Source organism: Eumetopias jubatus, unplaced genomic scaffold, assembly GCF_037043125.1.
Source record: "Eumetopias jubatus isolate StellerSeaLion01/CBP00866 unplaced genomic scaffold, mEumJub1_p1.0 scaffold_9, whole genome shotgun sequence".
NCBI lineage: Eukaryota > Metazoa > Chordata > Mammalia > Carnivora > Otariidae > Eumetopias > Eumetopias jubatus.
Window position 1 is genome coordinate 7,624,846 of NW_028274815.1, and position 286,223 is coordinate 7,911,068.

General features: G+C 46.9%; 4 protein-coding genes, 1 long non-coding RNA gene and 1 pseudogene across 11 annotated transcripts; 3 read left to right on the forward strand and 3 right to left on the reverse strand.

Annotated features, from left to right (window-relative positions):
- Positions 1-22,447: 22,447 nt before the first annotated feature.
- Positions 22,448-22,924, reverse strand: LOC114205883 (large ribosomal subunit protein eL32 pseudogene; annotated as a pseudogene).
- A 42,091-nt stretch (positions 22,925-65,015) lies between these two features.
- Positions 65,016-87,013, reverse strand: LOC114205786 (uncharacterized). 2 transcript variants are annotated; one of them, XR_015768864.1, is made up of 4 exons: positions 86,918-87,013; positions 82,521-82,642; positions 71,817-71,914; positions 65,016-65,282 (listed from the first exon to the last, which is right to left on the reverse strand). It is a non-coding gene; the product is annotated as an uncharacterized LOC114205786 (long non-coding RNA). The 2 variants fall into 2 exon arrangements; XR_003608471.2 differs by lacking the exon at positions 65,016-65,282 and having other exon boundaries at positions 70,581-71,914.
- A 110-nt stretch (positions 87,014-87,123) lies between these two features.
- On the forward strand, positions 87,124-153,353 carry TAF1B (TATA-box binding protein associated factor, RNA polymerase I subunit B). Of its 3 annotated transcripts, XM_028099623.2 has the most exons (15): positions 87,124-87,175; positions 88,510-88,608; positions 92,875-92,962; positions 95,063-95,160; positions 97,446-97,541; positions 104,214-104,367; positions 109,535-109,691; positions 115,775-115,874; positions 137,782-137,929; positions 139,817-139,994; positions 140,566-140,612; positions 142,254-142,344; positions 146,365-146,435; positions 147,066-147,288; positions 153,000-153,350. In XM_028099623.2, exons 1-15 carry the CDS (start codon positions 87,158-87,160, stop codon positions 153,199-153,201), a joined length of 1,770 nt encoding a protein of 589 aa, XP_027955424.1. In that variant the 5' UTR covers positions 87,124-87,157; the 3' UTR covers positions 153,202-153,350. The 3 variants fall into 3 exon arrangements, with proteins under 3 accessions (XP_027955424.1, XP_027955425.1, XP_087882439.1); XM_028099624.2 differs by lacking the exons at positions 92,875-92,962; positions 95,063-95,160 and having other exon boundaries at positions 153,000-153,351; XM_088026313.1 differs by lacking the exons at positions 87,124-87,175; positions 88,510-88,608; positions 92,875-92,962; ... (2 more) ...; positions 104,214-104,367; positions 115,775-115,874 and having other exon boundaries at positions 109,574-109,691; positions 153,000-153,353.
- A 16,219-nt stretch (positions 153,354-169,572) lies between these two features.
- On the forward strand, positions 169,573-218,865 carry GRHL1 (grainyhead like transcription factor 1). The gene is made up of 16 exons (XM_028099513.2): positions 169,573-169,592; positions 172,780-172,966; positions 175,808-175,878; positions 178,188-178,578; positions 179,591-179,667; positions 181,078-181,234; positions 181,427-181,538; positions 182,502-182,596; positions 201,007-201,165; positions 207,735-207,822; positions 209,056-209,195; positions 210,698-210,735; positions 212,856-212,947; positions 213,272-213,357; positions 216,109-216,173; positions 217,298-218,865. The coding sequence occupies exons 1-16, from the start codon at positions 169,573-169,575 to the stop codon at positions 217,410-217,412; spliced, it is 1,893 nt and encodes a 630-aa protein (XP_027955314.1). The 3' UTR covers positions 217,413-218,865.
- Positions 218,866-247,113: 28,248 nt separating this feature from the next.
- Positions 247,114-256,105, forward strand: KLF11 (KLF transcription factor 11). 4 transcript variants are annotated; one of them, XM_028099537.2, is made up of 5 exons: positions 247,114-247,294; positions 248,983-249,252; positions 250,505-251,465; positions 253,395-253,678; positions 254,971-256,105. In XM_028099537.2, exons 1-4 carry the CDS (start codon positions 247,253-247,255, stop codon positions 253,673-253,675), a joined length of 1,554 nt encoding a protein of 517 aa, XP_027955338.2. In that variant the 5' UTR covers positions 247,114-247,252; the 3' UTR covers positions 253,676-253,678; positions 254,971-256,105. The 4 variants fall into 4 exon arrangements, with proteins under 4 accessions (XP_027955338.2, XP_087882441.1, XP_027955336.2 ...); XM_088026315.1 differs by lacking the exon at positions 254,971-256,105 and adding an exon at positions 252,289-252,339 and having other exon boundaries at positions 253,395-253,453; XM_028099535.2 differs by having other exon boundaries at positions 253,395-256,105.
- A 7,493-nt stretch (positions 256,106-263,598) lies between these two features.
- Positions 263,599-283,575, reverse strand: CYS1 (cystin 1). The gene is made up of 3 exons (XM_028099386.1): positions 283,237-283,575; positions 267,863-267,915; positions 263,599-263,713 (listed from the first exon to the last, which is right to left on the reverse strand). Exons 1-3 carry the CDS (start codon positions 283,573-283,575, stop codon positions 263,599-263,601), a joined length of 507 nt encoding a protein of 168 aa, XP_027955187.1.
- Positions 283,576-286,223: the final 2,648 nt, after the last annotated feature.

Here is a 286,223-nt window from a genome sequence, read left to right on the forward strand (position 1 = left end):
AAACCAAAGCACTTCATCGTGCGTGACTAGTGTCTTCATCATCAATGCGGGTTGCAGATACGATCACACCACATGACAGTCGTCACATCTCAAAATCTCATGTAGGTTTGTTGTTCCATAATCACACGAACACCGGTGTCAGAGCCGTGGCTGGTCCTGTTATGTCTGACACAGTCGTCGAGATGCTCCTATACTATTATACGCACACTTTTATATTCCGCCAGGTGTCTCTCAATATCATTGGTTTCCTCTGTAAGCCTATGTGTTGTATTTTATTCCTTCAAAAATATCATTGGCAGTCACCAGACTACCTGGGCGGTTCGTGGCACAGAAAGGCCAAGAGTTCTGGGACCAGATGAGCACCATCTGCTCCGTGTTGCCCGCCCCCCCACCACCAGTGGGGACAGGAATGGGCTTGTGCTCTCAGCCCCATTAATTTGGTAAATGGATTTGTTGTTCGCTTTTCTCTTACGGCGCTGGGCCGTACGGCAGGTGACTCAGCCTCAGGGGCTCGATGGGCTGGAGTTTTGTCCCCCCTACCAACTTGCTGTTCTTGGAGAAATAACTGGAGAGAGTTCCCTGAATGGGTGTCAGGATTGAATTTTACTAGTGGAAAAGCCCTGTGAAATGTTTAATGTAAAAGTGAAAACGCAGAGGGAGAGCTCGTCTCCTCTGGGCACCTCCACCTGCTTTGTCCTTGGCCTGCTGTGGCTCAGCTTTGGACAGGTCAGCCGCTGACGCCTCTGTACTGAGGGAAGGAGGAGACATTTGCTGAGCATGTATGTGCATCTCCCCATCTAATCCTCCTGGCAAGTCTGGGAGGTGGTTTTTATTCCCATTTAACATTTGAGGAAACTGAGGCTCAGGGTCGTGAAGGGACGGACTCCAGGTAATCCTGTTTGCAAGTGACAGAGCTAGGGCTCGACCCAAAGCAATACTTCCTCACTGACTTTGTGCCAGGTGGACCTTGGGTGTTTTCACCACCAGGTGACCTTGGGTGGGACTCAGGCTGTTTGGGCATCAGACAAGGCAGCGTATAGCAAGAGTGACCAATTACTGTCATTGACCAAAGGAGCCTCAGAAATTCAAAGCAAATGGCTGCTTTCCTCTAGGGTGGTCTAAGAAGTCTTGAGACGGGCAGTGACAGATTCATACTCAGGGAGGTAGAAAGGAAGCTGGGGGGCTGAGCATCAGGGCTGGGGGGCAGTGAGGAGGTCAGGCTGGACCGGTCAGGGAAGTGAAGGGGGCCAACGAGAGAAGCCTGGGATGGAAGGATGCAAGCCGCATGCCAGGCTGCAGGGTTTACACTCACCCTAGTGTGTTACTGGGGAGCCACAACAGATTCTAGAGGAGGGGAAGCACTGCAATAAGAGCTTCACTTTAAGAAATGGATTGGGGAGTGGCAGAGGATTTATGTGGAGGCAGGCCTGGGGACAGGAAAGCTGGCTGGGCCGTGACCGCCACGGCTCAGGTGAGAAACGCCGAGGACCTGCAGTCGGGCGATGGGGTGGGAACAGAAGGCCAGCGTGCACGGGTGCAGGTACCGGACGTCTGCACTTGGGGCAGGGGGATGGGAGGACCCGGTGAGTCATGGGATGAGGGAGAAGTCTCGGGAGGCTGGGATGACCAGCCTGTGGCTTCTGGGGTGGCCTGGGGGAGTCTCGGCTCCCTGGACCCTCCAGCCCCACAGGTCCCTCCATGGAGGCCAGGATGGCCTGTGCCTGAGGTCTCTCTGGAGCCCGTGTTACCAGCCTTGCCCCATGCCTCCTGTAGGGTGTTTTTTTTCCTCTGACAGTTGAGCCCCATAGGCGGTGGGAGCAGAGACTGGCCACGAGCCGGAGCCATGAGGCCGATGGTGATGGTACAGGACAGCCTGCCTTAGTCACAGGGAAGCGTTGCATCATTTACAGCAGACAATAAAACTAGCAGTGGGCACGTTTTCTTCGTCCTTTCCAAATGGCCAATCACACTGAATGTTCTAGAAAAGAAAGGGCAACAGAGGGTAAAGGTGCAGCTTCCAGGCTCTGGAGCCCAACTATGTGGGCCCAAATCCCAGCTGTGCTGGTTACTTTCTCACTGGGAGACCCTGGGCAACTCACCTAACCTGTCCTCCAGCTTACTCGTCTGTAGAGAGGGGAGCATACTGAGGCCCCGGCAAGGAACCATTGAGGTTAAGAGAGTGAAACCAGGCTACTGATGCTGCTCATGTCTGTGCTTAATAACTAGGTATTGAATGGTTGAATGTTTTAGAAGGAATCATTCCAAGAAAGAAAATCAGACATGTTTTGCTTTGTATGTGAAATGGAAAAATCTAGATAAGAAAGAGGATGGTTTTGTTCTGGTCACTTCCTGATCTAGTCCATTTAAGTGTTCAGGGAGGGGAGGGGGAAAATTACTGGCAGGAGTACATTAAAAACTCACGAAAAATTCTTTCCTTTCTCTGCTTATTGAAATTCTCCCTTTGCGGCCAGTGTAAATGCCACCTCCTCAGGGGAGCCTCCCTGGTTTCCACCCTTCCCCACCCCCTCAGCTGCGGCTCCCTCCTCCATTCTCGGGCAACAACCAGCTTATGGGGTCACTGTGGCGCTAGTCTCACGGGTAGGAGACCTGGGGCAGATTCTGCTTTATTTTTCCCACAGCAGCATTTGTGGCTACCTCCCCTTCCTGGACAGGGAGCTGCCCTCTGAGGCAGCCCACGAAGAAACTTTGAGTCGGACAGGTCTGGGTCAGGTCCCACCTGCTGCTTACCAGCAGGGCTAGTCTCACAGGTGGGAGACCGAGGCCCATGTGTCAGGGGCTCGCCCAGACCAGCGGTGACCCTCGTGCCGAGGAGCAGGACTGTAGGATGAAATCACAGAGAAGCTTCTCCCTCTGTCTTTCTTGATTTAGCCGGGAGAGCTACCTCCCTGGCCCCGCTGAAGTCTCAGGCAGCCCTGTGACCTTTCTGGTTGTTCTTAGTTCATACAAACTCTCCCCATCTAGGACTCTAAAATGTCCAGTCCCGAATTTATTTAAAATGGGGACTTGTTGCCCCTCGCCTTGAGCTCTTGAGCAGGCAGGAGGCCTCCAGCTGGCGAGGCGGCCCGGGACGCCTTCTCTCTCCTTCACCCAGCTCTCTCTGTCTGCCCCTTGCTCACACCCGCGGGGGCCTTTGAGCCGGCTCCCCGCTCCCCCTGTGACGCCCACCGGCCTAGCTGGTGCCCTTCCCGAGGCCGCGCTGCTGGACGGCGGGAGCTCTCCTCAGCTGACCTCCCATCTGCCTGTGCTCTCTGCCTGCCTGTCTCTCTCTCTGTCCCAGCTGCAGGGGCTCTATCTCTCTGTCCTAGCGCGGGCCAGGTCTTTGCTCTCCGTCGCCCCAGGTCCCTTCTGTTTGGTGTGCTCTCCCACCCCCGGCCCCAGCGGCCTCCCCATCCCTCGGGGTTGTGCCCACATCATGCCCTCCGCCCCCCCCCCCGCCACTTCAAAGGGCTGAGCAGGGCAGCGGGAGCGCTGTGTGGTTGAGGGCGGGTTTCGGTTCCTGGCTTTGTGGCTGGGCATGGCCTCAGTGCCCTGCTCTGGGGTGTGGTGGGGACTGGGGTATTTGGTCAAAGCAGCCACAGAATTCCTAGAGCAGGTCAGCTGTTTCAACATCTGGACACTTGCCTGAACCCTTCTCTGATTTATGATTGTCAAGCTGCGGCCGGCTTCCCCCCACGCCTTCTAACTGGAGTAGAGGCGGGAGGGGACCCAGAACCCTTGGGGCTTCTTCTCTGCCCATTTATTCCAGCTTTGGCAGCCTGAAGCTGGGACTCCTGGCACGGCATTCAAGGCCCCCCCCCACTACCTGGGGTTCACCCTAGGCACGGCTTCCAAGACCACTGCCCTCAGCCCCCCTGTGCGTGCGGGGCACTGGCTCTGCTGGGAATGACTTTTCCATAACCCCATCCCGGGCAGGGGTGGGGCACGAGGAAGGGGGACGAGCGGGAGACAGAATCTGTGGAAAACTTCTTCCTGTAGGCTCAGGATAGACCCTTCACATACCATTGCTCTTTTAATTTATTCATCAAGCCAGATTTTCGGGCAGGCTTTGTGAGGCCTGTTATCCAGACAGACTGAGTCATAGGTTAGGTAACTGGCCAGGATCACACGGGGGAACAGAGTTCAAACCCAGAACTCGGGCCCAGCTGACTCCAAAGCTCCTGGACACATCACTCCCTTCCTCCTCAACCTAGTGAGACAAGAACTAAGACCCAGAGAGCCATGGGAAGAGATCCCTCAGGCAAGGGGACAGGAGAGATTGCTGAGAGCTCCTTGCGGGTCTGGCCCTCGGAACTCGATTCGCCAAGGAGGCAAAACTGACCGTCGTAGCTTGATGGAGCTTTTAACTGAAAAGGAAACTCAGGTAAGCATAATGCAAAAGCTCCAGGACCCCGCCGTGCTCGGCATTTACTGAGCGCCGGCTGTGTTCTAGGCCCCGAGGGTACACACTCCACGGCCCCCCTGCCAGGGAGCGGAGGAGACCCGATCCCAGGTCGCCTCGGCCCTGGGCCAGGGCGGGGTGGCGTGAGTCGAGGCCCGGGAGGGAGCCTGAGAAGGCAGGTTCGTGAAAGGCCATTGTTGGGACAGTCTGGTGGTGGGACAGGAGACTCCTTACATTAGATTTTGACCCCCATGACTTTTGGGGGGGACAGCTTATCCCAGAGAAGACAACTGTGCTCTGAGAAGACTAGTCTGGTTGTGTGTGTGTGTGTGTGTGTGTGTGTGTGTGCGCACACGCCCGCACGCCTGCACCCCTGCACACCTGCACATGCATGCTGGGGAGGGGGGTGTCCAAGGGACCACTGGGGGCTGTCTCTCCTTTCATTGCCCCCCGAGATGACCTCCCCCTGACTCAGAGCAGTTTTGTCCACCAGCTGAATCTGAGGTGTGTCTGAGGTGGACAAAGCCAGACCTGGAACCCCCCCCAGGAGACCTGGACCACCCCTCCCCAGAGACCTGGACCCTGCCCCCAGAGGAGACCACACCCACCCCCCCAGGAGACCAGGATCCCCCCCCCCAGGGGTCAGCAGGCGTGTTTGTCCACAGCCTCAGGAGATTCTCCACAGCTAGAGGCAACCAGCGGCCCGAGCTCCAGGAAACCTGCCTCAGGGCTAGGGAGGGTGATTCTGAGGAAACTGGGGGCACAGAGGGAGCACTTCCTCTTCAGAGACGAGGGAAAACCCCAGGTGGAGGCAGCTGTCACAGGGAGCGGCCAGAGGTGGCTTTGACACCATGGAAGAGGCAACCTGCCGGGTGCTGTGCTAAGGGCTGACGTGGGTGTTGCCTTCGAAAACGGGTGTCTGGCATGGAACTGAGAGGAAGACCCGGGCTGACTTTTCTCCACCTCAGACACATCCCTTTCCAGAAGCTCCTGTGCTCTCGCCCCAAGTGAGGCCCAGCAGCAGCTCAGAGTTAATGGGGTCACAAAGGATTTGCCAGCTCAGGGAACAAGAACTTGAACGAGAGGAACAACTCTGGTTCTACTACTCACCAGCTGGGTGACCTCAGGCAAGTTCCTCGGGGGCTCTGATCCAAGTTCCTCTTTGCGAGATGGGACTGATCCACCGACCTCACAGGGAAGCTGTGGGAACCAAAGCAGACAATAAAAGTGAAGCATCTCCTCAAGACCCCTGAGTCACCAGGGAAATGCAAATTATGTACCATGAGAGAACCTCCTCACACTCGCTGGGCTGGCTGAAATTTGAAAAGACCGACCACATCAAGCACCCCTGGAAACCTCACACGCTGCTGCCATTTTGGAACACAGTTTGGCGACGGGCAAGCTGCATGAGCCCATTTATATAAAATTCTAGAGAATGCAGACTTGTGTATAGTGACAGAAAGATGGAGGGGTCTGCGGGGGCGAGAGGGCTGAGAGTCACAAGGACATTTTGGTGGTGTGACAGGATTTGCGTCCCCTTAGTGCCCACGGTCCTTGGCCACACCACTTCGAAGAATGAAGAGGTGGACCAGACGAGAAGAGTGGTGGGCAGCAAAGCAAAGTTTATTGAGCGAGAGTATAAAGCCCCCGGGAGAGGGAAGGGGGCCCCGAGAGGGTTGCCCTCGGGGTTTCTAAGTCTAGGGGTTTTATGAGCGCTTTTGTGGGATGATCCTAAGCCACCAGGGTGTGCTGAGTCATGCCAATCAGAGCTTTGGTCACATATCTGTCTACCTGTTAGGTTAAGGTCTCTGTGCCGATGGTCTTTTTTTGCTGACATTTGGGGGCTTATGTCTTTTTTAAAATTTTTATTTATTTTTATTTTTTAGAGATTTTACCTATTTATTTGAGAGAGAGAGAGAGAGAGGGAGCATGAGCACGAGTTGGGGGGGTGGAGCAGAGGGAGGAGCAGGCTCCCCACTGAGGGGGGAAGCCCGACGCAGGACTTGATCCCAGGACCCTGAGATCATGACCTGAGCTGAAGGCAGACGCGTAACCGACTGAGCCACCCAGGCACTGGGGGCTTATGTCTTAACTGCCCCTTGCCCGTGATACTGACCAGTGCTTGGTGGTTAATTGTCTTAACTTTAGGATCTTTTGCAGAAGTCATTTCTGCAAAGGCTGCAAAGCAGAATGTTAGTGCGGTCCCGTCTAAGCTGCAGAACAGCATGTTAGTGCTGTTTTATTTTAGCTGTCCTGACTCCATATTTTCTTGTTGGGGACCCTGGCCCTGACTGCCTGACTATCCAGCTAACTCCTAACAGTGGTGATGAACTCATGGGCATATGCCTATGTCCAACTCATCAAACTGCCCACTCTAAATATGTGCAGTTTATTCAATGTCCATTATATCTCAGTAAAGCATGTGAAAAAGCTTTTTGGAAGCAACAAAGAGCAGACATTCCAGTGAAAAAAAACAAAATCAAAAAAAGGTGTAGCATCTGGTACATAGTTATTTAGTCCAATGCTGAGTAGTTGACACAGTTCCTGCACATCTGAACCCAGAACAGGTTTCTCACTATGTCTGTTCATGCATTTACCCTCCCGGGAGTAAATGCAGTAGAGAGAGGAGCTGAGCTCCAGGTGCCTGCCTTCAGGAGCGTCACCAAGAGGACTGGGGGGCCCGACGCACCATCCCAGTACCGCGTCACCTGTGCTAGGGGCCCAGGAGGTGAACGTGAAGCAGACACCGGGAGGGTGCCAAGGAAGGAGGTGGAAAGCGGGGGGCCCATTCTGCCTGGCACAGGGGAACGTGTCAAGTAAGGTCTCACGAAGGAAATGGTTTTGAGGTGACCTTGAAGGATGAGCGTCCGTCCATGTGGATGGGACTGACAGCAGCGCCTCACCGGACCCTCCTCAAATGTGGTGGTTCTTCTAGGCCCAGTTTCAGAGAGTGACAGCGATGAGGAACCCGAGGTTTGGTGGCTCCCCGCTGGGCTGATGCTCGGCGCTGTCTCTGGGGAGGTGGGTGGAGGCCTGAGGGGCCCTAACCTCCACTTGGCGGGGCTTGGAACCCCTGAGAGGATCTCTCAGCTGGGGGAGGGGGGCTGTTGCTGAGGTCCCAGGGAGCAGAGGAGACGCCTGGAAACAAGACAGGCTTAGGGCAAGAATCTGTGTCCTGTGTATTCCGAATTTCCTGTGGCTGTGGTAACAAGATACAGACACGGTTGCTTGAAACAACAGAAATATGTCCTTTGACTGCTTTGGAGGCCAGTGGTCTGAATCTAAGGTGTTAGCAGGATGGTGCTCCCTCCAGAACCTCCAGGGGGAGTCCTTCCTGGTGGCTCCTGGGCTTCCTTGGCTTGTGGCGGCGTCACACCAGTGCCGGCTCCATCTTCACGGGGCCGTTGACCTCTCTGTCTCTGCGTCTGAGACCTCCCTCTCCTTTGTCTCACCAGTCACCCTACATCCAGGATGACCTCACCTCAAGATCCTTAACTTAGTTACATCTACAAAGACCCCGTTGCCAGGTGCTGGGAGTTAGGACTTGGACATACAGGGGCCACCACTTAACTGACCGCTCCTTGGACTGAGTGTGAATCCAGAAGCAGACTGCCCTTTGCTCTGTCCACGCTGCGCCCATGGAAGGAAGTCACTCTGTAGGCCACACTTCGGGAACGAGGGGGACATTGTTTTGTGAAGTCATCCTGGCTTACACTCCAGACCTTGCGAGGCAGGCCTCTCTCCTCACTACCCAGCTTGGCCACCTATCAGACCAGTGACCTCACGCAGGGGACGTGACCTCTCCTGGCCTTAACAAAAGGGAAGGCGCCTATTTCCTGGGTCCGCTGTGGGAATGAACCAAGTAATCCACACCGGCCTGACTGTCTGAAAAGGGCCCCCTCCCTCATCTTCCAGGACCCTCTGGGGAGCCCTGTTGCCCCCCACCTGGGCTGCCCACAGTGATGTTTGCTGCCGGGAAGCCTTCCTCTGTCTCCACGGTGTGTGGGGGCCTGGTCCCTGTCTCTGAGGCTCAGATTTGGACCCTCCCGTGCCAGACTCCATCCCCCTCTGGACGCTGTCTACTGCTGGTGGGAGGTGTGTCCCTACTGTTTTTCCGGCATTCTACTGGGTACTGGTTGTTAGTGAGCATGGCACATCTGGGTCTTCCGGTCTTCCTCGTGGTCACTATCTCCTTGGGATTCAGACCTGAGCCCACAAAGGCTGGGCTGGAGGACCTGCCGAACAGCTGTACTGAACTCTGGCTCAGAGTCACTCGGTCCTTCCCCAAGACTAGGTTCTGTTTCAGGCCAAGCCAGCCTACCTGGCTGGATTTTCCCTCAGGATCCAGGGGGCTCCTCAATCCCTCACGGAAAACAGGTGCGCGCTGGAGCCGCCCCTCTAGTCCCTGAAGTGTGCTCTGAGCATAGCGGGTGTACCTTTTGGCTGAAGCTAGAACCTGCCCCCCACATACACACACGCACAGGGCAAAGGGCCTCGCATGGCCCCTGCTGCACAGTGGGTGCTCGAGAAACCCCAACATTATTTACAGCTTGTGTACACACGCGCACGTGGAGTAGGTGCTCGATAAAACCCCTCGAGTGTGCACACACAGGCACAGAAAGTGGGTTGCCTTGTGGGCCCACGAATCTGAAAGGACTGTGTGGTGAGGCTCACCTGAGCTACAGAAACTCTAGGGCCCAGACCCGTGTGCGGTGTAGTTACCACAAATGCGATTCCTTTTCCTTTGCTAGACGCTAGCTACCCATGGAAGATAAGGGAAGAAGGAAGAAGGGGTGGGCAGAGAGGAAGTTCTGGGGGCGCAGGATGGAAGAACCAGTCGGGGAAGGAGGATGCCTGGCCAGCCCAGGGGGCCGGGAGCGTGGTGGAGGTGTTGGTCATGTCACGCAGTCTGCTCAGAGAAAGACAGCCAGGGGAAAGGAGACCAGGACAGGGTCCCGAAGGGAAAGAAGCAGGCTTCTGAGCCAGAAGAGATGCTTTCGTCAGGAGGAACCGACCAGAGACACCGTCCGGGCCAAGGGGCCGACAACAGGGAACAACAGCTCAGCCTTGCTGCTCTGCTGGGCCTGCCTGCGGATGAGGTTGGCGGGCGGGCGGGGCCCTTTGCGAAGGAGTGCTGCAGGGAGGAAGGAGAGCTGATGATGGATGGTTGCAGTAAGAGCCTGAAAAGGCCCCAGAGAAAGGCCTTTGACACTGTTCGGAACCAACGGAGGCAGGGAAGCAGCCCTGGTTTAGAGCAGCGAGGCTGGGAAATGCACAGGGGTGCTGCTTTGGGAGAAGGAGCCTCGAGCTCCCTCCCGGCTCCCCCCACCCCCAGTCCCACCCCCGCCTGTCCTGCTGGGATCCCAGGACAAAGCCTTCATCCTTGGAATGCCCTTCTTGAATGCATCAGGGTGGAAAAAAGAAGGCGTAGGGGGCATAGCGTGGAGTGCTGCATTAGGGTCCCGTGGATCTGGTTTCCTATTTTGGTTCTGCCACTTCCTAGCGAGGTGGCTTCGGACACAGTATCTGACCTTTCTGGCCACTGGGGGATTGGATGTTGTCTTTACTTGTCCTGAATTATTCATAATGTCTAGCACAGCACACAAGCGTGACTAATGGATTCCCTCCTTCCTCTGTTCATTCAAACACTCATCAATCAACTATCACATCTGACCAACCCACTCCCATGTCCACCGTCCTACCAACTTCCCACATTTCCCCTTCAAACCCCAACAGCTGGACCCCGCCAGGAACACACCTCCCCACACTCACCCCTGCGCTCCAGTCACATCATCACCTGCACCTGCCAGAATGTTACAGGCTCCTTGGTGCTTGTGAGCCTCTGGAGGTCCAGCCCCATCAGAAACGCACCGCACTCCAGCCCTCCTTCCTTCCCAGGCAGACCTAGTTGGACCCCTTCTTGACTCTGGAAGCCCCTTACATGCGGGCCTCTAGTTTGACGGTGATCAGGATGGGTCTGCCTCCCCTGTAGCCTGGGGGCTCCCGGAAGGACAGCGCTTTGGTTCTTGGCTTCTCTTTGTGTCCTTAGCATCTGGTGCAGAGTGAGGGCTGAGAAAGTGTGGCGGCCTGAAGAAAAAAAGAAATTATACTACACGGTATGGGTACGGGTTGAACTGTGTCCCTCCCCACCCTCAAAAGATATGTTGAAGTCTGTGATGAGCTGAATTGTGCCCTAAAATGTACATGTTGAAGCCCTAATCCCCAGTACCTCGTACCTCCAGTGACTGTATTTGGAGATGGGGCCTTTGAAGAGGTGATTAGGTTAAAGTGAAGCCTTGAGGGTGGGTCCCACTCCAACCCCACTGGTACCCTTGTAAGAAGAGGAGATTAGGGCACAAAGAATGTCACACCGGAGTAGACAGCCACCTGCAAGCTCGGGAGAGAGGCCTCCAGAGAAACCAAACCTGCCAACACCTTGATCTGGGATTGCCAGTCCCCGGAACGATGAGAGGAGAAACGTGTTGGCGCGGCCCAGCCTGTGGTATTTGGTTCTGAGCCCAGACAAACTGATACAAAGTCCTAACCCTCAGCACCTCCCAATGTGGCCTTATTTGGAGCTAGGGTCTTGACAGATGTAATTCGTTAAGATGAGGTCATCAGGCTGGGCCTTCTTCCAGTCTGACTGGTGTCCTTAGAAGAACGGGGAATTTGGACGGCGAGGGGCACCACAGGGAGAACACTTCGAGAAGGTGATGAGGGCTTGGACTTCCCACCTCCAGAATCGTGAGACAATGCGCTTCTGTCATGTTAGGCCCCCCCAGTCTGTGGTACTTTGTTACAACAGCCCTGGGAGACTGATACGGGATGGGAGATAAGAAAGGATTACTCTGTGACAAGTTCCTGGAGGCAAGGGGATTTCTGCCGATGGCAGCACAAAGCTCTGGTGTCCGCGCCAAATTTTTGGAGTTGAGCTCCCAGGGCCCTCCTCTGTAGTATCACTGCTTGTCCTTATCAACTTCAGTCTCCACACTTTGAACCCTGTCTGCCCTTTCCCTCCTCTCAGACACGCAACTAGGTGCTACACTCCTCAGCGCAGCCCAGAGCTGGGCTGCCCCGAGAACCAGGCTCTGCCAGTTAGATGGGCTCAGGAAATCTTGTTGTTTGGTGAGCTCTCTGCCCAGGATTGTGCTGGCTCCCTGAAATTCCGCCTCTGGGAAACCTCGACCCAGGCCCACCCAGCCCTCAGAGGGTCCCTCAAAGCCCCAATGCCAAATTTTTGAACCTTCCTGGTAGTTCCCAACGTGACCATCCACAGCTGCCTTCCGATCCTTACCTTCGCCGTTACCTGTCCAACGATACACCTGTCCACACCCAGCTTCCAGTAAAGGAGAGAAGGCGGAGGAGACGACAGAGCCCAGGCCTCTGGGAAGCTGTGGGAGAGGAGCCGGGGCAGGGAGGGCGGGGGGGTGGGGGGTGGGCGGTGAGTCTTGCTGCTCCGCACACCGGTGGTTGGGAAGCACCATTCTCTGCTAGGCCTGCCCCCTGTACGCAGGGCCAGGAGCAGAAGCAGGCCCTGGTGGAAGGCAGGCACCTCAGAGATATCTGAGCCAAGGCTCCTCGACCTTCAGTGAGCGCCCAGCTCACCTGGGGCCTTGCTGATGTGCAGACTGTAATGCAGAAGGCCTGCGTGGGGCCCAGACGGCGCAAGGCTACCGAGCGATGCCGATGCCCATGCTGTGGGCCCTGGGACCCCACTCGGAGTACTTCGGTCCCCACCCAGGGCCGGAGCTGCTCTGCCTCCCTGTCCGGTGGGCACCCAGGTGTGTGTTTGAGCACCTTGGCTGGTGGGGAGCCAGGACCCGCAGGGCAGTCTGCTCTGCCCGCCCTCCCCACCTGCGCCAGAGAAGGCCTCCCTACGACTCTGTGGGCTGCCCTCAATGTCCCGTTAGGGCCCCAGCAGTATGTGGGCACTTCCCACACCAGCCCTTCTCGCCCCAGCCTCCCCGCTCCCACGCCAGGTTATCTGGATATGGGGCTTGTCAGCGTGGGGCTCAGGCAGTCTCCACACTTTGAACCCTGTCTGCCCTCTCCCGGCGGTGCTCACAGCCATGACCCCACTGTCCCCCAGGCTCCCCCAAAGTGTGGGCCCCCTCCAGGAATCCCTGTACCGTGGGGGGCCCAGTCCGTATTCAGCTCTGTGGTTCCTCCATGCTAGTGCCTGCTGGTCCTCCCTGAGCCCTTGGTCACGGTCAAGGTCAAGCCCACCCTACCCCCGGCCTGAGCCACCCTCCCTAATGGCAGCAAGCTTCACAGGCCAAACAGCCAATGCTCCATCTGCACATCATCCACACCTGCACTCACAGATGTCCTTGCTGTGGGGGGACATTTCAGCTGAGGAGACCCCGACTCAAGGGGTGATGTTGCTGCCTCCACAGGGTCCCAGGAACCTCTGAGATGCCATAGGGGCTGTGACCCAGGAAAGGGCTTCTGCGGGAGCACAGACAAGGAGGAAGGAGGGAAGGAAAGGAAAGGAAGGGAACAAGAGGGGCTGGGAGAAGATCAGAAAAAGGGGGGCCCCTGGCGGGATTCATGAATTCATTCCTTCAAGGGCTCCAGGGCCTCCTATGGGTGGGGGACAGCCGCAGGCAGAGGTCACAGCCCTCCCCAAGCCCATGTGCACTAGGTACTGACCTCCTCCCTGAGGGCTCCCGTGGCAACGGGGACGCCAGCTTCTGCTTGGAGCCCCTGAACCCAGCCCGACTGGCCCGAAAGTTCCGAGGAACCAGTCCTTGTCTCGGGCCCCGCTCTGGCTCCGTGGGCGAGTCTGGGCACAGAAGGTTTCCCAGGGCAGGGACAGTGTGGGTGGGGGTCGTGGGCATGAGCACAACCCTCTGTAAGGAAATTCAGGAGCTGCCACTGTTCCTAGACACAAAAAAGTCTCAGGCAGAAGTGGAAGCCAACGCCCTGTGGCTCTCCAGCCCTCCACAGGCTCAGCCACCCCATCCCCAGCCTGCTTCCTACTGTCCTCGAGTCATTCCTGTAACGTGCCTTCTCCTCTGCGTGCCTCTCTCAGCTACACGCGTTTGTCCACTCCTCCTCGTAACCTCACATACCTCTAGGTGCTGACACCCTACACGGGCTTCAAGGACCATCCCACATGCCTCTTCCTCCAAGAAGCTCTCCTTGATAACCTCACCCAGAAGCACGTTTCGCTCCTGTCTTTGCCACATGTGGCATCTGGACATCGTGTGTCAGGAGACATGTTTCGGTTCAGGCTCCGGGGGAAAATGTGGATTAAGGGTGTAAGTCTCAAGTCAGGCTGACAGGGACAAACCCCAGCTCTGCTCTGCACTACTTAGGTGACCTTGAGCAAGTCTCTTCTCTGTCTGGGCTTCAATTTTCCCGTCTGTGAAACAGATTTCAGGAAGGTCTCAGGTTGCATGAGATAACACGAGTCCAGCAGCCGGGAAGCAGGGGAGAAAGGCAGCCCTTCCACGGGGCCACCGCAGGGACCGGCCGTGGTCCTCCTTCCACTTCCCTCAGGCCGTCACCCAGCCGCCACGGCCCGCCCCCGCCACCCACATGTCCCAGCTGACCTGTCCTGTTTACGTGCTCATCACCTCGCTCCCTCCGGCGTCCCGTCTGTGGTCTGTCTGTCACCAATTCAGCGTGGCCTGTCTCCTTGGAGTGGCCAGTCTGAGAGCCGGGGGTTCCGTATGATGTTGGCACAATGGCGTGAAGTGGGACCTGGTGCTGACGGAATGAGAAGGGAGATGGGGGACCCATGAGAGGCGTTCACAGAGGGGAGCTACCCTGGGCGGCGGGTTCCCAGAGTCCTTCCTGTGAGCTTCCCCTCTTCCGAACGCCGCCTCTGCCGCATTCTCTCTCCTCCCCTGGGACGTAATGAAAAGAACCATTCCTAAACCCCGTTCATTCGTTCTCTGTGGAGAGAAAATAAAGAAACCGTAGCGACCAATTCTCAGCATCTCCTGAATCAATCAGGTGAGACCTCGATTAGGGGCCGCCACCCAGGAGGGCAGCTAAATCTCCAAGAATGTGATAACCATGAATCTTGTGCCTTGGGAGGCAGGGGTGTGATTAAACCGCCCACCTCAGCCTCCGGCTGCCTTCCGGTGCCCCCGCCCCCCGCTCTCTGCGGGACACAAAGATGGGGTGGTGTGCATGCTGCCTCACACCCATTCCTTCATTTCACTGGGAAGTGGCCCCAGGAAGCAGGCAGTGTTATTTCTCTCCACATCACCGATGAAGAAAGTGAGGCCCAGCCGTTTGCCCGCAGCCAAGGAGCAGGTCCTTGCGGAGGGATGGAGCCGGGACTCACGCTCACATTGCCTGCTCCCCCCAGCCATGCCTTTTCCACTGTGACCCCATTTAATGTTCTGCAGCCAGACACAGGCCAAGGCCTAATGCCCTTCACTCCATGGCTCTGTTTGGAAATTCTGTGTCCTTCCAACAGCCTCTGTGACCTCAGGCGGGCCATTTGGCTCATACCCCTTTTGACCTGTAGATGCTAGTTTGGTTAAATAATCTTCAATTTACCGCCTATGAACACTGTGTCTTTAGGACCTGCTCAGAATTCTTTGAGGTCAGGGATGGTGTGAGGCCCACTGGATGGCAGAGAAAGGGGCTGTGGAGGCAGGGAGGATAGGATTTATATAGGAGCCCGGACTGGTATAGGAGGGGCAGGGACTTGAAGCCAGGCCCGTGCCTTCTGGCTGGCTTTCTCCTCACTGCTCCTGGCAGGCTAAAGCAGGGTGAGCACCAGAAGCGCACTCACAGCTACAGGCAACATAAAAACAGCCTATATTTGGGGCACCTGGGTGGCTCCATCAGTTAAGCATCTGACTCTTGATTTCAGCTCAGGTCATGATCGCAGGGTCCTGAGATCGAGCCCCGCGGCAGGCTCCATACTCAGTGGTGAGTCTGCTTGATTCTCTCTCTTCCTCTCCCTTTGCCCCTCCCTACTGCACGCTCTCTCTAAAATAAATTTTAAAAAATTAAAAAAAAAAACAGCCTAGGTTTACAGTACAGCAGGTTATCCATTGTCTCGTCAATGTGCAGAAATTGTACTCGGATCCCTGGTCCCCACTGAGGGTGGAGCTGCCTGACGCAGCAGGTCCCCGGTCCTCGGTAGGTCTGGGATTCGGGTGGGAGCCGAGGGGTGAGGTGGCTACTGATTCTCTGGTCAGCATTGTCTCCTCCCTTCACCCTATCTGGTCACTGAGATAGAGTGTTGAGCCACTGTTGAGCCCCCAGCTGCCTTTAGCTCCTTGCAAGACAGACCTCCCCCACCGTTCTTAGGAAAGACTCATTTTGCCGCCAGCACCTCGGATGTTGCCGCGAGCCGCAAAACCAGGGATGGGTGACTTACCCACCAGCTGTTTAAGGCACCTGGTGTTGCTGGTTGTAAGCAACTCCTCTGGTTAAACATGGGTATTTTGCAAAAGAAGTGTGCTCACTTTTTTGTTGTAGGACAGAATTTCATGAATGACATTAAGCATTTGTTTAGCACCCATGGTTTATAAAGTGCTTCTGCACAGACAATCGTGACCTCCGTGTTAGGGCTGTGAGTCACCGTGTTAGGGCTGGGAGTCTCCGTGTTAGGGCTGGGAGTCTTCATGTTAGGGCTGGGAGTCTAGAAGGACGGCCCAACTCTTGTTCTAGGGCTTTCTTTACATCAATAAGGCTCTGAAACCAGGGAGCAAGACTTCTAACATATGTGGCTTGGGTGTGATTTTTAATAACCCTATTTATTTTTCATAAATACAACTTGTAGGACTATGAGACCAGTCACAAATATCAACTTGTAAATCTTACTCCCTTCTGCTGTGTTAACTCCTCATATTCCTGATGAAGAGCTTGTCAGGGTTCAACTCTATGTAGCATTCCTATTAGAGGCAGGAGCCAGGAGACTCATTCTCTCAGTCTCTAGAACTTTAGCAAAGTCTCAAAGATAAATAAATAAGTGTTTTCCTTTTCCTAGAATTCACTCAGTGTTCCCACTAACCAGAATCTGTTAGCTTGATTTTGCATTCATTCATTTACAGTTAAAAGACTCTGTCCTGTTCTGGGGCGCTCCCAGTCAGGCGCCATAGCAAAGCAGACATCTACACTGTGACTGACAATGGAAAGCAGAAGGACGTCTGGGAACACAGAATAAAGACACCTAATCCAGGCTGGGCCTATCAGGGAAGGCTTCCTGGAAGGGGTGACATCTAAGAGAGGTAGGTGAAGGAATGGAAAGAAGTCCAGGAAGCAGAGTGAGGCTGGAGACAGGACAGCACGGTGTACTCGAGGGACCTGTTTGGTGAGATGGCCCTTAAGGAGCACAGTGACAGTGGGGACATTCGAACTTTAACCCTGAGCCCAGAGCCCTGGGACTCCAGGAACCCCTGGGACATTTTCAGCAGGAGAAACATTCTCATACTACTTTTTACTTCCTCCAGGTACGAATCACAGCTGTTATTAAACAATTACTGGCATAGTTTGATAGTTAATATTTCCCTTGAGCAAATACGAATATAATCTCCACAAGAGCAGAGACTAATTCTCTAGACCTTCAGTTCTCCAGACCTAGAACAGTGCTGGGTCATAGCGGATGCTTAGGAAATAGGGAGAGGAAGGGAGGGAGGGAAGAGAATGCAGTGACGCGATCTGCGAGCCATTCGAGAAAAATTGTCCGGGCCACAAACGGGGGAAAGCCAGCAGAGGGTCTGCCTGGGGGGGCCCAGTGAGAGTGGGGTGTCATCACCAAGATGACAGGTGCAGTGGTCTGAAGGCAGTGGCAGGGGTGGAGAGGAGGGGACAGAGAGCTGAGAAAAGCCAAGCAGGTGAGATCTGCCCGACCTGGCTTCTGCGTGGGCGAGTGAGAAGCAGACAGTCCCTCTAAGGGGGGTCCGAGGCCCAGACCTGACTCTTGGTCCTACTGAGTAGGGCTGGGGTCGTGCAGGAGGCAGGGGTAATTCTCACAAGGCTCTGGGGGACCCTCAGGTGCAGCCAGGAAGAGGAACCACTGGAGGGGAGCAAGGAGTTCCTGACTCCAAGGCTTTGGGAGAGACAACACAGGAGGGAGAGAACTTGCCGAAGAGTCAGCACAGATAAGGAGGTCATTAGATAATATGGATCGCATTTGAGGCATGCTAATTAAGAAAGAACGATATTGGGGCACGTGGGTGGCTCAGTCGTTAAGCGTCTGCCTTCGGCTCAGGTCCTGATCCCAGGGTCCTGGGATCGAGCCCCACATCGGGCTCCCTGCTCGGCGGGAAGCCTGCTTCTCCCTCTGCCACGCCCCCTGCTTGTGTTCCTGCTCTTGCTATCTCTGTGAAATAAATAAATAAAATCTTTAAAAAAAAGAAAGAAAGAACGATGTCAGCTGGTTCTTATTTGTTGTTTAAGGAGTCAAGGTGGGGAAAACAGAAACCACCCGGACGTTTATTTTGATCAGGAGTCAGAGAAAAGGCACTGAATCTCTTGCTTCTCAATGGGAATGATTCTGTGCCACGGGGTTCCGAGGGGGCCCTTTGGAAATTCTGTCTGCGAGGTACTTCATTTTCAGGCTGAGCACCAGGTGATGAGAAAAGGCGAGTGGTGTGAGTGTGGGCTTGCAGGCAATCACAGAGCAAGCCACTGAACAGGTGCCGGGGACAGAAAGGCGGCCTTCCCCATACGGCTCTGCTTGCAGCTTCTTCTCTGCACCACGGAACAACGCAGCGACTCTATTTCATAATACGTTTCTCAATGGGCTCTGGCAGCACTGATGCAGCCTTCGGATTCCACTTGTTCCTTGGATAATGAGCTGAGCCTCAGAGCCACTGGAGAAAGACCTAATGCTTATTATGTAGACCGCCACGGGCTGTCTGCTCCCCCAAACCTCCAGTCAGATGTTGTGCTAAAATCGTCCGGCTCAGGAAGGCCATTTGCATCCAGGCAAGTGGCCCTTGGTGACCAAGAGAAATACAACTTTATCTTGGCCACAGAGATCTTTGGTAAGCCGCATTAATTTTGTTTGCACAGTGGAATGGAGCACATCTTTAGTTCCTTTCGGGGAGACTGGCCTGTGCTACCCCCAGAGAGCGCTTCCCGGGGGCTCCCAGCCGTTGGACTCGCCAGCTATGATTAAGCTCGGCGGCTCCCAGGTCCCGCGCCTGCATACAAGGCACAATCTGCCTTATTGTTTCACGGCCTCCCGGCTCAGAGACTATGGTGATGATGGGGCAACCTGAATTCTAATAAAGCTTCAAGTAGTCATTTGGGCTTGATGCATTTGGTCTGGCAGAGACAGACCCCCCACCCCCCCAGCTGGGACGATTCTGTCTGGAAATTAAAGCTGTTATTTTCCATCTGGAGTCCTGGGAATTGGGTTATTATGGCCAAAGACAGAAGAATGGGTTTCTACAATTATCATTCAGGAGAACAAGGCACCAGAGAGAAACCCTAGACGTTTCCAGAAAGGTAGGCAGTGGGTATCTCGGCAGCATGTAATCCAAACACAAAACATCTCTGCCAACTCCTTGGGAACATCTTGGGGTGGGTGGAGCACCCCTGGATGCATCTCTACCAGGCATTCAGTGGATCTGGGAGGGCAGGAAGGACCACTTCCTTTAGGATTTTACTGCACCCTTTGGGGAAAAAAGCTCATAGCCGTCAGGGGTCTCCATGACACAGAATCAGTGAGGATGTCTGGTCACAAACTTCCAGAATAAATTCAGTCCGATTCAAAGAAAAGTGTTGAAGACCTACTGGTGCCAGGTGGGAGTGAGGGTGGGGCTGGGGGCAGGGACAGAGCACCCTTGGTCATGCCATCCCTGACTCCGGCAGTCCTGGACTGCACACTGGCCACGTCCCAGCTAATGCACATGTACAAAGATGGATGATGACGTGGCTCCTGCCCGCCAGGCGCTCTTATTCAGGCAGATAGGGCGACCAGATGGAGCCACAGAGGGAGGGACACTGTCCCAGGAGTTGTGAGAGAGACACCGGAAAAAAATTTAAAGAAACCCCAAAGACACAGGAATTGCTTTTGAGCATAGAAACCAGGGAAGGCTGAAGAGAGTAGAGAATCTGGATTAAAACAAGGCATTTGACCAAGTTTCTCTTCATAGTCTGGTCAACAGCAGCAGGAGCTAATGGGTCCATAGCATTTGCCATGTTCTGGGAGCTGTTTCAAGAGCTTTACACATATTAATTTGTCTAGTCCTTACAAGAATCCTTTGAAGTAGTTACTATTATTATCCAGATGAGGGATCGGAGGCACTAAGAGGTTGAATAACTTCCCCGAAAGATTACTGCTAATAAGTGACAGAACTAGGATTTGGTCCTAGGTAGTCTGGCTCCACACAACATCAGTATTGTTAGGTAGATTTCTTTCTGGTTGAACAACCCTACCCAAAAGAGGTATTTCTTTATTACTTTGTTTGATCTAGTCGATTCTAATTCACGTTATAAGAGCAGTACAGCATTATAGAGAGTGTGGAGAAAAGAATAAAGTGTCCCCCACGGTCCCAGCTCCCCACGGTGGCTGGCGTGATGTTGCCAAGTGGGGGCTAGAATCCAGCCTGCCTCCCGCCCACCACACCATGCGCCGTGGGGCCGTCCAGAGGGGCATCCTTCCCTAATTCACACAAAAGGATCCTATGGGCTCTCTGGGGCCATGACATATGGAAAATGAAACCCTCGGAAAGGATCAGCAAAATGTGGGAGACAAAAACAGGCTGCGGATAGAACAGAAGTTATCTTCTTCACCTCACTGGCCACGGTTGTCTTTAATTGTCTCACAGGGAAAAGCAGGAATTAATAACAAAATTAGCTGTGTTATATACTCTTGATGTGTTGTATATATTCATGGCCAAGTTAGCTGGTGCGTAAACTCTCCCTACATCTGCTCCTGGAGTTTGCATTCAATCATTCCCTATGAATCCCCTGCAAGGGGTTGTTACAGAAAGATCTCTTCACAGGCTGGTCCTTCCTGATGGCTAGAGTCAAGGTCATGGTGTGCAGACCAGCTGAAAGCAATAGGCAGCCCTCTTCCAGAATCCTGCCTGCTGTGCCACCCAAATAGAGGGAATGCTACCCTTTTAACTCTCTCCTGTTTTCTCCATATGCATAAACACAATGATTTCATTTTGCATATCACTTTTCTTGCTTGATGTATGCTAAGCATTTTCCATAATGCCACATAATTTCCACACCTGTCATTTGTAAAGCATAACTGTATAATATCCCACTGAGCAGTGCTCTGTCGTATGATTAATAATTATCAAATAGTTTACTTAGCAGAGAAATGCCAGCGATGAGGGCCATGTTGAGTGGGGGCGTACTGAACAGAGGTCATTGGACGTGTCCTTCTAGCCCATGATTCTGTGGTTGGTGAGAGAATGGGGATCTTCCCCACATTCTCTAGACCCAGAAGTGACCTGCTAACAGATAGTTAACAGATCTCTGGGGGGCGCTTGGGGAGCTCAGTCGGTTAACCAACTACTCTTGATTTCAGCTCAGGTCTTGATCTCGGGGTCTTGAGTTCAAGCCCCGTCTTGGGCTCCACGCTAGGCATGGAGACTAAGAAAGAAAGGGGAGAAAAAAAAAAAAGAAATCCCTGGAATAAAATGTTTGTCTTGGGCTCTTCCTTTGCACACCGTCCCTCATTTAGAAAGTCATTCCAGGGATTGGGGAGGTCCTTAGGAGGTGGAGGCTCTCACCCCAACTGATGCAGCAAAGGAGGCATTTTCTGAAGTGAGGGACTGTTCCCACTTGCACAGTGGCTCTCCTCTCCAACAGGTGGGAGCAGAGTGCACAGGCCTCTGTGACTGTCCCCACCTTGGTGGGGACCTGAGGGAGGCAGACATATGTCTACCAGGTCCTCTCAGGGTGGGTAAGTACGCCCCTCCATTTTCCATATGATGGGCTTGCTTCGTGAACTGGGTTCCCTCGGCTCCAAGTCCACACAGGCAGAGGGGGATAGAATTTTCTAGAAATTAAGTCTCCCCTGAATCCTCAAGAGCAGGGGCATCTTCCAGGAGCCCATTAGAAATGCAGACTCTCAGGCCCTGCCCAGACGTGCTGAACCAGAATCTGCATTTTAACAGGATCCCAGGGGATCCACAGGTACAGGGAGGTCTGAGGATCCATGTTCTATGGCACTTTGTTACGTGTGTGTGTGTGTGTGTGTGTGTACACTCTCCTGCTCATCCTACTGTGAGATCTGGGAGGGCAGGGTCAAAGCTTTGTTTGCCTGTGAATGAAGTACACAGTCGGCACTTGGGAAATTTTTCAAGAATAAGCTCATTCATGAAATCCCCTTTTGGACAGAATTGATGTTCCTAATTCTTTCCTTCCATTCTTCACCTGAACAATGCAACAGCCTTTTCTCCTCTCCCAAACCACAGCACGCAGGCGGGCACACTCATGCAGGCACCACCCCCCCCACGGTTTCCACGCACACACTCGCGGGCGCACCAGCCCTGTCACGGACGCCCCCCCAGAGCGGGCGGAGCTGGAGCCCTGGCAGCTGAGCTGAGTGGGGGCCTGGGAACCTGAAGGCAGGTGAGGCCGAGGAGGGCAAGCGGTGGGCTGGGGGCACATCAGGACCGTTAAGCAGCAGCCCAGCAGGGTGGGAGCCCCCGGCCCGGCCCAGAAGCTTCCCCGCCTGGCCTGACGTACAGCCACAAGAGCAGCCTCCAGCTGACTCCGGGCCTTCAGGGCCAACTCTAGTTAGATCGACTCAGAAATGGCCTTCCTGCCCCTCTCTTGTTGCATCCTGCGGCTCTGCCAGGCTCGCTCGCCGCTTCCCCGCTCCCCATCCCCCCCACGCCCTCCCGTAACAGGCCTGACTCAGCTCCGTCCTGGGCCTGCCCTCCACCTCCCACTCATTTCCCAACACTACCCAGAGAAAGTCTTTTAAACAAGACTTTGGTCAGGTCACTCCCCACTTAAAACTCAACAGCAACCCATTATCCTCAGCAAAAAGCCCACGTTCAGCCCAGCATTTTAGAATAACCCACTCACCAAGCACCATCTACATGCTTTCACGTAAGCTAACATAGATTCACTTTTTTTTTTAAGGTTTTATGGTTTTATTAACACAAATATGATGTGCACAACAAGCTGTCTATTCATTTTCTTCGCTGTGCAGCCTGGCATTGGGATTGGTGACTCTGATTGCCAGCTGGGCTGCTCTTTCCACAATAGCTTTGCGGTTCTTGGAGGAGACATTGTGAGCAATCTCTGCACAGTAAGATTTGTTGCACATCAGCAGCACTTCAAGCTCCTTAACGTTGTGGACTAGGAACTTCCGGAAGCCACTGGGCAACATGTGCTTTGTTTTCTTGTTGCTCCCGTAACCGATGTTGGGCATCAAGATCTGGCCCTTGAATCTTCTGCGCACCCTATTGTCAGTGCCTCTGGGTTTCCGCCAGTTGCGCTTAATTTTGACATAGCGGTCTGACTGGTGCCGGATGAACTTCTTGGTCCTCTTTTTAACGATCTTGGGCTTCACCAGAGGTCTGAGGGCAGCCATGATGCCCAGTAACAGATGGCTGCCACCTCCACAGGCAGCGCCGAGGAAGAGAGAGGAAGCTAGATTCACTTTTTAATCCCCACAACCACCTCCTCTAAGTAGCTACTAGTATTATCCCCATTTCATAGGTAAGGAAACTAAGGCACGGTGGGTTGGGACTCACTTGCCCACTCTCAGCTGATTAGGGGCAGATCTAAGTTCAACCCCAGCCAGTGTTTGAACCACAGATCCACAGAATGTGGGGAGGGCGGGCGAGCATCGGAGGGGCTGGGCGGAGAGGTGGGTTCCGGGGATCGGGTGGGCAGGGGATCGAGGTGCTCCGGGGTAGCAGGACCAGCTGCCTGAGTTGCAGGCTGGGCAGAGCTTGTTAGCTGGTCTCTGGCTGGCCACACAAAGCCAGACTAGGGGGCATCTGTCTTCCCATCAGTGCCACACCACCCCTGGCCCTATTCCCTCACAGCAATTGTGCCGGGTCCGGTGCCAAGGCCAAGCCCACAGCGAGGGCAGAGCAGGGGCTTGGAAGGGCAAGCCCTCACTCATGGAATTCAAAGCGCAGTCCCTGACCAGCAGCATCATGACCTGGGTGCTTGTTAGAAATGCAGAAGCTCAGGCCCCACCCCAGACCTGCTGGACCAGGACGTGCTTTCACACAGGAGTCCCAGGGACCAGTGTGTGCTGGGAAGTCCGAGCAGTGCCGCTCTACCACCCTGCTCAGAGCCCAGGTGCCTCATTCTCCTGCCCTGAGCAGCACCTGTCAGTCCCAGGCCCGCCCCCTCAACCCCTTCCCACCTCCTGATCCAGCGCTGAGGCATCTGCTTCCTGCACTGCCCTGTCTGAGCCTTGCCTGCCCCCCCTCCCCCCCACTGAAGTCCTTTATCTCAGGACTCCCTGCGTTGTTACTCACCAGCCTCGTGGGGAGCATGACTGCTCTGCCTTTTCTCTTTTCCTTCTGACATTTCCCTCTTTGATTTATGGCCCTGTCAGCGGCAGGGGTGAGCAGGGGCCTCCCAGCAGAGCTGGCTGGTGCCCTTTGTCCCTCCCACCTGAGCATCTGCGGAGGGGGAGGCCAGTCTGGGCCTGGAACCTGTGGGCAGAGCGCCGCAGGGAGCAGGTGGGAGAAAGAAGCCAAGGCTCCAGGTCAGGCTGGTGGGGCTGACCCTGCCTCCAAGGCCTCCTGGGTGACTTCACTCCTTTGTGCTCCCATTTCCTCCTTATCAGCTGGAGAGAACAGATAAGCCAGAGGGCTGTCATGAAGAGGAGAGGAACTACTCCGTGTCAAGAGAACAGACAATTTAGACAATTGTCATTCGACAGAATTCTGGGTAGTCAGGACTAGAAAGTCCATAAGAAATCATTAACAGGGAAGCTGAAGCCCAGAGACACAGTGTCCAGTGCAAGGTCCCACAGCCAGTTGTGAACAGAACCAAGGTTGCATGTTCCTTCTCTCCGGACGCACGACTGTGGCCCTTTCCATGGCTTCTATTCTTGGCCCAGGAAAATGGAATCGGGTGGTGGCTCAGGAGAAAATGATGTGGATCCTAAGGGCCCAAGACCAGCATCTTGTGTCTGCGGATTAACTCTTGGCCCTGGGGGAGAGCACAGCGAAGAGTGCCATGGGCGCCCCGGCCAGCCACTGATGGGCCCTAGGCTTCCTAGAGAATGGGCCGGAGCTGGGGCCCTTCTCCCGCTGTTGGAGAAGCGCAGTGAGAGGAGCTGTGGTCCCTGAGCCTCTGGCACAGACAGGCATTTGGACCAGGCCCTCCCCAGGCTCTGCCAGAGATGCAGACCCACAGACAACACCCAAACCCAGAGAGGTGCCGGCACATTGTCAGATACAAACCCGCACAGAGGACCCACACACACAACACACAACGAGGCATCGCCTGCAGGCCCCCGGGCTCCACAGACCGGAGTTGGATGCGGTGTTGGTGCTTTCAACATCTGCCTACGGTGCACACACACACAGCTGTGCACAGCCCCGCCCAGACGTATACACACCCCCCCCAAACACACTAGCACTCTGCCTGTGGTGGGGGGGAGTAGGTGCACAAGTGAGCACTGAGTCTTGGCCCCCGCAGGTGCGTGGGTGTCCGCTTGACCCAAACAGGCAGCCAGAGGGGAGGGCACAGGCCTCAGGTCAGCTGTGCACAGCGGTCCTGCGTGGGGGTGGTGAGTGTTGCCATGGAGATGAGATGCAGCGTTGGGAGGCAGGCTCTGTGCAGGGGCAGAACACCACAGATCCACAGAATGTGGGGAGGGCGGGCGAGCATCGGAGGGGCTGGGCAGGGAGGAGGGTTCCTGGGGTCGGGTGGGGGGGGGTCGAGGTGCTCTGGCATGGCAGGACCAGCTGCCTGAGTTGCAGGCGGGGCAGAGCTTGTTAGCTGGTCTCTGGCTGGCCACACAAAGCCAGACTAGGGTGCATCTGTCTTCCAGTCAGTGCCACGCCACCCCTGGCCCTATTCCCTCACAGCAATTGTGCTGGGTCCAGTGCCGAGGGCAGAGCAGGGGCTTGGAAGGGCAAGGTAGTAACTGGCTTTGGGGAAACAGCAAAGCAGTGAGTGTCTGGCTGGCTCCCCGGTCTCTCTGTCACCTTCCCTCCGGCGGGCCAGTGGAATGGAAATCACACAGGATCAGGAGTCAGTCAGATAATAAATCAGGAGATGGTTGCTGCCCACCAACTCTGAGAATAAGCAACCTGCCCAACGTTGCTGAACCTTAGTCTTCACAGCTGTGAGATGGGATGGAGAACATTGACCTCCCTTACTCCAGAGTTGCAGGGCCCATCAAGGGCTCTGAGCAGAGCCTGTGGTTGGTCCTCAATAAATTCAGCTTGACAGACATTGATTACCTACTATGTGCCGGGACGGCGTGGAGCTCCAGGGGGTCAGCAGAGAAGAGTGGGCTAGTGCTCTGCTCTCGTCAGGCTCACCAGGGAGCAGGTGAGAGAACAGCTCGTACGTAACAGAATATGAGATGGCTTAAATGGACTCCGATCTCAGCCTATTTAAGCAGCTCCCACAAGCACCTACTAAGTGCCACGTGCGAGGGATACAAACAGGCAAGTGCAGCCGCAGAAGCTCGGGTGCTCTGTGGGATGCAAAACACAGAGAAAAACAATGATAGTCTGCTGAGCGTCCGTCGAATGCATCCTGACCGGTTATAATAAGCCAGCAGGTTGTTAGTCTGCATTATCCCCGTTGTACAGACGAGAAAAACTGAGGTTCAGGGAGAACCAGTAAATGACAATCCCAAACTCAAACCCACCCCTGGTGAGGGTGCAGCTGGGATTCAACTCCCTTCTGGCAGGGCCTGGTAGTCCCCAGGCCTCACCGTCCAATGCCCTGCTTACCTCCAGGAAGGAGCCTGCCTAGCCATCCGGGCCCTCCGGCCTACACGAGGGGCTCTCCTGGCTGCTTGTCCCTGGCCTGGCCTGGGCTGGATCCTTGCCCCCACCTCCACCTGCCCCATCCCCTCCTCCTTGACTGCCTCCACCAAGGCAGGGAGCGCCTAGAGTCCAGGGATTCAGACAGATGGCAAGTGTTCACAGAGTCTGACAGACCTGCTACCTATTTCCTGGGCCACCACTTGTGAGCTTGCGCGAAGTCACTTCACTTCTTTACAGGTCTGAGAGTCAAGAGCGTTGACAAGCTCTGCAGTCCACATATAGGGTGTGCAGGGCACCATGGGCTGTACCCTTGCCCGATCAGCGCCCCACGTGCACAACCAGACGCTCTGTCTGTGCTTCCTGACAGGGCCATCTCTCTCTCCTTTCTGTGCAGGGGAAAGTGGAGTCCAGCCTGGCAGAATAGTGGGTAGGGGCTGGGCCTCATCCCCACAGAGATCAGGGTTCGGATCCTGTCTCTGCCACTCCTTCGCTGTGTGTCCTTGGGAAAGCCACCAGACCTCTCTGAGCTTCTACCAGCAGATGCCGTTTCTCCCCCTTGTTCCTCCCAGGCATGAGACCTTGGACTTTTCCAGGTGGCCCTCCCTGGCCTCTGTCACGTGAGGCCTGTGGGTCCCAGGGGATGAGGGAAAAGGGAGTGAAAGCATAGGCACCTGGGTCTGGCAGCAGGTAGAGTGAAACCAGCCTGGGCTGGGGGTGGGAGCCCTGCCGCTTCCCCTTTCTGGGCCAGCGTTTCCTGTCTGAGGATGGTGGGGCCTGACTCCCCAGTGCTGAGAGCCTGGTGCTGGGGTGCCCCTTGCGTACGCAGGGCGGGAGTGAGGTGAAGCGGGCTGGATACAGCTTTGCATAGGGTGGCTTGGAGGAACCCAGCAAAAGGCCACTGAGGGAGAAGGGCTGGCTCTGGGCTCAGAGGCACTGGGGAAGGCGGGCATGCTGTGGGAGGAGGGGGCATCACGCTGGCGGACATCTACTGGGGTTTCTCTGGAAGTGTTTGCTCTAGCAGAAAAAGATTCTGTTGCCATGACAACCCGATGTCTTCTTTACCAAGCTAAGTCCCTTGGAGGGAGAATAATCTCAGGGATGCCAGGAACGGGCAAATATAGGGGGATTCCTGGCAGAGGCCCTGGAGCAACCAATAACCCCCTCCCCCTCATCCCTTCAAACACTCACTCACTTAGTCATTCACTCAACAACCGCTTATTGGCCTATACCAGGCACTGTGCTAGGTCTCGGGGATGCGGAAATTCATCAAGCAGGTCACAGTCTGCTGAAAAGACAGGTGTGTAAATGATGAGGATTTGGAGAGTAAAGACTTTCACAGGGAAGTGGGAGAATGCTGACGGAGAGTAGGAAGGCTTCCTGGAGGAGGTGACCTTTTTGCTGGTCTGGGCCAGGGAGAGCACTCCAGGCAGAGGGCACAGCAAGTGTGCAGGCAGACAGGAGGAGGGGCGCAACAGCTCCAGGAAGTCACCTCAGGGGGCAGATGGGGCTGAGGCCCCTGTGGTGCAGAGGTCAGCTTGGGAGCCCGGCTGCCTGCTTTTGAACTCCAGCTGTGTCACTCCCAACCTGGGTGACCTTGGGCAAGGCACTTGGCTACTTGGCGCCCAATTTCCTCATCTGTAAAATGGAAATCATAACATTGTCCACCATTCGAGATTGTCGGAGGAGAAGTTGGACTGCGCAGGGCCTGGCACATCGTGATATTATTATCAATAATCACTTGCCTCCTTCCTGCCCCCGGAGCTGCTCAGAGAAGGTGTGAGCAGGAAGGAGAGTCTGATCCTGCAAAGCATGCAGGATGAAGAGAGAGAGGGCGGAGAGAACAGAGACTGAGGGGCCCCAGGAGGCTCCCCCAGCGCCTGGAAGCCATGGAGACCATCCAGCCCAGCCCCCTGCCTGGCTCCGACCCACTCTCCAGGTGAGAACACTGAGGCCTAGACGTCCCCCGGCGCACAGCAAATTAGTGGCAGTGTGCTGGTGGGGTTGATGTTCAGGAAATAAAAGGAGGCTTTATATCTGACCTGAATAAATAATTTATTTCTGGATTTTAATAATTTAAAAGCCTCCGTGTCATTGGTACCGCACCAAAAATAGAAACTTTCTGCTTTTTTGATTCCAGTTTTCTTTTTAAAGTAGCATGTGGGAGCGGGGGCTGAGGCCAGGGCCTTTGGAAGGCTTTGTGGCAGCACACCGCCAGAGAGCCCCTGAGCCCCAAGCCTCTGGCTGGAGACGTGGTCAGTGGCCTCCCCACGAGCCTCCTCCCTCCTTGGCTTTGGTCAGTCCCCACCTGTCCCAGGAATGGCTGCGTGAGAGGACCTAAGCCCCAGGAGAGCTGGGCAAGAGGCCGGGGGCCCTGGCGCAGTGGAGAGAGGTGATGGTCAGGCCTCCCTTTCCCCATGGGCCCAAGGGGATCACGACACCGCGCTCTCAGAATTACCGGGAGAGTTCCTCGGGTTCCTGCCCGCAGTGGTCCTGTCTCTGCCCAGACCTGACGCACGGTATGCCCACAGCCTACAGGAATGTTTGTTCCTCAGGGACAGGCCTTTGAGAAAAGGCAGGGAAGCAAATGGCCCAGGGGCACAGGAGGGAAAGAACACTGCTTGAGGGAAAGCCTGCCGTCCTCCGCTGGGGCCATCCTGGGGCATCCGATCTGGATCACTTCCTAAAACTCCGCCAGCCGAGGGCTCTCCCCCCACCACAGCCCCCACCCGTTCCTTTGCCATCTTACAAAGCCACCGATCGGAAAGGACCGGGATCTTTTCCACGGGAAGCCAGCCGAGGAGAGGTCTCAGAACACAGCCCTGGGAGCAACCAGACAGACAACCTCTCCGAGGGGCTCAGCAACCACCACATGCACTTTCCTCTAGTGCTCAACGGACCTTTCCTGTCCTGGTCCCCTCCCTGGAGCTCACCCAGAGGGTACCCACAGCTCAAGGTGTGGCTCCTGAGCCAGATCACACCCACACGCCCACTTCTCTCACCTTCCACCCCAGACCCTGTCTTGAGCACCTGCATCTCCCTCGAAGAAGGTCGTCAGGCCCTAAGCCTTTGCCCCTGAACCTATCAGGCTGTTCAGGGCATTCATTCCTTTACTTGTTCCCACTGCTAGGGTCTGTTGGTAACAATAACCCCTAACACAGCACCCCCAGGCCCCCCAAGAGCTCTGCAGTCTTAAAGCGCTTTCTATCAAATTAACCCCCCACCCCCACTAATCCTGGGAGGTAAACAGTATTATTAAGTAACTTTTATGAGGACACCGGGGTGGTGAGTGGCAGAACCAGGGCAGAAATCAAGAGCTGCGTCCCCACCCGAACTCCACACCCTTCCCACTCTCTCCTGGCCTCCTTTAACCAGCTGGACCTGGACAGCCCTGGGGAGAGGTTGTTTCCCACGTTACAGATAAAGAACCCCATCAAAGTCAAGTATGTGCCCAAGATTCTGGAGCAAACGAGGGATCATTAGCCAGGGGCAAGGTGTGCTCACCCCTATCTCCACCTGGAGAGGCCACTGCTGAGGCTATCAGTCTGGCCCCAAGAACTTGCTTCCCCAACTAAGAATGCCTCCATGCTATGTTTAGCTTCTCTGGATTAAAAAAAAAAAAAATCTCCCCTGAAAATGAGGTCAGGTTGTTAAGTTAGCCTGAGTTTTCATCTCTGGGACAGATGGCAGTGTGGGAACCCACGGCTGGTCCCAATGACAGGGCAGTGCCATATAGAGACGTTGTGTATTGGCCCCAACATAAACGTGGGGTTTAGAGAAGAGGAAGAGGGAAGTATTTTCCAATGTATTTAGGGGGTGCCCCTTTGCCTTTTCCCTGGGGGGCAGAGGGGCATGACAGGAGAGCCGAGATGGACACCCTGGCCAGCGACCCGAGCAAATTCAGTCACCATTCTGCCTGCAGTCCAAGCCCTCAGGCGTGTGGAGGAAAAACTTGGATTTAAAACTTAGTGACTTCGGGCAATGACGTCCCCTCTCCAACCTTGGTTCCCTCATCTGGGAAAATGGAGGTAACTAATCCTGCCCAGTCTCTTCCCTGGGGTGACTGGGGAAATCAACGGTGTCTGATATGAAAAGATGCCTCGATCCCAGGGCAATGCACACAAGTGTCAGCTCTGGGTGAGACCACTGGTGTAGGAGGAGGACAAAGGGCTGCAGAAACCCTTTTGATTAGAAATGGGGACTCTGAGGTCCAGAGAGTGGAAGGTGTTCAGCCAGCAGATAGGGGCAGCACCAGCAGGGGCTCCCAGACCAGCCATCTGCCCAGGCCTGGCTAAGTGACCCTTCCTCTGGGCTGGGGGGCAGGCTGCTTTGGGCCACAGAGATGCCCTTGAGCTCACTCTCTGGGAGAAAGGCACTCTCAACATGTTTGGAGACTTTTGCTGACAGTTGCTTTGACAAGGACAGGCCAGATGCAGTACCAAGTTCCTAATGAGACACACCAGCGGGGATTGAGGATTGCTTCTATCTCCCCCAGAAGTCAAGCAGGGTTTTGGGTGGATCTTGCAGGCGTCCTGCCTCCTTACCCCAGAGGACAGCCACACCATCCTGTCCCCCAGGGCTTGGCCAAAGACGTCTTCTCAGCTGGTTTTCCTTACCTACTCCCCTGCCTGGGGAAGTCCTATCCACCTTCTATCCTGCCCATGGCCCCCTCCTCCAGGAAGCCTGCCTTGACTGCCCCGGTAGAAGTAGGTGTGCCTTCCTCTCCCTGCCATGAATCATGGAGCTGTGGGAAGAGTGGGACCCAGCTGTGGAAACCTGGCTTCACCTCTCATGTCACCACTTATTAACAGTGAAACTGTGGGCAAGTCACTTGGTCTCCCTGGGCCTGTTTTCTTATCTATAAATTAAGGATAATGATACTTATTCTTGTGGTTGCTGGGGGAAGAGGATTAAATTCATATGCTGAAAGGCTTTTGAGCAACCTATTAAGTGCCAGGCTCGATTTTAGACATTAGGATGCAGAAGACAAAGTCTTCATGGAATTAACATTCTAGTGGGGGAAAAAGACAGCGAACAAATGGACAAAGGCATAACAGAGCAGGGTAGGAGCATAGAAAGTTGCTCATGGGGGTAGTGTGCACTCTTTTAGACATAGTGGGGACTTAATAAATGCTGACTGGATGGATGATATATGGATGGATGGATGGATGGATGGATGGATGGCTGGATGGAAGTATGAATAGATGGAAGGATGGATAGAAGCATGGATGGATAGAAGGAAGGATGAAAGTAAGGAAGGATGAATGGATAGATGAATGGATGATGGATGGATGATGGTAGCTGGATAAATGGATGGATGAAAGGATGGAAGTATGGATGAATGGATGAAAGATGCATGGATGGATGAATGGATGATGGGTGGATGGATAAATGGATGGGTGGATGGATAAATGGAAGGATGGAAGAATGGATGAATGAATGGATGGAAGATGGATGGATGGATGATGGGTGGATGGAAGTATGAAGAGATGGAAGCATGGATGGATGGAAGGAAGGATGAATGGATAGATGAATGGATGATGGATGGGTGGAAAAATGGATGGATGAAAGGATGGAAGGATGAATGAATGAATGGATGGAAGATGGATGGATGGGTGGATGAATGGATGGATAAATGGATGATAGATCATGTTTCCCTCACCTTTCATAACCAGTGGTGCCCACAGTTGTATCCCATTTCATCTCCTTCTCAGAGGTACTCTTGAACCCCTGAGACTGGCTCAGGGGAGGCCAGGAGGGACCTCTGGAGAAGAGGCGGGCCTAGCTGTCCTTCCACACTGCCTCCTTGTCTCATTACCATCTCAGAGCAGCCCCACTTGCATGGAGACTCTTGTACGCATGGAGAGCCAGGGCGGCCTGGTGGGGCAGAGAGGGCCACACCCGGCCCTGGAAAAAGCCACTAGCAGCAGATAGCAAGAGTGCCAGGCACTGTGCCAAGGGCTTTTCCTGCTTCCCTGACCGGCCCTCACAACAACCTGTCAAGGGGGCCTCATCCCCAGAATGGGATGCTGAGAAATGAGCTGAGGGGAGAGGAACAAAGACCAACTCGTGGGGTCCTGGGCCGTTAGAGTCCGCAGGGCCTTTAAAATCCTCTGATCCAGACTTCTTGCTCCTACACGGAGAAATGAAGCTTAGCGAGGGAGAGGACTGGCCTAAAGTGGCACCGGGAGTCAGGGATGGCAATGGGGTCGCGGTGGGCAAGGCATCTTTTCCCATCAGACACTGTTGATCATCACCTGTGTTCCAGCCTAGTTTACCAGTGGGGGACCCAGCTCTGTCCAACATTTCTTTAGCTGTACTCGGCCCTTGGCCCTGTCCCCCGGCATCCCCCTCACCCATCTCCCTATGTCCCCTTTTACCTAAATCACAGGTCACCCTGCTCGTGTCTTATGTCCTAAGGCCCTACTATCAACGATGGTGATCACGGCTGTCAATAGGTGACTCCTGCTCGCGACCTAAGATCAGGCCATGACCCCACCCACCCCAAGGGCTGTTCTCCAGGGGGCTCCAATCAGGAAGCCCCGGTCCCAGGAGTGCAGCAGTGGGCGTGGATGGAGTGGATCATGTGCCTGGGGTCAGGCAGCACTTCTCAGCACCCCCCGAAGATGGGGCTCTGCTCTTGCCTCAGCTCGCGGGCACAGGCTCCGCAGCCTTCCATCCTGCTCCTGAACCATCCCAACACGTACTCTCCCCGCTCTCCGCCACCTTGCAGGGAGGTGACACCTGTCTGACTGAAAGAAAATCCATAAAACAAGCCTTCCCTCTGTTCCTGGGAGGAGTCACAGGCCAGGAGTTGGCAGGAAGCCAACGGCTGATCCAGCACAGACGAATGAGAGAATGCTGGAATCACCGACTGCGAGGTGGTCCAGATCCCAGAGCTCTAGAGACATGGGCATTTCACATCACAGGATCCCGGAATCATGACTCCCTGGAAGTGCTGAATCAGAGATTTCAGGGATCCCTTGGACAAAGAAGCTTGGGGGTAAGAGAATGTCTGAGCACATCACAGCTCGGGGAAGAGGTACATCTGTCCCTGCCTCCTCCCCACAGATGTCTCCCCAGCCAGAGTTCTGATGCCTGGAAGTCAGCCTCACACACCTTCTGGTCCATTGCTGCCTGCCTTCCGGTGACCCTTCCACTCACAGCCACAGGGACTGCCCCTCCTGCTCAGAAACTTTGACAGGCTCATTCTTGTCGAGAGGGTAAGTCCAGAGGCCTGAGCTTGGCTGCCGAGGCCCTCCTGACATCCAGCTTGCCCTGTCCCGTGGCCTCCCTACTTCCCCAGGCACACTTTGCAGATCATAAACAGAAACTGAGCACACAGCCTGATGCATACTTACTGTTTGCTGTAGATTACATCTATGGCAGCCCCAGGATGGGTGGCCTTCTCAGGGGGTGGCTCAGGGCTCCCAGAGAGAGTGACCAGGAGGGAGGAAATGGAAGCTGCTGGCCTCTCCAGGCCTGGCCAGACACCAGACCAACTTTCCTTCTGCTGTGTTCCATGGGCAAAGCAGTCCTGGAGCATGCCCAGGCTCCAGGGAAGGAGACACAGACCTCACTCCTCAATGGAAAGAATGTCAAAGAATGTGTAGCCATCGCTAATGCACCCCAGATGCGGGCTGCCCCAGGAGCGGGACTTGACCTCCCGGCAGCTGGGGCCGGAGTACGTCTGCCCTGGGAGGCAGGGCTGGAGGGTCTGGGCAGGTAGGTTATTGTGTTGAAGAGTCCTCCGGGGATTCCGGCGTGTTTCCACTTGCTCCTTCCGACCCGTGGACTTCACTCTAGATCTTAGACCCCGGAGGGTGGATGTGAGAACATCTGTCAAGTTCCTGGTTCTCAGCTCGAGGAGTCACGGCCATTGTTTCTGGTAGAAGCATCACAGTGCCTGGACCACATCAGAGAAGGCCAGAGCACAGACTCTCCAGAGCTCAGGAAAGATTCTCCATCCTTCGGGGCTCTTGGCTGCAAAACCAGAAACCAATTCCAGCTGTCTGCAGCCAACGGGGTGGGGGTGGGGGGTTGTTTTGGTTTTTGGTTTTGTTGTTGTTGCTACTGCCATTTAGGACCGTAGAGGGCTCACAGAAGAGACGGGAAGCTCACAGACAGAGGCAGAAATGGACGGAGCCCCAGGGAGATCAGCCAGAGGTAGCCGCAGCCGGGCCAGGCCCTGCTGCTGTCACATCCTGGTCTCCTCTTCTGGGTCCCCGCATGGTCACGGCCACCACAGATGGCAGTGTCACGGCCTGGGCCACACCGCGGGTCCCCCAGCAGTCAGAGGCAGGAGAAGGGGACTTCTGCCTTACTGAGCCCACAGCGGGAGGCAGGCAGGTGCTGGGGACTGCCACTGCACATGGGGAGGGGTGACGGAAAGCCCAGAGAAGACATCTGTCCAGTGCTGGACCCTGACTTGATTTGGTGGAACATTTTGGAGACATGGCTCCTCAGCGACCGGTTCTGGGAGAATGAATAGAGTTTTTCCAGGAAAAGGAGGGGGAAAGGTGCTCGGACAGTCCTTGTAAAGTGGTAGGAGTGAGCCCCTCTGAGTGGCCCAAAGGAGGGGGCTGGATGGGATCTGAGATGTGGCTCTGGATGCCAATCCCTGCCTCTAGAAGCTCCTCTCCTCACTCACAGCAAGGCCCCCCGCAGGGGACACCATGTCTCAACTGCACGAGTCACCCAGCCGGTCACCGCAGGTTGGGAGTGGGGGTGGGGGTGGGGAAGGCAGTGTTGTATGAAAACAAGGGGCCATGTTGGCAAACCGGGTGACCAGCAGCAGCTCCCACCCTCGGCCCACAGGGGGTGCCCCAGCTCCCCTCTGGAGAGGACAGTGGGAGATGTACTTCACCGCTGATTTCAACATGTCCCCCAGGCGTGGTACCGTCCGTGGACTGCCCCAACCCACAGAGGTGTCCTAGCTGCTTGAGATCAGAGTGGGTTGGTGCGCGGGGGCCCAGCACGGCTCTCTGTTCTAGGAGTAAGAGACGGGGCGTCGAGGCCAAGAGAACCCTGTGCAGCAGACCCCGGGAGGACGGCTGCCTGCCTTTAGTGTCCCCATATACCTTCGCTCCTTTTCCATACTTGCCTCGCTTTACTCAACAGGTAAGTACTTGGGTTTTGCCTCCTCTTTGGGCCTTCATTTTCCTGTGGGGCTCCCATGTACCTACAAAGATCTGTATGCTTTTCTCCCGTTAATCCTTCTAGGTCAATTTAATTTTCAGGCCCCGCTGAAGACCTAAGAGGGGAGAGGTAAAATCTTGCCCCCCCAACAAAGGCACAGCCCAACCACAGGGGCTGCATGGGGCCCCTGCAGATGTCCAGGCCCCTCAGGACCAGGACAGACTTCAGGCCCTGGCTGAGCTGGGAGAAAGCGGACTGTATGTCCTCCGGGCTCTGACCTCACTCAGGCTGAGCAGGGACAGGCAGGGGTGGGGCGTGGCGCTAGCCGACAGAGAAGCCCGCCGGCCAGCCCCACGCAGTCCGGTCCACTCAGTTCCTCTGACCGAACTCTGCGGACTCCAGGTTGCCGGCAGCTGGTGGACGGTTGGCAGACAAGGGAAGGAGAGGTTGGGAACCAGGAGAATGGGGAGGATGTCTCAGGCAGCCCCAGACTGATCTCCACGGCTAACAAAGTCCACGAACAAGCCTGTGCCCATCCATCAGGAGGATGGTTCCCACGAGGTGCCGTCAGCAAGCCAGATCTGCAGTAATGCCAACCCCATAAAAGGCAGCCAGTTCAAGTCCTGCACTGCCAATAAATGATGTGGACTTCAGGCACATCGGCTCTCCTGTGGGGCTTTAATTTCCTCCTCCGTGCAATGAGGGGAAGCAGGTTTTCCTCCCGGATCTGTGAACATCCCATTTTTAGGCTCTCAGTCTCATACTGCTGTTAAAAATAAGTCATTTCCTCAAATGGCGAAATTCTCTCCATTAAGTCCTTACAGAATATAAAAAGAAAATTCGTCAAGCGAGCACGGAAATCCTGTTTCTCGGGCAAATTTCCTTTGGGTTATAAATAAGCAGACCTCAGCGGAAGGGAGCCCACACGCTGGGGCTGGGAGGCCCACACCACTTTGCCCCATACATAGGCGCAACCCTTCTGGTGGGAAGGACCCCAGGGCCCAGGGAAGACAATGTTCCTGTTGCCCAGCTGTTGCCAAGGTAACATCAGGCCAGGCTGCAAACAGGTAGAAAGAGCTGGCCCTTCTTACTCACCTTGGAAATCACCCGGAAGCTGATTACATTTTCTTAGCATCACAGCTGGGAGCCGAGAAGCCCAGAAGCCGTCTCCTCCTCAGGCGGCTCGCAGCTGGCTGGAAGCGAGCACACCTGGTTTCTCATCTCTGCGCTGCCACGGACGTGGCTCAGTCTCCCCACCTGCAACACGAGGAGTCAGATGCATCCGTGGAAAAGTCCTCAGGCTTTCGGGGCGCCCCTCAAAAGGCACTGTAGTCATGAAGCTGACTTTCATCCATTTTCCCCCCAAGGTGGGGGGGAACCTTTTATTTTGACTGCATAAAATGTAGAAGCCCTTAAGCAGCAAAGAAAACCCTAAATAGAATAAAGAAGGCTGAAAGAAAGTCAAACCCAAGAACCCGATGATGGTAAAATGTTAACTCGCCTCAGTCAGTCTGTGAATTTACAGCGAAACCGTTAAAACGATTGACAGGTTTGGGGGGGGTGTCATTGTTTGGGGTTTGGGGGGAGTCCCATTGCTTTTAAAGCTCATCAGAATCTACTGAGGTGCCTACATACTTCTAACAGCTCATAGCGAATTGAAACAGTGTTTATTGTTTTATGTGTCTCCATCCGGGTGTGTCCAAGTTCCATTATGGTTTAAGTAATAGTGGATCTTTTCTTTGTTTCTTTCTTTTTTTTTCTTTAAAGGAGACAGAAGTTATTGAGTACACTGCAAGGGGGCGGTGGGCAGAACAGCAAAGGGGAGGCTGTCTGCTGGACCTTTGGTTTTAATCAAAATACCATCCTTATGCCATCTAATTGTAGAGGGTCCAATGAAGTAGAAATAACACATTCATAATACTTATACTAGAATCATCTATATCTGAAGAACACTATCTTAGGAAATATAATTCTATCAGCCTTCAATAAGAGCAAGTGTGGCATCAATTAAATCGCAGCAATTAAAGTAAAAATACTGATCAAAATTATTTTCTCTAAAGATTTATTTACTTATTTTAGAGAGAGAAAGAGAGAGTGTGGGGGGAGGAGGAACGGGGCTGGGGGAAGGGACAAGGAGATTCTGGGCTGAGCGTGAAGCCCGAATCGCGCCTTGATCATGACCTGAGCCGAAATCAAGAGTCAGATGCTCAACCGACTGAGCCACCCAGGCGCCCCAATCAAAATTGCTTTTAAGAGAGAACCGGGTCAAACATTCTGCTGTGCGGGGCCTGCTGCTGTGAATTGCACCCACACGTGGCCTGGGACCTTGAGGAGCCCCCGGAACCCTTGGTACCTCAGCCTCTGTCCTGGGCTGAGTGGGGGCGAGGGACCACAAGGGAAAAGCTGGACCTTAAATCTGCCTTTGCCAACTCATATCTGTATGACCAGCTCCATTTCTTACCCGTTGAGCTGGGCAGGGCTGCCCACCACCTTTCTGGAGCTTTCTCCTCCTTTGTGAGAACAACGGGCTGTAATAGGAGGTGGTTCTTTCCAGGTCTCCCTCAAGGTCTTCGGCCGTCTTCCTGTGGGAATCCCCTTTCTGAGTGGTGCTGACGTTGCCACGCAGGGTGGGAAGTACCTTCTCCCTTGCTGAGCAGATAATTCCCTCCTCAACTGTGGTTCTGCTGAGTTCCCTGATGCGTTCTTGGCGAAGTTCAGGCAGGATTTGAAATTTTGGCTGTTTGAAATGCTCACTCGGTTTGGAGACTCTGCGGAGCTGTAAGCACTTTGTTCAGAGAACTTCCCTCACGTTCGTCTTCCCAAGCCTTTGGGAGGAAGCAGTCAAGCTGACAGCATCCATGAGTTTCTGCAAACCGACTTCTGATGGAGAGTTCTGGTCTCCTTTTCCCAATTCACTCTTTCGGTCTGGTTCCAGGTTGGCAGCATGGGTGTGATGTTCTCTAAAGTGAGCAGGAAAGCATGTCCTCAGCCTGTGTCCCCTCAGAGACCCTGTCTCCCTGGGTGCCTTCTCTTCTAGAACCTTCTCCTGCCATCCCGTGGCTTTCCCGAAGATGGGTGTTTCCATCCAAACCTCCAATATTTGTCTCAGAAGTTGTTTTACATTCTTCTGAGAGGCTTTCAGGATGCTTTTGGCATCAGGCACTTGGGATGGGAGGGACTTCAACGCATCGTCTGTGTGTAAAGCAGCAAGCATCAGTCCCTGGAACAACGGCTCAGGGGCTCACTTTTCTGCTCTTTTTCCAGAAGGTTGACTGCATCAGGTGAAGACATGGGTCTGTTAGCGTCTTTGCAAAGTGCTGCCCAGCACAATATATGTGGCTTCCGGGGCCCCCTTGACCTACCACAGCTTTCAACTCAGGCAGAGAGCCTCTTGGCTGGCTCTTTTCCCTCCTTAAAGTATGTTGGCTCTTTTACTATAAAATCAGTCATAGCGCTGCATACCAGAAGCTCCCAGGGAAACCCAGAGTCTTGGGCCCTGTCTCAAGTTTTTGAACAAAACCAGCAGAGCACGGCACAGTGTCTCCCGGACCAGTGGGAAGGGGTTTTGGGGGCTGTCATCAGGCCCCCCTCGGCTCCAAAGGGCCCCACAACTCTGCCTGTGTTTGCCGTGTCCTTCCCTGCCACAACTGACCACAAGGAACCCTGAGGAATGTTCCAGAACTCTGACCCAGACAGGCACCCCCCAAACCAGGACAGAGCCCTGGTGGGCTAGGGGAGGGGAGGCCAGTTTCTATAAGAGAGGGCCCTCTGCCTTTGCCCTGACCACGGCCCAAACAGGCCAGCACTGTGTCCAGTGTGGGAGGGCGGTGGACGGGGCTGCTGCAGCTCGGCCACCTCCAGCCCCACCTGGCCCTCCAGGAAACCCAGGGACCAAAGCGGGGCTGCTGGAGAGCACGTCGGGGTGTGTGGTGTGTACGCCTCAGAGAGGACAAACGTACCACATCCCCTCCTGAGGCTCCTTCTCCGGACTTAGAGCTTCCTTTGGCAGCTGGCAGCCCAACCTGCCTACCGAGGTGACGGGGCCTCCTTCTCCTTCCCTGCAGGCCCTTCCCTTGTTCACGTCTGCTACCTGCTCTGGGCAGAGGACCGAAGGACCCGACCCATGGGATTCACTCTCGACCTGCTTCCCGCTCAGAGGAAGTCAGGAGAAATTCATCCAAATGGGCAAAGTCTTAACATTTCACGAATGTTCAATGGAGCCCGTTTGCCCTCTTTGGGCCAAACATTCCTGGATGGGGCTCCAAGGTGGGAGGGGGGTGACCGGTGGCCGGGTTCCTTCCCCCACGGGCCTGCATCTTGAGCTCACCGCCCAGCCCCCCGGAGGCCCAGTTGTCTCAGAAGCGCGCCTCTGTGGGGCCCTGCCAGGCGGCCGTCCTTCTCTCACTGAATGGGCTGCCCCTCGATGCTTCAGAAGCATCTCACGGTCTGGTCTCCTCTCTGGCAGGCTCAGGCCTAGTCCCTTCCTGTCCGTCACCCAAATCCACCATAAGCCACTGTCCAAAGTGCCTTTACCTGTGGCTGGAGATCCCCAAGTGGATACGGGGTTCGAGGGCGGGACCAGGCCTGGAGGGCAGGGGATGAGGGGGTCAAATGTCTGATGGGGGGCAGCCTTCACCCTCCTTTCCCTGCTCTTCTCCTGGTCCCTCCCTGCCCGAGGGGGGGCTGCTGGTCCTTGCAGCCTGGCTCTGGCACCCAGCCCTCCACTGGGCAGGCTTCTGCTTACGATTTCATTTGCATAAATGTTACCTTAGCTATAGAAACCAATCACCACTGAACAGTACACTTAAACACGGCTAAAAGGGTAAATCCCATTTATATTTTACCATAATAAAAGGTCTGATCAACTGCCGGGTCCAGTCATCCCAAGGGCCCTCCTGGCACCTGTCTGCTCTGTTCTTCTCTTTCTCCTGCCCTCCCAGAGGCCCCCCGTCCTGCTGAGCACTTTGGAGCAACGTGGGTATTCTGTGGTTGGACAGGGGAGGAGGGCCTGCCAGAGTCCTGGGTAGCTGGTGAGCATCGCAGCCCAAGCGGAAAATTGGTGGGGAGAGAGGGGAAGGGGGGCGTGTTTGCTAAAAACTAGAGAGCAGCCCTTCTCCTAGTTTTTGTTGTCTCCAAACGCAGTCTCCCAAATAGGAGAGAAGGCAAAGGAGTAAATACATACAAAGGTTAAATTCAGTTATTACATAACGAGGCGAAAAGGCTTTTTTTTACATCATTTTAGCAACTGGTATCATAACGCATCTTGGCGGAGGGGGAAGGACGGTCTTTGTTGAGTGGGGGGAAATACCTCAAGTGACCCCCAGGCCCCAGGGCATCCATGAGGGTGGAAGTTGTTGTGAGTAGCACAAAGGGGGAGGTTTGAGGTTTTAGTTCCAAAAGGGGAGAAGGGAGCCCACTGAGGTAGAGGAGAGGAGAGAGGGCAGCTCCCTGAGGTGGGGAAGGGGTGAACAGAGGAGACACAAAAGCCGGAAAGGTGGAAGGGCCAGGGGGTGAGAGGAAGGGCTCCAGGCAGAAGCTGTTTCAGGAAGCCTTCTCACCAGGCAGAAGCACAGAGAATGGCCGAGACTCGCTTGGAGGGGCAGGAGCCCCAGGGCTCTTGGGAATCAGTCAGATGGGCAGCACCATGAGCTGGGAGAACCCAGAGGATGTGCCCCGGGCTTCTAGGGACTGGGAGGCCCAACTGGCATCTGAATCACAGCTCAACAAAAGGTGGGGTCCTGGTGCCCTTTGCTTGGCACAGCAAACGGACCCTCCGCTGCTTCATGGGCCCCGCTGGACGCTTTAACCTGATTTCAGATGTAAAATCTCTGGGGGGGGGGGAAGTGAGGGCCCTCCCCAAGAGGGGAAATCCTGCCCCACCCTGACACCCGCTGGATGGCTCTGTTGTTTCCAGAGAGGAAAAGAGGGACCAGTGGGAAATAGGGGGTTTTCCCAGGCCCTTCTGGGCTTCCTCCTCAAAAACAAGCCAACAGACCTGCACAGCTGTGGCTGGACCCCAAATAACCTTGCCACAAGGGCTGGCAGAGCCTCCCAGTTAAAAATAACCTGCGGCCACTGCAGCAGGACAGAGCCAAGGGGCCGCCCCCCAGAGAAGTCCTCCCAGCCCCCTGGTGCCCGTAGGAGCCATAGGAAGTCAGCGAGCCTAACAGCTGATGCGTATCGGCCTTACGGGGCTAGGTGCCACTCCCAGTTAAACCCTAAAACAGCCCATTATTATCATCCCTTAACAAAAGAGGAGGCATCTGCACCGAGAGGTTAATGAAGCAGCCCAAGGTTACACAGCCGTGGAGTGGCAGACCCAGGACTCAGACATGGGAAGCCTGGCCAGATGTTGCCTTGTCCTCCTTCAGAGCCAGGAAAGCAGCGAGGTGTTGAACTCCGTTCCCCCTTCTACTTGGGCAAGTTACCTCTCAATCTTATTCTCCTTACCAGAAAAGTCAGGTAAGAGGCTGAGGAGACGGAAGCCTAGGCCCAGAGCGGGCCCAGCATCCCTTCTGCCCTCCCCTCCTGGTCAAAGCAGTCACAGGCCAATCCAAACTCAAGGAGAGGAGAGAGATCACACCTCTCAAGATTGGCGTACTCGCCTCCATCGTACGGATTGGTAGATCAAGGCTCAGAGAGGCGAAGTGCCCAGGGTTATAGAACTTGTGAGACAGAACCCAGGTTCACCCCCAGGATGGCAGCCGGGTCTGTGTGGGTCTAAAGTCTGGACTCCTCTGCCCGGCCACCTGCCTGTCTCACTGGGCGTGTGCCTTAACAGAGCAATGAATGGGTCAGGACTGACAGCTGACTTCAACATCTAACCCCGTGGTTCCCAGCCTGGGCTGCAGGCTCACCTGTGCACTTAAAAATCACAGATTCCGGGCCCCGCTTCCTGGAGTTTGGCTTGAAACGGTCTGACATTGGACATTGGGAATCGTCAGATCACTCAAGTGATTTTCATCGCAGCCAAGGGCGGAGGACACTCTAAACCAAGGAGGTCCCCTCCCTGCCGGTGGCCTGCATGGAGAACTATCCCCTGGATAGTCCTTCCCTGACCCCGAGCAGCTGGCTCCAGCCCTGCCCTGTTCCTCCCTCCAGGTCAGCGGGGAAGAGGAGATTGTCACCTGGCCGGTCAGCTTCCCCCACGGAGGGAGAGAAGAGAGATGTCCTATCCCCGTGCAGGAAGGGGCTGGAATAAGCGGCCACCACCAGAGTAAGTCCAGGCCCAGCTCTGCTGGGGGACTGGCGGACACAGGTTCAAATCTCAGATCTGCCACTAACTAGTCAAGGCTTCTTTCATCTACAAAATGGAGTTAATAATGACCACCGAGCCTACAGAGGGTTTTCAAGGCTCCAAAGTGGAAATGAATATGAAAACACTTTGTAAAGAAGAGCAAGGCTTTTACTTGGAAAACTACAAAACATCTTTTAATGACATTAAAGACCTAAGTAAATGAAAAGACAGCCCATGTTCATGGATTGGAAGGCTTAATATTGTTAAGATTTAAAATTGTTAATATTGTTAATGCTATGCAATTGACCTACAGGTTCAATGCAACATTCGGTTTAAACAAATTCTCATGGGCAGAGAATCGGAAGGCAGCTGGGTGTTGAATAGAAGATGCGTGTTTTTTCCCACATTTTAACATCCCTGAAATCAGTCTATCTTATAAGTGAGGGTGTGTCACAGCCTAATTGTCACAGGGTCTCTCCAGCTGGGGCCCTCCTCAGGGGGTTATGATGAGTCTTCCCAGACCACCCCCCATTTCCAGGGACTCCATGGGCTCCCCACCCCACCCCACGGGTCTGTCATCCTGGGGCCTGCCCAACCCTTTGCATATACCAAGGGGAGCTGTGTGTGGGGGGAGGTGTGTGCAATGGGCAGGCTGGGCCCGCCTCGTGTGTGCCTGTCTGCACGTGTCCTCCAGGTGAGGTGCAGTGGGGGTGGAGGCAGGAAGAGGGCTGGCTCACCCCACACCATCGTGTTTTGGCACATAACTCCAAGGAGGCCAAAAATTCTGAATGTGAACCTGGACTTCTAGGTCCCTGTGAAGCTTATTTGTTAAGGTAGGAGGCTGGAACATAGTCTAATAGTTTGTGAGCTTGATTTATAACTTTTGAATGTGTAGACATTGAGTACATGGACCTCCAATGGCCCTGGGTCCTGTGACCTGTCCTCTAAAAACACCAGCTCGGGAATTGGTACAGGCTGGAAAACTCTCCCCCATGGGTCTACCTGGCCAATTCCAATTGTCTGCTCAAGTGTCAGCTCAGATTCTTGACTCCCCAGGGCAGATTGAGGCTCATAGGGAATCAGGGCCTTCTTCCATCTCAGCACTCACTCGCCAGTGCTGTGGGGACTGTGGGGAGGCCCTGACCTTGGCCGACACCCCTAGAATTTCCAGATCCTGGCACAGTTGCTGCCCAGGGAAGGCGCATGCATCATCACCCTGCAGGTCATCGCCCACCTTAGTCTAGGTGCTCGAGACACCCCCACTCCTCCATCTGTAACGTGCACACCGATCAGCCGGACTCTCGGTAAGGTGCAGATTCTGACTCTGTGGGTCTGCTCTCAGGCTCCAGGGTGGGCACGGCCATGGCTCGCACAGCGTCCTCAGGTGAGACACCTCCTCCTCCCGAGCCTCTGCCCTCATGGGCACCCTCTGCTGTGACAACGACAGAGCAAACACTTGCAAAAGAATGAAGGGCCGGTGTAAACGGCACTCACCACGTGCCAAACACTGTTCCATACACTTCTCCTGTGCCAGTGCCTTTAACCCTTATGGCGACCCTCAGAGTGGGCACTAGTCTTCTTATCAGCATCTTACTGATGGGGACGCTGAAGTCCCAAGAGAACTGCTCGAGGTCACAGGACACCGTAAGGCCCCAAGCAGCCCGGCTCCAAAGCCCAAGCAAGCACTTAACCGACTTGTTACTTGGCCTCTCCAGTGTGGGCCTGGGTTAAGACAGGGAGAAGGAGTGGGACCCAGCCCACTCACCCCACAGCCCCTGAGGCTCCTTTGCAGACGCAGCTGAAAACCTCTCTCAGATGTCCCCTCTGGCTCTGGGGCTCTGGAACCCACTCCTGGGCCCTTCCCGCCCTTGATGGGCAGCCTAGGGCTTCCAGAGTGGGGGCTGGCAAAATGTTCCTGGATCTGGTGGGGCCTTCCGCTGGGGAAAGGCTCCTACTCATAGATTTGGGGCTATGTTGTTTAAAAACAGTCCTATTATGGCTCCCCCCAGCCGAGTCCCTTCCTCGTTGTATTGTCAGGGTCTGTTTCTCCTCTAAATCATGCACTCTCAGACACAAGGCCATTTTCCTCTTTCTCTGATCTCCAGTTCAGTGCCTGGCACAAAGAAGTTGCTGAACTCACCTGCATCCGGTTTCCGTCAGACAAGCCAGCTACTGTGCGGTGGTGACAGTTCCAGATCCTGCCACCAGAGGGCAGGAGCACACAACAGCTGGAGGGCTGGTAGAGCCGTGGGGACGAGGCGGGGGCGGGGTGGGTGCCTCGGACCCCAGGGTCCAGGCCTCAGGCCTCTGGAGGGAGGAAGGCCAGGTGGAGCCGGTCTGGGGCGGGGAGCATCTCTGCACTTCCCGTGCTGATTCCAGCCTGAGCTCCAGAGGCTTCCCATTCCCTTCCTCCCCTCCCCACCCCCCTCCTTCCCTCCTCTCTTGCCTCTCCGCCCTCCAGGTTCCTGGCTCAATCTTGACCTTGGCTGACTTTGGGCCAGAAAACCTTTCTCTCTTAGTTTTCTCATCTGTAAAATGGGAAAGCAATGTGCATTTCTCCCCCTGGGGATCTGGGACCCTCAGCCCTGGCCTCCCACTCCACCCCTGGTGGACGACGTCTCAAGCCTGGCTGAACTGGGAGCTGCGGCAGCCACTCAAGGGCATCAGCTGGGTCTGCCCTGTTCACGAACAGTTGAGCAGGAGGAATAAATGGATGGATAAAGGTATAAATGCGAGAAAAATTCATGAATTGTCCAGAGCGTTGGTAGCAGAGGGATTTTCATACCCACTGCCTGCAGAACCCTAGAGCCTTCTTGAACTTCTTGGGGCTTGGCTTCAGTAGGAGTCAACTGAGGGCCTGTCCCCCTTGTGAAGCTCCTTGTCTCTTTGGGATTCCCCATGGACAGCGGCCCCAGGGGACCTTTGGCCTTGGTCTAGACTGTCCCAGGGAGGCTGGGATAAGGATTTTGAGACCCACGAGTTTACTTGTTCTGCTGTAGGACTAGCTGGCCAGCTTCAGAGGAAGTCACTGGCCAAAGGGCCAGCCAGAGGGGACCCTGAGATGTTCCGATCCAAACCCCAGGGAATGGGGGACTATGAGTCAAACCTCCAAGCCGGGTCCGGAATCCGGGTGACTCCTAAACTGCTGTCCTCTCCTCATGCTGCCTCCACAGAAAGGGTTTCTGGGCGGGCACGGATGAGATGTGTCATACCAGTGGGTTCTCGGTCCCCGGCTGAGCTCACAGCTTTCCTAGAGTCAGGCTTGTCTCTCCTGGCACCAGGGGCCCACCTGTAGGGACTTGCCCGTTGCTGACCCAGATTTCCAGGCCACTCTGTCGACACCTCCGGGGCAGGGCAAAGCCTGGCTTCTCAGAGGCCCAGACAGAATCCATGACCAACATCACAGAGAACCAACCTGCCACGGGAGCACATCCACCTGTTCCGGAGGAGTCCAGCTTCACACGGGGCACAGAGGGCTGCCATGGGCTTCCTGGTATCTGCCTGGCTCAGCCTCTCCCCCCAGAACTGTCCTCGGGGCAGCGAATGAAGAACTCTGTGTTAGGTGCTTCTCAGTGAGTAGGGAGTGGGCAGCACCCAACAGACATTTGGGGGCATGGAAAATTTCAGAACCTGGGACGGAGGGTGCGAAGTTTGTGTCTGGGGCCAGTTCTTCCTTGTGACTTCCAGTCCCAGCACCCCCCACCATCTCTCCCGCTGCCCTGGGATGACTCAGAGCCTCCCCACTTCTGCTGCACCCCCGCCCCCAACCTCGGCACAGCCAGTTCTCTCAGGATGGCTGATCTTATTGCCACACAGCTTAGAAAATTCTGCCTCTGGCTTGGGGCTCCTGTAGCTGAGCGAGGATGAGATGTGACTCATAGGTTGTGTCAGAGAAGCTACATGCTCAGGAGCTGCCAGAGGCTGTCCGGAACCCACAGGCCTCGGAGCCTGCAGAGCCCCAGCGCCCGCCCCCCTCCGTCAGGGCTGTGCCCCGTCCTTGCCCTCCCTGCTGGCCTCCCTCGGGCCATGACATCATCCGGCTTCTCTCAGTTCTTGTCAGTCTGCAGCAGGTCCAACAGCCCCACGTGATTAGTGCCCTCAAAGCAAGGTGGGGGCCCTGACAGTCCATGGCAGTCGCCCCCCAAACCCCCCATTATAAGAGCTTTGTCAGGATGGTCCGGAACATGCAAATGATATTCTTTTTAGATTTTTCTCGGGTTACAAGAGCCTAATTAAATTCTTTGTAAAGAATTCCTGGACTCCTCGGGCGCCTGGGTGGCTCAGTCGTTAAGCATCTGCCTTCGGCTCAGGTCATGATCCCAGGGTCCTGGGATCGAGCCCCGCATCGGGCTCCCTGCTCAGCGGGAAGCCTGCTTCTCCCTCTCCCACTCCCCCTGCTTGTGTTCCCTCTCTCGCTGTGTCTCTCTCTGTCAAATAAATAAATAAAATCTTAAAAAAAAAAAAAAAAGAATTCCTGGACTCCTAAATGGACTCAGGAGGACCCCGTTTGAGAAACATTCAGAGAGCACAAGTCGGTGACTGGGGACAAGCCTGGCTTCTGGTTTGCTGCCCGTTGTCCAAGTGCCTACCCCTCTCTGAGCCTCGAAGTCTCCACCTCAGACACCTTTGCCTCTGTGATTCCTTTGACGTGTCCCAGGCCCTGCGGCCCATCAGACACTGGGCTTCAGGCTTGCAGCTGCGCCCGGAGGGGCTGCATGGCAGGCTGGCCACAGGTAAGTCCTCTCTGAGCAAAACTGGGCTGTGGGGGCAGGGGCAGGGCCGTGCCTGGGGCTGGGGGGCTCTGCCTTACCTCTGCTGTGAAGTCAGGGCAGCACAGAGTGCTGGCCTCCGCTGGAGGCCTGGCCTCGGCCAGCAGGTAGAGGGTCCGTATACCCAGAAGGGATGCCCGCTGGGTCCTCCTGAGTCCTGGCAGAGAAGTCCTGACAGCCTGCTGTATTCACTGTGCCAGACCACCCTGAAATATGGCCTCAGCTGCCTCCCTGACACCAGAATGGGTATGCCTTCATTTTTTAGGAGATTAGGAAAGGGGGAGCTCATCAGCTAGAGCAATGGCCCAGGAGGCCCAGTCCAGAGCTTTCCCCACACACACTGCAAGTATCAATACTCAGACCAGAAGGTGTTGAGAACTCACCTGGCCCAAATGTTCCCTGTAAGAGAGGCCTGGCCCCGGCCCAGGGCTCGACCCGAGGCCGTCCGGTCCACCTGGGCCTGCTGGCTCCCAGCCAGATCTCTGGCTGCTCAAACATCTGAGCCTCAGAGTCCACATCTGTGAAACCTCTCTGAGAACCAGGCCATGAAGTCAACACACACGGACCTCAGTGGAGGGGTGACAGCCTCTTGAGGGAGACAGGGCTGGACATAGTTGCTACCTGCCTCCATTCCCTCTCGCTCACAGCTCCCAGTGTGCAAGACGGGAATGGCCTCTCCCACACGGGACACGTGCTGGTGGCCCCACCACCAAGGTGGCCTCTCCTCACCTCCCCACTGCCTCCTGCCTGGCTAGGGGACAGGCTCATGCTTCAAGCAGGCCAGCTACCTGTTCCCTCCTAGAATGTGAATTTTGAATGAGGGACAGAACTGCTGGACGCAGTGGGCCAGCCCTCCTAGGAAGCTAAGAGGCAGCTGCTGGCCCAGTCAGAGGGGAGGCCTGCTCCAAAGCCTCTAGAACCACCTTGGCTGTTGGCCGTGCCCAAGCCTGGTCCTCTACTCTCCTCTGAATTTATCTCTGTGATGGGTTGAATTGTGTTCCCTCAAATTCATATACTGAAGTCCTAACCCCCAGGACATCAGAATGCGAGCTTATTTGGAAATGGGATAATGGCAGATAGAATAAGTTAAGATGAGGTCCTGCAGGTGGGTGGGACCCTCATCCAGTATGACTGGTGTCTCTACAAAAGGGGAAATGTGGACCCAGGCACACATATCAGGAGAAGACCCTGAGAAAACATGAAGACAGTGTCTATGAGCCCAGGAGAGACACCTGGAGCACACCCTCCCTCACAGCCCTCCGAAGAAACTAACCCTGCTGACACCTTCACCTTGGACTTCTGGCCTCCAGAACTTAAAATGTGAGAAGAACGAGATAGACTGAAGGAGTTCTCCTCAACTGTCACTGAGAGGGGCGCCTGGGTGGCTCAGTCATTAAGCAGCTGCCTTCGGCTCAGGTCATGATCCGGGGTCCTGGGATCGAGCCCCACATTGGGCTCCCTGCTCCGCGGGGAGCCTGCTTCTCCCTCTAACCCTCCCCCCCATGTACTCTCTCTCTCAAATAAATAAATAAAATATTTTTAAAAAAAGACTACCACAGAGAAATCCTGCCTGAGTTTCCAGGCTGCCAGCCTGCCTGCAAAATCTGAACTTGCTAACCCCCACAACCATGTGAGACAATTGCTTAAAATAAATCTCTCTCTCTGTCTCTCTCTCTCTCGGCCTCAGTCTGTTTCTCTGGAGAACCCAAATACAGTCTCTCACATATCCTTCCAATAAATTAACTTTTGCTTACATTAACCAAAGTTTCACCTCTTGCCATCAAAAAACCCTGATAGAACAGAATGAAAGACTTTTTCTCTTTTGATTGAATTTTTTTTAAATGCTATTTCTTCAAAAGTGTTCATTGGTAGGGCTAAGAGCTTGTTCAAGCATGGAAATAGGAAAAAGAGAAACAACATGGGCCAAAGCTGGCCACACCCCTCAAACACCATCCAAGGGGCTTAGTTAAACCAACTCGGGACTATCTGGCTGACCGGCTGGCAAAGCCATCCCCATCCAGGAGCTGACTCCATTAGGCTGGAACAGTCTGATGCCATTAAATATCCAAGTGGTGCAACTCCCACATTCTGATTCCATTTTCATCAAGTGAACTTCTGCTTCCTAAAAATAAAAATGCACTAATCACACCTACGCAAAAAAGTTGGTCTTTAGGACATTCATTTCTCATTAGAAAAGGATGTGTTGACATTTTATACATCAGTCACGTGAACTGGGTCAGTACGACTCCTTCTCTGAGAGAAGGATCCGTCTTGGCAAGTTGACAAATCTGGTTCTGAGCCTGCAAGACTGGCATCCACAGGCTCTGATGGGTAAGTCCTTTAAGGTTGAGAGGGCCAGGCCCTGCAGCAGCCTTTCTAGGAGGGAGCATGCCTGTCTGTTCCGGCAGCGCACTGTCCCTCCCTGACCTGCCCGCATTGGCTGTTCACTCAATGTTCCTTCACACCATAGGATGAGTTTAAGGATGGGCCTTTGTAGAGGGTCCCGGCGTGGGCTCTGTGGCTGCGCCCACAGGCTGCCTCTCCCCACCCTGGTGGTCAAAGATGAATCTTAGGGGCGCCCGGGTGGCTCAGTCGTTAAGCATCTGCCTTCAGCTCAGGTCATGGTCCCAGGGGCCTGGGATCGAGCCCCGCGTCGGGCTCCCTGCTCCGCGGGAAGCCTGCTTCTCCCTCTCCCGCTCCCCCTGCTTGTGTTCCCTCTCTCGCCGTGTCTCTCTCTGTCAAATAAATAAATAAAATCTTTAAAAAAAAAAAAGATGAATCTTAATGGAACTCTGAATAAACGGGCTCTCCTCTGAGAGTCTCCCACAAGGGGCAAAGCCCTCTGGTCTCTAGGCTTCCCCAAGGAAAGTCCGCCATGTTTTTTTAGCCCCCTGCCACTGGGTGGCTTCCTCCACAGGGACACTCCCTTGAGCCCTTGGACTATCTGTCTCATTTTCTTCCTGTCCTCACTGGCCTCTTCTCCCCAGCGCACGGCCTTTGCTTAGCCTCTCTTTGGGCTGCAGTGCCGACGGCCCACCTTGACCAGGAGCCATCATGGAGGGCTGTGGACAACAGCTTCTGCTCCAAAGCAGAGCTCACCCTCAGTCCTGAGCACAGGAGGTACTGCTTCTGCTGCCCCAGCGCTAGGACACCACCTGCCATGCCTACCAAGCCCCTCGCACACCTCCATCTCTCCTGCGGTGCTTGGAGCTCCACAGCTAACTACCTCCCTCCAGCTTCCTCAGGCCTGCTCATCTAGGATGTGTCCTGACCCTATAGCCTGAGGCCTGGCCTCCGAGGGCAGCCCTGCCCGGCCACGCTGCCCCATCTTCCGTGTGCTCGGTGCTGGCCAGGCTGGCCTACCCACTTCTCAGGCTGGCCTGGCAGTCACGTGGAGCCTCGGCCCTCCACCCTGACTTCTCACTCAAGCCCATCTCTGCTTGACTCAGAACCTTGGCTCCAAACCCCAACTCCGCTTCTGCCTCTGACCCTGGGATGGGCATTGGTCCCAGGCAGGCCGATGGGAGAAGAGTTAGGGCACTGGCTCCCCATGCAGCAGTGGATTGGGCCACGTGTGTATCACCCACGGTTCCCCCAGCCCCCGGAGGATGGCGGAGACACAAAGACAAAGAGACAATAGTGAGTGAGCGTTCACAGACTATTTGGAAGCAAATGACGGCAAAGGGACCGACGTGAAACCAAAGTTTGGCATAAGGGCCGGCAGAGCAGGACAGCAGCCCAGACAGAGACTATCCCCTCCCTTCCGTGGGAGTCCGCGGTAGGAGTCCCTGGAGAACACAGTGCAAATGGCCCAGGCTTGGAGATGGGCTGGGAGGGCAACGGGGATAAGGTCAGAGTGGGCACACGCTGGGGTCCGCGGATCAACCTGGCCGGCCCTTGGCCCCTCCCTCAGCTTTGCTCCCTGTAATTGACACCATCCGGGTCCCACCCAGATGCCCCCGGGCCCCCTGGACTCCTCCGGGGCACACCTCCTTGGCACCTGCTGCTTGTGCTTCTCCTGGCTTTGCCCCGGCAGCTCAGCTGGGAACACTAGCCTTGGGCTCCAGAAGCCACTTGGTGGGCACTCAGTTCCCAGGGTAGCCGCTGGCTAGTGGTTGTTCTCTCCCAAGGCAGGACCAAGGAGCTGAAATCGCCAAGAGGCCGCAGGGTATAGCAGGCAGCCCTGCTCCGCCACTTCCTGGCTGGGGGACCTGGAGCAAGTTACTCAACCTCTCTGCAAAATGAAACAGCTAATTCCTGCCTTGCAATTCCTGTTGAGTGGATTAGCAATAGTGTCTGTAGTGGGCGCTCACCGTGCCTCACACAGATACTCAGAAATAGGAGTTGATGTTACCTCACCCAGTGAGATAGTATAACAGAAACAAAAGCCTCCCACACAGGCCACAGACTCACTCTGATCCTCCCAGAATGGGCGCCGCCTTAACTATCTCCTTCCTGTAGCAAATCCTGCCTGGAGACCCCTTGGGCTCTGCGGGTGATAAACCAGGGGCTCACACAACCCCCAGACAAAAGTCGCTGGCTTCTGGGAGCAAAAAGGGACACAGGCTGCTTGGGCCCAGCCTGGCAACGCGGAGGAAGACAGAACTAGGCTGCCCAAACCCCCAAGGCGGGGAGAGGGTGTCCAGGTGTCCCAGCCTGGATTCCCCTGGGGGCTGGCTTGGGAAAGGCGCAGGGCAACCCGGCAGGTGCTCACGTCGGCAGCAGGTGTCCTGGCTTCACCCCCTCTACGGAAGCAGATTATGGGAGGGGCCTGGCATGACTGCGAAACTGAGCAGACAAGCAGTTACGGGGCTAATGGGCGTGGGGGGGCGTGGGGGGGTTGGGGGGGCGGGCGGCGCACACCCACTCAGATGCGCATGCGCGCACTCGCACACTCAGCCGCGCCCACAGGCTGACAGCGCAGTTTACCCAGCGCCTCCCCCCACCACGTGGTTGAGGGTTTGCTCCTCTTTAGGGTACAAGGGCACTTGTTTCCCCGTGTGTGAGCTTCCTACCCGGGCAGGGGTGTATGTCATTCAGTGGCAAATCTCATGGTGCAGCTAGGTGCCCAGGGGAGGCTTGCTGCTTGGATGGGGGGCGGGGGGGTTAAGGTAGTAGTGACGCCGCTCTAACAAGGAACTTCACTTAGAGACGCTCTTGGTAGTGGCTGGAAACCACTCTAAAAAGAGCCCGCTTAATGATCTTTTAAGCAACCTCCAAATAACAAGCAGAACTAATAACAGTGCGCCCCCTCCTTCTCACATAGACACTTTGAAGGGCATTTCTAACATGAATATTTGGGAATATAATATTTGAATGGGGTGTGAGTGGGTTTTCTTTTCTGTCTTAATGAAAATGCTATGGGTTTTGCCATGCAGAAAACTGTGTTTATGTTTCGCAATTCATGGAATTGATTTTCTCCACAAGTATTAAAATCCCTCTCCTCGATGTGGGAATGTTGGGAGGGCACACGGGCTCTGTCTCCTCTCATCTCCCCTTGGTCAGATGTGTATAGTAGAAAAGCTGATCAGGCAGCCAGAGAATTGAGTTCTGATCCTGGCCCCTGATCAATTAGGATGTGACTTTAGCAGCTCAATAACCGCTATGAACCAGTTTCCTCTTCAGTTAAATATACTGGCCTTGTTGGGTTCTTATGGGAACTAAGTGAATTTATGTTGGTTTATACTTCTCCAACTGGGCTATAAATTCACTTGAAAAAGTTCAGAAATGCATTGAAGGCTCATGAAGCCATAGGATAAAACATGTCCCTTCACCAAAGTGCCAAAGATCTGAAGAGATATTATTTCATACTAAAACAAACATGAACTTATAATAGAAAATGATGTTAAAAATATAGGCATGTTTAAGATTAAAAACTGAGACTTCAAAGAAACATCAAATCTGGAACTCACAGCTCCATCCTCTGTGCCTGATCTCTCCACAGCTTAGTCTCTTCCCCATTATGGGTCGGACTGTGCCCCCTGCTCCCGAAAGATATGTTCCTAACCTGTGAATGTGAATTTATTTGGAATCGGGTCTTTGCAGATGTAGTCCAAGTCAAGATAAGGCCGTGAAAGTGGGCCCTTAATCTAGTGTGACTGGTGTCCTTATAAGAGGAAATGCCGTATGAGACTTATGAGACAGAGACACAGGGAGAGTGCCATGTGGCAGAGACCGGAGTGAAAGCAGGAGGCCACGGAGGGCCGAGGATTGACAGCCAGAAGCTGGCCAGAGGCAAGGACGGATTCTGCTCAGAGTCTCAGAGGAAGCATGGCAGGCCGACACCCTGATTTTGGTCTTCCAGCCTCCAGGACTTCGAGGGAATACATTTCTTTTGTTGTAAGCCTCCTGGTCTGTGGAATTTTATTACAGCAGCCCCAAGAAACTAACATACCCCCCGACTTCAAAAAGGGTGGGCAGTCCTGAGCTTGGCCAGAGGGAACAGGCAGACCTATTACCAAACCAGGCATCTGTCCCCATCAGCTGTGTGACCGTGGGCAAGTCACTTCACCACTCTGAGCTCAGTTTCAGTTTCATATGTGTCTGGCCCTGGGGGGGCGAGCACCTCTTTGCTTGGATCCTGTGGTGCAGTGCTCTGGTCTCGTGGTTGGCGTCTCAACTCTCAGGTTCTCCTGAGAGAAACTTGGGGAGTGCCAGCCACCCCACTTCTCTCACTGACCATCTCTTAGGGGACCTGCAGGCAAACTTCTCATCCATTATATGCTGGCCTCACAGCTCCCGTGTCAGGACTTGCCTCTGACCTGAGACCGGTGCCAGGCCCTGTGGAAGATGATCTTGTACTTGTCACTGACCACCTCCCAGGCTGGGGGTGGGGGTGGGGGTGGGGGTGGGGGTGGGCCTACAAGTGGGCTGCAACACAGCTCAGGTGTGTGTATGACGAGGGCACCCGGGGGTCCCGGCAGGGACTGCGCTCCTGAAGATGTACGGCTGCCATTCAAGTTCATGATGTTAACAGTTGCCATTGTTAGCACCTATTAGGTGCCAAGAGTTTACATCCCTGTCTCCAATTCTTAGGAAAGCTCCAGGGCATAAGTAATTACCTTCTTTTAAAGATGGAAACCTGAGGCCCCAAGAGATGGCAGAGCTGATCACCCCAGGCCTCCCTGCCTCCCAAGCTCACCCTCATCTCCCACCCCACACTGCACTCCCACCCACATTGCACCCTACTTGGTGGCCTCAGAGTTGGTGCAACCCTGGGGGTGGAGGGAGGAGGAGGAAGAGAGGCATCATGACCTGTAGGAACAGGACCAACAAATGAGACCTTCCCCTTCCAAGGGCTAAAAGCTTCTTTCCCTGGAAGGAGGTCCTGCGCACCCCCAGTGGCCTGTCCTGGCAGGGGTGGGGTGTCAGGACAGGCGGGCTGGCAGAGCAGATCCTCCCAGCCCCCAAGCTTTAGGATCCGCAGATTGGTGGGTCAAGGGTCTGCGTTTGGTGCGATGATGGCGAGCGGCCACGAGGTGGCACCCGCATCCCTCCCCCAGGGCCAACTGAGCCCACCTGCATTCTGTGAGGAGCCTGGGGGCTGGGTTCCAGGCTGAGACTGGAGGGGCATCCTGGAGCCTTTCAGAATGCTGGGGCTCAGTGAGCCCGGTGATGCGGAAAGGGTCCTCAAAGCCCAGGAAGCCCTGTGAGAACCTGGGGGTGAGACAGTGTGTCTTGCAGACAGTTCCCAGCCCTGATGGGCCTGAGCCCGGATTTGTGAGAAAGGTCTTAGTTTAAAATCACAGTACTCCAGTCATGGTGATACCGTGTCCTTGTCATTTCACGCGCCTCAATGTTGTTAGAGAATATTTCTAGGTCTGTGGGCAAAACGGGTTGGCGGCGGGGGGAGACAAGATCCTCGAGAGACAGGCCTTAAAAGCCAGGGTATGGAGTTTGTTCAAGAAGACCCAGGGAGCCTCGGAAAGGCTACATGTGAGGGAAGGATGGGGAAAAAAGGTAGGCGACTAGGGAAGAAGCTGTGTCCTGAGCTGGGGCACAGGACGAGGAAGGGGGGCAGAGAGGAAGTCAGCAGAGATTGTACCCAACCCCCCCTTTCCCAAAGCTCTTTGGTCCCCTTCTCTGAACCTGCTGCCCCATGTCTTCACTAGCTCCACATCCTTCTCTGGGGGGCCACACAAGGACACATCCTCCCCATCAGTGCCCCGATCAGTGCCTCTCCAGCCCTGAGCCCAGGCTCAGTCTTCCCATCCAAGTGTGTCCTCCGTACATCCCATTCCTTCAAAGCCCTGCTAAGAGCGAGCTGACGGGCCCTCCCGTCAGTCTGTGCCACTGTGTTAATAGGCTGTGCGCGCGCACACGGCACTATCTGGCGATGGTGGCCGTTTTAACGGGAATCTCCCTCATGCAGTGTCGTAGTCCAAAGCTGTGACCAATCGTGAAGTTTCAGGAAGAATGGCAGGCCCATATTTGGGGATGACCAACTGTGGAAGATAGAAGCCTTCTGAAGGGCCTCAAATCCTATTAGAGAAATAGGTTCCTGGAATAACCAGTAAAAATAGCTTCCTTTGACCCCAGGACTCTTCTCTGCTTCCCAAGTCCATCTCCTGCTTAATTCACAGGGACAGCATGTTGACCAGCTGGCCCCATGTTAGCATTCAGGTCTGCCCTGCCCCAGATCCCTGTCCTGAAACTGGAAGGTGGTTACACTTTGAACCCAGAGCGAGGGACCATTTTGTGGCTCAGTGTGATGAAGTCACTTACTCAAGCTTCTGTGATAAATCTTCATCACGGCCAGCTCAGAACTGTGTCTCTGTAGCTCTAAGACCGATGATATTTGCCTCCTACAAAGGCAAATAGGTATAGGATGAAGTCTTGTTGTTCATTATTTGCCATAATAGTTTCAGACAGAGGAGCAGATCAACTCAGGCCAGAATTATTGGCATTTGACAAAATCTAGTGAAGCCAGTGTTGTTTGCGAAGGATTTACCCGGGATGCTCTTAATGCTTAGCCAGCTAACGATTGAAATATAACCCAGATGTAGTCTTAAAAACCAATAAATCCAACTACATAAATGTTAAAAAAGAAAGAAAAGAAACTTTTATGTGGCAGGTATAAGGAAAGTCAAAATGACATACTAGGGGAAACTATGATATATATCAAAGATAAAAGACTAATATGGTTAATATTTAAAGAACTCTTTAAAATTTGAAAGAGGAGCACCTGGGTGGCTCAGTTGGTTAAGCATCTGACTCTTGATCTCAGCTCAGGCCTTGATCTCAAGGTTGTGAGTTCAAGCTCCACATTGGGTTCCACACCCAGCATGGAGTCTACTTTAAAAAAAAAAGTTTAAAATTGGAAAGAAAGACCAAAATTCCAATAGCAACTGGGCAAAAAAAAAAAAAAAAAAAAAAAGAATGAACATATAATTCACAAAAAAATGAAATAAAATGGCCCTTGAAACATATGAAAAAATGTTCAACTTTACTAATCATGAAAGAAATACAAATCGTAACTACACTAAAATGGCATCTTCACCCATCAGATTGGCAAAAATTCAAAAGCTTGACAACGCACTGTATTGGAGAAGACGAGGAGAAGTTGGCATTCTCATACATTGTGGGTGGAAATCAAAATGGTAAAGACTTCTGGGGATAATTTAACAATATAGAACAAAATTATATGTGTATCTAACCGTTGCCCTAGCAATCCCATTTCTAGGGATTTATCCTGAAGATATGTTTCCAACAACATGAAAATACATATGCCCATGGTAATTCATTGCAACATTATATGTAACAGCAAATTCTTGGAAACTGCCTCAATGCCCATAATCTGAGACAGAATGAAGTAAAATGTGGTATGTCCACAAAATGAAGTAGTAGGCAGCTGTAAAAAAAAAATGAGAAAGAGCTCTAAAAACCATCATGGAATGATTTCCAAAATCTATTAAGCAGAAAAAAATAAAATGCATATGCGATATGCTATCTTTTGTGTAAGAAAGAGAAATAAGAAGATATACATATAAATCTGCTTATTTTTGCCAAAAAGAAACAGAGGAAGGGTAAACTAGAAACTAATAAAACAAATAACCTAACGGGGTGGGTCAGAATGGAGTGGAAGGAAAGGGAAGGGAGAGAGAATGATATTTCTCTGACTGCATCTTTTTTGCAGTTTTAACAAACTTTGGAACCTTGTTAATAGGTAACACATTCAGTAAATAAAATTCAATCAGTATGAATGGGGAGGTCAGCCCTAAAATTGAATAAAGCCAAAACAACTAAACTAAACTCTGTAGCAAATGGATAACCTAACCACACAAGAAAAAGAACTAATTCAAATAATTTTGAACACAGTACTTTATACCCTCAATCTAAACACAAAAAGAACTGGAGGGACACCTGGGTGGCTCAGTTGGTTGAGTGTCTTAACTCCTGATTTCAGCTCAGGTCATGAACTCAGGGTCGTGAGATCGAGCCCTGCATCAGGCTCCACACCGAGCAGGGAGTCTGCTGGGGAACCTCTCTGTCCCTCTCCCTTTGCCCCTCCCCACTGTGCACGCTCTCTCTCTCTCTCTCAAATAAATAAATAAGTCTTTAAAAAAAAGAACTGGAAAAAAGAAAATCTTGAATTTTACGTAATAATTTTGTAGTTGGGGGAGATATAACAATTCTGAAACAATTTCTGTGTATCATAAGACTGAAAAAATGGGTAAATACATTGTTATTAGGAGACAGAATTTTCACTGTGGGAGAAAAGAGATAGAAGTAAGGAATGGAGAAAGGTCAGTGGATTGTTTTCCAGGTGGCCAGAATGAAGAACCACAGAGGGCGGGGGTTGGGGGGAGCCAACAACAGGCATCTACTGTCTCACGGTTCTGGAGGCCGAAAGTCCAAGATCAAGGTTGGGTTGATTCCTTCTAAGGGCTGAGAGAGGGAATCTGTTCTGGCCTCTAGCCCAGCTTCTGGTGGTTTGTGGGTAATCGTGGCATTTCCTGCTTGTAGAAGCATTTCCCTCATTTCTGCCTTCATCCTCACGGGGTTTTCTCTCTGGGTCTGTGTCTAAATTTCCTCTTTTTATAAGGATGCCAGCCATATTGGATTGGAGTCCACCCTAACGACTTCGTATGAACTTGATCATCTGCAAAGACCCTCTTTCGCAATCATATCACATTCACTACTGGGGGATTAGGACCTCAACATCGTTTGGGGGGAAATAGTTAAAGCCATAACGGTAATGAAAAACTTTGTGATATTGGATTGGGAGGAGAGGTATCGTAATGAACTCATGCTTTAAAAAAAAAAAAAAATCAATTTCCAAGCTCAGCCTCTAAGTCACCTCAGCAGTGGCAAGCACAACAACACCCAGATCTTGGTTCCTAAGTACCATTCTCCATTAAAAGGGACAAGGATTTCTTGTCCTGATTTCAGGGCTAGAGAAAAGAAAAGTACAAGATGAGACCAGGCTTTTTGCTACACCTGAGAGTAGAGGAAGCGATATATAAATGGTGGGGGCATGTCAACAGCACAGTCCGCTTAGAGAGGATGATCCTGGCCAAAGCTGCGACAATCTGATCATCCAGAAGGATGATGACAGCAACGGGTGATAACACATGGAATCAACAAGAATGCACGAGTTCATGCTGATTCTAAAAATGAAACAAACATACAAGTAAGTTGGGGGAGACAGGAAAGCTTTTCTTTATAGCAGAAAGACAACAAATGTAGAAAGATGAGAGCTTGAAAAACAGTTCACAACCATCATCAAACAACGGATTCAAATAAGAATTCTGAAACCATTGAGCGAAAGAGTGTTACGTAACCAGATTTTTACAGTCTCAAAGTATCTCCCCAGAGACTACTTAGTAATTATAAATAGAAAAAGGGGGTCTTGGCTGGCTCAGCCAGTTAAATGTCTGACTCTCAATTTCCACTCCAGTGGTAATCTCAGGGTTGTGGGATCGAGCCCCACCTCAGGCTCCACGCTCAGTGTGGAGTCTGCTTCTCCCTCTCCCTCTCCCTCTCCTCCTCCCCCTGCTTGTGCTCTTTCTTTCTCAAATAAATAAGAGAAACAACCGATATTTTTGCCGTGGAGAAATCTAGAGGGCACCACCTTTGCCAAGTGCTCAAAGTAAACATAAACCTAACAGTCTGAAGTTGCATAGCTCCTGGTGTAATGTGTGGAGAAGAACAGGAGGTCAGGTAGCATTCCTGCCAAAATAACATAATCTGAATCAAATCTTGAGGAAACAATCCAACAAATGCAAATTGAGAGACATTCTCAAAATAACAGGTTTGTATTCTTCAAATATGTTGGTGTCATGAAACACAAAGAAAGGCTGAGAAAATTCTCCAGATTAAAGAATGAGATTTTTTTTACAGACACTTATAAATTCACCCTAAAACTTACATAGAGGTATAAAAGATCCTTGATTAGGTAAGTCAACTTTTTTTTAAGATATTTATTTATTTATTTGTTTGTTTATTTATTTATTTATTTGACAGAGAGAGAGCTAGAGAGCACAAGCAGGGGGAGAGGCAGAGGGAGAGGGAGAAGCAGACTCCCCACTGAGCAGGGAGCCGGACATGGGACTCGATCTCACAACCCTGAGATCATGACCTGAGCAGAAGCAGACGCTTAACAGACTAAGCCACCCAGGCACCCCGTAAGTCAATTTACAAAACCGAAAGGAAAGAAGATTGACCTTAAGATAGACCTAAATTAAGACAGACTACAAAGCCATTTTAATAAAAATAGCACTAAAACAGATAGACCAAGGCAAAAGAATGGAGCACTCAGACCCATGAATATTTGGCAACCTAGTACAACAATTTGGCATCACTATCAATAGGGAAAAGATTATATATGTAAATATGTATTTAGGTAAATGGTATTGGGAAAACTGGTTCCCTATAGAAAAACCAAACAAACAAACTTGTTCCTTACCTAACACCATATAATCTATTCCAAAGATACACTGGCACTTTACAAGAAAGAAACCTGAAAGGCAAGTGACCATATTCTGTTTAATTCATCAGTAATCAGAGAAAAGTAAACCAGAAAAACAAAATTTTGGTTTCCCACACCAAAGGGCCAAATAAACCAGGCGTTGGGGAGGGGCAGGAAGTGGGTAAAGCCTCCTCATGCTGTGTGGTCAGAGTGTGAATTTTGTGCAGCCTTCCTCTGGAGTGATCTGGAAAATTTTTTTTAAAGATTTTATTTATTTATTTATTTATTTATTTATTTATTTATTTATTTGAGGGAGAGAGAGAGAGCAAACACGAGCAGCAGGGGGCAGGAGCAGAGGGACAGGGAGAAGCAGACTCCCCGCCGAGCAGAGAGCCGATGGGGGACTCGATCCCAGGACCCTGAGATCATGACCTGAGTCGAAGGCAGACACTGAGCCTCCCAAGCACCCCTGATCTGGAAACTTTTAATCGAATCGCTTAACCTAATTCTAAATGAGGTTAATCCAGTATAGGATTATACCAGCGATTCCACCTCTCCACGTGGACAAGGATGTTCTTTGCGGCCTTGTTTGTGGTCCCGTCCTCGGGGAAGGTTGTGACTGATTCCAGGTCTAGGTAGGTCAGATCAGATTCACAAGCAATCGAAGACATCAGTCAGGTTAAAGGACAACGTCCAACCTGAAGAAACCCCTACAGGCCAAAGATAAGACAATCTGCGCATTAATAAAGTTGATCACTGCAACCGATGGAAACAATCAAATGTACTCATATTCATGAATTTATAATCATACCAAAAGAACAAACAAGCAAAAACAGTACTGATTACCCCTTAGACAATACTAGGAAACCGCTTCATTATTTTGAAAATGGATAAATAAGGGTAAAGAATTAAGTATTTTTCCTGCTTTCCTGATATGAATCATACCTGAGGTACAAACAAACATACAACCAAACAGGTAATGAAGAAATGTTTCTCTTTATTTACATATTCCAACTAATAAACAAACCAGGAAGGATAGAAATTAAAATATTACTGATATGGCTTGAATTTTGCTCCCCCCAAATTCACATGTTGGAGCCCTAGCCCTCAGTGTGGAGATAGGGCCTTTATGGAGGTGATTAGGGTTAGATGAAGGCCTTATGGTGAGGCCCTAATCTAATAGGACTAGTGTCCTTATAAGGAGGGGAAGAGACACCAGAGATCTCTTATCACGCTCACAGAGGGAAGGCCTCATGAGGAAACCGTGAGAAAGTCACCATCTGTAAACCAAGGAGAGAGGTCTCACCAGAAACTGACCTTGCCAGGACCTTGATCTTGGACTTCCAGGCTCCAGAGCTGTGAGAAAATACATTTCAGTTGTTTAAGCCACTGAGTTTGTGATATTCTTTTTTTTTTAAGATTTTATTTATTTATTTATTTATTCGTTCGTTCGTTTTTTAAGAGAGCAAGCACGAGCGTGGTGGGGGGTGGGTAGAAGCAGAGGAAGAGGGAGAAGCAGACTCTGTGCTGAGTTGGGAGTCTGACACAGGGCTCGATCCCATGACCCTGAGATCATGACCCTGAGATCATGACCTGAGTCGACATCCAGAGTCGGATGCTTAACCAACTGAGCCCCCCGGGCGCCACTGGTTTGTGGTATCCTGTTATGGCAGCCCGAGAAAGCTCATTAACACACACAGCATTTTGCAACTCTGTATGAATTAATGGATCTGGACAATGATCATCATGACTGATAATACCACAAAAGAAAGAGAACCAGATACAGGTACCTCCGATGGTACCAGTTAGGTAGTGGTCTTCCCCAAACTAACAAAAACAGCGAAACAAAGCAAAACAACCCCGAGTCTGAAAAACTTTTAGATCTAACCAGTAATTTACAGGAAATACGAGGGTCAGAGGGACCTGTTAATGAATACCACAGGATTCAATTAGCAGAATCCAGAGTGTGGGAAGTTTGACGACAAGAAATTACTAGGTTTTTTCCAACAAAATTTTTTCAACAAAAAATTACCAGGAAAATAAAATAGAGATGCCAATGGATTGGAAGAGACTGAAAAAAAATAGCAAATAGTCACAATGGAGGAAGCTTTAAGAAAAGGTTAACAAAGAAAAATTTTTAAGGCAATCAAGGAACTATGTACACTGACTAGGTTTTTAATAATATGATGGAATTGCATTATATTTTATGTGTCATAAATAGCATTGCGTTTATTTTTCCTAAGGCATGGTTATCTTTTAAAGATAGATACTGAGTGAAATATCATGCCTGGGACATGTCTGGGATGAAATAGTAGGTCTGTGATTTGGTTCTAAATAATCCAGAGGGTTAAGAAGTGGGAGGAGGTATAGATAGACAGGATTGGTCATGGACCAGCACTCGCTGAAGCTGGGTAATAGATATGTCTGGGGCTATATTATTCCTTCTACTTCTAAATGCCTGAAAATTTCTAAAATAAAAACAATTTTGTGTGCAGAGTTTTTTGTCTGTCTGTTTGTTTTTTGAGAGAGAGAGAGCGCATAAGCTCACAAGGGGCTCAATCTCAGGACCCTGAGATCATGACCTGAGTCAAAAATCAAGAGTCAGACGATTAACCGACTGAGCCATCCAGGTGCCCCTTGTGGTGGGTATTTTTAAACATAATAAGCAAAATGAGAATTTTTTTTTTAGCAGATCCCACTTAGGTAAATGAAATACGTATACACAAAACAGCCACACACTTTACAAGAGCCCAAAGTGATAGCATCTAACACTTGAGAGTAGGGAATGAGGATAAAGGGAGTTAATTTTTTTTTAAGTTTTTTTTTTAAGTTTTTATTGAAGTTCCAGTTAGTTAACATACAGTGTAATATTAGTTTCAGGTATACAATTAGTGATTCAACACTTCCATACATCACCTGGTGCTCATCACGACAAGTGCCCTCCTTCATCCCCAGCACCTATTTACCCCATCCCCCCACCCCCTCCCTCTGGTAACCATCAGTTTGTTCTTGATGGTTAAGAGTCTGTTTCTTGATTTGTCTCTCTCTCTTTTTCCCCTTTGTTCATTTGTTTTGTTTCTTAAATCCCACATGAGTAAAATCATATGGTATTTGTCTTCCTCTGACTGATTTATTTCACCTAGCATTATACCCTCTAGCTCCATCCTAAATGAAGCTCCAGAAGGGTTTTTTAAAGACCAATGATGACTGTCTACCACGGACCGAGGAGTGGATCAATGTCATCCTCTGCACCTGAAGTCCAAGGAAAGAGAAAAGATGGGAGATGGAAAAGCCCGAGGATGCACAAGAAATTCCTGTGGCCCCACCACTCAGAAAGAAGCATTGTTGACACTTTGGTGTTTCCTTCTAGTGCTTTCTCTACACTTACAGAAATTGACCCTTTCCTTTTCACTCATTCCCAGACTTCAGAGACACATAGAAATGCGTTCAAATTCTGGATTACCCATTTTATTTGTGGTGTTATTTGGGGCAAGATGCTTCCTCTTGTCCAGTGTTAGATTTCTCATTCTGTAAAGCAGGAATGATCATAACCAGCCTCTCAAGACTGCATGATGATGAAGTAAAATGATCACTGTGAAAAGCATCGAACCTCACTGGGAACCCAGCAGGGACTCGGTAATTCCAGCTGCTTTTCTTCCTAGAGGTTCACTGGGGTAGCTCCCCCAGGTACTTGGCAGAGAGTCGTGCAGACAGAGGCCAATGATCAGTATTTGTCAAACTGAAAGGATCTGAGTTGTGACAGAGCCAGACCTCACATTTGGTTTTTCTTCCCAAGCAGCTCCCTTTTCTGCCAGGATGTAGATACAAAAAAAAAAAAAAAAGGATGGCATGCATGCTGCGTTTTTTCCTGTGTTCCGTTTTCTGGGTTCTGTGTGCAGGGAAAAGGAGCTCCCCAATTCTTATGGCAGTGGTGAGACACCCAAAAATGTTTTTGCTTTTGTTTTTGTCATCTGCAGCGTTTTCCATGGAAGAGTTCAAAGATGTGGAAATTGACAGAAATGCTGTGAGAAATCTTGAAAGAGGCTTCCTGGCTGCAAGGAATATGCAGGTGCACTCTTGAGGACCCAAGGCTCCCTGGAGGTGTCCTGCTCTCAGAGTCTCTGTTTCACATGAGCTCTCCTGGAAGCCACCACACATTGGTAACGTGTTGTTTTCCTGACACACTATGGGGTGGCCGGGGACAGAGCTGGGGACAGGTGCCCAAACAGTCATGACCCCAGCATGGCTGGCTGTGGGGCTCCCAGGCCTCTACAGCAAAGCTGTGCTCACCAACGGACCAACAGGTCTTGTGAATGTTTTCAGTTCGTGTTTTGCCTTTGTTGTTAGAAGTTGTAGGCTCTGTTGGCATTTGTGAATCGCAGACTTTTTAGAAATTTCTAGAACATGGGCCTTGTGGGTCTCAAGGGCCTGCTTGACATCTGGCTATGAGGTGACAGCACTAGGTCACATAGGCAGGACCCCCACAGCAGGCTACAGGTTAGAGCACCAGAAAGCTGAGCCGGTGGGGGTCAAGGATTCTTTCCTTCCCTCCCAGAAATATCAGAATGGGCCATGAAAGGAGTTCATGGGCATCTGTTGCCTCAGTCCTATTTACTTTTATTTTATTTTATTATTATTATTATTATTTTTTAGTCCTGTTTACTTTTTTTAAAAGATTTTATTTATTTATTTGAGAGAGAGAGACAGCACGAGAGAGCACAAGCTGGGTGAGGGGCAGAGGGAGAAGCAGACTCCCCCATGAGCAGGGAACCCGATGCGGGGCTCCATCCTAGAACCTGGAGATCACGACCTGAGCCGAAGACAGACGCTTCACCGACTGAGCCCCGCCCCCAGGCGCCCCTGGAGTCTCTTCTTATCTCTGGTGAGCAGGTCTTCCTTCTTTGGTGTGTCTGCTCTGCTTGGTTCTCATCATCATGATGCTCACGGTTGCTTCTACCTGTAATAGAGCCATGACAGCCAATGTTTGTAAATCACTCCAGAGCTTAGAGAGCTTTGGTCCCGGACAGGTGGCTCGGTCTTTCTTAGTCTGGAATGAATTTTTGCTGAGGGCTGTAGTTGGATCTCAAGGAAAGAGGCGTGCTCACTCGCGCACGGCTGTATCCACAAACACTCATGGAGGACCAGCTAGGACCAGGCTCTGCTTGATGCGGAGGGAGACGGGGTCCAGTGGAGATTCCTGCTTCCTTAGAGCAATCCCAGCTGACCCAAATAACAAGCTCTAGTTCCAGTGCTAACTAGCTGTTACTAACTAGCATGTGCCCTTGGCAAGCCGCATCCCCTCTTGGGGCTTCAGGCACCCTCCGAGGAGCAAGAAGCCGGACTGGACAACTCAAGTGGCTCCCCTCGGTCTCTCCCGAAGTCCATCCAGTTAATAAAGTCCATGGCCGGGCCAGCCTGAAGGCTGGCTCTATTCTAGGTCATCTCTTTTCAAGAAGTACACAAGGAATAGACTTTGCCCAGGGCTGCACTTACTAGAGTAAGTGTTGCTCTAGTCTTGTTTCCTATTTTTAATAAACACTGATGAGCAACCCTCCTCCCCCCACCGCCCCCCAGGGGGGCTGTGCAGGAGCCCGCTGATTGCTAACCCAGTGCTAGCTTGCTTATTAAGGCCACAAGGACTAGGAACAGCAAAGGAAAATCAAATCTCGATAAAAATCATGGGCTCTCTGGAGCACAGACCTTTATCAAATCCTAGTCTACTGGTAACATCTCAGGACACAGAGAAGCTTTTGCTCTATTTTTGGAACTGCAGGGAGATTTAAATCAATGGCCATTTGTTGAGTGTCACCTGTGGTAGATAGTCTGGGGTGACTGAGCCTCAGCCTCATATGGGAATCAGACATGGCCTACACTTGAATAGGACTTTCCAGTTTACAGAGCATATTCACAGGGTCTCAGTTAATCCTTACTACAACACTGGGAGGAGCTAGACACTCAGAGAGGTGAGGTGATTTCAGTAGGGAGAGGCCAGTGTTAAACAGGAGGGCCTCTGCCTCTAGATTCAGGGTGTTTTGGACTGTATCATGTGACACTGATACAGTTAAATTGTTTGGAGACACAGCCTGGAGAGTTCAAGAAATGTATTCTTATTGTTCTTTATGAAACGTTCTTGGAGGTGTTAACATTTGATACAGGTCTTAAGATGAGTTATGATTTTTTTTTCCTTTTTTACTATTTGAATAGGTCATTATAGATTTGGAAAGCATAATAAAATGCAAAAACCAAACTAACAAACAAAACAAAAGACTTATAATCCCAATACACAGGTGTTGCCACTGTACATGATGTACATTGTTCCTGCCAGTTTTTTCCTTTACATTTTTTTTCTTTAGTTGAAATCACACTTTTTTTTTAAAGACTTTATTTATTTGAGAGAGAGAGAGAGAGCATGGGAGACAGAGAGCACGAGAGGGAAGAGGGTCAGAGGGAGAAGCAGACCCCCTGCTGAGCAGGGAGCCCGATGCGGGACTCGATCCCGGGACTCCAGGATCATGACCTGAGCCGAAGGCAGTCGCTTAACCAACTGAGCCACCCAGGCGCCCCACACTTTTTTTTTTTTTAAGATTTTATTTATTTATTTGACAAAGAGAGACACAGCAAGAGAGGGAATGCAAGCAAGGGAAGTGGCAGAAGGAGAAGCAGGCTTCCCACTGAGCAGAGAGCCCGATCCCAGGACCCTGGGATCATGACCTGAGCCAAAGGCAGATGCTTAACGACTGAGCCACCCAGGCACCCCTGAAATCACACTCTTGACATAGTTTTGAACTGTTTTTCTCTTTAACTTACATTTTATCACATACAGTTTGAATGGGTTGAACTCCAGTAGGAAGTGATGGTGTGTGATTAGTGAATGCTGTGCTAAGAACTTAGCTGGAGAAAAGGTGTGGGGACAGGGAAAGGCAGGGCATATTCAGGAAATGGTGAATAATTCTTTGAGGCTAACCTTGTGGTTCAGTGAGGAATTGCATCCTAGCAGGGAGTCTGGAAAGACATTCAGTGTCAGATGGTGGAGAGAGTTGAATGGCCCCTCAAGGAATTTGTATTCTCATTAAAGAACACTACACTATACATTGTACACATTTAGAAACATACAAACAAAACGTTTAGAAATAATTCACAATCTACACAAATAGAATTGCTATTAATGTTTGATACATGTATAACCTTCCAATGTCTTTCTGTACACAATTATCTTCTTTTTTTCCCCAAAGACACCACACACTGATTCTTTTCTAACCTGATTATAATTCCACAGATGTCTTTCTTGGTCATTAAAAATTCTTTTGCAATAATGGTTTTTAAACATTTGATGCACTGGGAACTCTGTGTTTAAACAAAATCCTATGGAACCACAAAAGCCAAAAAGGATAAAAATAAGGCTATTGTGATCAGAGCATGAGTGAAGGCCCTGATGCCTGCTTGACCCTGGAAGACACCCTGACCCCATTCTGAAAACCACTGTTGCATCACGTCATTTTTATGGCTGCATGGTAAGAATATAGCACCATCTAGTTAATCAGTCAGCTCGGTTGTTTCCAATTTTCTGCTTTGTAAATTGATACTACATTCTTTGAGCACATCCATAATTATTTCCCAATGAAGGTTTTTTAACATGGGCATGACATAATCAGAGCTATTAGTGTGAATGCCAAATACAGTAAAATCTGACTTAACTGGAATTCAGCTAACCACATCCTTAATTAGCCAATTTTCTTTTACTCAACTTTGGGAAACATAGAGGAAACTCCCTCTCTTCCTCCCTCCCTCTTTTTCTCTCTCTCTCTCTCTCAAACACACACACACACACACACACACACAGAAGGAAAGAGAGAAAGAAAATTATGAAATAGGGATAAATTTAACAAATATGTTCAATAAGTGTACTCTGAAAACTATAAAACATTACTGAGAGAAATTAAAGACAAGTATAAATGGTGACATATACCATATTCATCGACTGGAAGATTCAATATTGTTAAAATACCAATTCTTACCTCCCCCCTCCCCCAAATGCCAGTTCTCCTACAAACTCATCTATAGATTAAACACAATGACATTCAAAATTTAGCAGGGTTATTTTAAAATTCAGTAAGCAAAATTTAAAATGTATGTGGAAATCCAAAATAATACTGAAAAAGAGCAGAGTTAGAGGACTTACACTAGCTAGTTTCCAGATCTACTATAAAGCTAAGAGTAATCAAGATAGTATGGTACTGAACTAAAGGTGACATATAATACAGACCAATGGAATAGACTAGAAAGTCCAGAAAGAGACCCCCACAAAAATATGGTCAATTGATTTTCCAGCAAGATGCCAAGACAGTTAAATGGGGAAAGGATGGAAGCGCCTGGGTGGCTCAGTCGTTAAGCGTCTGCCTTCGGCTCAGGTCATGATACCAGGGTCCTGGGATCGAGCCCCACATTGGGCTCCCTGCTCTGCGGGAAGCCTGCTTCTCCCTCTCCCACTCCCCCTGCTTGTGTTCCCTCTCTCACTGTGTCTGTCTCTGTCAAATAAATAAATCAAATCTTTAAAAAAAAATGGGGAAAGGATGATCTTTCAATAAAAGGTGCTGGAATAATTGGTTGGCTACATGCACAAAAATGAACTAAAACTATAAAACTTATTTAAAAAAAGAAAGCAGAGAATATTTTCTTTTTATATTGTAGCAATTTAAAAAATTTTTTATTAACATATACTGTATTATTTGTTTCAGGGGTACAGTTCTGTGACTCGTCAGTCTTACACAATTCACAGCACTCACCATAGTACTTACCCTCCCCAATGTCCATCACCCAGCCACCCCATCCCTCCCACCCCCCTCCACTCCAGCAGCCCTCAGTTTGTTTCATGAGATTAAGAGTCTCTTCTGGTTTGTCTCCCTCTCTGGTTTCATCTTATTTCATTTTTCTCTCCCTTCCCCTATGATCCTCTGTCTTGTTTCTCCAATTCCTCATATCAGTGAGATCATATGATGCTTGTCTTTCTCTTATTGACTTATTTCGCTTAGCATAATACCCTCTAGTTGCATCCACATCGTTGCAAATGGCAAGATTTCATTTTTTGATGGCTGCATAATATTCCTTTGTGTGTGTGTGTGTGTGTGTGTGTGTGTGTGTGTGTGTGTGTGTGTGTCACATCTTCTTTATCCATTCATTTGTTGATGGACATCTAGGCTTTTTCCATAGTTTGGCTATTGTGGACATAAACAGCAGAAAGTCTTAATGACTTGAATTGGGCAAAAAATTTTTAAGTAGGACACATAAAAAATCAATACTTTGGACCATCAAAATAAAAAATATGTGTTTTTTGAAAGCACAATTAGGAAAATGAAAAAGCAAGCCACAGACTGGGAGACTATGTTAGCAAAACATACATAAAATAAAGGATTTGTGTTCACAAGGTATAAAGAACACTCACAACTCAATAACGAGACAAGATAATTAAAATTAGGCAAAAGATTTGAGTGGACATTTTATTTTAAAAATATAGATGCCAAATAAGCACATGAAAAGATGTTCAACATCATTAGTCATTAGGGAAGTGTAAATTTAAACCAAAAGGAGATACTACTACATACCCATTGAAGTGGATAAAGCTTAAAAGATTGATAATGCCAAGGTTTGGCTACAATGTGAAGCAACAGTTTACATTTACTTACCAAGTTAAACATTCACTTACCATATGACTCAGAAATTCCACTCTCGGGTATTTTTCAAGTGAAATGAAAACATTATGTCCACACAAAGATTTATACATGAAGACTCGCAACAGTTTTGTTTGGAGTAGCCCCAAACTGGAAGCAATCCAAAAGTCTATCAGTTGATAAGTAAAGAAAAATCTATATCTTAATGGAATACTGCTTAGCAATTAATAGGTATGAACTGATATACCCAATACCATGGATGAATCACAAAAGCATTACTAAGTGAAAAAAGCCAGATCCAAAATGAATACACACTGTATGTTTTTTTTTAAAGATTTTATTTATTTATTTGAGAGGGAAAGTGAGCAATTGGGGGTGGAGGAGAAGAGGGAGAGGGACAAGCAGACTCTGCACTAAGCACAGAGCCTGATGCAGGGCTCAGTCCCACGACCCTGAGATCATGACCTGAGCTGAAACCAAGAGTCAGATGCTTAACCAACTGAGCCACCCAGGCGCCCCTACACATTGTATGTATTTATATGAAGTTCTAGAAAAGTTCTAGAAAAGGCAAGTCTAGGGGTGCTGGGTGGCTGAGTTGGTTAAGTGTCTGCCTTCAGTTCAGGTCATGATCCCAGGGGACCTGGGATGGAACCCTGTGTCCTCAGGCTCCTCCTCAGTGGGGAAGTCTGCTTCTCCCTCTCCTTCTGCCTCCTCCTGCCCCCCACTCATGCTCTCTCTCAATCTTTGTCTCTCTCTAAAATAAATAAATAAAATCTTAAAAAAAAAAGAAAAGGCAAGTCTATGGTGATGATAGCAGATCAGTGTTTGCTAGGGGTTTGGGGCTTAGAGATAGGAACTGACTGCAATGTTCTAAATCATATTTTTTTGTAGTAGATATATATATATGCCAAAACTCATCATGTACACTTAAAATTGTGAATTTTATTGTAAATAAATTATACTTCTACTGGCATTTGGGTTCATCTTTATTCACTTTTTTTGTCATTTGTCATTCTTCTAGCCACTTAGCTTCACATGTAATGGTTCAGAATTGCAGTGTCTTCTAACATCAAGGATAGAGTTTGTATTTCTGTTTATTTTCTTCGTTGTTTTGAGGTAATTTTTGAGAGAAAAAGAAGTAGGAATGTCTTCTCCTCACCTTCTTAAACTTGGAAGTCTTATAGATGGTATTTAAAACCATGGGACTGGAGCATGGAGCACTGGGTGTTATGAACAAACAATGAATCATGGAACACTACACCAAAACAAATTATGTAATATATGGTGATTAACATAACAATAAAAAAATTAAAAAAAAACCATGGGACTGGAGCTATCCATATTTAATGCATTATTTTACATTTTGAGATACTATACTGAGTTCCTACAATGATAAATAAGGACTGAGTCTCCTATACCTCCCTACTTCCCATTCCCTACCCCCCAACATTGTTACAAAACAATGTTATATCAATAGTCAGTATATATACTCGCTCATGACTGCACAAATGGCATTTACTAGAGAACCACATTAACACTATGTTCATACCAAATTTCTTATCCACTCCTTCACTTTTACTGGAGTTACCCATTTCCTCCTTTTCTTCCCATGTGCCTGATTTTCTATGCATCATTAATTTTTCCTCATGTTCTAACAAAGTCTACTTCAATTCTATCAATGTTTTCCATAATCTCCAATATGTCATATGCATCTTACTCTTGGAGACCTTCCTTTCAGAGCCTTCCTTCCATGTTCTTCAATTTAGACTGGACATTATACAGATGTCGTCTGGAAATTTCCATTCACCATCATCATGGGGACTCACATTGCCTCTTATGTTGTAGATCCCTTGCTTCCTCCATTCTGTGGGTTCCCACCTTGGTTTACTCCCTTCTTTATTGGATCATCACCTCTAGTAGTCCACTAAACGTACAAGGAAAGGGTACAAGGGAAGGAAATGATATTAGTTCTTGCATGCCTGAAATATTTTACCCTTACCTAATGGATGGTTTGGCTGAATACAGAGGTGTAGGGTGCAGATCAGGACACTGAAGTCATCAGTCTCTTGTCCACTACAGTCCAGTGCAGAGAGGTCAATGGATTCTGATTTTCTTTTCCTCCCTAGAAGTTTACAGCATCTTCTCTGTATCCCTGGTATTTGAAAAGTTCACAGTGATGGACCTGACTCTGGGACTTTTTCATTCCTTATGCTAGCCCTTTTGAGTTGGAAACATAGGTTTTAGTTCTGAGAAATTTCCTTATATTATTTCCTTGATAATTTTTTCCCCTTGGCTCTCTATCTGGCATTTCTAGCAGATGGCCTTCAACCCTGTAGACTTCTTTTCTTGCTTTATCTTTTCTCTGCTATTTTCCATCTTTTTATCTTTTTGCTCTGGAATGTTCTCTGAATTTATTTTTTATATTTAGTTTTTATTTTGAAGCTGTCTGATTTCTCCCAATTCTTTTTTCCACTTGTTTTCTGCCTTTCAAGTTAGAAGCCTTTTCCCATGTCCGGAGGTGCTTGGCCATCAGCTCTCAGGAGCCTAGAAAGCTCTTTGCACATAAGCCAGATGTGGGCCCTAGGGCTTCCGCCTAATAGGACAGAGTTCAAACCCACTATGAAGAATCCCAAATGGTCGTTTCTGGAATTTACACTAGAGAAGACTCTCATTTCCTGCCTGGGGAGATGTAAAACTTGCTACCGACATTCTGGAAAGGAATTTAAGAGCAGTATTCAGATTTTCACTCAATTCTCCAGTTCCCAGACTGTGCTTCCTCCTGCCCCACCTGCCCACTCTCCAATTCCTCTTCAATTGCCATCACCTCCTCCTTCCATTTCCTTGGTCCTTGTGGACTTGACCCTTTTATGTGATTGTTATTTTGGTGGAAATAGGAAATAATGCATTATTCAGCCTGCCCTGTGTTGTTTCAGTAATAAGGAGACTGAGATTCAGAGAGGGGTTGCCTTCTTTGTGGGACCCCATGATTCCCCAAGTCACTGCTTCTGTCTGGATCTCAACTTCCTCAGCCATAAAATGGAAGAATTGTTCTAGATGAATTTCAGAAACTTTATATCCTGGAATTGTATGTTTCAAGAGATCAGAACCTGATCTCCATGGCCATTTTTTAAAAAGATTTATTTATTCATTTTTAGAGACAGAGTGTGTGCATAAGTGGGGGGAGGGGCTGAGGGAGAAAGAGAGAGGGGAAGCAGACTCCCTGCTGAGCAGGGAGCCCAACTCGGGGCTCGATCTCAGGACCCTGAGGTCATGACCTGAACTGAAACCAAGAGTCAGAAGCTTAACGGACTGAGCCACCCAGATGTCCCTCCGTAACTATTTAATTTGTCCTATTTTTGGTGCTTTCATGATGTCCCACCAATCCCCTTCTTTTTGGGGGGTTGGGGAGGGGTAGAGGGAGAGAGAGGATCTTAAGCAGGCTCCACAGCCAGTGTGGAGCCCAGACATGGTGCTTGATCTCACAACCCTGAGATCATGACCTGAGCCAAAATCAGGAGTCTGACACTGAACCCACTGAGCTACCCAGGAGCCCCCTCCAACCAACCCCCTTCTAAGATTTCTTCTCCCCTTCTCCCAAATCAAGGGCTACAGGTAAAGGCTGGCTTCGTGGGTGTGGAGCCTATACAGTCACACAGGACCCTATACTCAGAAAGGTCCTGAGCTTTGTTTAATAGTCTGCTGCTCTGGCCTGAAAATTTTTATTAATTTTTGAACCAGGGGTGCCACTTGCATTTTGTGCAGGGCCCCATGAGTTATGTAGGTAGTCCTGGCCACAGGATGGTCACCAGCCAGGACTCCTCTTTCAAGGATTTTATAGCCCGTAGCCGGAGCTACAAGTCCTGTGGCTCTGCTGAGTCTGCTTCCTGAAAGGGAGGGAGGAGCATGGAGAGGAGCACCTCCCGACTAGAAATGGAGAAACCAGCCCCCAACAGGTTCTGCAACTTGCCTGAGATCTTATCACTCAAGAGTCTGGGAAACTCCTGAGTTATTTAAGGCAAACTCGGGAGTACCTCACACAATCTTAGAAGGTTGTTTTGCTTCTGTTTAATTGGGACCGTGCCTTCTGGCGGTTGATGTCCTTTATGACAAGGCGATTTTGGATCCAGAGGACTTTATTCATCCATCTGCTCATTCACTAAAGAAACCTTTACCAAGCACTTACTCTGGGAGCAGGGAGAGTGGACTCTTTGGAGCCCTCTTGCCCCCCCGCCCCCCCCTGCTGGCCGCACCACCTGACCTGACCTCCTGAGGCTCAGTTTTTCTTCCTGTTTGATGAGAAGAGAATAATTGCCTCCCAGTTCAATGCTGAGATGACCTGTGTAATGGGCCTGGTGCCGTGCCTGACACACAATGTGCCCAGCAACTACTCATTCCTCCAGCCTTCTTCCCAGCACTAGGCAAACCACAAAAGATTTCAGCTTCAGCTGTGAACAGAGCAGGCCACAAGCAGGCCTGGGAACACCCAGAAGGTCCATTCACTGGGAGGGGATGTACTAGAGTCTCTCTTCCCTTCAGCAAAAATGTTTTTTTTTTTTAAAGATTTATTTATTTATTTGAGAGAGAGAGAGAGAGAGTACATGAGAGGGAGGAGGGTTAGGGGGAGAAGCAGACTCCCCGCTGAGTGGGGAGCCCGATGCAGGACTCGATCCCGGGACTCCAGGATCATGACCTGAGCCAAAGGCAGTCGCTTAACCAACTGAGCCACCCAGGCGCCCCTTCAGCAGAAATGTTGATGGGAGCCCAAGGACGAAGTCTCATGCATCTGAGAAGTGTCCGGATGGTGTTTGCTTTCAGGAACATCCCTGTGCTTTGTGATTAACATTTAATAGGTTCCAAGAAAGCTTTGAAGTTAATAATATGTCTCCCCTCCCTTTCAACCTATGATGATCTTTCAACCGATGATCTTCAAGTGATACACTTACGTCTGTAATGAAATTTGGAGGCTCTGGCAAGGAGCAAGCCAAAGACTTGCTCTTAATTTTATTGAAAAAAAAAAAACCTTAAAAGTCTACTTATGAAAATTAAGCCCACAGAGAGGCATGGCCCAGGAATGTGTCCTTAGAAATGCCTCTTCCACAGGCTGTGCCTGTTCAGTGAGATAAATGAGGGGAATGCTCTAGTAAATTTAGCCTCATGACAACTTATGGCATTCATTCTCACTTTCCAGTTTATAGAGCTTTGACAAAGCCTTTGCACATCTATCACCTCATTTGTACCTTACAATCTCAGAAGGTGTTTTGTGGAAGTTATTATCCCCACACTGCAGATGAGAAAACTGGGCCCCGGAGAAGTGACCTGTGCAGGTCACGTAGCTACCCCAAATGTTATCAGGGCCAGGATTCAAATCTACTCTCCTTATTGCAGAGTCTCTGCTCTTTTGCCTCCTTGAAATAGTATTTAGTTATTCCCACACTTAGTAGAACCTCCGTTACTAAACTTTTAGCTGAGGTGTGCTGGGTTCCAAGCCCTGGGATGCTGGCAGCATCAAAAAGTCAGGAGAAGGCAGTGGGACCAGCTCTAATGTGGCCACCAGGGCCCCTGCCTGGCGGAGTGGTGGTCACATTCCTGGAATTCCCATGGCCTGGTCAGGACAGAATAATGCAGCCCCTCAGGCTCATCAGGGGCCAGATCTGTCCCTCTCACCCACTCAAGGGCTTTGCTTGGACTTTGCCTGTAATCTCCCCTCTTTCTCCTACTAGCCAATATTTCTTTTCCATGAGCACACAAACATGTTGCAACTTCCCTATTTAACCCCACTGTGTCTTCCTATAGGGTTGACCAACTCTTTAATCTTCCTTTCAGCAAAATTCCCATGGGCCTTGTCTTCACTGTCTACTGCTTCCTCCCATTCTGCCTTGAACCCATGCCAATCAAACTTCCACCCTTCCTACTTGACCGAAATCATCTTGTCCATGACAACTATCTTGCTGGGTCCTGGGCTAAGCTCACCCAACTCTTAATGGCATTTGACATTTTCTTCTTTCTTGAAACACTATTCATGTGGCTCTGGTCACCGCCCTTCACTGGTTCTCTCCTTCTACCATCTTTGCTGGATTGTTCTGTTCTGACTTCTACCTGTTACAATGCCCTCATCTCAGCCCTGGTCCCTTTCCCCTCATCTATGATCTACACTCCCTAGGTGTCTCCATTTAGTCCTGGGCTTTAAATCTCATGTTTATACCACAGCTCCCAAATTCACATCTCCAGCCAGAACACCTCCCCTGAATTCCAGACTCATTTGTGCGACTTCCTATTCAGTATCTCTTGTATTTCTTACAGTCATATCAAACTTAACATGGCCCAAATCTAGAGCTCACCCCCTAACCTGCCCATAACCATCCCAGTGAAGGGCTCCACCATGACCTTACCACGCCATCTTCGATTCCTCTCTTTTTCTCACAACTACACCCAATTCATTGTTGGCTCCACCTTCAAAGTATATCTATTTCTCCTTGCCCACAAAACTAAGTACTGGTCCTCCCAGTGAGTCATTTTCATTCCTTCTTCTCCTCCTTGGTCCATTCCCCACAGAGACCTGAACAATACTTCAAAGTGTAAATTAGACCATGCCGCTCTTGTGTTCAAAAATCCTTCAATGACTTCTCAGCACACTTAGAATTAAATTGAAATGCCTAACCATGGCCTCAGAAGGAATATTCAAAATACCCATATTCAATAATATATTCATGTATAAGAGTCTATATAAATGGAAATTTAAAATGTATTCCCTTTTATTCTCTAAATAACCCAAACTAAATCTGTTTATAGAATAAAACTGCGGGGCACCTGGGTAGCTCAGTGGGTTAAGTAATCAACTCTTGATTTCGGCTCAGGTCATGATCTCAGTGTTATGAGATCAAGCCCCGTGTGGGGCTCTGTGCTGGGTGTGGAGTCTAATTGAGATTTTGTCTCTCCCTCTCCCTCTGCCCCTTCCCCACCAACCCTGAAATAAATAAATAAATAAATCTTTTAAAAAAATTTTATTTGAGAGAGAGAGTGAAAGAGAGAGAGCACAAGAGGGGGTATGGTCAGAGGGAGAAGCAGACTCCCCACTAAGCAGGGAGCCCGATGCGGGACTCGATCCTGGGACTCCAGGATCATGACCTGAGCCGAAGGCAGTTGCTTAACCAACTGAGCCACCCAGGCACTCAAATAAATAAATCTTTAAAAAAAGAATAAAACTGCCAACAAAATAAGTTACAACAGAGCATTCACCAAATCAGTCTAATAATTTCTAGGTCATTTGTTCGTTTTCAGAAATTATTGGTGTGATCTTTTGATATAGTCTTACAAATTAAATAATGTCCCTATTGGAGATGTGATTTGACAGAGGGAAATGCATGCAACTTTTCCAAAAACTTCCCCAATAAATCAGTAGCCACTAGGTTAACTTGTAGTCTCAAAATTAGAGAATTTCTCTCAATAACAATATTGTTTGTGGTAATGAATTGTCTCTCAGCTGCTATTCAACCAAGAACAATTATATTAAAATATTTTCTGATCCTTACAGTATCATCTGAGGTTCTTCCATATTCAACATCTTATTATTGGCTAAGTCACAAAACCTTTTGTGGAGCCCCATGTCTAATGATGTTGAGCCCGATCCTTCCTGAGAGGCTCAGAGAATGGCTGCCAAAACTGCGTGCTCTACTAGGCTACTCAGTTTTGACTCCTGGCTCAGACGCTTACACAAATTTTAGATAACCTTTGTTTTAGTTTTCTTGTCTGGAAAATGGGGCTCATGGTGAGTTAACAAGTTTAGAATGGTGCCTGGCTCAGAAAATGCTAGATATGCATTAGCTCTCACTTTACTAGGAAAACCCTGTTGTTAATGCCCTTGACTAGAAGGCCTGTGGTGGGTTTTGACAAAGGGATGCCCTTCACTGGAAGTGAAATTGAGTATGAATGGTGAAAAGTGGGAGCTGCACTCTGGAAACCTCGGGCTCTTCCTTCCTTGCAGCCTCCTTCCTGTGGAGGGAGTACTGCTATGCCAACAAAGCCCCAAATGCCTGGCTAGTACTTGTGTGGGCCCCCCACTTGTCTGCTCCCCCAGCCCTCTCTGAGCCAAAACTCCATTAAGGCTATCATCTTTACAGGCTGGCACAGGTTAAGTGGGAAGTACAAGGCAGCCATGGCCTGCTGACTGCCCCCCCCCCATTGATCCATGAGGTCCCCCTTCTCCCTTCCCTCTTCCCCTGTGGGAGCCAATGATGGTAGCCAGGAGGTGGGATCTACTGGGTACAGCTGGTATAATGCATGGGACAGACCATGGATGTACTGGCTGGTATCAGTCCTGTGGGGCCAGGGGACCTCCGGGCAGTCAGGGCCCTGCCCAGTGCTCTCACCCTGAGGCCCACAGCTCTACCTCTTACCCATTATCCTGGCCACGCTGGCTTCCTTTTGTTTCTCAAACACACCAAGCCTAGTGCAGCCTCAGGGCCTTTTCACTCTCCCTGGGATACATTTCCCCACATTCCTGCATGGCTCTCACATTCCCATCTTGGCTCTACTGGCCCTTCTTCAGGGAAGTCTTCCTCATGACCCTATACAAATTCTGTTCACTTCACCCCACCCCAGTCACCCTATATACCTACCTGGCTTTAAAGCATGAATGACTCCCTAAAATTGTATTTTATATTTATCTGTTTCCTATCATTCTGCCATGATATGGCTGAAAGAGCAGATGACAAATACTGCTGCAAATTCTGTTAAGAGATGCAGAACCTGCTGAAAATTTAGAAGAAAACGAGTGTTATGTCAGAGGTTTACAATGTGAAGTTTTGCTATCCGGCAGGATAAAATATAGATATTTCTAACAAGTCCCTGCTTGTGGTAGTCACTGGGTTCCATTTCAGTCATGGAACATGGGAAGGACTGCTTCTGAGGGGCCATTCCTGGGAAGATGCATCAGAGAACATATGTTCTCCACAGTAAATCGTATCTTTTATACAAGAGCTACTTGGAGGGGCACCTGGGTGGCTCAGTCGGTTAAGCTCCTGCCTTTGGCTCAGGTCATGATCTCGGGGTCCTGGGATCGAGCCCCGCATCGGACTCTCTGCTCAGCAGGGAGCCTGCTTCTCCTTCTCCCTCCACTGGTTCCCCAGCTTGTGCTCTCTCTCTGTCTCTGTGTCACATAAATAAATAAATAAATAAATAAATAAATATCTTAAAAAAAAAAAAAGCAGAGACAAACCTGAAAACTGTTTAAAAAAAAAAAAAGAGCTACTTGGAGATACCATGTCCATGGACTCACTGACTAGACCCACTTTGACTAGAATGGCAGAAGAGCTCTGGGATGAGGCTACAGACGGCCAGGGAGATTCGCCCGCCGCCTCCTTCCCCAGCAGTGAATGGCAGCGGCGGCTACAGGCAGAGGGGCACGCGTGACTGTGGAATGCCCTGGACGCAGCTGATTTTATAAACACGGGACCTTTCAGATGTCATGGGATCCTTACCGTAACCTGTAATGAGCCGAATACCCATAAACATCTTTTGTTCCACATAGAAGGCTGTTGTCTATCTCGTGGCAAAATACTTAAAAGACCTGTCAGACTTACAGATGAGTTATCTTTTTTCTCGTGAAACAAAAACGCAAGTATTCCTGCAATGACAAGTGGTTGTCAGTAGTACTGCCTGGCAGGTCTTTTTGAAATTGTGAATATACTTAATTTGTCCCTTCGGGGTAAAGGGGCTGTTTCAACAAAGTGAGCAGTTGAATGGCTGGGTGTGTTGACTGACCTTATCTTCGGATTTACGATCTCAGATGTCCAGGGGGGCCCTAAAGGTGCCTGACAATTTAGTAGATTTCTGATTTTTCTGATTTAACTCTCCCATTCCCCAGAGGTATTACACCTCTGACCTCTCCTGGGACCTCGAGCAACCCTCCTGACTCTCACACTCAGCTCATGACCTCCTTCCCATTTCACCAGAAGCAGTCAGAAGAGCCCTTTCCTCACGTCCCCACCAGGCCTGTGCCACAGCTGTGGTACCGTCCTGCCACAGCTGAATTGTCTATGCTCCGGCCAATCCCTCTGCCTGAGCTGCGGACCCATCCCTTCCCAGCTCACTGAAAGCCCCTAAAATCATTCCCTGTCTTCCCAAATCTGAAACAAGCAAGCAAAGAAATAAAACCAGACAAACAAAAGTCTGCCTTGACTTTACGTTGTCTCCCAGCGATGGCACCCCTGCTTCTGTCTACGATGAAATCCCTCACAAGAGTGGTCTACACTCTTCTTCTGCCCTTCATCCCCAACACGGAAACCACACTTGTCAAGGGCAGTGATGACCCCATGTCCAAATCTGATGCTCACATCCTGGTCTTCATCTTGCAATTCTCAGGAACTTTTGAGGAAGCTGATGGCCCCACCTTTTGGACACACTTTCTTTGCTTGGCTTCCAGGATACCACATTCTCCTGGTTCTCTTCTGCTTCTTGGGCATTCATTCTCAGCTTCCTTCTTGCTCCCTACTTAAATATGTTGGGAGTGGCCGGGTCTCGGTCCTTGGACTTTTCTATCCACACATCCTTGATGATTTTATCCAGCCTCTGATTCCCAGATTCCTACTTCCAGTCGTTAGCTTTCCACCAAACATCAAACTCACCTGCTCAACAGCATGGTCAACGTCCCCACTTGGATACTGAGTAGGCATTGCTAACTTTTAAACATCCCAGCAAACTCTTGATTCTTTCCTCCACTCTATCATAAGCCCACACGTGTCTCCCTGGTCTCCACAAACGGAAACTGCATTCTCATGCACGTTCAGACCCAGAACTTTGCAGTAACCTTCACTGTCTTCTCTCTCACCCCCCACATCCGATCCATCAGGAAGACTGTGACTTTGAAATCTGTCCAGAGGTTGACTGTTTCTCCTCAGTGTCTACACCCTTGCTCTGCCCTCAGCCCACATGTAGGCCACTTCAGTGGCCTCCTAAGTGATCTCCCTGCTCCCCCCTGCTCCCTACATCCCCCTACTCCTTCCTGATCCCCCCTACTTTCCACTGTCCCCAGAGGGACCCTTCTAAAATATGAGTCAGCTGCTGTCACTCTTCTGCCTTCCATCTCACTGAGAATAAAACCTGATGTCCTTCCTATAATCCCCAAGACCTTATCCCTCATCTGGCCTGGCTGCCTCTCTGACCTCATGGCCTCTATCACACACCTCCTTGCTTTCTCAGGGCCACTTCACTGTCTCAAGGTCTTTGCACCTGCAGTGCTGATCCCCCACCTATTTGCATGGCTCAGTCCCCTGCTTCTTTTAAATCTCCTCTCAAATGTCACTTTTATTTGAGAAGCCTTCCCAGACCACTCTGTCTAAAACAGCAACTCCCAGCATGCCTGTGTGGCTCAGTTGGTTGGGTGTCTGACTCTTGATTTCAGCTCAGGTCATGATCTCGGGGTCCTAGGATCGAGCCCCGTGTCAGCCTCCGCACTCAGCAGGGAGTCTGCTTGGGGATTTCTCTCCCTCTCCCTCTGAACCTCCCCTCCCTCTAAAATAAATAAATAAATCTTAAAATAAAATAAAATAGCAACTCCCACCTCCAACCTTTCCTCCTGTCTATTCTATTTTCATATTCTGCTTTCTTTTTCCTCATGGAAGTTTTTTGCCACCTGACATATTTTATAATGACTTAATTATGCATTCATTATGTGACTCTACCAGCTACAATGTAAGCTTCATGAGGTAGAGATTGTTTTTGTTCGTTGCTTTATTCCCTGTCCCTAAAACAGTGTCTGGCACCTGCTAGGCACTCCTTTGTGTAAGGAATGAAAAAGTAATCACTTTTTTGGAAGACATATGTGCTATGGAGACTACATTTGGAGAATGAATGTTTACAAATGTTTCCATTGGTATGAAAATACTTGGTCTTCTTTATCTTTGTGAGGTATCTTTTTCTGCTATGATCACCATAAAAAGGAGTATTAAAGTAAACTAAATTTAGGACAAGAACTACAGATCTCTGTATCACATAGTGTTAAGACAAGATTAATTACAATAGTACTAATATTTTCATTGGAACGGAGGTTATTTAATTAATAATTTATATTTTTAGCTTATTTTGATATTTATGAGTGTCCTATAATATACATCATTAGAACAGTCCTGCGTGTGTATAATTTATACAAAAATACGTATCTATATAATGGGGATATATGTTCAAAATTCTTTTCTGAGAGTGTACTATCTAGAGGAAGAGGCATTTGGATAGGATTAGCTCTGGGGACATATTTTAGGGTTTTGTTACATAACATTCTACTCCGATAACCAATTTCTGTGGCTTACCTATTACTTTGTAGCAAACTACTATTATAATAACAATTATAATAACAAAGTATGTCAGAATTTAGTGTGGCTTAGAAAAAATAACCATTTTGTTGACTTGGAATTCTGTCAGTCATGAATTTGGGCAGGACTTGGCTGGGTGGTTTTCTGTTCTACCTGGCATGGGGCGAGGGCTGCGTGTAGCTAGTGACCGGGCTAGGCTGGGAGATCCAAGAAGGTTTCACTCACGTGTCTGACACCTCAGTCCTCTGTGTCGCCTCGCTCGTACACATGGCGTGCTTGGGCTTCCTCACAGCATGGCTGTCTCAAGGGAGTTGGACTTCTTGCCGCTGGCTTTCAGGACAGCACATCTGAGGAAAAGCAAAAGCTGCAAAGACACTGCTTAGAAGTTATATAACACCACTGACTCAGAATTCTGTTGCTGAAAGCTGGCCACAAGACCATGGCCGATTCAAGGGGCAGGGAGATGGACAGCATCTTTCAACGGGAAGAGTGGCAAAGAACATAAGTCTACTTTAAATCCACCACAGGCTTCTTTTGCACATCATGATTTTGTGAGATTCATCTATGTTGTTGCCTATAATAAGTATTCATTCTTTCTCATTACTGTATAGGATTCCATGGTATGACTATCACAACTTGCTATTGATTCTCCCACTGATGGACATTTGGTTGGTTGTAATTTGGGGCCGTTATAAAGAAAGTTTAATGAAAATACTTGTACATATCTTTTGGTGAACATATGTACTAATTTCTCTTGGGTATATATCTAAGGGTAGAATTGCTGAGTCATAATTAGCCTACAGTTAGCATTACTTCCAATTTTCCAAAATATTTCTGCCAATTTTCACTCCCATCAGCAATGTAGAAGAGACTGAGTGTATCCACGTTTTTGCCGAACCTTCGTATCTTTTTAACTTTAGCCATCCCAGTGGATGTGTTGTAGCATCTCACTGTGGGTTTAATTTGCATTTTTCTGATGAGTCATGATGTTGAGCAGCTTTTCATGTATTCATTGGTCTTTTAACTATCCTCTTTCGTGAAATAGTTGTTAAAGTCTTTTGCCTACTTTTTAATTTTTTTTTATTGATTTGTAGTGGATATAAATACCTTGTAAATACCTTTTCTCAGTCTGTGGGTTGCCTTAACAATTTTGATGAACTAAAGTTCTTAATTTTAATGAAGTCCAATGTAACAGTCTTCTCTTTCATGAATAGTGCTTTTAGGATTGTGCTTCTCAGGAAATCTGTCCTATCTCAATTCAGAAAGATATTTTCTGATTTTTTTTCTGCTTTACTTACTATATGTGGGATTGTGATCTGTTTCAAATTAATTTTTTATATGGTGTGATGTAGGGGTCAATATTTTTTTCATATGAATGTGCAACTGATCCAGAATCATTTATTGAAACACTATACTTTCCCCACTGAATTTTAGTAGCACCTTTGTTGTAAATCAGTTTATCTTACATGTTTTTGGCTCAGTTTTTGGACTTTCTATTCTGTTCCATTGATCTTTTGGTCCATTCTTGCACTACTGTTTGACTTATATATTTTCTAATGTTAAACCAACTTTAGATTTCTAGAATAAACCCAACTTGGTTTTGATTTATTAATCTATTTATATATATTGCTCAATATAACAAAGGACATGCGTTCAATTTGCTGATATTTTGTTTGGAATTTTTACATCTGTTTCTGAGACAGAACGGACTTTAATTTTTACTTTTCTTCATATATCTTTGCCACGATTTGATGTCAAGGTTATGCTAGCCTCATAAGATGTGCTGGTAAATGCACTCACTTTTCCCATTATTTAGAAGTCTGTGTACAGGGCGCCTGGGTGGCTCAGTCGTTGGGTGCCTGCCTTGGGCTCAGATCATGATCCCAGGGTCCTGGGATCAAGTCCTCCATTGGGCTCCCTGCTCAGCAGGAGCCTGCTTCTCCCTCCCCCGGTCCCCCTGCTTGTGTGCCCTCTCTTGCTATCTCTCTCGTCAAAAAATAAATAAAATCTTAAAAAAAAATGTGTACGATGTGTACTATTTCTTTCTGAAACATTTGGTAGAATTTACCATCTTTAACTCATATGAAATTGGGGTTTTCTTAGTGAGGTTTTTTTATACATAGAATCTATTTCTTAAATAAATATAGAATTGTTCAGATTTTCTATTTCTTCTATATACCTTTCAGTAACTTGTATTTTTCTAGGAATTTGTCCATCTCATCAAAATTTCAAATTTATTGGCCTAGAGTTACTGGCTCTATTACAGAATTGAGCAATGGTTAGTGTTGGCTTCTGTGTCTGTCACTTATGTGGAAAGTTGGGTATAGTAGCTGCTTGTGCATAAAAGCGGAGCTGGGGTCCTTGCTAGGATTTAAGTCCACCCTTATTAGGCTAGAAGGGCTAAACATATCTCTTTCTGATATACACATTCTTTAGATATGTTAATATGTTCAATCAAGGTGTTCAATAAAATATTGGCCCAGACTGCTCAACTCCTCAGTTCCTTTAAAGGTTTATTATCTCTGTTCTAATTTTATTTCCCTGTTTCCTCTTCTTGGGGTTACCTCAATGTTGCTCCACCATACCACCTCTATGTAGCTCAACTGTTTTCCAGATATTTACCCACAGGGTGCCTGGGTGGCTCAGATGGTTAAGCGTCTGCTTTACCTCAGGTTGTGATCTCCGGGTCCTGGAGCCCCCTGCTCAGTGGCGGGGGTCTGCTTCTCCCTCTCCCTCTGCCCTCCCCCGCTCATGCTCTCTCTCTCTCTTTCTCAGATGGATAAATGAAATTTAAAAAAAGAAAGAAATATACCCACATTCAAGCTCACCTGCAGCATAAGGCAGAATACAGCTCACTGAGCACTTCCGCCACTGATCATTTCCATTAGACGGAAAAAAAAAATCTGTGCCAATCTGATAAGCAAAAATGACACCTGAGCCAGAGATTTAAGACCTGCATATTAAAGCTTCTCTGTTAAACCCCTCCTCTAAGGGTTTTAACAGAGAAGTCTTATAGTCTAAGAAAACATTTTCTTCCAAAGGGCTGACTTTGCTCAAAACACTCAATTTTCTCTGAAAGAACGGCTGGAAAAATCTGTGACTCATTTCTGTGTCACCACATGTCCAAAGTCTCAAATCAAGGTCTGTCAACTGTTTCAACTCTTTTGCATATACATGAAAATCTTACAAAGTCATTCATCTATTCAACAAATATTGATTGATCACATCCTGTGAGCTAAGAACTGTTCCAGGCCCTGGATATATAGCAAGAAACAAAAAGACAAAGACAAACTTTCCTGATCTTGTATTTTAGTTCAGTACATTAACTCCTCAGTTGCACATTCAGTACCACCCCTTCCTGTTCTAATATTTCAACATTTGAAATCAGGGCTGATCTAGAAAATAAAAGGGTTATGATCAAGCTTTTCTTAGGACAGTCCTTAATGCTGTAAAGATAAGGGAAAGTTTTTCAGAAAGAGTCTGAAGTTGCACAGAGCCAAGCCTGGCAAATGACGGGGGCGACACAAATGGACAGAACGTTTGTCTAGTGCCGTGATAAAATAATGAGACTGACTGCTCCACTGGACTGGGGGTCTCTTGAAGGCTGGGACTCTTTATCTCTCATTTCCCAACTGCTGGCACAGTGCCTGGCATACAGTGGGTGTTTAATAATTTTGTGACATAAATGAATTGACAAGTAAATAAGGAGTAAGTGAATAGAGAGCCAGTCGTTCTCTATTCTCATCTAGTCCATGACTTTAAATACCATCTAGACAGAGAGAACTCCCAAGTGTGTTATCTCCAGTTCAGAATTCACTTGAGAACGCTAGACTCCAATATCAAATTGTCTTCTCATCCTACCTGGAGGTCTTACCAGCATGTCTAACAGGTCCAAAGTCAAACTCTTAGTTCCTCCTCTACCCGACTCCCAAACGGTTCCACCCACAGCCTGCCCCACTCAGTGATAACTTCACCCTTCCAGAGCTCAGGTCAAAAATCTTGGAAGTCACCCTTGGCTCTTTTCTTTCTCCTACCGCCCACTTCCTGTCCATCAAGTTATCCTTACGGCTCTACCTTCACGATCTGTATTTCTAGAACCTCTGTATTTCTCACTGTCTCTAGTGCTTTTACCTGGTTCAACTTACCACTGGATCTTGTCTGGATTATTTTCCTAGTCTCCTGACTTGTCTCCTGCCCTCGCCCCCCTCAGTCTCTTCTCCCCACAAGGGTCAGACTGGTCTGCCAAACGTAAGTCAGGTCGTGTAACTCACCCAATAGCTTCCAAGTAAAATCCTCACCTAATACTAGTAGTATCTGATTCTTACAGAGGAGGAAACTGAGGCACAGGGAGCAGAATGCACCCGGCTCTACCTCAACAGCCGTGTTCTTTCCTCCAGAACCCCATGCCTCTCCCGTGCCAGTGAAAGCCAGAACGGAGCGGACCCGGGGAGCGCCCGCGTCCACGCTGGGGAGGGTGGGCCGCCCCCGCCGGTGGGCCGCCCCCGCCCCCGCCCGCCCCCGGCAGCATGCAGGGGGAAGACGGTCCCGCATCGAGCCGAGCCGGACCGAATCAGCTCAGCAGTAGGGGCGCCCAGTTTCTTCCCGAGCTCGGCTCCAGTTACCTCGACTGGGGAAGGAATGAAGTCTGGGAGGGGGCTGCAGGGGGTGCGGAGCTTCCCTCCCGTAGCGAGCGGAGACGAACCCGCGGCTCCAGGCGCCCGGAATCCAAAGCCGCGGTCTCGGTTTCCGCCCGGTCGGCTCCTCCGGCGCTCCCGGAAGCTGCCCTCGCTGCCCGGGTAACGGGCCGGCGGGGGCGGGGGGGCGGCGGCGGCGGCGGCGGCGGCAGCAGCGGGGGCGCCGCTATGGACCTGGAGGAGGCGGTGAGGGAGCCGGGCGCCCTGCGGGCCCCGCGGCGGGACGGGAGGGGAGTGAGGCCGAGCGCAGGGGCCGGAGGACGCCGACTGGCTGTGGGGGCGCCACTGGCCGGAGGAGGGCGGGCAGAAGGCTGCGGGGCGGGGAAAGGGATGGGGCTGGCGGGCCGGGTGCGCGAGCATTTTGGGGAGAGAGACTGGAGTTTCTGGCTGGGCGAGGTTGTGGGTGAAGGGAGGGCGGGGCGTTAGTCCATGTCGGTGTGTTTCAGGAGGGGGATGGAGTTGTGGGTTTTACGGGGTGGCCACCCACATGGCCCATCCCCTCTCGGCCGGGCCACCCACAAGTTCCCTTTGATGCCGGGGTGGGCGTGGGAGGGCCGGGGTTGGAACCCGCTGGCTCCTGAGTACCCACCCCGCATCCCCGCCCGTCTCACTGGGGATCCAAATTAGGGTTTGGGCCACTCCAGGGTAATGCTAGTTATCAGTACGGGGTCGTTGCAAACTTTACCGACTTGTTGAAAATACGGCGTTCATTTTTGACATACTACATAAAATGCTGCATTCTTTGGCCGTATTAAAGGAATATTGGGCGATTAGATCAACGATAAGGTCGAAGACCAGAGAGTTCGGGACCAGTAGTTTAGTGCCCATCAATGTACGGTGATAGAAGGCCTTGCTCATTATAGATGCTCAATAAATGTCTATCGAATGATGGATGGCTAACGTCTGTACATGCTAAGTTAATGAAACTAATAATTATATCTCACCATTAACCTGCATTTGCTGTGAGTAGGGATGTCTGTTTTGCCCACCACTGAATCCCCGGCACCTAGTTAAGTGCCTCATGCATACATAGGTAATTCTCCTTATATTGCTGAATGAATAAATCGAAACTTGGAACAGCCCCCGTAAAAATCTGATTCTTTTGTGGTATGTGTTTTTAGTGTCATTGAGAAAGTTCCACATGGTATGCAATTTTTATTTTTAAAGTCTTTACTTAAATCTTGTCCTCTTTTTTTCCTCAGGGCACTTCCCGGGAGTCTTATTAACTCATCCATTTTTTTCCATTTTACCCCTACCACCTTTTCAACTTTTTTTTCCCCCTCAAACACAGCATATTTTAGAAACTTTTTTAATCATTTAATTCCATTTCCAACTATTCAGAAGACTGAACTGTTCTTCTCTTTGTGTATAGTTAATCTCTCTGATACATTTTTTATTTTCTATGGTTTTTTTTATCTGTAGGGTAAATTGCAGGGAGCGCTTTAGGTAGAACTGCAGGGTTTAGGTGCAATGTATTGAATATGGCTTGATAGTAACACCTGTTCTATCTTCTCCTATAGAAAGAGTTTAAAGAAAGATGCACTCAGTGTGCTGCTGTCTCTTGGGGTCTTACTGATGAAGGCAAATATTATTGTACTTCTTGCCACAACGTTACAGAGGTAAGTAACATATATCATTTATGAATCTGCTAGTGTTTTAAAAATTACAGTTTTAGCCTGATATGTGGCATCGTTCCCAAATAATGGATTTTTGTCACTCCTGCAATGCCCAAATTCCAAGAATGTAAGTAGTCTTCAAGTACTTACACGTGAGCTAAGGAATGAGTAATTTAGATTTAGGATGGGTTTTTGAAATGATGTTGGGCCACATTTGTAAATAATTTCATGATTCCGACTGTGTAGTATAAGGGAAAATAATTAAAATTGTACTTAGAAGGTGAGGCATTTCTTTTTATTAGTTAATACTCATGTAAGAGTTTTTAATATATTGTGGTAGCTTAGAGGTTTGGGAGATGGAATGTTAGAAAGATTGAGGACTATTGGGAGTATTGGAAATATACTTCACTGTCATTTTATCTTGTACAGTACCTTAGAGATTACAAAGTGTTTTCTTATTCCTTATTTCATTTTCTCCTCATAACCACCTGTGAGATACACTTTTATGCCTATCCATCGATGGGGCAAGTAGGGTTTACGAGTTTGAGGGAGCTTGCCAAAGTCACACAGGTATAAGGTGTTGAGCCAGGCTGTGAACCTGAGTCTTCTGACTGCAGTGGTCATTTGACCCCATTACACCTGCCTCTTACACTAGAGCTTGTCATACTGTCTTGTGTGTAACCTTGGTCAGTGAGGCCCCCTTCACACTGGGAGTGCGAGGTCCTGTTCCATTTACCACACATTCAGGGCAGTATAACCAAAATAATCAAGGCTGTGGACAGTCTGCTACTGGACAGGCTGAACATGCCAGGACTCCTCTCTGGAAAAAGATTTGCTCAAAGTCTACAGAGCCAGGAAGGAACAAGTATTAACATTTACCATATAGACTTAAGAAAGGCAAATTTGGGACAGATGAAAGTAACTGTGTAGACTTCAGCTTTTGGCCAAGATGGAGTAACAGGAACCAGATTTACCTTCCTACTTTAATCAACTAGAAACTTGAGCAAAATATGTATAAAACAACTAAAAAAAAAATTTCCTTTGAGGAAAGTGGCTAATTCACCTTGTTGCTCACACAGAGCTTTTTTTTTTGAAACAATCATTGTTCTTCAGTATGCAGCTGAAGTTCTTCTCCCTGCTTCCCACTTAAGTCACAGAATATTAAAAAAATGCTAGCTCAGTGAAATTTTGTGGGTGGTGGATATTTCATTATCTTGATTATGGTGGTGGTTTCGTAGAGATGTGTATATATGTATATAGATAGATGTATATGCATATGTATATACATCAGCTCATACACTTTGTTTTTTATTTTTTTAAAGATTTTATTTATTTATTTGAGAGAGAGTGCATGTACATGCAAGAGAGAGAGCATGGTGGTGGTGGGGGGGAGCGCAGAGGGAGAGGCAGAAGCAGGCTTCCCGCCGAGCAGGGAGCCCGATGCTGGATCCCAGGACCCTGGAACCATGACCTGAGCCGAAGACAGATGCTTAACTGACTGAGCCACTCAGGTGCCCCTACACTTGTTTTTTTTTTTAAGATTTATTTATTTATTTTAGGGAGAGAGGGAGAGAGCATGTGTGAACATGAGTGTGGGGAGGGGCAGAGGGAGAGAATCTTAAGCAGACTTCTCGCTGAGTGTGGAGCCTGACTTGTGACTCGATCCCATGACCCTGAGATCGTGACCTGAGCTGAAATCAAGAATCAGACCACTCAACCGACTGAGCCCCCCAGGCGCCCCAACGTGTGCACTTTAAACACATGCAGTTTGATCCTCTGTGCTTTGATGCATGTGAGGCACTAACAGTTTTACCCAGGATTGTTTTTGCAGCAGCAGTGCAAATGTAAACACAGCAAAGGATGATTGTGTCTAATTGGACTATTTGCCATTAGTAGATGAAGTCAGCATGCTATTTTTGTGGAAATTAAACTACATTAACTAATTGCCTCTTTTATTTCTGTCTTGATAATGTTCCTATTTAATTCTGTCTGATAAAGTCTACTGCAGTCATTTTAACTTGAAAGATCCTAATACCACTACACTACCTAGTTCCACATTTGAAAGACAACCTGTATAGAGTAACTTGTCAAGAATGTAGCATTCTTTCTTTTTTTAAAGATTTATTTATTTTATTGAGAGAGAGAGAGAATTCGAACAGGGGGAGGGGCAGAGGGAGAGAATCTCTAGCAGACTCCGAGCTGAGCGCAGAGCCTGGTGCCGGGCTTGATCTCACGATCCCAAGATCATGACCTGAGCTGAAACCAAGACTGTGACGCTTAACCAACTACACCACCCAGGTGCCCCAAGAATGTAGCATTCCTGAAGATGGGCAGCATCTATATATAGGCCAAGAACCTAACTCAGTGCCTTCCCATATGATAGGCAGAGCTGTGTATTGTACAACCTCAGTGGTTATTCTTGGCTTTATGGTACCCCGGGCGTGTTCTTCACGGAGGATATGAGGTGATCCACGCTGCCTGGTTTGTGGTGCTGTAGTGTGGCAATGCTGATATCCAGTGGGTGGAGGGCGGCCAGTGGGATGTAGTTCTAGCTTTGAAGACTGGAGGTCATGGTGCAACTTTCCCTATTTTTCTGCACCCTCATTGCCCTCCAGCTCTTAGCCTGTTTGTAATTTTCAAGCTATGGATACTCGCTATAATCTGGAAAACGGCCTTTTGAATTAGTAAAAGAACAAGAGTGTTACATTGGTGTATTTTAAACAGGAAAACCTTTTTCAGGTCTTAAATCTGGCCAATTTAGACAATAGATGTTCTTGTAGGTATTTCATAAAGGTGTAGGCTAGAATTGTGTGAGTTCAATAGATTTTTAGGATTATAACATCAGATTTATTGTGGAAAATTTAGAAATTAATGAAGATGAGAGCTCAAATCACGAGTCATCTTGGGGCACCTGGGTGGCTAAGTGGGTTAAGTGTCTGCCTTTGGCTCGGGTCATGAGCCTGGGGTCCTGGGATCGAGCCCCGCATCGGGCTCCCTGTTCAGTGGGGAGTCTCCTTCTCCCTCTCTCTTTGTCACTCCCCCTGCTTGTGTTTTCTCTCTTAAAAATAATAATAAAAATAAAATCACCAGTAATCTCAATATACAACATTTTAATCACTTCCTTTTAAACTCTTTTTTGCTATGTATGGAAGGGAAAGGGGATGTGGGTGAGCACTTTTGAATCTTCTGTCTTAATTAAATATTTTCCTGTGTTATTCTAAACATTTGTGGACAGTTTTAATTGCCTGTATACATATCCCACAATATAACCATTTAGTAATTTAATTAATTATAGATCCAGTTTTAGATATTTAGCTTTTTCTAGCTTTTAGTTATTTCACATTTCATTTAGTCCAGATTTTAAGCCTTTTTATCCCTGCCTACTCTTTATACATTGTACCTGTCTTTGTAGGGTAACTGCTTTGGTATGTATTCTGATGTGTCTTATGTTTTCAGTGTGGCCAACCCAGCCCACCAGAATGGCTTCGAATGTGGTTTCTATGACTAGAGGAAATACATTCCCCAAATCCTATTGTTAAAGATATTTCTTTTACTCTTAATGAAGGCTGAAGATAAACTTCATTCCAATCTCTAAGTTTAGGGAAATATATAAATGTTGCCTGTTGGTTAAAAATCTTCACCTCTCTTCCCTCATTAAGACTTAATTCTTTTATTTTGGTTGTGAGAAAGGCAGAATCTTAGGTACCAGCCCTTGAGAGCACTTGGAGTTGAAGACTATGGGATGAATTGTACTCGTTATTGAGTCATTCTAAAATTGTGTAGGTTTGATTAAAAATAAAAAGTAGTACTTTTATAGTTTCAGAAATGAAAACTGCATTATTCAAATACATAGAAAAGCAGGATGAAACGAATCTGTATGTAGCATAGTGATTGCTGGTTACAATAAATACAGTTCTCCTAATTCCGGAGTGTGTTTGGATGGAGGAAAAAGGGAACAAATTTGACTTTACCGTTAGGTTTCATTTGAAAAAATTAGAAAGTGACTTAAAATAAAAGTTTATTCATTTTCCAGACTATTGTTTAGTGTTTACTGTGTTCCAGGTACTGTTTTGAGTCGTGAAAAATTCTGAATGAAAAAACAACGTAAAAGTTAACCAAAATGTTACAGTTGATATAATTTTCCCAAAATGTTACTGTCCTTGGTCCTGGCACTCACAGTTTGGTTCACTGTACTTCCCAGAGCATGCTTGGAAAAACCTTTTGGGAGATGTAAAACTATCTTTTTAATGGTCTATCTGTCTCCTGCAGAGATCTAAGGAAGTCATAAACACTGGGGCTATCCCTAATACTAAAATACAAGCCATCAGCCGGGGACTTAAAAGAAAAAGAAAACTTGGTAAGCCCTTTCTTCATGTGTGCTTAGGGATGTGCAGTGAAATCTTAAGTAGATTCTCGAGAGGTTGCCAGAGCTGTAGACAGGTCATCCAGAGTAGAATTAAAGTGGGTAATCGTTGATGGTAAAATTGGAAGTAAATGTCTTTAAGCATATCCTGTTTTTATCCTGCTTATGGTTGTGAGTTGCTTTTCCAGTGGAGCAACTATTATACAAAAAAATCATAATGGAGGGTATTCCTTCTTATCTGTCGGCATATGTTTCTCTGTTCTATGTCCTCTATTCAGAATAGGATTTTCTGTGCTTTTAAAGAAAAACGCTTACTTTCTGAAATGGTTCATGTATGGAACTGTCAGGTTAGGCAAGTTCAACGTGATGTTCAACTTTTAGAAATCTATTTCTCACATTGAATTTTGAACACACCCTTTTAAAATAGGAAAATTATTTTCCTTAAAATAATCTCAGCATGGGTGTGCTTTGAAAGGTAATCTACCTCATTAGTCCAGTGAGTACATATAATTAACCATTATTGAGAAGATTCTGAGGTAAAGTCTAACTGATGCTTTTTATTTCTGTGACTACCTAGGGCCAGATTCTCCAGTTTGAAACCAGGCTAAAGATAGTGGTGGATCCTTGTAGGTGAGGTAGCTTTAAGGATGCACACACATGAAATACAGATATATAAGTGTTAGTGAAATATCTCTATGAAATACATTGATATTCTTAGTTGAGTAACAGAGAGAATGCCTAAATGGTAACTCGTGTTTCTGTTTAACCTTTAACGGTGACTATTTTTATTAGGCTAGAAGCTGGTTACTTTTTAACTAAATTTTATTAGAGTAAAACTTGATTAATTTGGATTTGACTTAGGTAACTAAAATGTATAGTTTCAACTTAAATTGCTACAGTAAATTTAGATGCTTCAAATTAGCTGTCAGGTGTCTTATATTCAACTTCTTTGACCCTGCATAGTTTCTTCATCTGTAAAATGAGAATGTAATACCATTTGTCACATAAAACAGAAACTCTGAATTCAAAATACGACTTTACCAGTTTATAAGAGCCATGTTCTGGAAGAAGAGTGCGCACAGGTACAGTTTGAAGAGTTTAAACTTGCTCAACTTCAGAATGCATCAGAATTAGAGGCTTTCTCTTTTACTTATATATAATCCAAGAAATTGAGGTAGTCAGCAGGGTGAGGAGTAGGAGTCCTGTGACATTCTGCAGGGGAGGGGGATCTTGGGGTCCTAGTAACAGACTTCATAAGCTAAGTGTAAAAGGTGCTGATAACATGTTTTTCAAAGAGTTGTAATATTTATCCAGCAGGGAGGAGTAAAACATTAGGCTCTTAACAGATTTTAACATTTTCTTTACCTTCTAGTTCTCTTTTAACACGTAGCTCTGTCTGTGGTGGTGGCATATTTCTTCACAGTCTCTTAGGGTTATTTCGAGGATTAAAGAAAAGAACTTACTTAAAATACCTAGTACATACCTGATGCCTAGGCGGGGCTCAGTAAGTATTAGTTTCCTTGCTTCCAATGTCTCCCTGTAGCCTAGAACTATTTCCAGAAAAGCAGAATGCCATCAAACAGTTTGTTTTCTCTGTATGTTCTTGTTGCTCTTTCCTGCACTCCTGGACCATCACATCTTGGCTTTTGTTCATTCATTCTCTAAATACTCATCGTTCCCTTTCTTTGTGAGTTCGAACAGAGAAGGGGAGAAGCAGAGGCTGAGTACTGAGCACTCTTTCCTTTAGGGTTCTGCTGAGTACTGTCCAGTACAATACATTTCATTGTTCAGTACATACTTTTAAAAGTTACTTCATTTTTTAACATGGTGACTATTCATTTTTCTGCCCTACATTAATATTTCAGAAAAATTGTAGAGAATTTAAAATATTTAAAATCTGAAAAATAAAAATGGGGTTTAGCTTTAGCATCTGTGTACATATTTGCCGGATTGGAAACGGGAGTATAAGGATGGAAACCCTCTTCAGGAATACAAAACAATCCCAGCTGTGATGTGTAAAACACAGTTGTAACTCTGTAGTAGCATGTAGTAAATAGGAGTGCAAATGTCTGAACCATGTTATTTGTCATTTAGAGAAAGGCTGGGATTGGTATGTGTGTGAAGGTTTTCAGCAGATACTTTATCAACAAGCAGAAGCCTTAAAGACCCTTGGAGTAGGCCCAGAATTAAAGGTAAGTCCGTTTGTGTCTAGATGTTAGCCTTACATTTTGTTTGAAGCACAATAAGATGTGGAGTGAAACTAAGGAGAAAAGTAGGGTTATCAATAATGACACTAGCTCCTGGAAGAATCATTTTTTCTGATGTTTTTGCTTTAATCCTTTTATTAGACCATTAATTCCCAAAGTGTGTTCTACGGGATATAAATAAGCAGTACAACCAAAAGAAAATCAAAAAGGTTTTAATCTTCAGATATTTAGGAGAGATTGGGTTAAATAAAGTAAAACAAATAACTTTGCAGACTACTTGGTGTCTTTTATGTGTTAATGTGCTTCTTTGATTTCCAATGGGATGTGTAGTATGCAGTATTCACAATTTGAGAACAAGGGGCCTCTGGGTGGCTCAGATGGTTAAGTGGCTGCCTTCGGCTCAGGTCATGATCCCTGGGTCCTGGGATCGAGCCCCGCATCGGGGTCCCTCCTCAGTGGGGAGCCTGTTTCTCCCTCTCCCTCTGCCTGCCGCTCCCCCTGCTTGTGCTCTCTCTCTCTCTGTCAAATAAATAAATAAATAAATCTTTAAAAAAAAGTAAAAACAAAAAACAATTTGAGAACAAAATCCTTTAGTGTGTATATATATATATGTAGCATTGATCAGGACTTGAGTTCCAGAATGCGCTTTGGGGAGTAATATATTAAACCAGTGGTTTTCAACCTTGAAAGTGTACTAGAATCACCTGAAAGGTTGGTTAAAACAAGATTACTGAACCTCATTCTAGTTTCTGATTCAGTATGTCTGGAGGAGGGCATTTCTAGCAAGTTCCCAGGTGACACTGAGACTGCTGGTCCAGGGACCGCACTTGGACTTTGCTGCCCCTCCAGAGTACCACAGTATCCCTGCTGTTGTGTGAATTTCATGTTGGTTCATCTGGTTGAAGCCATTTCAGGAATTCTTTAAAAAGCCAGTTATTTAGGGGCACCTGGGTGGCTTAGTCATTAGGCGTCTGCCTTTGGCTCTGGTCGTGGTCCCGGGGTCCTGGGATCGAGCCCCGCTTTGGGCTCTGCTGGGCAGGAAGCCGGCTTCCCCCTCTCCCACTCCCCCTGCTTGTGTTCCCTCTCTCGCTGTCTCTCTCTCTGTCAAAATAAATAAATAAAATCTTAAAAAAAAAGCCAGTTATTTAGCAACAAGTGGTTATTGCACCCTTGCTTAGTGCCCATTATTGGAAACCAGGTGCTAAGAGATCCAGCCTAGTTGGAGAGAGGGTTTTATGCATATGTGGAATGAGTAAACATGAAATGATAGGACGATGTGATCATAAGTGACATTAAGGGCAAAAAGAGAAGGTAGAAAGATCAATGTGGACTGAAGTCACCAAGGAAAGATTTATAAAGGAGCCTTTGCTGTTCAAACCAGTGTTTGGGGCAAGCCAGCAAAGAATGCCCTCTAGATCAATACAGGCTGACCCTGAAAAGTATTTTAGGATTTAAAAATACAAAAACATGAGAGACCAGATGGTACCCATGGTGGTAGTCTGGGGGTTTGTGAAACTGGTTTCTTTCAAGTCATCCTATGTTATAAATGCTTTGTAATTTATAATTTCATATAGTTAGACCAAATAACTACAGTAGGGTTTATTCCTATATAGTTTTCTACCCACTTCATCAGGGTTAATTCTGAAAACAGTTTGTCTGAAATTAGCCAGTGAACATAACTGTTTAGACCTGTCCATTTAAATGGCACAGCAATGGCATTATGCTAAGAACACAGGCTCTGGAATCAAAACTAACTCCAAATCCTATTAATGGATTTTCTATTTATTGGCTGGGTCATTTTTGGCCAATTTACTCAGTTTCTTTAGTGGTAAAATGGAGATAGTAGTTATCTTGCAGTGTTGTATTAGAGCTAGTGGGTGCCTCATACCTAGTAGGTGATGAATAAATAGAAAAGTTGTTTTGTTTTGTTATCTTATTTTCCTTCCACTTGGACCCAAGAGCAGCTTTGCCTCTAACTAGAAGTGTGGTCACAAATAAGTTGCTTTCTTTCTCTCATTCTTAATATACTAAACTTACAAAAGGAAGGGATTCAACTAGGTGATCTTTATGGAATTAGTCTCTTCTTTAAAAATCTAAGATTATGAAGAATTTATTCAGTGTTTCCCATATACCTGATTTTGTGATGATAATTCTTTTTATAGGTAGAAAGGTAAGAATACATTTAGATGGAGGGCAGTAGATGAAGTATAAGTGGTATAAATGTACCAGTGTATTTGTCATAATCACTACTCATTTCCCTTCTACCTTAGAATGAAGTTTTACATAATTTTTGGAAGCGCTACCTTCAGAAGAGCAAGCAGGCATATTGTAAAAACCCAGTTTATACGAGTGGAAGAAAAGCTACGGTAAGTCACAAGTCTGAGAAGCAGGACGAAAAGCCATTTCTAGTGTGAGGTAGAGATGAAGACAGGTCCAACCTCATCTGGATTTATGATGCTTGTCACAGAATTGTCAGTGAAGTGGTTTCTCTTATAGTTCAGAAGGACAGGGTCACTGATCTAGACATTGGAATTAATTTTGACTTCTTATTTGACTAGTTGAAACTAATTTGTAGTTAAGTTCTAAATAGAAGCTTAAGGACTTTCCATTAATTGTAGTACTAGAAAAAAACTTTTTTTGCATATTTTTCCCTTTGCTTGGAATACCCACGTACCTGGTATTTCATTATTCAGCTCAGTTATCTCTACTCAGCAGTCTTTATGTGAAGAAAATAAGTCTGGATGCCTCACCACCCCCTCCCACATCCCCCAGAGCATTTATATTTTTAGTTTGCATTTAACTGCTTTATGAATGTGCCATGGGACATTTTATTTGGGGTAGGAGAAGATTCCACCACTGAGAAAGGCAAGTTTGATAAACTGATAGGTTTGATGTGTGGTGCTTATTCTCCAGGGCTGAGAAGAGATTCTGAATCTATTTGACACACATTTCTTAAGAGCTTGGAGACTTGGCCTAGTGTTTCCTTGTTTGGTTGAGGTTGCCTAGGTTCCACATGCAGAGTTGAGTGATCCAGGACTGAGAAACCCAGGTCTGGGAGAAAGGAATAAGTTCTGAGAATGAGAAGTTTAGAGGAGCTAAGCCGTGAGAGAGACAATGATGGAAGGGGGACTGACCTAAGCAATTAGTGTAGGAAACTTGCTTTTTGAATCTGGGACAGTGCATTTAAATAAACTCAAGAGGAATAACTTGAATTTACTAGAACAGACAATTTTATAATGATAGAGTTATGAAACATTATCCTCTCTTGATTCAGGAGGCAGGTGCTTCTCAAGAAAAACAAAAGATATGGGGCACCTGGGTGGCTCAGTCATTAAGCATCTGCCTTCGGCTCAGATCATGATCCCAGGGTCCTGGGATCAAGCCCGCACCAGGCTCCCTGCTCCACAGGAAGCCTGCTTCTCCCTTTCCCACTCCCCCTGCTTGTGTTCCCTCTCTCACTGTGTCTCTCTCTGTCAAATAAATAAATAGAATCTTAAAGAAAAAGGAAAACAAAAGATGCTATGTGGTTCTCAGGTGACACTTCGAAAGAGAATAGAAAAGAAAGAGCCATCCAGGCTATTAAGAATCTGATCTTGGGGCGTCTGGGTGGCTCAGTCATTAAGCGTCTGCCTTTGGCTCAGGTCATGAGCCCAGGGTCCTGGGATGGAGCCCCATGTAAGGCTCCCTGCTCAGCAGGGAGTCTGCTTGTCTCTCTCCCTCTGCCCCTCCCCCCCTTAAGTGCGCATGCATGTGCGCGCACGCGCTCTCTCTCTCTCTCTCTCTCTCAAATAAATAAAATCCTTTTTAAAAAATCTGATCTTTAGAATTACATAGCTAAGGTATTGGTTGGTTATATTTGTACGCTGGGGCTTTGCCTAGCACATAGAAAATTTGAATCAGAACCTGGAATTCTCTCTGACATTTTAACATTGTTAGTTTAACTTAAGATATTTAAAAAGGTTTTCTTAACTTGAATAAACACCTGTCTAAAGTAATATTAGCATCACACTAAAATCTTCTTGATGAATAAATAAGCAGTAAGCAAAATTTTAACCTGATGTACAAATTGGCAATATAGTGTTTATTGAAGAGTATAGCTATTTTGAATATACTCTATTTTGGGGTTTTTTTTGTTTGTTTTTTTATTCTTTTTTAAAGATTTTATTTATTTGACAGAGAGAGCATAAGCAGAGGGAGAGAGAGGGAGAAGCAGGCTCCCTGCTGAGCAAGGACCTGGATGTGGGACTCGAACCCAGGACCCTGGGATCATGACCCGGGCCGAAGGCAGCCGCTTAACCGACTGAGCCACCCAGGTGTCCCATACTCTGTTTTGAAAGGAAAAAGGAACGAGTACTTTTAAGTTAGAAGCTTAGTCTTTTGGGCACCTGGGTGGCTCAGTTGGTTAAGCTTCTGCTTTCAGCTCAGGTCATGATCTCAGGGTCCTGGGATCGAGCCCCACGTCAGGCTCTCTGCTCAGCAGAGAGTCTGCTTGTCTCTCTCCCTCTGCCTGCCGCTCTCCCTGCTTGTGTGTGTGCATGCACACGCTCTCTCTCTATCAAATAAATAAATAAATAAATCTTAAAAAAAAAAAGAAGAAGAAGAAGCTTAGTCTTCTCCAGTATGGTACCGGCACCAAAACAGACACATAGATCAATGGAACAGAATAGAGAACCCAGAAATGGACCCTCAACTCTATGGTCAACTAATCTTTGACAAAGCAGGAAAGAATATCCTACGGAAAAAAGACAGTCTCTTCAACAAATGGTGTTGGGAAAATTGGACAGCCACATGCAGAAGAATGAAAGTGGACCGTTTTCTTATACCATACACATAATTAGATTTAAAATGGATGAAAGACCTAAATGTGAGATAGGAATCCATCAAAATCCTAAAGGATAACACAGGCAGCAACCTCTTCGACCTCAGCAGCAGCAACTTCTGGCTAGACACGTCTCCAAGGCAAGGGAAACAAAAGCAAAAATGAACTATTGGAACTTCAGCAAGATAAAAAGCTTTTGCACAGCAAAGGAAGTAGTCAACAGAAGCAAAAGACAACTGACAGAATGGGGGAGGATATTTGCAAATGTCTTAATCAGATAAAGGGCTAGTATCCAAAATCTATAAAGAACTTATCAAACTTAACACCCAAAGAACAAGTAATCCAGTCAAGAAATGGACAGAAGACATGAACAGACATTTCTGCAAAGAAGACATACAGATGGCCAACAGACACAGGAAAAAATGCTCAGCATTACTCTGCATCGGGGAGTAATCAAAACCACAGTGAGATACCACCTCACACTGGTCAGAATCGCTAAAATTAACAATTCAGGAAATGACAGATGTTGTTGAGGATGTGGAGAAAGGGGAACCCTCTTACACTGTTGGTGGGAATGCAAGCTGTTGCAGCCACTCTGGAAAACAGTATGGAGGTTCCTCAAAAAATTGAAAATAGAGCTACCCTACCACCCAGCAATTGCACTACTAGGGATTTACCCCAAAGATACAAATGCAGCGATCCAAAGGGACACCTGCACCCATTGTTTATAGCAGCAATGTCCACAATAGCCAAACTGTGGAAAGAACCCAAATGTCCATCGACCGATGAATGGATAAAGAAGATGTGGTTTATATATAGAGAATGGAATATTACTCAGCCATCAAAAAAAATGAAATCTTGCCATTGGCAATGACATGGATGGAACTAGAGAGTATTATGCTAAGCGAAATAAGCCAATCAGAAAGACAATTATCATATGATCTCATATATGGAATTTAAGAAACAAAACAGAGGTTCATAGGGGAAGGGAGGGGAAAAATAAAACAGGATGAAATCAGAGAGGGAGACAAACCATAAGAGATTCTTTTTTTTTTTTTTAAGATTTTATTTATTTGACAGAGACACAGCAAAAGAGGGAACACAAGCAGGGGGAGTGGGAGAGGGAGAAGCAGGCTCCCCACTGAGCAGGGAGCCCAATGCAGGACTCCATCCCAGGACCCTGGGATCATGACCTGAGCCAAAGGCAGATGCTTAACCAGCTGAGCCACCCAGGCACGCCAAGAGATTCTTAATCATAGGAAACAAACTGAGCATTCCTGGAGGGGAGGGGCCTGGGGGTACGGGGTAACTGGGTGATGGACATTAAGGAGGGCACGTGGTGTAATGAGCCCTGAGTATTATATAAGACGATGAATCACTGAACTCTATCTCTGAAGCTAATAATACACTATATGTTAACTAATTGAATTTAAATTAAAAAAAGAATTGAAAAAAAAAGAAGCTAAGTCTTCTCAAATATTCAGTAATTTCTTCATGCTTTGAATGTGACTGCACCAAGAATAGTAAGAGGCCTGCATCTGAATCCTGGCTCCACTACTGTGACTTGTGTGATCTTGGGTGAGATAAATTACTTAAAACTTCCAGAAAAAATGAACAAGCAATTATTATAAATCAGGGTAGGGTAAGGGAGATAGAAAATGGTGTGGCTGGAAAGGGTGCTATTTGTGATGTGATCAGGGAAGCCCTCCCCTCCCTGATCAGGAATCTTAGGTAAGAGTAAGCCATGAGGGATATCTGGGGGAAGAAATGCAGAATTTCAGGCCTCACCCAGACCTACTGAATTAGAATCTGCATTTTTAACACAGTTCCTAGGCGCTTCCTATGCACACTAAAGTTTGAGAAGCCCTCTTCCAGATAAAACGTGGTGGCTGGGACAAGGTGGTAGCAATGGAAATGATAAGTGCTAGGATTCTAGATAAACTTTGGATAGGGTCATCAGAATTTCCTGATGGGTTGGATGTAGGGTGTGAGAGAAAGAGGAGTCATCAAGGATGACTTAAGTTTGGGGCCTGATACAACAGGTGGAACCGGAAGATCTATAGTTCCATTTTGGACACATTAAGCTTGAGACAGCTGGTAGATATCTACGAGGAAATTCCAAGTACTTAGATTTATAGGTCTTCAATTCAGGAGAGAGGACTATGTTAGAGATAAAAATTTCGATGTTGTTAATGTACATTATAATCATCACATCTTAAATGCCATTGTTTGGAAGATACACCATTATTTTAAACATCCCCAAGAAAGAAAATAATGCTGCAAATCAAACTGTGACATGCCATTGGTTGTAAGATACACCCTGATGTCAGGGATACTAAAATATGGGGAAAAGGCAGTGCATTTTAGAGTCGAAAACAACATTGTAGGTAGTGTTTAAAACCACAAGACCAGATGACATCACTGAGGAGTGAAGACAAGGGGACCAAGGACTTAGCTCTGGGCCACTGTCGGATGAAGGTGTCTGGGATAAAAGTAGAACCTACAAAGAACTCTGAGGAACAACTGGTAAATTAGGAGGAAGCCTGGAGAGTGAGGGGGCATTCTGGAATCCAAGGAGCAAAATGTTTCAAGAAGAGGGGAGTGATCAACTGGAAAATGCTGCTGCCTGGTCAGGAAGAAAAAGGGCTAAAAATGGATGAGTAGAACAGTGGAGTCACAAGTTTGATTAGAATGAGGTATAAGATAGACTGGGAAGAGAGAAATTGGAGACAGTGAGTCTGGATAACTCTTCCAAGGCATATTGCTGCGAAGAAGTACATAGAAATTATATTGTAGCTGGAGTCAAGGAAAGTTTTTCTTTTTTTAAGTGGATAAATGATAGCATATTTGTGTACTGATAGAAATAATACAGGAGAGAAGAGATTCTCAATGCGGAGAGGGAAAATAGAAATGAGGGATAATCTTTGAGTAGAAAGGGTGGGATTGGGTGTCCAGAGGGAGAAACTGGCTTTTTTTTTTTTTTAAGATTTTATTTATTTATTAGAGAGAGAGAGCATGCACAAGTGGTGGGGAGGGGCAGAGGGAGAGGGAGAAGCAGGCTGTCCACTGAGCAAGGAGCCCGACGCCGGGCTTGATCCCAGGACCCTGAGATCATGACCTGAGCCAAAGGTAGTTGCTTAACCGACTGAGACACCCAGGCACCCCGAAACTGGCTTTTTAGATGGCAGCTTGGATAGTCCACCAGAAGAATCAAACAGAGAGTAGAGTATGTGGTCAACTTCCTGGTAGATGGTTGTCTGCATAACCTTGTGGACATTTTCTTCTGTGATTGCTTCAAATTTCTCAATGAGTCCATGCTTGTCTGCCAGTTTTATGGTGTACCTTGTCTCATACGCTTACCTGTAGAGAGGGGAAGTACTTGACAGATGACACAAGCATCTTATCCCTGATTTTTTTTTTTTTTTTTTTTTTTTTGCTTTATTCTCTTGTGAGTTTCCTTAACATTAGTCTTACCTCCTCTTGTTAAGATTGAGTTTCTTGGTCTGCGTGGCTGATAATGTGGCTTTTTAACTGTGATTAGTTTCCCCAAGGTTATGTCAGCTAATGAGGCCTTTAGGTAGCCAGCCAGCTGACCTTTCTTAGGAACACTCTGACCACCATTTCAACAATACATACGTGAAAAATTAAACAATGGTATCAGTTAGTATATCCCTGTCAGTTAAGTGTTATAAATGTAAAGTGCCACAAGAGTTCAGGAAATCAAGAACTCATTGAAGAAGAGTTGGTTGGAAAGACTGCATGATAGAGTAAATAACGAGTTGGAGAGAAAGAGAAGAAAGGCTAGTCTGGGCAGGAGAAATGGAATTAACAAAGATACAAAGCAAAAATTCCCAGGTAGGCTCAGTGAAGAGAAGCCAGCATTGTGCAGGAGTCATTATTGATGTTTTTATTGGTGTGGCCACTAGGGCTACAAGAGAGATGTTAGTTAGAGGGAGAAGGAAGCCTGATGTGTCTGCTGGCAGCCTGTTCCCTTGCTCACCCTTGTCTGTAGCCTTTCTCCAGAAGTGTTCCAGGAACAGCTGGGGAGCATGGTGTGGAGGTAAAAGTCTTTTAGTTTTAGGAACATGGCAGATGGTTGCAGTTCTCTAGAGTAGTTTACTTTTTGGTGTTTCAGATGGGCAGGACTTGGAAGCTCATGGAAATCAATTGCATTTTAAATTCCAATGTAATAATTTTATCTGTGATATTTTGCAAATAGGTATTAGAAGATAACCCAAGTCATTCAGACTGGGATAGTGAGCCTGACCTGCTGAGTGACTTTAGCTGCCGTTCTTTTGTTGAAAGTGGAACAGACTCTCAGCCTGATGGCTGCCCTCAGAAGCCTTTCCCCAACAGCAAAGCATCACAATCAGGTAAAAATGAGAATCAGACTATCTGGAATTTTAAAGCTGATAATGTGCCTTAAAAATAGTTTAGTCTAATCTTTTCATATTCCAAGAAAAGGAACTTGGCCTAGGAAGAAAGAATGATTTGCTAAATCATTAGGCTACAAGAAAGGTAAATTAAATGAAATCTTAGTGCAATTTTTAAAAAGGTACATTGTTTCTACATGAGTATTTTTGTGTGATTTTTAAAGGAACTTAAATAATACGTGGATCCAGAGAGAAGGAAGCCAGCTCAACAGAGATCATAGATATGTGGGCTCAGAATTTTCAAAGAAAAGTTGCAATAGAGAGATGATAGATCTTGGCCATATGGTCAAGTAGGTAAGAGTCAAAGACGATGTGTCCGATTTCTAAGTGTAGACTGAAGCAAAACTTACCGTATCATGTGTATGTGTGTGAGTTTTACTCTCTGATTTAATTCCATAATCTAAAATAGGTAAGGAGTATGTTTAAGGTAACAGATGTAGACCTTCTCAAAGTATTTATTCATGATTTTTGTGGTTTCCACACTATATATATATATATATATATATATTTTTTTTTTTTTTTTTTTTTAAACAACATGATGGAAAACAGACCTCAAAGAACAGACCAGGCTCTTATTATAGATTACTAGAATCTTGATGTGTGCTGACAGAGTTCTTTGGGAAATAGCTTCCAAACCGTCTGGTGTTAGGGATTGTGGAAATCTGGATTGTGTGGTTATATAAAATTTTCAACAAAACATTTTTTGTATGGACTGCTGCTTTGCAAGCCTCTTGCCCTCCAAAGAGTAAAAATTCCTTTTATCAGTATATCCGCATTACTTGCTGGACTGCACAGTGACACAGATATCAGATAAGTTACTTTCTGTGTCCAAAGAAAGAAAGAAGTTAGGATCATAGAATATTTGGGCAGCAGTGAATCTCTGGAGTTTCTGGCTCCATGCTTTCAGGCAGGCCTGAACTCAAATTGTCCCAGACAACTAGGACTCTCAAATCATCCAAGCCTTTTAGAGCACCATGATTGTTTACCTATGTTAAGAGTTTTTGTTTGTATGTTTGTTTTTTAGTAAGTGATGATCCTTACAGCTTTATTTTAGTTTTTACATTTAAAGTAACTACGAATATAACCCTTATTTCAAAATTCTAAAATACAAATAGTCACAAAGAAAAAATCACCAGTTATTGTGCCATCCAAAAATAACCACATTGCTGTGGTAGATCATTCCAGAAAGTTTTTTTATTCATGTATATATAGAGAGAGAGGGAAAGAGTTTTATTATTTGTTTTTACAAAAATGTGTGCTATTCTTTAAACTTTTAATCAAAATCCTACGTGCATTCACAAACTAATGATGTAATGTATGGTGATTAACATAACAATAAAAATACTAGAAAAAAAATCCTACGTGCATGTAATTTAAAAATATTTATAAAGCTTGTTTGGAAGAGTTATAGTCCCTTGTTCCCCTAAGTGTGCTATTCCTAAGAGGCATTCATTTTCAGCTCTTCTGCAACTTCCATAGCTCCATATCATACGCTTCTAGTACTACATCTTGATTTCTGCTTTTGGACATTAGCTATTAAATTCCCACTATAAAAGATGAAGTCTTGGCTGTTTCACACATTCCTCACTGCCCCTCTCCCCATGTAGTCACCAGCACACAATTGTGCATTTCTTTTTCTCTTTCTTCCCAATATAATTATAATTTTTTACTAGCCCAATATTTAATGTGAGCCATATAGCTTACTATGATTACATTTCTATACATATTTTTGTTTTCCCAGAGTTGATAATTGCCTTGTTACTTATTTAGTTTTCTATTTTATTACTAATCTATAATTTATTAGTAGTATATCTCCACATTTCCTCCCAGTTCTGAAAATCTCTCAATTTCTTAGATATTCTACCAATTTCATATTCTGGAAGAAATCTTTATGGAACTTCTGACCTACTCTAATCTACAAGGATATATCTCTAAACCTATGACCCAGCTATCTTTGGGATCTCTTTACCAACATCCTGAAGATTTTCTTATCCCTCTTTTGTTAAATTCCTTATTTCCTTGACTGTGTTTCATCTTTCCTGGTTTACTCCACCATTTTTGTAGTGCATCTTTTCTTATTTTACTGAGGATATTGTTATGATATTGATAATATTCCCCCTTGACTTGATCCTTTTGTTCTCTGCTTTTTGTATTAGAGGGTTTCTTCAAATGTTAATGAGCCTATTATGGCTAGTCTTCTTAAGAATGGAGACTAAAAAATTGAGTAAAAGCCTTCTACCCAGGGAGAGTTTTGTCAGTTGTGCTGTGCACGATCTCTCTGGATTATTTTCTTAGCAAGCCTCCAGCATTATCGTCTTTAAATCTTTTCCACCTGAGCTGATAGGATTTTCAAGAGAAATCTCTGAGTCATCTGTTTGGAGGATGTAATCCTGGCTGTTCTAGGAACTAGGTGGGTGAAGGCCTGAGGGGTGTGTGGGGGTTGGGGGCTGTCTCAGTACTCGATATGTACACTTTCACTTAATCTTCCTGTTTTTAATAATATACTCTATTCTCAACTGTGTATATGATTGACATGCCCTATTCTAGAGACCCTTTGTTTTACTCTCTCCAGAGGAGAAACTTCCAATTTTCTGCCCAGATTAGGAAGTGGGGGGCAGGCATTTGCTGCACAGAGTTGGGGCAGGAGCCTGAGTATCTGACTGCTTCTCAATCAACTTTCGGGCAATCTCTCTTGTGTTAGACCTACTTTCACGCAATTTCCAGGATTTTTTTTTTTTAAGATTTTATTTATTTATTCATGAGAGACAGACAGAGAGAGAGAGAGAGAGAGAGAGAGAGAGAGAGGCAGAGGGAGAAGCAGGCTCCCAAGGAGCAGGGAACCCGATGCGGGACTCGATCCCAGGACTCTGGGATCATGACCTGAGCCGAAGACAGACGCTTAACCATCTGAGCCACCCAGGCGCCCAATTTCCAGGATTTAACCAGTTCTGGAGCTTTCTTTAGGGGTCCCCAGGGGAAAGTTACATTGGTTTATAGTTTTCCCTTCTGCTAGCTTTGAATCCAGCTTTCTCAACACTGCTAAGGCAGTAATTACCTGTACATATGCTTTCTGGCTTTTAAAATTTTATTGCTGTTGTCTCCTCCATGTTGTTAGTTCTTGAGTTTATATCTATCTTAAAAATTCCTGTGTAATTGTTGTAGTGGAACAGAGCAGAGGCTACTGTGTGTCTTCAATCTGCCATCTTCACTGGAAGCCTCTATATGTTGGAGAGCCTCTCTCTATTTTATATATATATACACACATATATTAACATAATACTTTATTGAAATCTATATATATATAGATTGGTAGGCTCAATAATTTGCATCTCTAATAAGTTCTCAGGTGATGCTAATACACCTGGTATAGGGACTATACTTTGAGAACCACCGACTTAAGCATTGAGTGAGTTGGTATGTAGTATTCCATTGTGTAGAGTTATTTAATTAAATTTCTACTCCTGTCACTTTGGTTGTTTTAAATTTGTTTCATATTATAAACAGTACTGCCACAACATGCCTTGACCCTGAATCTTTGCATATTTTATTTATTTAAAATATTTTATTTTATTTTATTTATTTGTCAGAGAGAGAGAGCATAAGCAGGGGGAGCGGCAGGCAGAGGGAGAAGCAGGCTCCCTGCTGAGCAGAGAGCCTGATGCGGAACTCGATCCCAGGATCCTGGGATCATGACCTGAGCCAGGGGCAGATGTTTAACCGACTGAGCCACCCAGGTGCCCCCTCTTTGCACGTTTTAAAAATCTTTTCACTCTGGTGAAAATCTTGAACTGCTAGCCTCTTTGTCACCAAATATTTATTGGGTTCCTCCTTTGTGCTAGAGCCTGCTTGGGGCCCTGGGGACACAGTGATGAGCAAGGTTGTCTGCCTTCAAGGTGCTTAGATTGTTGTAGGAGGAGCTGGACAGTAAGTGCACACATTTATTAAGAAGTTCAGTTATCGATAAATGCTATGAAGAAAGGATTTATAGGATTTGGAAAGAGGAATTTTGAGAAATAATTTGGAGAGTTTTGTCCAAGAAAGCATGGAGTCTCTTGAGGTCATTCTTAGTCCTGCTTTCTACTTATCCTACTTCTGGCTTTAAATACCAGCTACATCCTGATGACTCAGAAATTTCTATCTCTACGTTCTTTTCTGAACTACAGGTTTTTTTTTTAACTACAGATTTTTATATTCAACTACCTACTTACCATTTCCATTTGTACAGTTAATAGGATCTTACATTTAACACATGCCATTCTAAAACCTTGATTTCTTTCATCAAACCTGCTCTTTTGCTTTCTCCCTTGTCTCAGTAAGTGGCATTTTCATTCTCCTGGTTGCTCAGGCCCAAACTCTCAGGATCACACTTGCCTTCTCTTTTTCTCTCATATTTCACATCCAGTCCACCAGCAAATTCTTCTGACCCTGGCTTCAAAATATGTCCAGATTCCAGCCACTTCTCACCACCTGCACTGCCACCACTCCAGTCCAAGTGCTTGTCATTGCTGTCCTTAATGGTGGTGGTCTGTGTCCACTCTGGCCCTCCTATAGCTCCATTCTTCCTGTAGCAGCCAGAGAGAGCTTTTTAAAAATACAAATGAAATCAGGTTGTTCCTCTGTTTAAAACTCTCCAGAAACTTCTTATAATATCCAGAATAAAATCCAAAGTACAAAACATGACTTACAAAGTCCTGTGTACTCTCCTAGCTAGTGTTTTGGAGAGCCTCTCAGACCTTTAAAGGGACATGTGGGTTGGGGCCTGCATCAAAGCAGTTATATACTTTTTGCTTTGCTTTGTAATTGTTTATTCTTGTATTTATTTGAAAAATTGTTCCTACTCACTATAAGAAATTCAAGCATTCTAAAAATCCCTCTTTAGAATCTCAGCCCATCCCACTCCCATAAAGAACCAACGAGTACCTTTTTAGTCAATTTCCTCTAAGCCATCATTGCACTTTATTGCCAAATTGTTCTTTTAAAGATTGTATCAATTATAACTTGATTTTAAGATATTGAAAATGCTTCTTTGGATTCTTCTTGTTGTTTTGCTGCTTTTGTTGTCCAAACAGTTACCTGCACTTAAAAAAATTCTTCATTATCCCCTAAGAAACAGCATCCATCTGTTCTGGATCTCTCGATGGAGTTGAATATTCACTGCGAAAGGAGAAGGGAATTGTGAAGATGACAGTGCCAAGGACACTTGCTTTCTGCTATCTGTCATTACTATGGCAGAGAGAAACAATTACTCTTTCAGATCTTTTGAGGTAAGCTCGACCTCTCGTATAATGATGTCTTTGCTGATTATCTGTGTGAACTAAGGGACAACGTTTGGATATCTTGAATTTTACAAGGAGGCTTAAATTGAGGGAGAGACAGGAAGGATTGGGTAGCCTGAGTTCTAGTTCTGAAATGTAATCTTCTTCTGGCTGGTAACTCATCTCCTTGGTTTCCTTATTTATATAGTGCAATAATGCTATTTACCTTACACAGGGTATTGGAAAATTAATTCTCTAATGTGAGTAAAATGCTCTAAAGATGAAAAGTGACACTGAAGTACCTTAGTGGTAGTATGAAGTGTTTTGCATTTTTCTTTTTTTTTTTATTTAAAGATTTTATTTATTTATTCATGAGAGACAGAGAGAGAGAGAAGCAGAGGGAGAAGCAGGCTCCCCGCAGGGAGCCCGATGTGGGACTCAATCCCAGGACCCTGGGACCATGACCTGAGCCGAAGGCAGATGCTTAACTATCTGAGTCACCCAGGCGCCCGTGTTTTGCATTTTTCTAAGAGAGGAGATGAACAGATGACCTTCATATTGGCAAATGGTTACTAGTAGCTCCATAGTAGCTTTTACATTGGTATCGGTAAAAGTTAGAATATAGGTTCTCTGTATTTATAAGATAAACTGAAAACAGAACTCTTAGAAAAACCTGTTAGTAGATGGTCGGTATTTATGTTTTTTCAAGATAATTTACAGTGTTTTATAGTTAATGAGTTAATTAGGGCACTGTGTATAAGACTTTCTCATTAAATAGAGGATGTGCCAAAATCATTAGTGTGTTCATATTTCCCTTGCTTTATATGTATTCTAAATAATAACATTTGGGTTTAGTCAGTGTATGGAGTGATTTTAAGAGCACAGATTTGGAACCGGACTCCTGGGTTTGAATCCTAGCTGTGCCACTTATATGTGACCTTGAGTAAATTATTTAATTTCTCTTTGCCTCTGTTTCATCCTTGGTGAAATGGAGCTGATAATAACATCTACCTCACAGAGTTGTAACTACTTCCAGTAATTACTACTGCATGAAAAGCACTCAGGACAGTGCCTAGCACATAATAACTCAATGCTAGTTATGATTGTTTTGTTTTCTTCATCATCATCATCATCATCATCATCAGTACTAGGCCCTTTGATTAAATAAAATGCCTCCAGTAAATGATGATAGTGCCTTTGAATTTGGCCACGTCAACCAAATAACAAGGCTTTTCTCAGAGGTGATTAATTCTGCATGCAGATAGTCCATTATTCAGGGAATTTTACTGTTAAAAACCTCACCTTGCTCTATATGCCTTCATTGGGTGATCTCATCTTCTCCCAAGGCTTTAATTACCATCTATATGTTGATGATGATGCCCAAATTTATTTCTGCAGCCCAGACTTGTCTAGTGAGGGTCAGACCCATATATTCATACATATAACTGCCTGTTGGACACTACTTGGGTGTCTTTATGATATCTCAAAATCAGCATGATGAAAAGAAGTCCATCTTTCATCATCTTTCTCCTTAATCCAGCTCCTTCTCCAGTGTTTTCTTTCCTCTGTAAATATCACACACTCCGTTTCTTCCTATCCAGAAACTTAAGATTCATCCTTGACTCTTTCCTCTCTCTAGCGCTACAGTCAGTCATTACATCCTGTCAATTATACTTCCAAAACAACCCTTGAAACCATTTTTCTCGCCATTCCCTCTATATTTTCACCTGGATTACTTAGCAACCTCCCAAGCGGGCCCTGTGCCGACAGTCTTGTGCCTCTCCTATACATTTTCCTTTCCATACCACAGGAGTCTTACAGAAACAACAATCAAATCATGTCACTAGAGCTGGGTAGAGGGGCTGTCTAACTACCCACGGCAATCTGTAAGGGAGTAACGAGACTCCTAGAAACCTAACAAGATGGAGAAAATGATGTTCACCTGTAATTCTTCTTAGGGAGAATATTAGATGTGGTTGGAAGGATAGGGGTAAGATCCTACACATTTGTCTTTCTCCCTCTCCCTTTCTGTTCCCCCTTCTTCCTCTTTCCTCCCCTCCCTTAAAGGAGAATTTTGAAGTGCCTTCAAGGAGAATGGATCTAATTAGCTGGAGGGCTTTTGTTTTGCTCTGTGGGATACACATTTGGGAACTGAGCCTAAGTGCTTGGAGCAACAGGAAAGGGGGCTGTTACCACTGATCCACTTTATTTTTCTCAGACACGGAGCTCTAAGACACAGGTTCTCAAAGTGTGGTTCCCTGACCAGCAGCATCAGCATCACCTAGGAACTTAGGAGTATGTAAATTCTAACCAGATTCTAACCCATTCTAACCTGAATCAGAAACTTTGGGGGTAGGGCCTGGTAACTCTTGTAATAAGCCATCCAGGGGATTCTTATGGATGCTAATGTTTGAGAACTACCACCGAACTGGGAAAAAGTATTTTAAAAACACTGGTGTGAAGGAAACACATTATTAGTCTGGCCCCAGTACCCCTATATCTTATACTCATCCTGCATATCATTCCCCAGGTTAAATTCTTTAGCAGTACCCATAGTCCCTAGGATAAATTCATAACTCAAAGTAGCCTTTAATTAACCCTGTCTGGGGATCTAGGTGGCTCAGTTGGTTGAGCAACCGGCTCTTGATTTCGCCTCCCCATGTCATGATCTCAGGGTCATGGGATTGAGCCCTGTGTCAGGTCTGTCCTCAGTGGGGAGTCTGCTTGGGATTCTCTCTCTCCCTTTGCCCTTCCTCCTGCTTGATCACTCTCTTTCTTAAATAAATTTTCTTTAAAGATTTTATTTATTTGAGAGAGAGAGAGAGCACAAGTAGGGGGAGAGGCAGAAGGAGAGGGAGAAGCAGGCTCCCCGCTGAGCAGGGGGCCCGATTCGGGGATCAATCCCAGGACCCTGGGATCATGACCTGAGTCGAAGGCAGACGCTTAACCGACTGAGCCACCCACGCGCCCCTCAAATAAATAAATCTTTAAAAGAATAAAAATAAGGAACCCTGCCTACCTAGTGATAGCAACAATAATAAATAAGAATAGTCAACGTGTATTCATTCCACAAATATTTATTGAATACCGACTAGATGCAGGTATTTTTCTAGAGTCTAGACCCTTGAATCACAGTTGTGAACCACAGAGAACAAGTTCCTGCTCTCGTAAAGTTCAAGACTAAAGGAGGAAACAGACAAGCATTTCAATAAATAATGATTAAACGGTGAAGTGCTATGCAGAAGATTGGCATCAAGTGATGGCTCCTTTAGACTGGTCATTAGGGAGGCCTTACTGAGAAGCTCTTTGAATGGAAGTAGAGCCGGCAGGTGAGTATCAGCAGTACTAGCGCTCCAAGTTGAAGGAGGCTGCTAGTGTCAAGCCCCCAAGCAAGAGCAAGGTCTGTGATCAAGGAGCAGAGGAGGCTCATGCAACAGGAGTAAGAATTTGAAGGAGCAGGAGGAGGGTGAGGACAGAGAGACAATAAGCAGGGGCCAGGTACAGGTCTTTGTGAGCCAGGCTAGTTTGGATTTTTTTTTTTTAATTGAGGTATAATTCATATATGGTAAAATTCACCCTTTTAAATGTGCAATTTAGTGGTTTTCAGGATATTTACAAGGTTGTGCAACCATCACCTCTATTTTCAGAGCATAATCATCACTCCCGAAGGAAACCCAATATTCATTAGGAATTTGGCTTTTGAGTGTGATAGTAAGCCCCTGGAAGATTTTAGCAGGGAAGACATTCTCTGACCATTCAAGCAGCTATAAGAAAAATGGATTCTAGGGAGGCAAGGGTGAAAGCAGAGAGCCCAGGTGGTCTTTTGCTGTATTTCTGGCAAGACATAGTGGTTTGGAGTAGGATGGTGGCAAGTGAAATGGAACAAGGTGAATGGGCTCTGGGTATGTTTTGCAGGTAGACACGACCTAACTCCAGTGCAGTACTTCTTAAATTATCTGTGATGAACCAATTTGTTAAATTTCCAATCTATCACAGATTGAAACTTCTGAAAAATACAACAAAATTATAAATAGAGACTCTGTTTTCAGGGGACATGGCCAGGCAGGGCATATGGGATGCTTTTAGTCTATGGCAAATCCTCTGTCAACTTCCTGGATTGATTCAGAGACTCATCTGATGATACTTGACAAAATGAAATTGATCATTCAGAGCTTTGATTCAATAGCTATCTTTTGGAAAAGTATATATTTTTCTAAAAGGAAATTTTTTAAAAACCCACCAAACTTGAAAAGAGATTACGAGCAGCACTATTATAAGTGGTAAAAATTGTTAAAACCCCAGATGGCCAAGACCTTCTCTGCTTTCCCTGGTCAGGTTTCTCATTCCTTCCTCTGCTCCTACAGCGCGGTGCATGTGCCTCTGTGGGGCACTGCGGCACTGTCTTTACTGACGCACCCACAGGCTGTCTGCCTGTCCTGCTAGGGCCATGGTGGGGGCTTTTCATGTTTTATTGACTCTGAACTAATCCTCACACAGGGCTGGCATATGTGTATTATCATATGGGGGCAATGACTATGTAAATTATGAATATATTAACATCATAGAGTACTACATAGTTATAAAATGATAAGCATGCAATACATCCTGTATATGAAATAATATTAAACCAAGAATGTAGTTCTGAAATAATATGAATACTGATTACAATGCACACATACTTTTATGTAAATGAAAGAAATGAATAAAAGTCTAAATGAGGATGGTTTTCCCTCTAGCGCTGTTCTAAGGAAGCGTGCTTTATTGTTAAACTTAATCCAACACCATTTTTACATAAAATTTACTTTAATTCTCAACTTTCAGTAGACTAAAATAAAGAAATCACATTTTTAATTTGAAATTAAAGTTGAATCAATATTCGTTCACACACAGAAAGCTAGAAGTTAGATGTCAGTTTAGCTGTAAGAATAACAAAGATTTTAATGCAAAACATTTGTATACTAACTTATTCCTGTCTTTATCTTATTTTCCTTAACCATTTTCATATTTTAAAACTCTAATAGATAGGGGTCCCTCAGTGGCTCAGTTGGTTGTGTCTGCCTTCGGCTCAGGTCATGATCCTGGAGTCCTGAGATCGAGTCCCACGCCTGGCTCTCTGCTCATTGAGGAGCCCGCTCCCTCTCGCTCTGTCCCTCCCCCCTGCTCGTGTTCTCTTTCTCTCTCTCTCTCAAATAAATAAATAAAATCTTTTAAAAAAATCTAATAGATATATATATATATGGCCTAGGTTGCAATACCCCATTCCTCACTCTGTGTTCTTCCCTGCTTTATTGTTCTCCTTACCATCTTTACCCACTTAACATACTATAGATTTCATTCATTTGTTTTGTTTGCCATCTCTTTTCATGAGAACATAAAACTCCTTGGGAACAAGAATATTTTCCTATTTTGTTCATTGCTGTATGCCCACAGCCTCAAATAGTGCTGGGTTTTAGTACTTGATAAATTTCTGTGACTTAATGAATGAATTGTAAATAAATATATATGTGTATTTATTTATATATATGTGCTATTTTCTCCAAACTCAATTTACTCAAAATATTTGATCAGCTGCTATGTACTGGACGTTGGGATGGAGTGGTAAGCAAATGGGCACGGTCCCCTCCCTGAATTATCTCTAGGGAAAGGCATCTCCTGTGCACTCTTGGAGGGACTGAGGACAGGCGGGTAGACAAGGGAGGTGTTCTAAAAAGGAAAATGGACCCAGGGAGGTCTCCTCAAGAGAGTGATTTAGAAGAGCAGATGCTCATCATGTGAGGGGAGCTAGGCATAGAAGGATGCTGTGTCTGCAAGCCAGGTGGTGAACTGACAAATAAGACACATACTTCATAGAAATGTTTCATCTTGTTAGTCAGAAACTTAAGGTATCATTAGATAATTGGCTAAACGTTTTCTCCACACATGGGTGTAGAGAATAACTGATCTTTGCAGATTTATCCTCCTTAAAAACATGTGGGAGATGCAACGTGCTCAACTGGTTCTCACCTGGTCTTTGAAACACAGCTTCAGCTCATTTGTCCCACTTTGCTAAATCAGTACATACTCTTATTGACACTTTCTTTTCGAAAATACAGATTCGTTGAAGAGGGCCATATTCCTTACATAAATGCTTTTCAGCATTTTCCAGAAGAGATGAAATTATATGGGCGTGACAAAGGAATCTTTGCTATAGAGGCAAGTTACTTTCTTTTTTACTTTGTAGTCCCTAGTAAGATGCAAACGTGGTATGGTGATTTGTATTCCTTTCCTGACTTATTATTTGGTGTTGGGGGTTTTTAAAAATGGCATCTAGTTTTTGTTCTGCCCGTATGTAGAACATTAGTCATAATTTAATGAGGAATGGGATTATTATTTTTTATTTCCCTCATGTGGTCTCTTCTAATCCTTTAGGTTCTCCTGAACATACAGCTATGGTGTGAGGTGTGTGCACTGTCAATAGGTGTTTGGTTGAGACTAAACTTTAGAAGTTTTCTATAGAGACCTTTAGGTAATTTCAAATTTTTTAAAAATGTTTTTTGTTATTTGCATACTATATTGCTTTTGAGAAAAGAGAAGAAAGTTATTCTCTTGTTTCAAGAGGTGCTATTTTAAGTCCTTTGCTTCTTGGTTTTTTTCTAGATCTGTTTTGATGTCTCCAATGGAAGGGCTTCTGTCCTTTAATTACGAGTCCTTATCACTATGTGTAGTGCTCAAAGATTATCTTCTCTTTGTTCTTCATCGGAAGGTTTTCAGTATGCTAAATAGTAACATTAAATATTATCCTGCTTGCCCACTTAAGGATTTATTTTTATAGGCCCTCCTAACCTTCACAGCCTTAAATTATTTGTGGTTTGATTCAAGAGACATTTGTGACCCCTACCAAACCCCTGCATAAGTGTGGTTCACTGTCATCCCAGTTGTACGTATGAGCAGACACCTCAGGGAGACAGAATGAACGCCAAGGCCATACGGTTGGTGGCCCCAGACTTGGAGCCTTTTATTCCTTGTATCATCTTTGGCTCTCTCTGCCTGCCATTCTGCCCTCCTTTTTACACTATTTCTTCTAAATGCCTAAATCGGTGCTGTGAAAAAATATTTTTGAAGCATTGAGCCAGAAGTGATGGATGATTGGCAATGCAGACAAACAAGCTTGCAACATTCCGTAACCTTTTACGTCTGCATTGAATTTAGAGTATTGGCCTCGGGCGCCTGGGTGGCTCAGTTGGTTGGGCGACTGCCTTTGGCTCAGGTCATGATCCAGGAGTCTCTGGATCAAGTCCCGCATCGGGCTCCCTGCTTGGCGGAGAGTCTGCTTCTCCCTCTGACCCTCCCCCCTCTCATGTGCTCTCTCTCTCTCTCATTCTGTCTCAAATAAATAAATAAATAAAAATCTTTTAGAGTATTGGCCTCTATGAATGATTTGTAGGGAACATTAGATTTTTAAGCCAGAAATGGCTCTACCTTCAGAATATCTCGTGCAGGAGCCGTTCCTATGAATTTAGAGAGAAGAAGCAAGTTTGGAGGGGGGTCCCCAGGGCTGCTTCCTCGTCGTCACCATTTAGCGCACAGCCAGGAGAGCTGACAGGACAGCTCCACGTGCGCTTGTACTCGGGCAGCACAGAGAAGGGGGGATAGATGCAGCTACCACTTAACCTGGAAAAAACAAAGAAATAATAATAATAATAGTGGTAGTGCTTATTCTGTACCAGGCCCTGTTTTACATATTTTATAAACTCTTTTATTATTCATATCAACCCTATGAAGTATGTATTATTATTATTTTTTAAGATTTTATTTATTTATTTGAGAGAGAGAGAGACAGATGGTGACAGAGATAGCAAGAGAGCACAAGGCTGGGAAGAGGGAGAGGGAGGGGGAGAATCAGGCTCCCCACGGAACAGAGAGCCCAATGTGGGGCTCGATCCCAGGACTCTGGGATCATGACTTGAACTGAAGGCAGACGCTTAACTGACTGAGCCACCCAGGCGCCCCCGTATTATTATTATGCTTATACTACGGATGATGAAACTGAGACACAGAGAGATTAGGTAACTTGCCCAGTATCCTCACTCTGAACATAGTCCAGCATGGCTGAGGCAGCCTTAGTTTGGAGGGAGACAAAAAAAGTGGAACCATACCAAGTAGTAAGGGTGGGGTGAGGGGTGGGGCAGGGACAGCAGGGTCAGGAAGTGGAAGTAAGTTATTGAGGCAATATAGAAGCTCCGGACGTGGCCGGGGCGGGGGGTGGGGGGGAGGCGCACCTGGGTGGCTCGGTCAGCTAAGCTTCCGACTCTTGATCTTAGCTCAGCTCTTGATCTCAGGGTTGTGAGTTCGATCCCCTCATTGGGCTCCGGACTGGTTACCAAAACCAAGAGGTGGCCCTGTGATAGACATGGCAACCAGAACTGGAAGGCTGGGGATAGAGGATCCAGCTGGAGGATGGTCCAGGCTAGAAGTGACAGTGTGGGTACATGTGTCCTGGCATGAAGCACAGGCTAGGTAGCCAGAATAGGCTTCCTGAAAGATGGGTCTTTATGAAAATTTTCTTAGCTTAGGCAGGTTGTGATCATTTATTTATTTATTTATTTATTTATTTATTTATTTATTTATTTTTAAAGATTTTATTTATTTATTTGAGAGAGAGAGAATGAGAGATAGAGAGCACAAGAGGGAAGAGGGTCAGAGGGAGAAGCAGACTCCCTGCTGAGCAGGGAGCCCGAAGTGGGACTCAATCCCGGGACTCTAGGATCATGACCTGAGCTGAAGGCAGTCGCTTAACCAGCTGAGCCACCCAGGCACCCTGATCATTTATTTTTAATTTTAATTTTTAAAAATTTTAAATTTGAGTAGTTGACGTACAATGTTACATTAGTTTCAGGTGTACAACAGAGTGATTCGGCGTGTCTCTACGTTTGCGCTGTTCTCGCCACCAGTGTAGCTGCCATCTGTCACCATACAGTGTCACCGACCAGAGTCCCGATGCTGTACAGCTTATTCCGGTGACTTAGTCGTTCCGTAACTGGAGGGTTGCGATGATTTATTTAAAGAACTAGGGACACAGAGGACACATCCTGTTTTTCTAGTCAGCACTCCAGCCCCCAACTAATTTTTCAGAGATGTGGTGGAATAGCTGAACTTGAGTAAAGTCAGGGAGATATTTACAAAGTACAAGGTTCCCCTACCACCTCAGGAGCCCTGTTTGCCTCTAGGAAAAGAAAAACACAAGTTTTTAGTTTCAGAATTAGCCTGCATTCGAGGTTGATTAGTTTTTCATCTTTTTAAATAGCATCCTGTGCTCAATGAGACACGTCTGGATTTCATGGGTATGCCTCGGACAATACTGATGCTACCCTAAAACTGTCCCATAGAAGGGGTTTTTTCTTAATAATTGCTTTGAGAATCTGTATAATTCACTAATTAGTAGTATCAAATTTAGCTGCTAAAAAATTGTTCATGGCTAGACATTTAGTTCAATAATTCTTGGTGTGTGTCTTTACAGTTAAGTATTTCTAGAGGGACCAGTGGAACTCAGTTATCATTTTTGCATTAATCTCTCCAGTGTAGTCTTGGCTAACAAAAAATTCTCTCTCTCTTTCCTCTCTTTCCCTCCCTTACCCTCCCCTCCCATCCTCCCTTCCTTCTCTTCTCTCTTAGCTTCCAGTCCGGTCTGTATCTTATGTTCTAACCGCCTGGGCTTTAGCCTGATTTCTCAGAACCATTCACGACTCAAGTTATATTGATCATTTTTGCTTGGTTTAGGTTATTTGTACTTTTTGCTGGTGCCCAAACTTACTTATATTTAACTCCCAAGCCAAATTATAAGCTTCTAGGGATAAACACCAGAATCTTTTACATGGAATCATGGAATATTAAAGCTGAGGGAAATTTAAACATGCCTTAGTCCACATTTCTTAGTTTTTCAGTAAGGAAACAGGCTTAAGAAAAAAATGATTTGGGGGCGCCTGGGTGGCTCAGTTGGTTAAGCGACTGCCTTCGGCTCAGGTCATGATCCTGGAGTCCCGGGATCGAGTCCCATGTCGGGCTCCCTGCTCTGCGGGGAGTCTGCTTCTCCCTCTGACCCTCTTCCCTCTCGTGCTGTCTATCTCTCACTCTCTCTCTCAAATAAATAAATAAAATCTTTAAAAAAAAATGATTTGGGAATAGGTAAACCCTCTACCTCATTAGAGTTTTCTTGAGGATTATTTGAGATAATATCTTCAAAATACAGGTATATCATAGACATTGAAATGGACATTCCTTCCAGATCCCAGGATGGAAAAGCTTTTCTTCTAAGGAAAAGATTAAGAGTTATCCTCAAGCTACTCAGGGGAAAAAAATGTATCATTTTTGGAAATTAAAATTTTCATTTTAAAGCTCTGTTATAAACAAAACAAAAAACCTATGCATATGCCCATTTCTGAGTTTGCTACAGGGAGGTGCCAGGAAGTTCATGGATATGACTCTTGCTTTTTATTACAGTGTTTTATAATTTTGGTTACCATAAATTCAGCTTCTTGCAAAGGATATTGCTCCCTGGGCTGAGTTTATATGCTTGGGAGTAATTACTAACCAGTAATTTCCTTTTGAATTAAGAAATTTGGTTTCACTTTATACTCAAATAGACACTCAAATTTCACTCTATAAAATAATTATTTTTAAAAATATATACCTTGTCCATTCAGATAGTAATAGATCCCATTATTGCCACATGTTGAAATGACTACAGGAGTGACTTATAGTGCACAGAACCAAGGGACTGCTACAGTCATGGCCAGTGTGGCTTATGTTTCCCAGAAGCCTAGCTCAAGCCTTTAGCCAAGATTGGCTTTGCCCACCTATAGGCAGTGTGGGAAGGAGTGCCTTCAGTTATAGCCACATTTATTTCTGGTGGTGATTCGGGGTTTCAGCCTGAAATATTATGTTCTCACTATGGTATCAGATCTAGACTGTTCTCTGCCCCTCCTAAATTTTTGTAATTTGAGACTTAAATTTTATAAATTAAGAAACAAAATTCATTATTTTACATTTACTTGCATGTTTTATTTATGCTCTGAAACCATTCAAATACTAATTTTTACTCATCCTATCAGTTACTGAGAGAGGTGTGTTGAAATCTCCAGTGTCCTAGGATTACAACTTTTTCTTTCATGTTCTATTGGTTTTTGCTTCACGTATTTTGGAGCTTAGGTGCATAATAATTGGGATATTTTGTCTTCTTGATGAACTGACTCTTCTTACTATGTAATGTCCTTTTCTGCCGTCCAGTAATATTTGTTTTCATATCTACCTTGTTCAATGTTAATTTAAAAAAAAAGTTTGCCTAATATACCTTTTGGAAATCTTTTATTTTTAACCTGTGTCTTTATATTTAAAGTGGCTTCCTGGTAGACAGTTTGTAGTTGTCTTGATTTTTTTTTTTATTTATGCAGTCTGATATTCTCTGCCTTAGAATTACATGTCTGACCATTGACATCTAATGTAATTATAAATCCTGCTGTTACTTGTTTCATCTAGTCTTTATTCTGTTTTTCTTCTTTTCCCACCTTCTTTTGCATTGACTTTTTTTTTAATGATTCTGTTTTATCTCCATTATTGATATATTAACTATACCTCTGGATTTTTTTTGTGAGATTGTTCTAGAATTTATAACATTCATCTTTAACTTACCACAGTCTACCTCAAGTACTAGTATACCAGTACATGTATAATGTAGGACCCTTGCAACAGTATACTTTCATTTCCCTGCTCCCATCTTCTAGTGTCAAACATTTTACTTTTTTTTTTACAATTTATTTGTTTTTTATTTGAGAGAGAAAGACAGAGAGCTCAAGGAGGGAGGGGCAGAGGGAAAGGGAGAGAGAGAATCCCAAGCAAACTCCCCACTGAGCATGGCACGGATGCCAGGCTCCATCTCACAACCCTGAGACCATGACCTGAGCCAAAATCAAGAGTCGGACGCTTAACCGACTGAGCCACCCAGGTGCCCCTCAAACATTTTACTTTTATCTGTTATAATTTTCACAAAGCATTGGATTATTTTTGCTTTAAAAATTCATTTATCTTTTTAAAAAATAAAAATGGGTAAAATGATTTTATATTTACCTACATATTTGCTTTTTCTGGCACTCTTCTTGTCTAAAAAAGTCCTTTAACATTTCTTACAGTACAGATCCGTTGGCAGTGAATTCTTTTCGTGGTCTAAAAAAGTCTTTATTTGCCCTCATTTTTTTTTTTAAGATTTTTTATTTATTTGAGAGAGCAAGAGCGTGGGCATGAGCAGGGGAGAGGGGCAGAGGGAGAGGGAGAAGCTGACTCCCCGCTGAGCAGGGAGCTGGACTTGGGGCTCAATCCCAGCACCTTGGGATCACGACCTGACCCGAAGGCAGACACTTAACCTACTGAGCCACCCAGGCACCCCTTGCCCTCGTTTTTGAAAAGACATTTTCACTAGTACAGAAATCTGGGTTTGTACTTAATTTCTTTCAGGACTTTAAAGATGTTTCATTTTCTATAGGTAGGCCTGCCTGGTTTCTTTCTTTCTTTTCCCCCCAGCTTTATTGAAGTATAATGGACAAAACGGTAAGATATTTAAAGTGTACACCATGGTGATTTGCTCTGTGGGTAGCTCGTGAAGGGATTCCCCCATTGAGTTAACTAGCACATCCATCACCTCAAATAGTTGTCTTTTTGTGTGTGTGTGAAGTCATTTAAATTCTACCTTCCTAGCAGATTTCAATTATATAATACGATGTTATCAACTATAGTCACCGTGTTTTACATTGGATCCTCAGACCTTACTTATCTTACAGCTGAATGTTTGTACCCTTTTACCAACCTCTCCCGATTCTGCCAACCCCCAGCCCCTGGCAAGCACTTTTCTACTCATTGTTTCTGAGTTTGACAGGGTTTTTGTTTTTGTTTCTTAAGATTCGACATATAAGTGATACCATGAAGTATTTGTCTTTCTCTAGATTATCCAATTTAGCTTAATGCTTTCAAGCTCCATCCATGTTGTCACAAATGGGAAGATTTCCTTCCTTCTTGTGGCTGAATAATGTTACATTGTGTGTGGGTGTGTGTGTCTCCTACCTTCTCTATCCATTCATCTGTGGATGGACACTTAGGTTATCCAACTCTTGTAGGAGTTTTATGGTTTCAGGTCTTAAATTTAAGTCCTTAATCCATTTTGAGTTGATTTTTGTATATGGTGTTAAATAGTGGTCCAATTTCATCCTTTCACCTGTGGATGTCCAGTTTTCCCAGCACCATTTATTGAAGACACTATCCTTTCCCCAAGTATATTTTTGGTTCCTTTGTTGTAAATTAATTCATAAATGCGTGGATTTATTTCTGGGCTCTCTGTTCTGTTCCTTTGATCTACATGTCTGTTTTTATGCCAATACCATACTGTTTTGATTACTATAGCTTTGTTATATAGCTTGAAATCAGAAAGTGTGATGCCCTCAGCTTTGTTCTTCTTTCTTTCTTTCTTTCTTTCTTTCTTTTTTTTTTAAGATTTTATTTATTTGACAGAGAGAGACAGCGAGAGAGGGAACACAAGCAGGGGGAGTGGGAGAGGGAGAAGCAGGCTTCCCTCAGAGCAGGGAGCCAGATGCGGGACTCGATCCCAGGACCGTGGGATCATGACCTGAGCCGAAGGCAGATGCTCAATGACTGAGTCGCCCAGGCACCCCTTTGTTCTTCTTTCTTAAGATTGTTTTTGCCTATTTGGGGTCTTGTATGATTCCACACAAATTTTAGGGATTTTTTTCTATTTCCGTGAAGAATGCTATTGGAATTTTGATAGGAATTGCATTGAATCTCTAGATTGCTTTGGATAATATGGACATTTTAACAGTAGTAATCCTTCTGATCCACATGCACAGAATATCTTTCCATTTACTTGTGTCTTCAATTTCTTTTATCGGTGTCTTATAGTTTTCAGTGTGCAGATCTTTTACCTCCTTTGTTAAATTTATTCCTAGGTATTTTATTCTTTTTTTTTTTAAGATTTTATTTATTTATTTGAGAGAGTGAGAGTGAGAGAGGGCACAAGCGGGGTGGAGAGGGAGAAGCAGGCTCCCCTCAGAGCAAGACCCTGGGATCACAATCTGAGCTGAAGGCAGACAGTTAACCAACTGAGCCACCCAGGTGCCCCTTATTCTTTTTGATGCAATTGTAAATGGGATTGTTTTCTTAATTTCTCTTTCTGATAGTTTTCTGTTAGTGTATAGAAACACCACTGATTTTCATATATTGATTTTGTATCCTGCAATTTCCTGAATTTCTTTCCTAGTTCTAATAGTTTTTTGATGGAGTCTTTAGGGTTTTCTATATGTAATACCATGTCATGTCATCTGCAAACAGAGACAGTTTTACTTCTTCCTTTCTGATTTGATGCATTTTATTTCTTTTTCCTGCCTAATTGTTCTAGCTAGGACTTCTAATACTATCTGGAATAAAAGTGGTGAGAGTAGGCATCCTTGTCTTGTTCCTGATCTTAGAGGAAAAGTTTTTAGCTTTTCATCATTGAGTACACTGTTAGCTGTGGGCTTGTCTGATATAGGCCTGCCCGATTTCTGATTCTTATCTTTTCTATTCTGTCAGTCTTATCTTTTCTATTCTCTATGTAATGTGTCTTTTTTCCTCCAGCTGCTTTTAAAATTTTTCTTTTTATCACTGTTTCTCATCAGTTGGATTGCGATGTGCCTTGGCATGGTTTTCTTTATGTTTCTTCTGCTTGGGGTTCATTGACCTCAGATCTGTGGGTGTACAGTTTTCATCAAATCTGGAAATTTTTCATTCATTATTTCTTCAAATATTTTTTTCTGTCCTCCCCTTGATTTTTTTTCTGGGATACCAGTTACATGTTACACCATTTGATAGTGCCCACAGCTCACTAAGGCTTCGGGAGTTTTTGTTTGTTTTTTATATCTTCTTTTTCAGTATGTTTTGTTTTGGGCAGTCTCTATAGTCATGTCTTCAGTTTCACTGATTTTTACTTTTTGAATGTCTAATCCGCTGTTAAACTCAGTAAGTGTGTTTCTTATTTCACATCCTGTGCTTTTCATTTCCAGAAGTTTCATTTTAGTTTTATTTTTTCCATTTCCCTCATTATGTTTGTTTTCTTTTACATTCTTGAGCATATTGACCATATTTATAACAGATGTTTTAAGGTTCTTGTCTAATATATCCTATTGTCTCTGTTATTGCTGGGTATGTTTCTATTGATTGGTTTATCTCTTGATTATGTGTCACATTTTCCTGCTTCTCTTCATGCCTGGTAATTTTTGATTGGATACAGACATTGTGAATTTTATGTTGTTGAATACTGGATTTTTGTTCTGGTGTATAATTAGGTAGTATGGAGATCAGTTTGATCCTGTAGAAGCTTGGTTTTAAGCTTTTTCATTGCTGGTCCAGGGCCTTTGTTCTAACTTATCTTTGCTACTATGGCATGTTCCCTCAGAAGGCTCTATCTGGTGCCCCCAATGTTATGCAGTCTTTCCACTGCAGCTGGTGCCTTGTATGAGCTCTGGGAATTGTTTGGATTCATTGGGAAAGAATCCAGTGATTTTTTTTCCCCCCTTGGCCTTAGGTTTTTCCTCACACAGCATGAATCAGTACTGAGTCAAAGACTTGAGAGGACCTCTTTGCAGATCTCCAGAGTTCTCTCTGTGTATGGTTTTATCCTTGCTGGTACTCTGCCTGCAAAGTGTAGCCACCTCAGCTTTCAGGAGCTCCAATCTCTGTCTCCTCAACTTGGCAAGACCACAACGCTCCATTTCACTCCCTGGCTCCCTGCACTGCAGCCTGGAAACTGCCTCCAAGCAGTAAACTAGGCCATTTATTTCTCTTCTTTCAGGGATTATAGTCCTATGTTGTCCATTGCCTGAAACTGTTGTCCACTATCTGAAACTGTTATTTCATGTGTTTTTCCACTTCTGTGTTTATGGTGGGACGTCAGTTTCCACTGTATTTAATCCTTGATGGGCAGAAATGGAAGCATGCCAGATACTAATTTTTAGACATTTAGAAGTAGACTCAATATTCAGATTTTTTGGGGCGCCTGGGTGGCTCAGTTGGTTAAGCGACTGCCTTCGGCTCAGGTCATGATCCTGGAGTCCCAGGATCGCGTCCCGCATCAGGCTCCCTGCTCAGCAGGGAGTCTGCTTCTCCCTCTGACCTTCCCCCCTCTCATGTGCTCTCTCTCTCTCTCTCTCTCTCTCTCAAATGAATAAATAAAATCTTTAAAAAAAAATTCAGATTTTTTTTAGAGAAGTTTTACCTAAAAAAAAATTATTTCTTGAATACCTAAAGTATCTCACTGCTCATTCATTTCTTGGATTTAAAAAAAAAATATATAATATCTATTTATGAATGTTATCACTAATCTGATCTTTGCTTAAAAATTTTCCCCTGGCTGGACCATATTATTGGAAGGTCATGGTTGTGGGCTTTTGTTTACACAAAATACTTGCCCTAGTGATAATATCTTTTGTTGACTATTTTAAGTTAATCTTGAGTGAGGGGACAGGAGTAATATAGGGAAGTGATTTCTTCTAGAGATTTTGGTAGAAAGTATAAACATAAAAATAATATGAGATTGTGTCTTGGTAAAAATAACCACTGCACTGTGCCTTTTCTGCTTATATCTTGGAGTATCTTTTTGAAATAAACTTCTCATTCTGGAATAATTTTAGATTTACAGAAAAGTTACAAAAGTAAAAATAATACAAAGGACACCCATATATCCTTAACCCAGATCAACTGCTGTTAACATTTTATCCCATTTGTTTTATCATTTGTGCTGTTCTCGCTGTCTGTCTATTGGTCTATCTGCACAATTCTATTTCTGAATCATTGAGGGTAACTTACATCTATCATGGCCCATTACCCCTAAATATTTTAGTGTATGTTTTCTAAGAATAGAGATATTCTCTTTTTTAACTACAATTTAGTTAACTCTTCATTTTTCTAAGAGCTGCACTATACAATATGCCACAGTTTACTTAACTAGTTCTTTATTGATGGAGTTTTGTACTTCGTGATAAAAGGCTAAAGAAGGCAGTTAGGTAATGAAAAAAACAAAGCAAACAAAACTAGAAACCATCTAAATGTCTGTCAACAGGAAAATGGATAAAATGGGACACACTGGTATATTAAACAGCTACAGCCATAAGCAATGTAAATGAATCTAAAAGACATTCTATTGAGTGTAAAAGGCAAGATGCACAAAACTACACACATAATGATGTATTTGTATTCAGTTCAAAAAGAAGGTAAACTATTTATTTAGGTATGTTTGTGTGTATGATAGTATTTTTTAAAAGTAAGTTTGTGATGAGCAAAATTCAGGATACTAGTTATACCTCGAAGGGGAGGAGAGGCAGAGGGAAGGGTAGGGAATGGGTGTACTGGTAGATGCAGCGGTGTTGGTAATGTTCTAGTTCTTAAGTTAGGTAGTAGATTCATGGGTGTTCGTTTTATTATCATGCTTCAAGATTACAGGTATGTTACATGTATTCTCTTGTATTTTTCAAGATTTTAAAGGCAACTAGAGGATGTTGTCCAAGTAGAATTTCTAAAACAGGAGTAAAAGACAATATGTGGTGCGTGGGTTTGTTTGCCTATGTCCTGCATCCCCAACTACTCTTTGAACAACATTTAATGCTTCTATTTTTTTTATCCATAAGACCTAATATAATTCTGTAGACATGGTAAGGATTCAGTCTGTGTTTATTGATTAAATTATTTGAAATAACTAAAAAACAATAAGTTTAAACAATTCATTTTCAGGAGATTTCAAATTGATCTATTGGGGACTTTTTTCCACCCAAGTAGGAAACTTTCAGATGTATTTAGTACATAAAATATGAGGAGGCCATTAAACAGTGGCATTTGATGGAACAAATAAAGCATTCTACTAATATTTTAGCAATAAGTGTAAAAGGGACATATCTTCAATGTATAAGCAAGGACATTGAAAATGTGAGTTATGGGTGTGTCACTATCACTCATGAAAACCAGTGTGTGAGATAAATAATCTCATCAGTTAATTTGTACTGTTCACCAGTATACTAAAACCAATAATGAATTACTCTGGTCAGAAAATACATGTGTAAGGCTATGTTGAGGATACTTCTTTTGGGAAAATCACACTTCATATTTGCTATGTGAAACTGGTGATTTCATGTGGATTATCTGTAATTTAGTTTGATCCTCGGCCAGTACCCCCAGGACCCAGCACACCCAGCCTGGGTCTCCCCTCTCCTCCACTTCCCGGGAGAAGAGAGATGGGACCTAGGTTTTACACTAGCCAAAAGAAAACGGGGTAATGACAAAAGTCAATCTGTGGCAAACATAATCACATAACCCTTCCAAAATCAAATAGAAACTACTTGGGGGTCATCTGCTTTCCTGGATAATAGCTTTTAATCTCCGTTAGTACAGATATGTGAAGTTTGAACAGAGGTGTGCCACAATCAGGAGAATATTTGGACAACAGACAAATCTTAAGAAGGAGAACTCCAATAGGTTTTTCCTAGCTCTCATCCTGGGCCCCAAACAAATTGTAATTCCCTATTTAGTTGGCAAGTCCTCATTCGTTATCAGTTCATAAATTTGTGTTTGTTCATAAGGTTTGTCTTTGTGCAAGTTAACAATGTATTTCTAAAATAATCTCATCCCCAGGACCAAGACTATATTTCACATAATGTGTTCACCACAAACTTCCAGACAAGACTTTGAACATAAAAAAGTATTTTATGTTACTACATGGTAGATTTGCAACCATTAAGATAACTCCAGCAAATTAAAAATGCAAAGTGAACTGTTTTGTGAATCATGATACATGTGGAAATCATTTTATCCTTCCTCCATAAACAATATATTGACATGCTTTGTCATTACTTCTGACATTACTTTTATTTCTTACTAATTTTCCTTTGTAATAAGAAAGTCTTGTTTTAAGTTTGGACTAACAGGTGCATGTAGCATTAACTTTTTCTCAGCCGAATCTTTGCTTCAAAACAATTATAAGAATAAGTAAGGGTGAGGCACTGTACTCTTTTTTTTTTTTTTTTTTTTTTAATAGCTAAGCAGGAAGTTCACCTCTGACAGGGTATTGTAATCAGGTTTATCACCAGAGCCTGCTGTTGTGTAACAGAAACTCTAGCTTGTCCTTACCTGTCTCGAGGCATTGCTTCATGAAGGAAAATAAACTCACTGGAATATTTGTGAAATTCAATAAAATGCTTTCCCAAGCACTTCGTTTTTAATGCGTGCTACAAGAATTTATTATAGCTTTGTGGTCTTTTAAAAAACATATTAACCTTGTGATTTCTTACTATTGTAATTAAATGAATTTGTCTCACTCCAGAAGCCCTATGTATCATATTTGCCATACCTTTTAGACACATCTTCGGCCATGTCTAGTAATAGTTCACATTCCCTCTCTCCTGTCCCCTCCTTTTTTCAAGAAGAGGGGGAAAGGTTTGGGATGTCTTCAAATGACTGTTTATTTAATTGACAGGCAGCTTTTCTTCATTGTATGCTTTGCCTTTGCTCACAAAAGTGCATTCACTGTTCCATAGTATGTTGAAACTTTTCAATGGAAATGGCTTTTTGTTAACAAAGGAAGCATTTTCTTCCCTCCTTCCATGTCTTCGCTTTCTCCAGTAAGTCTTGGCTTCTTCAGCAGCTGTACCTCCACCAGAAATGACAAAAGGTGCAATTGTTCTAGGAGATGGCGGTGGAGATAATGCTGGTGGAGTGTTTTGTGTGTGGGCTGCTGGGGACTGTTTTTCTTCTGTGTTTGGTTTTGTTTTGTTTTTGTTATTCTAGAAAGTTGAGCACACCTTAAAAACAAACCACCACTCCCAAAAAGAGCTTTAAAGACCCTTAAACCTTTATCCTGGGTGACCTCTTCTTTTCCATTAAGTTGTTCTGTTAGTATTTAAGTGGGCCCCTCTGTCCCGATGACAACAAACCTGACAGAACTCACTTAAAACCGAGGGAATGGAATACAGAATACGGAGTATTGATGTGGTTTGTTTTCTTTTTCCAAGCAGGCCATGAAGACTTGAGTCTTCCTGCCATTACCCTCCCTGAAGAGCAAAGCTCAGGAGGAGAGGTTAAGGTTTAGTGAGAGTTATGTTTTAGTGTTTTCCTGAGTTATGATTCTCAACTCCAGATGGATAGGCTCTTCATCTTATTTACTTATTTAATTTAAAGATAACCTTTTCCTGAGTTATGATTCTCAACTCCAGATGGATAGGCTCTTCATCTTATTTACTTATTTAATTTAAAGATAACCTCTTTTTTCTGCCTCTGCCTCTTCTGCTGCTTTATTTTTGACTTAAGTTTCTGGAGTATGGTGCTGATTCAAAGCATCGTTTAAACTTCTCGCAAAAAATCTTTCAGTTCATCTGGTGGAATAAGCTAAAAATGTAGTCTCTTTCAGGAACCATCTCTATGCAGAGTCCCAAGTAATCAGATCGCAGCTCAAACCAAAGCTGGGCCTAGACACACTTGTGTCTCTGTTATAGATACTGCTTAATCTGCTGAGGACTTACAGACAGTAGGGTACATATATCTTTTCAATATTGATTTTCTTTATTTTTAGATATGTTAAACCCACAAACCAGTTTCTACACAGAGAATATGTCATATCCATGTTATTCGCTGTGCTCCTTGACAGTGTTTCTAAATCCTCTCAAGAATTAGGCATTTCGTCATCCCTCACTAGACTCAGCAAGAAGGGATAAGAAGGAAACTGGAAATTCGTTTTGAAGTACATCTCCAGTATTTTGAATGTTGATCAGCAACATTCTGATCTTCTCTCTGAATGAGTAAAAAGAAAAGATGTAATGCTGGTTCCGCCAAACCCACTGAGTGGCACTTTGCCAAGATGATTCATCCTGCCTCGGAGCAATCTTACACCCTTTGTGAAACTAGGTCCCTGTCGGTTGAAGGAGGAAAAAGACTGCCCCAGAGCTGTCAGTCACTCCTTGAGCACCTCCAAGTGAAGGTCTTTGACTCTTCCAACTTCACTCTAGCTTTGTTCGCCGTCTTACTCTGTAGGCCGTATGCAGCATTTCGGATTGTTTGCGCAACCTTTGTTAGAATGATAATGCGGCAGGTTTAAATCTACCAGAGGGAACTGAGGTGCTTGTAATAAGAACAGGTGTTCTCAGTTTCCCTCGCTCCCACTCCACCTTCCAGAGTCACCACTGCCAGACAGCATGAATAGAAACCAACTGATGTTTTCTTTTGTTCCTCTCCTCCCACAATATCCTAACCATCACTCATATATGTGGGTGCACTTCTCTTTTCAAGCTTGTGGAGTAAAGCCATCTGAGGCTGTCTTCCAGGCTGCAGGAAAAATGAGGATGGGAAGCCACTGCATTTTATTTTTTTATTTTTTTGGGTACGTGCATAAGAATATCCTGTAGAGCTTGTGTAAAGCACAGATTCTTCGACTGGATGCCAGAGATTGACTCATTAAGTCTGGAGTGGGATCTAGGAATATGCATTTTTAACAACTGTCTTGCAATGATTCTGATAAAGGTGGTGCTTTGTGCAGTACAGACTGGTCTTATCTCTCTGCCTCTTTCTTCCTTTTGTTATTATTCCATCTTGTTGCACAAAAGATTCCAGCTAGAATTAGACTAGTTAGATAACCAAAGGGCCAGTACCAAACAAAATGTCATTATACTGTGCTACACCTGCAAAGTTTTAAACAGGGTTCTGGCAGTCCTCTTAATTCCACTTGAATCCACCAGAGATTCCACGCACCAAACGGAAACACAGTACGAACAGCAGCAGCTTCGGTGAGACCCTTTCCTTGGGTGTGTTCTATACATGAAGGCGTTTTCTAAGTCAAAATAAGACTGTACTAACTAACACAGCCATTAAATGTTTATGGTAATTATTATATGATAGTTATCCATGTTTTAGAATCCGATCAGAATTAGAGCCCGATTCCCCTTTGTGGGCTGAGGACACCGGACAGAGACACAACATGTCCCACTGGGGTCGTACTCTGTAGAAGAGCGCTGCGGGACAGTGCTGCCGGCCTCCTGCCCGAGGTCAGGTGCTCTGCTGCCCACTGGGGTCTTACTCTGTAGAAGAGCGCTGCGGGACAGTGCTGCCGGCCTCCTGCCCGAGGTCAGGTGCTCTGCTGCCCACTGGGGTCTTACTCTGTAGAAGAGCGCTGCGGGACAGTGCTGCCGGCCTCCTGCCCGAGGTCAGGTGCTCTGCTGCCCCGCAAACTAGCCTGCCTTCGTTGGAATGGGAGCAGATGTATAGGGGGGTTAGTCCATAGCCAAGCCCTGTAGGGACAATTTGGCCACCACTTCAGGTGTTGTTGGGAGCAAAGGGTAGCATTCTGGTCCTTTTGATGACGTCCTCTGGGACAGGAATGGCACGCAGTGGTCACGTTCAGTTCTGACTCTTCCCTCATTTGAGGCACTAAGAAGACAATCCCTTTCGGTATTGTACTAGAACCATTAAGTCATCATTTCTGTCCAAAGAGACCTGGAGCAAGAGATTCTGCAGATACTGGTATTTTCTTCTTTGCTCAGTATATTTTGTCTCCTGGCAAGGCAGACCCATACTTTAGTGTCATATATCTAATAATTACAGTTTCATAAACTCCATCTCCCCTATGTAGGGTTCTTTTGTTAAGGTATTTTATAGAAGATAAAGTAGATATCAGCAAGTAGTTATAGATTTTGAATGTTTGTAGTAGATTTTACATATGTTGACCTTTTTTGTCATCTTTTTTATTCTAATTATGACTTCTCTAATATGTTGTGGGTTTTTTTTCCCTCTAGACAGATGTTATTTAGGTTCTTCTTTTATACTTTTTAAGAATTGTGGCAAAATATACATAACGTAAACCTTACCATTTAAACCATTTTTAAGTGTGCAGTTCAGCGGAATTAAGTACATTCACATTGTTGTGCAACCACCACCACCACCACCACCATTCATTTCCAGACCTTTTGCATCTTCACAAACTGAAACTGTCCCCATGAAATCCCAGCTCCCCACTACACCCTGCCCCCTGGACCCCCAGCCCCTGAGGTCCGTCATTCTACTTCCTGTCTCTGTGAACTTGACTACTCTAGTACTGCGTGTAAGTAAAATAACACAATATTTTTCTTTTTATGTCAAACTTACTTCACACAGCATAATGCCTTTAAGGTTTATCCGTGTTGTGTAGTGTGTGTCAGAAATGAACATTTCTTTTTAAGGCTAAATAATATCCCACTGTATTTATATACTACATTTTGTTTATTCATCCATGGACATTTGGGTTGTTTTCACCTTTGGCTATAATGAATGATGCTACTATGAACATTAGTGTACAAATATCTGTTAGAGTCCCTTCTTTCAGTTCTTTTGGGCATCTACACAGAAGCACAATTGCTGTATCATATGGTGATTCTATGTGTAATTTTTTAGCCCACTATAATATGTTTTTGAATACTTATTTTTTTTTTCTTATGAAAGAAATATATTCAGGGGCGCCTGGGTGGCTCAGTCGTTAAGTGTCTGCCTTCGGCTCAGGTCATGATCCCAGGGTCCTGGGATTGAGCCCCGCATCGGGCTCCCTGCTCTGCAGGAAGCCTGCTTCTCCCTCTTCTACTCCCCCTGCTTGTGTTCTGTCTCTCGCTGTGTCTCCTCCATTTGACTCTGTCAAATAAATAAATAAAATCTTTAAAAAAAAAAAGAGAGAAAGAAATATATTCAGAGTGACTAAAAGAAATGTAGGAAACAATGAAATGTATAAAGAAGAAAATAAAAATCACCCACAATCCAATTTCTCATGGATGCCATTAACATTTAACATTTGGTATTTTTGATTGTCTTATTTAATGTACATAAACATATTTGCAAAATTAGGCCTGAAGACTATATACAAATTTCCCTCTTGCTTTTTTAAACTCAGCATTGTACTATGAAAATTTTCCTAAGTCATAGAACAGCCTGTGAAAATGCTTTTTAATAGCTGCTTGATATGTATGCATGTAGTGTGTATCTAACGTGGATGTCCAGTAATATGGAAGTGATGGGTTCATAGAGGGGAATATTTTCCAGTCACTCAAAATGATGTTTTCAAAGGGTATCTCCTGACGTTAGAAAATACTCACAAAATACAATGTTAGGTGAAAATAGGAGACAAAGCCGTGTACATCTAATTCAGTTTGTACAGCAGTTCTCAGACAGATGGGAGCTTAGCCTAAGAAAAGGGTAAACTATTAGATTTTAGTAGAAGAGTGACATACCAGATGTGCATTTTGAAATATCACTCTTGGTGGTAGCTAAAAGTGGCAAAAGCAGACATGGGGATACTGTTTGGTTGGGAGTCTGGTCTGGGGTGATGGAGGCTTAGAGTAGAAGAGTAGTTGTAGATGTGATGAGAAATAGTAGCATTCCAGATCCAGCTTTGAGGTAAACAGTCCATATTCATGTGGTGTGCAGGGAAATGGAGCTGCCAAGGATGGTTCCTAAATGTTTGGTTTTTGTGACAGGGTGAGGAACCCTGATGGGGGGATAAAATTCAGGGGTATGGGAGATGAAAAACTCAGTTTGGAACATGTACATTTGACATAGTGGAAAGATATTCCAGTGGAGGTGTCAAAGAGGCTGTTGAATTGAAATCCCAAGGTTATAAATGCGGATATGCCCCAAAGGGCTAAAAGTCCTCCAGCATGCTAACAGTGGCCTTCTCTAAGTTATGAGCAATTTTTATTGTCTTTATTATAGTACTTTATATTTTGTAAATTTTCTGTAATGATCATGTATTATTTTTATAATCAGATTTAAGTGTTGCTGGAATACATTCATCATGGCATTATTTATAGTAGTATAAAAATTGGAAACAACTTATATGTATAACAATTACAGAAGATTGGTAAAAAATAAGCAGAATGATCTTGAAAACCCTGTCGCCACCTTTTAAAAAAAAAGGTTTTCAGCGTTATTCAAAAAGGAAAAGTCTGTTTAAAAATAAATGAAAAATTTAAAAGTGAAGTCTACCATACTGACTTGAAACTAGGAGAATCTAGAATCTATTGTAAACTGTAATATAAATCTATAGACTTGCATTATTAATAATTAATAATTATTTTATCCTCAGATCATACGTGAAAGAATGGTAGGTAGTCTGTTTGTCACCAGGTATTTAGTTTGACATGCCAGCTTTTAGTGTGGACATTTGAAAATATATTAAATCTTTGTAGTTTGCCAGATTCCTTTTCATTAAGGACCTTACAATTACTAGTCATGAATTTATCATACATTAAATTGTTTTTTTGAGATGATTATTTTCCTAAGGGGAGCATTCACTGCTCTAGTGTTTATTTTGTTTGCAGATAAAAGTGCTTAATTACATTTCCTACCTGCATTATTTGAAAGGATTAGAGTTGCCATGAATCTCGTCAGTAATGTTGAAATTATTTTAACTTGAAAAGATGCTTCAAATCTTGTGCAAAATGAAGCCCATTTGCTTACAACTCCATCCCAGCATTCTAAATGAATTAATTTTATAAAGAAAAAAGAAGACTACTTCTTCCTAAAGGTCACTGAGAATTGGTTTTCCTTTTTTCACTTTTAAATTAACAGAGTAGAATACAATTTATAGTACTTTAGTGTACAAGTAGAATCACTCTGTCTCCACATTAAAAAAAAAAAACTTAAAAGGCAACACTGCTACTTTGGATTGACAGAAATTTACTTTGTAGTCTTCAGCTCAGGTTAATCGTATGTTAATAATACAGCATAAACCAAAGGCCTTTTTTTTTTTTTTTAAAGATTTTATTTATTTGTTTGACAGAGAGCGAGAGAGGGAACACAAGCAGGGGGAGTGGGAGAGGGAGAAACAGGCTCACCGCTGAGCAGGGAGCCGGACTCGAGGATCATGACCTGAGCCGAAGGCAGACGCCTGATGACTGAGCCACCCAGGCACCCCCCCAAAGGCCTTTTTTTCTAATAAAACTCAAAATAAATATAATACAGATGAGATTGTAGCTTCAGGCAAAGTAAAATCAAGCATGGTTATAATTTTAGAAATTAACAGTATGATTATCTTCTATAAGCATATCCCTGCACCATTAATAGAGCATTTCCTTGTCCTTTAAATTGCATATGAGTTGAATTTACCAAAGTAAAATTTAACAGAGAAATATTCATTCCTTTAGTTGGCGCCCAAACACACTCACACATTTAGAAGATGGGCAAGACATGATTTAACAGCAATACTTTCACAAGCAACTGGGGGGATTTTAATTGATTATTGAATTGGGAAAATTTTTGCTCAGAATACAGAAGAACCTTCTAATGACTAAACCCATTAAAAATAGAATTGACTACCTTCGGGGAAGGTATTGAGTTCCTATCCCTGGAGATTTTTAAGAAGGACCAGACATCTGCCTGCTAGGGATTTTGTAAAGTTGGACCATAAACTTCTAAGGGTGTTTCCAACTCTGAATATGCCAGTTAGATTATTTCTTCTACAAAGTGATGTATGAAGTATTTCTGTTATACGCAATGGTTTACTTAAGTGGTATTATCTTTCTTGCCACTTTTTGAGGTAAACTAGACATACAGAAAAGTGAACATATCACAAATGTACATAGCTTGATGAATTTTCACAACCTAAACCAGTCCCTAGAGGGAGGAACAACATTACTAGCACCCCTGAAGCTCCACCCTGTTGCCCACTCCCATCATTACTTCCCCCCATTACTTCCCCCACTCCCAAGTGGTCACTACTCACTCTGTAGAAGCTTGGTGCTGAGTTGCTGGGCTTTATACTTTATATACCTGGGATCATTTTCGTTTGCATCTGGCTTCTTCCAATGTGATGTTTTTGAAGATTCATTCATGTCCTTGCAGGCCGAGCATTCATTTCCTTGCCATGTAGTGTTCCATTATGAGACTGTATCAAAATTTACTTATCGTTAATGGCGTTCGGGTAGTTTCCAGCTTGGGACTTTTACAAATAGTGTTGTTAAGAACGTTCTAGTACTTGTCTTTCCGTGGACATCATGCACATTTCTGCTGGGGATACGTAGCTAGGGGGTAGAATTGCTTTGCCACAGAAGGTACACACGCTCAACTTTAGTACGGCCAAACAGGTGGCCAAAATGTTTGTCTTCAGGCCCAATTTTGATAGGGTCCTACCATATGAGAAAAGTTAGTTTTTCTGAAATTCCATAAGCTTTGTAAAAAAAAAATCTTACTTGAGGTACTTGATAACTTTCTATTTTGTACTATATTTTCGCATACCTTATCTCCCTTTCCAGGTTATAAACTCCTTGAAGGCATTGTTTTATTTGTCTTTACATTTCCCAAAGTACTTTGCATAGAGTAGACTCTAAATTTATTATTTTTATGTGAATGGATGAGGAAATGAGGAAAATTATATGTAGTATTAATTTCAAGGATGTTTATAAATTGCAAAAATAAAAATAGCATACCAGATAAACTACAGGGGTGATCTTGAACAGAATACATTTATTAATAGTAGCTCATAGATTTTCCTGGATTCTATAAAATTTTACATGCGATTATATGGGAGAATATGAAGTTGAATTGTGTATTTTCAACTATTATACTTAAATCCTGGTGTTAGCTCCCACATAGAAGCCTGTGAATATTGTGAAACACGGAGCTAAATTTGTTAGCCATGAGCTTGAAGGTGAATGAGAGGGTGTGGTGAGGGAGTATGAGAGGGAAGTTGTGCAGTAGCAGTCGTGATGGCTCTGGAACTCCAGTTTGGGTCACAGCTTTGTCCCTTCCCCTCAGTTCTTCTGCGACTGGCGAAAAGTAATGATTTCCCTCAATCATGGGGAAGGCCAGTAAGAGTTTTATGAGCCAAATGGAATTTTAGTGGCTTTTCAATTTAGCATTACCACTGTTTTAACCTGCTAAGTTAGGATATTAGGGATTTATGGGTGGTTTTCCCCTTAATGCTTTTTTCCACATTCCAAATTTCATTCGGTAAATACATAGTACTTTTAAAATCAGAAAATATTTTTAAAATAATTTATGTTGCAAAAATTGCTACCTTGCTTATTTTTTATTTCAGTCTTGGCCTGCCTATGAGGATATCTATAAAAAAATGATTGAAATTGCTAAATTCTTAGATTTGCCACGTTTTCCAGACATAACTGAAGACTGCTATCTTCATCCAAACATCTTGTGTATGAAATACTTGATGGAAGTCAATCTCCCTGGTAAGTGTGGTGTATGTGGTGAGGGAACTTTTATAGAATTATAAAATCACAATGAGCAAAATATAGAATTCCTCTTAGATCACAGACAATTGGAGCCACCTGACAGGGTCCATCATAACATGAAGCTTAATTTCAGAATCCTTTCTTAAAATATTTCAGGCTACTTAGAAAGGTTAAAAGGACATTGTTCAGAAATAAAGCATTCTGTTTTGATGTGCGGGATATGCTTGGTTTTTACAGTAAGTTTGCTGAGTGCAATTAAAGTAAAAAATGTTTCAATATGTGTTATTAATGAGCTGGATGCCCCCCTTCTGAAAAAAAGGCAGCGCTTGGTCATTTGTAGGATCACAGTGAACTCTGTAAGGCAATGAAACACAGAATGTGAAGAGAGCCTCACTAGACCTTGTTCACAATATACCAGGACGCAGGTAACCCGATGGAATCTGCCAATGGAACCCATTCCTGAATTTCTTGCAAAACTAGAAATGTGAGAAATTCAGGACTCATATTCTTAAGAGAAAATACAAACATGGCGTGGTTAGCCTATTGCTTTAGCAATATAAAGAATGTGATTGGAGGGGCACCTGTGTGGTTCAGTCATTAAGCGTCTGCTTTTGGCTCAGGTCATGATCCCAGTGTCCTGGGATCGAGCCCCACATCGGGCTCCCTGCTCGGCAGGAAGCCTGCTTCTCCCTCTCCCACTCCCCTTGCTTGTGTTCCCTCTCTCGCTGTCTCTCTCTCTCTGTCAAATAAATAAATAAAATCTTTAAAAAAAAAATGTGATTGGATATATTTTTAATAGGGAAGGAAAATGTGTATGTTAATGAAGAAAGCAATATACAAAACTATGTATATGTATAGTATAATTTCAATGATAAAAATAAACATAAATATGTAATAACATATATATATATACACACATATATACATATACACACACACAAATCTACTAGTAGGTAATAGAAGGAACACAAGGGATTACCAAAATGTAACTGATACAGGCTGGCTCCTGGCAAGTGTCTGGTTCCTGTGCTTGCTATTGGATGGAGAGTGGGAATAGAGTCCGCAGGACATGGTGACTGAATGCATGTAGGAAATGCAACTTAATTCAGTACAATTTATTACGCTCTTATAAATACTAGCTGTTCACTTAAGATTAATTAAAATAGAATATTGTGCATCTTGGGTACTTAGATTAGTGAGTAAAGAAATTTGCTTAGTAATTTAGAGTTTTCAAAGTATATTCACTTATCTTATTTAATTCCACAGCCCACTTTACAAATGAAGAAACTGAGGTTAAGTGACTAACACAGAGTCACAAAGCTAATGATTAGAAAGCCTGAATATATAGGCCCTAACTGGGTTTCCTGGTTCCAAGTGCCACATTATTCAGCCTTGACTAATAGATGGAGGCCAAGCTGACCATATAATTTCTTTAGGAAAGCAGTACATCAAGTTTAATATACACGGAGGCTTCTAGCACGCTAGCCAGCGGGTCAATGTACATTCCCAGAGAAGCCTTTGGTCTGACAGGGGATTTCGTTTCAAGCCAGTGCAAATTGCTGTAGAAACACAGACAAGAGAGTGGTATGAAATGATAGAAAACTAGCGTGCGGCTGTGCGTTAGGTGCCAGAGTGTGCCCTGTGCATGGTAGATGTTTTAGGACGTCCAGATAGGGAAAGAGAGATCTTGCCAGGATTCTACCATTAGTGTTTCTCTACAGATAGCATTTTTTGGTTTATTTTATTCAGAAAATGTGTGTCCCTCCGTTCTAGCATAGTACCATGTTTTAAGATGATAAAGCTTATCTTACAGAGGCACACATTAGTATGGTCTAGTTAGGCACAGAATTTAGTTCACATTTTACTGTTTTTGTTCTTCAACAGATGAAATGAATGATTTAACCTGCCAAGTGGTAAAAATGACTGGAATAGGAGAAGTGGATTTTCTGACATTTGATCCCATAGCTAAAATGGCAAAAACAGTTAAATATGATGTACAGGCTGTCGCTGTCATTGTAGTAGTATTGAAACTGCTCTTTTTATTGGATGACAATTTAGAATGGTAAGTGTATGTCAGTTTTATGAGGAAAAAAATCACAGTTTTGTTTTTACCTAATTATTCAGAGTAAAGGAATCCTTATATTATCTCAAGAGAAAATAGAGCCTCTCAGTTGTAGAACACTGACTAGTAGCAACAATTACTTCTTACATGAATTTTGACTCACCTAGTTGTCAGAGTTAATTCTACCTTAGTAAGTTGTTTGTCTCATGTTTTATTCCTATTTTTTAAGTACATACTCATGTTCTCATTGCTTCACTGATTCCCAACTTTAAATCATCATACACAAATCCTAAAGAATCTCGTAGCAGTTGCCTAAAGGCACCTTTCTGTATTCCTTTAGGCTCCTGGCAGTATGTGACTTCAAAGATTATTTTGGAAAGTAAATGAAACAAAGTGCCACTCCTCCCAAATGCCAATAAACAATGGCAGTGCGTATAGTGATTGCTTCTCTGTTAAAAGTTAGCATCAGTGTCAAGTACTATTCTATACTTTTCTTTCAGAAGAATTCAAAATTTAACTGTCTTCAAATAAGTGACTTCCAAAAAATTGACTTGCTTTTTGGTTTTTCCAGGACTTTGTCTAATATTGCTGAGAAATATAATGAAAAGAACAAAGAAGGTACTTAATTTTTTATCATTCAAATTCAAAGTCATTGTAAGTGATGGATTAAAAGATGCAATAAATGCAAGGAAGACTTTGAAAAATATACAAGTACACATATACAAACACTTGTATACAAAGTATGCCTGATACCAGAATTATTTCTTCATATAATTATCTATTTCTACATCTAGGCTGCTAAACTTCAGTGATTTCCTATGATCTTAAAGACCAGCCTGCTTTTTTATTTCCAGCTTCTCCTCACTAGCCATGCTAGACCGTGAGCCTACTGGCAGTTCCATGACTATACCATCTGTTGTGATGCCTCAGCCTTTGCTCACGCTGCTACTTCTACCTGAAATGTTTTCCTTCTTACCCCCCGACTCCCTCAATCCCTGATAAATCCGCCTTTATCCTTCAAGATTCTGCCTTCTCTTCACACCCACTCCCAACCTTACCACTTCCCAAATCAAAACTAATCACTCCTGCAACAGCTGCTCCTATCCAAACATCTGTTAGAGGTTTAGCACACTGAATTAGACCTGGTGGACTACGTATGTCTATCCTGATTAGATTGCCAGTGTCTGTAAAGTGCTAAGAATAACTGACATAGAGTAAAGTACAACATAAATGATAGAAAGGTAGGTTGTGAGTTTCTAGAGGGAGGGAACATGTCTTTCTTCTTTATGTTTTTCTTTTTCATGGATCTTTAGTGCCTAACATAGTGTCTGGCCTAAGAGCAATTCAGTGAAGTTGGGTAGGTATACGATTTCTTAAATTCAATTTTAGTTTCTTAGTTCCCGCATTAGTATTTATGTTCATTGTTGTTTTTTTAAATAATTCAGCTTTTTGGGGGCATAATTGATATATAGAATTGTAAGATATTTAAAATGTGTATTTTGATGATTTGATATACATGTACACTGCAAAAGGATTCTCTCATCTGGTTATACATATATCACCTCACATTTTAATCTTGTGTGTGTGTGTGTGTGTGTGTGTGTGAACATTGTAGTCCTATTCCCTTCGCAAATTTCCTTGACATAATACAGTGTGATCAACTGTAATCACCATGTTTTACATTAGATTCTCAGACCTTATTTATCTTAGAGCCAAAACTTTGTACCCTTTTACCAACCTCTCCCTATCTCCCACCCCCCAGCCCCTGGGAACTACTTTTCTACTCTGTTAGAGTAGAAACTACTGTTTCTAGAAGTTTGACTCATTTTTCTTTCAAGATTTCGCATATATGTGCATTGGTTTTAAGACCTTGGATTTAATGGTAGAAATCAATTTGTGAGTTCTTTCCAGAATATATGTGAAATACTTCTTTCTACACATTGCTTTATGTCAGCTTCTACACAGAGTGAAAGGTTGAACAAGGTGTCTTCTAATGTCCCTTCTCATACTCCCTTGTCTCAAAAAAAAAAAAAAAAAAGATGGTTTTAGTATAATCTAGTTAGGGCCACAATATAGATAGGAACTCAGTGACGGATTGCTCAGGAGTCATGTTGAAGTATGGAGACAGTGACTCCATAATTCCCATAATGTTGACTCCATAATGTTTAGTTGTATCAATGAATGAAGACTCAAATGAATAATGTATATGGTTATAATGTGACTTATTTGGTTACTAATCACGGATTTCCTTTCTTTCAGATAAGCCCTGGTTTGATTTCAGAAAATGGTACCAAGTGATGAAGAGATCTGTTGATGAGAAAAAACAAAAGTGGGAGGAAGCCAGGGCAAAGTATGTTGTCTCTTCTGGTTTTAGGTTTACCTGCTTGATTTCTAAGTCTCTTGCCTTATATTTGAAAGCTGAAGTTTCAGCAGTTAGACTCCTTAGCATTATGACATTTTTTCTAGAAATATTAGCCCCTGTGTTCTATTCGACATTTTTTTTTTTTTTGGTGTTACTGTTAAATAACCTCCAGATTTTATTTGGATTTCATCAGTGTTTCCGGTAATGTCCTCTTTTTAGTTATTAATTTTTTATAATTTGTGTGAGTCACACCTACATTTCTAATATTCCTTCTCCTTCCCCTTTCTCAAAGTTATCATTTCCCATCTGCTTTCCAATATTACGAAGATTACAAGTATCAGCCTATGACATACGTAATTGTCCCGCAATAAAGTGAATGTTCCCCCAAATAAAGATCCCTGCAAAAATCAAAACGGAGGAAAGTACAAAGAGAGGATACTTAATTCAGTCTCACCATTTGACTTTGAACTCTGGTTCTGATGTCGGTTCATTGTAATAGAGTGGAAGGAGCAGAGCTGTAGAGACAGACAGTGCTGGGTTTGAATCCTGATTGCACTACGGAGTAGTTGTGTAACCATGGACAAGTTACTTGATTTCTTAGCCTCAGCGCACTGAAATTTAGTTTGCTCATACATTTTCATAGACACTGTATCTTGCATAACATAGAGTATATTTCTATTGATCAGTTTGTATCTACTCTTTGAACAGTTTTGAACAGTTTTGTTCAAATTTGAACAGTTTTGTATCTACTCTTAGAACTTTGAGTCTTTACAAGACTTTGAAGAAAAAGTTAACGTCTATTTTATGTAAATTTATAATAATTGATCAACTAATTTTATATATTTTGAGAAAAATCAAGGCTCCTCAAATTAGTTAAAATAATTCATTCAGCTCTAAGTTCCTCATCAATGAAATAGGGATAATAATGCCCGCTTTGTGCTCTAAGAACTAAATTTCAGTTTTCACAGGTAGAACTGGATTATTTTTCTTCTACATTTAAGAGAGCTTTTAAATAGAAAACCAGACTTACAGGGATGAATAAAGCCCCGTGGGGAAGAGGATCCTTGCCAAAAAGGGGAGAGGTGTAGTAATTTCTCACTATGCAGGTTTGATACACAATGATGAAAGAAAAGAGGTTGGGTGTGAACTTACTCTGACAGCCTGTGGGTACCCAGGAAACTGGGTCCTTCCTCTTCCTTGTCAGAGAAGGAATGTCTCTTTGGTCATTGGATCTCAGTGGTTACAAGAATATCAGGAAGAACAGGAGTTCGTTCTGTTGTCTTAGGTTATCTTGGGAGTACCAGCCACTGGGCCTTCCTTTTTATGGTGCCAGCAGGGGTTGTCCTGACTGATACTGAGAGGCTAGGTATTCAAGGACCATGCCACTCGGGCATCTCAGTGGTATCTAAGAATTCATTAGCTCAAGCCAGGCACCAACTTACACTGCAGATATAGCTATTAGAGCCCAAATTGATATTTCAGCATTCAGTTACACATCTTAGACTTACTGACTTTTAGTTACTTTAGGGGAGAATTTAATGACCAAAGAGAGTATGTCTATTTCCAAAATGGCATCTTCCAGGGAGAGACCAGGACTCACGGAAGAGATTGTCCAGGGGATACATTACCAAGATACTTCTGTATGGAGTAGGTGCTTTGAGCTGAGTGAAATACCATATATAAATCACTGCTGACTAGTGCTTAGGTACAGAGCCCCTACCTGACCCCCACTGTTGACATAAATTTGTAATTTTTTCTCCCGTTATTCTGAACATCATCTTCCATGTTGTTAGATGAAAGTTATTAAAGCATTTTCCATAGCTAAGTATGGGTCCCTATGTATGAGATTATGAAAAATATTAATAAACAGTAGTTGGAAGCCTAATAACAGCTTATGAGGTGGCTTTGATGACTTCCAGTTGTCATGGAAGATGCTGGGAGGAACATGGAAGAAAATTTAACAGCATGTGTAGAAAATCTTTTTAGCCTTTTGGGTTAGGCAAAATTTTGTAGATATACCAAAAGTATGATCTATAAAAGAAAAAAATTGTAAATTGGACTTCATCAGAAGAAAGAATATCTGTTCTTCAAAAGACACTGTTAAGAGAATGAGAAGCCATACAGTGGGAGAAAATATGTGCACATCACATATCTGATAAAAGATTTGTATCCAGAATAAAGAATTCTCATACAGTAAGAACACAGACAAAAACCCAATTTTTTAAAGGGACAAAAGATTTGAACAAACATTTCACTAAAGAAGATGTGTGAAATGATCTCAACATCATTAGTTAATAGGGAAATGCAAATTAAAACTACAATGAGATGTCATTACACACCAGTTAGAATGGCCAAAAACAAAGCAAAATGAACAAAAAACTGACCACACCTAATGTGGGGATTTAAAAATGATGCAGCCATTTTGGAAGTTTGACAGTTTCTCATAAAGTTGAACATACAGTTATTACACCACCTAGTAGTTTGCTCTCTTACATATTTACCCAAGTGAAATGACAACTTCACATAAAAATCTGTTCGAATGTTCATGGTGGCTTCATTACTGTGGCCAAAAAGTGGCAACAACCCAAATACCCTTCAGCTGGTGAATGGATAAGTCAAGTGGGGTAAATCTATACAATGAAATACCATTCAGCAATGAAAGGAACAAACATCTGATACATCCAACAATATGAATGACTTAAATGCATTATGCTGAATGAAAGTCTTAAAAGGTTACATAGGGTATGATTCCCTTTATATGACATTCTGGGAAAGGGTAAATTATCAGGATGGAAACAGATATCAGTAGTTTTAAGGCCAGTGGAGAGGGCTTGACTGTGAAGAGGCATGAGAGACTTTCGGATTGATGGGCCTGCTCTGTATATTCACCGTGGTGGTCATTACATGACTATGTGTGTTTGCCGAAGCCAGCAGAACTGTACACTGAACAGGGTGAGTTTGTATGTAAATTATACCTTAACTTTTAATAGTTGGGAAACAAAATCATATGGAAAAACTGGAGAGAAGCATGCAGGATTCCTGCAGAAAACGTTAGGACTTTGTGACGTGCCTCCGTTTTTTGTATCTTTTGTAGTTTGGGGAAGAGGTAAGCAAAGTAAGGTACATTTTTAAAGAAGGAGTATCTAGACAGAATGTTATTTTAGATCACTTTTCCCATTTTCTGGGCATATGACCCCAAGGAAGTAATGCCTCCTTGCCTGTAGCATAATTACCACCTGTATATGCCTTATAAATGCATAAGAAATTCTGTCTAGATTAGGTATTTGCAAGGGATTTTTAATAGTGGGTTTACCCACCGATTGGGATTAGACTATTTAGGAAACATCTTTATTATTTTTTACCTTGAGTATATTGTTACATTTATTATTTAAGAAAACAAATAACAAAAAGGATATTTGAAAGAATCACAAACTCCTTTACCATAGGATTCAATGACAAGGTCTCTGATATATTTCAAATGTGGTATGTTCACTAAAATTTAGTTCACACATAATTTTCAGGAAAACTGTAATTAACATTGATTGCATCTCTACTTCAGAAGACCGGTACTTATTGTTCACTTTGTATGAGTTTCCAGGAGTACCTCTAATTTAATCCTCAGCAAAAGGGCAGTTGGGCAAGGGCAAGGAGGAACAGTTGTTTCTTAGGTGGTCGTTTCACTTTCTGAGAACAGACAGCAAGAGAATTTTATGGTGAAGGAAACCGTTTCTACATTTTTGTGTAATTAATATCTTCTTCAGGACCTTATGACATCTGGGAGGCTTTTGGGATGAGCGTGTCTTTCTGTTGGCTTGCTGTCTCCTTCAGTGCTACTTGCTTATGTCTATGTCGTAAGCCCTAGGGACCCGTATCAGTAGGTCATTCTAAGGCAGAGCTATTTCACTGAGTATCAGGAATTTCAGATGTTGCTTGAGGGAAACTTCTCTGAAATGTGTTTAGGTCCATTTCTTCTCCATTCTGCTCCAAATGTTTTTCTGCATTGTACAGGTATCTGTGGAAAAGCGAAAAGCCACTCTACCACTCATCCATTGACAGAGCAGTGGTATATAAAAGAAGAGGTGAGTTGCGTTATCCCTTAACACCATGTAGCAGTACTGTTGTAGAAAAGGTAAATATCTTGACTTCTTAAAGAGTGCCTAGGGGCACCTGACTGGCTCAGTCTATAGAGTCTATAACTCTTGATCTTGGGGTTGTGTTTCAAGCCCCATGTCAGGTGTAGAGATTACTTAAATAAATAAATAAACTTAAAAAGTGTCTAAGGAATCATTTTACTTCTTCAGCAAGTGTTCCAGTGCCCATCCAAAGAAATATCGCCCTCTGTAAGAAATCTCCAGAGGAATCTGTTTCAGGAACACTGTATTCTTTAAAACAGAACTTAAGTTCTGTTTTAAATCTAAAATCATCCTATATTTCTATGACTTTCAGAACTCTTTCTGTGGAGAATTGCCTGTAAGTTGTCTTGTTCATTTTTTTTCCTAATTGTGGCAAAAATACATTTTACTTTTTTTAAGTAGTTCCCCAATGCCCCTCATCCAGTTTCAGCTCCCCCTGTTGTTACCCTCTTGCATTATTGTGGTGCACTTATCAACACTAAGAAACCAACATTAGTACATTGCTAACAAGTAAACTCATCTGTGATTTAACGTTAGTTTTTATTTTATTCCTTTCCTTTTTCCCTCTGTTTCCAGAAATGGTGGTGAGTCTACAAAAACAGTTTAGCACACTGGTTGATTCAGCACCAACTGTTGAAAAGAAAAGTCCTTCAAGTTTTCAGTTCAACTGGACTGAAGGAGACTCTGCTAGAACCTGTTTCCATGGACATGGCCTCCAGGGGATCCTGAAGAAGAAAGGCCAGTCAATGACAACCAAGAATTCACTATATTGGCTTAGTACACAGAAATTCTGTAGAAGGTATGTGCTGCTTTTAGAAATCAAAGGATAAAAAATATCATGAAATCTCTAGTTTGGCATGAAGTAGTATTCTTTTCGAATTTAAAAAAGTCACATAAAATTACGGTTGACTATAATAAGAACCAGATAGGTTATTTGTTGGAATTAGAAGAATGTTGGGCTTATAATCAAGAAAATTGGAATTATACATTGAGTCTTGTTTAAGGGTTTTAGGGATGGACACTAACCTTACTGTGACAATCATTTCACAACATATACAGTGCACACTTTAAACTTATGTCAGTAGTGCTCAGCAAAGCTGAAAAAGGTTTTGGACTATAAAGACTTTTTTCATTGTGCCTTTATATTTTTATACTAACTTCATTTTATACTAATCTCACTCTTTGTACATAGAAACCGTTTATAAGGCAGTTTCCCAGTAGTGAAGAGAACGTGCTAATGAATTGGGCTGTTCATATCCCAGCTCTGCGGCTTGCTCCTTGTGGGCAAGTGATTTACCATCTCTACAGCTCTGTTGTCTAAGTTATAAAACCAGCGTACGAGTGAGTTGGGGGGGGGGAGCTTGTATCTTTATATTTTCCCCATGGCACAGACAGCGTGTAATACTGATCTTCTTTCTCTTCTTAAAACCTCCGGTGGCTCCCATCTCACGCAAAGTAAAGTTAAAAGACCCTAAGGAGCCTACAGGCCCCTGCAGTTCTCTGACCTTCCCTGCTTGCCTCCTTTGCTCCATGTTCACTGCTCCTATTCACACCGGCCCCCTATCTGTTCCTTGATCTTGCCAAGCACACTCCCCACACAGGCCTTTGCACATGCTGTGCCTCCAGCCTGGAAAGCTCTTCCTCCACGTATCCACACAGACTCACTCCTGTCAGGTTTTTGCTCACATTTCACTTCGCCATCCTGTCTAAAATAGCACCAACTCTCCCCTCACCCTCACGCGCACACCTCATCACTCTCTACCCCCCTTGGCTGTGTTTTCTTTCTCATAGCTCTTGTCAGTATTGAATAGATTGTTATATATTTATTTTGCTTATTTGTCTGCCTTCCCCGACTAGAATAGAATATAAGGTCCTTGAGTGCAGAGACTCTGTCTTAATTAATGAAAAATCCCAGAGGCTAGAACAGGGCCTAGCACATAGTAGGTGCTCACCAGTTATGTGTTGAATGAATGCATGAAAAATAGAGAATGAGAAGGTGCCCGGGTGGCTCAGTCGTTAAGTGTCTGCCTTCGGCTCAGGTCATAATCCCAGGGTCCTGGGATTGAGCCCCGCATCGGGCTCCCTTCTCCGCGAGAAGCCTGCTTCTCCCTCTCCCACTCCCCCTGCTTGTGTTCCCTCTCTCGCTGTGTCTCTCTCTGTCAACTAAATAAATAAAATCTTAAAAAAAAAAATTAGAGAATGAGAAGTAAATGAGATTTTGGTATCTGTCATATAGTAAATGTCAATACATGATAACTCTGATTGTTACATTAAATAAAACTAATTTTCTATTAAAGAGTTTCTCTTCCTAAGTTGAGTATCAATGAAAGATAAGTAAAATGTAGGAAATACAATAGGAGATAACAAAATGAAGTTATCTGTATGAAAATTTACTACTCAGCAAAAGTTTAGCTGAGTCTAGAATGACTGTAGAGCGGCACTGACTTGGCAGCAGCAACAGGGAAAGCCTGGAACCCAAACCCCAGGCTCAGCACCACGTCCGAGGTGCTCCATTCCTGTGCAGTGGTCAGTGCAATGGCTTTTTCTGGTGTGAAGATTTCATCAAAAGGAAGAGAAAAGGCTGTAGTCCCGGCCGGTGAGGAGCACCCGCATGAGACCAGTTAAGTTAGGAAGTGGTGTTCTATGCCCTTCTGTCTCTCATGCCTGCGGAATCGGTCCCGAGTTAGTTAGGGGGCAGCTTACACTTTTATGCTTTTCCCATGGCGCAATCAGTGGATTTCTAGATCTTTCTAAATCTTCACAGATTTAATACAGTAATATAAGACAGTTAGTTACAGATAGACCTTGTATAGTCAGAGATGAAACAGCTGAGATTTTTTTTTCTCTGCATGAACTATAAGGCTAAAAATTATAACCTATAGACAAAGCATCAGTGATACCATGACTTTATGCACCAAAATTCTGTCAACCTTGCCTATTTAGACCATAGCCTAGAACCACAGAGTAAGCAAAAAAGGCTTCCACAAACCAATAAAAATGTCACAAAGTCCATGACTAGAGCTAATGCACTTTTCTCAGAAAGCCCCTTAGTCCCTCACTCAGAGCCAGCGCACTCTGCCTTCAGGTGTGTTTCTGTCAGGCTGAGTTGTCTGATTTCCAAACTTCTCATCATCAAAAGAAACAAAGCAGGAGGGAGACTGAGAGGTGCTCTGCTGATAGTCATCTTGACAGCAAACATAAATGACATCTATTTGACAAACGAGAGAGGAGCCAGCATCAGAATCAGAAGCAGACAAAAGAACTCAAACTACAGCAGTCTGAAGTTCATTCCTGACACACTGTTTAATTGCTCCACCTAACAAAACAAGCCTGATGGGGTCTCAGCTTTAACACACAGCATGACCCAAAATGCTGTGTGCATTCTCTTTGGCTTTGTTTTTCTTAGCTGTATTTTCTAATATTTTTACAGTAAAAATGAACAACTTTTAATAATGTACTTTATATTTTTATAATAATTTCATTTTATACTAATTATACTATACTATAAATTTATAATTTATACTAATAATGTATAACTCAGTTTTAAAAGATGTCCATACAAAATGGTTAAAATGAAGTGTTTTGATGCTTAGGAGAGCAGATCTTCAGCTGTATAGAGAATTTTGTTACACAGAAGGACTCATGTCTGAGGGTTCAAGAGACAAATGTTGTATAGTAAAATACTTGTGAGAACACTCAGGCCTTGAGAACTAAGCAGAGAAAGGCCATAAGAGCACTTCAGATATGAGAGGTTGTTTATGCTTCTTATCTGAGGCAGAACGAACAATCTTCATGAATTTAAATGTCCTTCATATTCCTCACATTTATAGAAGTACCCATCTGTAAGTAGGCCAGTTACTGACAACTAGCTAGGTCTAAAGACCCGTTGTAGGCACTGGCTAGTCAAGGGTCTGTCCTTGGCCTCCCTGAGAGGGGCAGGTGATTCCTCTCTCCTTCCACAGGAAGAGGAACAGCTGAGGTACTTCAAATTGCCATCCACAGGAAATGGGAGGCTTTAGATGTCCCCCTGCCCCCCCATACACACACAATTTTTTTGAGGGGTCCCATAAAAATTTGATTTGAATTTTAAAAATTTTATTTTAACTAATATTTTAAACTAGAGTAAAAAAAAACAGTACTCAACTATGTATGTGACCACTAAAACTTTAACTTGTGTTAGCAGGTTTGTTTAATTTCGTGTGTATACAGACTTGAGAGACTATTGTTTTTGCATACGTTCGAACTTGTCACAGGAAGTTCTCATAAGGAAGTTCAAATGTACCTTACACCCCTCTTCCAAATGTAAACCTGTCCTGGTCCCTTCACATAAAGTTGTTCGTATAAACATATTCTTCCATTTGCCAGACTCATTTATTTTCCGTGTCAGCTCAAGGAACATCTCTTGGCACGTGTTCTACTCACAGCAAAATACTTGGCAATAACAAATTATTGTATGTTATATTCGGCTTTATGGCTTATAACTCTAGGAGAGTTTTCTGAGTTTGTGATAAAGAATGTAATCCTTGTAAGGTATTGTTAACGATTCAACTTAAAAATAAAAGTCCTTATGGGACCAAATAATTTGTATACCTTTTCTTATCTTTCTGGTGTAGAAAAAGAGCTTCCCTAGGTAAGAGAAACAGTACTTCTTGCCCTTTTTGTTGAACCATTTGTCTGGAAGAATCTGTCTTACAATAGCTGAAATTGAAAAGAAAAGAAGAGCAAGAGACCACCAGTTTGTGAGAATTCCTGTAAATGGCTTATATTTGATTTCTGTTAAACCAACCAATGAGTAGTTGAGACTTTTAAATGTCCTTATTAGTGAATATGGTGGGGTTTTGGCTTTATTGTAGATTATTAAAGTAGTCTTAAGATTTTAAGTGAAAACAAAAATCAGTTTTAAAGGAGTAAAGTGGAGGTGAACATTTTTGAGCCCTCACTCTGTGCCGACCATTGGGTAAGTGTTTAATATATATTTTCATTTGATACTTCTGTTCACTCTATGAGGTAGGCACTGTTATTTTTTCCTGTTTTACAGGTGAGAGAACCAAGGCTAGTTATCCATAGTCACAACTGATGGGGGCAGGGTTTTGTGGTGCACACACAAACTTTCTTCCAGGAACTTAGGACCATATATAAATCCAATATCTAAAAATTTGTATCTTCTATATGTTGTTTTCCTGTTTTTTTTTAAGCTTTTTACTCTGGAACATTTCAAGTATATTCAAAAATAGAGAGAATGGTATAATGAACCCCCCTGTACCTGTCATTCAGCCTTAACAATTGTCAACATGACTAGACTTGCTTCCACATGCCAACCCACTCCACCTCCGCCCCCAGATTATTTGGAAGCATATATCAAATGTCATAATGTTTTTAAAAACAAAATCATAATAAACATCAATCAGACATTAAGAAACAAATAGTAATTCCTTAATATTATCAAACATGCTGTCAATGTTTAGATCTTCCCAATTGCTATGAAATTTTTAATATAATTCAATCCAAATAAGGCCCATACATTGCAAGTAACTAAGATATCCCTTAAGTGTTTTGGTTGGTAAATTCCCCTTTTATGTCTTTTTTTTGTCCCCTTGCAGGGAAAAAATTACTTGTTGAATAATCCAGGTCTTGTGTCCTATACAATTTCCCATAGTCTGCATTTTGCTGATTACAACCTATGATACCATTTAACATGTTCCTCTGTCCCCTGGATTGCCTACACCTTGGTGTAGTTAGAGATGGATAGAGTTAAGAGATTTGTAATTAGAGATTTGGTGGTAGTTGGAGACTTGATCTACTACTTTTAAGATAAGTAAAATTGCTTTGTAAATTCTTCTTTCTGTAATAGGTACAAGATTGTAACCTACATTATCAAGTCCGGTGTCTTATTTTGGGTGGGGATTAGGGATTACTTATTTTCTTTTATTTTAAAACTATGCCCAGGGGCGCCTGGGTGGCTCAGGTGTTGAACGTCTCCCTTCGGCTCAGGTCATGGTCCCAGGGTCCTGGGATCGAGCCCCACATCAGGCTCCCTGCTCAGCAGGAAGCCTGCTTCTCCCTCTCCCACTCCCCCTGCTTGTGTTCCCTCTCTCACTGTGTCTCTCTCTGTCAATTAAATAAATAAAATCTTTAAAAATAAATAAATAAATAAAAATAAAAAAATAAAACTGTGCCCAGAATCTCTTCCTGTATGCTATTGTTTGCTTTGAGCATGGTAAAAAGAAGCAGCCCATCTGGAATGGAAGGACTTCTGGGCAAGGAATTGTGAGTCCCGGCTCCAGTACCATCTGTTACCCTGGTGTGGTAGGTAACCTATGGATGGTGCTAACATTTTTTCCTCCGTAAAAATAAGTTGTTTTGCCAAATTGTTCCAAGTTTCCTTCCAACTCAATACTGTTTTAAGCCTAACCATATATATTTGCTAGTTTGGGGGATGTTTCAGGGATAGATGCATACATTTTAAATTGTCATTTTAAGATAACTTCTTCCTTTTTATTCCCTTTCTAGCTATTGTAAACATGTGACAACCTATGAAGAATCAAATTTTTCGCTGAGTTATCAGTTCATAATAAATCTCTTCTCCTTCCTGCTGAGAATAAAGACCTCTTCCCTCCATGAAGAAGTGAGCTTAATTGAAAAGAGACTTTTTAAAACAAAATATAGTAAAACGAAAAAGAAATCAAGATCCAGGAAGGGGAGGAAATACTGAGAAAAATGAAATAGGAACTTTCTTGGGAAAATATTTTAATTGTGATAAAAATGTCAAATTATATTCCAGAGAATTATGGGAAATAGAATTTTATTATATATCCACACATACATAGATACATATATATGTATCAAATGTGCTTATAAAAATGTGTACTGGAAAATAAGTGAATTGTGTTTGAATTTATTTTTTAAATTATGAATATTCTTTGAGAAGATTAAATAATGTTTTATAAATGGTATCCAGAAATTTGTATTCATTGTATTTTAAAGCTAAATTTGCTTTTTTTTTTTTTTAGGCTAAATTTGCTTTTAAACTAGATCACTTCCTTATTCTTTATGCCCCAAAGGAAATCCCAGATGGAACAAAGATCTAAACAGCATAATCTTTTACATATACATATATTACAGTACTAGAAGAAAACAAGTATGGCTGCTTTGATGATCTTGGAAGAGGGAAGGACTTTCCAAACATTCCCCAAAACCAGAAACCAAAAGGGAAAAATTGGTAATGTGACTGCAAAGTCAGAGGCAAATAGCAAGTAGGAAAATATATTTGTAGCATATGACAGACAAAGGAATAATTTCTTTAATGTATCAATAGCTCTTGCAAAGCAACAGGAAAAAGACAGGCTGAGCAAGGAATATGAAAAGATAACTTTCTGGAAAAAAGAAATACAAAGGCCAACCCAAAAAAATGATACAAATTAAAATAGGTTACCAAAGATATATAAAGGTTTATAATATCTGGTGAGGATACTGGAGAATCAGGCATTCTTGTTCAGTTTATTCATGCAACAAACACTGAACAACTGTGTTCCAGGCATATTCTAGGCACTGGAGATACAGCAGTAAACAAGGTCCCTGCCTTTAAGGATCTTCCTTTCTAATAGGGTGGGGGCAGACAGTAAACAAATATACAATAGCTGGGCTGATGAGGTGCAATGAAGAAAAAGCAAGGTAAGGGTGACAAGGTGGGCCTTTTTATAAAAAGTGATTGAGGAAGACCCCTGGGAGGTGACCTTGAGCAGAGATCAAATGGTATGGAGCAAGCCATGTTGCTCTCCAGGGGAAGGTTATTCCAAGCAGAGGAAACAGGCAAAGGCTCTGAGGCAAGACTCTGCTTGATGGAGTCAAGGAATAGCAAGTTGTTCAGGGCACCTGGAGTGTTAGGATTGTAGGGGAGAGTAGTAACACAGGAAATGGAAGGATTTGCATTCGGGGCCATGGTAAGAACTTTGGCTTTTGTCCCAAGGAAGCCATTAGAAAATTTTGAGCAAAAGAATGGTGTGATCTGGGCCACCTGGGTGGCTCAGTCGGTTAAGTATCTGCCTTCAGCTCAGGTCATGATCCCAGGGTCCTGGGATCGAGCCCCACATCGGGCTCCCTGCTCAGCGGAGAGCCTGCTTCTCCCACTCCCTCTGCTGTGCTCTCTCTCTCTCTCTCTCTCTGACAAATAAATAAATAAAATCTTTAAAAAAAAAATGGTGCAATCAGACCTATGTCATAAAAGGACTACATTGCTCTGTGGTGAATAGATTGCCAGGGGAAATGGGCAGAGGTAGAGGCCACAACAGAGACTACTCTTGTTTGGTCAAGAAGTGGTGGTTTGGAACTACAGAGATTATAGTGGAAGTGGTAGGAAGGGATTAGATCCCAGATACAGTTTATGTATGAAATAATAAGGATTTGGCAATGGGTTGGTTGTAGGTGTGAGAAATCAAAATGCCCCGATTTTTTTCCCCTGTACCATTTATTAAGGTGGGGCTGCTTTAATTTCCCCCTGTTCACCCTGTTTGTGAGGGAAGTTAACTGGGTTTGTTATAGGACTATGGGAATAGCCAAACACAGGGTACCCAAGATTGAATAGATGAGATTGACAGCAGCTAATTAATCACATATACTTACCACCTGGGAGAGGATGCAGCACTCTATGCAGGGCCAATAGGGTCACACTCGGGAACAGAGAACAACCAGGGACAGGGAGGCAGGCTTTGTATCAGAGGGGTGGAGTGGCCCCTGGTTCCTGCACGAGGGTATGATTGGCTTATTTGAATAATCCCATGGGCAGACAGGAACTCCTCTGGTCCTCTTAATAAGGTTAGGGGACCCTATCCGTGGGAGCAGAGTGGGGAGGGGAAGTCAAAGTTAGGCCACTTTGGGGCCCTCCCAGTTTCACCAGATGTCAAAGCAGCACAAGATATCAGGCCTTAATTTTAGGCCGTACACCACACGGGAACTCAGAAGAGTGGTATTGGGAAATCAGTGTTATTTGGGGCATATTGAGTTTGAGATGCCTGTTAGACATTGGAGAGACGTCGAAGTCTGATGTTGGAGGGGCAGGGGTCTGGGGTAAGGTAAATGTAGGAAACATCAGAATATAAGTACTATTTAAAAACCGTGAGGCCAGATGGGATCTCCTAGAGAGTTTGTACAGATAGAAGAGAGGTCTCCATGGTTGCACTTTGTGCTTCAGCACGTTCCCTTCTACTCCTGGATTGCAGAGAGTTTTTTTCAATCAGGAATTAATTTTGGTTTGTTTTTGTTTTTGTTCTTTTGTTTTTTCAGATGCTTTTCTTGCATCTATGAGATAATGGAATGTTTTTTCTTTTTTAGCCAGTTAATATGGCTTTCATAATATGGTTAATAGGAAATTCAATTGAGTTTCAAATGTTAAACCGGCCTTGCATTCCTAGGATAAACCCCACTTGGTCATGATCTATTATCCTTTTCACATATTGTTGAATGTGATTTGCTGAAATATTAAGAATTTTTGCCTCCATGTTCATAAGAAATGTTCTGTAGCTTTCTTTTACTCTATCACCAGAAGGAAGATTTGTGGACACTTCAGTAAATATAATCCGATTAATATCATGTTGGCCTCTTGTTCTTCAGCTTGTTACCTCATGGTCACAGAATGGATGCTACAATTCCACACAAACAAATCCTGGTAGAAGGAAGGAACTATGACTAAACACTTTCTCAAGAGTGTCTTTGGTGAGAAAACCCTTTCTAGAAGCCCCCTGGTAGAGTTTCCTTTACATTCCATCGGCCAGAACTGCACCAGGGGAACCATAAAGGGGAATAGGATTACCATGACTGCTTCAGATGATTATCATGATGCATTCCTACCTTCCCTAGGATTAAGGATCTTTCTCTAACATTTGAGCAAAACTGGGGTACTATTAGCAGGGAAAGGCGGGGGTACTGTCTGTTGATAGGCAATGAGCAATGTCTGCACATGGGGTCTTTCCTCTCTAGTTCAAAGTCTCAACATCTCATATGTGCAAAATATGATGCTGTGGTATTATGGGTAAAACATTTCCTAACATCTATTGATCATCTGCCACCAGGGCATTCTGTTAGAAATTTTCTAACTATTAGCATCCGGATTTGTTCTAGTCTTATGGAATGACCTAATAAATGCTTGCATAATGTCTATTATGTGCCAGACATTTTTCTCAGTGCTTCATATATTTTTTCATATGTATTAACAATGGAGTTAAATTAATAAATGAGTTATTAATTTATCCTCACAATAACCGCATGATGTAGGTACTATTATTCCATTTTACAGATGGGGAACCTGAGACACAGGGGGGTTGAATAACTTGCCCAAAGTCACACAGCTAGTCTGGAATAAACTGCTGCACCACACTATCTCTCCCGAGATTTAATCAGCCTTTGCTCCCAAGGAGTTTACAATATTACAAGAGTCAAAAAAAATTTTTTTAAAGATTTTTAAGTAATCTCTACACCCAATGGGGGACTCAAACTCACAACCCCAAGATCAAGAGTCACACGCTCCACCGACTGAGCCAGCCAAGCGCCCCAGCAGAGTCAAAATTTATTTCACCACATTCAATATACGAAATTAATGCCACTTGATTTTATTATCTGTAAATTTTCCCTAGCCTCCACCCTGTCGGGTAGGGGTGGAGGGCAGCCAAGAGGGCAGCCAAGATACTGCTTTGAACCTTTAATCTTACAATTAAGGATATCTTCATCTCTTCAGGGTTAAAAAGCCACTTTGGAATAAATATTTAGCAAAGTGAAATTTGAAATCCCTATTAAGGCTGTTCCTCCCATCCATCTCCTTCCCTAGATGGCCTCTGGGTTCAAGGGTGAGGTGGAGGAAGAGCCCCCACCCTATCTGTGTCCTCTAGGTCCTTGCCAGGCTCTGACGCAGATGGTTGTGGGTGCTGATCACCCCACTCAGCTCCCACTGGCTCAGGTTGTCCACAAGGAATGCTGGTGCTCAGCTCCACCGGCGCCCCCCATGCTCTGCGAGAATGAAGGTGCTTCTGGATCACCTCCACTCTCAGGGATGCCTTAGTATAGGGGGCCGTTTCTCCTTTGCTGCAGTACCCTGTATCAGCACAGGGCACCCTGTAGGTGGGCTCCTCAAGTCCTGTCTCTGCCTGAATACTTGCCTCAGCTCTTTCTAAACTAGAAAGGTGCGCAGTGATGGACTAAGGCAGAAGTAGGCTGAGTGCCATGATGGATGGAGCGCCCCAGGAGCACAGAGGAGGAAGAGAGCACAGCTGGCGGGGGCGGCATGGCAGAGCTTGGCTCCCATGGAGCTGTGCCCCGTTCCCGGGCCACCCCCGCCCGGAGCAGGAAGCAGATTCTTAATCTCCTTTCGGGGGAAGCAATAAATGATTTTGCCGCTAGAGTGACTTGTAATATTTGTTGATTTGGGTGGAATCTCTTTTATGAGCAAAACTTACCTTATGCTTTTTTTTAATTAAAATTCCTTACCCCTGCAGTGAAATATAATTTTACAAATTATGTGACCACCCTAAAGGGAAATAAAACCAAGTAATATTTCACATGGTCTCAGCTCCCATAACTAGCGTAATCGTGTGAAAGCAGATACTTCCGGGGGCGGGGGTTGGGGGGGAGGTGGGGAGTGTGAGTAGAATGCAATAGGTACTTCTAGAAAAAGAGTCTTTAAATTGTCGTCTGTCAGTGATCAGTCTAAGCTCAAAGCCATGCCAATACAGCATATATGTGCTAAAGTGGAGAGAACATCATGTCCTCAGTTGTCTGAGTATCAAACTTGGATCATCAGAACCTCATGGAAAACACAGCTGTGAAGTACCCTTATTCCATACCTACCTACCTGCCTACTGAACCTTTTGCGTGTTTTCTCATTTACTATATCCAGATAAATCTGTCCATCTACATCTGTGGCAATTAGAAGTTTGATCATAGTAGATTAACATTAAAAAAAACTTCTAAATTTTTAAAATGAAAAAATTAAGCCAGTGAGTTACGATGAGAATCTTTTCCCATAAGAATACAGAACACTGGCCTAAATATTTTGTTAATCTACAAGGATATCTCATAAATTTTGAACATAGGTGTTGGGTTTTGGGGGGTTTTGGGGGGAGGGCATTTGGTTTTTTTAATCCTTCAAAAAATGTGGATTTCTTCAGGCAGTTTGAGATTCTGGGTTAGACTTGAAAGGAAAGGGAGGGCCTTCCACCTGCCAACTTTGGCTCCTCTTGCACTGGGTAAATGGACATCATTATGGGAATGCCATGCTGGTTAACAGGGTGAAGAGCTGCTGTGTGCCTTACCTCACCGAAGGGTAATATTTCTCTGGGGCCACAAAAGGCTGTCATGGCCACCCAGAAGTGGAACCTTCTATAGCCCAAAGGAAGGAGAGGAGAGCCCAGGGTTGGGGCAGGGGCTGCACCTTTACCCATTGGGTTTGTGTAGTTCTTTGTTCTCTGTTTTTGTTTTTGTTTTTTCCCTCCATTGGCACAAAGCCGAGGGAAAAAAAAAAAGCCATATTAATCCAACCCTGCATTTTTACAGAAAGCGTTATTGCTTAGGAGAGAAGGAGCATTATTTCCAACTCTTAAGGAAACCTTTGAGTAGAATTTCCAAAGTTCTATGAATCATTATATATTGCGGATAGTTAAAAGTATATATTTTCATGTTGGGCATAGAGCCAGTGACTTTTTTTTTTCCGCTCTAAATACCTCTCTATTCTCAAAAGCTAAGTAAATTCACAAAGTATTAAGTCTCTCACAAAATGTTTTCAAGAAGCTCTTAGTGTGTGTTCCCTTGTTTTGTGCCCTCATGAAGTATTTAAGCATAAAGTGATTTTAGTGCCAGACGTACCTGATAATAGGCTACGACTTGAGAAGAACTTACAAAAGAGTGCTTTTATTGACTTTATAAATTAAGAACCTGGTATTTCAGCTCACTTGGCCTTTTGCCCTTCTGCAACAATTATTTCCTCTGGAACAATTAGTACATGTTTTATGGATATTTGCGTTGAACCAGGTGACTCACGGATATTTCCAAAAGAATTTTTAAGTTCGAATTCCACTTAAATGTAATTACCTTTTGTCACCATTGTTGTCTGCATTAATTCAGATTAAGTGATTAAGTTAAACATTACCTAAAATGAAAGAGGTGGTCTCTGATTTTAACTCGAAGGTTAAAAGTAGGAAAGAAGTGTTCCTTACCACATTGGGGGGTAAGAAAATATTATAAACATGTTTACCTATTTTTACCTTTCTCTCCTTACAAATTCACACCAGAGTAAGTCTCCCTGGGAAGGTCTCCTCTGCCTGGGGTCCCTTGTCACCCTGCTTGGGCCCTCTCCTCCCGCCCCCCGCTTGGCCATTCTGCCAAAACACAATTTGCACATGTCAACCCCTCTCTACTTCTCCCAGTCTACCCACTGAATTTCTCCAAGTGCAGCCCAGGGATCTGTGTTTCATCAAGGTGGTGCTTGTCAAGACCCTTCCTGACTCCCCTGCCAGCCTCCTCCTCAGCACAGCCAGGGCTCCAGGGAGGTGGGGTAGCCTGGGAGTCTGCATTTTGTCACTTGGCCACCCCCACCCCCACACACCCTAATTCTGCTGTCTGTTCTGCCTCCTGGTCCCCAGCTCACTATGTCCCTTGACTGGTCTCATCCTCCCTCTGTCTGAAAGGGCACCGAGTCCTTGCGCAGCATCAGGGAGAGCTCTTTCTGTTCCTCAGCAGCTACAGCACATCCCCATCCCATGTTCGGCATGGAGGGGAGCCTACTTCTGCAGGCGTCCTGTTGCCCCAGCCAGGCAGGAAGCCTTTGAGACCGGGAGCCATTTCTCATGCTCTGCGTATAGAACCCCACATCCCACAGATGCTCAAGAAAGGCCTCCGATGGAAGGAATGAGGATAAAAAGGGAAAGATTATGAAAACCTTCCCGCTTTCTTACCGGCTATGCACTGCAAGGATCACTGCTTGACAAATGAACCTGGCTGTCTGCCTTCCAAATGTTGGTCTTGAATCAAATGGAAGTATTTTTAAAACAGAAGGGGGAACACAGGCCTCACTTTTGCTCGAGGTACACCTGAGGCAACACCACAGAGATTACATGTCCCCGCAGTGCTGGCAATATGGCAGGCACGGGTCTCAGCACTTACATATCCCTCCCCTCATCCCCTGACTGATCCCATGATGCAGTACGTTATTTGACAAAGACGCTGAGAAGCCCTGATCCCAGGCAAACTAGCTCCAGAATCTGTGGGCTTCAGTTTACCGCCCTGCCTCTCCAAGCTCCCAGCCCTGGTGATGTCAGTTTGGAATCAAAGGAGCCCAAACGCTACCATGAAGAAGAAAATATTAGCGTTTATGACTGACGTGTTTCCTCACCACCCCCTCCTCCTCCAAACCTCCGCCCTGAACCTGTTCGTCCTTCATGCTCCCTGGCCCTCAATTACGGCACCATTCACCTAATCACCTACGCCATAAATCACCAACCCCTCCCAGTCTGTCACCCAACATCTCTGTCACTCAGCCCCGATGGTTCCACCACCAACGATCTCTCTGGCCAGTCTCCAATCCTCTGACAACACAGTCACTGCCCAGCGCAGGCCTCATCATCTCCCTCCTGGTGTGTGCAAAACCACACTCATTTCCAAGCATCTGTCCCTGTCCTACCCCTGCCAGTTATGTCCCCAAAATAGATCTAATGACACTCTGAGGCTCAGCACCCTTCGATGGCTTCTTGCCGAGTGTGGGTCCTACACAGCACCCCCCTCACCTGCCCCGCCCCAGCTCCCTCCATCGCAGACAAGAGGATCCTGAACAACCATGACATCTCCCACCTCAGGGCCTTTGCCCGTGCTGTATTCCTTATCAGAAATGCCCTCCCTCATCTCAGGAGACCTCTTATTCTTCCTTAAAGACCCTGCTCAATTGTCATGTCCTCCATTTCCCCCCCTCAGCTCCCCCAGGCAGAATCCATCATTCCCTAAGCATTCGACACACACCCCCCATTAGGGCATTTGCAACATTTGTGCAAATGTGCCCAGGTCTCCAGATCGAGCAACTTGTGCGCCAGACCATGAGTTAGTCATGGATACACGCTCCCGTGGGCTGGGTAGGAGGTTTGGAGGGTAAGAAACCTGAGATCTTATATGAAAAATAAGAGTTCACAAAGGTTAAAAAAATATAGGTAACATGTCAAAGAAGAAGCTCATTTAGGAGATTTCACACGCCTAATTTATAATAATGAACTTCATACAATTAATTTCTTTTTTTAATGCAAGCATTTATTTGTTTAGAGAGGAAGGAGAGGGCAGAGAATCTTTTTTTTTAAAGATTTTATTTATTTACTTATTTATTTGTTATCAGAGAGAGAGAGAGAGAGAGCACAAGCAGGGGGAGCAGTGAGGGAGAGGGAGAAGCAGGCGCGGGGCTCCATCCCAGGACCCTGGGATTATGACCTCAGCCGAAGGCAGACGTTTCACCAACTGAGCCACCCAGGCGCCCCCATACAATTAACTTCTACTTGCCACCCACCTGAAACTTCATAGGGTCTCTCTTCTATGCATTCTCAATGCAACGGCAGTATGTTGTTTTGCTTTGTTAAGGATCATGTGCGTTCCAAGAAGCACTCTTTTTGCTTTGCCTGCCCTGTCTCCGTGTTAAAAGCCCTCTGATTTCCTGTCTCAGAGTTCATGTCCCCATCTGCTGATCCCCATGACGGCCCCAGAGTAGAGTCACCTGGACTTTTGTGATGCCCTCAGGAGCTTTGACTAAGAGGATGGCAGGATACCTGAGGAATAATGCCCCGCTGCCTCTCAATTCCGAAGTGATAGAACCAGCGTGGTGCTCGAGGTGGTTTCAGACCTCGCCCACAGCAGCCCTGTCCCTTCATGAGAAGCAATCCCGCAACTCCAAATCCTGCTTCCACATCGTTTCTCTCTCTTGATGCTTGTGGTGAAATTCTCCTGATTTTTTTTTCCTGTTCCTTTTTTCAACCCCTAGTTCCTCCTTTTGCTAACTATCACCAACAGGAGTAACTCAAAATTCCAGATATTGGAATTGACAGTTTTGCAGTGTTTAGGAAAGATAACCAAAGGTGAGTCACAAAATACTCGAATTTCAAGTAAAAAGAAACTCAGCTGGGGAAGAATTACTAGAAAAATTGAGTTAATAAAATGTCAACTTTGGGCAAGCAACTTAATCCCTTGTTTCCTTCCTATAAAGGCAGGATAATCTCTTGTATTAAAATGTGGTGAGATGCTACAATTTTAAATATCCATTTTATAATGAAGCTGTTTCCCCACTAGTAACCTTTTCTTCAAAGAGTGAAATATGCAAATGTGAGCCAGCAAGCAGAGCCAAGCCCTCCCACTCCGGAGCCTGGAGCACTTTCTTGAGATGGCTGCAAAGCATGATGGCTCCTCCCCACTCAGTATTAGTCACGGACAAGAGAGGTTTGCTGAAGGGTAAGGCCAGCGTGTCTAAGCCAAGGGCTTTCTGGCAGCTGTGTTGCAACTGTTGAGCCTTCGCTGGAATGATCGATCTGTGTGAAGCCATAAGAAAAGAATGTGAGATATCTGGGTTCCAGTTGCCAGCAAGAGGGTGACACCCAACTTGACATAGCTGCTTCTGCCTCCATTCAGAAATGGGGAGAGAGTCTGGATCAAGTCCCAGGTATTTAACAAGACTCACCTGAGACTGCAGTCATCCTGGCGTGACAGGCAGGCATGGTAGGGAAGGGACGAAGCCTCCGTGAACAAGGACATTGGAAGATAGACTGTCGATACCACAAAATGGAGAGAGAGTTCAGGGAGTCGCCATGTTCTCTAAGTTGGGGAATCAATTTAGAGAATACTCAAATGCCATCCCCTATGCCAGGTGTTGTCACTAGAAGCCCCAGCCATGGCTCTGCCACATTTAAAGTGTCCAGGCTGCTTTATAATGGGGTGACAGGCTAAACCCAGAATGTCAGGCAGAAACACTCTCATATTGGTGGTACCACCACCTAGAAGGGAAAGTGTGGGATTTGGAAATAAGGGTCTGGATTCAAGTCCTGAATTTACTGACTTATGAGACTCTGCATACATCATTTGATCTCTCTGGACCTCATTTCTTTATCTGCGGGGTAGGACATAACCCTGTCTACCTCAGAGGCTTGCTTTAAGGGTCAAAGTTGCTGAGGTATGTGATCTCGGGTCAATGAATAATGCCCAAAGAAGGCTAATGTCATCACCGTCCTGAATAACAACTATCGATACTCCAGCATAAGCTTATCGCTATGCTAGATGATGAGGGGTTTTTTTTTTATATGAGATATAGTTTCTGTCCCTAAAGCAGCTTATAATAAATACAGTGAGGAAAATGGGAAGGTGGAACGCTTCATATTTATTGAATTCCAATAGGTCTGGCATAGTTTGAGACACTTTTCACAAAACAAAACAGATAATTCCTTTGGTGATAGGAATTAGTACCTCATATCCCCCAGCTGTGGAAACTGAGGCTCAGGGTTAAGTAATTTTCCTAAGTCACAGAGCTGGGAGGTGAGGGTGGGGATTCCACACTCTCCCTTCCACACCCCGTATCTTCGGAGCAGAAGGCTTTCATGTCACAACTGTGAGAGACAGGATGGCTCTGGTACGCTGGGCGGGACTGACTCTCGGATGGCAGGCATGGAGGCCCTACCATCGCAACTACTTGAGATGTCTCTCCGATACGGACGGGCTGTTTCATCAGAGTGAGGTCCCTGCATGTGATGAGCCCTGCAAATGGCTGGTCAGGTGATGGTGAGGTGGTGTGGCCAACAAACAGGCACAGGGAGGAACCAGACTAGCTTCCCAATCACCTAATCTCTAAAGAAGCTGGAGGCCAACCATCAAGTGTCTTTGTGCAGGGGATTGTGGGAGCTTCTTTAACCACATGATCTTATTTAACTCCACAAAACTTGATACTGTTTCCCTCATTTTACAGCAGGGAAAGCCGTGAGGTAGACTGCTTGAGGTAAAAATATGAGGCAGATCTGAGATTTGAATCCAGATCTGATGGCCTTGAAGTCATTCTCTCGAACTCATGCAGAGCTGAATGAACTGAAAGGCAGAGCAGCTTGTGAAGAACAGTTTAATAACGGGATAGCTGAGGCACTGTGGGAGTCATTCAGATGGGGTGGGAGGGATGCCTGGAGGAGCTGGCATTGCAGGTGGCCCAGAAGGCAGAGGTGGGGTGGAGGTGGTGAGGTGGAGAGAAGCAAAGAAATAGCAGAGGCAACCAAGGGCCGAAAACTGTGGGACATATTCAGGGAACACCGTGAGGGGGTCCAGAGCATTGGGGGCTTTTCACTGGGACATAAATTCAGAAATGTATGTAGTGGCCAGATAGAGAAGGAGCTTAAATGACAGACCAAGGAGGTTGAACTTCAGTTTTGTAAACGGTGGCTAGCTAAGATCAGAACTACTCCTAGCAACCATCCTTTTGAGTCATGAGACGTTGGAGCTGGAAGGGACCAGATGGCCAGTCCAACCTCTTCCTTTTTCTGAGGCCAAGAAAGCAGAAGAACCTGGGCTAGAACCCACTCAATCTATTCAGCCTGCCTCTTAACTTCCACATTCCCTACTTGGAAGCCCATGACTTGAGAAGGTACCTCAAAGATCCTCCTTCTCTTAAACACACACACACACGCGCACGCGCGCGCGCGCGCGCACACACACACACACACACACACACACACACGCACGCACAAACCCATCCATGAGCTAAAAAGAATTATTGCCAAACAAATACAAAGACGCTAAACTTCACTCATAATTTTAAAAAAATGCAAATCAAAACAATGAGATAGTATTTTTCATCTAACTGATTGGCAAAGCAAAGTTTGATAATGCCCGTGGTTGGTGAGGGTGTGGCACTTCAGGCTGTCCGATATCCTGTTGGTTGAAACCCAAATGGAGCAACCTTTTGGAAAACAATTTGGTAAGATCTATAAGAGCTGCAACTTTGCATGCCTTTTTCATGGAAGCTCCAATTCTAGGATTTACCCAATAGCCATACCCAGTCAAGTGTGCAAAGTGTATAGTTAGAGGGATGTTTACTGCAGAACGTTTATAAATGTGAAAAACTGGGGAGAAAAACCCTCATTGTTCACCCATAGGGTCTCATTGTCACACACATCAATACAAAGAAATAATATGTAGCCATTTTTTTAAAAAAAAGGCAGTAGATATGTATACACTCACATGAAAAATGTTTAAGACATCAGAAATGGAAGCAAGCAAGCTGAGGAGGGTTGTGCACAGCGTGAATCCCATTTGTGTAAGAAAATAAGACATATGTACGCTTACAGATACATGGGAATTATCTAGGAAGAGACACTAAAACTGTTCACAGTGATATCTCTGGGGAGAGCGACAGGATGGAGGATGGAGGAGGGAGGGACTCTGTGCTCTAAATTTCCTTTATTTTACTTAAATCTCCTTTATTCCTTTTTGTTGTTGTTGTTCCTTTACTTCTCCCTTTCTTTCTTTTTTGCTTTTTAAAAAAAGCTATGACCATGTATGATTTTTATAACTTAAAAAAATAGTAACCAAAGTAAAGGTATTGCCAACAGATAGATGGATTGCTCATAGATCTGGATTTTAACTTCTGTCTTAGAGAACTCTTAGAGACAAGCTCAATAAGCCTGTATGAACATTTACAAAGTAGACCCAGTGTTTTTTATTAATATACCTAAGGTCTAACAACCTCGGGCCCTTACCGTTCTTGTTTTTGGTTTTGTGATTTGATATTTATTCATTTGTCCCATATTTATTTTGTGCCTACCACGTATCAGGCAGTGGGACTGAAGCATGAGGCCGTTAGTCTTTGCAACAGGAAGGCCGTTTAGAGCAATCCACAGACATGGTCCAGAAGGGAAGAGAGGCAGAACCGATGCCTGCAGAGGATCGGACCCATTCAATGAACACTTACTGGATGTTTTCTACGTGTATCGCATGAGGCCGGGGGCATTCAAACGGAAGCAGTACAATCCCTGCCCTCTCATGAAGAGCGCCCACCATGGTAGAGCCGGGCACAAACAGAAAATCACATATTACAAACAGAATCTGGTAAATGTAATGGGGTGATGCATGGGGGACGGTGTGTGTGCACAGGACACTTGACCCAGCCTAGGAGGTCAGGGAGGTCCCCCCTGGGGCAATGGGGAGTCCTGGCTGAGTCTGGAAGGTTGAGCGAAGTGGGCCAAGTGGGAAGTGGAGGGGCAGGGAATTGCGGGCGAGGGCGGTTCTCAGTACTGATCAACACGGGAAGGAGAATAGCGAAATGGCAGGTTGAGCTATTCATCTGTACACCCGGCTGAGGAGTTTGAACTTTATCTTGAGTGTACTAGAGTTGACATGATCTCAAATGTGTGCTTTATAAACCTCCGCCTGGCCACAGCTGGAGACGCAGTAGAGGAAGAAGAGAAAGAAAAGTCAAGGTAGAGACAGGGTCCCGCTGTGAGTCGCTTCAAGCAGTGCAACCCTGATGATTTCCACCTATACGCTGTTATTAATATTTTCCTTAAATTACCTCGTCTAAAACAATACAATTTGTTTAAACAGGAAACTAGTGAATAAGAAAAAAGGGACTGGCTCCACACTCCAGGGTTGGACCCAGGATTAGGGGATGGAAATGGGAAATGGCAGAGGGGACAGTGAGAAGTGTCTGTGGAGGCTGATTCGGGGCCCAGGGGGCCTGGAGAACGGGGAGCAGGAAACGGGCAGGGATCGCTGAGGGACAGCGGGTGCTGAAGGAAGCCCCCGAGGGCCTCCACGCTGCTAAATCCTCATCTTACTTGACCTCCAGGCAGCATGTGCCCCAGCTGACCATGCCTTCCCCCTGTCTCACTTGCTCTACTCGGCTCCCATGCGTCCGTTCTCCTCCGACCTCAGTGGTCTCCCCTCTTCTGCCTCCTCTGCTGGACCCCCTTCTTCCCAGCCTTCCTGTGTTGGGGGCTCCAGGGTCCTGTGCTGGTCCCGTTTTCTCCTCCCTCACCGCAGTGGAGATTGAGCTTATCCCCAGGCCTTCAAGACCATCTTTGTGCTGATGACTCCCCGATGTCTGTTCAGCCCCTTCATCCCTGGACTCCACACTCACATCCAACCTACTGATATATCTATTTGGATCTCTAATAAAAATCGTGAATTTACTTGCACAATGGGACGCCTGACCTCCCCCAGACTTATGCCTGCTGTCTTCCCCATCTCGGTGATGGCAAAACATTCCTTCCAGCTTTTACCTTTAATAGTTGTCTTTGAATCTCTTTTTCTCATACTTCATATCCAATTTTCTGGAAATCCTGCCGGCTCTATCTTCAGAATAGATCCAACCATGTCTCACTCTACCATCCTAGGCCACGTTACTGCTATCTTTGGTCTGGGCTCCCTGCGCCCATCTTTGTGTCCCTACCACCCGCATTATTTAAAGACAGGGGTGAGATCAGGTCACTGCTCTACTCCAAACTCTCCATCTTACTCAGTAAAAACCAAAGCGGGCACGAAGTCTTCCAACTCCCCATCCTCCCTCCTTGCCCCCCTCTGGTCATACGGGTCTCCTGACGTTCACTGTTCACAACTTATGCAAAGGTGTGCCTCTGCCTGTACCCTCCTCCCTCACTTCCTTGAAGGCCTTTCCTCCTCAAGCCTCCCAACCCCGGCTCCACCCCATGCTCTCCAGCTGCCTGCTCTCCTTTTCCTCCTGCAGAACTCCCCACTCTCCAACACACCATATAATTTACTCATTGTGTTTATTGTCTGTTACCCCCTAGGATGCTGAAGGCTGGCAGGGAAACTTGTTCACTATCTCCAGCATCTAGAACAATGCCTGACATATAGGAGTTCTCTCAATATATATTCGTTGAACCAGCGAGCAGACCCCAGAGACGAAGAGAGCTTCAGCTCAGGAGGACAATCTGGGCCAGGGGTAGGGGTGGACATGAATGGCAGCCGGGGGGTAAGCTCAGAGAGGCTGCAGTAGGGCTGCCAGAAGGCTCAGCAGCGGGTTAGAGATGGAGCCCGAGGAAGCAGCTCTGGGGTGAGGCGAGCGAAGGGTGAAGGGGTTGAAGCCCCGCCGGGGGTCCTGATAAAAGGGTGCGCGGGGATTAGAGGCGGTAGACGGGCGGGGGGCCGGCAGTGAGGTGGGGCGCAGAAGAGGGGGACGGGAAGCACTTGGGACCGGGCGTCTCGGACTGGAGGCTGATGCCACCGCGGGCTGGTCCCCACCCCGGCCGCACGAGGGGAAACAACGGTTGCCCTACGACTGTCACTTAGCGGCCAACGTAAGAAGGATGAGCACGAGGTTCCAAAGCCGGACAGCTGCGGTGGGCTCGGCGAGGAAGGAGGCATCTGAGCTTTCTCAGGTAAAAGCCAGAAGCCTCATAAATAAGTGGACGCGGACTGAGAGGCGGCACGAGGGCGGGGCGCTTCACAGGCCCGGGGAGGGAAGGTGCCCGAGGCAGCGGAGCGGCGGACCGCGGGCTGGGAGGCTCCGTCACTGCAGCGGGGAGGGCTTCCGTGGGCTAGCGGGGAAGGAAGGACCCTCAAGGCCCGAGAAGGCGGCGCCAAGGCACGGCCCGTCCCTCAGGTGAGCCGCCGAGGCCTGCGACTGCGGCCCAGGGCGGTGGGCGCGCGGTGGCCGGCGGCGGGACGGGAGGTGCGCGCGGGGAGCCGCACGCGGGGAGCCGCACCGCCACGCCAGTCTCGGCGGGAGGCAGGCCGAGAGCGCGGGGCGCGCCGCACGGACGCGGCCACGCGGAGCGGCGGCCCCCGCCCCGGCGCCCAGCGCGCCGGCCAATCCGGCGGCGCCGCCGGCCGTCCGGCCCCGAGGCCCCGCCCCGGGCCGGCGCGCCGCCAGCCAATGGGCGGTCGAGCCCGGGCGCCCAGAGCGCGCAGCCCGCGCGGAGCCGGCTCAGAGCGAGAAAAGCGAACCCAACCCGTCGGGGCCGCCGCTCCGGACCCGCCGCCGCCGCCGCCGCCGCCGCCGCCGCCGCCGCCTCCTCCCCCCCGGATCGGGTGTACTGTCCCAACCCGAAAGTCCAGTTCTGCGGCCCGGCAGCGGCGAGCAAGCGCGATGACACAGGAGTACGACAAGTGAGTGAGGCGCCGGCGCGCGAGTCGGGCCGTGCGGCTTGAGGCAGCCGCTGTGCGCGGGGCCCGCCGCACCTGCCGCGAGGCCGGGAGAGGCGAGGCCGGTCGGGCGGGGGTGCGAGGCTGGCCGCGGGGCGAGGCCGGGCGGGCGGGGCGCGGAGCGGGCCGGGAGGGCGGGGGGGCTCGTCTCGTCGTCCACTTTCTTCACCGCCGCGGCCTCCGCCCTCGGCACCCCCTCCCCCGCGCCTTTGTTCCACCGAAGCCCCCGGGGGAGACCCTTGCCTTCGGGACTCAATTCGGGAGGGGAGAACCCCCCCTCAGCTCCCTCCGCCCTTCCGCCTCAGCGGCCTCGTCAGGGGGACCACCGCGCGGGCGCGCCCCCGTCTCGGCTCTGCTGCTGGCAGGGGTGCGGGAAGGGAGATTCGGGGCGCCGCGCCGCGCGAGAGCCCCGCCAGGGTCGCTTTTGCTCAGGGGCGGCAGCGGAGCTCTTTGGGCCCCGCTCCCCCGCTGGGAGGCTCGCCGTCTCTGGTAGTCAGTCCCTTGTCGTCCAGCCATCTCCTTCAGTCCGTCCGCTAGAACTTCCGAAAGGAGAAATTTAGGGAAAAGTTGAAGCGCTCTGGTGTCCTGGCATTCCCCCCGCCCCCCCCCGCTGGCTGTGTGAGTGAGAAAATTGTTGTAGGAGTTATTTTGCCACTTGCATCATTGATGGTAATTACAGATTACTGTAATTAAAAATCCTCAGAGAATATCAAGAAGATGAAATCTTCGAAATCTGGGTGATAAACAGAACGCACTGTACTAATACTCCTTTTGGAGTTTGTGATTAGAGAAATATTTTTGACAAATGCAAGGCGGTAATGTAAGATGTTAACATTAAGGGACACTGGGTGAGGGATATTTCTGTATTTTCTTTGCAACTTTTCTGTGAGTGTAAAATTGTTGCGAAATAAAACATTTATTAGGAAAAAAAGTAAATTGCACCAAACCAATCTATGTACTTCAGATCAGTGAATCCAGATCAGAGGTATCCAGTTTTATCATTGTTAAGGATCATTTTATTTAAGTGATCTTTTTCTGATTGGGAAGGTTAGATATGGTGTATGGGATATCTTAAATGGATGAATCTTGTGTTCAGTGTGCAGTTAAATTATCACTTGAAATATGTTTCAGAAGTCTTTTGAGAGATCACTGATGAAGGGTTTAAGACTTACCAAAGGCAGTGATGGGCCTTTAGGGACTAGCAGCTGCCTGACTGTCATATGAGGAAGTAGACTAAGACAGGCAGCTGGTTACTGTTTATTTCTTGACTTATGGTTTAGATAAGGCAAATTTCCAAAGCTAAAATTTTGGCCTTAGGCACACTTTGGAAATGTAAGACACCTCCAGGGTGATCACAAACAGAACCATTTGCAAAAAATATTTTCTGTTGCCTGTACAAATTTGGGATGGGGGTGGGAGAAGAAGGGAAGCTGAAAAACTAGCATTACGGGAATTGAATGAGCCAAGTGCTGTCATAATCTTCTGGAAGTAGCTATTACACTATTAATAATAGCTTAGCACTGCACCAGTAAATCACTCCAGGATACCACTGATTCAGTGGTGGTTATACTCTGCTCCTCATGGTGTAGGGAATGCACTTTTGTGCGTTTATTTATTCATTTATTGTGAATTTGAGATTTATACACACAGCCTTCATTTTTAAATAAACTGCTCCATTGTGTTTGTTTTGTGTTAGAATAGTATACCCCCTCAAGACTGCTTTCCCTACTAAATGTAAATAGTATTTGGATTTTATGCCTTGATTTTATGCCTAGACATGAGTTTAAAACATTGACTTTGAAATAAGACCCAATTTTGAGGATAAATTCGGTTGTTGCTCCGTGTTCCCACCCCTTTTCAAAGATGTTCTCCTTTTTAAAAATCCGTATCTGTTTTTAAAGGGCCTGGGTGACTGCCAAAACCCTAACCTTTGTTGATTACTTGAAAAGATAATCAATCTTTCTGCATTCACTTTTAGAGTAGGTAGGTCACCTTTAGGCCATTTACATATTTCATTTGTGTGTTGCAATGAGCGCTGATCCTTAAATTTGCTTGTTAGAATACTGATAATTCAGAGTAGTTTTAAACATTAACAATTTCTTTTCCTCAAAAAAAAAAAACTTCATTTTGCTGGAGTTCGTGTTCCACTTTTTCTCCTTATTGACTCATTAAATAGTACCAACTGAACAGTTGTTGAGACTGTTGACATTTCAAGTTTTTGGAATCAGTAATGTTTGTTTTAATCTTTAAAATTAAATCTTCTGTAAGACTTTACTAAGGTCTCCGTTGATTTTTCTGGATTTTTCCCACCAAACTACAGTGTTAAAATGAAACCGTTCTTGCCCAGTGTGAAAATCTAGTAAAGATTTTTAAAAACAAATTTCCCACCTATTTTCTTAAAAAGCTCTTTTTGTTCAGTGGCTTTATTTATTGTTGTAGATTCTTAAGTGTTTATCTCTAAGATAAACAGTTAACTCCCATGCCAGAAAATTATGCCTCCTTATTGATTTACAGTCCCCTTTGGCCACATTCCATGCTCAATCTGCTGGTAATCAGTAGAATATTCTAACTTTCTCATATACCCCCAAGGATTAAACGAAGTCGCTCTTTTTCTTTCCGCCCCCTCCTCCTCTCTCCCTGGTTTGTGGGTAGGAAAGTTTTTAAGGCATGGTATCAACAGGAGAAAGAGGGAAGTTAACATGTAGCAGCATGATGACTGAACCGCGTATACTCTCTTTAAGAGGGTACAGTCCTGACGGTAGATGTCTGAGGAGAATGGATGTTCTGTTTTGCCTTCCTTTGTCCTTGTGTTTGTTTACTTAAGTATTTGAATAGCCTGGCATTTTCTTGGAGTGTTTTTTTGTTTTGTTTTGCCAAATAGCATATCCTGGGTCACATGTATAGGTTAACTGCAGGTTCCCTGGCTGTCTCAATACCGTATGTCTTACGGGGGGAGGGGGGGTACCCGTTGGTGTGCATTCAACTGGGTTGTCTCCTTGTTTTGTCTTAATTTACTCTGCTGGGTGGGTCGTTGGGCTCTTTTATTAGAATATCAAGGAATTGGTTGTTTGGGTCTTTTAAAAATTAGCTTATGGTGCCTTGCGGTAAAAAGTGAGATCTATCTATATATGTGTTTTTAATTTCTCTGAAGCAAACGGCCGGTATTGGTTCTTCAGAATGAAGCACTTTATCCACAGCGGCGCTCCTATACTAGTGAGGATGAAGCCTGGAAATCTTTCCTGGAAAACCCTCTCACTGCAGCAACCAAAGCGATGATGAGCATTAATGGAGATGAAGACAGTGCAGCTGCACTGGGCTTGCTCTATGACTATTACAAGGTAGATGTGCCTTCCCTTTTAAAAACCTAACAACAGTCCAAGATGCACTTGATTCAACAGCATATAAAACAGTAATTTGCTGGTAGAATGTAATGCAAGTTGCTTCTCTAGTGACTATAAATAGTTTAATGAGTGCTTTGACTTACTGTGGTTCAAAGCTGAAAATCTACCATCATAGAATCAAAGCGTTGTTTTTAAAATGGGTGAAGTAGCCCCTGTTCTAGCTCGATCTGAAAGGTGAAGCTCCCATAAGAGAAGACGGTAGATGTGTCTACTGAGACTGAACGTTTTACCAAGGAGACTTCTTAGTGCCCTGAAGAGCAGACAGTGGTTCATTTACCTGTGCTGTAACCTTTATTCTGATGCAGTCGGAGTGATTTCCTTTTCCTTACATGATATCACTGCCCTCTGATTTGATTGTAGGATTCATGAAGGAAAAAAAGCTATATTCTAGTCTTGGACTTCCTAGTTCTAAGATCAGGACATATTTTGTTGCTTATTTCTATAGATTAGTCTTAATTAAATACAGTCTGTTCTCTGCCTGGAGTTTTATGTGATGTTCCTATCTGGAGATGGGTATCCTCATCACTGTCCTAATAATACTGGCCACCACTTACTGAGTACCTCTTTCACGCTACACACGTTACTGGCATGCATGTTATTTCTGATCCCTCCAGAAAGCCTGCAGAGTATGTGGTATGATCCCTGTTTTGCAGATGGGAATAAATTAAGTTCACGGGTCACACAACTAGTATGTATTGCAGCCAGGATTTCAGGCCTGGTCTGGATTGTGCCAAAGTCATCCTCTTCAGCATGCCATGCTGTCTCCTGTGGAACGGCCTTTGCTTGCTGTAATCTTTGGCATTCTTCTTTCTGCTCAATAATAGTATGTGGTGATGGCTATATATCACAGTTGATTTTTGCCATATTTTTGTTTTTAAAACTTCCAGACCTATAGAAAACTTCAATTTAATCAGATGATTAACTCCCAGATACTTTCACCTAGATTCATCAGTTGCTTAGCTTTTGTTACATTCTGGCACTGTATTCTTTCCTGAATATAAGAAATGCAGAGAGTGGAGGCGCCTGGGTGGTTCAGTCGTTAAGCGGCTGCCTTCAGCTCAGGTCATGATCCCAGGGTCCTGGGATCGAGCCTGGCGTCTGTATCCCTGCTCTGTGGGACGTCTGCTTCTCTCTCTCCCTCTGCCTCCAGCCTCCCCCTGCTTGTGCTCTCACTGTGTGTGTGTGTGTGTGTGTGTGTGTGTGTGTGTCTTAAATAAATAAACTCTTAAAAAAAAAAGAGAGATGTGGAGGGAAAAAAGCAAAGAAGATAGCTTGACTATGATTACCAAATTAGGGTGGGACCTAAACAAAAGATTTCATTATTTTCTCGTATGAAACCATGTATCCAGCTTGTTGTGTTTGAGAGACTGAGGTTAAGTTTTGTTTTCTTTTTTTCCTTTGAATATGAAGGGAAACTTGTGTAGTAACTAACGATGCTGGAAGAAATCTTTGCCTGGGAAGTAGAGCTGAAGAATTCCTTCGAAGTGGAATATCTGTTCTTATATCTTGTTTTCTTGACTCAATCAGTGTAAAAATCATAAGTTCCTAAGTATTAATTATGAAGTTTGAAGTGTTATGTATTTGTAACTGAAACTTTTGAGAATGGGAGAAAACCAACAAGTTTAGTGCCAGAGAGACTGATGTAATAATACTGACTATAGGGGTTGTATGTGTATGTGTTTTAAATAAAGGGTCCTAAAAGTATTTTACAACTTAGGAGGAGATAAATCATCATGTCTGTCCACTAAGCGTGACAGTCTTAGTACTACTATGTCAGGCTTCTTATGACAGGTGTAGCATTATTTTCTTTTTTAAATGAACTGATTTCAGTTCTTTGGTTATGACCATCTGTCATTTTTACATAATAACTTTTTAAGTAGGCTCCACGCCCAGTGTGGAGCCCAACCCTGGGCTTGAAGTCATGACCCTGAGATCAAGACCTGAGCCGAGATCAAGAGTCAGAAGCTTAACCGACTGAGCCACCCAGGCACCCCTACATAATAACTTTGATAAAGCTTTAAAAGCACATTATTAACACATGAAACAATTTATTTTGTGTTTAAAGGTAATTTTATTTATACATTCACAATGAAAAGAGTCTCAAACATTTAGCAGTTCTGGAGTACATGTTTGTAATTAGTCTCAAGTGGGTTGATGTCTACAGTACACCTATAATGTTAGCCTGCTTTCACCTCCTGTGTAAAGAAGAACAGAATCAAAAAAAGGCATAGAACAAACTGAGTTTGATTTGTCCTTTGGGTATCAGATATATGAATCCCAGAATATCTGGAGAAATTTATCATTTGAAGCCAGCACTTGGATCTTGGAAATGAACTGTTAGCATGGCTGATCCTTTTGATTGTGCATTTGATCTGAAAGGAGGGGTGGTGAAAAGGAGCAGCGAGGACGCTGAGAGTCCAGTTGTGTTTTCAGTAGCTTCTTCTTTATTCCGTAGCGTGTAAATAGGTAAAACCAAGCCAGAGGTTTTTTTTTTTTTTTTTTTTTAAGAGATTCAAACTCAATGACAAAGTAAATTTGTGATGCCCTGAGTTTATTTGGCAACTAAAGAATCGTCAGTTTTTACATATTAACCTCGTGACAAGATTTGTAAGCTCTTGAGGGCAGACACTCTCTTATTCATTGTGTATCCCCACAGCCTGGCATTTAGTAGGCAATCCAGTAGACATATGAGTGGTTGAACTTAACTGAAAAATAAGAGGCTGAATCTAGACTCCACTAAGTGAGAACTAAATTCTATCATGTTTGTTAATATCTAAGGTTCCAAGAGAGAGGAGGTCATCAACAGCAAAGCCAGATGTTGAGCACCCAGAGCCAGATCACAGCAAAAGGTAATGTCTAATAGAGAGCATAAAATAGTACTGTTGTATTTTCACAGGTTTCTGTGAAAATAAAACAGGAGTTTAAATGAAAAAGCTCTAGTGGAAGAGGTAGGTGATAATTACCATTCTGTTGCTCTGAGAAGTTGCCAGTTTCTTTAGACATAGTTAGTTGCCTTTTCTGCAAACCAAAGCATTAACTTTCTTTTTCTGTGGAGGGATGTGTTTAGTAATAATGTAAGCAAACTGTTCCCTTATTTGTCTTTGAGTCTCTCTTGAGAAGGGTGTGGCATTTAATGCAAAGGTGGGAGTCCTTAAAAAAATATTAAGTACCAATGATCTTGAATAACGGCCTAAGTAAAACTTAATGAAGTAGCTGTATTCCAAACTCTTGTTGAAGTTATTTTAGATTATTTAGGTTAAAACTTTGAGAACATTAAGGCTTTTATAGACGTGAAAAATAATTTAAATGTACCTTGTAAATTTCCCTGTGTTCTGTTGTAATAGAAATAAATAGATATTTATTTATTCATATTATCTATCAATCTATTTATTAAATATATTTAGAGAGTGCGAGAAGGGGGGGCAGAGGGAGAGAGAGAATCATAAGCAGACTCCACACCTAGCTCGGAGCCCGACATGGGCCTCGATCTCACAATCCTGAGATCATGACCTGAGTTGAAATCAAGAGTCTCAACGTGTCACCGACTAAGCTTTCTAGGCATCCAAGAGTAAAATATTTTTAAAGAAACAATGATCACTCAGAATCCCACTATCTCAATTACTTACTCTTTGGGTGTGCATGCACCTTTTATGTGGTTGTGGTGTGTATTCACATTTGGTAGTTTGTGTTCTTCTACTTAATCCCTTCCATAAGTGTTTTCCATGTTGCTATTTTAATCTTCATAATTACCTTTTGGAGAAGGACTTATGGCTTTTATTATGTTACTTTTTATTATGGGTATTTTCAAACAACAAAAGTAGAGAAATAATATAAGCCTATGTGTATCATTACTAGCTTCAAAAGTTACTAACATAATTCCTCCTGTTTGATCTACTCTACCCTCTTCTCCAACTTTTAAATTAATTGTTTATTTATTTTTGCTATAGCCTTTAAGCAAAACTTAGTTATCCTAACATTAAGGCTCTAATTTTTTTTTTTTCACACTACTTCAAAGCCTTGACAAACAACTTTCTAGATAGCTTTTTCCTTTTTTTCTTTCATTAGGATAAATTCTTGGAAATGAATTTATGGTTCAAGGTTAGAACATTTCATTGATCTGAAATGTACAAAACTGCCAAGTTGCTTTTTTTCCTTAAAGGTATCAGCCTATATTGTTTGAAAATTCATTAATTTTACCCTGGACTAGAAATCATCTTCTGTTGCCCAGAATATTTATTAAACCAGAAGTAATTTTATGCAAATATATCTACCGATACAATGTAACCATCAGTTTCCTTTTGGTGTAGAGAAAGCCAAATAAGCATAAGTACTAGGAGAAGTGGTGGCCAAATGATAAACGTTCATATTTCTTGAGCCCTTTTGCACCAGGCATCATCATACACGTTTCAGCACCTCGTCTCATTTCATCCTCATCACAACCTTGTGAGGATAGATAGATAGCATTATTACCCCCATTTTATAGATGAGCATGTACTTACTAAGAGGTAAAATAGCTTTCCACAGGTCACAGAATTTGAACCAAGGCAAAATGACTCTAGAGTCTGTGCTTGAAGCACCATACTGCTCCAGCCAGTTATGTTGTTTTTTTTTTTTTTAAGATTTTATTTATTTATTTGACAGAGAGAGACACAGCAAGAGAGGGAACACAAGCAGGGGGAGTGGGAGAGGGAGAAGCAGGCTTCCCGCCGAGCAGGGAGCCCAATGCGGGGCTCGATCCCAGGACCCCAGGATCATGACCTGAGCCCAAGGCAGACACTTAACGACTGAACCACCCAGGCGCCCCCAGCCAGTTACGTTTGTAGCTTCAGGCTTCTAGTGAAATCTGACCACTGTATTAGGATTATTGAAAATAAAGTGCAGTAAAGGAGAGCTCTGAGTTCTCTAGATTTCAAATGAAATTTTACTTGATACTTTTGGATTTTATGACTGATTAACCATGAAGTCTTTTTTTCTTGCTCTAGTAATGGGTTGTCATTGCCATTTTCTATTTATTTGGTATCACTCAAGTGTATTATTATTATTATTATTACTATTGCACAGGACCCAATGGCCCATTGCCATTAGGAAAATGAAAATTGTCAAAGAACTGTATCAGCATTGAGTTTGAAAACACAGTTTTCTTTTTTTTTTCTTAAAGAAACAGCATACCAAATGTGACTGAGCAGTCCCTCATTTCTGCTGGAGAAAACAGAGTGCAAGTACTGAAAAATGTGCCATTTAACATTGTCCTTCCCCATGGCAACCAACTGGGCATTGATAAGAGAGGCCATCTAACAGCTCCTGATACAACAGTCACTGTCTCCATAGCAACAATGCCTACCCACTCCATCAAGACAGAAACCCAGCCCCATGGCTTTGCTGTGGGAATCTCTCCAGCAGTATATCATCCTGAGCCCACTGAGCGGGTGGTGGTTTTCGACCGGAACCTTAATGCTGACCAGTTCAGCTCTGGTGCTCAACCCCCAAATGCTCAAAGGCGAACTCCAGACTCTACCTTCTCAGAGACCTTCAAGGAAGGCGTTCAGGAGGTACAGGAAATGCAAGCATCTTCCTAAGACGTTTGTGTGTTTGTATAAGTATTGGGTTCCACCTCTTCCTTGTTATGTAAGCTTGAAACTCAGCCTGAAATGAATGGATTAGGAACAAAAGATTTTTTTTTTTTTTTTAGCGAGAAAAGGCCCATGGGTATAATTTGTAAACTAAACCTATAAAACCAGAAATTATTATCAAGGGCACATGGCTAATCTTACCAGCATTTGAGTTAACAATTATGATTTCAGCTAAGTGATTTGTTAGAGAAAGAGAACCCCATACATAATCTTCCATCAACAACAGATATCTCCACATAAATCTGTTTTCAGCTTTTGCCCTGGACCAAAACAAGATTCTTGCAATTGGTCTCAATATAAAATGACTTCTCATGTGTTTGCTTGGTTTCTCTCGGTTGGTAGTAGAGTCAGGGAGGCAGTAGATGTTGATGATGAATGCATTGTGTGAAATTTACAGATTAACTCCAAATGCTTTGGGGGTTTTGTGGTGATGAACACCTCTCAGGTAAAAGGGAATGAAGATGTTTGAAGCCATATTTAAGTCTCATGGGTAAAGGAACATCCCTCTGCTTATGGAGTTAGGAGTAGAATAGTAGCCTTTTCTGAGGAAATGCACCAATCCATCCAGCACTGGCGCAGACTTGATAATGTATCTTCACTTGGTGTGATGATCCCTAAAAGTCACAAGATTTTGGTGGCAGATTCTAGAGTTTGAACAGAATTGAGATGTGTGGGGAAGTTGGGAAAAAGGGATAAGGCAGCACTCTGGGGGAGTACCTGCATAGATTGTCTTCATCTAATTGAGTGGCATATAAAATGGATATTTTTCTTTCAGAATTTTTTTGTAGAGTTACAATTTTTATTTTAAAATGAATATCGAATGAGTAATGGGTTGCTGTAAGCCACATACTTCTGTGCTGTACCACATATTGGTCTTTAGTAAGCCTGATAACCAGTTAAATAGTTGTGGCTTATTACATTGATATTTCAGGTTTTCTTCCCCTCGGATCTCAGTCTACGGATGCCTGGCATGAATTCAGAGGACTATGTTTTTGACAGTGTTTCTGGGTAATAGTTGTCTTTTAATTTGATTTTTAACTTTCAGCTTTTAATGACTTTTTTGTTAATTTGATATTGGAAAATCAGAGGTGGCTTTGGTGGTATTATCTTTGCTAGAGGACATTTGCTTTAGTGAATTTAATTTTGAACTCTGTACTGTGTTTCATGTTTCTTTCATTCTTGGTGTTGGTGCTTTTTCTGTCCTTCAGTTTCTTTATGTGGTGGTAGAATGGAATCTAAAAGAAGAGATGAGGGGATTAAATTAGATCTCTGAGCTCCCTTCTGTTTCCAAAAGTGTATAATTCTGTGAGAATTTAGGAATAACATCAAGTGGATTTTTTATTACCCTCACTAGTGGTAAAATAAATGAAGTCAGCTTTTTTCTGACCCCGACAACCTCTTCTTTTAAAACCTCGCAAAATTGTACCTCGTGCCGGGAATATGAGTATCTTCCAAGTTAATTATGAAAATGTACAAACACCTTCAGATATTTTTTAAAAGCATTTAGAATTTCATTTTATAATTTTGTCTTATGCATTTTTTGTATGTTGTATTTTGGAGTAAAAACAGTTTATTTTTTAAAGTCTAGGATTTTATGGGAATTGAGATTTCCCTTAAAGACCTGCCTCAAGGTACAGGAGTCACAAACTCAGATGCCTTTAGGATCTAAGATAGGCGTCAGCAAACTTTTTCTGTAAAGGATCAGATAGTACATATTTAAGCTTTGTGGGCCTTACAGCCTCTGTTGCAACTGCCCAGCTCTGCCACTGCAGCACAAAAGCAGCTATAGATAATACATAAATAAAGGGTGTGGTTTATTCCAATAAAACTTTATTTATAAAAATAGGTGTAATTTTCCAACTCTGGTCTAGGAAGGTTATTAAACAACTTGAGGGAGATATATGCATGTTACTTTAAGGTGATAGTAAATGTAGAGAACTATGTAGTGCCCATCCAAAAACATTTAAATTACAAGCAAAAGTAACAAAAAGTGCTGTGCAGACCAAATCGAATTCAATCAGAGGCCTACCAGCCACCTGTTTGCAACCTTTGCTGAGTAAATACCAAATTGGCAGCATGTCTTGTGAGATTTCCTTCCAAAGTCCTTTTCAGCTTCTAGTATTTTTAATATCTTTAGCTTTTAAACTAATTTTTAACCTTATTACATCATAGAATTTTTAGTAGGCATTTCGTAGCCCCACATATGAGAGATTTGAGAATATCTGTGTTACTTAAGATTATATTTATCGTGCAAGAAGTAGCAAATGCTATTTATAATATGACGTAGTCAGTTGGATGTTTCCTGGTAGTTGGCTATTTGCATACATCCACACTGAAGCATTTCGAGATCGCGCTAACGCATAAAGAAAGCTTCCAAAAGAGTGGATTAGAGAGCTGTGGCTTTTTTTTGTTCTTTAGGAACAACTTTGAATACACCCTAGAAGCCTCAAAATCGCTTCGACAGAAGCCAGGAGATAGCACCATGACCTACTTGAACAAAGGCCAGTTCTACCCTGTCACCTTGAAGGAGGTGACCAGCAGCGAGGGGATCCACCGGCCCATCAGCAAAGTCCGAGTAAGTTCTGCTCTTAGTTCTCTTCTCCAGAAAAGCTAGTCAGAGCTTAATATTCCTGGGTCTGAAGAAGATCTAAATGAAGATCTAAAACTGCAGTTTTCAGCTTTAACTGTAAAATAGAACACTAAGTAAGATTTCCAAAAGATACTCACCCTTTAGTGTCTTTATATTATAATGCCTTCTCTTTCATAGAGTGTGATCATGGTGGTTTTTGCAGAAGACAAAAGCAGAGAAGATCAGTTAAGGCATTGGAAATACTGGCACTCGCGGCAGCACACGGCTAAACAAAGATGCATTGACATAGGTAAGTAGCTCCAGAGCCTGCTTTTATTCCCAGAGGTGCAAGCATCCAGTTTTCCAATTCCAGTTATTTTTGGCAGTGATCAGCTTCCTGCCGAAAGCATTTGAATTTTTATGCCAGCTACTGATCTGTTCCAAACACTGTTCTCGGCCTCCTGGAATCAGTGCTCTTAACATTACTTCCTTCATAAGGACATGTGGCCCAAGCAGTGGCTCTCCAGATGACACTGGACTAGAAGCTCTAGAGCTTGTGTGCATAAGAGTGCCCTGCTCTTTGGTCTGCAAAGTTTTTGAGGTGAAATGTCTTCTTTAAGAGCTACTGATTATTTGTAGATGATGGTAAAGTCGGGAGAAAAAACCTAAATAAACAAGTAAAAGCAAATACTGCTGGCGGGCACTTACCTAACCATCTCCCCTGGTTACATGTTGAACTGTCCTGCTAGACTCTCCTGTCTTTAAAGAGACCCTGTGATGTATCACTTGGGGTATAGCGGCAGACCTGGGCAAATCCGTATTTAATGAAGTGGCTTTATGAGAATGGCTGTTTTTGCCGTGTATATAATTTTAGCATAAAACCCTTGTCTGTATCACAAGATGGTCCTTTATCTTACTGTTACCTCTTTTGTCTTTTGTAACGTTCTCTTTTCAGAAAAATTAAAAGAGCTGAGTTCTAATCTTGGTTCTCTGGGCTAGTTTTGTGACCTTGGGACAATTACTTAAACTTTTTAGTCCCAAATATCTTAATTTTGACATAATGGGAAAAAATTAATTATGTCTAAGCTTACCTGTATTTTAAAAATCCTGTGATTCTTTTTCTTCATCTTTTGAACCTTTTCAACCCAACAATATGTTCATTTACATTTTTCGGAGACAATAATATGGAAAACGGAATCTTACTTTGAACTGCTACAATCTCACTTTGGAACCAGAAATAACGATTTCCCTTTCTCTTTCATCACTTATGTAGCTGACTATAAAGAAAGCTTCAATACCATCAGTAACATTGAGGAGATTGCATATAATGCCATTTCCTTCACTTGGGACATTAATGACGAAGCAAAGGTAGGTAACGGAGTCCAGGGACTCCTCTGCTTCCAGCTTTTTGAGGGAAAGTGGGAGGAGCTTAATGATTTGACGCCTGATTTTTTTTTTTATGGTTTTACATGTTTTTGTTCTTTTGCTAAGGAAAAGGGAGAATAAGCTCAGTAAGAGGACAGGTTAGAGCCATTAAGTCATGAAGTGCATGAAAATGAGACAAGACTTTGGGAGAATTAGCTGTTGTCTCATCAGCTGTGCCCTTCCTTCCAACTTAGCAGAGCCAGCTAGATTCGTGACTTTCTCTCTTTTCATTATTTTACATTTTTTTTGAAAGTACAGCTTCTTCCAGATGTTATGAAACTGTCCTTGTCCCCTCTCCTTCCTCCAGAAAGGACAATTTTTGTCAACCTGCTTCAGCACGCGTGGTGCAGTGCATGAACCTGCAGGTGGTGGGGGAAGCCTGGCACTGCATGCTGTTTGTCGGGGCGCCTGACGCCCCATTTCCTGTGCTCCTTTTCCTTATTTGCAGAGTGGCATTAATACCTTCCTCTTCCCTCCTGCAGGCACATTGTGTGGATTATTGAACCAATGCTCATGAAGCTGTTGGGAGTTTCTTCAGAAAGGCTCTTAAAAGTTTTTGTTAGCAGTACTCACCTACCATTACTTTCAAATACAGCTAGAGTAAAGTTCTCCTCTCTGGGGCTTTTCCTCTTGCAGAGTTGCCTCAATTCACATGATCATTTGGATCATTCTAACTGGAGTGTTTGGTCCTTGCAAGAAAAATTAAGCATACCCTTAAGTCTCTTTCTGCCCTTCCCACAGCATTCTTTTAGCATAATCCCCCTTTCCCGGAATTATAGGGGTTTGGTATGTAGTTTTTTCTTTAGGTTACTTGAAAAATTGGCAGCTCAGTCGTCACAGTAGAAACGCACACTCATTTGTGGGCAGTGGTGTGGAGCCGATGTTGAGTGTGCGTTGCAGACTTGCTGTTTGCGGGCCACTGCTCTACGTCCAGGACCAGGTACAAAGTGAGGACCACCTTTCTGTCCTTCTCAACCTTTTTTATTTTTTCTCTTACTTATTCAATGGGAAGTTTAGCAGTGATGGAATAAGACAGCATTAGGTATTAGTTATTGCATAACTTCATTTTTTACTGCCTAGGGTTGCTTTTAAAAAAAATCCTATGACTGGATTCTTGAGAACGTTGTGAACTTTGCGTTATAATTGCTTTCCTTTCTTATTGGTGGCGTCCTGTCTAAGGCAAAAGTGTGTCTTCAGTGGAGGATATGGTGAGCTGGGTCTGCCAGCCTGGAAGGAAGTGTAGGTTATTGCATTCGCATGAAGGGCTTCTTGCCGACCACCTTGATCCTATACAAGTGTCCTCAGTTGCTTAGTCCAGAGTCTGGCACTTGATTAAACTGTGAATTCACTACAGAAGAACCATTAAGAGGAAAAAAACTTTTCATTTTATGTAATTGTTGCTACAGTTACTTTGAAATTAAATATCATAGTAGGACTCAGCAGCCTATAAGCACAGCTGGCCCTGTGCCCTCCGGGTGCTTGTGTTCTTAAAGCAAAATAGAGATAGACTTCCTGTTTGCCATTAGGGACTAATTGAGAAATCGTGGAGGAGGTGACTGGCAACATCTAAGTCCTGAGTCTACCTTTCTGACTTACTTGTGACCTTGGGTTTAGTCCCTTAGTTCACTAGCTCAGTTTTCTCCCCTCTATCCCCCTAGGAAAATAAAAAGGCTGTGGTGGCCAGCTCTCTTTTTCATTGGCACGTCATCAAGATTAATAAGCACTTGTCAGAGTGCATGGCGATCTGGGCGGAAAGGCCCGGCATGTGGGCAGGGTGTTCTGTTTGTCTGATGTGTCACTCTGGGGTGGGAGTAATGAAAGCCCAGATGATGGGTTAGGATAATGGCTGCTTTCATTCCGAAGACCTTCAGCATATTTGTATTAAAGAGAAATGTTGTTGGAGGTGTGTCTTAAGTAGCCTTAATAGCTACTTGTTCATTGATGTAGGTAAATTCAGTTTTCATTTCCCCTTCCAGACCCCCAACGCTGACTTGGTTTTTAAGCCTTTGCCTGCTACCGGAAGGAGTTTGTGCCATTTCTTAATGAGGCTGTTACCTTTTGATGCTGATATCAGGCATCAGCTTCAAGCGTGTGTTGGAATTCAGTATCTAGATTCTTTGCTTTCCCTGGCCAAGTTGATGTTTTCTGTTTTTACACTTAAAGTAATTGATGCCCCAGGGAAGCTAGAGTGAACACGTATACATGCAGAATCTTGTATAGATTTTTTAAATTTTTGATTCTTTTTCAAAAGTATCCACTTTCTTTGCCCACTTTCTTGTTCTCATTTAGGATACATTTGTTGATTCTTAATTCCTGTTCATTCTCCCCCACAAACGTAAGAGTATATATGTGGCATTCCCTTTCTCCCCAACACACTTTAAAAACAAATCTAATATCCCCTTTTGGCCGTGCCAGGATGAGTAAAACCAGAATTCTGGCCCCGTGTTGACATCTGAATCTTCCTGTAGCTTCTGCGGCTCACTTTGGGGGGTGACTATGTTTTGAGGACATAGGAGGAATCCTGAACACCATGGCTTATGTTCCAGTTTGGGAAGAACACTGCCCAAACTAGACTTATCATATGCTGTCCCTGTATCCACTCCCGTCCATCAGTGTTATCATATACCTGCTCTTACCATAGGAACTTGAAGAAATCATGTAAAAAGTCATGTCATGAGTTTTCAAGTGGCAAGGAGGAGGAAGCTGCTTTGAAAAGCCGAGATAGCTTAGAAATAGTCCCCCAGGTGGCCCTAACCTCTCTGCTGTACAGACCTATTTCAGTTCATTTTCCTGTCTTCCACACGAAGTTAGATTTGTCTTGGTAGCCGGTCTTCTTTTAAAGAGGCAGACACCTCTTTATAATCAGATTTCTTCCCTTCAGATATGCAGCTGAGATCAGCTGCTTGAGGTAATTTTGGCAGGGAGAGGCATCCACCTTTGAAACATTAAAAGGTGCAGCTCTGGTGAGGTGCTGAAGTTTAGAATTACTGAGTTCTGAGGGCATTGGTCTCATGGGAAAGAGAGGACTAGGAAGTGAGAAGGGCGCATGAGGAAGGTGGGAGAAGGTGTGCACTCACCTTCTTGGGCTATATGTATATGGCCCGAGCCAGCTGTGCACCTCCCCCATCCCAGGGTTCATGACGCAGCAAATAGCTAGTGTCTCCTCTGACTCGGGCACTGCGCTAGATCCAGGCCAAGAACACTGGTATTGTAAATCAGGTATATTGCCGGTTAAAATAGGCTTTTGTGGGATAGCTTGAGATCCTAAATATAATATCATGAAAAGGGTGTTTATATCACTTTGCAGATGAACTTTGGAGACGCTAATAATTTATAAATTGGGATTGTCTGTCCTATTCCAGTTACAGTATTTCTAGAATCCAGTGGTTAATTCTGGATAGGCTGCACATCTTGGCCTTGAGTTTTATTTCTTGCTTGGTTTATAAATGTAAGAGTTTACAACAGCATTGAGATTTGGTTAGTGATAGGAAGTAAGAGCCTCTCAAAGCCTGAAGATCTAAAATAAATAGAGGAAACAGAAGTTAGGGAGAGAGAATTAACTTCTTTGAATGTTTTATGCTAGGCACTGTGCTGAGGTGCCTTCCCTGTGTTTGCACTTAACGAGGCAGTGCTACCTGCTCAGTACCCCGAAAAAAGCACTCAGTCCTCTAGATGAGTACATGTTTGCTACTTGGTCATCACAGTGAGGCTGTCTGAGGAGGCAAGAATCTAGACCTTGATGGACAGAAAGCGTTTTTGACAGGAGAATATTTTAAAGTATAGCAGCACCTAGCTGGCTCAGTCAGTGGAGCCTGTGACTCTTATCTCAGGGTGGTGAGTTCAAGCCCCAATGTTGGGGGGTAGAGATTACATTAAAAAAATAAAATCTTTAAAAGTAAAAATTCTCATTAATAGAGTAGCATTATGGCCTCACTTATAAATTCCCATAGTAGAAGAGCACTCTGCTAACGAAATAATTTATGTTGATTGTTAGATAAGTGATGTTTAACTACAGAGAAATATAAATTATAGCTGTATTGGAATCAAGTGAGAACTGGGCCAGCCAGCTCTGAGGGAGCCCTTCGTTCAGGGCAACGCTGATAGGAAGGGATCTCTGTTGGTGGACTAGGGACACTCCGAGTTCTAGTTACCTAGACAATACGGCAATAGGAGAACAGCTACAATCCAAAGCAGAGCTCAGGTTTTCTTTGGTCATCTGTATGTAGTTGTGATCTCCAGAATATTAAGCAAATTTTTTATTTTTATTTTTAAAGAGTTTTAGAGAGTGCACACGGGCGCCTATGTAAGTGGGCATGCGTGTGAGGGGGGTGAGGGGAGCGGCAGAAGGAGTGGGGAGAGAGAATCCTAAACAGGCTCCATCCTGAGCATAGAGCCCGATGTGGGGCTGGATCTCACCACCCCAAGATCGTGACCTGAGCCAAAATCAAGAGCCGGACACTTAACTGACTGAGCCACCGAGGGACCCCAAATATTAAGCAAACCTTTTAAAGATGTAATGGACCCCGGGGATATAAAACATCTAACAGATTTTTTCCAATAGCGACTTGTAAATTTTTACACCAGAAGGTGTGTTGCGGTGCAGCTACCATTCACAAGTTTGATTTTTAAACTATCAACAGCAAAGAACTTCCTGTCAGACATGCATCAAGCTCCTGCTAGAGGAAGCAATATCAAGAAGAAGTTAGATGTGGAGTCTAATTTTGTTTCATTGTCTTGCGCATCCATGGCTTAAAACAACCTGGCCTTTTTCCTCCAGAGCTGTTGTGGGGCCTGGTTGCTTTTTCAGAAAGTCTTCATTAGACCTTCAGAAGGCAGCACTCCATTTCATTCTGTGATTGGATTTTTCCTAGATAGATGGAATGACGTCTTTTTCTTGGTGGCCTGATCTTATCTGTGAGGGATGACAGAACCAATTTCTACACATTTTGTCTCTTCATGGTCAGGGGGAAAGGGGGGGCAGTCAGAGATAGGGCAAAACCAGAGCATCCCATTCTCTAGAGGAAAAAAACCTGTCAATGAGAGCATTTTATGCTTTTACTTTTAAATATGACCCATCAACTCTAAGAAGGAATACCGAGGCATTCTGAAGGATTGTCATTCTGAGCCAAATGTTTTATATATCTTGGGAGAAGCTCATGTTACAAAAGAAAGAGGATTAAAATAGAATGCACAGCCTGACTGGGGTACTGAGCAGCTTTACCATGAGGGGCCTGTGTTTGGATGCAGCTTTGGTATCTTTCCCTTTTGTCTTCTTGTCTCAGCAGAAAGTGTGGAGTTCCTGGTGAGGGATTATTGAGGCTTGCAGAGTTCATTCTGTCAGAGGGGTGTAACCATTCTGGTAACTTGAACTTAAGACTTTTTGTAGGTGCTTGTGGGATGCAGGTTTATGAGTTTAATAACAGTTTGTTGTTTTGTCTAAGCATAATATTTGGAATTCATTGTGAGAGTAATTTTTAATTTGTTTGGACTGAGCATATTGCATGCATTTATAGGGATTCCATTCTAGTGAAGCATCAATTAAGTGCTCTATTAAAGTGAGGTGTTGCCATGTTTGGTTGCATTAAGCAGGGACAGGTTCGGTTTGTTTCACAACTTTAAATTTCCAGTGTGAATGGGAGGGAGGAGGGAGAGAAGTGAGTCAAATATTTTACTTGCAATTGCAATTAAATGCAGGCAGGTGATTTAAAACAAAAGTGTATACTCCCTGGCCTAAATAGAAGTCAGGAAACATTGCTACTTTTAAAAAACAAAGGATAAGAGACTTCTAATGTCTAGGCAGATGCAAGGCTGACGCCATTGAATGGGATTATCCCTGTGTTCTCTCCTTAGAGCCCCCAGGGTGGGGGGGAGGGCAGGGAAGGGGAACGTAAGGTAGCCATGCAGGCTTCTGAATTGTCATGCATTTGACTCCAGGTGTTTTAAAAGTACATATTTATCAAAGTAAAAAATAAATTTTTTGGTGCCAGAAACATAGTCACGTTCCTTTAAAGGTGGTAATGAATAGTCTTTTGAGTTTTAGTTTGATCGGTTTTGGAAGTGACAAGAAGTTTTTGTTGATGGGAGACTGTGGAGAATGCCTTTAATTAGCTGATACGGAGTAAATTCTTAGCAATTGGAAAGTTTGCTTTGAAGAAACTGTTCTGGGTCTGATCAGGAGGAAGGTTTCTTTTTGAAACTTCTTACATTTCTTTTTGTTGGACTCTGGCTTGAAAGTATTTCGCGTTGTATACTCTAGTGTCTAAGCAAGAGGTTCAGCCAGATGGAAAATAAAATGCACTGAATCCTGGTGGAAATTTAGAATGTGCAGGTAACAATAGTGCACATTTATTGTAGCACACGCCTGAGGGTAGGAGCCCAGCGCATTATGTTTTTGATTGGACAAGGGAGACACTTGGCAGCTGAAGAAAGCTTTGGTTTGCTAGTGAAACCTATATCTTGTGAAACAGGTTTGAAGCATCATGTCTTATCCGCCATTTGTGCCGTCACTTGAATTTGTTTTTCGTTCTTTTTTTCTTTCTTTTTTGGTCAAATTTTACCCCTTCCACCACCCTGCCACTGTCAAGAAACACTGAGCTCCTCTCCAGAACTTTCTTCTTTGACAGCTTGTCACCTCAACCCTTCTTCTCCAGGTCCTTCCTGGAAATTCCATCTAAAGTGGTTTTATAAATCTGTCGTTTCAACCAGTTTTGCTCCTTGTGAGCTAAATCGGAGAACTCTCGACTCCGGCCTGACATTAGTAGTAGTGACTGGATTTACCTGAGCAGTAGGGGGCCTTGGAGTTCAGGTTTCTTTCATACAGCAGATCTTCGCGCAAGACTCCAGATCCTTTAGTAAATATAAGTGAACTCTCTACATTGATTGGTCATTTGGGGACTTTTTTCTTTAGCTTTTTTAAAAATGATTGGAAGTCAGCTTGCCTGCCAAGTCTGCCCTTATGACCCATGTGCTTACCTGTCCCATTCTGAGCCTAGAGATGCTGGAATGTGGTCTGTATTTGCCTTGTGTCACACCTGCATCCAGTTCTGCATATTTCACAACAAACATCCTACTTATTTGGGACAACAGGTGCCAAATCACTATATCTGCCAAGTGTCCGTAAGTTCACCAGGTCCCCCTTAAAGGCTCTGACAGAGGGAAGTCAGTATGTGGGTACCTCCAGAATGTCTCTGTGTGTCTCTCTTCCCATCTTCTTCTCTGTTTCTCTGTCTCTGTTTCTCTCTCTTCTCCTTTTCTCTTTCTTTGTCTCTGTGACTTTCCCCTGGCTCTGTGCAGTCTGTGCAGAAACTGGAGCTGCCCTGTGGGTGGTGTGGGAAGGCAGAACTGAGAACACAGAAAGGGTGAGGACTTGTGAGAGCCTTGTTTTTTCTTCAGGGAAACACCCCATGTAGAGGTGAGAAGATTTTAGGTTAGTGCCCTGCTCTTCCCAGATCCCTCTCCTCCCTACTCTCAGCCCTCCGATTCTTTTTCTTATCTCTTGATGGTCGTTTGATAGTCTGAGAAAGCACAAATCCTAGTGGCACATTTGGAAGCTTCTAGTTCAGGCTGTGATCATTCTGTAGGAGGGTGTTTTTAATGACCTCACATCATCAGAGTAGTAGGGAAGTATGACTGCTAGGATTATCCAGTGAATCAGTGGAAGAACTGGATTCTACTTCTGAGTTTATGACTCAGTCTCTGATACCTTCCTGGGCTTCATTAATTAGGCCTGCAAATGCGGAATAAGTAGAGGAGCTACAGGGATCATACAGAACTGAGATAATCAGGGTTTGTTTGTGTTTGTTTGTTTGGTTTTGACTGGGGAGGAGGAATATTGATTAGGATTAAGTGTCTGCTCTATAATGCTCAATAAATGTTCCTGTCGATTTAGACTTTAGCCAAGAATTGGATCTTGATTTCTTGGTTTAAACTGGTTCCCGTTCATTGGCTTCTGTTAACATTTATATCTTCATATCAACATATTGGAAAAGGGGTGATTTTATTCTCATTGATTAGTGCTGTTGGATTTAGGATGAGAATAAACTTTGTTTTTGACTTTGTGTTGTAATTACATATGTCAGGAGGTTTCTAACCAAAAAGAGCTACTTTTAGATGTTTTAGAGCGATCTTTTTGACTGATATGGAAGAGAGTTAAATTAGAATTTGTTCCAGGGTGTCTACTTTCAATTTAGTAGATCTAAAGTTAACATTCTAGGGATAAAATTATAAACTTTGTATCTGACTAAGCTGAATTCTAATACTAGATGGGGTTAAAATGAAAAAGATTCCCAGAGGCAACTGGGACTGTATCCAAGGTAGCTGCAGCTGTCTCTAAGGGGACCATGTCATCAGCTAAATCTTGTGACTTACATGAAGTCAAATAGGAACTGGGCACAGACTGCCCTTTGATATGAAGGATAGGGACCTTTCATTTCATGCCTCATGATCAGAGAACAACCTCTGCTCACAGCCATTTGGGGGTCACTTTTTCCCTGTTTTTCTACTTCTCGGGACAATTTTTCCATGAGGTGCTTCTTCAGTTCTCTCTGCTTCGTCATGGCAGTGTGGTTTCAAGAGTGCTGAGTTTGGAGCAGGAGATATGGGTCCTGGCTTTGTCTTTGCCTTCTATTTCCTGTGTGTCTTTTACTGTTTGTGTCTTCAGAGCCTGAGCCTCAGGCACAACTGAACACTGTCTCTCTTGAGTTAAAAGGTGTGGAGTAGCCGGAGTCTGAACCATATGCTGCTCATGCTAAAGGTAAATGTTTGTAGGGTATACAACAAATATTGAAGTACATTTTTGGAATATAAAAAACGTTTTTCAGTTGTGAGGTTTTTGAAGCATCTTTCATAGATAAGTCAACCAACTTTTCTTTTTTCTTTCCTTCTTTCTCCCAGATCTTTTCTCTTTTCCTACTTACGTTTACCAGACAGTTGAAACTCACTTGAACTATCTGTGCATTGTAGTATACAAATGACAGTATATAATATTGATATAGGTAATCAGGAGTGCTCTCGGCTCCGTGTGCTGACACTTTTCCAAAAGTCTGCTGTGTATAATCTGGTTTGCAAGAGCAAAACACCATTCTTCCTTGAAGGATTGTTTTATTTCAGTCATTGACCAATTTAAATTATTTCTAACATCCGTCCAGGAAATTCTATGCAAGGTAACTAATCTGTTGTTACTATGTGGAAGAACTGGCTTAAGATGTCATGTTGCAAAGGGTTGACTTTCTTAACTATACATTCATTCAGCAGATTATTTATTGTACTTCTCTATGCAAGAACTATGAGGACATAAAGAAATGATTCAAGCATAAAGCCTGTCCTCAAAAGAGATTATACTCTCTCTGTAATGATACAGGTCATAAGTGAGGTTAAAAAAACCCTGAAGATGTCCAGGGAACAGGAGTACTTTCAGCTAAGGGAATCAGAGAAGGCTTTATGGAAGAGAATGCACTTGCTGTGATTCTTTGGAAGGGTGGACCTGCAGAATATTTTTGCAAAGTCTATTTGATTGGATCTGTTTTCTTTTTCCGTATACCCCCCTCCCATAGATTATCTGTTGTGAATTTAAGTGGAAAAGAGGCAACTGGAATACCTTAGTCTAGAGGTGCTTTGACATATTGAGGCCCAGACCTTGTGTAGTGTAGAAAACAGCAGAGTGGACAGTACCACCACCATTAGTATGGCATGAAGCTACAAGTAAAGGGATAAAATGTATATTTATCAAATGCAAAATTGTTAGATACCTGCAATTTCCTTAATAGATGGTCACTGTAGAGAACGTCTTCAAGTGTAAAAGTGGGTAAATGCAGTAGAAGATCACCTCATTGCTCATTATGGGCTTTATCTCTGCTCTAGAACTTACCATCTCTCCCTCTGTATGTATATATATTTACAGATATATACATATATGTGTGTGTGTGTGTATATATATATGCAGATACGTATGTCAGTGAACCTCGAAATGCCATAATCTTTTCCAAATTAATTGAGGGTGGGTATGGGTGTGTGTGTGTGTGTGTGTGTGTGTGTGTGTGTGTGTGTGTGTATTTGATTTAATTATCCATTCAACAGATACTTATTTCATGTCCAGTATTTGTAAAAAGTTGCTTGGCATTCTGCTCTCTACCAAGATGACCTAGGTGTTCAGGTCCACTTGGAGGAAAGTTGTGAACATAAATAACCTGTGAACTTGGGCAACAGGTTAAGTAACCTCTAAGCCTCAGTTTCCTCATCAGTGAAATGGGGGCAGATTAGTACTGATTTCATAGGTTGTTTCGGGGGCCAGAGTCAGGTGCACTGTAAGAATACAGTAAATATAGCTCAAATATCATGGCAGTATGCAGTTTTATTTGGCTGGAGTTTAGGAATTTGGGGTCATTCATTTAGCGAACACATCGTTCTTATTGACCAGGCACTGCCAGGGTGCTTTGGGAATGTTTGCCCTGTTTGCTCTCTTGCTCACTGTCTCACTCTCTCTCAAATAAATAAAATCCTTAAAAAATAAATAAAAAGGATACATATATTATTCACATTTGAGAAATACTGTGGTTGGTAGTAGGAAACATGGCTGGAAAGGTAGATTGGTATCACATATGGCATCTTGAACGCAGAGGAATTTAATTGCTATTATGTAGACAGTGGTGAGCTATAGAAGATATTTTAGTAAGAATAAAGGATTAAGATTTGTAGTGATACTGTATTTGGCAATTGCCTAATGTTAATGAAGCAGTCTCTTCCATTTCATTCATTACCTGGTTTGTAGCCATTTTATTGTTCAGAGGGCTCTTTACTAGAGGTTGGGAGAAAGAAGCGTTAATTTGTGTAAGTTGATATTAGCTCTTTTTTTTTATCAAGTGTTTTTGTTTTGGGGGGCACTATTGTGTGTATTAAAGTTTTGTGAGGATTTGAAAGTTAAGATTTGGAGATAATGTGTAGCTTTTTGCATCCCCATGATTTTTCTGTCATTACTGGCATTTAATTCAGGACCATTTTGTAATAGGCATTGGAAGAAATACAAAAAATGTACTAAACACCGGACAACGCTTTAAAAATGAGTAACAATCTCTGCCATCAAGGGACTTAGGGCACTTATAATTACAGTGTGAGAGAGTGACAGAGGTGGTGAATAGAGGCAGCATGTTCAGGGCATTTGTTTATTCCTTTCCCTGACCTAGGCAATGAGGGTAGAGAGAGATGTGGTTCTTTACCCCAAACTGAAGCTCAGAGTCTGGTCGCAGGGAAGGGGGAGCAAGCTACTTGGTACTTGGTGTAATTCTATTTGGGTCATTAGGGAACGCTTCTCACAGCAATTCTGTCAATTGATAACTAGGTGTTTATCGATGAGCCATGTCAGTAGAGAATGGAATAAAGGTTATTTTAAAATTGAGGGGCAGAGAAAATGAAGGTCTCCAATTCCTGTAAAGATGTGTGAGACTGGAATGGGAATTTGGAGCTAGATTTTGGATGGCCCAGATAATTTGGATTCCTTCCTTCAGAGGGAGGAGAACCACGGAAGGTGGTTGTGATTTTTCTGGCCTCTTTCATTTTCCCAGCCTTCTGGGTGATGTCATGTGGATGAGTTCCCGTGACCTCTCATATACTCTGCTGAGCCTAACACTTTGTTACTCTGTTTAGTTTAAAAATCAGATCTCTTAAGAAGAAAACTTTATCTGAGCTGTTGTAAGGGTGGTTCATATTCTTAGCAAATCTAGAGGTTCACATTTTGAAATTTTTTATTCTACTCATTGAATAAACCAAATTATGAAAGTAAAAGAAAATTATTTTCACCATTATAGCAGCAATGTTTTAAAAACATACAAAGTTCTACCTAGTTGTCTCTGTGGGAAAAAAGAATTAAGACTATATCATTTGGATGTCAGGTTCTTGTACATGAATAATAATATAGAGTGAGTATTACTGTTGTAGTAAATTTTTTAAAGGAACAGCCTTTTTTAAAAGGTTTTATTTATTTATTTATTTATTTATTTATTTATTTGAGAGCGAGAGCACAAGCAGGGGACCGCAGGCAGAGGGAGAAGCAGGCTCCCCACTGAGCAGGGAGCCCGATAGAGGACTTGATCCCAGGACCCCAGGATCACGACCTGAGCCGAAAGCAGATGCTTCACTGACTGAGCCACCCAGGCGCCGAGAAACAATCTTTTTGTTCATGAAAAATATCCTAATACAGTGTATTTAAGTCAGCCAGTTTCATTATTTGGCTTCTGACTCAACTTTTTTAGTTTTTGTAACTTTTGATAAATTTCAAGTGCTTTTTTAACACTTTCTGTGAATTAGATGGGTGAAAAATATTTCTATAATTTCTCCCTGCAAGTGAAATTCACTTGTTAAAGCTCACATATCTGACTACTGTCTTTAGACTGGACAGTCAGCAGGTTTTATCAGAATTGTGCCTTGGTTTGTTGTGTTGCTAAAGGCCAAAAAGAGTAAGTGAATAAGGGGGTCTAAAATTTGTTCTTGGTTGCTTTTACTTCACTGGCTGGGAAAATGAGCTTCTGATGGCAGCCTGTGTTTCGAGCTTAGTGCAGCCTGGTGTCTTTCTCCCCCTCACTTTTTCTCCTTTGAGGAGGAACAGTAGAGACAGCAGCCCTCTGTGCGAACTGTAGTGTGTGGCTGCCGTAAGGCTTCCTGGAAAAATCATCATAAATCATTTCACGATCTGATTTCTTGTCGGTTCTGTGCTTATAAGCACTTGGAAAAACAATCTAGACAAGTTAATCTTTTGATAACATAAATCTTTATTTTGTTGTTTTCCTCACATTTTCAACTGAGGTCTGAAAACAAAATTAAATCTTTCGAAAAGTTTTAAGTGTGTGAATTCTCAGCCAAGAATGAGGAACTACATTAGAAAACTGGGCTGGACATTTGAAAAGGAATCTTGCAGAGCATCTTCGACCTGTTTAGCAGTTTATTTTTGTGGTTAGTTTTTTTCTCTTCTAGTGATTTTGGTTGGGAACATTAGATGCTCATCTTCTGTAAGATTTATGTTTCATTTGTTTGAATAAAAGCAAGCTTTTCCTCAAAATCAGTGGCAAGGAAGCGGTTATCACCGCTTGTATTTCATAGAGGGGTTGAATGTGTAACGATCATCTTACTTTTTACCTCTTTCCCACCCTCTGAGGAGATACTGCAGTTTTTCTGTAACCGTGTTATAGAAAGTGTTTTTCTCTGCACAGTGACTGTGGCCTGAACTTTTGTTTTATCTGGATTTGGGTGACTTGGCCTGTTGTTCTGCTTCTTTGGGCGGTTGCCCATGAGGTAGAACCAATTCCAAGTGTTAACGCTGTGATGAACAGACCATGCCTGTCTTGTCGCTGCCCCGGGACCCAGAGGAGCGCTCTGCCTCGTGTTTCTACACTTGTCCTCTCACCCATCTTGGGTGCTGCTGATGACAGATTTGTCACCTTCCTAAATAAGATTGCTGGAAACAGCTTCTCCCTTAAAACGTACTCTAGTCCCCTCCGTGAGTGTGAGTTGTATTGATAAAAAAAATACGGTTCCATGCGCAAATGACACGTTAGCAAGAGGTCCTTCTTAGGAAGTCACTTATGTGGAAATACTTTCTTGCTCTTAACTACATTGTGATGATGTAAGGGTAAATTGTTGTTCGAGCTCCTTAGAGAAGGGTTTGTTTAGATCAAGGCTCAGCAAACCGCAGCTCTTGGCAAACCCTGGCCAGCCAGCTGTTCATGGAGGTCAGGTCAAGCTTTATTGAAACGCCACACACCTACTTGTCCACGTATCGTCTGTGGCTGCTTTTGCACTGTTACTGTGGGGTTTATTTGTTGTATGTCATCCTCGAAGGCTGAAACACTGTTGGGTCCTTTTACAGAGAAAGTCAGCCGTCTCCTGGTTTAGATAAATACGTGACACCTGTTATGCATGTCTGCAGCGTCCTTCCTCTTAGCCATATTTATTCACTACTCCCTCCGCATTTTCCTTCTTTGGTGAAAAACATACGTGTTAAGCATGTGCTGCACACCAGGAACCAGAAGCAGAAAGGGCTGACTTGAGTGTTCTGTCTCCAGGGGTCTGCCCCTCAGTGACACTGCAGGTTACCCGAACACGCGGTTCACCCACACAGGTAAACCCCTGCGAAAATCAGATGTTCTGTGAGGAATAAACAGAAGCATAGTTGGTAGATTTTTAATAGGCTTTTTTTTCTGGTCACTATCTTATGAACTCTGAGCTCTTAAGGATTTGCATGATCTTACTGAATAGTAAGGTTGATCAGATGCTTTAATCTTTATCTTTCCATTGGTTAAATGAATATCATTATTTGATAGAGCTATAACTCTTAAAATTTTTTTAATTAAAAAACTTGATGGGATCCCTTTAAATACATGTAAGAATATCTGAACTCTTTAAAGAAAGGAAACCGTGTGTTGGGGCTTGTTTTAATCACCTGAAAGTTTTGGAGCCAAAGGAGACCTTTGGTGGATCAAAGTATAAGTATATAGAAGATTAATCACCTGACAGCAGTGGCTTTTATCCTGACTGATCACTGGAATTACCTGGGGAGCACCTAAAAAAGGCCTTGTGTCTGGAACCCACCCCAGGCCAATGAGAGCAGAACCTCTAGATGTGGCTTTACTGTCTCCAGGAAGGGCTGATGTTCTCTGGGTGATTCTGATTGAGTCAGGGGTATGAAGCAACCAAGTTCCCAGGCAGCGCTGATGCTCCTGGCGCCATGTTTTATGAACCTCTGCTTTATAAGATTCTTAATTCTATACGAGTAGTTCATATAATTACTTGAAATGGCAACTTTACATGGTTCTTTTAAAACAATATGATTTGTAAAAACAAATGGATAAATGTATTACACAAAATTATTGTCACTAATAAATACAGAGTTAGGGATAAAGGATTCATAATCTTTCAGTATAAATATAATCATAGGACTCAAGAGTTAGATGTGATATAGACATCATCTAATTCAACCTGCCTTTGACAGGTAAGGATCCTGTCCATGGTCACAGCACTAATTAGCGATGGAGCTAAAACTCTGATGTTTCCATTTTCAGACCAAAGCCTTTCCTGTTGACCACATATGCAAGATACCTAAGGCATCTTGCACTCTTGCTAGTTTTTGGTTGAGGCTTAAATGTAGCAAGTGTGCCCCCTTCACTGGCAGCAGCATGTACCCATGACTGTCCTGCTTGTTCTTGCTGTGGAGCCCGCTATGAGAGGCTTTGTGAGCACTGCCCTCACTTCTTTCTTGTAGGTCTTGGGCCCACTGTCCTCCTTGTACCATGTGTCCCGGGCCTGGTATGCTTACATCACACATCTTGCTCAGTGTTTACTGGTGTGTTTATGTATTTATCTAGACAAGGTGGCGTTTTTTAATGTTGAGTTAGGGATGCTGTAAACTTTCTTTGTTGCACTTAGAAACACTTCCAAGTTTGGAAAAGAATTGATTTTATAAAAATAGGACAAGAATGTGTATAAGAAAGTGATTGCAAGTCATCCTGAGTAATAGGGTAATGTCTCTCTGAAGACCCCATGTTTATACTGATCCTGGGATTTGGTTCCTGCTTATTTCTGCTTTGAATAGAAACTTGACACTGGGAAGCAAGGGGAGGTTAGGTTTTAGGTTGGATTACCATGAAATCCTCTTGTATGTAAATGGAATATCACTTTGGGTCAAAGACTTCCTGGAATTGTTGAGGGTTAAGTGTAACTTTCCCAGGCTGCTGTTTTTGAGTCCTAAATAGAGCCATGTAGCCTAGAATGAGAGAGAATAATTTAGATTTCCCACTTGGTTGTAAAATGGAAAGTATAGAGATTTAGTTACTTGGTGTGCTCAATTGTTTGCCTGGATTACTGTCTTTCTGTTTGTCTTTTTGTCTTTCGTCTGTTCTGTCTTTCGTCTGTTCCATAACCGATCTCCTTAACTCAGATTTGTAAATTCTATATGAAGTGTTTTTAACAGCATACTGTTGCCCAGTGATCAATACAGGCTTGAACTGCAGAGGTCCACTTATATGTCAGTTTTTTCCAATAAATGTATTGGAAAAATTTTTTGAGATTTGCAACAATTTAAAAAAAACTTGCAGATGAACTGCACAGCCTAGAGATAACCAAGAAAGTGAAAAAAGGTATTGTAAGAATCTAGTATGTAACATGTATAACATACAAAAGATGCGTTAACTGACTGTGTTATTGGGAAGGCTTCTGGTCAACAGTAGGCTATTAGTAGTGAAGTTATGGGGGAGTCAAAAGTTACACATGGATTTTTGACTCTTGGTAGGGGGGCTGGCAGTTGGTGCCCCTAACCCCCACGTTGTTCCAGGGTCAGCAGTATAGGAAAAGATGCAAAGTCAAAGCACAAAGTTTCTGTAATGGATTTGAAATTCATACATACCACTTTTTCCTATATATCTAGATTTAGGTATTTTAAAAAATAAAAGCATTTTGTTTATTTACTGAAAATGGGTTAACTGGAAAGAAAAATCACAGCGGGCTAGAAAAGGCAACCCAAGACCCGGCACGGGGCTAAAAGTTAAGTGTTGAGAAAGCTGCCACGTGGAGAATATGGGCCTGGCCTCGAAGCATTCGCAGTCTTCCCAGGAGTGGAGAAAAGTGATTAGGGTAAGAAGTTGATTTGGGAAAGACACATTGCAGTATAGGTATTGGGGGGGGGGTTCTGGATATGAATTCCAGCCCTTCACTTTCTACCCTGGGGACAGTTTTAAAAAAATATCCCTGGGCTTCACCTATAAAAGGATTAACACTGTCTCTCAGGGTTGTGAGATGAGATCATGCGTATAAAGCAGGCGCCCAGTGCAGGTCTGGAAATCTTAGGCGCTCACTGCCGTGGCCTCCACGACATAAGTCGGGGTGAATGGGGACCCTCTGTGGAGATGGCAGTAGGGCAGGACCTCTGTAGATGTGGAGAGGCAGAGGGGAGCTATGGAGGGGACTTGGACTGGGACAGGAGGAGGAAGGAAGGACAGGGACAAAGACGTGAGGCAGGGGTGAGCATTAAGGTGTGTTCTAGGGGCCATGAGTAGACCGGCCTGAGTGGGGAGCAAATGCAGGGACAGGATGTTAATGTGGACAAGTCTCAGTCATTGTAGGGTGTTGTGGTATTTTCCTTCTTGGAAATAGTGTATAGACTAGAGCAAGAAGAAAACCCCTGTGTTTCAGCTTTTGCAAACCTTCTAGAGAACAGTCTGTCATTAATGGTTACAATTTTCTCTCTCCTTACCCTGTCCACTCCCTTCTCTTTACATTCTTAGGGGCTCCACCATCCCAGCTTTTCTGGCTTAAACTTCTCCTTGTCTGGGTCTTGCTTCAGCCAGTGCACCCCATACTCCTGTGGTAGATCTGTCCTAGGTTGTTGGAGCTAACGAGTTGTTGGCCCCTGGACTGGAAGGAATCGAGCGTTAAGAGTCTCGGCTCTCTGAAAGGCACAAATTTTTAAAACTGTAATCTCAGTAGTATCCACTGTGTGGTGCTCATGCATCAGAAATAAATTCTCAAACTCTGGTTGACAGGGAGCTCCATGCCTTGTGACCTTGTATGGAGAGGTTAAAATCCATAATCGCAAAAAAAGGAAATGGAACATGTTTTTTGCTGTACAAAGATTCACTTGAGTTTCTCGTAACAACCTCCAGTGCCACTTTAATAATGTGACTCACTGATTTCATAACTTCCATAATATTGGGACATTCATCGGGTACCACAGTTGTCCTAAGAGTTTGTGTAGACATAAATGCAGGCAGAGTCCCAGAGTTTGTACTAAGCTATAAAACATCTCTATATCTCTATGCTCTTGGTAACATTGGTAAAAATCACATCAAGGAAGACAACCGTACTCTTCCACAGTCTGATGCTATAAGTAAATTTTTGGGAAGAGAAAGTTGACAGAGGTTCAAAGCTGCTGTCTATTTTTTTTCCCTTTAAATAAAGTCTGCCATTCCTATGACTAAAAGTAGTTTTAAAATAAGCCCTTTATTTATTTATTTATTTGTTTGTTTTAAAGATTTTATTTATTTATCTGACAGAGAGAGACACAGCGAGAGAGGGAGCACAAGCAGGGGGAGTGGGAGAGGGAGAAGCAGACTTCCCGCCGAGCAGGGAGCCCGATGTGGGGCTGGATCCCAGGACCCTGGGACCATGACCTGAGCCCAAGGCTTAATGACTGAGCTTAATGACTGAGCCGCCCAGGCGCCCCTAAGCCCTTCATTTTTAAAAAAAGTTTAAGTGAGAAGCTGAGCTCTCATTTAGAACATAGTTGAGTAATTTCAGTAATGTTGGTATTTTTACAAGCTGTGCTAAGGTTGACTGTTGGTGCCTATTGCTTCTAATACCTTCTTTTCCCTTTGCAGGTTTTCATCTCCGTGAACTGCTTAAGCACAGATTTCTCTTCTCAGAAAGGTGTGAAGGGGTTGCCTCTTAATATTCAAATTGACACCTATAGTTATAACAACCGTAGCAACAAGCCTGTGCATCGGGCATACTGCCAGATAAAAGTCTTCTGTGACAAGGTAAGATTGTCAGATTGGGGAGGGGCAGTTAGAGTAAAGCATGTGAGACACACACTCTTCCTCACAGAGAATAACCAGGGTCTTTTTAATATTTCACTTTGATACAAATGTATTGCTAATAATATGAAATTAGAAATTATTGTTTTAGCCATACTTAGACACATTATATGGGGGAGGAAAAAAAAATCTCATTTTAACTGAAAAATTAGAGGAGCCAATGAATACATTTTGTTGGGCATGTCTGACAGAGTCCAGATGGCGCACATACAGGGCTGTGCTCAGTCCTCCGTGTCCCCTCGGCTCAATGGTACTTGGAGGCAGTGGCTGCAGTGTTGGAGCTCTGGAGCTTTGTGTCTGAGGGCTCCATGTGGACGACCAAAGAGGGCTGTCCTTTAACTAGCTTACCTCCCTCCGGGCCCTTTGGCAAGTTGTCAGCCAGCTCACTAAAGCAGAAGATGAGATTCAGAGTCTTCTCTTGAGCAGCAGGTAGGCAAGAGGAGAAAGCATAAGCCTAAATGAGTTCAACATCATTTCTTTTATCTGGAGAAGAAATGGTCACTTTGGCCAGCTGCAGAGCCAGGGGCCCAACTGGATGAACTCCAGAGAGAGGTAGTAGGCCCACTGTGTCTTGAAGATTGGAGACTGTTCTCCTCAAGAACTCGGCAGCAGCCATAGAGAAACGAGTGCTCCACTGAACTACAATTGAAGGCGACCTTGACTTTTCCCATTCAGAAAATGTTGGACTATATTTTTTGCCAGTCCCCTCTTTTTGTCCTCTTTAACAACAGCAAAAACAACAACAACAACCCTCTCTGTTATTAAGATTTTTAGAAGGTACTAGAAAACTGGAAGTGTATTTGCTATCAGAAGTCTGCTGTCCTGATTTTTACATGGGGGACCAGAACACAGCATGTGGCCTCGTTGGAGCAACCTGAGACCTTCCAAGTTCAGAGAACTTTCTCAAACACCCAGATTTAGTAACATTTATTGAGTACCACGTGCCTGGTAACGTGCTAGGCTGTATTAGTTTTCTGTTGTTGCTATTAACAAATTACCACAAACTTAGCGGGTCAGACAACACACTTTTATCATTTCATGGTTCTATAGGTCAGAAGTCTGAGGTCTTGCTGGGCTAAGCTGTTAGAAGGTCACATCTCCTTCTGGAGTCTCTGGGGGAGTATCTGTTTGTCTGCTTTTCTACCTTCAGGAGGCACTCACATTCTTTGGCTTGTGGCCCCTTCTACATTTAAAGTCAGGAGGCTCTGACTTTAAATGACATCACATCCCTCTGACAGTGCTGCCATTGCCATGTGTCCTCATCTGGCTCTTTTGCTTTTAAAGACCCCTTCCGTTATCCTGGGCTGACAAAGATGATCTCGGACACTTGCCCTATCGGAATGCCAGCTGATCAGCTACCTTATGTCTCCTTTGCTGTGTAAGCTCACATGTTCACAGGTCCTGAGGATTTTGGTGTGGATATCTTCCAGAGGCTGTTAGTCTACCCACCACAGTGCTTCCCACATAAGCTGCATTGTACAAATCACGAATCACATCAGGTGTGAAGCAGGGATTTCTGATCCTGGGTCAAATTTCTTTCCTTCATACCACATTCCTTTTTTTAACCAGAAGAAAACCTAAAGAGATATCCAAAGTCATAAAAACTCTCAGCCCCAATTTTTTATTATTTGATTCAACAGACATAAAATTATTCTAATTGTTATCCAAGTGTTTACTGTGTTTCTGATGTATCATTCCTAGGACTGTAACAGTTTGTGGACTGATCCTGGTCCATGGATCACACTTAGAATATCAGCTGATTAAATGATGTCAGCATGAGTTAGCATGAACTGGAGTTTTTTGTATTAGATGACAAAAGCATAGTATAAGCAGTTTTGCAGAGAAGGAATAGTATTGTTCACAATCTTAAATGAAACTTGGTTTTAATATTAAGACTTTTTGAGGGAAGCTCCTGTATTGGTAGCTGATTTAGAAAATGAACACAGGAGAAGTTTCATGAATTGTCCAAAGTTATTTTATCAATCAATTGTTGTGCAAAATTTAGAAACCGGTTCTTTTTGTTGTGTGAGTGTGTGCTAATGTATACGGTGAAGCAGAAAGCTTTTTCTTCAGAGTTGCAAAACTTGAGTGTGGTTTGGGACAACACATGATTTCAGGAGTTGCTGCTTGCCTACTCGCCTGTTCGTTTAGGTCACATGTGATAGGAGCATGTTATCCAAGGTCTTGCCTAGAATGTTCACTGTGCAGACCAGTCACTGTTTTTTCATGACTTGTGTGTAAGCTCTGTACCACGGTAAAAGATCACACAAAGCCATGGTTAGAAACTAGGCATCTGCCCCTAGCAGTGCTTTGTGTGGCCTGTCTAGATGCCCACATACCCTCAGCCTTCACAGGTATGGCTTTCTTTGTAAGGCCCCTAAAAATATTGCTGACCTATTCTTCCCTTTTGCTGGAGCAGAGATCTCAGGGATGAAAATTGTTGGTGTCCTTTCCCCTTACCAGCCCGTATGGCACACAACAGTGGTGTGAGCATGATACAGTTGCAAGGTGCCTTGGGGGCATGGGAGGTGAACTTACACACTGTTCTCATCCTGGGGTTTTAATCTCAGAGCTGTTAGGGTTGATATAAAACCCTGCATGGGAAGAGAATATGTATTGCTGTGTATAATTAATATTCAAAGTCCTTGAATCTTTCAACCACATGGAACTCCTCTATAACCTCACACCCACTCTTGATTCTCATGCATCTTGTTTTAACTTCTTTCGTCCCTTATGGTTGGGATTGCTTTGCTCTTCCGGGTTGCCTGGTTGTCTGGTGCTGCCTCTTCTCTGTGGAATATCCCATGTGCCTCCTTGTTTCTCTCCTTCCTGAGATTTGACTCACCTGTTGTTTGGTGTCACCTGTCAATTCATTTTTCTCTGCTGGTTCTTAAAACTCTCACATCTTCTGAATCTAGTCCACATCCACAGTAAGAAACTAGAAATAAGACATCTCTTGGTATCGACATCTCTTGGTATCCTTCAGAGGTATTTACATTGTTTTTCTCTCCTAAGAAGAAGGTTTTACTAGTATTTTATTATGAATTGCTCAACTGGTTTGATAAATGGAACTTTCTCTTACAGCAGAAGCAGCAGCAATTTAACACTTTTTCAGAGAAAACAAGAACAGGAATTGGGTCTCTAACCAATGGAAATTTGGCAGCTTCTTTTCCTATGAGCTTGTATATATGTATATATCTGGGTTTCATCCTCAGAGAGAAAAATGTCATTGACCTTTATTTCCCACAGATCATTTTCTTCGTCAGAGTAATATTTACTGTGGCTGTAATCGGGAACAGATAGATTAACTTTTTAGGTCACCAGGTGATTGCCCAAGATCAGCCTCTTTAGTTGTTGAGCCAGAGAGTGAAATAGCGTGAATTTAAATGGCTCGCTGTAATGTTATAGGACTTCCTTTAACATTTCTTGCAGAGTCTACTACTGATGAATTCTTTTAGCTTTTGTATGTCTGAAAAGTATTTCGCCTCTGATTTTGAAAAATCTTTTTGCTGGGTATAAAATTCTGGTTGACTGCTTTTTCCTTCAATGCTGGAAAGACATGACTCTGCTGTTGTCAGGCTTACTTTTTTTTTTTTGGTAAGATTTTATTTGTTTATAGAAAGAGTGCACGAGTTGGGGAAGGGGCAGAGAGAGGAGGGGAGAGAGAATCTCAAACAGACTGCCCACTGAGCACAGAGCCTGATGTGGAGCTCCAACTTATGACCCTGAGATCATGACCTGAGCCAACATCAAGAGTCGGACTCTCAACCGACTGAGCCAGCCAGGCGCCCCGGGCTTCCGTTTCTAATGAAATATCTGCCATCATCATTCTTTGTTCTTCTGTACTTAATGTGTCTGTTTCTCTATGACTCTTTTTAGATTTTCTCTTTTTACTGGTTTTGAACAATTTGCTGTGTCTCTTTACATTTCTTGTTCTTAAGAGTTTGTTGAGCTGCTTGGATCTGTGGGTTTATAGTTTTCTGGAACATTTTTCAGGCATTGTTTCTTGAAACATGTTCTTTCATCCTCCTTTGGGAATGCTGGTTGCACACGTACACGCATGGTGCTTGCAGTCCCACAGCTCCCTGGTGCTGTTCATTTTCTAGGATTGCCTTTTCTCTCTGTGTTTCATTTTGGATACTTTCTGTTGTTAACGTCCTAAAGTTTTACATCAGTATTTCCGTCGCCCTGTCTATACCGCCATTAATCCCATCGAGTGTATTTTCCATCTCAGATGTTGTAGTTTTTGTCTCTGGGAGATCAATTTGGGTCTGTTTTATAGCTTTCTTGTTTCAATATGTGTTTTTTTTACTAACTTTTTGAACATATGGAATGCAGTTATAATAACCATGCTAATGTCCTTGCCTGAATTCTGTGTCGTTTCTGGGCTGGTTTCAGTGGTTTGATACCCTCCTCATACAGTCGTGTTTTCCAGCTTCTTTACACGCTTGGCAACCTTATGGGATACTAGACATTGTGAGTTTTACATTGTCTGCTGCTGGATGGTTTTGTCATCTTTTGAATCTTCTTGAGCTTTGTCCTGAGAGCTAGTGAAGTTACTTGGAAACATTTTGATCCTTTCAGGTCTTACTTTTACAGTTTGATAGGTGAGTCTGGATTAGTGCTCAGTGTCAGCTAATTATTCTCCACAACTGAGCTGAGGTTTTCCTGACTGTTCTACCAACTACCCTGTGGATTTTAAGTTTCTCCAGTCTGATTGGTGGGAAGAGGCACTGTTTTCCCTGTGTGAGTTTCAGACACTATTCTCTAGTTTTTCTGAGGGCTTTTCCCCCAACTGTGGGTAACTTCCTTACACCTGTTTCTCTTTCAGTACTGGACTGACTACTTAGTATTGGACCCTCCAAAGATCTCTGGGGTTCTCTCTCGTGTTAACTCTTACCCCATTGCTACTTTGTCCTGCTTCCTTGATCTCTCCCTGGATTTTCAACACTGTCTCTCGACCCAGGGAACCTGGATGGAGCAGACCTCTGGACGTCCGTCCCTGTGCCACAGCCTGGGAACTGTGAAGCTCATCTTGCTTGTTTCTTGTCTCTCAGGAATCCCTGTTCTTTGTTGCCTGGGGGCCTTAAAAATCCTTGTTTCATGCATCTGTCTTTTTTTTGTTTAAGTTGTTTCAGGGTGGAGGGTAAGTCCAGTCTGTGATAGTCCCATCTTGAGTGGAAGCACAAGTCCCTTGTTCTTTATGGATGGTGCTGATAAATGTGGAGGGAAATGTCTTATTTTTTAAAACTACCTTTTGGGGAGTATAATTTATCATCAGAGGGAAGCTGCTGTGACTGTTGGAAAGAACTGAGAGAGATACAGACCAACTATATGGTAATGGGTGGGAGATTGGGGATACTGACCTGTTTTTCTGTGTCAAGGAGATGATGTTTGTGTCAGCATTACATAGCAATTTTTATAAAAGCAGATTGTATGTTTACCAATATCTTAGTGTATTAACACCTTCTAGAAGAGGCAGAAGGTGGTTTGTATTCTGTTTTTTAAAATGCGGTTTCATTATATAATAGTGCAAGGATCTGTGGGATGATTTTCATTGCCTCTCTTTGCTATCAGGGAATGTATTTGCAGAAAAATAAGCTACTTGTTCAGACTTAACTGGGTAACTTTTTGAAGAAACCTGTATCACCCAGAAATAAATGCTAACAGGTGAAGCAAAATGATTAATTAATAGTTATGTTTTTGTTAAGGTCATGTTTGTTATTAATGTGGTTTTTTATTTTTGTGGGTTCAATTGCACGGCACTGCCATTCTCTGTATAGTTGATATATATTGTGTATAATAGGTCCTCTTTATAGGATTTGAGAGTACACTTTTTCTCTTTTAAGTGATTATGCAGATTTCTACTTAAATCTTTGCTTTTAGGAGTTATAGTTGGTCATGTCTGTCACTTGGTTGATGCCAAGTCCTTGGGCAGAATCACACTTCCAATGATAACATTGCCCATATAGGCAAGTACACTCAAAGCAGGGTCAACTTGGTTACTAGACAACGGGAACGGTCACTTAGGGTTTTGAAGGCAATGTAGTACATTGGCAGATTTTTTTCAGCTTTTCATTTAACCTGGTCATATCCATTGTTGAGGGGAATTTTGCTTTATTTGTTTTTTAAGTAGATGTTATTTCCCCATGATTTCACATGGTTAAACAGTTTTAAGAGCGGGCTTTTTAGAGGCACCTGGGTGGCTTAATTGGTTAAGCACTGGACTCAATTTGGGCTCAGGTCATGATCTCAGGTTGTGAGATGGAGCCCTGCGGCCGGCTCCACCCTGGGCATGGAGCCTGCTTAAGATTCTCTCTTTCCCCCTCCCTCTCAAAAAAGGGGGGAAAAATAGGTTTTTTAGAGGAAACTACTATGATAAGCTCCATGAATATATTAATGGAGTTCATCTCTAGAGAGGAGATATTTTTTCCCATTCATCAGATAAGAATTAAATATTTTAAAGAGGATCAGTTAAACGGAATCATGCCGTGTCTTCTCTTGACCTATAGGGAGCTGAAAGGAAAATCAGGGATGAAGAACGAAAACAAAGCAAAAGAAAAGGCAAGTGTACTGACCCCAGCTCCCAGTTGAATGCCTGTAAGTAGAAATGTTTCCGCCACGTTTCAGATCTTTTCCATTTAGAATGGTGACTAGAGTTTTCAAGCAAAAGATACAATAGTGGATACTTAATGCTGTGAAGTGGTAGCATTGCTTCCTTCATTGTTACACAAGCAGATGAATGGCTGATCTAAGTCATTTTCTTGGGGAAAACGACAGAAAAGGATTCTTGAGTTTTTCCAGAGTTCAGATATTTTGGCGGTTAACTTTAGTTTGGGTTACTGATTCCAGTCCTGAAAAATAACAGGTCTTCTATCTGAATAGCTGATGATAAAACCGGGACTTGTCTAGATCTTTAAGAATAACAATAACGCTCTTGAGAATTCAGGATGTCTCACTTTTAAATGCGTGTAGTTTTCTTATGTATAGTATTCTGACGTTTCAGAATCTGTAGGGCTCCTGTTTGGACATTTCACCAGGAAAGCTTTATTTCTTTCCTTTTTTTTTTTAATGTGACCAGTATTCATACTCACAAAGTCCTGTATCTCTCTGCTACAAGGGGGAAATGCTGCTCTGTGGTGGTAGTGTTTCATCTCTAGTATGTGGGCCACGAGCATTGGGCCTCTGAACAGTCTGTCTAGCTCAGCAGATGTCTGCCCTGCAGCACAGGGCGTTAGGTTCTCCAGCTAGCATCAAAGTGCAGACTCCCGATGTCACTTCAGAGAGAGCTAACCAGGAGAGTTCATCACCAAGGGCTTCAGGGCAGATGACAGGGGAAGAGGAAGTCTATAATTTAATAAATAAATAACCTAGTCAGTGACACTTACTCTGAGCCTCTCTGAGGTTAAGTGCTGAGGTGAAGTTGGAGGTATAAAGGTGAATGTTCTCAAGCTGAAGAGTGCATTGCTGTTAGAATGTAAATTATTTAATCAGGACAGCTAAGGTGAAACGACTTCTGAATTATGTTTATACAGTTATAAGTCTTAGCCTTTCAGACAAAAATTAAATATGCTTTGCCTCTGTTCCAAATTTTATGTGTATGTTTAAAAGTAGCCTTTTCTGATTTTCTAAGATGTTCAGTTGATTGTAGTATAAATATAAGCAACATATTTCTTCACGTGAACTGTGATTTTCCTCTTAATTCAGGCAACATGACCTGTACCTTATATAGTGCTGCAATTTAAGTTTCTTAAATTTGAGGAGAATGCTCTGTGGCCTGCATCCAGTATGTGTATATAAGTGGTTGACTGTGGTGTCATTTTTTTTTTTCAGTTTCTGATGTTAAAGTGCCACTGCTTCCCTCTCACAAACGAATGGATATCACAGTTTTCAAGCCCTTTATTGATCTTGATACTCAGCCTGTCCTCTTCATTCCTGATGTGCACTTTGCCAACCTTCAGCGGGGTGCTCACGTAGGTAACCAGGATCCCAGGGTGGCTGCAAGAGAAAGTCTTTGGCATTCATGGTAAACAGAAGCCAAAATTTAGTGAGGTTTGACCAGTGTTATGGGTCAGCCTTCTGGAATATTCAGTTGGGGTGACATGGTGTCCTTACAGTAAAGTGGATGTAAGTGTTGTTGATGGAAATGAAGTACCAAACCTGTCAACTTCACTCTGTATGTATGTATGTATTTATGTCTTAGTTCGTTTTAAAAATGCTAGAATAGTGACATAGTTTGGAGTCTGAGTCTATGATCTTGTGGATTTAACTTACATGCTTCTGGGCAGGGGGGAGAAGCCACAGTAATACTTAGGGTAGGTAGCCATAATGGCAGAAAGGCTCTTTTCATTGTTTCGGTTACTGAATCATAATTGACACATAGAGAGCCTTATCTTGGCAATTAATATAAAAGATCACAACTAGCCACACCCTGCTCTGAGCAGGAGCTTAGTGGAGATAGCAGCTTGGATAGAGTGGATCCTGCTTTCTATGCAGAGCTCAAAAAAATATGAAGAAGATAGTCTGCCATGCAGTTTGTGCACAGATTTATATGGGTTAATGATTTTTTAGTTTTGGGGGTTGAGAGGGCATTGCCAATGTATCCAGTTTCCTTTCCTTTTCTTTTTTTTTTCTTTAAGGTTTATTTGAGAGAGAGAGCAAGCACGTGGTGTGGGGAGGGGCAGAGGGAGAGGGAATCTCAAGGAGACTCGTTGCTGAGCGTGGAGCCCTACATAGGGCTTGATCTCACGACCCTCAGTGAGCAGGATCTGAGCTGAAGTCAAGAGTTGCACACTTAACCAACTAAGCCGCCCAGATGCCCCAACCATGTATCCAGTTTCTAATGAGAAGCTTTGGGGTGAGCAGGGGTCGGCAAACTTTTCCTGTAAAAGGCTCAAATAGTAAATATTTTAGGCTTTTGGAGTCACACAGTGTCTGCTGTGACTCTTCAACTCTGCCATTGTAGTGCCAAAATAGCTATAAACAACATGCCCATGGATGAGTGTATCTGTGTGCCATACATGTTTATATAAACAGGCACTGGGCCACACTTGGCTCATGGGCCCTAATTTGCCAATCCCTGCTTTAGAGGAGTTCAAGATGCCTTTAAGAACCTGGTTATTGAAAAATAAGTCTAGGGGTGCCTGGGTGGCTCAGTCGTTAAGCGTCTGCCTTCGGCTCAGGTCATGATCCTGGGGTCCTGGGATCAAGCCCCACATCAGACTCCCTGCTCTGTGGAAACCCTGCTTCTCCCTCTCCCCCTGCTTCTGTTCCCTCTCTCGCTGTGTCTCTGTCAAATAAATAAATAAAACCTTAGGGGGAAAAAAAAAAAAGAATAAGGCTAAAGGATTTTGTATTAGACTAGACAAATTCAAAATTAGTTTCATTTTAGGAATATGTCACTTATGGTTTGAAATATTTTGAGCATATACTAGAAAAGCAATCTAAATTTTTTTTTTTTTTTTTTTGGTCTTAGGTCCTTCCTATTGCCCCAGAAGAATTGGAGGGTGAAGGGTAAGGTTTATGTTTTGTTTTGTTTTAATAAATTCTTTTTATTTTTAAACAACCTCAAACTTACAGAAAAATTGCAAGTACAATACAAAGAACTCATTTTTTCCTGAGCCATTTGAGAGTAAGCCGCAGACTCAGTGACCTGTCATTCCTAAACACTTTAGTGTATATTTCCTACAAAAGAGGACAGTCTCCCACATAACAGAGCCATATTAACAAGACATTCCATTCAGGTTTTGTCAGTTGTTCCAGTAATGTCCTTTAGTGCAAAAAAGATCCAGTTCAGACTCACACCGTGTGTGTAGTTGTCTCTTTAATCTCCTTTAGTCTCGAACAGTCTCAATGTCTCCTTGACTTTCCTGACCTAATACTTCTGAAGATTACAAGCCATTTGCTTCATAGAATGTCCTTCAGTTTGGGTCTATTTGTTGTTTTCTCATGATTAGATTCAGGTAATTATGCATCTTGGCAGGAATGTTGTAGACATAGCGCTGTGTTCCCAGTTTGTCAAGTGGCATAATTTTGTTTTACCCTCTGCTAATGCTGTTCACTTTGATCACTTGATCAAGGTGGTGTTTGTCAGGCTTCTCTGCCATGAGGGCACCCATGCCCCTTTTGTAGTAAGTGTTTTGTGGGGAGGTGCTTTGTTGCTTTGTGAAAATTTCATTCCTCATCAGACTTTCAATTTATTAACATTTTCTTTATTACTGGTATGGACTTATAGTTTCCAGCTCTGTTTAATGACATTGCTATCATTTACTTTGCTCAAATTGTCCTGGAAGGTCAGTTGGAGTCCTTCCAGCTGCTTCTGAGTCCCTTCAACATCCCCCCCTCCCCCAGCTCCCTGAGTGTTCCTTCACATCTGGGCACTCGTGCTTTCCCTTCCCCAGCTTGAGGATCAGCTGCTTCTCCAAGAAACCCTGCTCCCTTTTGGAGAAGGAACCTGGCCCTGGGTGTGCTCCTTGCTTTGGAGGTGTCATTGCCCTCTGACACCTGGGTACTCTCCGTTGGCCCACTTGGGCCCTGACTGCCCACACCGGGAGACCCCCTACCAAGCGCTCGACCATGTTGAGGGTCCGGTCCCCTCTTCAGGGCTCCCCTTTCAGATCCATGTTGAGTAGGGAGCCTTTTCTCTGAAGGCCATCCTCCACTGCCTCTCGAACTCTTGACGTGCTCAGACACACCTCAGGTGCTTTCACGGGAGGCCAGGTATGTGGTGGAAACTAAAACAGACTGAGTATTTTAAGGCCCAGCCCGTATTCTTGAAGTGATCCTTCTTCTCAAAACCAAGCACTCTTTCTTCACTTTCAGTTATTGTACTGTTTTCTTGCTCACCCACAGGGAACCCCCTCACAAAGTAGAATTTGAACCCCATAACTTATTTCTTCAAACACACTGGTGTCTATTTCCTCTTTTTATTTGCACTGACACTACTGTATTCGAACCCTTTCGAATTTTATGCTTGCGATCATCCACAGAGTCCTGTAACAGGTTCTTCTGCATGTGGGTCCTAGAGTCCCCTCTGGTCTTTACCACACATTTTGATTACAGCATTCTTATTTCATGAAACTTTGAAAGATTTCCTAAAGCCTGCAACATGAGTCTAAAATTCCTTATAGCCAGATGATCAAGGTATTCCCTCTAGCGTCCAGGCTGCCCTTCTGGATTTGTCTTCCTACAGAGCATTCTATTTTAGCCAGCCTGGCTCTGCTGATTGTACTTCCCCCCTTTGTTAACATGTTCTCTCCTTTGTTACCACCTTTGTGTGTGTGTGTGTGTGTGTGTGTGTTTATAGCTCAAATCCTACTTCCTCCATAAAATGCTTTCTGAAAAGAAGCTCTCTGTTTCTAAGAATCCAGCTTGATTTAGTGTCAGAGCAATGGGGAGTGTCTGGCAGGCGACCTGAGTATAGTCCCAGCTCTGCCGTTAAATAGTATGAGCTGGTTCCGTCAGTGCCTTTCCTTGGGCCTCAGATTTTCATCCACAAACTAAGGAAGCCAGGCCAGATAAAGAACGACGGTCATTTTAAATCTAAACTTCAGTGATATACCCTAAAACTCTTTTCTGTTTCCACAAGTGATTGAAGTTGAAGTCACTAATCACCTCATTTGGACTGTCTGCAGATCTAACTTGAAAAGGGGTCCATATGGATCGGAGGATGATTTTGCGATTGCACCTCCTGCTAAGCTGACTCGGATCGAAGAACCAAAGAGAGGTGCGTTGGTTTACAGTGAATTACAGAAGTGAGTTCTGAATGTGTCAGAAGCATGAATTGCTCAAGCAGATCTTGTCTGGCTTGACTTTCTTGACTATTTTTCCATCAGACCAGCTCTTGGCTTGAAGCTGGGACTCAGAGCAGAGTAAGAGGAACCGAAAGCTGTATTCCTCAAGAGTACTTGATATTGGTTCATGTTTGCTGCTCTAGATGTGGATGTCTCTTTTTGGTTTAACCAGCGTCTAGGGTCTGTTCTCTCATTTTTCTCATATGAATAACTGTGTCCTTTTTCTTTCCCCTGCCTTATTCCTGGCTGGGGATTAGTGCTGCTCTACGTACGAAAGGAGTCAGAGGAAGTCTTTGATGCCCTGATGCTCAAGACTCCGTCTTTGAAAGGCTTGATGGAGGCTGTAAGTAGTATAAGCTTAGAAACGCTCTTTTTAAACAGACTTAAGTAGAATGCCACTGAAACACATTTTATCAGGCCACCCAGATTCCTTGTTATACTGAAATCTCTGAACCCTGCCTGTGGCATAGCCCACGTTTCATCCAGTCTCTTGGGGCCCTCAGCTGTCTGCAGGGCCTTCCCCACTGGACCTCACATCACCACACCCAGCACACTAGTTGGTAGATAGAAACTTCTGAGGAATGTCTAGTCAACTGAATTGACTGCTTTTGTGATGATCTATGAAATAGGGTTTTGGGTGGGGTTTTTTTTATGATTTTATTTATTTATTTTAGAGAGCCAGCACAAGCTGGAGTGGCAGAGTGAGAGGGAGAGAGAAAATCTCAAGCAGACTCCACGCTGAGTATGGAGCCTGACGCAGGGCTCAGTTCCAGGACCCTGAGATCATGACCTGAGCCAAAACCAAGAGTTGGAAGCTTAACCAGCCATGCCACCCACACACCCCTGAAATAGTTTTAATATACTTGGTTAAAGGAAGATTGCCATTTAACAAACTGTTTAGAAGCTCATAAAAATTATTTTTAATCAAATAGAAATCCTTAAAAACTCCATGCATAAAAGCAATGGCTCCTTGGTCTGCCTTTGAAACTCCCGATCCCGGGGAATGACCAAGCTTGTATCGAGTCCTTACCCAAAGCCTATTTGAGAAAATTTAGATGTGTAGCCAGTGATAACCATAATCCTTCCCACTAAGACCTCAGCACTGAGCAAACTGACCCTAGCCTGCCCTTCTGGGACATCAGCAAGAGATGGCATGAGAAGGAGGCCATTTTGACTTTGCCCCGGGATACAATTCAAGAAATCAGCACTGTATCCTGATATTTATCAACCCCCTATAAATCATAGGCACCTTTGAATTCAAAGCATGTGCATCACTGGAAATGGGTTTCCCCCGGCTCCCCTGACAAGTGCAGTGTGCTGAATTAAGTTAACAAATGTTTGTTAAGCACCTGCTTTGTGCCAGGTTCTGTTCTAGCTACTAGAGTCATGAGACTAAGTGACACATTGCGGAATGGAACTTAGGGTCCATTTAGGAAGGTAGGGACAAGAAAGTAGGCAAAGAAATTTAAGAAGTAATTTTTCAGGCACTTCACAGATGAATGCAGTGAAGAAAACTAAAGCAGGGCGAGGGGACAGTGGACTGGGGAGCCGTGGTCTTTCAGGGTCCCTGAGCTCACAGGTGTCTCTGAGCACATTCCCTCCCCGCGCAAAGCCAGCACCACCATTAGCCTCTGCTTTCTGTTTTTCAGCTTCATGTGATTTCTCCTAGATTACTCTTTCTTACCTTGTCTTCTGATAACCTTTCCTCATTTCTTCAGAACTGTGCAAAGTCTTAATTATGGAGAAAAAAGAAGTGAAAAAGATTGAGACTCACTGTGTAAATACAACGTGCTCACACCCATAAAGAATTCGTCAGTGTCGTGTGTCTCTCAGGCCTGGGGTTTCCTAATTGATGCTTCATAAATACAAATTATTACCCAGTGATAAAGAAAAGAAATGGATTTGTTTGGATGATGGGAGCTTAGATTTGGTTTGAACTGGGTGCTTTTGTTAGCTTGAAAGCAGTCTGCAGGTTGGCCTTCTGAGGCCCCCTTTCTCAGTGCTCCTTTGAGTTTTGCTGTTCAGATGGAGGGTTGGCGGTAACCCCAGTTTGGGGATGGTCTGTGCACAATTCCAGATAAAGCATTTGTGTAGACTGAATCAGCTTATCCTCGGATTAATTCATCCTCTCACCTTTTGCCCCGAAAGGAAACCCGCACACTTGATACCACACTGATTTCACTGCTCTATGTGGACCCTCACAGATCATGAAAGGGGGGTGGAAGAGCTGAGGCTCAGGAGGGCCTAAGGGCCACACCCCAGCAGCTGCAGCCACGTTAGCCAGAGCCTTGGGGGTTTTACGAGAGTCTACGCTGCTCTCTGAGAGGCTCTGGGTAGAACTGGCAGAGGTGCAGTCTTGGTTTGTGATCAGGGACTTTGATGTTTCTTCTGGGCTGTGGGACATTAAAGTGTTGTTTTCCTTCCAATATTCTGTATCTGAAGTTAACTCCTGCTCTTTGTTGAACACAGAGTAATCCTCACAGCAGTCCCGTGCTATAGGAAGTGAGAGTCTCCCTTTCCTGAGGAGAGGAGGCTGAGGATCAGAACTGTGACTTGTGTTGAAAGCAAATCAGAGCCGATTCGACTCAGATGTGTTGACTCCAGAGCGGGGCCTTTGTGCGCTTGAGCAGAGTACTCGTGATGGTGTGGGTCCAAGTCACTGTTCACTGCTCACAGCTCGTAGGGTGTGACCCCGACTGTAAACTGTGGGTGTTAGTTCATAATGTTGTAGCGATTTGATCTCGTCACGATAACAAAAGCGCCGCCCCGACATTTACTGGGGCTGCTGTGGGGCACTGAGCAACTGTGTACTTCCTGCGCCAGCTTCCTATAAACCTAAAACTGCTCTATAGAGTAGTCATTTTTAAAAAGATGACCATATAGCACACGGAGAGACATCAGTAAACTAGGGGGAAATAACAGACACCTGACTGCAGCTCCCTCCAAAGGCAGGTAACACCTCCTCCCCCAATACGCGTGGGTTTCGTGCATTTCTGAAAGACGGAAAACTGAGTGACTGTACCACAGTATTTATGGTTTGTGTTTTAAAGCCTCGAGATCAGCATCTTGTAATTATTTTCCTTTGTTCTTTTAGATCTCAGACAAATATGATGTGCCCCATGATAAGATTGGGAAAATATTCAAGAAATGTAAAAAAGGGTAAGCGTTAACTGGCATTCCTAGTACTTCTAAATAACGTTAATATTCTGTAACATTAATGCGACTCACATGCATTTGTGCCCAGTCTAGAAAAAGTTAGAGAAACATGAATGCAGGGATGTATTTTTTCCTGAAATTATCCATATAAAATTGATCTGCCTTTCTAAGACATCTTTGTGGACTTTTTTCAAGTAAAATTTTTATTTGCTCTTTCTGTGCTTGGTAGCAGTGAAGTGGCTCCAAATTCCAGAGCATGTCATGAAATTTAGTCAGGGTAACAGCAAGCACTATCCCATTTGTTGAGCCCCCATCATAAGCCAGGCACTGGATCAGGCACTTCGTGTGGTACTTGATTTCCACATTGCCCTCTGAGCTGGGTGTGATATCCTTAGTTTAAAGACATGGCAGCTGAGGCAGAGCCTGTGATGTCCAAGATCAGGTAGCAGGTTAGTGCCAAGGCCATTGTTCAGGTTCAGTCCTTGCTCCCCCCTACTGTATTCTGCCTTGTGTCGTGTTTTCAATCATAAGAACATTGCTTCCTTGTCCAGAAATTGATATTTTTAGTTCCATTTCACTTAAGTGACTATGCTATTTGACATGGGTAAGCAGAGTATGGCATAAGAATCATTTGGCCTCATTCTAAAGCAAATCCTAATTGGAATTTTCTGGATGAGCCTAGTGGGAAGGGTTAGACTTACTAGTAGTTCAGTTAAACTTTGAGGATAACTTGCCAGGGAAGATAATTGGTCAGGGAGTTGTGGCTTCAGATCCCATAGGTTAATTTGACTAATATGCTTTCTAAAGCCAGATCAACGAGGTGCTTCTTTCTGTAGATTTATTTTGTGCATTGTAATAGCTCCTGTTTATCGAGTGATTCCTACATGCTGAAGTAATAACAGCAAATAAGCATCCCGGGCCTGACACTGTTAGAAGAGCTTTCCTGGAGTCTATCTCGTAGTCCTCGAACAGTCTTACGAGATAGGCACTGACACTACCTCGGTGTCGTAGGTGAGGGAATCGGGGCTGCGGGAGGTCTGACAAATACTGTGCGGCCTGTGTCGCAGCTGTCACGTGCTTCCAGGCGGGCGGCAGTGAGGAGACCTGTCTTGCTTTTCCTCTTCCAGGATTCTGGTGAACATGGACGACAACATCGTGAAGCATTACTCCAATGAAGACACCTTCCAGCTGCAGATTGAAGAAGCGGGGGGGTCGTACAGACTCACCCTCACTGAGATCTAAGGACACGCTGGCCCACCACTCCCAGCGAGTTCAAGGAAGGTTACGTGGGTCTTACTGTTTGACCAGCCGCAGGTACATCGCAGGTATGGGTGGATGTCAACCGAAGGGACTCCTTTCCAGTTGGAGATGGCGCTGCATTTGGCTTGTAGATAGTGTTCCACATACTGCATTGGCGTTTTCAGACGACAGAAATCCTTACACCATTATGTTTGAATTTTCTGATACCAGTACTTAGGATTAAAAGTGAAAACTTTGTTCTAAGATTTAATAGACTCTCTGGGAACCTTTGGAATATCTGCTATATTATTTATAAAAATATTGGGCTATCTACCTTGTCTCTTCAATGTTAGTGGGCCTGCTTGCTCACTAGTGCAAGTCAGAAAAGGCAGTGGGCTCGGGTTTAAGGATTTCGTGCCCTTGCCTGAACTCAGAGCAACTCTGACTGCCTCAGGGTAGTGGGAGTGGCATCCGAAGAGGAGAGGATGCGCCCTTTCTACCTAAGCCTCTCATCCTCCAGAAAATGTTTACTCAAATAGGGCATGTTACTGAATCTTCCTTTGCAACTTTCTTGAACATATCAACTGCCTTTCTTATGAAGAACTGAAATAGGTTACAGTATGAATCAGTTAAGCTAACGCTGCATTGTATATAAGTGCAATACATTTTTGAAGGCCTGTGTCTGTAAATGTGTATATACATGTCTTATACAAATAGATAATATATAAATGTGGTGTCTGTACATAGAGTGAAGAGATACAATAAGGTCTACCTTGAAGACTTTCCCTAAATGAAAGGTTAAGTTATTTTTGGTAATGTATACCAAGCAGATCGAGTACTGTGCTTAGTGGAACTCACTGAAATGTTTTGTCTGTGTTTTCCCAAACAGCAATCATCCCAGAGCATAGCAAAACCTTCTCAAATGGCAGAGATTCTGTTTGCTCTTGAGAGTGTTGTCATTCGGATTTCTGTACTGTTTTAACAAATGAAGTATAGGAAAACCACTACTGCAATTCCTATCTGTTGTGTAGGCTAATACCAATTTGTACGGACCTGAGAGAGTGAACACACAGTCCTTACAACACATGTGTGATTGTTGTGTACTAGGTGATATGACCCAAAATGGAGTCCTTCCTCATCTTCCTCTTACAAGAAGTGATTTCTGTTTTATCGTGTTTCAGAGCCTTCAAGCTTTGATTGTCTTGTATGCTAATAATTCTAGAAAGCATTCATGAGTTTATGAGACTGTATTATTATGGCAGGGGAACATTTTGTACACGTTTAAATATATAAAAGTACTAAAAAATGTAATTTTATAACAGAAATAAAATCACAGGTATCTAGGTTCAGGGAGCTAGAATAGGTCATTTGTATAAGTAGGATTGATGGTTACATTTTTACATTAAAATATTCTAATGAAGTATGTGAACTAAATTGCTGGTTTTCTAAGATATGATATGGGACACGGGTCATAACTATTTTATATTTTGTTTTATGAAATAAATTTTTGTCTTGCTTGTTTTTAATTGTATCATTGAAGATGTATTTTAAACCAAAGGGATTAAATTTTATATGTCTATTTCATAATATGTCATTTCTTGTTATTCCGTTTGACTTTATCCTTTCATTAGTCAGTAATGCAGAATGTGAGATCTTAAACTAGTAGAACTGAAAAGACTCTCCTTAGCATTTTGTCCTCATTTCTCAAACATATACTCCTGTCTTTTCCTTCATCTTAATTTTTCCTTACAGGTTTCTGAAATGACCCAAGTAACTCTTAAATAAGGGAGCCCTGAATAATTTTTCAGCTTGTTACCAAACTTTAATGACTAAACCTGAAGGCTTACAGTTTCAGACCCTAAAATCTTAAGGGTTCTTAGTTTTTAAAAGCTAAACAGAAAAATGTTTGGTTTAAAAATCTACCAATAATGTTTCAGTTCATCAGACTTTCTAAATCAAACAGCTGTTAAAGCTTATTCAGGTAACCCGAGGCCTAAATAGGACAGACACTAATAGAAATTTCTAATGAATACATGAAAAAATTAATGAAATGAACTCCGATAGATTCCCTGTGGCATCTGTTCATTTTCCACTTTAACGCTCGGGCCACAAGTCAAGAATCTAGGGGCACACTCCACTCCTGGTCCCTCAGCAGTGCCAGAGCCCAGCTCAGAGCCTTTGCTGGACTCCACGTTCACCAAGGCTCCAAGGAGCTCCTCGGATTCCCTTCTCCCCAAGCTTCCCACATTCAGCTGCATTTCTTTCTCCCTTGACAGTTAGCAGAGAGACTGTTTATAAGTCAGAAGCTCACAAATTAGTCCAGGCTTCACCTGGACTGGTAGGCTCTGGAGGAGGCTTTGCCTACTTAAAGTCAGTAAAGCAGAAGTCCCTAAGAGAATGTGCTCAAGAAAAGGTGGTTTCATGAGGCCGACGAGACTGAGTAGGGAAGGAGCCCCAGGAGAAGGCGAAGGCGGGCCTGCGCCTTGGCAGGACCGGGCAACGTGCACTCACATGCACGGTTTCTAGCCCTCCGCTTCTGAAGGAAGCAGCCTAGCAGTGTCGTCCAGTATTAGCACCGTCTGCATCTCACCCGTAAATGTTGGTCCCCAACATGTAGGCCACCCCATCAGTGCGTGGTGTTGTCAGAGCCTGAACCCACGCCTCCTGCCTCCCCAGCCTCCCCAGACATTCACCACCAAGGGCCAGCATGGCAGGTGCGGACTAACCGCAAGCACACGGATGGTCTCTCTCCGTTCACGTCTTCTTTGCCTCACACACACTCAGCCCTGAGCAGCTTTAGCCATCACCCTCTTCAAATCTTCTAGCCAAACGTTGTCTTAATCGTCTTATTATAAATGTAACATGTGCTAAGAAAAAAAAAAAAACCATAAGCCATTAGAATGAATATTGAACTCCATGAGAAGATTTCTCGGAGAAATTTCCTACCTCCCTAATCCTGCTCCCCAGAGATAACCAGGAATAATTTCTCCACGGCTGCGCAGGAATCCTCACTGCAAACTCAAGCGTACTATTCATGCTGTTTCACAAATCGTGTACTGTTTTTTGCAAGCATTTTCATTTATCACTACCCTTCAGTTGTGTTCTTTTTAATGACGGCACTGTACTCTCGCCTCAGTTTCCTCCTCTAACCCGAGCCCACCGCCGGGCCTCCAGGCCAGGCTTTGCGTCATGAGCACGGCTGCAGGGAACAGGCCGACTGACGTGTCTGTCATACATACGTGTATGGGGCAACTGTAGGATGAGTTCTTGGCAGAAGAGTGCCGAATCACAGACGATGCTCAGTTGCTCAGTAAGTTTGTAGATACTGCCAAGTTGCCCTCAGCCAAACCAGTTTACATTCCTACCCACTGAGCATGAGCATTTGTGTCCCAACATTTTCCTGATTTGATTTGTGCTGCTCTGTTTGCAGTTGAGCATAACCTGACGTTCGGGGGCCATTTGCACTTAGGTCCCTGAAGCAAATAATCCGTGTGTTGTCCCACTTCCTCATTTCTGGTACGCTTCAGTTCAGTGCAACCTGACATCTGTCCCTCTCATACCATTTGTCTAACTCTGTCCCAGACACTTGACAATGTCCTCCAATCCTCATAGGCTCTAATGAAAGGGGGAAATAGCCCCACCTCACAGACAACACTCAGGTTCAGGAGATGACACTGCTAGGAAGAGACAGACGCCCGTCCGATTCCAAAGCTCCCCTTCTTTCCACGGTCACGTTGCTGTTTCCCCCAGAAACTTTCCCCGGTTACTGGGGACCTAATTGCTTGTTTTACTCTGTGGGGCGCCGGCCATTAAAGAACATTTGGCTTTCATGACGGGTGTATGAGCTGGAAAGGGGGGGTTGCTCCACGTGGTGGAAACACTTGAAGCTGGTTGAACAATAAAGGAAGTACAAATACTTTCCTAACATACAAGTTGAAAAGTGGCAAAGCTCGATCCTGGAGCTTGATGTCACCAGCAAGCTAATTTCTTTCCTTCTTTGGGGGCCTCATCCTAAGTTTGGCTCTCCTTGTGTAGTCTCCGGATGGTTGCCAAAAATTCCTCAAACCACATCTGTCAGTCCAAGTCCAGAAGGGGGAAAAGTCCCAGGCGCAGGATTCCGGGCAAAAGTCCCGGGTTTCCCTCCGACTGGCTCGTCCCCGCTTGTATGTGCCCTGGTGAACCATCAGTGGCCTCGGGATGGAAGTCTCCTCCCAAACCCTGCTTCCTAAATAGAAATCAGGCTTCTGGGGAAACCGAATGGAGGGAGTTAGGCAGAGCAGGAACAGAGAGGAATGTTTACCAGGCAGCGCACCTCTGGTGCTCCTACTTCCGGCTACCCCTTTTCTGACCCCACTCCTGCTCCCGGAGTGTCAGTGTCCCCAGAGGCCAGGCTGTGGTCTCTCCTCTGTCCTCTGATCCTAGGCCCTTGAACAGCAACAACGCCCAGATTCCTTCCTTCAGTCCAGAGCTCTCCCTTCAGCTCTAGATCCAGCCGCCTCCTGGACATTCACCACCAGGCACTTCCGCTTGGACTAAACTCTTCCTTCTCAACCACGCGCCTCCTGCCGGGGCTTCTACTGTGCTGGCCGCCAAGCCAGAAACCGGTGGTCACCCTTGACTCTGCCCAGTCTCCAGTCAGACCTTCAGGCCCGGCATATCTTCCTCCAGCCCTCTCATTCTCTTCGTCTCCATGTTGCAGTGGCTCCCGTTCCAGCCTCTGGCTCACCCGCCTCGAGGCCCTTTTGGCTCTCACACTCTCTCAGGTGTGGGTCAGATCCTGTCAGGATAAACCACAAATGGCTCACGCCGACTGCCTGTGGTGTCCACGGCGCCCCCGGTCCCGAGAGCACATCCCCGAGCTCCGAGGTCCTCCCCTTCACGACTCCTCCTGCCTTGTGCCCTTGTCATTTCTGTTTCCTCAAGGTCTCCTCCCTGTTTTGGCTGGAGAATTTACCTCCTTTTTTTTTTTTTTTAAGATTTTATTTATTTATTTGAGAGAGACTCTGAAGCAGACGCCACACTGAGCACAGAGCCTGACACGGGGCTCGATCCCATGACCGCGAGATCGTGACCTGAGCTGAGATCAAGACTCGGACACTCAACGGACTGAGCCCCCCAGGCGCCCCTCCCTCCATTCTTTGTGCCTCTGCTCACCCATCACCAACTTGAGGGCTCTGCTGGGCACTTTCCTTTCTGCACCCTCAAGCAAAGTCTAGACGTCCCCCTTGGTGCCTCCACAGTGTCGTGGAGCTACCTGCTAAGATGCCTGACCGTGCCCCCCGCCCCCCGCCCCAGACTGCTAGCGCCTTGAGGACGTGCCCCCGGCCTTTCCTGCTCGGCCCGTACCCAGCATGGTCTCCGCATGCCGAAGGCCACCAGCAAATGGCGATGTTAATCCTGTGCTTCCCCAGAACACAAACCTTGGAGCCATCACCAACCTCCGTTTCTCTGCATCCTGCCTCCAATCTCCAAGAAAATCCTGCTGCTCCCGCCTTGGAAACACATCCCGAACACAGCCACCGCTCACTGCCTTCTCTCGCCTGGACTTGGGCGGTCACCCAGCTGGACTCAGTCTTCCCACCCACGGGCCCCTTCATTTTAGTCTCAGTCTAGCAACCACAACAATCCTTCTGAAGTGTCAGTCAGATGAGGCCTCTGCTGCTCAGAGCCCTGCTCAACTCAGAGGAAAAGCCCAAGTCCTTTCAGTGGAGACAGGATCTGTGCCGCTGACCCTTCTGACCCCACCCCTGACCGCTCTCCCCTCCCTCCTCCTTCACTTGATCTTAGCCGAAAGGCCGAGAAGCGGTCCCCCCTCTCCTCTGCAGCCGTTCCAGCCTTCCTGCTGTCTCGGAACTTCTCTTACCCCGTCAGCTGAAGATACTGCCCAGCTTCGTCTGCCGAGGGTACGTGATGTCGACCGCAGTGCTGGTCTAACAAAAACCATCATCGTCTGCCCAGCCTCGGTCTTGTTACCGAGGAGAAAGATTCACGCTTTATGAGCCTGATGGGATGTTCGTGGCATTAAGAAGAAAATGAGTGAAAGGCTGAGTCTTAGGCTTGCCCTTCCTGGCAAGTACGTTTCTCCACATGCCTGTTTGGGAAGACCACCAGAACCACTGGCTTTCAGCTGTCAGGGCCAACATTAAGCTCTTGCTGCCGACCTCAGGACCCTCCTGACTTGCCAGCCCTGAGTCAGTCTAGTCTATAGGACCTTGGCCTCCTTTGCATCCACAACCCCAAAGGCACGACCCATGAGAGAAATCACTGATAAGCTGGACTTGACTAAGATGAAAAACCCCTCCTCTGTGAAAGACAATGTCAGGAGAATGAGAAAACAAGCACAGAGTGGGAGGAAATATTTGCAGAAAACATCTAATAAAGGACTGTTACTCAAAATATACAAAGAACTCTTAAAACTCAACGATAAGAGAGCAAAACTACCCGATTAAAAAATAGGCCAAAGACCTTAACAGACGCCTCACCAAAGGAGATTCACGGACGGCAAGTGAGAATATGGAAAGATGCTCCACATCATTCATCCTCAAGGAAATGCACCTTAAAACAACGAGATACCCCTGCACACTTACTAGAATGATCCAAATCCAGAGCTCTGCCAACATCCCATACTGACGAGGCTGGGGAGCGGCTGGAACGCTTGCTCACCACAAGCAGGAATGCAGAATGTGCAGCCACTCTGGAAGACAGTTTGGTGATTTCTTACAAAACTAACCCTACTGTTACCATATGATCCAGCAGTCATGCTCCTCGGCATTTTCCCAAAGGAGCTGAAAACGTAGGTCCACACAAAAACCTGCACACCGATGTTTATAATAGCTTTATTCAAAACTGCCAAAACTTGGGAGCAACCCAGGTGTCCTTTAGTAGGTAAGTGGATTAAAAAACCCGTGGCCCATCCAGATACTGGGATATTTTCAGTGCTAAAAGGAGATGAGCTACAAGCCATGAATAGACATGGAGGAACTTCAGCTGCATTATTTCTAGGTGAAAGAAGCCAATCTGAAAAGACCACATGCTGGGTGATTCCATCTCTATGGCGTTCTGGAAAAAGTACAGCAGCATACACAGTAAAAGGACCAGTGTTTGCCAGGGTTTATGGGAACCGATGTAGGTGGAACACAAGATTTTCAGAGGAGTGACAATATTCTGCAGGATATCATAATGATGGATCCATGTCCACAGATCCTTCTACAATTGTCCAGACCCGTAGAATGTGCAGCACCCAAGAGTGAACTCTAATGTCAGCTGTGGGCTCTGGGTGATGATAGTGTGTCGTGTGGGTTCAACAACATGAGGGCAAATACACCCTCTGGTGGGGGGTGTTGATGGGGTGACGTGCATGTGTTGGGGGCAAGAGTATAGGGGAAAATCTCTGTCCCTTCCCAATTTGGCTGTGACCCTAACACTGCTCTAAAAAAGTAAGGTCCTAATAAGAAACTTTTCCCACACAAATGCACAGGCTTGCTCCCCTTCAAGGCCTGAGGTGCCCGGGAATAAGCCGAGGGCCCCTGAGAACCCAGCCAGCCCTCCATTTCTGACTTGTGTTCTAAACCCAAGGTCAAAGAGCACTCCTTCGAGAGTCCCAGCTCCCCATCCCTGGGCAGTGTCTAGGGGTGACCCTTTCCCCCAGGGGAGCACTGTGGGTGGCCAGCGTGACCAGATCTTAGGCTCAGCCATGCAGGGGGCGGGGGGCGTTGCAGATGGACACAGCCCTCCTGGCCTCCTGCTGAGGCCAGCCAACTCTCTCTGCCAGAGTCCCCCAACCCCTAGCAAGCTGGATGCTCCCATGTCCTGCTGGGCCAGACCGGGCAGCGGACATCTTGTCCCGTGGCTGTGGAGGGAGCCCGCGGTGAGCCTGGCGGCCCGCACGGATGGTCCAGTTACCAGGTGCCAACACGGAGCACTTCATCTCTGTTTGCAGGCTGGTGGTGATAAGAATAAGCAAACATCCTGCGGACCACGCAGGCTGGAGGGTTGTGGCTCCAGGGGACAAAGGTGCCCCAGGGACCCTTCCCGTTCAGAAGCCAGGCCCGAGCCTGGAGAAGTGTGGGTCAGGGGCGGGAGGGGATGTGGCTGCCACGAGGCCTCGCTCCGCAGTCTCCTCACACGCTGCCCGCCTGCCTGGGAGGCCCGAGCCTGGCCAGGCCTGCGTGGGGTTTGTGCAGCCTGCCCAGGGGGCCGACAGCCAGGCAGGGGCTGGCCTGTGGGCGTCTGGCCCAGCTGGACGTCGGCTGCCTTCCTCCTGCCGGCCCTGGCACGCAGCCCACAGCTGGCGCGACGCTGAGACCTTTCCCCCACTTCCAGCTCGGGCCTCCAGATGATTCCAGGCCCCTAAAGTTTACAGAAGTCACATGTCGCTGGCGAGGGCTTCCCAGGCCATTCCCTGCCTCCCCTCTGCTTGCTTGGGCCTGAAGGCCACACAAGCAAGCAGGGAAGGGAACTCTGGCCCCTGAGGACGTCCGCCGCAGGCCTGCAGGGCTGAGACGGGCTGGAGCAGGCAAGGGGCCACCCTCTGGGCTCTAAGGCCCCCAGCACAGCTCCCCATCAGCACAGCGATCTGGCACCTTCCCAGCTCCTGAGTGTCGCTGGTGGGCATTAGTTCTGAGGGCGGGCCTCACTGACCCACTTCCTCTCGGCTGCCTACACGGTGGGCCAGTCCTCATGGGACCCTCCCTGTGTCCCCAGCCTCTGTTGTCTGCTTCTAATTCCCTGGACCTTGAGCACCACAGGCCCGGCTGTTGGTGCTCCCGGCTGTGTCACTGTCCCACGGGGTTCCCCGATCCCTCACACCCCAGACACCATCCTCCAGACACAGAGTGACAACACAGGCGACCTCCCCAAAGAGCTACAGTGGGGGACAGCAGGGCCCAGAGAGGAATGCAGGTCTTCCCGCTCCAGAACCCAAGGCCCAGGTGGAGAAACTGAGGCACCGAGGTAAGCGGGGGCCCAACTGAGCCCTCGTGACCCCCAGCCCCAACCCCAGGCCCTGCCTGGACCCTGGAGCAAAGAGCTGAGGGGCTGGGGGTGCGGGCATGCATGGGGCAGGGGCTCCCAGCTTCCTCACAGCTGCCTGAGGGGCAGGAACAGCCTCTTCCCCAGAGGGCACGGGCCCAGGTCCCGACCCTGCCTCTATCATCTAGCAGCTCCCTGGTCAGAGAGGGAATGTAAAGGAGGCCACCGTGGCTACCCCTCCCCGCCCAGCCTCTCAGGGAACCCTATCTTGATAGAAGCCTGCAGATGCTCCCCCCAGCCCCCACTCCCTCAAAGTGCCTCTAGCCTGCTGTCTTGTCAGGCCTGACAACAGAACTGTCCCAGCTGCTTGGGAATTGCAGGACGGGGGCACCCGGAGTCAAGCCAGTGCTCTGGGTGAGTAGTGGGACTTAGCAAACCAGGAGGTGGGGCCCCCAGGTCGGCCACAGAGCCCTGGGGCCTCCTTCCAGCTCTCCTGTGTCTGCGCCCCTCCCTGGCCAGGCTCCTTCAGCAACCCGTGCTGGCAAGCGCTGGTCCACCTGCACCTGCCCAGCTCCCAGGTGGGCTGCTCCCTGCCTTCCTGTCCCCACGGGGACAGCTCCTGGGGGCTCCCAGGCTGTGTGTGTGTGTGGGGGGGGGGGGGTGACGGCAGCCCTTAGCTAGAGCTTGAAAGGACGTCATACTGGTGAGGAGGGCCCAGAGCTTGGGGGCCTGGGACAGGTGAAAAGGGGAATCTAATTGTATTTCTTGAAACATCCTGGGAGCCGGATGCTGCCCTGTGATGGGTGGTCACCATGCCTTTCCTGAGCTGCCGTTTTTGCAGTTTGAGAACAGAGTAGTGATAAAACCCAGCTCCTGGGCTCGTGTGAGGACGAAGATGGTGCATATAAGGTGCTGAGCCCTGTGTGAGCGCTCGGGGTGAGCTAGGACTGCAATTATATTAGAACTTCCCGGCACAGACTGTCTGCCCTCTGCCTTCTCTTAACAAGTAGCAGTTCCGAAAATACAAACAGACAAAACAAAAAAACAAGATTTCCTGGGTGGCTCAGTTGGCTAAGCGTCCGACTCTCGATCTCAGTTCAGGGTCCTGAGTTCAAGCCCCGCACTGGGCTCTGCACCAGACGTGGAGCCTACCTCAAACAAACAAACAACAAAACAGCCGCTCTCCCCCTCCCCTCCCATCCGTCCCCTTCACTTCCTTCCGTAACAATTTGGCTCAAAGCCCATAGGTGAGTGCAAGGTAGGGGTGTGTGTCTGGTTGGGGGACACAGTGGTGAGAGCGGGTGCGGGCACACAGCGGGGTAAGGAGGGCGTCGCCCAGCCTGAAAGGGGCGAGCAGGAGCTCCGTGGGAGGGCAGGGAGACGGCCTGGCACAGGGTCAGAGACTGAGCAGTGAGGCAGGACAGCGTGGCACGGTGCCAGGTCCCAGCAGAGGAGGAGGACGTGGGGGTGCTGCCCAGTGTGGGTGCAGCTCCCGAGCAGGGTGAGGGCAGCATCCGGGTGGAGGGCACAGATGGGGATCCCCATGGTGGGGGGCTGGCGTGAGCTGTCAGAGCCCAGACGGGGCGGGGGGCACTGGCCCCGGGGCGGCTGAGAGGAGGCCCATGTGGAAGGCTGGTTCCCGGTTCCCTGGGAGGGGCTGGCCTGATGAGTGACCACATAACAGAAGCCGCTCTCCCCGCCGCCCCCCCGCATCAGAGAAGAGTTACAAACGTGTAAAAGGAGCAAACTGGAGCGGACACACTGTTCGTTGGAACTGGAGAAGGTCCCTCTGGGAACCCAAAGTTTTCAATATTTCTTTATTTCAATATTTACAGATAGAGAAACAAATGCCCCTGTGCGTGCATGTGTGTGTGCATGCATGTGTGCATGTTCATATTTGTGTGTGTGAGTGCAGGCTGACGTGTGTGTGTGTGTGTACGTGAGGGTAGACAGACGTGCATGCATATGCGTGTGCATGCATGTGTGTGTGAGTGCAGGCAGACATGCATGTGTGTGCATGAGCATGCGTATGTGTGTGCATGAGTGCAGGCAGACACGCATTGTGCATGCATGTGTGTGTGTGAGTGCAGGCAGACGTGCATGTGTGTGCGTGAGCGTGTGTGTACGTGAGTGTAGGCAGACATGCACTGTGCGTGCATGCGCATGTGTACGTGAATGCAGGCAGACGTGCATGTGTGTGAGCCTGTGTGTGTGTGCAGGAGTATAGGCAGACATGCATTGTGCATGCATGTGTGAACGTGTGTGTACGTGAGTGCAGGCAGACGTGCATGTGTGTGCATGAGCGTGTGTGTGTGTGAGTGTAGGCAGACGTGCATTGTGCATGCATGCGTGCATGTGTGTGTGTACGTGAGTGCAGGCAGATGTGCATGTGTGTGCATGTGTGTGTACGTGAGTGCAGGCATATGTGCATGTATGTGCATGAGCATGCGTGTGTGTGTGCATGAGTGCAGGCAGACGTGCATTGTGCGTGCGTGTGCACATGAGTGCAGGCAGACGTGCATTGTGCGTGCGTGTGTGTGTGTGTGCATGAGTGCAGGCAGATGTGCATTGTGTGTGCGTGCGTGCATGTGTGTGTGTGTACGTGAGTGCAGGCAGACGTGCATGTGTGTGGTGAGTATGCATGTGTGTGTACGTGAGTGTAGGCAGACATGCATTGTGCGTGCATGCACGTCTGTACGTGAGTGCAGGCAGACGTGCATGTGTGTGCATATGTGTGTGTGCATGAGTGCAGGCAGATGTGCATGTGTGTGCGTGTGTGTGTGCATGAGTGCAGGCAGACGTGCATTGTGCGTGCATGTGTGTGTGCATGAGTGCAGGCAGACGTGCATGTGTGTGCGTGAGCATGCATGTGTGTGTGTGTGCATGAGTGCAGCAGGCAAACATGCATGCGTGTGTTGGTGCTCTCCCAGGGCCACTGAGAGGGCCTGGGAGCTGTGACGCCCTAATCACAGTGGGCACACCAGGGACCCAAACCTGGGCTTGTCGGTGTCATTCCCACCAAAAGGAGCCAGGGCTCCGGGAGAAGTGGCCGATCCCAGGGACAGGGTGGGGGCGAGCACACAAGCAGAGCCCAGAGCACCTCGTCGAGCAGAGAGCAAGAACACGCTCCAAGGATGGGGACGCGGCAAAAGGACCCGACTTGAGCTTCAGAATAAGTTAACTGTCACAGAACAAAGCAGAATCCCACAATCCCACAGGGGTGTACACTAACCCATGAATACAGCCACATTCTGATAACGAATCAGGTATTTACACACTTTCAAAGGACCATCCCTCAGAACAGTTCTTAATTACAGAATAAAAGAGAGCACCTTTACGGCGGGGAAGCCTGGCAGGACCCCACCCGAGGCATCAGTAGTAACGAGAGAAATCCATCTTGGCTCTGAGCTAGTAGTGCTCAGAACACAGCACCCCTTAAGAGATGTTCCCACAGACGCCTCCCCGAGTTCTAGCTACTAAGTATAGTCAGGGGAACCCACGTGGAGGCCCAGAGCGGGCTTCTTCCCTCTCGGGAATCCCTCGGAGAATCCTCCGGCCTGATAGTTTCCTAAAATATGGTCTGATGTCTGCTCGGGGCTTCTCTCCCCGGAGTCCTTGTTTCAGCTCACCTGTGTGGTAAAGGCCTGCGAGTGTAGACAAAGCCCAGGGCTCCGGAGAGGGCTTCCCGGGGAGCACCTGTCACGGACACTGGCGGACGCTGGCCTGAGAGCTGCGGTGGGCCTGGGGGTGGGGGGGACCGGAGGGGCAGGGAGGGCAGAGCTGCAGGGAATCGGCCAGGGCCTCGGGAGAACCCCGAGGGGCAGAGGGGGTCAAACAGCTTTGGCTCGTGTGGGTAGAAAACCCAGCCGAAGGCGATCCTGAACCTGGGGGAGCACCTCCAACCCGCAATCTCTGTGCTGGGAAGGGGCCACCCAGGCCTTACGAGGAGGAGGAGCGGCGTGACAGGTGCGTGCGCGTTGTGGGCATCAGCGCACGTGTGTGTGTGTCCGTGTGGCGGCTGGCTCGGCCTGGCCACTGACTGGGGGAAGGGAGGGCCCTAGGGAAGCGGTTGCTGCCTGAGGCTGCCCCGGAATCCCCGGGAAGGTATACACAGTCTGCTTCCTGGGACACTGTCCCTGTTCTGTTTCTGCCCCAGGGAAACCTGCTCTCCAGTGGGGCCATCCGCCTGGAGACAGAGGGCAGCCTCCCGAGGGAAAAGAGGAAGGAAAGAAGCTACCCTTTCCTGGGCTCAAAGCTGCACACTGCCCGGTATGGGGGATTCTGCTGGCTTGCAGGGCTCCTGGTTTCAGGCAACAGAAAACTCGCTAAGGCAGAAAGCTGAGAAACCAGCGGGAGAAAATGGCCAGGAACCATGGCCAAGGACAAGCCCCAGAAACAGGCCCATGGCTGCGCAGGACATGTCCTCCCCCTGGTGGACGCAGGGCTCCCCACCAGGCCTCCTGGGCCCCCTGCTAGGTATCGCTCAGGGTGGAGGCTCGAGGGAGGTCACTGGTAGGGTAGGAAGGATTGGCCCCAGGCTTCTGCAGAAGGAGACAAGCCAGCCCCCCTCCAAGACTTCCTAACCAGGGTTTCCCAGAGATAAGAAGCGGGGGGGCGGGGGGAAAGGGCCACAAGTGCACACGTCCCCAGTGTCTCAGAACTCTCAGCAAGGCCTTCATGGAGGAGGTGACAGCTCGGGAGGGCTTGCAGGAGCCCCCAGGGAAGAGTGGGCCCAGCTTCGATGCAGGGACCAAGAGCAGGCACTTGGGCTGGAGAAAGCCATCTGCCTCCTTCAAGGGACTTCAAGGATCTCCTTCCCCAGGAAGGCGTGGGCACATGCCCAGCCCCTCAGCGCTGGGCTCCCTTCCCATTGCGTCTCCCAGCTGACAAGGGGCACCCTCCCCAGGCCCCAGGTCCTCCCTGGACACCTGCATTACTCATCCAGGAAGCAGCTGTGGTGCAGGCCCGGGCCTGGGACTCTGAATTCCTCACTCCCAGAGGGAGGGTGAAGCTGCTGAGGGGCCTTGACGGGGGAGGTTCTAGACCCGAGGATTCTGGCGACAGGTGGACAAGGGACAGGAGACATGAAGGCAGAAGGCAGAAGGCAGGGGACCACTGAGAAGACGCCCAGGGCGGGGGGCCAGGGGGAGGGTACAGGGAGAGGGAGTTCTGTGTGCGAGCACTGGTGAAGGGGGGGGTACTGACCCAACCTGGCGGCTGTGTAAACGTGGAGGGAAAGGGGAATTCGGCTTTACTTGAACAAACCCTCGCGTCCAGGGAAGGCAGAGTGATTTTCGGCCCACCTCACCTGCTGGCCCTGCGGCCTCACCGGGCACCGCCCTGTCCCAGGACACCTGCTTCCCCAGAGCGGGGTGGGGGTGGGGGGGCTAGGCCGCAGGCTCAGGGCCAGGTGGCCTTCTGCGAAGGGGACTCTGATTTCCTGGAAGCACCAAAACAGCAAACACACAGCATGGCTCTGTGCTTCCGACCCCACCTGGGGCCTGCTCTGGGAGATAAGGCTGCATACACAGTGGCCCGCGGACAGGGCTCCCCTCCAGCTGCGAGAGCAGAGGGAAGGGGGATTGAGCGGGCCATGCACGGTCTGAAGACTGCACAAATCACGTGTGTGTGTGTGTGTGTGTGTGTGTATACGTGCACGTGCACAAGCTACTCTTTTGTTCCACACACGTTCACACCAATGTCCCAGGCCCAGGGCCTGGGGATAGGATGTAGCAGGGACCAAGGTGGTGGGACCTGCCCTCCTGGACCTCTCGGAGATGTGACACTCAGAGGGGAGGCAAACCTGTGATTGCAGGATGAGCAGGGGAGTGTGTGCGTGGTGGGGGGCTGGTCAGCGTTCTGGACAGAGGGGCAAGCGTGGGACATTCCGGGGACCGGCCACGGAGCAGAGGATGTTCGTAGATGCACCAGTGCCCCCCCAGTGCACCCAGAAGCCACCCTTGGAGTTTAAAGAGGACCACGGGGACTCCGGTTCCAGCCATAGGAGTGCATCGGATATCGGACTGAACTTGCCACCGTGAATCACTACACGATGTGGAGCACAGCAGGGCTGTGGTTCCTAGAGGGGGTGCACTTGGGGGCAGCTCCGGCTTCTGCCCGGAGGCAGCCCAGGGACTTTACAGGGCAGCGCCGGGAACTCATTGGCAGTGTTTGCTGATCACTGTGGTGTAAATCTTCCCATCGTGGCTGGTTTCAGGCGGGGAGCCCTGAGCTGGGGATCGAGGATCCGTGTGCAGTCGGCCGGCGCCAGCTGGCTGCAGCGTGCACCGCCCGCAGACACCGGGATGGGCAGCTCAGACAGGTCGGGGAGCTCCGGGCAGGCCGCGTCTACGGGGTAGAAGCATTCCTCCTCGGCGCGCAGAGTTCCGGGCCCAGCCTTACCTACAGGGTGGCTGTCAGGGTGGGAAGCACGCTGGGGTCTCCTCTTCACTTCCCCTCGAGCCCGGCTGCTCAGCGGAGACGGGGTCTGACGGCTGACTGCCAGCTCAGCCCCCAGGGCTTGGCCGGAAGTCCTTCCGCGAGTCCTGAGCCCTGGGGACCGGGTAGCCGGCTCCGGAACCCCGGGCCTCCCCTACACACACCCACACGCGCACACGCGCGCGCCCAGCAGCCGCGGGAAGCCGAAGGGCGAAGGGCCAGAGCGGGAGGGCAGAAGCACGGGCGATAGCAAGGGTGAGGCTGGTGGCCCCCCGGAAGCGATGGTCCCCGAGGCGGAGACTCCGGTGCCCGTCCGTCCCGACCCGTCTTTCCGCAGCTCTCCACGCTCCGTGTGAGGGCCAGGGTCCCGTGTCCGCGCGGCCGGGCTCTAGCCCCCCGTTACTCAACCCTCAGGAGGCTAGAGCTCGCTGGGACGCGACGTTGTCCGCGTGGTCACCGCCAGTAACGTAGGCGGGCCTCATCCCACCCGCGAAGGCCTTGGTGGCACAACTGAGGTTTCCCCGAAGAAGAAATTCCGCCTGCGGGTTGTGGCAACGGTGCTGCCCGAGGGGCTCCAGCCGGCCGCGCCCCCTGCGCATTTCCCAACTGTCCACTCAGAGCCGCAGCCGTACCAGCGAGCTCCTGGCGCGCTCTCTTGCTCTCGCTCCATATTTACACTGCACCGTATGGTTTATGTAAATCTCATGTATACACTTACATAAAAAGATGTAAGGAACTGGCTTCCGCATTACACACCCACATATGAATATATCTCTGTGGATCTCCGTACACACATACACCCTGGCTCTGTTTCTCCCGCGGAAACCTGCCGGATACCCTGGGGATGCCCGGAACCCTTGTGTCAGGAGTGCGGACCCCAGTAGCAGAAGGCCCTAGTTCCAGACCCTCGGCCAAGGCAGGGGCACCTTTTCTGGCCCCGGGGCTGATGTAGGTGGCCACATCCAGGACTGTGTCACAGATGGTGCTGCGGAGAAGCCTTATTTCCATGAACACATTGTGCCCTGCATCCTTTTCTTCCCTCAAGGGAGAGCGTAGGCTTTTGGAACCCAGAGCTGGGGAAAGGCCCGTGAGCACACTCTCTGCGCTGCCCTACGTGGTTCTCCCCCAGGCAAGGGCCCAGAGCTACCACCTTGAATGGGGAGCGAGGAGGTGGAAGGAATGGAGGGAGAAAGAGAGGTGCTGGGAGGAAAATGCAAAGACAGAAAATGCCCCACACTAGCTTGTGGGCTGTGTGCTGCCTAGAGAGAGGGCCTGCGGCCAGGAACTGTGGACAGCCTTGAAGACCTAAGCAGGCAGCCGGTGAGAAGCATGCCCCCGGCCATGCGGCAGCAAGGGGAAGAATTGTGCCCACGACCCGAGAGAGCACAGAAGCAGAGTCTCCCCCAGTCGAGCCTCCAGATAAGAGCACAGCCCAAAATGCCACCTTGAGTGTAGATTACTGAGACCTGAGGCCGAGGACCCAGCTAAGCCACGTCCAGGTTGTTCTTTTAGCGAGCTAACAAATGCGTGTCATTTTCAGCCTTTAAGTTTGTGGTAATTTGTCACACGGTGTATAAATCTAATACACCCTGTTGCCTGCAGAGCAGTCCCAGCCTCCAGCCTCCTATGGTGCCAGCCCAATCCACTCTCCACACCATGGTCAGAAGCATGGGTCTAGAATGCAAACATGATTGTCTGTGCCCCTAGTGGCATCCCATCAGTGCCTGCGCTTGGTTGTCAGAATAAGATGCAAACCCTCAAGCCCAGTCTGTAAGGTCCTCAATAATCTGGTCTTATAAATGGGCCTTTTCACCAGCTCCCACCTATCTGCAGCGTGGGGGTGTGGAGACCAACTCCCCCAAGCTCTCACGCTTCAGTTGTTCGTGATCTTCTCACTTTCCTCTGGCTCTCTGTGCCCCACACCCCAACACACACACACACACACACACACACACACCCTTTCTCTTCTTTTTTCCCCTTCCTCTTTGAAGCTCAGCACAGACATGGCCAGGAGGCGGTGTTCCCACCCAGAATTTCCCCACCTGTCTGTCTCCGGTTCCCCCCTCCTCACCCAGTTCCTCTGGCCCCGCCCCCAACACCTGGTCACCTGTGTGCCCCCCCCCCCCCCCCCCCGTGTGTGTACTCTAGAGGGCAGCAAAATCTTGCTGTCTCAGGCCACCAGCAGGGGTCTGTATGGATAGTATGCCCACTTCCTGGGGGGGGGGCGGGGGTGCATTTAACCCGTTCATGCCCTCTGAATGAGGAGTGCAAGACATACGTGAATGGGGCCATCTTGGGAACAAAGCCGATCTGGATGCCAGGCATCCGGAGCCCAGGCATTTGCTGGAGTCCAGAGACGCTGGTTGAAGCCCACATGGGCTGTTTCATCTGTAGCTATGCTGGCCCTTTGCCCCCATCCTAACAATGTCCTCTGGTAGCCAGAAAGGGAAACTGAGTCTGGGGCAGAGAGGAGCCTGCCCTCCCCCCCATGACAACTCCCCAGTGGCAGCTGAGCAATCAACCTGGGAGTATCCCTCTACAGGGGAAGTGGTGGCCAGGCCCACCCATGTGTGGAGAGGAATTTCCCCAGGGTGGGGAGTTTCCTGCTCCCGGCGTCCCATACAAAGCCCTGAGGGGGACCCTGTGGAACCAGGAGCTCCCAGCACCCCTTCCGACCTGCCTCCACCCAGAAGAAAGCCCTGGGCCTGTGACACCCTCATCCCCTCCCTTCCTTCCCCACCCCGAGCTTTGTGAACAGGAGCTAGGGAGCCGGCGGGGGGCGGGGGGGCTGGTTGGGAACTTGAATGGTCCCCACGCCCTGCACTGAAGCATCTGAGCACAAAGTGTGAGACTGGGTCCAAAAACGCTCCAAGGCCTGGCTGTGGGTGAGTGTGCTCCCCGAGAGCCCCCTGGGACCACCTGGCCGGGCCAGCTCGCCAGCCAGGGGGGTGCAAACTCAGGGACCTCGTTTTCTGCACCCTCTCTCCAGAGGTGCCTCCCCTGCCCGCGGGACTCCAGGCCTGCCCCTCGATGCAGTCCCACAGCTGTCCCCTTCTCCCCTGGGCAGAAAATAAAGAGTCCCACCCACCCAACATCAAAACTGGTCTTGATGTGGGGGGAAAGTTGGGCCCAGGGACACCAAAAAAATAACCTGCTCTGCGGGGGGTGGGGTGGGTCATTGGATGGCTCTAAGTGCCATGTTTTGTGGAACAAAACCTCTAATTCTTAAAACAGCTCAGGTAGGGAAGTATTTTTTTTTTTACATTTTTTAAAAATGTAAAACCAATTAACATATAGTGTATTATTAGTTTCAGAGGTAGTGATCAGTGTGATTCATTCGTTTTCTGTAACACCCAGGGCTCATCACGTGCCATGCCGTCCTCAATGTCCATCCTGGTAAAGGAGCCCAGGGGAAAACGTGTGCCCTGTGTCCTCCAGAAGTGGGAGAGCGAGGAAGGCCCAGGGGGAGGCTGGTGACAAGTTGGTATTTCCTGCTGAGGCCTTATTTCTCTGGGGGTTTAACCCTGTGTGAACCAGTTGAGGTGGCTTCCCAGTGCCAGAGAGGACTGGGGACCTATACATGCTGATGAATATGGCGAGTAAAGACAAAGTGCTTTTACAGACAAAGGGAACTCTGGGGCCCTCTTCCCTGGACCCTTGACCAGCCTTCAGGGCTGAATTCTTGGTAGATGGTTGATGTGGGGCCATGAGCTTCAGAAAGACTGCCCGGCAGGCCCTATACTCACGGGGTTTGTGTAAATGCTGGAAGGGAGGTACCAAGCCAGGACTCGTGGTATGTGGCTCATGGCAGGTGGCTCAGGCAAGTGAGGCCAGAGGAAAAGAGGCCCTGTCTGGGCATGGGGACTGCAGCTCCGGCTAGAATAGTCTGCCCAGTGCCGGCTGGTGGCGCTCTCCTGCTCTGGCAAGACCTGCCCAAGGCTCTGGGGAGCAAGGGCCTCCATGAGCCTCCAGAACCCCAGGATGACCCTGGGGCCTCAGCAGCCAGCCCACCCGTGGCAGGCATCCTCACAGCCCTGATGGACTCCTGCCCAGTGTGGCTCAGGTACACCTCGCGCTGGGGGGCACACCCCTCGTGGGGCGGTCCGTGCACTTACTACATCCTATTACATAGCCCCCTTCACTGCTGGTAGAGAGGGAGAAAACGCTGTCCGTCCGAGAGCCAGCTGCAGGACTATTCTTGGAGGAAAGAGCTGCCTAGGTTTGTGGGTCACCAGTTGTAGAAAGACGGCCCCCAGGCCCTGCCCACTCTGGGGTTACAGAGGGGCAGAGTTAACTGGGTGGGGGTCAGGCAGCCGGGGAGGAGAGACATGGGGGGCACTGCACATGGAGGACAGAGGACTCGGCTTTTTTTTTTTTTTTTTAAATATCTATGTATTTATTTGAGAGAGAAAGTGTGTGTGTACGAGCTGAGGGAGCAGCAGAGGGAGAGAGAATCTTAAGCAGACTCCTCACTGAGCAAGGAGCCCGACTCGGGGCTCGATCCCAGGACCCTGAGATCATGACCTGAGCTGAAATCAAGAGTCGGACGCTTAACGAACTGAGCTGCCCAGGTGCCCCGAGGACTCGGGCTTTTACGACAGGGACGTTCTGCTTTGTGTTAAGTCTTCGCTTGTACCTCTTCCTCCAGCGTGACCTTGAGTCAAAGTGTCCATGCACTTGGCTGTGAAGGATCAGGCTCATCCAAGGGCACTCCAGGCCCAGGAGAGTAGGAGAGGAGGAGGAATCTGCCCGAGCAGGTTCTCAGAGCTGGTCACAAAGGGAGAGATGTGGCCCTGGGGGCCCCTGAGGATCCTGGGAAGGATGCGGGGTTCCAACTGGACAAGGGCTGTGCTGGAGCAGTCGAGGCTTACGTCTTAGGAGCAGGAGGGCTCAGTGGGCTGAGGGACTTGAGGGCTGCTGATGGAGCAAATCACGCATCCGTCCAGTGCCCCTGAGAGTTGAGGTGTCAGCTCTGGCCGGCACAACACATCCCTTTTCCTAGAAACCCAAACTCCTCACTGTGGCTTACCAGAGCCTATGCCCCTAGCGGCCCTGCCTGTCTCCCAGGGACCCTCACACTCAGACCCAGCCAAGCTCCTGCCCCCCACCCCGCCCCGGGCCTCCACGGCCTCCCCTCCAGCCACCTGGCATGCAGGTACCACTCCCTAATCCACAGCTGCACATGTGTGCACACACGCGCACGCTGTCTGGAAAGCCTGCTCCAAGTCATCTCTCACAGCGCGTTATTTTAAAAAATTTTGGAAATAATTTTAGATTTATCGAAGAGTTGCCAAGATAGTACAGAGAGTTCTGGCATACCCTCCACCCAGCTTCCCTTGTGCTATCATCTTACATGACCAGGGTCAGCTCATCACAACTCAGAAATCAACATCAGGACAATACTACAGACTAAACCCACTTTCCTTGGAGTCCGCTAGTTTTCCCACCAACGCCCTTTCACAATTCCTGGGTCCCATCCAGGGGCCACAGCGCAGTTAGCCCTTGTGTCTCCTTAGGCTCCTCCATTCTGGGATGGTTCCTCAGCCTCTCCTTGAATGTCATGACTTTGACCCCTTTGAAGAGTCCTGGCATTTTGCAGTGTCCTTTGATTTGAGTTGTCCAACAGTGCTCACGATTCGACCACGGTTATGGAATTTAGGAAAAATAACACAGAGCTAACGCGCCCTGCTCGCCTCTCCTTGGGGGTCCATAACGTCAACACAACTTGGCACCAGTGAGGGTAGCCCCTGCCTGCCCCCTGTGCTTGGTCACGTCTACAAGCTTGGGATTCTTCTGTATCAGACAACGGTCCCTTCCTTCATGTTTGCTTAATTACAGTGCATTTTGCTTATCTCCTCTTTGAGAGCCTCAGAGCTGAGCAGCTAAAATAGCTCTGCCCGCCATACTTTCCTCTTCTGTTGCACCCATCAGACCTCATCATTATCAGTACTTTCCTTGTGATCCTCCCGATCACAGGACAGGTTTCCAGCTATCATTTATTGAGTACTCGGCATGTAGCAGTCACCTTAGCCAACAATTTATATGAGCATCAACTCATTTAATCCCCATGACATGCCTATAAGTAGATATTTTTACTATCCCCATTTGACAGATGAGGAAACAGGCTCAGAGAGGTTAAGCAACCTGCCCGAGGTCACACAGCTAGTGAGTGAAGTCCACGAGGCCAGGAACTGTGTCACATCCATGTCTCCCCAGCGGCTTCATCAGGAACACGCTGGCTTTGCAACAAGAACAGCAAAACCCCAGGCTGGTCTCGTGATAACTGCCTCAGTCAAGGACCTCCTGCCTTCCTGCTCAGAGCCTCCTAGGGGTCAGCCGCACCAGCAGAGGTGTCACCTGAGTCCCCACTTGGCAGGAGGCAGAGGAAAAGGCAGCGAAGCCTCTCCCCAACTCGGAGCACTGAGCACCTGCTCCTCCCAGCTCTGCTGATGCCGGAGTGGACCGGCCCCGAGAGTGACCCAAGGAAGGTGTTCAGGAAGGGGCTCAGGACAAATCAGGGCACGCGGCATTTCCCAAGCTCATCCTGGCTAGGCAGTTCGCTCACTTCTTGGGGAAGAGTGAGCCCAGTCAACACCGGCCTACTCTGCGGTCAGAGCGGCTGGAGCTCCCAGTTCAGGGTGGAGACAAGGCGGAGATGGTAACTCTGATCAGTGTGACTGCAGAGAAGCCACGTGGGGACACCGGAGAGGGACACCGACTGCAGGCTGGGCAGAGGGGCGAGATCACAGCTAGCAGGGGCCTCCACCCAGCGGTCCCGTGGTGCCCAGGGAAGCAGCTGGCGGCGGGCCAGGCACCTAGGTGAAGCCGGGAGGCTCAGCCCTGAGCTGTGGCTGGCCTGCACAGACAAGGCATCTCCTGCAAGGGGCTAAAATCCGTTCCTATGCTGGGTCAGGGGGCCGGCCAGCGTGCAGGGTGGGGAGACCCACAGGAACAGGTCAGCCTCGCGGAGGCTCTCAGCCCGGCGCGCCGCAGAGCGCAGGAGCGAAGAGCAGGACAGACCCAGGCTCAGGCCCCTGCAGGGCACTTACAAGTGCCCCTGGGAGATGCTCCTCCCCTGGCCGCTCTGCCAATGCCCTGCGCTGCTGGCCCGGCTGGCCCTGCTGCCCGTCCGGGCCACTGCCAGCGCTGCGCTGGGTCGCTGCTGAAGCCAGGCTGGGACGAGAGCCGGCTCCAGGCAGTGGGCCAGGCACACGGGCTGGGTGGCCACGGGGATCCGGAGAAACCGCGGGCCGTTTCTGCTGTTGTCCAGGACCACACTGGCCTCCAAAGCTTTCTCCTGGGCTCTTCCCAGGAGAGCAGCCCAGGGGCCTCCGTCCAGGGGGCTGTGTCATACGGGACAGGGCACTGAGCTGGGAATCAGTCTGGAGGTGTGGGTTCTAGTAGCTTCTCTGTGCACCCTTGGACGTTGATTTGGACAAGTTGCTTCTGTGGTCTGGGTCTGTTTCTCTTTCCACAAAACCAGGGGGTTGGACTGTATCCATGGTTCTCACAGCTTGGTCCCTGGGCCAGCAGTGTCGACAACATCTGGGAACTTGTTAGAAACACAAATTCTCAGACCCCCATCCGAGACCTACTGGGCCCAGCAGTGTGTGTTCTAACATCCCCACCCCCCTCCCTGGGAATTCGGATGCTGCTCAGTGTGAGAACTGCTGGCCTGGATCCTCTCGTAGGTCTTTTCCCGAAGCTATTTCACTCTATCGGGCACCTGTTGTGTATGCAATGGGGATACGGTGTGTTGTCAGCTCTAAGACGTCGCTTCCGTTCCCTGGATGGCTACCACCCACTTGTCCCTTAGTGCCAGTTCCCAAGCCAGCTCCCGCGGGAAACTCTCCACCAGCTCTGTAGGCAGAGATAGTCGGGTGTCCTCTGTTCCCTCTGCACCTGTGTATACTTCATTCCCCTGTCCGTGGATCAGTTTCTCCTGCCAAGTGGGACCTGAAGGAGCACCCAGAGCACCCAGCACACAGCAGGGGTCTCCTTCCCAACACAACAGGCTATCCTGCCTAGCCGCTCAAGGTCCCCCACCAAGTACCTACCCCCTCAAAAAGCCTCCAGAGGGGCCCATGCTGAGGCTTTCCTCTGGCAAAAGTTGCAGCCTGAGGCCCACATGACCTTTCTTCCGGAGCCTGGGGGCCTGACCCGTAGACGCAAACTGGTTCTCCCCCTTGGAAGGTTTGAAGACATAACACACAGGCCGGCCATCCTCGTGTGTCCAGTGGGGGCCACAGTAGCGCCCCCTAGCCACCCTGGGCCCACTTACAGGACAAAGAAGCACGGGCCTGGAGTCCAGGAGATGGGCCGTGGTGTCCACAGCATCCGCAGCGCCAGGTGCACAGGCGGCTCCAGCTCTCTAGCTCTCGGTTTCTTCATCGTAAAATAGGGCGAAGCAGAGAACGGAAAAGGTGGAAGAGTCGGTACCCTGCTGAATTCCTGACTCACGTTTGGTACCTGATTAGTGTCTGTGGAGCCAAGTCTCCTTTATAACTCAAGCACATCACACAGGACATCGTTATCATTTCTCTCCTGAGCAAGGCGGCTCTGTGTGGACTCACTAGGCCTCAGTTGCCCCATCTGTAAAAATCTTGATGATGTGTGCCTCAGTTGCCCCTACCAGCCCCTCTGCTCCCCCCAGTGCCAGTGCCCCGGCAGGGCTGGGGAGACAGGGGCCCTAAGGTGTTAGGAGTGGCAGATGCCCACTGCCAGGCTGGCGGATCCATCACCCAACAGGTGGGAGATTGGTGGGTTTGTGATTCATTAATCCATCCCCTAGTCCGTCAGTGATTAGGGAAGTCGCTTAGTCCACCAGACCACAGTCAACCAGCTAGTCGGTTTGCAGCAGGTTCTGGTCCTCGTGTGGCTTCCAGTCATCGGTGAGCTCAACGCAGGGGGAAGAGAGCAGCATGGGACCCAGGCCCCACGGGGAGCCAGCTTTCCCCTGTCCCCATGTCAGCTCTGCTGCCCTTCCCCCAGGGGGCTCTGCTTTGTAGCTCTTGGTTCCACAGCTGGGCTCTGGCCAAGGCTGAAACCCTCGAGAGCTGGTAAGGCCTGGGACTGCCAGTCAGTGACCCAGGGGAGGGGTGCTGAGGGTCAGGAGGAGGCCTGAGTCTGCTTGCCGTGGGGCCTTGCCTCCCGGCTGTCGCCAGGCCCAGGCCAGAGTGCAGAGGAGTCGGCTCCAGCCATCTGTTTCTGACTTTGAAATCAGCTCCTCCCAGTTCAACATGGAAAGGAGTCCGGCCAGCCCTTGTTGGCTCTCAGAGATGGAATGGGCCTCTGGAAACATCTAGTCCAGAGATTCCCAGATTTGGGCATTTCACTGACCACAAAATTTCAGAACAAATCTGGGGGTCTGCCAATATTTTGTTTTCACAGGTTAGGGCATTCCGTACCATTTGCTATCACTACCTCTTTCAAAAACACAGGACATTCTGGGGCACCTGGGTGGCTCAGACGGTTAAGCGTCTGCCTTCGGCTCAGGTCATGATCCCAGGGTCCTGGGATCGAGCCCCACGTTGGGCTCCCTGCTCAGCGGGGGGCTTGCTTCTCCCCCTTCCTCTGCTTCTCCCCCTGCTCATATTCTCTCTCTCTGTGTCTCGAATGAATCAAAAAAAAAAAAAAAAATCTTAAAAAAAAAACAACAACACAGGACATTCTAATGAAAAAAATTAAGAGATCTAATCTTTGTAATAAATGATAGTCCTTAAATTGTATTTAAATACATGGGGAAAAATAACGCAACAAAACCATGACAATGAACTTGATCATAGTTCAGGACTGATTAGAATCACAGAGCAAAGTCAGAAAACTGAGCTCAAAGATGAGAAAAAGGCCCACCCCAGGTGACCCAGTACTTTAATCCCCGGAGCCAGGACAAGAGCCGAATTCTTGGTCTAGGGTCACTCCAACACTATGACTGGGCCCTCATTGTGGCAGGCAATCGCCGTCACTGTACCTGGCTGAGTCTGTTCCAAACCCTTCTCATCCCACCAGGGCCCGCTCCCTGGTAGATGGCTCCCACATCACCAAGAAGGCAAAGCATACGTAAACACTTTGGCCTTCTCTCCTCTCCAACCCAGAATCTTCCTGGATCTCCAGCCATTTTCTCTCCTTTCCCATGTTCTCCCACAAGGCAAGCCCTTCCTCCTGCGCAGGACCAACTTCCCTGTTGTGCGTCCCCCATCGTCCCAACACACGTTTCCCCTGCCTCCTTCCCCCTTCCCATCATCCCCCCACCTCCGTCTTGCATCATTCACTTTTCTCCATTGGCCCCTTGTCACCAGCATATAAACATGCTCAAGTTTCTGTACTGTCGTTTAAAGTTCCTCCCAGGGCGCTGGGTGGCTCAGCCGGCTAAGTGGCTGCCTTCGGCTCAGGTCATGATCTCAGGGTCCTGGGATCAAGCCCCACGTCGGGCTCCCTGCTCAGTGGGGAGTCTGCTTCTCCCTCTACCCCTCCCCCTGCCTGTGATGTCACTCTCTGAGCAAATAAATAAAATCTTTGAAAAAAATTCCTTCCAAAGTTCACAGAAAAAGAAATCAAGATGGCTTTTGAAAACACGAAAAACTCTGAAGGGAACTCCATCAGAGAAATGCAATATACTATCATGAGTTCTCATTTTTTCCACTTAGCTTGATAAAAGTCAGAAAATTCAAGAAGGCCCGGCAATAGTGAAGAAATAGGGGAGTGGCTTTGCAGCCCTTTGTTGGTGGGATAAATCGGCATGAGTTCATGTTTGGAGGAAAACATGACAATCTTTCTGAATTTAAGATGCACATACTCACGTATGAGAAGTGTCCTGGCTGTTGCCTTCATGGCAGCCCCGGGCTAGAAACAGTCCTGATGCCCATCCGCAGAAGATGGGCCAATGCATCACGGCATGTTCTGCCTCGAGGATAAATGAATTCCAATTACTTAGACCCCAAAGAGAACTATAGGATTCTCTCGGGACAAGTTTCAATACATGCAGAAGTCTCCTCTGGTGTTGGAAGCCATGATCGGGGTTATCCTGGGGGGGCTCGGTGGGGGGGCTCCTAGGATGCTGCTACTATTCTGTTTCTTGATCCGGGTGCCAGTGACATCAAGTGTGTGCCTTGTGCAAATTCAGTGAGTGGTACCCTTTCGTTTCCACATTCGCCTGGATCTCTACTGTGCTTCACTGACGTTTACCGAAAGGAAAAAGGACAGAAAAGAAATGCAAGGGCAGTTAACCTGGCAACTCCAGTCGCAGGAGGCGATCCTATAGGTGTCCTTGAATGTGGGCAAACAATGCTTGGACATCACGTCCGGGCAAGCTGGACATAATCTGAACAGCCCGCTGATTTAACCAGGAGGAAAGTAAGTTCTGACACATTTGTATAATGGAACATTAGTTAACCCTTCCAAAGCATGAGACTGATTTCTGTGAACGGAGAGCTAACACCCTCTAGGACACATTGCGAAATCAGCAAGCGAGGTGCAGAAGGTGCACAGAACACTATCCGTTGGGTAGGAGCGCGTTTGCACAGAGACTCTGTCTGGAAAGTCACACGGGAACGGGGCGGCTGTCTGCTTAGTGGCGGTCGTCCGTGTCCACATCCAGTCTGTCCACACTCTGTCTGAGGGTCTCAGTGATGTCTCTGAGTGAATGACTTGTAACGGTCCGTAGTTTACAAACATGTCACTATGCCTCTGACTCCACGGGACCAGCATCCAGGGTGTGGCGGCAACTGTAGCCCTGCGTGCATGTGTGAGAAGAAAGGCTTCATGGAGAAGCAGGATCTGGGTAGAGGTGAGGCAGAAATAAGGACGGACCAGCAGGAGCAAAGACCTGTCGGTCTGTCCGTCCGTAACATGGGCTAGACAAGGGAAGGACAGGGCCTTATACTTGAAGAGCCCTGAGCCAGCCTGCTGTCCAAGTTTCCAGGGGTTCCTGCTGCCCAGGGAGCAGGCACAGAGCCTGATGTGGGAGAAGCTCACATACCACACTCACCGCCAGCAGCTGTCATCTCGTATGCGACAGAGACATGGCCAGCCACGTGACTTAGCCACACTGCCACGGCTGGGATTTGGATCCAAGTCTGACTCCCAAACCCTGCACTGAGCATTCTGCTGAGCTGTCCTGCTGTATGGCAGTCAGGGAGGGCTTCACTGAGGAGTCATGCAGTCCTACGGAGTCAAAGTGGAGAAGGGTTGCCGTGTTCCATGCAGAAGGCACACCATGTGCAAAGCAGAAGAGAGTGACTTGACCTGACATTGGGGGGGGGGGCGGTTGCATGCACAGCGTTCTGTATTGGTGCAGTGGAGGCAGGACAGCAAGAGAATAAGGGATTGGGGGGAACTGGTCGGCATGATGCAGGAAGCTCTGGCCCAGGTTGGTTATGCACAGTCATGGACTCTTGCTTAAGGAGCGAGGTTCAGTCCCGTAGCTACTTGGCTTCCAGCTGAGTTTGCATACTGGTTTGGTACCGTCTCTCCTTCCAGAAGATCATTCTAGCAGTGAGATGAAGGACGGATGATAGGCAATGAGGCTGGGGGCAGGGAGACCTGCTGGGAAGCAGTGGAAACAACTCAGGTGACAGTGGAAACTCAGGACAGAGGACGGTGGCCTGGGCCAGGCACGAGTGGGTGATGAGACGAAGCTAGCAATCTGAGAGACAGTCAGGAAGAAGAAGGGCATGAAGTAATTGGCAAAAGGAACCAAGTGCAGGAAAGGGAAGGGTCTAAGTTGACTCTGCTCTCTGGGTGAAGTATCAGGGCATCTGGCGATGCCCTTCCCAAAGATGAGAAATCCAGATTTGGGTAGACTGTGAGTTCAGTCTCAAGGACAGAGAATTAGAGGTGTCTGCAGGTTGTCCAAGTTGGGGGGAGCGAGGGGTAGTAGGTGTTTGCCTTTATTCACTCATTCAACCAATGGTTACAGTGTGCCTGCAGTGAGCCAGGCACCCAGGGTTCATAGTGACTCACACAAGCTCCCTAACCTAGGGAGGGGCGACAATTAACAAATAACTAAAGAAACAAAAAAGTGACAGGTCCTGAAATGTGCCGGAGTGGAACTGAAGAAGAAATGGAGAGCAGTTGGTCAGCTTACCTCCCCCTACCCAACCGAGCACAACTGTGAAGAGGATCAGTGGCCAGACCCCTGGGCCTCCCCTGCTGCCTTACCAGGAGGCCCTGCATGCTCTTGTGGCCTGTCCCTTGGCCCCGGGGCTTCTCTAGCTCAGAGCACAGCCCCCACAGTGCAGGCATGGATCCTCTACTTTCTCCTGCAGTTCGCTTTTAGGGCCAAGGACTCCTCACGGTGGCCTCTGCACCCCGGCTGCACCCACCCATATCACAGCTCGGCAACTGTGGGCTGTGTGGGTGCATGAAGGGTTGTCCCACGCTGAGCGGCAGGCTTTAGGGGTACATATAAACACAGCCTGGTCCCTGATCTTCAAGAACTCAGAGCTGCAGAAGGGGGTAAACCACACCCAAGTACGGGGAGGGGAAAAAGATGCCAGCGGGTATCTCTCTCATTCAAGCCAGAGGAGTCCTAGAGGGGGTGACGCTTACACGGGGTTGGGAAGAATGGAGGGTGTCACCAGGCACCTTTCAGATCTTGGTTCACCCTACCCCCCCCCTTAAAAGAGTGGAAACTGGGGCCCAGAGGTGCCTGGGAAGGGGCGTCAGAGGCGGACCCACGTCCAGAAGCTTGGGTTCTGGGTGCCTGCAGAAAGGAGCCACGGATGCAGAAATGTCACCTGGAGCCAGGCAGCTTTCAAAACTCCTCCCCATCAGGGAGGCACTCCTAGGAGCCAATCAGAGATAAATTAAAAACAAAAACAAAAACAAGCAAGCAAAACCTGGTGGGTTCCCTCTATGGGACGAATTCTCTCCATAGGGGCCTGCACTTGGGCGGGGCGCGGGCGGGACCCCTTTAGGTACCACCCCCCTCCCCAGCCGGCCCTGCCCAGGGACTTCTCCGGCCCCATCTGCTCCGCCCTTCCCTCTGGCAGCGGCCGCCGCTGCCGCCGGGACCTTTCCCCTACTTTCCAGGGCCTCAGGCCCCGCCCCTCACTCCGACCAAAACACGTGCCGCATCCCGCCCTGCCAGATCACGCCGCGGCCAGGCTCCGATCACGCGGCTCCCCGCGGCGCCCATTGGCCGGCGGCGCAAAGACCGGACGCGGATTGGCTGGCGGGCGTCCGGCCCCGCCCCGGCGGGGCGCGGTGTATTTTGGTTTGCCTTCGCGCCACGCCCCCCCGGCCGCTCCCTCCGCAGCCGCCCCGCCCCTCCCGCACCGCGAGGGCCGCGCCGGGGCAGAGCGGCGCGGGCGGGCGGAGGCTCCCGCCGGCTGCAGGAGCTCCGGGTCGCCGCCTCCCGCGGCGCACGTGCGGGTGCAGCCGTGCGCCGAGCTCCCGCCCCGCAGCTGCTTTGTTGCCTCCGGGCCGCCGGCACCATGCACACTCCGGGCTCCGTGGGCCCGGGCGACGCGCGTGCGGTGAGTGGACGCCCATTTGAGCGAGGGGCGAGGCGGGGACGTGCCGCCTGTGCGGGGCCCGGGGGCGGAGGAGGGCGGAAATGCACGGGGCTTTGCCGCGGCCGCACGGTTAGGGGCGCGAGGGGACCCCGGAGCTGGGAGGGGCGGGGGACGCGCCCGGCCTCCCGGGGGCGTGTGCCCCGCGCCGCCCTACGCGTAGCTTTGTCTGGCGTTTCCGCAGCGGCCGCCGGCTCCCGGCGCGGGGCTATTTCCAGCCATGACGTCACCAGGCCGTGTGAGGAGGCGGCCGTTGGGCGGGGCGCGGCTGGCGGGAACGGGACACGCGGGCGGCGGAAAAGGGAGGGGGCGGGGCAAAAGCTGGCGGGAAGGCCCTGCGGGGAGGGGGCGGGACAAAGCTGGCGGGAAGGCCACACGCGATAGGTGGAGGCAGGGGGTGGGGCAGAGCTGGGAGGAAGGCCTTTAGGTAGGGGGCGGGGCAAAGCTGGAAAGGTGGGGTGGTGGGGCGGGGCAAAGTTGGCGGGAAGGCGCACGCGGGGGTGGGGGTGGGGGGAGAGGTAGGGCGCTGTTCTTAACCATGGCCCCCTGGTGTTGGGGCCTGAGGGCCAAGGGGAGTTAGTGGGCTGGCTAGACCTAGGACTTTGGTCGTCGAGACTGGAGGACCCCGAGGGCCTGAGAGAAAGGTGTGGGAGCCCTGCGCGCCTCCAGATCTCCCGCCCATGGCGGCAGAGCGAGCAGGAGGCAGCCCGCGTCTGTGACCTCAGGGTTCCGGGGCCCGGGCTGCGGACGCAGCTGGGCCAGAGTGGTGCTTGCAAAGTCAGCCACCCTAGCATCGTGCCCTGCGCGGGGGACCTGGCGGGACAGAGGGGTTTGACGCTCGCTAGGGCAAGCCAAGTGGAAACACGTATCTTTATAGATGTAAAGGGTCTTTGGGAAGGGATGAGTTGGTTCCGGTCACTTCTCTTCCCACCCTCCCCTCCCCCCCCCCGAAAAAGACTGGTGTGACACACAGGGAAGGACATCTGTCTCTTGGGCTGGCTAGATTTTCAGAATTTTTCTTCTTATCTCCTGACTGGCAGTAAGGAGTGACTGAGTGTTCCTGAGTCTAAGGAACAAGGCTCAGCCAGCATGGGCTCCCCCTTCCTGGCGCCCATGGAGTTGAGCCACTGGAAGGTTCTGCCCATGGTGATGCCCTGACCTGAGAAGGCTGTGCTGAGTGCTTCAGAGAGTTGCCAAAAATGCATCTGTAGGGACACTCTTCTGCTGGCTTTGCCAACTCGGAAGAGCCATGTGTCCTCTCAGCCAACTAAAGGCTTAGAGTCGATGTCTGTTTCTCCTCCTGGCTGGACAGTGTCACACTGGCCACTTTGGCTCACACCTCTGGAATTAAAGTCTTACTAATCATTACCAAAGGAAAACACGAACTTAACTTTTCTTAAGAATCAGTGTTTTCCGTGGAAACTGCTGGCCAGCCAAGTCCAGTCATCTTCATTCTTCAGAACATTGGCTTAAAAGTGAAATTGTCGTCAGTGTTCTGTTGACATATTTTCCTAGAATACAGAGCGCGTTGTGTGTCGAGTATGGTGTGTTACGTGCATAGTGCAGGCGCCTGGTGTACGGACCCACATGCCCATCAGGGTTGCCCTCTCTTTGTCCCCTGGACTGAGAAGCCATTGTGTTGTCACCTTTAGGTTGACATCATGGACATCTGTGAGTCAATCCTGGAGAGGAAGAGGCATGATAGTGAAAGGTCTACCTGCAGCATCTTAGAGCAGAATGACATCGAAGCAGTTGAGGCTCTTGTTTGCATGAGCTCCTGGGGTCAAAGATCCCAGAAAGGTGACCTCTTAAAGATAAGACCCCTCACACCTGTCTCTGACCCTGGGGATGTCACCAGCACTGTGCATGTGGATGCAGCCGCATCTGAGCTACCAAAGGACTTCGACTCTTTATCGACTCTGGTAAGAAGTGGGAGAAGAGCATTTTGTGTAATGACTAGAGTATGTTAAATGTGCTGAAGAACTTGTGGGTAGATTCATTGGGGTGCTGGTAGGCCAAGTGCATAACCTCCTCTTGGATGGGTCCTAAGGGTGAAAATTTCTCTTACTTCTTGAAAATATGCTCTCTCCATTAGTAGATTATCGCTTGCCACCACAGGGTTAAAATGTTCATAGGAGGAAACCTACAGATTGATGTGAGAAAGTAAAGTGTACTCGCTTCCCTGGGGAATTTCAGGGTGGGGGCTTAGCTTCCCCCAGATGACCCAGTCTGGGATCAGGATACGTGGGTGGCAGCTATGAGCAGCCTGTGCTTTGGCACCAGCCTTAATTAGCTAGGTTGAAATACCGGCCTCTACCTCCCTGGAGCAACTCAGTTCTTACTTGCAGTGAGCTGAGTGCAGTCAAGCACAGTTTTTGTTTCTGTTTTCTTAACTTGCTAGAGCTACAGAAGTGCTGGGAGAGATTGCTTCTCAGCTTGGAGAAATTGAGTACGGGCTAACAGATGTGCAAAGTAGAATCTTGGGTCGGAAGCTTGTACTGGAAGGAGAGTGTGGAAGGCAGACTTGGGAAGAGAGAAGAGAAGGAGCTCGTGGGCAGTGGAGAGAACTGTACAAATAACGGGCCAGAAGCACGTCACAGAGCTACTTGGCCTTGAGCTCTCCCACAGGGAGTCTGACAATAAGTGGGAGTTGTTGGGTGCCGCGGAGAGGCCTGGTTCAGTTAGAGCCACTGGTTAGAGCGCGGCCTTTGGGAGGTCATTCCGATGGGTTTTTACCTGGCATCCACTAGGCACTGGATAAGTGTGTGTTAAATGATTAGCACTGGGATTAAAAAAAAAAAAAAAAGATTTGAGAATCAAAAGCTATTGTGAAAAGCTCTTATTTTGCATATAAATTTGCTTTCTTATTTGTGGTCCTAATACTTAAAATCGCTCGTTTCAGTAGCTGTGCAAGCCCCCAGGTGGCACTGTCCTTCTTAAAACTAAGCAAGTGGGTTGGTTTGGGAGAGCTCAGGAAATGGGGAGAAGCCTAGAAAGTAAAATACTCCATGTAGTCTTGAAATTCACTGGGTGCTGTTGTGAGCAGGCTTAGACGAGTCTTTCCTGGATACTTTTTAAAAGGCATTTGGGGCATGGTGATCAACGTAAGTCCCTTTTAAAATTTAACCACAACAACCTTTTCACACAGGAATTTTTTTTTTTTTTTTTTTTAAGTGCATGACTCCTCCTCAGAGCCCTGATCTTATGGAGCCATCGACAGGGACACTTGTTCCTTCCCAAGTAACTGATTCCAAAGCATGCATGGTCATGGCCATCCCCCCAGCCTCTGCTGGGGCAGCCAAAGTGCTGAGCAGGAAGGCGGAGAGGGGCCTTCCTGGTTTGAAGCCAGAGCCACTGGAGCCAGCCCCCAGCTCCCCCTGCAGGCCCATGGTGACAAGTGTCATCCACCACACCGGGGGGAATCCTGCTCCTGGCCACATTCCTACTGCCCAGATTCAAGAATGCCAACTTCCCGTCAACAGAGGAGAAGCACAGTTTTTGGGACATACTGAATCTTTGCTGGACACACAACTCACAGATAATCTACTGACCACTAACTCGGTGTCGTGTCAGCCTTGCTTGCACAAGTCTGGTGGTCTGATCCCCGTGGACAAAGGCCAGCAGTCAGGGTGGCCTGTTGCAGTTCAAACCTGCTTACCAAAGAATTATGAAAGTGACTTGCCAAGGAAAGCCACCCCTCTGATTTCTGTCCCTGTCCCCAGTTCCCCTGTCTTCTGCCAAATGATCCCTGTGACTGGACAGAGCGGCATGTTACCAGCTTTTTTGAAGCCTCCTCCCCAAGTGTCTGCAGGGACTGTCAAACCCATCCTGCCCCATGCTGCTCCCGTGCCCCAGCCTGTGTTCGTGGGACCGCCTGTGCCTCAGGGAGCTGTGATGCTGGTCCTGCCCCAGGCGACCCTCCCCCAGCCTGCCACCTCTTCATCCAGTGTTGTGGCTGTGGGCAATACCAAGTTCTTGCCCCTTGCGCCTGCCCCAGTCTTCATTGCCTCCGGTCAAAACTGTGCCCCTCAGGTAGACTTTTCCCGAAGGAGAAATTATGTTTGCAGCTTCCCAGGCTGCCGGAAAACCTACTTCAAAAGTTCCCACCTCAAGGCTCACCTTCGCACCCACACAGGTGAGTACTAAGGCAGGTAGGGCATTAGAACTCCAGAGCCTGTGTTGAAGAAACACACACTGAGCTTTCCTGGAGTGGGAGGGAAACATGAGAAGCACTGGAAAAGGTGGAAAGTTGGCTGTTTTTCTTTGGTTTTGAAAAGCCTTCATAGTCTTGTAGGGATTGGGATTAACATTAGTACAACCGTCATTGGTTTTTCTAGAACATGCCATCTCATCCCAGTAGATAAAAATGTAGTATAGTTCTAGGATTGTGATCCCTTTGATAGATTTTTAGGGTGATGCTCATGTTGCCCCTTTTTCTTTACATTGCAGTAGACTCCTCGGTCTTTGCATTTTAGAAAATGTGCATTTCACATTCAATAAACATCAGTGTAACTTTATTTTGGTTCACTATGGGGAGAGGTCTGTGAAGCGTGGAAAAGTTTGAATTTGAAAATACGTGAACTTCGAGGGGATGTAGTTTTCTTATGTTGGGAATATATAGTTTTGAATTCAGAAGAAGTCATACAAGAAACTATAATGACTTAGTGTTCCTTTTTTTTTATCTCATCAGCCTGGTCCAAGAGAATTTTTGGCAATGATAGAAATATTCTCTGTCCAGTTAAGGTAGCCACTAACTATATGCTTGAAATGTGGACAGTGTGACTAAAGGAGTAAATTTTTCATTTTCATTAAGTTTCCATAGCTACGTGGGGCTGGTGGCTACCATGTTTAACTGAGGTCTGGTAGAGCTTCTGCTTTAGTAGATTCAGTCAGAATATTTCAGATGTTCTGTGGCACTCTTGTTCTTTGAGTTAGTGTTCTGCTGTTTTGTTTTTAAGGCTCCTGTGGTTAAGTGGTGTGTTAAACTCGCCTTTGAGAGGTTCACACACGTACGTAAGTATAAGCACGGTATCAGGTTACACGGAGTCTGTAGTAAGGATGTGTTTCATAAACTCTTGGTCATGGAACCCCCTTCCACCAAGAGGTCTGCTAACAGCCTGTAGGACAGCAGTGAGTTGTGGAGTACAGTGGAGGAAGGGCTGAACTGGAAGGAGTTTCTATTGTATTGTCTTCCAAAATGCATTTCAGATTGGTGGTTATAGCTCATTATAGGTCTAATCATGGTGGCTCTCACTCAACGAATGGAATAGAGTCTAATATTTAGATGTGATAGTCACAGATGTATCAAAGCAAATGGGTGCCTCCAAGGGGCTCTACTTTTTTTTTTTTTTTAAAGACTTTATGTATGTATTTGGTAGAGGGGGGAGTGCCTGCAGGAGCTCAAGAGGGCACGCACAAGTTGGGGAGAGAGGCAGAGGGAGAAGTAGACTCCCCACTGAGCAGGGAGCCCGAGCTGAAGGCAGATGCTTAACCAACTGAGCCACCCAGGTGCCCCAAGGGGCTCTACTTTTGAAGGAAGGAATTATTCCTTTCAAGAGTCTTCTCCCTACCCAAAGCTATAACAATCAGATATTTATTTTTATTTAAAAATATCTTTCGAGGAGCACCCGGCTGGTGCAGTCTGTTGGGTATCGAGCTCTTGGTTTCAGCTTGGGTCATGATCTTGGGGTTGTGGGATCGAGCCCTGTGTCAGGCTCCACACTCAACACAGAGTCTGCTTGAGACTGTGTCTATCCCTCCCCCATGCTTGCGCATGCTCTCTCTCTCTTTCTCAAATGGGTAAATCTTAAAAAAAAAAAAAAAAAAAAAAAAAATCTTTTGAAATGTGAGATTAGTCTGACATCTTTGGGCCCTGACATATATCTTAGGTGTGGCAACAAAAAATGGAGGATTTCCTGACTTTTGAATAACTCAATACCGGAATAATAGGATACTACTTTCTTAGATTTTGATGAACAAAATTTCAAAACAACATGAATTACCCAGCTCGGGTAAGGTGCTGAGTGTTTACATTTTCTTTGATGTGTGTTTTCTCCCCCCTTAGGAGAGAAGCCTTTTAACTGTAACTGGGATGGCTGTGATAAAAAATTTGCTCGTTCCGATGAACTCTCTCGCCACCGCAGAACTCACACTGGGGAGAAAAAATTTGTGTGCCCCGTGTGTGATCGGCGTTTCATGCGCAGTGACCACCTAACAAAGCATGCCCGGCGCCACATGACTACCAAGAAGGTCCCTGGCTGGCAGGCAGAGGTTGGCAAACTGAACAGAATCGCCTCAGCAGAGAGACCTGGGAGCCCACTAGTGAGCATGCCGGCCTCTGCATGAAAGGTCAGCCAGGGACTTGCCCATGGGAATTTTAAAAAGCATTTTTCAGGAATGGAACTGATGGTTTTCTCTCCCCCCCCAAAAAAAAATTGTTTTGGGGAGTAGGAGAAAGTGGGGAGCTGGTTCTGATGAAAGTATGTTAACTTTTCCTTTTTGGTTGGGACCCTGTTCAAAATCTTTCGTAGTTTCAGAAGTTTATTTGAGGAAATGGAAGAAAATTTGATCATCTGAATCACCAGCATTCAAACCGACATTTCGGCAATAAAAGTTTACAAAATTTGGATTTTTATAACCTTTCTATTCATGTTTTGTAGAACTGAGACAGGGTACTAATTTTTATACTGTTTTTTTTATTAAAGTATTTATATTGTTGGTGTTCAAATCATCAATTTCTAGATAGGTGATTTTACAGTCTTCTTTTCAGTGTTCAACAATGGTTTTCAAAATAACTCTACTTTTAGTAAATTTGGCACATTATTCAGCCACACAAAAAAACCAAAACAAAAAAAAAAACAAAACCGCAAGTCTGTCATCAGGCCTTTTAGATCTAAGAATTTTTTAGAACCAGAACTAGTTGAATAGGGGCTTCTTAAATGGGGGGTGGGGGGAGAAGAACTTGCATTTAGCTTTTTCATAACATTTTCAAGAGAAGTTCCAGGCAACAATTCCTTTAAGGCTGTAGCTCAAGGAATTAAAATTTTGGTTAATAGAACTAGTCATTTACCTGTGTCCATGGTGTGACTTGTAAAGAATGTACCCCAGAGGATATTTAAAATACCTGATAGATCCCCAGTGAACAGTGAGCTGTAGGATCTGAGTGTCTGTGTCTTTGGGGGCCATTGCTCTGCTGAGAGCAACCTAACTCAGTTTCCTGTTTGTACCTCAAACACCAAAAAAAAAGATAACATAAGCACTCAAACCCAGCCACTTTGTTAATTGTCTGTTGACTTCTTTTGCTGTGGCCTTATAGTACTTTGTGAGTAGAAGAACTTCTTAGAGAAGAAGAAAAAGTCCTTTTTGGTTGGAGGAACTTTCCACCAAAGTACAGTTTATCTGAGGTGAAGTGTACATGCAAACAGTCCAGCTCCAATATTCTGAATTGTTAAATATTAATTATTAAATATTAAGAACTACAGGCAATGCAAGTTACACTTAAGGCAGTAACACTACTGTGCTTTCCTTTCATTCATTTTATTTGAAGGGAGTTGATCAAACAGAATTACTTGGAATGGGGTGTTTTGCAGTCTGCTTAGAAAATAGACCCATGGCACCACTTTGAATCCGTGTGATCTCAGGTCCTAATTCTCCAGAGACCGCGGCGCTGGGGTCCGGGAAGCCACTGAGCTTGCTTGTGCTGGGCGGCGTCGGGAATCCAGGCGACGCGATGCATCCAAGGAACATAGGAATGTTGCACTGCTTTGTGAGCCTGGGGATGGGTTGTTTTTGTGTGTATGCGTGCCATGTGTATTTAGATTTTGGTCTTTGTCTCTTCGTTATTGGCACTTTTATTAAAATGATGGTAAGGGGAAATACTGAACAAATATGATTAGGTTTTATGTTTGGGTCCTTTAGTCTGATAATCGTCACCTGGTCAGTCACTGGGTGTTACTTGATACCCAGTAAATTGCCCTTTGGTATCAGCTGCTGAGTGACCTACACGTCTGAGTGCTGGCTGTATGTTTAGGTGGCGTTCATATTTTTGGACACTTCATAGTTGAGTACTTCTGGAGCTCATGAGACAACACCGTTGCAAGAGAACCGTAATTAAATGTATATAGCTCATGTTTCGCCACCACCCAGTCTCTTCTTCCGCTTCCATCTTAAATCAGCATAAACATTTCTGACTATGTATGTGCCGTTAAATGGCATTAAATCTGGATATTTTTCTTAACTATGCAAAATAATGGAAGTCCAACTCGTGTTCTGGTGGATAATACAAGGTCTTTGAGTATTGGATTACTTGTCACATTAAAGCTCATTCTCTGAGCAGTGTCGTTTCTAAAGAATAGATGGGTTAAAATGGTTTTGATTTATACTTCCATTTCCTGATTAGATTTAGAAATACCTTTTGTAAACGACATTTTTTCTGCCCCCTCTGTTTGTTGACTGAAGACTGTAAGTTGGGAGAGTGTCCATCTGAAAAATACTCTCCTGAGAACCAGAAACCCTGGTGTTCTCAGCGTGGAGGCCACCGGCTCTGGGCGTCGGGAGCGGAGCGCGCCGCGGCCTCCCCGGTGCACTTTATTGCTGAGCAATTTTGCTTGATCTTTTTTTTTACTTTGAGACTTTTTAAGTAGTTTCAGTAATAAAATTTAAAATGTTTTGGAATTATGTTTTATGTAACAGACTTGGACTTATTATTTAAATGAATATGTGTGATGTAACTTTTTTCTTTGAATCCTATAAAACTTTTTTGATTTGCAAACTGGACTTGCGTCCTGTGTCCTGTGTCCTGTAGCCGCGTCAGAACATACCCGTATCTTTTCAGCAGAGTCACACAATTTATTGTATATCGGCCCTTACCTAACCCTCCTCTCTGTTTTCTGGGCTTCTGTTCAGCTCCCAGGTGCCCTTTAGATGCCCTGGAGGATTCGTTGTGCAAGAAATGTGTGCAGAGGCTGCGTCTGTGTGCGCTCTCTGACGCCGCTCTGGTTCTGACCCGGTGGGACCGCGGGCCTGGGGAACCTGTGACAGGAGGCCGAGTGAGAGGGAGCCTCCTCCCTCCCTCCTTCCCCCTCCAGCCCCGGCTGTACAAGCGTGTCGCCGAGCATGGGCTTCACCCCTTGCTCTTGGGGTATGTTCTCTCCTGAACCTTCTGCGGCGGGGGCTCTGCATCCACCCCTCACTGAAGGAGCTGAGGGCCTGCATGAGTTCACGCCTCAGTCGTACTTGGGCGTCGGCAGCCTTGGATAGAGCCGCTCGCCCGCACAGGCCACACTCGCCCGCTGCCCTGGGGCTGCGCTGCCTGCGCTTTGCTGCCTCCCCCCCCCCCCCCGACCCTTTTTCTACTCCCCTCACATGCACGGTGATCATTTCCAGTCTCGGGCCTTAGATGGAAATAACCTCTCTACTGGGGAGACTCCGTGTGCGTATCTGTCCTTTGCACCCCTAACCGGAGCGTCGGGGTCCCCCTTCCAGCTGTCTACTTGACGTGTGTCCAGGCGGCAGCTCACACTTCACCACGCTCATCATCTTCTCTCCCATGCTCGGTTTTCTCACGGTTAAGCGCACTGTCTTCAAAAAGAACAGGGAGCCCAAGGCTTCCAGCCTCCGGGTGTAAGACCTTGGAGGCGGCCACACTCCTCTCTCACTCCGCGCGCGGTCTGTCGCAGTCCCGCTGACTCCCCGCCTCCTGAAGCTGGGCCCCCTGGGATGTGATTCACTAGGCCGCACTGCTCCTGGTCCTGTGGGGGGGGGTGCGCGTGCACACAGGGCGGGGGGGGGGCTGGAGTGAGGGGTTGGTAAATAAATGATCATAAATGCGCTTTGCATTCAGCAGTCCACCCAGGAAAGTCTCTCCGACTCCGAACACCTTTGTTTCTAGGGGACAGCCACAAGCGTGGTACCCTCAGCTGTGTGAACTTGTACTTGCTTTCCTCCTGCTGTTGTCCCCAGGGTTCTAACTGCTGCCTGGCTGTAACATCCACTGTCCCTGTGCTTTCCACCTGCCTCTTTGTTGAGGGACTTCCACAGTGAGGAACTTGAGACATTTTCCTGATGGCTGGGCCCCCTCCTGGGAGAAAGCCCAGGCTCCGGGACTCCCTGCCCTAGAGGGGTGAGACACAGTCCTCTCTAAGTTAGGGGGGGTTGGTTCCCAAAGGCCGCTCACCACTCCCTAAGAAGCTTAGTGCCTTCCAGGATTGTCCTGAGCTGACTCTGCAGACAGGCTGCTTCTCCCCAGGATGTCTTGCTGATCTCAGGACAAAGTGGCCAACAAGCAAGATGATAAAGAATAAGATGCCACAAGTCAAGTGCTGGGAGATGCACGTGTAGTCAGGTGACAATCATACCGTGACGGGCCTGCGCTTCCTCAGCTCTCAGCAGGCCGTCCTGATGGCAGCCTCCGGGGGGCCTTCCCAGGGCACCCCTTTTCTGGCTCTTTCAAGACTAGAGTTTCGGTCTTTAAAACTTATCATATTTCACTGGATTTTACTGCAAATCTAATTTGCCTGCTAAAATGTAAGGTCCCGCATGCCAGAGATCATATCGCATCCACCTGCCCCCCATCCACCCTCCCCATCCATCCATTCAAACCCCGTCCGTCCATTTATCCACCATCCAACAGCACGTAACAAACTCCTGTCATGTTGGAGCAGAAACCCAGAGATGAGTCATTCTAGTTTCTGCCCCCAAGGAGCTCATAGTCCTGTAGGTAAGACGTGAAAACACATGAACATATTGAGCCGAAAACAGATAAAAGAAGATAAGAGGGTCAGGGAGCACCGTGCAGTGAGTGGCTGATCGCTTGTGCCACTGGAAGAGTCTTCTGGAGGAACATCTGAACTAAAGGTGAAGGGAAGGTTTTCCTAGGCCCTGGACCCAGAACAGCAGCAGGCACAGGACAAAGGTGCCGACGTACCCCCCCCGCCCCCCAAGGCTGTAGGTGCCAGAGGTGGGGTGTGCGGGCCCCGGGAGGAGCGGAGGGGGCAATGCTGGGGAGGCGGCCTTGTGTCTTCCCTAATGCCGGGGCAAGCATCACTGAGGGTGCCCCAGGGCGGGAGTAGGGAAGCAGCCCGCACCCGCTGCGGACTCACCTGGATTCTGGGGAGGGATGTGGGGAAGATGTGGGTCTGTGCCTCTTCTCCCCCTTTCCTGAACCTCCCTTTCATGCCAACAGCCTACCGCCTCTCCTGGCTGAACCTACTGCCCAGCCTTATTTCATGGCACTTGTCACTGTAATCACACCTTGTCCCCTTCCATAGACTGTGGGTTCCCTGAGGACAGGGATGGCAGGCCTTCCTTGTGGCTGGTCTGTGTCCCTGAGGCCCAGCATCCTGGAGGCACAGGCGACTCCCTCAGTGTCTGTTAAACGGGGGAAATTCATGCTACGTGCTCGGGTCAGACTGCTCTGGCCGAGGCACTGGAGGGGTGAGGCCGGGGCTGGAGTTCAGTCAGGACACTACCGACTCGCAGACACAGAAGAATCCTGGGAAACAGATGGGCTTTGAGTGGCAAAGGCTGTGAGGTCTCGCCGGGGAAAGAGGGGAGGTGGGCAGTCCTGTCTCCCCGTGTCCTGTCTGAGGGCGCGCATGCAGAGGGGTGGATGGCCCAGGGTGGGGGCCGCACAGAAGAGAGTGGCCTTCTTTTCTTTTCTTGCTTCTAAAGATTTATTTCTTTATGGGGGAGGGGGGGAGGGGCAGAGGGAGAGAACAAATCCTGAAGCAGACTCTCTGCTGAGCGCAGAGCCTGACGCGAGGCTTGATCCCAGGACCCCGAGATCATGACCTGAGCCGAAATCAAGAGTCAGATGCTGATTGTACTGAGCCATCCAGGTGCCCCAAGCGGCCTTCTTTTCCACGAAGGGGTTTGATAGGCCCTGGAGTCCCTGCGGCTGCATTGGTGGGTAGTGTTGATTTGGCCTGAGGCAGGCCGACTCCATCTAGCCATGTGCTGCTGAAAGATACTCTACCCTTCGAAGCTTTAATTTCCTTATTTATGAAATAAGGCCTAAGTAAAGACAAGAGGCAATGCACCTTGCTCAGTGTCTGGCACTTTTATTTTGCACGTAGAAGAAAACCTTAGCACGGGCGCCTGGGTGGGCTCAGTCTGTTAAGCATCCGACTCTTGATCTCAGGATCGTGAGTTCAAGCCCTGCACTGGGCTCCATGGTGGGCGTAGAGCCTACTTAAAACAAACAAAAAACCTGAGTTTGGGCTGGCTTGGCCTCACTTCCCAGCAAGTGATCTGGGGATCTTAGTGTCCTCATCTAGCCAGGGGGTAGATGGCGCCTGTCCTTCCCGCTGCCCAAGGTTCCTGGGAGGCCTGACCAGCAAATGGCTGGTGGGGAGCTCTGTCACTGTAAAGCCCATACAGGTAATAGGTGGGTGCCTGGTTGTGAGGTCAGGCCACTCCAAGCCTGGAGTCCGGGCTCCTCCCTGCCCGCAGGGCTCTCCCAGTCCACCGCTCCCAGCTCTTGCGGCAGAAAGAAGCTGATCGGCCTCCTCGGGCAGCCTGGCTACTTCCTACCCCACGTTTTCCAAGGGCGAGGGAGGGAGCAGTGTGGACTGCAGGACCCAGACCCCAGTGGCTCCCCGCCCCTCATCTGAGCTTGTCCGGGGCTTGGCTCATTCCTGTCACATCTGTCTTTTCTACCTCCAGGGCCCCCCTAGCACACAAGGTCGTGTTATTTCTAATTTCCGCTCAGATTCTCTCCTGTCAGACTCGTAAGAAACTCAGCCCTTCCCTCTGCGGTTCCTCCTCTTTCCCTACAAATTGTGCTAAACCTCTTGGGTCTTAGCGAGCCCAAATGGGGATCTTTCCAACCGCACTTCCCCGGGGGCTGAGCCAGGAAGTCCTAACCGAGCTGCTTCTATGATGCTTGCTGCCAAGTGGTGTCACTGTTGACCCCTGGCCACAGGCCCCTGACGCGGGCAGAAGCCTGGGTCTTGGAAGGACAGCCCTGTGCCCTTGGTGCCACAAGAAACCACACGCGCTTCTGTGTGGCCACCCCCCAGACACCAGCTCCACGGGGTATCGGTCAGATGGTCACCTCCTGAAGACTTAAAATAAGTGTCACCTTTCCTTCCCAGGGTCCACACCCCACAGAAAAGGCAGCTTTTCGTTTCCAGCTCTGGAAACTGACGATTTCATCACAGAAAATAGAGCCCTACATACCTGTTAAGTTCGGATTGGTCCCCAGGGGGTCCAGATACCAGCACACCGAAGGGCTGATTTCGTGTTGCCTCCTTCCTAGAGGAGGGCGCTGGCCTTCAGAGCCCCAGATGTGCTTTATCCTCCCCATTGCACCCCAGAAGGCTTTTCTCCTGCCTGATTATTGCCAGAACAGAAGGACCTCCACCCCCATGGGTTAGACCTCCAGGGGGGCAATGGCTACTCTTCTCTGACAGCCTCTCCCCTCTCCGGAGTGAAGACGTGCCTACAGCTGTGCCAGCAAGCACGAACTTGGCATCTAGCTGAGGGCCAGGCTCACAGCAGCAGAGACTCAGGAGATGGGGACGCAAGTGGCACTGAGCAGAGCCTCTGGCGGGGGGCTCGCGGGGGGGTGGGGCAGCACAGCCCATTGGGACGTGGCTCTAAGACTTTGAACCATCAAGGGGCATCTGGGTGGCTCAGTTGGTTAAGCGTCTGACTCTTGATTTCGGCTCAGGTCATGATCCTCAGGGTCGCGAGGTCGAGCCCCGCATCAGGCTCCGCGCTCAGCCGAGAATCTGCTTGAGCTTCTCTCCCTCTGCCCCTCCTCTCTCTCTCTCTCTCTCTGTCTCTCTCAAATAAATAAATAAATAAATAAATAAGACTTTGGCCCATCAAAGGGCACTACCTGGCGTGGCTCTGGTCCTTCCCCGGGGAAATGGCCACGACGTTTCTCAGAGCTGGGATGGAGTGTGTTTCCTGGCTTCCTGGCACTCTGCAGCCTCTCAGAGGAGCGTGCCCTCCGCAGAAACCAGAAGATGCACTTCCAGTGCTCAGACCGTCCCAGACCTCCGCACAGGTCGAGTCGTTGTCACTTTCAACTCTGAGGCCTTTTCCTTCCTGCCTCCCATTGAGCTGCCTCCCTCCCCGTCTGGGAGCAGGTCCCGCACTCAGCTCCGGAGCAGAGGGCTGGGGCTCAGGGGGTGCGCACGGAGCTGCCCCGGGAAGGGCTGGAGCGGTGAGCGGCCGCCGCGGGCCATCAGCCCCCGTCTAGTGGTCCCGGGCCTTCCCCGCTGCCGCCGCCCCTGGACCAGCACCCCCGCCCGGGCCCACCTCACGGCTGGCACACACGGCTTTAGGCTTTATCTGGCTGGTCACCATTCAGAAGACACTTTCCTGAATTCAGGGAATTAAAAAAAAAAAAAAGACCCAAGAACAACTGCTTTGCTTTGATGACATGCACTCACTTTGACCTCGACAGAGACTGGAGTAACCACAGGACAAATTCTTCTTTTTCTGAACACTTTTATCTCATGAATTGTTGTATGAGGTTTCCACTGGAAAATGCGGGAAACTGGCTGATTGTGTTCCATTTTAACAAAATAATGAGGTAAAACTGTAAACATTTTACGTCATTAAATTCAAGGCCTGATCTGTCTGGTGGTGAGAAAGAAAATACTAACTGCTTTTAAGAGAAATATTTGTATTATTAAAATAGTAATGGCTTTCCTCTTTGATCGAAAGAAATGATTTGGGCTTGGATGGGGAGTAGCTCTCGCTTTGGGGGGTTTCGGAGCCACTCTATCGGCGACCGTTGTCGGAAGGCTCCATGCGACATCCTCCAGCTCGGCAGTAAGAATCTCCCAGCGATGGAACACCTGATCAAAGGCTGCCTTGCCAAGCAATAAAAGTTCATAGAAACACCTGTTTGCCTGTGACGACAGCAGGCCTGTGGGTCTGGGGACCTGACCCCAGGGCCAATGGGCCCTGCATCTGTGTCCCAGAAGCTCTTGCATCTTGCAGGCAACGCCAGGGAGGCTCTGTGTTGGTGGTAACTATGACAAGCTGAGACCTATTCTGGCTTTGGCAAAAGTTGACATCACACCCACGTGCCCCTTTGTTCTGATGCCCTCCCAGCTGCTCCTGAGGGGCCTGCCACCTGGCCCCCGAACCGCACGCCAGCCAGAACCTTCTTCCAAGGCCAGCCACGCCTGCGCCCCAGCAGGATTCCCACCTTCCAGTCAGCCTGTGGCTCCCCTGGCCCTGCCTTGGATTCATAGACATCCCTGGCAAACCGGCTTTCTCATCTGTCCGCTGGGAACGTTCTCGGGCTCTTCTGGCCTCAATGCGGTGACGTTGTACCTTCTCCCAGGTGGGACGAGAGTAAACCAGTCCCATCAGGCTGGTGAGAGCAGGTGTTCCTCAGGACCTCCTCCAGGTGGGGCCGGGGTGCCCCCCCCTCCCTCCCGGGGCACAGAGCTGCCTCTGCAGCTGCAGAACAGCAGAGATCAAGGAAGCCTGGATTGTCAGCGCTGGAATGCCTGGAAGAGCCTCCAGGACTCAATTTCTAGAGAGGGAAACTGAGGCCCACAGGGTGAAAGTGGCTGCATGTTAGTTAACTGAGGGCTCCAGCTCCCAGTCCCGTGCTCTCCGCCCATCACACCTGCCAAGGAGGGGAGCAGGCCTCTCTCCAGGGAGGCAGGCGGACTGTGGCTCTCAGCAGCCCCAGCGCCAGGAAGGAAGAGTCAGGTACGATCTAAAGCTTAGACTCAATCCTTCCTACCCCGAGCGAGGCTGGGGGTCCAGGAGCTCGGGTCTCACCTGGGGGCTGGTTAGAAATGCAGACTCTCCGGCCCCGCCCCAGAGCCCAGAACCATAATGCAGGCATCAACATCTCCAGGCAGTTGCTGTGCAGAACCAGGGACGTGTTAGAGGCCCCAAGGGAGCCAATCTGGGCCACACTCAGCTTGATGAGCTGTCCCCGGTCCCAGTGCAGAGAGGGCCATCCTACAGGGGAAACATTTCAGGCTCCAGGAGAAGCCCGCAGACAAGCCCTCCGCAGAGGCTGCGAGAGGAGTAGCTGGGAGAGCGCCTGCGCATGCACCGGGGTGGGGGGGGGGGGACTGCACCTGTGCCTGCCTTCACACCTGGGTCTGCACGGCTGACCACCGCTTGCCAGCAAGCCTGAAGCTGGATCTTTTGAAAGAACCAGGAGTAACTGCATGTTGGAGGGGGCTCAGCTCCAGCCAGAGCCTGGGCAGGGTGCGGGGGCGGGGGTGCAACCCCAGTCTGGTCAGGGGGAGCAGGGGACCTGCAGGGCACCTCCAGCAGCCTCAGCGACAGTACTCCTGCTCGATGCTGGCCATCAGCTCCTCTTCCGAGTAGTCGTACGAGATGGCCAAGATGCCTGACGGCTTCTCGGGCCTCCCGTGGCTGCCGCCCGGGTTTCTGTGAGCCAGAAACACGGACAGGGGTGTCAGGAGACAAGGCATCACCTTCAAACTCGTCATGTCTACAATGGCCCCTTCAGGGACTTCTGATTCGTCCTTAAACCAAAACCGAAAACCTTTGCCCTGGGGAAGGCTTCTTAATCTTTTATAAGAGCGGGCCCTCTGCCTATTTCTCTGGCTTCATTGCCTATGACCTTGTCCGCTCAGACCTTATGTACCCTGCGAGGAAGCCAGCCCCTGGGGCGTTTCAGGGTCAGGGCCCTCAGGGTGGAAAGGTCCGAGTTCGAATCCCAGCTCTGCCACTTACTAGTGCTGCAACCTTGAACAAGGCATTTGCATCTCTGAGCATCAGTTTTTTTTTACATCTGAAGTGGAGCTGTATTCATAAGTTCATTGTGGGGCATAAATAAGATAATGCACAGAGAGCATGTGACACCGAGTCCTGCACGCTGCACAGCCCTAAGCAAATGTGAGCTCTGCATTGCGAGCTACCCACTTGCCTGATTTACTTGCAGGGCCTGCACCCTTGGGGGGGCTGAACAGAGTTGCTGCTGCAGGACAGGACTGGGCATGGCAGAGTGACCAGAATCAGACCCTGTTCCTGCTGCCCGGGCTCCACAAAGTGGTTCCCATCAGCCTGCACGTGGTGGCCCACCCGCTCTCCAACTTTCTGGACATCATAGGGACTTTGGGGTGGTATTCACTGTACCCCAAACTTCCCTTTCTTTCAGGCTGCTCCCTGGCAGTGTTGCCTGGCACTGGCCTTGGCCTGCCCAGAACCTTTGACAGCTGGGGGGGTGTGGGCATGGGTCAGGCTGCGTGCTACTAGCTGGAGTGGATGCGAGGTCCGCAGCCCAGAGCTGCCCACCGCCGGCTGTGGGACAGTGACCTCCCACGGCCTCCTCTGTGGTGCTGGAGAAGAAGGCCGCACTGCTCTGCCGCTCAGGCCGCTGGGGCGACTTCCCCTCGCACCTGTGAACTCAGGGAGCCGGGATGGGGGATCCTCAGCGGCAGGTGCAGACAGGAGCCACCAGCATCACCAGGCGTCCCCTCCATGCGCCCTCAGCTTCTGTTACCCAATCCTAGGACCTCAGGCCAGCCCTGTCCTCAAAGCCAGCCCGACCAGTTCAGCCCTGCCGTTTCCATGTCTCCCTGCCCTTGCCCCTCAGGAGAAAGATGTAGATGTCATCAAGGTTGATCAGGACTCGGGGGCCCCTAGGTGGCTCAGGCAGTGAAGCGTCTGCCTTCGGCTCAGGTCATGATCCCGGGGTCCTGGGATCGAGCCCTGCATCGGGCTCCCTGCTCGGCGGGGAGTCTGCTTCTCCCTCTCCCTCTGCCCATCCCCCCTCTTGTGCGCTCTCTCTCTCTCTCTCTCTCTCTCTCAAATAAATAAATAAAATCTTAAAAAAAAGAAAGGATGATCAGGACTCGGGGGTCAAGGCCCACATGGCCCCAGTTCACATCAAACGTTCCTTTCAACAAGCATCTATGAGACACCTACTGTGTGCCCAGCGCCGTGAGGGACCAGACCTGAGTCAGGTGCCCGCGCTGCCTTTGTGAGGCTGAGTGAGGCTGGGAGCCGGACTGCCGTGTTGTACCTGCTGCCTTACGGGTCACGGGTGTGGAGGCTGGGTGCCAACAAAGTGGGGCGAGACCCCAGCTTGACGAGGACGGAGGGGAGGGCGAGAGTTTGGGGGAAGAGATTTTTAACTGGGCTTGGAAGGATTTTTCTCTTTAGCATTTTATCACAAAGACTCCCAAGCATACAGAAAGGTTGAAATTGTAGATTCAACAATTAAGTAAATACACAGTTTTTTTTGTTTTGTTTTGTTTTTTTTGTTTTGTTTTGTTTTTGCTGTATTTACTTTATCACACATCTACTTCATCTGATTTCTGGAGGTATTTCAAAGTAAACTGCAGATGTTAGGACATTTCTCCCAGAAATGCTGCTCTGCCGGGTTCTAACAGCAGAGCCGGGGGGTAGGGGAGGAGGCCGGGAAGGAAGGGGGGCCACTGCCTCTGAGATCTGTGTCGGGGGTGGAGGGGGAAGAGCCACGGAGGGCCCGGAGGCGTGGGGGAGCCACGGCAGATGTGGGCCAGGAGGCTGCTGCTCCTTCCCTGCAGGGGCTCTCCTTAGAGGCCGAAGAGCCCAAGTTTGGGGACCAGAGGAAGGCTGCTCCAGTCCTGACCCCGGGGAGGGCCAGTGCGCCCTCAGAGCTTGCCTCCATGGCCCTCTCCTCCTTCCCGAGGCAGCAGGGCGGGCTGCTGGAGCCTGACAGAGCCTCCCACGAAAGCAGGTGAGCCAGGGAAGGAGTAGACTCCCGGGAGGGTGGTGAGGAGTCTGAGGAGCCTCCTGGAGTGTGCAAGGAGCAGAAGGGGCCCCTTCAGTTAAAAAGCAGGAGAAATAGCTAATTGATTCCAGGTAGAATTTGACCCTTCTAAATTCCTCGGGTTGATGAAAACTGGAGAAAGTCATGCTAATTCTCTTTAAAATCAGTGGAAACAGTCAGCCAGAGCTGAGCTGTGCGCCGTTGCTTCCGCGGGGCCCACAGGCCGGTGTGTCCCCAGGTCCCCAGCACGCAGCTGCAGGCTCGGGCGTCTGGGTCGGCCCAGCAGAGCCGCTGGGGCCCCTGGGGCGGTGGCTGCCGTGGGACCCCGTGTCCTCCCTCGCACCCGAGACCACCCCCCGCCCCGGGCGCCGAGTGCCAAGCCCATCCCCAGTCCATACAATGAGAGGAGGAGGGTCTGAGGGAGGGCCAGGGCTCTCCACGATGCTGAAGAAGGCTCTGGGCCTGGACCGCTGGTGCCAGGGTTGTAAGCATTCCCACTGCTTCACCCTCTGCGCCAGCGAGGAGTCCCAGCCTGCTCCCACTCGAAAGCGGTGGCCAGTGGCTACAGCGTGGCGCTTAGCGCCTTCTCCACCTCGGGGAGCTTCCGGCTTTCGGTGACCCCCAGGGCCCTGTGCTAACCGCCACCTGCTGGCGCACCGCATCCTCAGCTGGAAATGCTGCCAGGGATGCTCCTGCCTCCTTTCTCCTCCGTGGCCTCCCACGCAGCCTTCAAACCAGTTTAACCCTTACCAGCTCCTCTGTGAGCCCTCAGGCCACTCCTGTCCCCTCTCTGACCTCCCCTGAGCCCACTGCCTGCACTTGTGAAGGGACCAAGCTGCTCAGGGAAGGACCCCTGCAAATGTGTGTTCAGTAAGGGAAACCAGCAAGCTTCTTGCCTGAAACCTTTTGGAATTGGTCATAAAAACAGCTTATTACGCTAGAAGTTTTACACCTATTCACATCCATGGTCCTGAATACCAGAGTCACCCACATCCCAGGGACGGGGCAGATCACTGTCATCCCTTTAGAGGTAAGGAAGCCAGGAGGGGGTGCCTGGGTGGCTCAGTTGGTCAAGCGTCTGCCTTCGGCTCAGGTCATGATCCCAGGGTCCTCGGATCGAGTCCCACATCGGGCTCCCTGCTCAGCGGGAAGCCCGCTTCTCCCTCTCCCACTCCCCCTGCTTGTGTTCCCTCTCTCGCTGTCTCTCTCGCTGTCAAATAAATAAATAAATAAATAAAATCTTTATTAAAAAAAAAAAGGAAGCCACAAGGGTATGGTGGGGGAGAACAGGCCAGGGGCCCAAGGTCATCCCAGCTGAGCCTCCCGCTGGGCTGCTCTTGATGCCCTGAAACCCTCACGCGGCCCAGAGCCATGTGGGATGGCCCGGAGCAGACAGAGAAGGCCTGGTCTCTGGGCCTCGGGTCCTTAGCTGACACTTCCCAGGGGTTTTAAAAGCATTTTCCTGATAAAATTGTAACAGATTACAGGGGGCCCGTCTGCCATCCCTCTAGGCTGTAAACTCTGGAAGGGCCCATCTGCAGATGTCCCACGGCACACGGTTTCTGGGTGAACGAGTGAGGTCGGGAACGCCCTGGACGATCTGGGCCAGGGCCTCTCTCAGGGGGACAGTCACAGCGGCTGTGAGGCCGTAGGGCTTCTGCACACTCCCATGAGCAGCACCTTCCCTGGAAGGAGGGAGCTGCGTCGGGCGGTGAGTGGGGAGCTGGGAGCCATGGGGTTCTGTGGGCATCTGGGGCCGGGGCAAGAAGCTGTGGCTTCTGGCAGAGGAAACGTGCTCACCCCCGCCTCGCACTCACCTGGAGACTCTGCTGCTCTCTGGGTGCTCGTCAGCGCTCTGTTTGGAGGACACCTTGAGAAGGACAAAAGAAAGAAGCATCAAAAGGTTGTCAGTGACGCTTTCTGCCAACAGACACGGGCCACCATGTTTAACCCAGGACTAGGTAAACCACAGCGGGAAAGGCCCCTGTGGCTCTCCAGTTGCATCTGCTTACTTCACAGGCGGGAAGACTGAGGCTGGGGCAGGGGGTGACTTTATGAAGCTCACACATGTGGCCGGCGACCTGGCTGCACCACCATCTGTCACCTCCAGGGGTCACATCTGCCTTCCACTTGGCTCTGCCAAGCTTTCTCCGTCCCCAGACAAGGGTGTTTAGACGGAGCACACGTTTGTCCGCAGGCTTTTGCTGTAGTCCGTGCCGAGCCCCGTGCCTGCACCAGCCTGTGCCGACGACCACAGCTTTAGAATGAACCTTGACATCTGCTAAAACACATCCTCCCACCAATTTTTTTTTAAAAAGAGTCTTGACTACTCTCAGTTCTTGGCATTTCCCCATATATGTATTGGAATCAGGTTGGCCTATTCCATGGGAAAAAAAAATCTTGGGGATTTTGTTGGGGTGGTATGAAACCACAGATCATTTAGGGAGAATTGATACCTTTATAGTAATCAGCCTTTTGATTTATAAACAAGGACTGTTTCTCCATTCATTCAGGCCTTCTCTAATGTCTTTTTTTTTTAAGTCTTTATCTATTTGAGAGAGAGAGTGTGAAGGCGGGGTGGGGAGGAGGGGCAGAGGCAGAGGGAGAAGCAGGCTTCCCCTGGAGCAGCCCCCGACGCGGGGCTCCATCCCAGGACCCTGGGATCATGACCTGAGCCGAAAGCAGACGTTTAATGACTGAGCCGCCCAGGCGCCCCACACATCACCTTTTTTAAATAAAATTTTATTTTATATCTCTTGTTGCAGAAATATGACTGAAATATATATATTTGGGGGAGTCGGTGAATTTACCAACTCTGGTATTAGCCCTAATAATTTATGCATAGATTCTGTTTGTATTATTTTTGTTCTCATTCACCTTCTCTGGGAATAACAGCCACTCAATTTCCCCCTAACCTTTTCAGACTTCTGGTACTACATGAAAAGAAGTGATGACAACAGGCATCTTTGTCTTGCTCCCTTATTGAAAGGGAAAGTTTCTATTGTTTCACAACTTAATGTTTACTGTGATTTTTTTCTCGAGCATCTGGATCAGAGCCTCGCCTTGGTGCTATGCGCTGGGTCATTTCTCCAGCTCTGTCTTCCAATGCGCTGGTCTCATCCCTGTCTAATCTCCTGCTAACCCACACCATCGGGATCTTTAACTTTGTTTATTCTAGTTTCCATTTCTACAAGTTCTGTGTGGTGCTTTTTCAAATACACGAGGTCACTTTCTCTAGGCCCTTGTCCTTTGCAGGTATTTTCTTTAAACATAATAAACATAAATTGCATATAGTCTGTTCCTGGTAATCCAAACAACTGAAGTCTTCACCGATCTATTTTGGAGGGGGGAGGGGCAGAAGGAGAGGGAGAGAGAGAATCTCAAGCAGATTCCGCACTGATCGTGGAACCCGACACAGAACTCGACCCCAGGACCCTGAGATCACGACCTAAGCTGAAATCAAGAGCTGGATGCTTAACTGACTGAGCCAGTCAGGCGCCCTTCGCTGATCTATTTTTGTTGACTATTTTTTCTTCTGGTTTTTACTGGGTTCCTTGAATAGTTGGTTATTTTTTGTTGTTTGCTGCTCCTTGTCCTTGGAAACTTCTTTGTGAGTATTCTCTGAGTCCTAAGAGGAAGATGACTTTTTGCTGGGCACCTCGGGGGCATTTCCAGTCTGGGACCACTTGAAATTAAATCTATGCATTCAGGCCCGGGACAGGGACCTTACTTATTCTGCAGACATTGGGGAGTTTTAAAGGTTTTGTTTTTTTCCTTTTAATAATGGAGCAATTGTGTTCTCTCATTCCATGATCCTATGCTGCCAATAGACAGAACTGGGCTTTTGCCCCCACAGGAAGCTGGTTATGTTCTCTCCAAATTCTCTTGTGAAGCCCTCCTGCATCCTCGGACTCGGAGACGTGATCACATGGATCAGTCACTCACCAGCCATTCACCCAGCACCCCGGCGTGCCCCGTGCTCTATCAGCTGCTGGGCAGACGAGCGCTCTATGCTCTTGAGGTCCTGGCAATGTCGTTGGAGAAGTAAGTCTTAAACACATTAAACAGTTAGCCAGATGGGTAAGAGCACAGAGCTGGAGGGTGGGGTGTTGCTATAAAATGTGCAATTGGAGAGGGTGGGCAGTACGGTAGTCAGGGGCATAAGTTTTGAAAGAGAGACAGACCAAACTTTGCCCTACCAGCTCTGCGGTTCGGGGGGTTGTCCTGACCTTTCTCAGCAGTGGTTTTCCTCGTGTGCAAAGCAAGTTTACTGGGAGCTGTTCTAAAGTCATTCCAGAGTGCCTGGCACTTAGTAAGTTCTCAGTAAACATTAGCTGCTATCGTTTCTGTTATCCTCGGACCAGTGCTGTATACCACGCCGTCCGCTAGTTATTAACCTGTTAGTGTTAGTTAGTCCTCCCCAGCAGGAGTACCACTTCTCCAAGCTGCGTACAGGATAAACATGAAGTATTTTCCGAACTAAGTTGAATGTCAAGGTGCTGGGTTGTTATAATCCTGAATTTAAAGTCTATAGAGCAGTTGGCATAGTAGAGTAAAAACAGCATAATAGAGAAAAGGGTTCAAATCTCAGTTGTGCCATTTAATAATGATATGCCTTTGGGTGGATTGTGAGGCTCTCTGAGCCTCAGTTTACCCAGGTGCATAATGGGGACTGAGCCCTCAGGGTTGCTGCGAGACGAGAGATTATCCACCGGCTCATCCGTAGTGTTAACAGCCATCCTACAGATGACCAGTAAACACCATTTGAAGTATCTGAACCAATGTCCAATCTAGGCCAACCTCTGACGAAGGCCCACTGGAGGATAACCAGATTGTGTGATGTGGTTGGTCTAGGGAGCGTCTTGGTCTTCGAGGCCTAAGCAGAGGTTCCTGTACAACATTTTCTTCCCTGAGAAATCAGCTCTGACGTGTCTCTTGGGAAACATTAGCGTTGGGAAGTGAAGCAAGCACATACTGGGCATGTCCTGCCAACGCGCGCCCCGTGGGGCTGGGCAGGGGAAGGCCAGCCAGCCTCGACATGCTGTCCCGTAAAGGTTGGTCTTGCCTGCTCAACACTGCAAGTGGAGGCTGGCCACGCGGGCAAGGGTGCACAGCCCCGTTCCAGCCATATCCCCAAGAGCCGACCGTGGCTGTTGGTGGCTGGTGATCTTGCGATGGGGGACTCCCTAATCACGGCGTGTTTCTTGGAACACTCATTTTTGCCTTTGGGGAGTGTAAAGATGAAGAGCCGATGACTCTCAAGTCAGCAAGGAATTCACGATAGGAAGAGGGACAGAGAGGGGGGGTATAGTGAAGGAAGAAGACGGGAAGTAACACACTCACACACACACACTTACCCCCACTGCCTCTTGAAGCCACACATCCCATCTCAGAGCAGCTCAGAGTATCTGAAGTTTCTTTTTTTGTTTTGTTTTTAAGTTGGCTCCACGTGGGGCGTGGAGCCCAATGCGGGGCTTGAACTCACGACTCTGAGACTGACACCTGAGCTGAGATCGAGAGTCAGGCGCTTAACCGACTGAGCCACCCTGGTGCCCCTGAATGTTCTTTTTTTTTTTAAAGATTTTATTTATTTATTTCAGAGAGAGGATGAGAGATAGAAAGCACGAGAGGGAAGAGGGTCAGAGGGAGAAGCAGACTCCCCGCTGAGCAGGAAGCCCGATGTGGGACTCGATCCGGGGACTCCAGGATCATGACCTGAGCCGAAGGCAGTCGCTTAACCAACTGAGCCACCCAGGCGCCCCTGAATGTTCTTTTTAATTAAAAACAAAATTCTATGATAAAATACACATAGCCTAAAATTCACCATCTTAACCATTTTTAAGTGTACATTTCACTATTAAGTACATTCAAGTACAACCAATCTCAAGAGCTCTTTCCATCTTGCAAAACAGAAATTCTGTCCCCATTCAACGACTCCCTACCCCAAGCCCCGGCAACCACCCTCCTACGATCTCTATGAATCTGACCACCTTGTCTAAGTGGACTCCTACAGTATTTGTCCTTTTGTGTCTGGCTGACTTCAGCTGGTACATCTTTGGGGTTCATCCATGTTGGAGCAGGTGCCAGAATGTCCTTCCCTTTTAAGGCTGACTAACATCCTATTGTGTGTGTGTACTGCATTCGTCTGTCAGGTTGCTTGCACCTTTTGGCTGCTGTGAGTACCACTCTTGTGAACATGGGTGGACAGAGATCTGTTTGGGACCCTGCTTTCAATTCTCTCGGGTACACAAGGAAGTCCTCACTTATCACTGCCACCAAACTGCCCCCCTACAGCTTTTGGTCACAGGGCCTGCCTACATGCCCAGGGCCTCCAGAGACGAGAAGTAGTATTTTACCCAGCCATCCCCGAGCTGCTTTTTAGACGTCATCCTATTTGCACCCTTGTGCCCTCTTGTCAGTTTCTGCCGGAACCAGCCTTTGTCGTCACCTACTTTGGCTTTCCCCCTCATCATCAGACTGTGGGAAGGTTGTTACACATCGTTTCTCCCAGCGGGAGGGCAACTGAGAGTCAGACCTTTGCAGGATCAGCCCGTCTCCACTTGCCCGCTGCTTTCCCTGCCGCTACGGGGGACACTTTGCCGGCCCCGGGGGGGAGCAGCCAGGACGGGGCACACCATCACCTGCACACACCCTACAGCAGGGTTCGGAAGGGATACTGTGCTCTTGCCTTTGTAATTTCCCCCATGGCTCAGCCTTGTTATATCAGCTCCACGTTTACTGAGGTTTCTTTCTGTGCCCGAGGTCCGAATGCGCGGTCCCTTCCTTGTCAGTGCGTTTCAGCCTTTCACTTGACTTTGTCAGATGTAGAGTGTGTTAGAACGCCGTCCCCGAAACACAGCTCCTGAAGCCGCAGAGGGAGCTTGGACGAAAAGCAAGGACACAGCAGCCCCTGCCGCTGCTCCCTGCCTAGTGCAGACGCACGTTCCCGCCCCGACCCCCCGACCCCCACCCCCCCCCCGCCAGCGGGCGGCCTGCCCCCTCTGGGCCAGACAGACCCCGGGGACCCCGGGGGGCCATGGCGCCTGGGCTGGGCCGGCGGCCCGTGGGAACCGGGCTGAGCTCAGGGAGCGCGTGAGTGTGTACGGGCGGGCGGGGGATGTGTCATCGCTCGCGATCGCAGGCAGGTTTGGAAGAACACACCAGAGCTGAAGGAGCAGCCGAAAAGAGGAGGAGGAAGTGAATCAGATGATCTCTTAATCTCCCCAGACCCCTACAACTAGGGTTTTTTGAAAAAAGCAAAGTACCAATGGTTAATTTTTAGGAAATCCACTGCATCTTTTATTTACCAAAATGTCTATGTTCTGCTTCTTCTGTTTAGAGAGTCCTCCCCCTTCAACTCTTCATGTTCAACAGCTTCACCTATCAATGATACGGAGAATTGCCATAGCACAAGCCGCAGATGTTTAAGGAATTCAGTTTGGTGGGCTTCCACACGTGCGTGGACCTGTTAAACCATCCCCGCGGTCAGCACCCTCCGTGGTCCTCCCTGCTTCCCTCGGCCTCCCTCCCGTCTCCAGGCAACCGCTGATCTGCTTCTGGTCACTGCAGATTCGTGCGCCCTCTCTGGAAGCCGAGAGACTCGCGGAATCATACGGCGTGCACCCTTTCCCTGGCTTCTTTCCCTCCGTGTAATGATTCTGAGATCCATCCACGTTGTGTGTAGCAACGGCTCACTGCGCCCAATGTGGGACTCGAACTCACGATCGCAGGATCGAGAGTCGCATCTTCTACCCACGGAGCCTACCAGGCATCCTAGTGAGTTTACCCCTTTTATTGCTGGGTGATATTCCACAGCCTGGGAAGACTTCCCCCTTCTTCACTATCGAAGAATTATCCTTCTTCGCAGCCCAGGTTTGTTCGGTTGGTTGGGGTTTTTATGTTTCATCAGGGACATCTGAGCACATAAAGTGGAGAGAACAGCGTGAGGGCACCTCCTGGTACCTGGCCTCCCCGCCTCAGTGAGAGGTCCCGGGTTGTGCCCGCGGGCTCAGCCCTCCCGCCGCCAGGGGGCGCTCCTGTCCCCGCACAGCCCCACTCCGCGGCCTCCCAGGCAGCAATCGCTTCGGGCCAGGTGGGCTCTGCAGGGAGAGCTGTTTTGCGTTAATAAAATGACAACCAGAGTTTTTCAAAAGGAGGCTCTGACTCTGAGACCAACGGTCGAGGAGCCCCCACCTCCCTTCACGAGGCCATGCCTTCAGGAAAGTGTTTCCGGAGAGAATGAAGGCCAGGCCGACCTGGAGAAGCTGAAAGGGGTGGGATTGGAGGAAAAGATCAGTTGCATTTATATGGTGTTTTCTCACCTTGTAAAGCACGTTCACATACATTTTCACATCATTTCACGAACGCTGGAGCTCACGGGGGGGGGGGGCTGCAGGCGGCCTGTTGCCCACCCCGGGGACGGCCCCCGTCCAGCGGCTACGCGCCCTTGCACGGGGAGGGAGATGACCTGGTGTGGCTCCCGGGCCTGCCCAGCCCTGGGGCAGCCCCCCCTGCTGAGCCCCAAGGGCCTCTGACGTAAATGAGGTGCGGGGCGTCCTGGACTCGTGCCCCTTTGGAGCTAGCAAGCTGATTCTCCAACTGGAAAGAGACCACCGGGTTCCTGGACATTGGCTGTCGGGAGGCAGAGGTCAGTGGCCCCCTAAACTGGTGGCCTTGGGCTGGGAACTACCTGCCTTGCTGGTATCGGGCTCCTGGCCCCGAGGGAGGTAAGAACCTCCGCTCTGCCCAGACCCCTGCTGGCCCCTCACCAGAGTCCAGGCACCGCTTGTCCCATCCCCTGTGGGAACTAAAGCTCCTGGGCCCAGAAAGTCTTCACCAGCACCTCTGGACGTCATGCTCGTGACAGCGACCCCTGCCCCACCGTCCTTCCCCTCTCCAGCCAGCACCCAGCAGCCACTGCCGAGGCCTGGTCGGGCCAGGCGCTGTGGGGCTGTGCTCTCAGCCACCGTCCTGCAACCACGGAGGGAGGGAGCCCTCGGAGGTCCCGCATCCTACCCGCTTCTCCAGGCACTGTGCGTCTTACAGTTGAAACCTCGCTGTTTTTTTATAGGTCCCCTGAGGGGAGGATTCTTTCTGCAGCGTTGGATGTTCTCCAGGCTTGGCATTCTTCTCCCCCAGTCCATGTGCCTCCGCCCCCCGCCAGCAGCCCGTCTGCATGCTGATGTTCACAAACCATGAACATCAGTGGACATGAATTTCAGACAGCCCCAGGAACTCGTCTGCCTCCCACGTCAAACCCGACCTATACCGCACTGAGCATCATTATTGGCTCAACTACACAGGCAAGAAGCCTTGGCGCCGTTCTGGAAACTCGCCTTCCTTTGCATGTCATACCCAGATGTCATCTGGGCTTCTCCCACCTCCTCGGCCCTGGATTAATGCAGTACCCTCCTACCTGAGCGTCTCACTCCTGCACAGTCTCCTCTCAATCCCTACCCCCTGCTGCCTCTGACCTTCCAAAAGTGAGGCTGGCCAGGAGAGGAGGCACGAGAAATAAGCTGGTGTCTCTGGGGAAGGGACCCGGGGAAAAGTGGGGACAGTGGAAGGGGCACTTTCTTTTCAGGGCATCTTTCACATCTTCTCTCCTGTGCATTTCCATTACCTCTCCTGATTTTAAAATCAACATTTAAGTATAATAAACACAGAAAACCTGCACTTGCTCTGCACTGCCCACAGGATGAAGTTCCACCCCTTAGCCTAGAGGGTTGTGAAATCATGACTCAAAGCGATATGGTTGCCTTTTGCGCTCCATCTGTCATCACCTCGCTATCCAGCCATAAGGGGCTACACGCTGTTCTCCTAAAGCACTTTCAGCCCTCTTCGTGTTTCCACACGCTGTTCCCTCTGTATGGAAGACTCCATCCTTTTCCCACTGCTGGAAAACTCAGCTGATCCTTTAGAACCAACTCAGACGTCAGCCCCACTGGGAAGACGCCTGCCTCAGATGGAACTATTCCTTGCGTGTATAATCCTTCCTATATACCTCTACTGCAAGAATTCCATGATGAATGACACATGTGCATTTACACAACCCTCCACAACACAGTTAGGAGCTTTTTGGGGATTAGCACTAGTTTTACTCTTCTATTTTTCCTAGATTGCTCAAATACCACTTACTGTCACTTAAATTTGTGTGCTTCGCTATAGATCACATCTGAATGCAGACGGACGGTAACTGTTTTCAAAATAGGGGCGCTTTTTTTTTGCCAAAAGTCCATCATATTACCCATCACGTTTAACTCTCTCTGGTGATCTGCTTTCCAGCCACGTAATCATTTTGACTGCTGTATTCACCCTCACATCCCATAGCAGCTGCGAACCAGGATTACGCCAAAGTCCTGGCTGATGGTAATAGACAAAGATTATCCTGGTCTTTCTTTGCTAGAGCGAAATGGAACCTTTGCAAAAGTGGTGGAAGATGGATTCATTCTGCCTAACTAGAAGACATGATTGGCCTAGACCTTCTTGTAAAAAAAAAAAAAAAATGTGCTACCTTTGCAGCAACAATAAAGTTCCCAGAAAATGAGGGGCGCCTGGCTGGCTCAGTCAGTAGAGCATGTGATTCTTGATCTCGGGGTTGTGAGTTCAAGTCCCGAGTTGGGTGTAGAGATTACGTAAAAATAAGATCTTTAGGGGTGCCTGGGTGGTTCAGTCGGTTAAGCATTAGACTCTTGATTTCAGCTCAGGTCATGATCTCAGGGTCCTGGGATCCAACCACCTCGAGCTCCGCACTCAGCAGGGAGTCTGCTTGAGATCCTCTCCCTCTGCCCCTCCCCCCCCCCGCACTCTCTCTCTCTCTCTTTCTCTCTCTCTCTCTCGAACATAAATAAATCTTTTAAAAAAATAAAAATAAATAAAATCTTAAAACAAAAACTCTCCGGAAAACAAACTTCCCTAGATCTTGATCAGCCCAGATTTATTAGGCAGGAGGGGGGACAAAGTCTCAACTACATAACATGGTAGTAAAGGTGCGGAATTTGGACTGTATCAAAATTTCCTCTTTAAGAGTGCCCTTGAATTTCACTAGTGCACTTAATCTCAAAAACTTCATTTATCCAGCCCATTCTGGGACTGAGATTTTTTTTTTTTAAGATTTTATTTATTTATTTGAGAGAGACAGAGATAGTGAGAGACAGCACAAGCAGGGAGAGGGAGAAGCAGGTTCCCCGCCGAGCAGGGAGCCCAACGCCAGGCTCGATCCCAGGACCCCAGGATCATGACCTGAGCCGAAGGCAGACGCTTAACGACTGAGCCCCCCAGGTGCCCCTGGGACTGAGATTTTTATGGTTAATTCCGTATCCTACCAGGGCCATCCTTGACTATCCACTACCACTGCACTGTAAAAACAAGCTTCCTGGAAGCATTGACTACACTCTGGTTCCTTGCCTCTCATTCTCCATGAGCCCGAGCCTGTCAAGCTTTCCCCACTGCTCTTCCCGAGGGCATTAGGGACCTCCAAGTTGCTAGTGTCAGTGGTCAGTCCCCTGGCTTCATCCTATTCATCCCATTAAACAACATTTACAAGAGCTGGTCACCTCTCCCTTCCGGAAACCCTTTCCTCCCTGGGCTTCCAGACATGGCATCCTCTTGCCCCCCCCCCCACCCTGCGTTACTGGTTGTCCCCTTTGGCGTGTCCCCTCATCTTTTCCACATCTGAATACGAGGTCACACACATCCACGGCCACAGCAGCGCCTGGCACACGGGCAGGTGTTAGCCGGCATCGTTGTTACTGGTGTTCTGGTCGACCCTCCACGCTCCTCTGTTCTGCCGGATCCCACACTCACAGCTCCAATCCCAACGTCTCCCCTGAGCACCGGCCTCTTACAAAGACCTCTTCACTTGCCTCGCTGTTCGCTGTTCGGGTGTTGAATAGGCATCTCAAACCTACACATTCAAAGCCAAATTTCTGATTAACACCCCAAACCTGCCCCTTCCCCATTTCCACGTCAGCTAACAGCAACTACGTCCTTCTAGCTGCTCAAGCCCAAAACTCTGGGGTCATCTTTGACCCCACAGCCAATCCACTGGTAAACTGGTTGCCTCTCTTTAGTCTGTGTCCACAGGCCAACTACTGCTCACGGCCCTCACTACCGCCCTCTGTTCTCAGGGATCCCTGTGAAAGCCTCCTAACTCCAGGCCCAGCTGTGGCTCTGCCCCACCCCCACTCTGTCTCCAACACGGCAGCCAGCGAGGGTGAGCCTTAAATCAGGTCATCTCTGTTGAAAACCCTCCAGGGCTTCCCACCTCCTTCAAAGTAAAGGCCAAAGGCCTAACAGTGGCCAAAGGACCATCATGCCTTGCCCAGACACCAGGCCACCATCCTGGCCACCATCCTGTCTCCACTACCCTGACCTTGCCCTCTCCACTCCAGCCACAACGCCCAACCTGCTGCTCTTTGAGTAGACCCTCCAGGCTCCACCCGAGGACCTGTGACTGGCTGACCCCTTGGCTTGGGACACCGGTTCCCACAGAAGCGCGGCAGCCCTCACCTCCTCCAAGGCTTTGCCCAAGTCCTGCCTCCTCAGTGACACCTTCCCTGCCCACCTAGTAAAAATGACAACCTAGATCCACTCCTGTTCTCCCCAGGCCCTGCTGCTCTGTTGTTCTTTTTTTAAAATATATATATATTTTTTATTTGAGAGAGAGAGACTGGGGGGAGGGGCAGAGGGAGTGGGGCAGAGAGAATCCCAAGCCGACTCCACACTGAGCGTGGAGTCCGACGCGGGGCTCGATCCTATGACCCTGAGATCATGACCTGAGCCGAAATCAAGAGTCAGACACTTAATCGACTAAGCCACCCAGGCGCCCCTGCTTTATTGTTCTTTATGCTTTATTTTGTTCACTGTTGAACTTAAGACGATCAGAGTGGTAGCAGAGGTTTTGTCCGTTTGGTTCACCGATGTATACGGAGCACCTACAACAGTACCTGGCACATGCAGGTGCTCTAAACTACACACTAAATGCATGGATCAATAACAGACGGTAATTTTCCCAGGTAATACAGCGCTGAGTGGCAGAGATACTGCTGCATTGTTAAAAAACTATAATTTGATCAAATAACTTAATAAAACCCAAGCCCAAACGATTAGCTTTTCTCACATAATTTTTCCATCCTAAATAGTTTTCGGTTTCAATATCCCACTAAGATACTGTTGATTTTAAAGTTCCACTGGCTTTGGGAAAAAAAATTCTGCTCTGCACACCTAATAATGCAAGGCACAAAGTTAGAAATTAATCCAGGACAGTAACAGGAGATGGTTTAATTCATGGTACATGAATTTGATGGATATTTTGCATTTATTAAAATAATTAAGAATACTATGCAGCAATATAAAAAGCTGTTTATGAAATAGTTGAAGTATAAAAATCCAAAGCAGATTATTATAATTTCAGTGATATCAACATAATGCCACTAGGACCACTGAAGTAGCCCCTATATGTAGATACACATTTCTCATATGTACCTATATAGAGGGGTGGGGAGAGAGATGTAATTGATTTAAATACCCCTTAGAAGGGGCACCTGGGTGGCTCAGTTGATTGAGTGTCCAACCCTTGATTGCAGGTCATGATCTCAGGGTTGTGAGATCGAGCCCCGCCTCAGGCTCTGGAGCCCGCTTAGGCCTCTCTCTCTCTGCCCCTTCCCACCCCCAATCTTTCTCCCTCTCTAAAATAAATAAGTAAATAAATAAAAAATAAATAAAAGTAAATACTTCTTAAAACTTAATTTTAAAAATCCCAGTTTTAGAATATGGCAATACTTCATTCTTATCCAGCAACCTTAACTGTATAGGAAAACAACCAAGAATTAAGAAACAAGACAAAGACGCACGTTTGATTGAAATATTTGCCACAAAGCCCACTGGCTGAAGAGATGATTCTTCAGGCCAGGGAAGAACCTCTCCCAGGCCTGACCTCGGAGGGTCATGCTCTTCCTTGAAACACAGAATCAGCAGGCATGGCTATGTGATTCCAACCCCCAAGTGCAGCTCAGAGAGGTGTCCACTAGGGCGGGGGATACAGAGAAGCTTGTTTGGTTGCATACAGACTGACAATGGCTAAAACGTGACAGTGGAAAGACGGACCAAGGCAGAGAGGCAATAACAAGCATCGCAGCTGTTAGGGCCATTTTGATAATAAGGGTACAGGAGCCTGACTGTCGAGAGTCTGATCTCTGCTCTGCCATAACTGTGTGGCTTTAGTTAAGGTGCTTAACCTCTCTGTGCCTGTTTTCTCTTTCCCACCCGTAAAAATGGACGATACTGTTAAAGATGAAAAGAGTTAATGCTTGTTTGAGACCCAAGTGCACATTAAAATATTAGCTATAACTATTCTTGAATATAGTTGAGTATAATCCATAACATTCAGGGTGATGGTTCAGAGATACGCATAACCAGTCTCTAAGATATTCTAATCAGCAGTAGTTAAAATTTTTATTTTTTTTTTTTTAAAGATTTTATTTATTTATTTGAGAGGGAGAGAACGAGAGGGAAGAGGGTCAGAGGGAGAAGCAGACTCTCCCCGCCGAGCGGGGAGCCCGATGCGGGACTCGATCCCGGGACTCCCGGATCATGACCTGAGCCGAAGGCAGTCGCTCAACCAACTGAGCCACCCAGGCGCCCAGTAGTTAAAATTTTTAAACATGGGTGCTTAAAGGGATAATTTCACTTGAGTTTGGCATTGTCTGACGAAGAGTACCTCTCTCCTCCAAACTGCTAGACAGTTTAGAACCTAAGGAAGGTTTTCGTCCTTCCCTCCTAAAGAAATTTAAATTGTGTTATTTACTTGCTCAATCAATCATTTGCTCTGTCCTTGGGAACATCATTTCTAACATTTGGAAGAAGGGCCGACTTCAACCCATACATAGAAGTCGGCCCTTTGGTATTTAGATGGGTCAATATGGATCCATCTAAATACCAATTTTTTCCTAGCTCAATGATGTTTTGTCAACTCAGAATCTTATAAGATGTACAATTGCCAAGAGAATCAAAGGACGTAATCTATACAGCAAAAAAAGCATAAACCCCACGCTTGAGTGTTCAGGCAGTTAACCTTCTGGGACCTTTACAGTCAAGAAATTAGGAGCCCTGACCTTTTCACTTCATCTCCCCATACCTGAAAATAATTGGACTCGAGGAGCTTTCTTACAGATCTAATAATCCTAAGATTCTAGGATTCACTCAAGAAATATTTATAGCACAGAGGATACATACAATCCACATCCAGAAGAAGCACCACGGCTGACCGATTCTCCCTCCTAGGCACCTCCATCTCCCCTTCGGCGCTCTGGCTGGCCTGCTTCACTCAGGACCTGCTCACCCACGCCACCGAAGCAGCCCCCAGCTGGCCATCCCGACCGCAGGCTTACTTGGCCCAGTCCCTCCTCCCACAGCTGTGTCGGTGTCATCTTCCTAAAACACAAAATGCGGCTCCCCCTGGCCCTTCAGAGACAGCCACAGCTTTTACGGTAAAGTCCAAACTTCTCGACCTGGGAAACTCCCAGCAGCACCTGCAACAGCATGGCACGTACCCCTCAGCCTCTTCAACCAGGCCCTCCCTGCCCACAGCCTGGGCACTGTAGACCCCACCCCACCGCCTCTGCCCACACGCACGTGGGGTTCTCTCTGCACAAATGCTCTTCCCTGCTTGTTTGCCTGGCTAAAGCCACAGATCCTTCCAGATTCAGGTCAAGTGCTGTCCTTCTGGAGTGCCACCCTGACTTTTCCAGGGGCTCGGTCGCTCCTCTTGTGGACTCTGTGCAGGTCTGTCTCTCACCACGCTCTATTCTGTTTTTTGTCTGCAGGTCTCTCTTTCCCCACTAAACTGTAGATTTCTTTTGGATAAGGACCGTGGGCCATCTGTGTTTGCTTTAGCACCCAGAGGGGTGCTGGGCTCATAGAAATGACTGGGAGAGTGAGTAAGGCAGCCCTGCACCCTGAGAGTCACTGATATTCAGGACGTCGAGGGGAAATCCATTCGTTTTCTTTTCCTCTCGCTTTCACTTCTAGGGTTTCCAAGCCACTTGAAACTTGGACACTAGATGATTGCTTTCATGCTGAGAATTTCCCCCAAATTTCTCAACTGTTTATCCATTTTTCGCATTATATAACTGAATGGTGACGTAGTCTTGAAGGCATCTTGTGAACAAATTCAGTCCTACTCACTGCGGCTCACTTTGGGAGGGTAGCAGGGGACGGGTCCGGCAGGAGGATGGTGGGGGAGGAGAGGAGACACTCTGCACTGTCTGATTTGAGCCAGTTCTCCGCCCCACCCCTCACAGTGGTTTCTGGATTTTGCTGCTTGGTGGCTGCCCCCAGAAGACACTTCCCTGGGTCCTGGCAGTTAAGCAAAGCCTGTGGGGCTCCAGGGAAGGGGGTGCTGCCTTTGGCATCCTCCTCAAGCCCAGGAGCTGATAGTAAAGGTCTTCTTGTTCATTCTGCTCTGCTGGAGTGAAGACTGTTGCCAAACCGGAGTGCTTGTTTTTATTGTTTTTCTAGAACAACGGGAGGGACTGTTATTACAAATGTTCTGGAAGAGAGGATTGGGAAGCGAAAAACAGATTCCACAGCATCTTAAAAATAGCCAGTAGCATGTGAATTGCTTGACTAGCAAGGCAAGGCTCTTGATGTGTCTGACACATTTGTGAACCACTGTTTGGCAACCAGTCCCACCATTGCGCAGCTTCCTCTGGAGAGAATAGCCGGCACCCCTGGCCAACTCCCACCTAGGCGGGAAGGAGTCTGGGATGCCGTGCTGTGAGGGTGGACACACAGCTCTGAAAGGAAAGAAAGGCGAGCTCTGGCCAGAAGCCAGCCCGGGAGATGCACTTCTGCCAAGGGATGTGTGCCCCCTGCTCTTACAGGCTGCGCCCAGCACTGTCACCCCAAACTCGAGGCAGCGAGACCAGCACCCAGAAGGGACAGACAGGGAGAAGATCAGACGGGGTGTTAGGGAAGGAGAGGCCGCGTGAGCAGCAGGAGACCTCGGAGGCATTCGGAGACACACAGACGGTGGGTGACACTCGGGGCAGAGGGGGACAGGCGTCGTGCAGGCCCAGGGAGCCTGGGGGGGGGGGGGGAGCGCGGAGGCGGGTCGGAGGAAGCACGCGGCTGGGGGGCTGGGGGGGGTGCTGGGGGACAGGGCAACGGCTCCGCGGACTCCCACACTCACCCGGCTCCCGGCGCCGGCTGCGGGTTTGGGCCGCGCCGGGCCCCGCGGGGCGAGCTCCCCCGGGCCCCAGGCCGCCGACTCGGCCAGCAGCTGGTCCAGCAGGCGCAGGGTCTCGTCCCCGCCGTCCGCGGGGCCGGGGTCGCGGTCGGGGTCGGGGTCGGCCGCCCCCTCAGCAGCCTCCGCCTCCCGGGCCTCCTCCCGGGCGGCCGCCGCCGCCGTCGCGGAGACCAGAGGCCGCGTCCCGCCCTCCGAGGCTGCCCCGCCGGGCCCCGCCGGCCGGCTGTCGGGGCTGCGCAGCCGCCTCAGGGCCCGGCCGCTCCGGCTGCTGCCGCTGCCCATGGCGCCCCCGCCGCCCGCCCAGCAGGCGGGTCTCGCCGCCCGAGCGCGGCCCCGGGGCGGGAGCGCGGCGGGGCGGGGACGCGGGAGGGGGCGCGGCCGGGGGCTGGGGTGCGGACCGGGGCAGGGGTGTGTGTGTGGGGGGGGTGTGTGAGGTGGGGGAGACGCGATCCGGGGGCGGGGACGCGGGACCCGGCGCGGCGAGGAGTTGGGGTGCGGATCCGGGCCTGGGCGGGGGGGAGGGTGCCGAGGGCACTAGAGGGAGGGGAGGCCAGGAGGACGGGGGTGCAGACCCGGGTTTGGCCGGCGGTGGCGGTTGGGGGCGCTAACGAGATGCAGGGGTGCGGATTCGGGCCCGAAGGGTGAGGGGTAGAGATGGGTTGGGGGGACGAGACCCGGGGGCGGGGACGCGGGAGGGGGCGCGGCCGGGGTGTGGGGTGCGGTCCAGGGCGGGGGGGTGAGGGGTCCAGACCCGGGGGCGAGGGCCAGGGCCAGGGGCGGCCGGGAGGAGGGGGCACGGCCCCAGCCTGTGGAAGGTGGTGCGGGGAGTGAGAGCCGGGTGCGGGACACTGGGGTGAGGGGTCGGGGACACTGGGGCGGAGCGTCCCCTCCTCAGTCTTCTTCCCCCTCTCCTCCTCCCCGCCTGGGGTGGGGACCCCCTTGCGGGCCCGCCTGCCGGGCTCTGGCTCCGCCACCCTCGGGTCAGCCAGGTCCCCGCCGCCTGGAACTGAACACCCCCCCCCCCCCGGGCGCCGACCGACCTTGGGGCGAACTCGGCTGGGCTTTTTGCTCATTTATGGAAAACACTGCGCGAGGACGTGATGAGAGTAGGGAGGTGATATCACAGCCTTGCCGCATCGGGCTGGGCGGGCGGTGGGCGACGTCGCCTCTCCGAGCCTCCCATTCCTCGGATGGGGTACAAACCCCTGAGGACTGAGTAAGATAATGTGCGGGGTCTCACACCTCAGTGGCCCCCCCCAGCCTCAAATTGCCGCCCCTCTCCCTCCCGCACCCGGGGGACCTAAACGTGACAGGAGGGAAGGGGAGACCCTCCGCGAGGACAGCCCCTCCAGCCTTCCGGCGGGCGCCGCAGCAGAAAGGGGCGGGCCCTCTTTCTGTCGCCCCGCCCCCCGCCCGCCACATCTGAGACCCCGCGCCCCAACGCTGCGCCTCACCCAAAACCCTCATCATAAAAAGTAATCACTATTAGGAAAGAAAAATTATTTTAAAAAAGGGAACAGAGAAAGCATCCCCCCCCCCCGAAAAAAAGCAAAGGAAATACCAATAGGTACTAATCATAATTCTAGCTTTTGGTCACTGGATAGTAAAAGAAATACGTTTATTATTTTAAGTGAACTAACCCCCAAGTAAAGACAGGAGGCTCCTCAAAGCTGTTTCTTTCAACTCCAGGGATGTTATTGTTGGTCTTGCCTGTGTTGTGCTTAGACTTGTTCCTCTCTTTTTCCCCACTTACTTAAAAAACCCAACTTTTCCAAAGTAAGACAGTGCCAACACCCTGAGTCTCACTCACCCATGTGGACTCGGCATTAACCAGAATCCTGACTGAGTTGCAGAACAGTTGGTCAGATGAAATGTTGGCTAACCTTTTCCAACCGTGGACTTGAAATGTTACTGTTTTATCACTCCAGGAGTAGGGATTAAAAACTTTATGTGGGAGAAAATGGAATAAACATGGGATGCAAGTCCATTTCCATTCAGTTTTATTATCAACAGACCAAGGAAGTCTTTCTAACTTCCTTTTTTTTTCTTCTTTCTTTGACATGCAGTCTTAACCATCCAGATGTAGGAGATGGGCCAAATATATTATTTGAAGTCATCTGGGTGTCCCAAGTCTACAGATGTGTCTAATTTGGAAGCTATTGATATGTTTTCTCGTTAAGAAAACAAATCTCATCTTGAAACTCTTTAAGCCTGGGCCGGGGGCCGGTGGGGGGGGACATTCAGAGGGAAAAGACATTTTTCTTGAACTAAGTTCAACTAAGTTTAATCATTTGAAGGAAAACATGTTTTACTTCTGCCCAAGTAGAGTCTAGCCATGTGACTCATGGTTTAAATATATCCAGAGCTCCGTGTGTTCCACCTCTCAGGGCAGTTGGTGTTTCTGACCACTCGAGATCCCAACCTTGTTTCCCCAGACTTGTCTAGCTCGCTTGGCTTCAGCAACAGTAATGCCAAAGCCTGTGCTCTTTCCATTCTTGAGAATCCACTTAAAATCAGCTACATTTGGAGACCTGGCTTCCATCAAACATACTAAAAACCCATATTGATTTTATTAGAAGTTTCCCATAATAAGCAAAAAACCTAAGTTTTCCCACATGACGAATGCCTCCTAAGATCATCTCTAGAAATAAACAAGAATCTCTCTGTCCCACGGGGTTAGCAAAATCCCAGGAATATTGGGACATTGAAAATGGGGTCTAATCCCTCTTATGGAGGCATCTTGGCAGCCACACGTCTCCAGCTAAAGGACTTCTTTATGCAGTGACTGTGGTGGTGGCTGGTGGGGAAGATGGAAGATGAGACCCAGCTCAAGAGCCAGCTGCTTCATTCCTGGAAAATAATAACTTCCTTGTGGTGAGCAAATTAAACTTTGGCAGAGAACTGTAGTTGTTGATAACTTTCAGCAGGAG

What these genes read in the sequence shown, in the direction of transcription:
- TAF1B (XM_028099623.2), top strand. An exon ending in CAGCAAAGCATCACAATCAG is followed by an intron (nt 104,368 to 109,534) that starts GTAAAAATGAGA and finishes TTATCCCCTAAG; the next exon opens with AAACAGCATCCATCTGTTCT. An exon ending in ACACAGAAATTCTGTAGAAG is followed by an intron (nt 147,289 to 152,999) that starts GTATGTGCTGCT and finishes TTCCCTTTCTAG; the next exon opens with CTATTGTAAACATGTGACAA.
- GRHL1 (XM_028099513.2), top strand. Translation starts at nt 169,573, where the DNA reads ATGACACAGGAGTACGACAA. An exon ending in ACATTAATGACGAAGCAAAG is followed by an intron (nt 182,597 to 201,006) that starts GTAGGTAACGGA and finishes TTCCCTTTGCAG; the next exon opens with GTTTTCATCTCCGTGAACTG. An exon ending in TAAAAGTCTTCTGTGACAAG is followed by an intron (nt 201,166 to 207,734) that starts GTAAGATTGTCA and finishes CTTGACCTATAG; the next exon opens with GGAGCTGAAAGGAAAATCAG.
- KLF11 (XM_028099535.2), top strand. Translation starts at nt 247,253, where the DNA reads ATGCACACTCCGGGCTCCGTGGGCCCGGGCGACGCGCGTGCG. An exon ending in TCGACTCTTTATCGACTCTG is followed by an intron (nt 249,253 to 250,504) that starts GTAAGAAGTGGG and finishes TTTTTTTTTAAG; the next exon opens with TGCATGACTCCTCCTCAGAG. An exon ending in TCACCTTCGCACCCACACAG is followed by an intron (nt 251,466 to 253,394) that starts GTGAGTACTAAG and finishes CTCCCCCCTTAG; the next exon opens with GAGAGAAGCCTTTTAACTGT.
- CYS1 (XM_028099386.1), bottom strand. Translation starts at nt 283,575, where the DNA reads ATGGGCAGCGGCAGCAGCCGGAGCGGCCGGGCCCTGAGGCGGCTGCGC. An exon ending in CAGCCGGCGCCGGGAGCCGG is followed by an intron (nt 267,916 to 283,236) that starts GTGAGTGTGGGA and finishes GTCCTTCTCAAG; the next exon opens with GTGTCCTCCAAACAGAGCGC. An exon ending in GAGAGCAGCAGAGTCTCCAG is followed by an intron (nt 263,714 to 267,862) that starts GTGAGTGCGAGG and finishes TCTGGCTCACAG; the next exon opens with AAACCCGGGCGGCAGCCACG.